Genomic DNA, 288,358 nt, shown 5'->3' on the forward strand with positions numbered 1-288,358 from the left:
AATGTTCAGAGAAAGTGCAAAAAAACCCCCAAGAGCTACATCTCAGACAGGCCTCATTTAGCATGCTAAATGTTAAAAGTCCAGGACAGTGCAAGGACCTTATAACAGCTGTCAAGCCCGATGGTGGAGGAGTGATGACTTGAGCTCATCTTACAGCCACAGGACCTGGGCACCTTGCAGTCATTGAATCAACCAAGAATTTCTCTGTACAGCATGGTATTCTAGAGTCAAATGTAAGGCCATCTGTGTGACAGCTAGAGTTTAGCCCAAATTGTGGAATGCAGCTGGACAATGATCCCAAGCACAGCAGCAAATTTGAATGGCTAAAAAAAGAATCGAGGCGTTGCAATGACCCAGTCAAAGTCCAGACCTCAATGCTGTCGTGGAACCTTAAGAGAGTCGTGAATGTGTGCAAACCTCCATGAAGTGAAGAAACAATAAAGAAGAATAGGGCAAAATTCCTCCACGATGTGAGAGACTGATAAAGTCATACAGCGAAAACAAGTTATTGCTGTTAGAGATGGTTCTACAGGCTAATGAAACATGAGGTTTACTTTCTCAAGTAAAACCTTCATTGCAGTTTAAAAAAAAAAAAAAAAAGACTGGTAAATTTCAATGTGCCCCACTGGTTTTGTTGGAATAAAAATGCAAAATCACACCCCAGAAAACATTTTTACAGGAGGTGAACCAAAAGAAAATAAACCTTTATAACAAGATTTAAAGCCAAAGTCCTCACACAGCTGAGGTCCTAACCTTTCAGTACAAAAAAACAAACAAGTAAATACATTCCCTTTTGAGGAAAACTGCAGGATTTGTCCATAAAACACTGTAGAATACATGCTACATACTAGAAAAGTGCAGTAGCACAAACAAGAAATAAACAGGAGCTGTTCTTTGTTTCTATACTGGCAGTGTGACCAATTTAAACTAAAAGAAATGTTTACCTGCTGTCAAGAGCCCAAAATGGAGTGTAGCACAGCACAAAAACACACCATACATCACGTACTGATGTTAATCTGTTTATTAAAAAGAAACCCTGCATGATGACATGACAAAGTACAGTTTCCCCTGTTAGCACTACTTGTACTAACCAATCACTACCCTCTGACACAGTGAAAAACAGAGCGGAAAAGTTATAACAAAGAGTTTTCTGCCTGAAAGCTAAGTGCTACAGCTATGGACTGTAATAAAGCTCAGTTTATTTCCATCCTATCGTCACACGTGTAGGAGAAATCTCTAGCTTTCTATATGAAGCCGGGCAGATTTTGCAATTTTAAATAAAGGGAAGTGACAAAGTAACGACAGAAATACAAATAAAAATAAACAATGTATTTAAAGAGGAACTATTAAGCTCATTTGCAGCTCCACGCTACAGTGGCTTTGTATGACCCCCGATACAAAATAATCCTTATTTATATACTCGCATATCTTATACTGGGCCTTAGTCTGAAACAAGCTGATTAAGCTCCTCCTATGTTGAGACTGGGGAGAGGCCCACTGGTGAGACACAGACCCACTGGAGTGAATGAGATCCTTAGATTACATACCGACCCTGTTTAATATGAGCATCCCCTGCTGTAACCGTATATTTTCAAAAATCTTAACAGGTCCCCTTTAACAGACAGAAACTTTCTTTTCCAGGGTGCTACAAAAATTAAATAACTGCATACCCAGGATGACAAAATACAAATATAATTAAATTCATAATCAACATTCTCTCGTACAGAATTAGATTTAAAACAGAAACGGGAATGATCGGTCCTGAAAATTCATCATTTCATGTGTAATGTAACCAAAACTGGCTGTACATACACACAATAAGGCTTCATACATCACTTTAAAAAGGTAACCCCATTTCCATTTCATTAAACAGGCCTCCGTTTAACGTCATTTCATGATTAAGGGAATGCAGCCTGTTAAAAAAATAAAACTAAAAAACAAAAACAGACGTTTCATTTGTGCTTCAGCTCATTCAGCGGAAATATTCTGGGCAATACAGATACAGAGCATCAGCACAGGTTTGAACCAAGAATAGCAGTGACCTCATATTATGAATTTTTTTTTTTTTTAAATTTACTTTTTTTTTGCCTTTTCATTCATAAAACCTCTTCATTTCTATCATGTTTGAACCACTTCCATTTCTGTGCTCGCTTAATGTAAAAGATCATGGCCATTTTTTAAAAAAAAGCAGAGGAACATGAGAGGTACGGTCCCATTACATCGTTCACCATATAACTGAGAGCCACCAGCAAACTAGTGCCTGTGTTATCACTACAGTATTAGTCCACTAATTTCAAATGACAGACTAATGAGACCGCACCGCACAGCTGAAACTATTAAGAATTGCGTAAAAATATTGTTGATGTGGAACAGAGGAGAAAGAGGGGCACCTAAAAGGCACATATAATAGAAGGAGTGGTGCCAGCTGTGCTTAGTAGTACTCTGCTGGACCCTGTGGAGGCGTGTTCATAGTTGTCTCCGGTTGTGCGCGGCTGTTAGGCGCCATGTGAGCGTCGGGCTCAACGAAAATGTCGTCCCAGTTCAACATCCTGCTTTGGGTGGACGAGTGCATTGCTTCGCCGACTGAGGTTATGTGATGCACGCTGCCGTCCTCCGATATTACTGGGACCCCTGGCCCATCTGTAGTCCACGAGTACGACTTCATCTGCACTGTTTTACACGGAAGCAGGCGGTACAAGTTGTTGCCGCCGTCGTCTTTCTCCTTCCTCCCGCAAGGATCCTGATTGTGGACTTGCTTGCAGTGAGCGGAGAGTAACTGGTAGTTTATAAACATTTCATTGCACAACAAGCACTGGTACCTCCTCTCTCCTGTGTGGTGGATTTCATGTTTAGTTCTGTACTCGGCCAGGGCAAACACCTTGTTGCAATAACGACACGGGTACTTCTTTTCCCACGAATGGGTGTTGAAGTGACGGCGCAGACTGGGCAAACACACGTAGGGGCGCTTACAGACAATGCAAACGTAGAAAGTCTTTCCATCCATGATGAGCTCGTAGTGATCCTCCAGCTCCGTTTTGGTCCTCTTCTTGTTTGGTCCTGCCTTGGGTGACACGGGTGTTTTTTCAAAGGGTTTCAATGGTGTCGCCATAAAAGCTCTCTTCCCTTTATTGGCTTTGGAGCCTCCTTCGCCTGGATCTTCTTTCACCGGGACAATGTCATATGTATTTTCTCCAATATTGGCATACACCTTGCAGCCTGATGAAATAGAGTCGATTTCCGTGGCTGTGCTGAGTGTCACTGTCTTTTTACCCGTTATAGCAGATTTGGGAACATTTGTTTGAAGTGTTGAACTTTCTGATAAATCAGAGAGTCTTATTTTGAAGTCCCCCTGCTGAGATGAAGTAGACACTTGCTTCTTGTGGACTCCCATTATGTCGCTGTTTTCAGAGGGCTGAGAGGCACTCGATGGCTCTGGGGTCAAACTGCTTGTTCTGGCTGGTGTTGTAGGAGCACTTCCTGAGTAAACTCTGGCAGGGGAAGACGAGTTGTTGGAGCTGCTGTCCGGGCTCTGTAGAGGGCTGCTGTCTATTAAAATCGGTTTAGGACAGCTGATGCTGGGAGGATTTGTAGCAAAGGGTTTCGAGGGGCTGGTAGCTTTGTCTTCGCATTCTGAAGCTGCATGATTTGATTCTACATTTTGGCTTGACGGCACATTTTCTGAATCCGTTTTCTCCAAATCAATGACCTCACTACAGCCAACCGCTTTGTTTTGACTATCTGTTTTCGAGACAAACAGAACGTCGCTGTCCGAGTCCTCCTCGTTATCTGCAGGCTTGTTTACCTGATTGAACTCCTCCGCAGATATTGAGAAGGACTCGGTTATGATCGGCATCATCTCTGTAGATGAGTCACTTTTGCTTTCCGCCTCCTTCGACAAACCAGGAAGACCCTTAACTTGTGATAATGGTGAACCCAAGTTTGCAATGAACTTCACTCCCAGTATCTGCCCGGCATTGATGAGCTCTTCGAGCATGTCAGAGCGGACTCTGACAATCTTAGAGCTGTAAATATAATTGAGAATCTGCTCAAAGATCTCAGGCCTGATGAAGTTCAGTTCGATCACTTGCCCGGCCACGGTAAACAGCTGGTGGAAATACGTACTCGAGGCAGACAGGATAGTTTTGTGAGCTCTGAATTTCCTGTCCTGTATAATGATGGTGATATCGCAAAATAATCCGTGGCTCCGCTGCTCATTCATGTTCTTCAGCACAGCTGCTGAGTACTGTGTGTCGGTCGCAGATATCAGCTTCAGACTCGGCATGTCTACAGAGAAAAAGCAAATCATAATCAAACCTGTGAATGCACAACAACGTGAAGCAAGTAACATTTATTCATATACAAAGCATTTTTCACAGAGTCAACAATCACAAAGTACTAAATAAAAGGAAATGCACAAAAAATTTTAAAGAATTTTAATTTTTTTTAATTTAAAAAGACAGAACTACAATTAAAAAATAAAAGTTAAGTGGCATTAAAAAAAACTAAATTAAGATAAACAAAGTAAAGGTTCATTTTTAGATTTGAATTGAATATTCACATTTTGTGTAATTTTTAACTTAATAAGCAACTATATTTGGTCAGTTTTTATGATATTTTCCTTACCAAATCTACTTTATTTAAGCCATTTTCTTACTGGTTTCTTCCTAAATTTTGGGATCAATAAAGTTGATCTTATCATATTACCATTGCCACCATGCAGAGCAATGTGAGTTACACAAGTTATGTCAACAGATAGTCAAAGAGCTGGCTCAAATTCAGTTTTGCCATTTCCTGCATTTCCAGTTCTAACAGGAACACCAAAACAAGCCAGAAAATTTACATGAGGACGTTCAGCCTGAATCATGGCTCATGTTTTTGTATAGCTAGTCATGGTGGTCTAGGAGCTATAGGGTCCTGTTTTTTTGGATAGAAACGGTTCACTCACTGGTCAGTCTGTTAACTCAGCATCTGGGGGCGACTGTTTCAACTAATAATAATAAAAATAATAAATCGTTTATTGCTTGATAAACTGAATAATGGAAAAAGGAGAGAAAGTGGTTCAGTGTAACAGTGTATAATGTAAAAGAGTATAGTTGAAAAATTAATTTTTAAGCTAACACTTTACTCTGCTACTGCAATGTCTTCCAAAAATTACAAACTAAATGCATCTTGTTCTTTTTGCTGATTCCATTTCCAATCTTACTGTGTCCTTGCATCTTCCTGTACTACATCAATCTATCTTCTGTGGTCTTCCTCTTATCCTCCTGCCTGGCAGCTCCACATTCAGCAGTCTTTGTCCAGTATATCCACTAACCTTCCTATGCACATGTCCCTCTGACATACTAATTTCTAATTATGGCAAAATCTTCCACTCTGCCACCTCCAGCTTGGCCTCCTATATTTTTGTTAGTGGATTTATTTATGCACATAAAAAAAATCTTAATATAGTTCTTGGTATCCAGGGTGGGTTTTTTAGTTTAGTTTAGCTATTATCGGTTTCAGTGTTACGTTTGTGTCTTTTTCACTCACTGTATTATAGGATATACATTTTGGCAGTTTAGATCATGCATTATAATTTCAGTCACAGCCAAGTGTATAACCATCTCCTTAGCAAAGACTAAACCTAAAGTGATCATCTGTATGTTTTTAAGTTTAGTTTTTGTTAATTATAATCTTGGACAGCATGATTCCGTTTCTGTGCACACAATGTCAGACATGCTAATTATGTTAGCCTGGCAACAAAAACAAAATCGTCCCTTAGCTGGCGCTAGGTAAACGTTAATTTGCCTGATATTTTTAGCCCCTTTGACACAAGGCAGACTGAGGAACATATTTAAAAAAACATTAAAGGGGTATTGATGCAACACTGAGAGCGAAATTATTATTTCTACTTTAGCTTTTAAGGCATCTATTGCTAACAAAGGTAGCACCGTTTCCTCCCTAATGAATCGCGGCCCGCTGTTTAGCATCCTGTTAGCATGTCTCTAGTAGAATAGAGGTCAAATCGAAATCCTCTCTAACAGCAGTGTTAAATTGATGAGGTTTACCTGCAAACCTTGATGATTTTGTCAGGAGTGAGCAGGGTGGCAGCCAGCGGATATGTTAATGAACTACAAACAATGGCTAACAACAACAGAGAGCCTCACTTTTCATTCTCAGCCACCAGGAGTCGCCGTCGTAAACGATTATAAGCATTCAAATGCAAACTATGTGGCTTTAAAGTACATTTAAAAACATCGTCCTAGCTGTATATAAATACAAATAAAGCTCAGTTCTGAGGTTATTTCAGCTGGAAACTGCTTACTTTTTGCACGCCGGTTAGCAGCGCGATAACTGCCGGTTCATAAGTCTCGCTTTCAAAATAAAAGCTCACAATGGTCACAGGTGAATAAACGGTCAATTTAATAAGTACCTGCAGAACAGCGTTTGAATTCATCCTCTCTTTTTAGGCTGGAAGCCGGCGGTGAAAGGCCGTTGAACTCTCTCTGAAGTTGATCGTACATCATCTTCCTCTTCTGGCCCTGGTATGGGTTATACTTTTCAGCGTGTTTTGCGTCGTAGTGCCTCTTCATATTGAACTCCTTGAATAAAACCTTCTGCTTGCAGATGAGACATGTAGCAGTGGTGTCCAGTTCCGTGAAGAAGTACTCCTTTGCGCATTTCTCCTCCACGGGTTTGCTCACGGGTTCCGTTTTTCTTTTAACTTGAACTATAGACAACGACATCTCGACGTGCCGAGCTGCTCTGTTTCTTTGCTGGTAAAAAGACTCAAATTAAGTGAACTCGCAGTCCAGTTTCCAGAGATGTTGAGTTGAGCAGTAGGAGACACGGCCGTGTGTTGGTCGTTAAACCCCGGTAGTTCCGGTGGCGCGTGAGCGCGTTGGGAAAAAACGGAAGTTGAGTTCTTCACAGCCACAAAACTCGGACCACCCCCACCCAACCCCCGACCTTGTTTTTTAAATGCAAAATGAAATAAATAAATAAAAATTTTTGACCTGATATGAAATTCATGATTTTTTTGCTTATTCATCCCATGTTTACCTGTGAAAAATAGTGAAAAATAGGCTAACTAAAACAGAATTATTACTGAATTTAAAAAAAAAAGTACAAACAAAAATTTTCAAACAGTGATTAATTAATCTAAAGCTTACACAGAAACTAATAAAAAGTAAACTCCAGCTTAACATTTTGAAAAAATAAAAACGATATCAAAACGACCCTAAGAAATTATATTGTTGTTATGGTTGTTACTGTTGCTATGAATTTAGAGTAAAAAATTTAACAACAGTCTGTAATATTTTTCTTTACATAGTGATTATATTATACACTTCAGTATAATACATACTTCGTTTTTCACAATACATATTCATCAATAGTACACAGTATATTTAGACACAAATTAAATTAGTTAGGCTTTCCTTCTCAGTTTTGTCATCTGGAAATACTGACATGCACATAAACTGTCTTCAAGTATACATACAGGCATTGTTAGCAAATATTTCCCTATAAAACTATTCAAAAAACTTAAAGAAAGTATAAGCCAAAATAAAACATAGATAAATATCTTAAACGAATTTGACTGGTTTTACTAGGACTTATTCCATACATATTACTAGTACTTCTGCAAGTTTTGAGGATTTTTTCTTTTTTACATTATTTTAATGCAAGAAAATTGAGCTATATCAGTATGTTGGGAACTCTTCTGGATGACACGTGACGTCGGATTCTTTTTTGGGACGGACCAACCAGTACTTCCTGTTATTAAACGCCTGCGTAGGGAGAAGAAGACAAACTGAGTGCGACATCTTTTAAATCTACCGTTAGATACTGATTGAAATTAATTACTTTTTACCCCGTTCTGTAGTGAGTCTCTCGCGGTCAGAGGACATGCCTCTGTCGGATCGATCGAGCTCTGACGGCGGTGGGGAGTCACGCAGTCCTCGGGCCCGTAGACCTCGGACCCGCTCCCGCAGTCGCCATCGCAGCGACAGCCGCGACCGGAGCTTGTCTCCGGACAGCTTCGGACCCAAACTCCCTAAGCCGCGCAACCGGGAGAGGGAGCGCGAGGAACGGGAGCGTCGATTCAAAGAGGCCAGAAACATTAGACGGATCCGCATAGGAAGCCCTCATCGTAGCCGCTCCAGGTCCAGATCCAGATCAAGGTCAAGGTCCCGGTCCAGGGAGCGCCATAACAACAACAACAACAGCAGCCACAACCACAGCAACCACTGGTCCGAGCCTCCGGGAAAACACGGCGGCCTCAAGGATGATTATTACTACGAGCAGCAGAGGGACGACGCTCAGCGGCAGAGACAAGAGGCCTTTATCGCCAGGTATGAAAAGTCCAACATCACTGTGAAAAGCTATCAAAGCCTGAACCCTGCAATTCCCATAATACAAATCAGTCCTCAGGTACACGTGCCTATTGGTGCATTTTATGACGTGCCACCACTTCAGATGAACAGTGAACTGGAGGTGGAGGGCTCTTCAATGTATCTGTTACCAAAAACCAAATAGATGGAAGCTGTCCTCCTTTGATTTGCAGCTAATCTAAGTGTAGTTTGACATTTCAGTTAAAAACACCTTTTTGTTTTTGCAAACTTATGTTTTAGGCGTCTGCAGGAGAGGGAGAGGATCGGCGAGCTGGGTTGTCCTGAAGTTTGGGGATATTCACCCAGAGTGAAAGAGCCAGAGTAAGTGAGGAACATACTGTTAATTTTGTGTTGGGTTTGTGGAGACACAGGTCCATAAAACGGTCATATTTATTTGTAAAATATTTTTTTTTAATTAAAACTGGCTTAAATTTTGTGTGTCTTGGTCTTAGATGTTTTTAGTCTCATCACCGTAAGAGTTTCTATTTCAAAATGACTTCATTTTAACCAATTTTTCACCTTTTTAATCTTACTTTTCCTGTTAAATTTTATTTAAGCAGTTATTTAAAAGATCTTGATGTGTCATACCTATTGGCACCCTGGCAGAGACATCAGGCGTTGTTCTGTCTTATTTTCAGGTATCAAAAATTCTTTTCTGTATTTTTTTCCCCTCCATCAGCTCCGATGAGTTCACACCAGTTGAAGAAGATGAGAAAAACAGCAGTTCAGAATCAAGCACAGAAGGTACACAGAGTGTGGACACATATAAATTACAGCAATGCAACGTTTTCTGTGAATTTATAACAAAACCATTCTGTCTGTTATTATCAGAAGAGAAGAAGAAGAAAAAGAAAAAGAAGAAGAAGTCCAAGAAGAGAAAGAACAAAAAGCACTCAGAGGACAGTGAGCTTGAATCAGATTCGGATGGTAAGATGAACGAAAAGCACGCTTTTTTTTGTTTTGTTTTGTTTTGTTTTTTTCTCTAATCAGATTCATCAGTTTAACTGTTTTTTGTGTTTCAGAAGAAGAAATAAAGAAGAAGAAAAAGAAAAAGAAGAGCAAAAAGTATGTTCTGATACGAAGCTGTGCACCAGCTCTGTTGACATGGTAACAGCCCATTTGACTCACCAAGCATCCCGTTTCTCGTCAGGTCTAAGAAGTCCAAGAAGAAGAAGGCGAAGAAAAGCCGGAAGGAGTCCAGCAGCGACTCCAGCAGCGAGGCCTCAGAGGAGGAAGAGGAGGAAGATCCCAATGGGGTGTTGTGGGTGGAGAAAACCTCCATTGATGAGCATGTCGTCGGCCCCGAAGCTCCTCTCACTCACATGTCTCAGAATGATCGACCTTTGGAGTGAGTCTCTGTTTGTGTTAATTCCTGCATTAACAAACAGGGAGAGCATCTAATCCTAATGTAGTTTGTATTGTATTCCAAAACACAACTGCTGTTTACAGTGGAGCATACCTGTACAGTACAGAAAACTGATTAAATGTCTGAAAACAGAAAAAAATAACAGAGGCAAGCTGTGTATTTTCAAACTTGCTAGCTAAATGGTGAGCTTGAAGACTGGGATTTTTTTTAAAAAGCGATAGTAGAGTTGACATTATTGAAGACTGCTGATTATTGATTGGTTCTTTCAGTTTTATTTAGGCTATAAAAAATGGAAATCACTGTGATTCAGTTTATCAGATGTGACAAAATAAGACAGACTCTGTTAAGCATTTCCACTACACAACTTGTTTAAATCATTTGGCAGAATTTTTGATAAAAGCTTCTTTTTCTTTTCTCCTTCCTCCAGTTTCGGTCATGCCCTGTTGCCAGGTGAAGGTGCTGCCATGGCAGAGTACGTGAAAGCTGGCAAACGTATCCCAAGAAGAGGAGAGATCGGTCTCACCAGCGATGAGATCGCAAACTTTGAGAAGTCTGGTTACGTCATGAGTGGCAGCAGGTATGTAATGTTTAGAAAATGGAAAATTTTCACCTCAGCTGTGGTCCGATTCATGCAAACATATTAAACAAATCAACACGATTTTGTGGTGAAGATTCTTTTCACAAGTCCACTGCCTGGCCAAAACAAAAGTCACCATCTGGATTTAACATTTTCTGCATTACTACATTAATATACGCAGATTTCCGTAAAAAGGCGGTTCTTGATTTAGTAGTTTTAATGAGGCACACTTTAACAACAACGTATAAAATGTGTTCTCCCAGCAGAGGCTCTATATGGTGAGTTAAAACATGGGTTAAGTAAAGGAATCAGTGAAAATGTGGCATTTCCAGTTGATTTTAAACCAAACCTCAAAACATATATGTGCAGCAAAAGTTACCAAATGCTTCAAAATGTTGTTTAATTTCTTTACTAATCTCTGCACATTGTAACATTTGCTTTAGCTTGTGCTCTAGGCTGGGTTGAGTTGAGCAGATCCAGGAGCGTGTTCAGCTTTTCTTCCTGTAATATTGACAAATTTTTTGCCCTGCAGACATCGTCGTATGGAGGCTGTGCGTCTGAGAAAGGAAAACCAGATCTACAGCGCAGACGAAAAGAGAGCCCTGGCATCGTTCAACCAGGAGGAGAGGAGAAAGAGAGAGAGCAAGATCCTGTCGAGCTTCAGGGAGATGGTGTACAGGAAAACCAAAGGCAAGGAGGAGAAGTGAACGACCAGTTTCTGTCTCCTGTTATTGGAACCTTTACTTGTTTAGTGACATGAGGTGTAAAGCTTTTTTTTTTCTCTCTCTGTTTGAATCGAGTGTACAGTGCAGGAGTGTTTTAACTGTAAAAATGTGTCTGAGAAGTATTCAGTTGTATTCTCCTTCCCTTTTTTATCCGTCTCTTGTAAATGTTTTCAAATGCTCCCAACCAGAATGTTAAATAAATTTTCACTATCATATCTTGTTGCCATTTTATTATTTCTTTCTGTTCTTGCCGGGAGTTATACTATAAGTGATAAATGCATCAAGAGTAGAAAACCATTTAGAAAAAAAGAGCAGTTTGTAGTATTATTGTTTTAAAGTGCAGGACCTCATCTGAGTGAAACACTTAAATAAAGGCTTTTTTTTAAACTAAATAACTGATCATTTTTTGTGACGAGTTAATTGTAGCATATTTAAGAAAACTTGGCAAAAAATTTACCATCAAACTCTGAATATTAAAAATAAATCTGCCAGTATTTTTGAGCAAATATCTGAGCAAATAGCTACTTAAGAACAGGAAGGAACCACATGAAAATTTCAATACTGAAAAAAAGTTCAAGCTGTGTTAAAAAGTGCCGCCAAATTAATTTTACAACCATTTCAAGTCCACAGTCTAAAGCAAAAGTCTACTTTGTTCCAAGCATGTTTTTTTTTTCATTTCAAAATAATATATATTTGTTTTCAATATTTTTATTGCTTTTTGCAACAGCATACAAAGGTTTGTTTTCCCCGTAATATGCTGTAGTAATAGAAACCCTTTCCCCCACCCTCACCTCCCACCCTGCTCTCTACCAAACCTACAACAAACAAAAAAAAAACAATAAAAGGAAAAACAAAACACATAGAATATATATACATTTGTACAATATGTGGTATTTATACAACTTCAAGACATGAACAATAAAAAAAATAGCTAGCATATACTAAACCATTTTCTCCTCATCCACATTCCTGCAGGAGTTGTCCGATGTTTACTTCTTTTATAAAGTTTTTAAATGGCTTCCAAATTTCATCGAAATATGTTAACTTGTCTTTTAGAAAATACGTTATCCTTTCCATTGCCATACACTGTGCCAAAGAATTTATCCAAGCACCAATAGCAGGAGGATCTAATTTTTTCCAATTTAATGCAATCATACGTTTTGCCTGTAATATACAATAATCCATAAACACAATTTGATGGGTTCTTAGTTTAAGATTTTAGAATACACATGTAATAACAACATTTCTACATCTAAAACAATCTTTTTATTCAAAATTTGGTTTATTTTGTTCATCACCTCCTGCCAAAATGCACGGATAATTCTGCATTCCCATATACAGTGAAAAAATGTTCCACGGGCTTCTCCACATTTAAAACATGTATCTGGAATTCTATTATTATATTTGTTCAATTTCACCAGTGTTATATATAATTGCATGATCCAATTGTATTGTAATAACTTTAAGTTACTATTAATCGATAGTTTTTGTGATTTTAAGCAAATTAACTTCCATGTCTCCTCAGAAATATTGATATTTAGGTCCTTTCTCCAAGCTACCAACTTAGAAACTGATGTTTCTAGAGAGGCAGATACAATCCAGTTATAGAATGTTGAAATTAAACCTTTATTACCACCTTTTTTCACCATTAACTCCTCTAACTTACTTAACTGGGGAATGTTGAGAGACTGATTTTGCATGGAAGAAATGAAGCTTCTAATTTGTAAATACTTAAAAAGTGTTTTTGGGGAATTTGAAATTTAGAAACTAAATCCTCAAATGAAACCATTACTCCATCACAAAAAGATCACCCACTTTCTTAACACCTTTTTCTGCCCAACCCTGGAACCCTACGTCCAGGTTTCCTGGTACAAATAAGGCATTTCCCAAATAGGACTAAACTGAGAGAGATTATTCTTAATATTCATCATTTCTTTTATTGTAAACCAAACTTCAATCATATTTTGGACTATAGGATTATTTGTTTCTTTCTTTAACTGTTTTGGCTGTGCAGAGTATAAATACAAATTTAATGGTATTTTAAGAGAATTTGCTTCCATCCCACACCCAAGACGGGTATTTTGGGATGAAAAATAAAACATTATTGTCCTTAGTTGAATAGCCAGATAGTACCAGTGAAAATTGGGACATTTCAACCCCCCTGAATCAAAGGGAAGATACAACAAAGACAAACGAATGCAGGGATGCTTCTTGTTCCAAATGAACTCTCTAATTAATGATGCTAATTTGGTAAACAATCCAGCAGGAGGAGCCAGTGGGACATTTTGAAACACATACAACAGTTTAGGTAATACATTCATTTTAAGAACACTTATCCTTCCAATAATAGATAGTGGTAAACTTATCCAACGCTCCAAATCTTTAGAAATTTTCTGTAGAATTGTATTATAGTTAATTGCCACTGTATCTTTTAATGAAGGAACTATTTTGATGCCCAGATAAGTGAGTTCAGAATTAACAGTAAAGCCAGATATATTCTGACTTACGTTTTGATTATACCCTTGTTTAAGTAACATTAATGATGATTTTGTTACATTTACTTTATACCCTGAGAAGGCCCCAAACTGATCTATTAAATATATATTTGTAGTGGTAAAATCTGTGACATCACAGACAAGTCTCTGCCTCAGAAAATACACATAGTATCAATATTGCAGTTTATCACTGGATATTGTACAGGTCAAATAAAAGTAAAAACAATGGCCGACTTTTGGAAAGGTGAGGTGGAAATTTTGTTCATATTGATTTTTTTGGGCATGTTTGCCTTTAGTGGAAAGAAAGAAAAGTGAGGAGGGACACTGCACTCTGACCATGTGACATGTGATCACCTGCTCACTCATTGACCTAAAGTGGTGCCCACACTTGACTGGTTTTTAGCCACAGTGACCCCCAAATATCTTTAGCAATTGTTTCAGCTTTTTTAACGTCATTATAGTGAATCAGTGGCCACAGTGTACATTTACTTCAGCTGTTTATAAACCTTTATTTATTTATTTACAAGTTGAAAGTCTTATGACTTTCAAGATGTTTTTCACTGGCGTAAGAAATTTCTATAAATTGCTAATACAGAACTATTGTTTTTTTTCTTACAGGAGTTTTTTGAATTCTTTACTTTTTACAGCATTTCAATTAGTGCTTTTTTAAATGAACATTTTTGTAAGAAACAAAATATTTTTTTCCTGCATTTGCTGTTTTTTTTATTAGTTAATATCACCTGAGCATCCACCACAGGTTGCCTGTGACGGTGGTTTGAAAGAAACACTGAGAAAACATTGACATCATGTTTCCACAACTTGGATTAAACCTAATCCCAAACTGAAAGAAATTAATGAACTGCACTGAAAAAAAAATGTATGGACTAATCACGTCTTTTAGTTTTTGTCAATAGTTGTTTTTTGAAGCTACTTGGAACAATAAAGTTAGTTACAGTTAACGTGATGCTGCAGGAAGGTGTATTACAGCTAAATGGTAACAGCAGGTACTGTGAGACATCTCAAGTCCAGTAAACCTGTCAACATGTAAGCAGATGTAATAAAATAAAATAGTAACTACACTCCTTCTCTCTTCTGTTACTGGTAGAAATCAATATAAGAAGCCTCACAAGATTCCCAGTGTGTGGAAGAGTTTAATCACCCATCTTAAAAGACTGAAAAACACAAACAGCTGAATGTTAAATATAATCTTTTAATGTACAACAAAGAACTTTCTTCTCTTGGGTCTCTCCGGGTTCCTCGTCAGTGAATGTTCTCAAGTCCCTGGTGAGGAAAAGAGAAATAAATAAGGATTAAAAGTAGTTATACATGAGCAGCCATTGTGTTCAGTTAAGCTAAAAACACATTTTATGGACTTTAAGTCTCCTTTTATGCTCTACACAAGACTAACACCGCCATCGCTGCCTATAAATCCTCAGTATTTTACAAAGTGGATGGATTTTGGTGATACCTGATGACCGAGAACAAGGAAGACCACCGTGTGGTACTTACTATATAAAAGGCTATAGCATGGCATTGGGTTATTTAGCATAGAGCATGTTGGGATGATCACTTTGCATAATTATATAGTTTAGGTTAAAGTATCATTATAGGACAAGTTTCGATAAAAATTATTTCTGTGATGAAGTTATAGCCATTTGAAAATGCACCAATCCAGAGAACTATTTAAGCTACATCATTCAATTTTTTAGGCCAAATATCTGTTGCCTTGACTTCAGGAATATGGAATTTCTAAAGTGTTGTTGAAGTTAAACATCACATTCTGAGAAACCCAATTAGCTTGAAAATTTGATTGCATTACAAATATTTGAAAGTTTTTAGATGAACAGTTTCAAAGATAGAGGGTTCAAATTTGTAACACAGATTCCCATAAAACTACTCCAATCAGATGAATGACCTTAAAGATACTACAGCTTAAGGAAAAGGAAAAAGAAATCATTTCGATATCCCCCCCCCCAAAAAAAATGGCATGCTGGTGTGCTGAGACAAGTCCAAGGGAGGCAAAACAATAATGAGTGATATTCAAATTAGGGATGGGTATCGAAAACCGGTTCTTGTTGAGAACCGGTTCCCACTGTTTCAATTCCTTGGAATCGTTTGCCATTTTTGCAAACGATTCCCTTATCGATTCCAGTCGCCCCGAATGACGTCACCACGTTGCGGCGCATCGGAGCGTACCTGGCAGGAAACACGGCGCCTAAGCGGCTCAAACGCTCAAAAGTTTGGTTATACTTTATCAGAACGGATGACAACAGGGTAACTTGCAATAGTTGCAAAGTAGATATTTCATTTAAGGGAGGAAACACTACGAATATGCAAAAGCGTTTGCTCACAAAACACGCGATGAACTTAAATGAATGTCGTGTTTTTAATTCCGCTCCGGAGTCGTGAATCTCAACCCAGCAGCAGCGGTTTGGACGTCCTCTCCCGTTAATGCGGCAGGTAAATAATCAACTAACAGTGCATATTATGTTAGCGCGATCTGCTTTATTACAAAACCTGCCATTACTGTGCATTTAGGTGACCGTGATGAGAGAGACAGACAGAGTCTGGCTGGCGCTCGCTGGCAGTTGTCGCTGCGGTCTACCGGTAGCGTCTCTTTTCAGGCCCGAATGTCACCGAGCAGTGACTAAGTTTGTGGTAAAAGCCTTGCAGCCATTTGCCACAGCAGATGGTAAGTGAATGTGTTTAATTGTAGGCAGGGACATTACTGAATATTCTTGTGTAATTGCTACAGAATAATTTATGTTATACTTTGTAATTGCTACAGAAGAATATTTATTTTACATTTACAATTTTCCCCGGGGACCCTGTGACACCCCATTGAAGAACCATAGGCTGGATCTCTTAAGATCTCACTGTTGGGTTTATAAGGCCATGTTACTCCTAAATTTCTATCTTGTTCAAAGAGAAGATATAAAACAAAATTCTAAGCTAATCGACCTTAGTGTTCTCCTTTTTAAAAATAAGAATCGATAAAGAATCGAATCGTTAAACAGAATCGAAAATGGAATCGGAATCGTTAAAATCTTATCAATACCCATCCCTAATTCAAATGCACTGTGTCTGTACACATAGAAGGATCTAATTGATGGCGTGGAGGTAGTACAGATGCACCCCAGATACTGCAAATGTGCTACCAAGAATGCTTTTATAATTAAAAGAATATACACAGATGAGTCACATGATATACAGTTTTTTTTTCTGTTAATGTGGACATTGGTGTGCCTCCATGAAATGCCTGACTGAAACAAAACTAGGGTTTTGAAAGTGCACCGTATTTGCACATACTGCTTTTTCTGAAACTGTGCACACTACTGTCGAGCAGTTTAAGCGACTTTTGTATTTATATGTAGTTGTAGTCTCAGAGAAAGGCTGTAAAGTAGTTCCAAGTTGGACACTTTGTTATTCATTAGCATTACTTTTAGTTATTATGGGCAGAAGGAAGCTAACCTTGGAGTCAAAGTGGCGTCCGGTTCCTGACACTCGCTTATCTCTGTCCATGAGATACCACTGCCACGGAACCCGAGCAATCCTTTTCTCCTGCGGGGGAAAAACACACTCTTTATAATCCAGCAATCTGGTACACAACACGAGAACCTGCTGGCAGCGCCTGCGTCCTCACCTTTCCTCCGTTAGTGAACTTGTGGATCTGCGCGGTGGCGACACCGGGAATGATCAGACACACGGCCATGATGCCGAGTCCGGGCAGAATTTCATACCACATGATTACAGCGTCTAACTGTCAGGGGACAAAGAGCAACTTCGAGGACAACAAAGTTGCCCCAAAACCTACCTAACGCTGTTTATTTATCCCAGAAAGTAGCAAAATGTCGACCGTCAGGACGACCTACGTTCCTCTTCCAGGACAAGAGAAGAACTTCCTGTTGAAGATTTTCAAAATAAAACACTTCAAGTCAACAATTCATTTTGATCGTAATTTTAAATCGATGATTAAATTATGCTTTTACAGTCAAAAGACGAAACCGATCGGACATGGATATGTGGGGAAAAAAGTGTTAAAAATTCTATAATAATTCAAATTATATGTTAATTTTTTTTAATGGACACTTGTCACTGGAAAAAAAAACTTTAAAAAACGTTTGTTTAGCTATCTATAGGTCAACGTTTCCCCTTTTCGCTATTATCTCAAAAATTTGAGTTTAGGGTTAGTCTCCTCCCCACCAAAAAATCGACTTACTAGCACGAAATTTTGAATTATGGAAAGCAATTATTTTCACTTAAGCAATCATATATATATATATCTATATATATCTATATATAGATATATAGATATATAAACACCCAGCACGCCCCTGCGGGCGGTTTATCCTTCAAGCTCGGGTCCTCTACCAGAGGCCTGGGAGCTTGAGGGTCCTGCGCAGTATCTTAGCTGTTCCCAGGAGTGCGCTCTTCTGGGCAGAGATGTCCGATGTTGTTCCCGGGATCTGCTGGAGCCACTCGCCTAGCTTGGGAGTCACCGCACCTAGTGCTCCGATTACCACCGTTACCTTCACCCTCCACATCCTCTCGAGCTCTTCTCTGAGCCCTTGGTATTTCTCCAGCTTCTATATATATATATATATATATATATATATATATATATATATATATATATATATATATATATATATATATATATATCGAGAGAGAGAGAGAGAGAGAGAGAGAGAGAAGCTTTTAATTTGAAGTGTAGCTGAAAGGCGGAAGCTCTTTTTGGCTCACGCTAGCACCATTTCTTTCTAATAGCAATAAGAAACCATTCAGAATAATTCCTTTCATGGACAAACTAATTAAGACTATAAATAAAACAAAATAAAATATATTCTAGTTATTAAATTAATTGCCTAGGCACGACTGAGTTCATGTACAGCGCCCCACTCCGGCGCTGATACTAAACGCAGCGCTAACCGTCAGTGAGGAAGTTCCAGTTAGTTCGTTCACTAGCAGAGGCTAACTCGCTGAAAGGTAAACAAGTCAGCTGAATGAGATGAGACCCAAGTCCAGGATTAAGTAAAGTTTTCTGCAATGAAGGAAGACAAAGAAAACACTCGACCGAAGGAGAAAAGGGTGGAGATAAAGTATGAAGATGGAGAGAAGACGGAGAAGTCCAAGGAAAAGAAGGAGGCCATGACAAAGGTAAAACTTGCTAGCTGCGTTAGCTCATGTTGCTATGAACCGCCAGGTTTATAAAATTGCAGTATTTTTCATGTTGTAGTGTTTCATCATGTTTCACGTGTATAATGATAGAATGCACGTGAACTTAAGAAATCTGTTTATCAGCCCCAACTTTGTTCTCCAGATAATAACTTCACCTATGATTTTTAAAAAAAAAAATAGATTGTGATCAGACGACTACCACCAAGTCTCACCAAAGAGGAGCTGGAGGAGCAACTGCAACCGCTCCCAGAGGTGGACTATTTGGAGTTCTTCTCTAACGACACGAGGTGAGTTTATCTGTAAAGATTCCCTCACTGTTAACAAAAGATAAATATACTCGTATATGACACAGGTGTTTTCCTCTTTCAGCCTTTACCCTCACCTCTTTGCAAGGGCTTACATCAACTTCAAAAACCAAGAGGATATAGTGCTCTTCAGAGATCGCTTTGATGGATATGTATTCATTGACAACAGAGGTATAAAACAGGGAAGAAGTTACTAAACAGATTTAAAGATTTCTGTAGGAAGGACCCGAAGTTTCATCTTTTTCCACATGATGTTTACGAACAGGTCAGGAGTATCCTGCCATTGTGGAGTTTGCACCTTTTCAAAAAACTGCCAAGAAAAGAAGCAAAAAAAAGGATGCAAAGTGTGGAACAATTGTCGAAGGTAAATATATTTACCCTTTGATAAATACAATTCATCTATTGTAACGCAGTATGTCAGAAAATAAGGAAAAGCATTATAGGTCCGCTTTAAGTGCAATTTAGGAACACTTATAAAGACATATAAAGATACAGAAAAAGCAGTCTTGCTATAATCATTAATGTGTTTATTTGTGTTTCATTTGATTCTTTAAGATCCAGATTACAAAAAGTTCCTTGAATATTACAACGGGGACGATGAGAAGCTAACGTCTACACCTGAGACCCTGTTGGAGGAGATTGAAGCTAAATCAAAGGAACTCGTTGGTATGTTTAGCAGTCAAATACTGATAGTTTTCAAACAAACGCACTGCAGAATGAATAATTTTTATCATTTCCTTTGTTCAAGCAAAAAAAACAACTCCTCTGCTGGACTTCCTGAAGAATAAACAGGTAAATTAAGTTCAGGTCAAGAAGTGTATACATTGCTGGAGGCTGGCCTCACACATTTTGTTTTAATGTTCTACAGAGACTCAGGGAGGAGAAGAAAGAAGAGCGAAGAAGGAGGGAACTCGAGCGCAAACGTCTGCGTGATGAGGAGCGTCGTAAGTGGAGGGAGGAGGAGAGGAGGAAACGCAAAGAGGCAGAGAAGATGAAGAAGCTCGAGAAACCGCAGGAGAAGGACAAGGACCAAGCTAAAGACGAGCCAAAGATAAAGGTGTGTGCAGTAGTTAAAAGAAGCAGTTCGAAACTGTGTCCAACTCTCAGTACTTAATGTGTGTTTATTTTTACTGTTGTAGCTCCTGAAGAAGCCAGAGAGAAGAGATGAAGGTGAACCGGAGAAGCCAAAAGAGAAGTCCAAGAAACCAGAGAAGCCAAATAGAGAAGACAGATCTTTGGGAGGTTCTGATCATAAGAGACGTCAGAACATCGAGCACAAGGAGGATCGAGGAAGGAAGTTAGTTCTTCACTCTTCTTTTAATTGTCCAAATACATTCACCCTCAAGTGAACTAGCTATTTTAGGTTGATCCCATTATAATTAATACCAGAATACTTTATTTTTAATGGCTCTGTTTATGCTTATCATAACCATACCATTTCCTTTATCTATCATAGATACTGTTTTAATCATTTTGAGGTTTAGCATCACATTTCCTACACTACTAGTAGATTAATGGGTTAGTCAAGATCCATGGTGTCTCTTGAGCCTTCTACTGTACATATTGCTTACACGCGATTGCTCCTCAAAATATCCAGGCATTCATGTGATGAAATTTATAGATGGCACAATCGTCATTGGTCTGATCTCCAGCAATGTACGGTAGACAGGTGGAAGAATTTGTTGGCAGGTGTGATGCAAACAATGTGTGCATCAGTGTGGGGAATACGAAAGGGATTGTGGTGGACTTTAGGAGGAGAGATCACAGGCTTCATTCCTGGAGAAACTTGAGCTTGTGGCTCTGGTTCTGCGTATGTCCAGTAACCTTACATGAACCACAAATATGGCCAGTATTATCAGAACACTCACAAAGAGCTGTTTCGTTTGTTTTGTTTTTCTTTATGAGGAAGCTGAAGCAGACTGGCCTTGGTGCAGCTGTGCTGACTTCTTTATTGTGTGCTGGAGAGCATCTTGACATACTGTATAATTGTTTGGTATGGCAACTGCTCTGGGGGCAATAAAAACACACTGTAAAGATTTGATAAATCTGCCTGAAAAGTGACTTGTAGCAGCTCTCCTTCTTTAGAGGACATTTATATTAACCGTTTACCGCCCTCCCCTCAGGCAGAGGACTGCATAGCTTCACAGCCTGTACGATAATCCTAAAGTGCAGCTGCTTCTGTAAAGCTATGATTCTCATGAACTCGGTGCCATAATTTGTCCTCTGCACTTTATCAGCTTGTGTTTTTATTATGCGATTTTTAGATTAAAATAATTACTGTCTGTTCTATTTATTAATATTTTAATGCTGGTCTGGGAAACACATTTAATTCTTGCACATTTAAAAAAAAAAAAAAAAACACACACACATTACATTTACATTTTTACAAAGGTGCCTTTTTTTGGGGGGGGTCGTCGTTTTTTGAGTCATCTTAACACCACTGAGGAAAGGCATTCAGTTAAAGTTACAGCAACACAAAATGCGCCGCACAGTCACATAAAATAAATGTTTTCATCCTTGATTCTAATCTGCGACCGGGTCTGTTTTACACTGCTACAACACAGAGTGATCAGCCTGTTTTTCTAAACCCATAGGCGTCCATAGAGTCCACTCTTCTAAAAAGGTTTTCTAAAAGACTTGAAGTGTCTCTGTGGTCAGTTTTTGCACATTCATCCAGAAGAGCATTTGTGAGCAGTTGAGATTAGGGATATATGAAGGCTTTGGAAGATGTCATGCAGCTGCTTGGCCATGGAAATCCATTCAACCAAACTCCCGGTGCACAGTTTTTGTGTTGATGTTAATGCCAGAGGAGGTTTGAGCTCTGTGGGTATTGAGTCAGCAAAACATGTTGACACTCTCTCTTTGCCTTCACCTGATCTGTCACTTTGTGGTTGAGTTGATGTGGTTATTTAATACTTCGACTCTGCAATAGCACTACTTACAGTTGTTTGTGGAAAATGTAGGAAGAGTTCCACAGGAAGACTGTTGTTGTTAGTGTGGTTTTTGTTTTGTTTTTTTAAATAAATGTTTGTTAAGGCAGACTACATGGTTTGCTACTGGATTTTAATTAAGAGGTGGCTCAATACTTACTTTCATATAGTGAAAATCTCTTGTCATAAAAGAGCCTCCATGGTCCCTTATAGGTTCAGTCAAGCTTGTGCTTTTCCCACAGAGGGGACGAAGATGGGCGGAAGGAGTTCAGGGAGCGCGACACGGATCGAGACAGAGACCGTGACCGAGAGCGGGAGAAGGAGCGTCGGCAGAAAGAGAGGGAACGCCTCAAGCGACAGGATGAGGAGCGTCGGAGAAGAAGGGAACAACAGGATGGAGACAACTCCTTCAAGAAGCGGGAGGAGGAGGTTAAAAAAGATAAAGCCTTGGAGAAGAAGAAGGGTGAAAACATGCCAGACTCCCCACACACTGAGAAGCCAGAGAAGCCTGCTAAAGACAACAAGAAGGAGGAGGGTGGGAAAAGAGAGCGGCTACGAAATAAGGTAACTGCCCGTAGGTCTTAAATCATCACACAATTTCATCCAGTTGTGTTTCTGAGCCTGCTCTTTCTCTGTATCAGGACCGGCCTGCTATTCAGCTGTACCAGCCAGGTGCCAGAAGCCGCAACCGTGCTGCAGGAGGAGGAGGAGGAGGAGGAGCTGAATCCAACTCCACTGACAGAAAGCCAGATACCGAGGCTAGGAAAGTGGCTGAGAAAGAAGACGACTGAGCAGATTTCTACCTGCAGCATTTTTAAGTTTGGCGAGGAGAGAGAAGACAGGCCTGTGGGGCTCAGAGCAGCAGAGTGGCATTTCGAGGCCACGTGCAGCACAGCATCGGGGTCTCCCGGTCTCAGAGGCAGAGGTGTGATTGTGGAGCCTGTTAGTGCCTAAATGTGACCCTGTTTAGTTTTATTTGATCAAAGAGGTAAACTTTGGAAAGAGTTTGGCTGTAGGGCACATTAGTGAAGCCAAAGCTTTCTTGGACCACGTAAACTCAAAGTGACCTTACTTCAGTAGAGTTTCTCTGATGGAAAATGTGTGGTAGGCGCTGAAAACTTTAGCTTTCAACTTGTGTTTCATCTAAAACTCACTCAAACTTTCCAATCAGTCAGTATTTCTACATTGCAGAGCTCTACAGCATATTTTCTACACTCTTTAATGATTTTTCTGTTGTAGCATTGCCACTTTCAGTTTGAAGTGCACACATAAAAATGACACCTTTGGCTCAATCCCAGCGTCCACGCTCACAAACCTTTGAGTTGTGCTTGTGTTAAATGTGTGAAAAACTTGAGTTGTGCTTGTCCCTACAGGTTTTAGATGTGTGATCCATCACAGCTGATTTAGGGATCACCTCCTCAACATGTCTTGAAGTTCTCCAGATGTTCAAACTTCAGGTGTGTTGACCTCCATGTACACCATCCTTAAGCCCAGTTTCTGCAGACTTTACCTTAGAAAACTATTCACAGTTCACAGGAAAAGCCAGCAAGTGAGAGGAGCAGCCACCCAAAAAGTCAACGGAATGCACTATATGCCTTAAATTATATGACAGTTTGCTCTTGTCTCCTCTGTTAGGTGGGAGCCTGGAACACAACAGATCAGACATAAATATAAAACCAACAGACCCTAGTCCACAATAATAGAAAACCTTTTCTGGCTTTAAGGTTCCTGTTGATACCATTTTGATCCATGTTATACTCACACACTCACATTACTGCTTTGAGGGCTTCATGTTTAGGGCTTGGGTTTCGGCTTTACTCTGCTTGGATAGCCGTACAATCCATATATAACATGAACTGGCAGATATAATCTGTGCTTCTATTATCTGGGATCAACTGTTTTCATTTCTTTCAGTCAGTGACAAAGGAGAAACAGCCATTTTTGACTAGACTGGCATGTAAAATTGGAGCTGACTCGACCAATCTGTGGCCTTTCCTCTTTTTCTAATCTCAAACTGTCCTTAAAACATTCATCTGCGATGCTCTAATCTGAATGCAGCATGGAAACATATCACTGCTGGTGATGCTAACATACTGTAGCCTCTTTTGACTAATAATAAAAGAGATCTTCACTAAAGTCTGAGTATATTTTCTTTTCTTTTTTTTTTTTAAGGTATGAAGTGATCCAGTTTCTTGATTGTTGATCAGTCATAAATATGGGGGGGGGGAGCAAACAACCTAGCAAATACTTTCATGTTGAGTTGTGTCTGGCTTGTGTGCAGTAGAAAGAGATGCCACACTTAGTCCTTTGAACTAAAGAAATAAACAATTGTCCATCAAGAGAAGTGTAAGAATGTTAATAAGGGACTCGCGACATTGTGCTTGGATATTACAGAATCAGGATAACTCAGTACAAAGTGAATTATTCACATTATGAGTTTGTGGAAATGACACAGTTTACACGCAGATCTATCCCAGATTATTGTGTCTGCATACAAAAACAAAAGTAAGGATAAAAAAAATGCCTTTTTTGGTTATTATTTCGTTTATCCTGCGGGTTGGACCTGGAACATAATGTCGCTGTTTGCCGTGAAACATTTAAATGAAACTGATTTGCATGGAAAAAAAAAAAGGTGACTTCACTGTGGACATCAGCAGCCGGAAGCAGGGATAAAAGCGAAGCGGCAGCACTTGGAGGTAATGCTACAGCAGCAGTTTTTCTTTGGGTGTTTCTTTTTCTAAAGCTGAACTTCAAACTGTGGGTTAGTGACATGACATGACTGAAAGGCTCAGGTGAGAATATGCTTCGGCTTCTTTCCTTCTTCCCTTCATGTTCACTTCAGCCAGAGAGGCGCTATTATGCACAGTGTACGAACTAGAAGGAAGTCCTATTGTTACACTTACAGCAGCATAATGTGTTGTTTCCAGCTGGATTCATATTATTTCAGCTCGCCTGTCTAGTATCGGAGCTTCATATGAGGTGTGTGAAAAGGGGCGGAAAAAGTAGTGCGCCTATAAATGACCCCGCAGGAGCCCAGGGACTGAAATAAAACCAGACTAGTGCAATTAAAATGGTTAGACAACAACAATCCATTCTGTAGTGTTACACTGGATTTTCTTTGTTTATCTTATTTTTCTTCATGATTGTATTTATTTGTTGAATGCTCCCCATTTCTATAGAAATAGAACAGAAACAAAGTTATTACCAGATGGAAGCAGGTGAAGGCAAAATTACAATCTTTAAATGGGATAAGGAGGATTTGAAAAGTCAAAAAAGAACAACAAAGAGCAGGAGATGTAAAGGCTAGTGCCTGCCACTTAAAAAGAAAACGCAAACAGAACCAAGGTGCTCCCAACCTGTGGAAAAAAATATCACAAACTGGTCCTCTATTGTACACAAATTAATGCAGCAAGTGTCTCAAAACTAATTACACGTATGAACTGTTAAGTGGACATTATAACAAACCAGACCAGCGGCAGATGTTAACAGCAACAAAGAGACGTGACAGACAGGATGCCTGTATTGAATCAACTGTCAAGACTGCTTTGGTGCTCTTTCAAACAGGTGGTGTTGTCATTGGTACTGCAAACAAACACTCATTTAATGGTGCAGTTCAGTTGGAACTGAGAATTTTTCAGCAGTAAATGAGGCAAAGCGGCAGTCAGATGCAGAGACAACAGAGAGGGCAGAGAAAACTTAGAGGATTAATATCACAGTGAAGAAGAAGAGAAGTCAGAAGTTGGCTTCGCTCATTGTGGTCATAATTGTCGAGGTTATTTTGGGCTTTTGATTATTTCTTGAGCTGTTTCTTTTTCCAGGGTGGAGTGATTGTACAGCATAACGACTTTAATAACTTAAAAAAAAAACAGGAATTGGGATTTCTGCTCCAAGAGGACCATAATTCCAAACACGCATCAATATTCATTTTGGAATGGAAAAATCAGGATAACATTAAGCTTCTGGGCCTCAGCTCTATTGAGAATTTATGGACTATGCTTAAAAGCCAGGAAACCAATCAATTTAAGTGAACTCTATCAATTCTCCTAAGAAGAGTAATCAAATGTCCAGCCAGAGTAATGCCAGAAGCATTTGCTCGAGATGTAACTTGCTAAGGGACATTTAACTTAATATTAGTGGGGAATAAACATACTTCAGGATTAGTGAAAATCCAAAATAAATTCAAACCCGTGCACCCAATTCTTGTTTTTTAAGATCATTAAAGATGCTGTACAATATTTCTACCTTGGAAACAAATCAAGAAATCATTAAAAGCTCAAATTACCATGGCATTCACAATGACTTCCACTGTAGCATAGCAAAATAAATAAAAATATAAATAAAACTCCTTTTTTCCACTTGTAGTTATGCTCCTACTTCTGTTTTTTTCTGTTTCTTCTCTAAAATTCAACTTAGGATTTGGTGAGTGACAAGTGTCTGTATTATGTTGTCTGTGGTTTACTGAGTATAGACACCTGAGGCCAGCACTATGGCTTCACTGAGGCTAACAACAGCAGCCATCAGGCTAGGCAATGACACAAAGTCAGTCATCCACTCCCAATCTCACAATGATACTTTCACATGAAAGAGGTGGTGATGGCGGAATATGACCAAACACAAACAGGGACATGTCTGCTGGCAGCATTGTGGCTCATATTACAAAAGAAAATATAACTTTTTATAATAACTTTTATATTTGAAAATTTTTAAGAGGTTAAACACAGTGCAGGCTGAAAGCATGCAGTATGTCTATTGAAACTGAAACCAGGAAGAAAAACTGAAAAAAAAAATTGCCATTAAAACAACAGGGAATCTGGCAAATGAGAGTAAGTGAAGAATGGATTAACCATCCAGTGCACAAGAGAGGTGTGGAAGAGGGTGGAGCCAGGGTGGAATGGATGGAGACAGGTGTCAGGGTTAATTTCTGATAGAAGGATCACAGCAAGAGTGAAAGGGAAGGTTTAGAAGGTGGAAGTGAAACCTGCAAAGCTGGAGGTGACAGAGTTGAAGATTTTCATTGGAAGTGACAAGGATGGACAAGATTAGAAATGAGTATATCAGAGGGACAGCTCAGGTCAGGCTGTTTGGAGACAAAGTTAGAGAGGCAAGTCTGAGATTGTTTGGACATGTGCAGAGAGGGATAGTGGATATACTGGGCATAGAATCTTGAATGTGGAGGCGCCAGGCAGAAGGAAACATGGAGGACCACGGAAAAGATTTGTGGATGTCGTGAATGATCGATATTTCTGAAGAGCTGGCCAGGTGGCAGAGATTCAACTACAGAATGTATGGGGTGTGTACTGTCCTTAGTGATACTGTCTGCCTGCCTTTTCTCTCTATGATGATGGCACAAATGGAGTCCAGATGTGGGAGCTTCATCTCAACAATGTGCTGTGCCATTTTCACCACTTGGTGAAGATCTTTCAGGAGTGCAGCTGGGATACCATACCACACTGGTTCAACACTTATCAGGATGGATTCCAGTGTACTCCTGTTAGAAGTCTGGCCTGCTGAGGAGTATGCTAAGAATAAGATGAGACGGAGGCAGATGAGCTGCAATGGCAACCCCTAAAGAGACCATGTAAAAGAAGAAGAAGAAGAAGAAACTCAAGTAATGACTAAAACCTAGACTATTTTTTAAAGCAGGTACTCTGCTTTATAATCATATATTGAGGTTTTATAGAGAACAAAAAGTTAAAAACTGGAAAGTATATCAGAAATAAAGTAACTCCTGTGATTTTGTGTTTCTTGATCACTTCAGCTATGGTGCTCAAAGACTTTAGATGCTTTAGATGCTCTGAAAAACCTAGAAATCTTTCAGGAATTGTGACCATATTGGTGTGAAGTGACTACCGAGTAAAACTAAAAAACCCTGAAGTCAGTAATCCTGTTTCTTAGTTCAAGGCTCCGGCTCTGTGTTAACTATCTCTTGAATGAGAAAGGCAAACCGTTAAAACTATGACATGTACTTCCTCTGGTGACTTGTTGGTGTCGCTGTTTGTAGGACGTCGAACAGTTTTTTGGACGCCTATTGGTCAAAAAGCCGTGGCGTCACTTCTCTCGTTCTTTTCGACCACCGCCATAGTGGGGAAAGGACTGTGGACAAAATGGTAAATAGAAAATCTACAAACATCCGAGCTAGCAGGGCTTATTAAAGTCCCCCGAAACCTTAAGCATTTAAAACTAAAATTAATGTCACAATAACAATGTGTATGTTATACGGAAAAAATGAGATGGAGCATATTAAAAGTGCTCAGTGATGCTAGCCGGTACCGTGGTTCGGCGCATGCTAGCGGGCAGCTTGTTCAATTTAGCAGTGAAAGCTTTAAAAAAATTAGTTTTAAACCAGAAGCATTTGGTTAAAGATGTATAGACTTGGTGTTTTTAATGATTGTGTTAATACGGTGTCTTTTACGTCTTCCAGTCGTCCCACAAGACTTTCAGAATCAAGCGCTTCCTCGCCAAGAAGCAGAAACAGAACAGGCCGATTCCTCAGTGGATCAGAATGAAGACCGGCAACAAGATCAGGTGAGCTTACCATGACTGATTTTACCTGGCCTGTGCATCGTGTAAGGCCGAGAGCTGACGCTATACGGGTTCCCACATTTGTATACGTTATTGTAATCATGTAATCCATCTCTGTTCAGTGCTGCAGGCTGATGAGAACCAAGACAGAAAGGGGAAAGCTGATTTTTTTTTTTTTTTTTTTTTTTCTTTAAATGCTGCAAAGTGTCTAGTTTCAAACATTCTTTCAAGCTGCATATGACCATTTAAGATTAGTATATTTATTTTCATCATGTCTCCCCCACCACTGGAATCCTCTGTCTCATTCTTCTCACCTCAAGCATAAACATGCTTATTTGTTCCCAATCAGCAGTCGGACAGACCAGATTGAAAGAACGTTTCAGTAACATCAGTTCCATTAGAACCTATTCCGGTCATCTGGTTTTCAGGGTTTTCCATTAGGTCATAGTACCTGATACCAGGTACTTTTTTAATGTGTACTTCGCCAGGGTCCAGCAAACAACCCCACACATATTAGGTGGTGCTGTTATGGAAAACGAGTCACCCTGATCAGAGTAGGTACTAATGGAAAAAGGGCCAATCACTTTTTTAGGTTTTATACCTTTTTTAGGACTCCTTGCTGTCCACATCAACAGCTTTGTCAGTCAATGTAATCATTTGATTGTGTCCTGCACATCCCTGCTTCCTTTATTTTCCATTTGTGAATTCATCAGTTCTCTGTAATCCAGTCATAAGGCAGGCAAGGGGAGAGGAGAGATTTGAATACTTTTGCATGAAGTGTGGCCTCATTGCAGTTTAAGGAGAGAAGGTTTCTAGTTAATATTACCCTTAAACTAAATCATTTAGTTTTGCTGTGGAAAAAGTATAAGTGTGTGAATATATTTAATATTCTGTAAATAAATAAATAAATAATGATAATTCACTGAAGTCCCGTTCAATGCTAGATTAATTTTATTGTAGCATTTTAATGCATAATGCAGCCATTGTAAAATGAATGTATCTCTGAAGCTTCTAATGATCCTGTTGAGGCTGCTGTAGCTGGTGCAGCAATAAGTGATGTAGCCGATGTTGTTGGTGAACTTTCATATCACACTGTATTTCTAATATTTTTAGCACAGTGTATATCATCAGTGACGCCTTTAAGCCTCTTTTCCCCTTGTTGCAGTGGTTTTGAATTTAACTTGTAAATTTGGTGTCAAAAACATTTGTGCTTATGAAATTTCCTTAAAGGTGTAAATCAGTTATTCCACCGTGCGGGTTGTTAAGAGTACTGCAGGGATGATAGATTAATTTGGAAAGAACTCCCTAATTTCAGGTTTTTGTGATGTCAGCGTTGCGATGAGGTGGTCCACAGATGGCTCAAATCTTAGTGAAGCTGAGTGTCTGTTTAAATGGCCTGTCAACATTCAATGTCATTGCTGAGTTGCACGTGTTATCAGGAAGTGCTGACGCACCTGAGTGTAATTGCAGGGAGGAACTTCATCTCATGTAAAGCAGGTCTGCAATTGCAGCACTTAGTTACAGTGGAGTGCTGTCATTAACCCTGCTGAGAGCATGTTTCTGCTGCAGAGCTTGTTCTCTCACTCGCTGTGCCGGTGGTGAGGAAACTCTGTAGCCGAACACTAATGACCGATCTGCTTTTCTTTGGCTCCGTCATCTTGTATAAACTCTGTGGATGCCATGATTGCCATGAATACTGCAGTGATTTAGTGCCTGTAAAAAGTGACAGTATTTCTAATTATCTCTTCAAAGGGGAATTTAAATTCACTAAATCACTATAGGGCTTTGTATTGACTTACAATAATAGTTACCACACTGAACAATACACAATGTACGTGCTGTGCTGGAGAATCTGAAACTAGACGCACATAAACAACTTTGCATACTCTGAACCTGTGAACCAACGATTCATTTGAATATTTCCTTGGTGTGGAGCATTATTAAGAAAGCTCTCACCACTCAATAGAGACTGTTAAAGCTACTATTTACATGGTTTCGACCACTTAAATTGTTGTAAAACCATGTTGGTGTTTTGAAAGCTCATGTGATGCAAGAGATCTGACACCATGGGAGACTATGTTCTCATTACCCAATGATTTGCGATGGACAAATCCTTACCCAATGAGCATTGGATGATCCTCCTTTGACTTAAAAAAAAAGAAAAGAAAAAAAGACCACAAATAACAAGCGTGATCTGAGACTGGTAGTTAAGCCCATAACGCAATCTTGCAAGGTTTTACTGAGGTCACAGAAGCTTGTCTTGAGTTTGAGAAGACTTCTAGACTTCTTGTGACCAGAAGAGTGCTCCCCTTGTGGTCATTTAAAGGATTGCAGGTTTAAGGCACTTGGCTTCACTTTGCAGTACCTGAAGCATTGTTCCATGTTTTATACTGTCTGTGAGTTTGACTTTTAAGAAAACTTTAGTTGCGTACCCTCAATTTGCACACAAATAAATGATGACCTGCCGCAGACCAATTCAAAGGAACTTACCAAAGTAAATGTAGAGGCATACATTTATTAGGAAAAGCACATGGGGAGGTGCAATTAGTAATCCATTAAGTGTTCCACGGTGGCAGGTTGTACAAAAATCACATTTATCAGCTACACCGGTGTTTGTTTTTCCTGCTACAATAAGCTCCCCCCAAAAATTCAGTTTATTTGCAGTTTGACAGCAAGTTTAAAGATCAGCAACAGAGATAATGTTAGCCTTTTATGTTTTTGTACAGAGAGATTTTAATTCTTTCCACTCAGGGTTTGACAGTGTGACAGTTTAATAGGTTGCCAACATCAGAATCTCAGTGTTTTTTCTCCTGACAGGTTTATTTTTTGTTCTTTCATTTTAGGTACAACTCCAAGAGGAGACACTGGAGGAGGACCAAGCTTGGCCTGTAAACATGAGGCTCTGTGGATCCCAGCATCACAACATCTGCCAGGAACTCCAGCTGCTGGACTGACTGCAGGGGACAAGCCATGTTATCTGGAGCAGGAATTATTTTGTACAGATACTCTGGTTATACTCATGTTTGACAATAAAAGATCATTGATCAAACGTGAAATGCTTGAGTGGTGTCTTTTTCTCTCCTCCAAAGTGTTTACTTTTCTCAGGAAAATCAAATATGTAAGAGCGGCCATGCTGACACAGCTCTGCAAAAAGAAGCACTTGGACTGAAAGGGGTTTGTGTTTAACCACACAGCTAACACTTATGAATCACAGTTACATGGAAAACTGTTCACTTGCAGTTTAGTGTGCATTTGAGTTCTGACGTTGTAGTCTTTGGACTAAATACCAGAGGTATTAAAGGAAGCCTCAACGAGCAGCAGGATAAACTATGAAAAAATGATTTCAGAGCTCACACACTGCAGGGAAAGCTCCTACACAGCCAATTACTAATATTAGAGTTGACACAAGTAGCGCAAATGAGTCTGGGCAGGAAGCAGAAAAAGTCCATTAAAAGCAGCTTATGAAAGACAAAATAACACTTTAAATTTGGGTGGAACAAGTAAAATTCCTTTCACTTATCAAGTTTGGCTATTTTACTGAAATGTGTTTAGAAATCAGTCATCTTGTAAACACTGCTTGTCTTGGATGAGTGAAGCACATCCACCAATATAAGTGGGTATTTTGATTCTGGAAAGCACACTTGGAAAAACTGGACATTGTTGTGCCTTAACATTTAGCTTGATCTTTACTGCTTGAATAGTCAACATTGCCTAAAAACTAGCCTTTCATTGAGTTCACGACCCCTTCTGAAACTAACATAAAAATAGTGGCGTGATGATGCACATATTGGAAAGTATGTGTCACCCCCCACTCATGTTTTGCTTCCAAGTAAAGAAGGAAAGGAGGGCAGCAGCTTTTTTAGAGACCCAAACCTCCAGCCGCTTCTCCTCTTAGTCCGGTCAAAGTGCTTCACTTCCTCTGCCTCCACAACATCGTCCTCATCACGTGCGGTCAAGTACACTGCGCCAGCGCAGTTGTTGTTGCCGTTCTTGTTGACGTTTTGCGTACATCCCCAGCTGTGCTCTTCATCCCAGGCCCCCAGCAGCTCCTTCATCTCCGGCGGGGCGTTTTCCCTCAGATACTGCCAGGGCCTCTTTCCGTTGTAGTCCATTACGTTCACGTTGGCATTGAAAGCTCCGACCAGCAGCTTGATGACCATGTACTGACTGTGCATGCTGGCGAGGTGCAGAGGCGTGAGCCCACCGCTGCCCTTCAGGTTCACGTTCACGGGGATGCCCTCGCTTTGTGCGTGGCGCAAAACTTTGATCAGAGTCTCGTCCTGTCCCCTCTTGGCCAGCCAATGCAGGACCGAGTAGCCGCTGATGAAATCCCTCCTGGTTAATAGCTGGGGGTCCTCTGAGATAAAATCCATGATGATTTCATAGCTGCCCTCCACCGCTGAGAGCATCCACGCGTGCTCCATCGGATACAAAGCCCAGTCCGTGTCCTCCTCGCCGGAGCAGCTGTAGCTCTGCAAGGACAGCACGCTGCTAAACCCGCTGTTGGACGAGTTCCCCAGAAGCAGCTCCTTCAGGTACTTTTTACGCATAGCGGGTGTGATCGACTCCCTCTCCGGAGCGACGCTGTCACAGACTTCTTGCTGCCTCTGCAGCCTCGTCCTACGCTGGAAACTCCCGGGCACTGGCATGGGCATGACCTGCATGCCGTATCTGGACAATCGCTCCACAACGGTGCCCTTTTTAGACCCCCTGCCGCCGTGGGCGTCGGTATTGCTGACAGCTGGTTCAGACACAGCGTCATCCGAGCTGCGCCCAAGCATGTCGTCTGAATTCTTCTGCAGAGTTCAAGGCTATTTCCTTTTTATTTAGACAACACCCCGAAGATATGTCAAATTACAGACATGAAACCATTTCCTCCGCTTGACTGAACTCTGTCCCCTGTGTAAGGGAGGAAAAAGCTCTTTAAAAACATTTCAGCTAACGCGATTATTGGCGAACACACAAGTTCCTCATTTTGCCATGTTAAGCCAAACCTACTCTTAAGTTTCCGTCTTAAACTGCTGCCACTTACCTGTTCTGCGCTCAAACCGACTCCTCAGGTGCGCCACCCAGTAGGTGATCTAAAAATCACGTAACACGTCACGAGTAATTTTAACCGTTCATCCCCCCCAAAAAAAAGCTACACACGAAGCACAAATTATTCTTCGTCTTGCAGGAGGAACCGAGACAAAGTCCACTCATCTCCCAATAGCGGGAAACCCTCACATGACCACCGATGGACTTTAAAAGCAGGAAGTAATATAGGGAATACTTTCCTGGCCAGTCACCAATTATAAAGTGCAGCTCCAGCACAAAAAAAACAAAAAAACCAAAAACAAAAAAAAAAAACCCAGCAGGCATGATTGAAAAACAACTTTATTTCAATTAAAAGCAGATAAAACAAAAACACAACTTTAATCAGTATCAGGTTCTGGAGGAAGCTCCACTGTTAGCTCCTCGAGAGTCTGAAGAAAGGCATCCAGCTCTGCACTGCAATCTGCAGAGAGATACAGGGAAGTTAATGATACCTGTAGTTAATTATACCAGGAGATTCCAACTTGTGCTTCAGATGCAAAGGATACAATTACAGTTGCTTAATAACAGTGGTTTTATTTGAGTGCTGGATACCATTTATAAATCCCAAAGTCCTAAATTGTACATCTAACCCATTAGAGCAGAGGTTGTGAAATTGAGAAAGCAGAGTGCCAAATTGAGGGCCACATAAAAATGCCATGTTTGTAATGTCTCATTCCAGAGTCTGTTTATAGTGGCAGCTGTCACTTTCGTGCTGGTGTGTACTTTTAACCATTTTTGGAGGTGAGATTTCTTGACACTAGGTGCACTTGTCAGAGTTGGGAAGATTTAATCTGCTAGGATGGAACAGAATTTAAATTTGTTTCTACTCTTGCAGTTAGCAGCCATCACAGGGTACGCCATACTGCAAGACAGAACCAAAATGATGAGATGATAGGAATTAAACTGCTTTCCAGGAAGAAACCTCTGGGAAAACCCTGTTTTAGAGTGAGGGACAAGAGACCAGGGGTGACACTGACGAGAAATGCATTAGTCCAATTTCCCAAAGGCTCCTGAATCATAGCTTAGGAATGCACTTGTATCATCGACCTAATTTTATGTTGGGGAATACTGGCCCTGCTGACAGATTGTAGCGTTTACTGATGTCTGAGGCTGGTATTCGGTTCAAGTCATCAATTTTGCACAGGTAAGGGAGGCAAAATGTATTTAAGTGTAAAAACAAAAACCTAAAATCAATGCATCTCCAGCATTATTTGAAGTGAAAATGAACTGTACAGCCACATTTCTTTCCTTGTTCCTCCATTGTACTACACAAAGCCCAGCCCTATTCCCTAAGGCATGATTTGAGCCCCGAGTTTTCTGTGTTATGTCACCATAGTGACTTACGCTGTAGAGCAGGTTAGGTCTGTAGCAAGTTCTCTGGAAAGTCATCACCATTCCTGGAAGACACCTTAGACCTCTAATAAGAATCTGCATTTGTCACAGGTTCTTAGGATTAAAACTGATTCCTCAGTTACCGTTTTCTTTGGCTAAAAACCATTTTATATTGTTCTATAAACAGTGTGATCTAAGAAAAGGACACCTAATGTTAATCAAATTCAGTTCTTACTTCCATACATCTCTTCAGACTGTTCAACACCAGAGCTGCTACAGAGACTAAAAAGCCATCTTGTGCACATCTAAACATTTAATTAAAAAAAAAAAAAAAAACCCAACAAAAAAAAAAACAAAAAAAAAAAAAACAGTTGCAGTCTGTTAAGTTCTGCCAAGCCTTAAAGACAGCCGTGATACTGTTCATCTTAACTGGCATTTATTATTCTCACCTTTCCTTCCTGGCTGTAATAAAGCAATCATTTCAGTCTTGTCCGATTTAGACTACTGCGGGAAATCCATGTTGTTACTTACGACTTGACCACAAACCCCTTCAAACCTGATGTACGCCTCCTGAGAAATGCAACTACACCTCAGGCTGACCTAACCTGCAATGACCAAATTATGTTGAAGGCTACAGTGTATGGTTGAAAGGCGTTTCCAGTTACGTCGCAAGTTATGACAGATTTCCTGCAGTAGACTAAATCAGGGATTACTGACCAGAAGTACAACACATTCAGGGTTTAATCTCACACCTGTGTTGCTTTCAACCTGTACTGTGTGCTTAATCTCCACCCCCACCCACTTTAGTTTTATCTTTCCCTGCAAAATCAGTTGCTCTGCAGCCAGCAGACTTATCTGTGTTTCAGGTTGACCACATTCTGACAATGCCACCTCTTTCATGAGAACATGCTCACAGCCAGACTGGGAAACCCTTTGTATGACCGATTAGACTGATAGCTGTTGATGTTGGGGGAAAGTGAAACTTGATAACAAAGATATCCTGGTATACTGAACTTCCTTGTTAGTTCAGGGACAGATTTTAGAGGACAACATTTCACTCACTAGAAGCGAGTAGGAAATATAGTGGAGCTTACACTCCAATGAATCAGTGATTGTGATCTTCAGACTGAGCACTAGTGTGGCTGCAGAACATCTTAAAGTTAGGTCTCTTTTTTTAAAAAAAAGAAAAAAGAAAAGCTAGGATTCGATGTAGAAGAGAAGGACTCATTTAGGTGAACTAAACCTTAAAGCTGCTTTGTTACAGTGCAGCAATATTCAGATTTTTAAATCACCATAAACTTGAGCTCCCATAGTAATGCATGTTTATGATTTTAACCACTGCAGTGGTTCTTTGAATTAAACCAGGTGCTTGAAATATGGTTCTTTGCCCCTGACCAAAAGTTGATACCTGAATGTTTCAAAATCACAGGTGGTGGGTTTGGAAGTGGTGCCAGCTCTTCAAAGTCATCCTCACACATATCAGGTACTTGTGAGAAACAGGCGAGTCCAGGTAAGGCAAGTTTACTTAGAGGAATCAAGTCTTCAGGTGCGTCATACCTCAAGTACTCTGGAAATGCAAATAGAAAACAAGGAAAGGTTGTTGAGGAGATTCATAAAATTGAACGATTTTACCATTTTGTTATGGTTGCAAGCTAATACTTCTATCACAAGATGGGACAAGTCGTTGAAATCTATCCAAAAATCAGTTTCTTCAAGGTGCTTCTCATAGGTATATAAACTTTTCTATGCCCAGGGCTCTAGACTAACTTTTTGCCACAGTTGCACTGGTGCACCCAACTTTTTCACCCGCATCACTTAACACTGGAGTTTTACATGTTCACTTTTTTTCTTCTTCTATTTTTTATTTTTTAAATTGCTGCCCATACAGACAATATTGATTTGTAAATATTAACTAACAATCTTGTCAACACAAAGTTCTTCATTTGGAGCATGGTTCTACAAGAGACATAAGTTACTGAACAAGTGCTTGTACTTAAAGTGCTTCACTGAGCTGAAATTTAAACTTAAAACTTCAAGATATTTTAAATAACAAGAAAATCTAAATTAAAAGTGCCTCAAAGGTTTCAAACTGAACAGCTTGATATCTTATGGACCACCTTCCATTGCAGTCAAATGCCCCTCAGATGGTCAACTCCAAATTCAGTATTGCTGGCCATGGTCTTTCCACACTCACGACAGTAAATGCACTGCATCATGTTGCCAGCTTTTCTGTATTTCAGCCAGGAAAACGGTCAAGCCACTCTCTTCGAAATGTATACACTCTCTTCGAAATGTATACACTTTCCCCATTTTACTTTCAGTGGGCTCTGGCTCAGTTGATTGGATTTGGCTAATTATCTGATGCTGTCTCTGGACTAGTGTTAGACATAACCTGAGAGGTTGATGGCTCCGTGTCAGAGCACTGGCTATGAATTTCAGACTGATCAGGCCATAACTTAAAGTTATCAATTGTTCTTTTCATTTTTTTTCTCATTACCCACAGCTACATCCACTTCTATTGGGCCTAGGGTACTCACCTTTTTTTAGTTGCACCATTGAGAAATTAGGATACATGTGCAACCAAATTGCACACTCTAGAGCCCTGTATATGTCTCCCTACATTTGTATATGTGTTGTCAATTCATGAATACAATGTCATGTTTTCACTACTAGAATTGCCTCAGTCAACAGCTTCTTTCTTTGGTCTTATTAAAAAAAAAATATATATAAATAAATAAAGAGTCATTTAACCTTGATTAAAAACTAATTTTAAAAAGCCACATCACGGCCTTATTCAGGTATACCTGAATCATATTTTGATTTCACAAGTTTGAGGCAAACCTTCCGATTACTTGACCAAATCAAAAATTAGCTTCAACTGAAAGCATAAACTTGTGCTACAGTGCAGCAGCATTTTAAATGCAGCTTTAAGTTGACGGGTCAAATATGCAGCAACTTTCCAAATTCTGCCTTACTGTTTTTGCCCTTTTAGAATAAACACCAAGCAGAGCTTAACCATTACAACTTATAGCATCAGTTACCTAGTGGGTCATAAGAGAACAACTTCTCAGTTTCTGGATACTCCACATTGGCTTGAGGTGCATTTTTGACTTTGGTTTCCTCAAGGCAAACTGGTGGCTGTGGCAGAGAAAAATCAAATGAGTTAGAATACAGCCAAGCATTTAGTGTATACTTGATTAATTATAGTGTCCAACCTGTTTTAAGAGTTTCTTCTCTTGTTTGCCGATGGCAGGGGTCGAGACTTTTACGTTAAGGCAGCCAAAAGCCTTCCGTCCAGATGGCAGAGGGGTGCTGAATGTTTTTGTAGGAGATTTGACTAGTTTCTCTGAATGCAGGGACAAAAAAGTTAATGTGGCATCCATGCAAACGTTATCAGCGTTTCAAGAGAAGAAATTTGAAAGGAGAATTAAAAAAAAACAAAAAAACAAAAAACAAAAGTTGACCAAAGACAATTTTCATACCTGGAGCAGACTGAAGCCGCTGCCTCATTTTCTGTGTAGGTGCATGGAGACCTGCATTTTCCCGCTCTGCAAAGATTATATTCGCCATCTGAAAACAAGAAGACATTGGCTACTGCAACACTTTATATAGGGAGAGAATTTCTATAGCAGCATTTAACACAATACAGCAAAGAGTACCTCTTAACAGGCTAGTCCTTTTCTTGCTTTTGTCATATAGTACTAAACTGAATACAATCAGCATTTGTATGTGTGAGAATGGGACTTTCCTAAGTAAAGAGTTGGGTGAGCATCAGCTCCTGATAGCAAACTGCTTTCAGTTCAGTAGCCTTTTATGAATACAGTGCTGCAACTAATGGCACGTTTGGCAGCATTACAGGCTACAGCATTGTTGCAGCAAACATAATATGCTTCTACTCATACCTTAAAGACCTCTTAGCACCACATTTCCACAAATCACTTTACTCTCAGAGTGCAGGCTTACTTTCAGTTCCTAGAGCTTCCAGAAGTAGAATGGGAGGCAGTGCCTTCAGCCTGCTCGTACTGAACCAGCTTCTACTTTGGGGTCAGGAAACTGACAACAGCTCTACTGTTAAAAGTTAGCTGTAAATCCTTTTTCTAAAGCTTATAGTTAGAATTGAGGTGACCCTGAGGTACTGAAACATACATCAGATTCATTCATCTCCCTCTAAACTTCCAACCAATTGCAGCAGATGGTTTCTAATGCAATTATAATTCAACCTGAAACAAATAAAGGTCTGCAAACTGGAATGAATTTGGAAAGTAAAGCACTGAAAAAGATCAAAACAAAGTGGTAAAACTAGTCAATTTATTTTATTTTTAGTTCACTGTAAAGGAGGTGTCAGAGTTAATTTTTTTCCCCCCACTGGAAGTGATCTGGATGGACAGGACCAAATGAGTATATCAGAGGGTCAGCTCAGATGGAACAATGGAGTCAAAGTTATAGAGGCAAGGCTGAGATGGGTTGGATACGTGTAGACGAGGGATGAATGTATAGAAAGGTTGTTGAATATGGAGCTGCCCGGCAGGACGCAAAAATAAGACTACAAAGAAGAGTCATGATGTAGTGAAGGACATGCAGAGGGTTGGTGTGACAGGGGAGCATGACAGGGATACTGAGATTGTGGTGGTCTTTAAAATTGAGCAGCCCAAAGAGAAAAACATCATGACACTTGAGACAATTTGTTATTTAAATTAAATTTCAAGTAACTGCAGAGCTCCGGCGGACCCTTTTAACTATGATTGAAAAAACGAAAACTCAAAGCATTTTTCCAATCAAAATAAAGAGTGCTGCCTCCTAGCGGCTTTTCTTTTTTAAAGGAAAAAATGTGAGAATTTTTTTGATAAAGTAGAAATAATATAGCATCGATTAACACTAGATGTAGTGTTCAATCACGGGTAAACTCATTAAGGAAATGAGTGAATCCATCTGTCTCCAGTTTATGCAAATACATACGAGTATAAACTGATGTTATTGGATGCCAAACAGCAACACATAGTAGTAAGTTTAGTAAAGTTAAACAAAACACTTCCACCATAACCAGTAAAACTTCTGCTGAGCAGGAAAGGTTGATTTTGAGGTAGTCTTAAAACAAGAAGGGGATACGGAATCAAAATGTTGCTTTAGTGAGCTAACTAGCTAGCACGCTAGCTCGCGTTATTGACAAAGAGTCTTCGCCATTTAATAAACTTACCGTCGCTGCTAATAAAGTTAGCATTTGCTTTAACAGACCGTTAACACTAACGTTACCTCAGTCCTCTGTGATAGTCGCTGCTAGCTGCTCTCAGATCACAAACTTGTTTTGGTACGAAAACTTGTACAGCTACTACCGCGAGTCGTTTTTAAATTCACTGTCCACCTCCCATTGGTCGATGTAGCACACATGACTTGGAATGGGCGTTACGCTAAAACAAAATAAAGATCTGCGAACAGAAATGCTTTAATATTGCTATCATATTTATATAATGCACGGCACATATTTATAATCATGTATTAATTAATGGTAAAACAACAACAACCCTAAACCAATTACGTATTTAGGAAATACAGCCCTGATCTTTATTTGGAATTCGTGTTAGTTCTCACGTAAAACCCATAAACCATAAACATTACTTCCCGTGCTTACATATATCTCCTAAGTGTGTTTGCGACTGTGCTTAATTTTTTGAAGTTATATCAACACTTTATAAAGTTTCCTTGACTGATCGTTGCCCCGTTGGTTTTACCGTTTGTTCTTAACTGACACGAATGTGTCGTTTACTGACTGCGGATCACCGTCTCTACCACCAGACGGAACCATGGCGACATCCTGAGGGGGGGTGTACAGTAAATAGTTTTATTTATATCTTTATTATTTTTACGAAGCAAAATTCTAAATAAAAAATTTGGAGTATGCCTGTAGCTTACATGTTATAAGTACGAAATACATAATATGGGCACATTTAAAAAAAAAAAACATCATATCTAAAAGCGCATTGGTTTGTGGTACATTCCTGCTAGGCCATCTTTCGGTGTAACGTTAACGGTGCAGCTTCCTTTGCTAAACAGAGCAGCAGAGGTTTCGTCCTCCGGCTAACAGCAGCTACTATGGCGTCAACTGAGATAGCAAGGCAAGCGGTAAGTAGCCTATTTCACACTGGAATTCATGTATTTATCTTATATATTTTTGTTATGGATCAAGCGTTTCGCAGAAGAGTGTAATTTCAAGCAGATTTACCCAGTCACCATCCGTTTTTCGTGGCTATTCCATCCAAATCCAGTGTACCGTGGCTTAATTAGATCAATTATAATTAGAGCTAATAGAAATCTGATTATGCGTCCCTAAACACGGTATAAAAAAATAAAATAAAGCCAGATATCAAATTAAGGCCCAGGACTCAACAGTCTTAGCTCTCCGGTAGAATATTTTCATTTTGGTATGCTAACGCCTGCAGATTTCCTGTACTGGTAAAAACCTAAATTACCCTGTAAACGGAATTAACAGATTAAGACATTTAAAATTCAAAGTAACAGACTTATCTATTATCTCACATAAAAACGAGAGGCTGTTACAGAGCCATAGGTAGGTAGGCCATTCATTCTGAACGCCCCCATTTCGGCACGGCTACGATGCTCATTTCCGTTATGTTGTTTTATGCAAGTCCCGTCAACTTTCCTTTTCGGGCGTTGTCTTAATGAAAATTACGGGCAAATAGATCGTAGCTCCTTGTAGACATTTGGCCGTGCAATGCACAAATCGTGGGCTAAGTTTGCCTTTTTTGGGAGGGGGCTTGGAAAGAAGCCGCGTAACCCAGAGGGAGGGCTGAGAATAGCAAGGTTTTACAGTTTGATATCCATATCCAGTGAATGGAAACCCGCTCACTGTGTGTAACTTGGCTGTGAGTGTCATGAAAAGCAGGAATGGTCTCAGGAATGTTGCACTTGCAGCTGAAGAGTGTAGGGCTGGTTGTCCAGTTTTCCAAACACTCCCTCAGCTGTTTAAACCCAATTTCAGCCATCCAAATAATCCACAACTGTTTAGTGCCTTCAGCTTGCTCAGTTATTTTAAATTGAGTCTAAAACAGAGTGTTTTTCCTCCCAGAAGTCTTCACCACATTGGACTGCAACAGTGTGTTATGTTAAGCCACATAATAGCTGGTTGTCTGAGGTTGAAATGGTTGAGATATTCTTTCTTTTGCCATATAATCTAAATTTTTTGTTTTCCTGCAAAACGTAGGCTGCAGAAAGTAGGTTCACACTGATGGAGATGCTTACCAGCAGCCACACACCCACACACATATGTAACAACAGCGTTTTTACACTTGTTGTGTTTAGTGATCCAGATACAGGTTGTCTATAAACAGTGTGATAGAGTGAATGGAAGTGAAATAGGCTCAGAAGAGGAAGTTTCAAATAAAACTCAGTGCCAGTTATGCTAATGCTTTTATCCGTTTTTGTTTTTTAAAAATTTTTAAACAGTCATCTTCTTTATTTTCTATTTTTTCTAAACCCTCTGTCTTGACACAAACAGCAGTGCCTTTCCATATATGTACATTGTGGTTTCTAACTGTCTCGTCTGTGGAAGAAAGTCACAGCTCAGGAAGCAGGAAGTGAGTTAGCACTGCACCTGAACTCATTGTCAAAGACTAACGTGATCAAAAAATGGTCGAAGGCATGGTACGGTTTTATTTACACAGGACAGCTGTCATTGCGATGCATATTTCAGCATGTTAGAAGGAATCCTGCACGTGCTTATAGACGTGGAAGGTATTTAGTGATCGAAAGGCACTGACTTGTTGCTTTATGTCTTTTGTTTTTAGGGTGAAGGAGCTCGTGGCGTCCCTCTATCGGGCCATGTCGGCTTTGACAGCATGCCTGACCAGCTGGTCAACAAGTCTGTCAACCACGGTTTCTGCTTCAACATCCTCTGTGTTGGTGAGTGTGTCATGTGAGATTTCCTCTCTATGTCTTCAGGCACAATGTCTTTGCTTCAGTTAAAGTGTTTCCACAAGACAAAAAGCTGCTCAGTGTCTGACTCTCAGTTTCCTTTTTGCTTACGTTGGTTACTGTAATGAGTAAGATGCTCTCAGTTCAGGAAAGTCAAGTGTCTGCAGGTGGTTATTTAATTTGAATATGCATGACTGTTTAAAAAAACAAAACAATGCAACACTGAATGCAGGATACAAGGCTTCTCCAGGATGTAGAGGACAGTCAGAAATGATGCCCTATAAGTTTAATTTTAGACTGGAGAACCCAGTCACATCAGCCTTATTAAATGCTGGAAGTATTCAATTATGTGCACTCCGTTGCCAATTTATTAGCATCCCACTAAAACTAATCTAATACAGCCATTCAGCAGCCGTAGCTGAATGAAGAAAATAATGTTCATTTTATTTAGATGGCATTTTGTTGCAATTGTGGAGGTTATAGTATTTTTTTTAAAGGCCTGTCATGTCTGGCAGTACTTGCAGTCAGAAACAGGATCTGAATGTGCCATTATGTCAAACATGTTTGTCTTTTCCTTTTTATTTATATATTTATTTAATCGTTTCTATTATTGTTCAGGTTAGGCATGTGTAATATGTCAGTGCCAGAGTTGACAGGCAGGAAGAAAAACAGTAAGTAATAAAATGGGAGAAAGGTTAAGAATAAGTGGAGGTTATAGTTTATGATACTCTATTTATAGAAAACAGAAGTATTCATATTATGTTTTGGTTTGAAATACAAATATTTTTTCATTAGGGTTTCCTTTCTGGAACATGTTAAACGTCCAGAAAGCAATAAAATATGTGCAGAGCAGCACAGGAAGTAACATGAAAGATGAGGCTTAGCAGACTACAACATTCAAAAATACTGATCAGTCATCAGCTTGGCAGTGAGTTAGCAAAAACAAAAAAGGTAAACTGCAGTGGATGTAATACCATTAAAACAATGGGATCTTCTTTTGTGGGGGAACTTACTTTGTGACTAACTTCAGCATTCTTGCCTGAATATTTAACTGAACATCTCTGATGGCAGAGCTATAACATTTAAAACCATAGAAAGCTGCGGGAACTCCTGATGGTTCCCCTTAACCTTGAATACAATGTGCTTTTGTGATATGCTGCAAATTCGATTACGCTACATTACTACTCTGTGTTTATTTATTTCAAGCTAGACCTGTTATGCATTTGTCTCATATTTTCTAAAGGTGCATGTTCATATTAAACCAGGCAAAGGTTTCAGATCATGAGATCACTACAAGTAATCCATGTGAAGCAAAAGCTCAGGGTTCAGATTATATTTTAACTCGCAGCTCTTTATGATGTCACTTAAAGGGGATATCTGTAATGTGGTTATCTCAGGCACACAGCTCTGGCCCGCCCACCTGCTGTTCAAACCTGCTGTTTTTTTGCAAGGGGCAGACAATCAGAAGGAGGGTGGCTTAAAGGGAATATGGGAGGAGCTAAAAAGATTTAATTGAGGCAATGAATAAACTGAGGGATTACTTTAAACTGTTAGCATGGAAAGATACTCTAGTAAAGTGCAAGAATGAACATATGGACCTGGAAATGAGCAGAATAAGTCCACTTAAGATATTTTGATGATGAAATGATTGGTGGGCACGAGCGACAGGCTTTAGAGTTTCCTCCAAGCTAAACACATCGTCTAGATTCTATTTATGCTCGGGAGTGGAGTGAAATGTGTGTTTTTTCTGTTACTTTTTGTTACTTTTAAATGCTTTTTGACTGCCAGCATTTCCAAACAATCTATAAAAACATTAGTACAATCCATTCAAAATATGGATGCAAAGACGATGCTGCAGAGAAACCACAGTTTTTGTTCCAAACTGTAAGTGCTGCTGTATGACTCAAGCAAAAATGTGACGATGTGTGCCTCAAAGATGACTGGTATGTCTGCAGAATGTTTGTGTTGTGTTATTTTTGATTTTGGCCTTTACTTTACAGATTGACCCATCCTGTCCTTTCCATGTGTTCTTCACTTTCTTCAAACAAGATGCAAAATTTTAATTTTAACTGTTGTGAACTGAACTTTGCTCAGAAAGATGCGCCTGTATGCTTGTGGTATTTTGAGAGAAAAATAGGGACGTTGTAAGATGTCCCACAAAAATGGGCTAACATGGTTGGACTGTAGGTCAGGCTATAATGAATAAAAATAGATTTTCTTACAGATGGAGCTCAGTATCTGAGTCATCTAACAGTAAATGGATGTCAGAGTACATTACCTAGCAGCTACTGCTGCTGCTTTTGTGGCTTTAAGCATTTGAGAGTAATACACTCTGTTTTAAGCATAGTCAAGACATTGTTTTTAATCTACTCTAACATTATCAGGCACCATTTTTTTTCTTTTTGCTTGAGTTGCACAACTGAAGTGTCAGAGAGAGTGGCTTGAGCTGAAATATATCAAAAGCTGATCAAAGAAAGGGGCCTGTCATTAAATTCCTTTTGGTTTGGGAGCACAGTAAGTGAAATAATAGCAACTGCCCTGTAAGTAAAGATGAAGAGGTCCTTTTTATGTGATTTGAATGATGTAATAGTAAGATGAAGATGGTAACTTGATGTCTTTTCTCTTTGTTGTGCAGGTGAGACGGGTTTGGGCAAGTCCACTCTGATGGACACGCTGTTCAACACCAAGTTTGAAGGTGAGCCAACCCAGCACAACCAGCCGGGAGTCACACTCAAGTCCAACACCTATGAACTTCAGGAGAGCAATGTGCGCCTCAAACTCACTGTTGTCAACACCGTGGGCTTTGGAGACCAGATCAATAAAGAAGACAGGTAAGTCAGCCATTTTTAGCTGCTTCATCTTTGAGAGATGGGGATGTCAAATTCCAGAACTTTCTTTTATTTGGATCTTTCAGTGGGAGCAATATACATCCTAGACAAACCTGACATCTTGGGAGTACTTGAAGCCTCTCCACAGCTTACGTGTCATTCATTGCTTAACTTTCTTTCATCAGATGTCTCAACTGAAGTAGTTTCCTCATTAGTTTTGGGAAACAAAAAATAAGATGTAGCTGATTTCCTGTCTGGCATGAGTAACAAATCACAGCCTTAGGACATGACACTTAAGCTGATGTATACACCCACGATTTTGTTACCAAACCTTGTGTGCTGTAGAGGGTAAGTTGAGGAAGAGGAGGAGACTGTGTGAACTTTGTAAGCTCTGTACAATGGGAATCCTGCAATTGTTGGAAATCCCAGGGGAAGTAACATGGGGTTAAAGTATCTTATACACTGCTGCAGGCAGAATATCCTATACTTTCTACATGCGCTGTGTTTTTTTTTTGTGTTTTTTTTCACAGTGTTTATGGGTCTGTTTTCTGGAAAGGGTGGATGCCTTTTGAAGCTTCCTGTAGTCCTCAATAAACGGGCCAACATCTTTCTCCTTTGTTCATTTTTCTGTCTGTGTCATTGCATGTGTCATTGCAGATAAGATTGAATTAGTTATTGGATAAATCAAATACTTAAAAACTACAAACATCAAGAATCTGACAGTATGACTTGAAATGCCCATTTGTTTGAAATCTCCCTGCCTTAGACTAAACCTTCTCCTCAGATAAGACAGTCCGTCCTAACAGGCAACAAAACTGATCATTGATTCTGTGAAGTTAGTTAAAAATTAATCCTGTTCTGACTACCGGCGTTTTCACACATGCACTGCAGCCCTGAAGTTTTGTTGAAATTGCCATGAGGAGAAACATGTGAGAACTCAAATCTCCAAATCTGATCTGACTCTTTTTTAGTGGATTTTTGCTCTGCTAGGTTCCTTGCAGATTGTTGGATAATGATGATTATAATTAAAGTATAGAAAAAGAGATGTTCCTACATGATTTGCCCAGAGGAGACAAAGTCTTTAGAAGGCACAGTTGTCTTCTGTGTAGCTATACTTTCAGTATACTTTCGGGCTTTCCACAGATAACAGCGACTCTAGTGCTGCAATGATTCGCTGATATCCTGAATATTAATACCTTACTATTTGGATATGAAATTTAGATTATTTAAAAAAAATGCTTAATATTTGCTGGTTTCAGATGCTCAAATGTAAAGATCACTGCTTTTCTTTCTTGTATATCATTTTAAGTTGAATGTCTGAATGTTGGATTGACAAATCGAGTCAACTGCAGCTGAAATCAAGATATAATTTTTAAACAGATATACAATTTTGATAGATAAGACAGCAAATTAATTAAGAAAATATTTGCAGAAATTGAATGATCATGGATCGAACTTTTTAGCTGGCTAGAGTTTAAGTGTTCTTCCTGTGTTGGTGTGAGTGTCCTCTGGGGTACTACGAGCCTGAAGGATTGTATGTCTCGTCTTGTTGATGGACCTGTGATGGACTTGCAGTCTGTCCATGGTGTGCTCTGCCTTTATCTGAATGTCAGCTAGCTTTTTGTTTATAAAATAGCAAAAAGTAAGGGGAAAATGCACAAACAGCATACTGCTTAGGAAGTAGATGTGACAGGATCTCAGAAAGCGGTGTGTTGACAAAAAAAATCTTCTCTGTCCCTCATCTTTTAACAGCTACAAGTCCATTGTGGAGTTTATTGATGCCCAGTTTGAAGCATATCTACAGGAGGAGCTGAAAATCAAGCGCACGCTACACAGCTACCACGACACCCGCATCCATGCGTGCCTGTACTTCATCGCTCCAACGGGACACTCGCTCAAATCGCTGGATCTGGTGACCATGAAAAAACTTGATAGCAAGGTCAGCTTCACTTCACTGAGTGTCATCTTTAGTTGTTTTATGTGTCAAAGAGTCCACTAGAAGATATTTAGGATTGTTTTTATTATGTAACAGTTGTGCTGCAGCTGAATGATCTTACAGAATATCTGTTTTATTGAGTAGCTTGTCATAGATATACTGTAGGTATGTCCTTTGACACTGCATGACTGTGTCATTGAATCTGTCTTCTTCAGTCATAGGCCATAAACCTTTTCCAGAGCATCTGCTTGAATGTAAATTGGCTCTGGGCTTGTTGCTGCGTCGGTGTAGGTCAGCTGTGAAATGCAGTCTGCTCAGTGACTGAAGCCTGGTTTTTGTGAGGTCCTTTCCCATCAGCTTATTTGCATGGCCCTCATGGCTTTTGCACAAAGAACTAGCTTAGTGTTTGCCAGAGCAGCTGTGCCCTCCAGCAAGCATTCACAACAGCGTGATCTAGAGCAGAGCCCCCTCTGTTTACACGTTCACCTAGGAGCACATTCAAACAGGGCTCTGCTGAAGTGTCCTCGAGCTAGACTTTGAATCCTCACCAGACGAAGGGATGCACTAAGATATTTTTGTTCACATGACCCGGAGCATCCCTTGCTTTTAGTGAAAGGGGCCCACATTCGAATAATAATAAAAAAATCAGGGATTGTGTGGGCTGACATGGCACTGTAAAAATAGTTGTGTGGGAGTGAAATGTTATTTTCCACCAGTCAGCTGTAATTTATATACGACGTTGACTGTGCCTGTTTTTCCCCACCTCCCTAGATTATCACTGTTTGGATAACATATATGTTAAAAAGATTAACGTCACAGTTGGAGAAACTTTCTTTGATTTGAGACATAACAAGAAAGCTTTCACTTTCTTTGCTGCTTTTGCTATTTTTATCTCTGTACTTAAGATTATGTTTCTGTCCTCTCTGCACAAAGGCTTGAGGGGGAAGTATGAATCGAGATGATATTTTATTATTTTTATATTAAAACCTAAAGCCAGTGCATTTGATGTCAAAAATATGCTTTCTTTTAACCTGGCTTCATCACATGACTGGACAGCAAATTTGTTTTGACTTAAATTGAGTGTAAAAATCATGACCTTTTCACTAATTGATCTCCTGATATGTGAGCAATAGAGATTGACATGTGATGGAAGAAGTTATTTTCATCGTTTCTGTATTCCTCTGTGGCATGTTCCTCTTAAATGAAACAGACAGCATGTGATTAGTGCATTTTGTGCAGAAGAGTCAAATGAAGCATGAAATTCACCCTTTTTATATAAAGGAAACCTGAGTTAAGTTGATAACCACAGTTGTGATTCTATTTATCTCTTGATAAGTAAGTTGGAGTTTTAGCTTTTGTCTGTAAAGCTGATTCAAAGAAAGCCTGTCTGTATTGAATTTGCTTATACTCTCTGAATGTTAAAGCAAATAGTACCCCTATCATTTTTCACATTTTCTTTTAAATTATTACTGCAGCCTTTGGGTATATATGAGTGGAAGCCATGCATAAGAAAAAGTGTTATGCACTCTGTTATTAAACTGTAATAGTACTTAATTCTAGCTACAGCTTCAGAGAGTTTTTTTTTTTTAATAAATCAACTACTTTCTAAATTTGGACTACAGAAGTGGAAAGGCTGTGAAACTAAAGTCTTCTCTATATTTAGCTGCATATCTGAAATATTTGACTGCACCTTATTGCACTATTGTGATAACTACATGAATGCTCGCCTCATTTCTTAACTGCAGGTCAATATTATCCCAATCATCGCCAAGTCAGATGCTATCTCTAAGAGTGAGCTGGCCAAGTTCAAAATCAAAATCACCAGTGAGCTGGTCAGCAACGGAGTGCAGATCTACCAGTTCCCCACTGATGACGAATCCGTGGCCGAGATCAACTCCACCATGAATGTAAGGCTCATTTATACTGTTGTGGTTTACACATTCACCTAACCTAAGCAAAAGATCCACAGTTCAGTCATGGAGGGGGACACAAATGCCTTCATAGTTGTGTCGGGAAGGGCATCCAGGATTAAAGAGTCTGCCAAATCAAACGTGTGGAGCTACCTGCTGTGGCAACCCTGTGTGACTAGGGGAGCAGACGGAAGTAGCTACACTGCTTAATTCTAATTTATTTTACCAGCGTAACAACTTGTAATGTGGAGTCGGGGCAGATGTCGTACGTGTCTCCTTAGTCTGTCAGGAAGCCGCTGCCGCAGCAAGGCAGAGTGTGTTCAGTTCACTCTGCAGGAAACCTGCAGTGTGGGAAAGGGCCTGTGTGCACTGACAGATAATTCGAGGCTCAGTTAGATGTTTATTAGTCCTGATCTGTGCAAATTCCTTAACTATCCTTAACTGATTCTATTACACTGCAGCCTCTCCTCTCATGTTTGCACAGCCTGACCTCAACTCTGTTCTGAGACATCATAAATCTTTATTGTAGTACTTGCTGTCTGTCTGGAAAAACAAGTTCTTAATGATCAGCTTGTGTAAGTTGAAATAATGGAATTGATGTATGCTGGCAGCACAAATACTTCTGGATTTCTTTGTAACAAAAAGGTGTTTTGTTTATTTATTTATTTTGTGTGTGGAGAGAAGCTGAGGAGAATTTGCAGTGTGTGTGTTTGGCAGTACACCAACTGTGCTTTTCTTTATGCTTCACAGAGCCATTTGCCCTTTGCCGTGGTGGGGAGCACAGAGGAAGTCAAGATTGGGAACAAGATGGTGAAGGCCCGGCAGTACCCCTGGGGGACGGTGCAGGGTAAGCCCGGGTTACATCCTGCACAGGAAATGAGAGCATGCTCCTTCTCATCACAGCTGCTCTAGCCACTCCCTCCCCTTATATTTCTGCTCAACTCAAATAGCTGCTACAGACTAGCAGATAACCAGTTATATAACCTCATTTAGCTGCAGTTCCATCACTGCCATCACACTGTAAATCATGGCAGCAGCAGCTTTTAGCCCATAAAGGAATTTTATGTCGCTTTTATCGACCTCCTTGATCAATGGTGTGGTTAATGTATGTGAAGTAGACAGAGTTGTCAATACTTTAACTCCAGTTGCACTGATTTGCTCCTATGCCGTTTGTTACAGACACATGCTTACTGTTATTATCGAACGTGTATGCATGCATGTGTGCAGATGTTTATATGATTCAGTCTTATTCAACACATTCAGCTTAAATGTTTGCAGTATTAGTGCTCTTCACGTTTCTTGTTTTGTCTACTTTAATGCTATAAAACATAAAAAATATCCTGAAGTCTTTATTTTAAAAACAACAACAATTTTCTGCTAAATTTGCTTTAAGTTTGGTGTGATCCCTTTAGAAATTCTATCCTTTTATACAAGCAGCCATAGGGTAAATAGAGATGCATTTCCCACGATGTTTGTCTAATATTTATGTGGATTACATCAAAAAACCCCAAAGCTTAAAGTCAGCGTTTTTCCCATATCATTAATACTTCATTTAAAATTCAGTGTGCTGGATTACTGCCAAAACAATGAAATCCACACCAACGTTCTAATGCGAATGGCCTGCAGTGTATAATATTTATGACTGAAGAAGGCTTTTTATCAAACACTGGGTCTGTTTACCCCAGACTGTCTGCATGCATACTCACATGGTGTCACATGTCCTGTGGAAGCATGCAGCTCGGTTCAGTCCAGCACCAAAAATCAATACAGAAAACACAGGACATGAACACTGCCTTTTTATACTGCTGCAGTTTGTTTGATTTACTTTTTACTGTAGCTTTAGCATGCGTTCTAGTTTGTTTTGTGAGACATGCACTAAGTCCCTGTGTTCTGTTTCTCACAGTGGAAAATGAGACTCACTGTGACTTTGTCAAACTGCGGGAAATGCTGATCAGAGTTAACATGGAGGACCTGCGAGAGCAAACTCACACGCGTCACTATGAACTGTATCGGAGATGTAAATTGGAGGAGATGGGGTTCAAGGACACGGATCCTGACAGCAAGCCCTTCAGGTAGCAGACTGCTTTATTGCAGCTGATTTTTGCATTCATCAGCTTATTTCTACCCCCAACCTCCCATTTACTTTTTATACTTTGGGGGCCTGTAACTGTGAAAGTTTTCACAGTATGGAGGTTAAAATCTTGAATGGCTTTATAAAATATGCTAAATTTATCTTATAAAAGACACTCATTGGTTTGGTTTACTGTTTCTATTGCTCATATTTATTCCCGCTGTCATTTTCCTCTGCCAGTCTGCAGGAAACATATGAAGCTAAGAGGAACGAGTTCATGGGAGAACTGCAAAAGAAGGAAGAAGAAATGAGGCAAATGTTTGTCCAAAGAGTTAAAGAGAAGGAGGCTGAGCTCAAAGAAGCAGAGAAAGAGGTAAGTATCAGCAGCATAACCAGTGTTTATGTGAGCCAGATAGATTTCTGCTTTGTTTTTAAAACACAAAACAACTGTGTCTGTTTCTTGTCACGTAGCTGCACGAGAAATTCGACCGTCTGAAGAAACTCCACCAGGACGAGAAAAAGAAGCTGGAAGAAAAGAAGAAGTCTCTGGACGATGAGGTCAACACATTCAAACAGAAAAAGACTGCTGCAGAGCTCTTGCAGAATCAAGCTCAGCAGGCAGGGGGCTCCACCACACTCAAGAGGGACAAAGAGAGGAAAAAGTGAGTATTGTTATCCCGCTCTGTGGCTTTACCCTCACAGGTGTACCATTGGCTGTATGACTACAGGAAATGGAGTATGAAATGAATTTGGGAGGGTGTTGACAAGCCAGTGATAAAATAACTGACTTCAAGGTTTTATAACAGTATGTATTGGAACTGTCATATCAATATCTCAGTGGTTTATCTGCCACCACTAGTTAATAACCCACCTTGGATTTGTATAATTTGATGCTAATCCATATTAGATTTTTATAGCTGAAAAGCTCAGGCAAATCCTTCTAAGCAGACTTTCACACTGCTCTTCAATTCAGAGAGGCGGATGAATGTTCCAGTTTTCCCTCCATATAATAACAGAGATTGTAGTTAGCGCTAAATTCCACGCTAAGTGAGCTGACTATAACTCATCGCCAGTGTGGAGAAATAAGAGGAGAAGAGAGGGGAGGGAGAAAATTACAATCTGTCCTCATCTAAATAGTTGAAAAGTAGCCAAATGTCAGCAGAGTTAGATGAATGAATTTCGGTCAGAAATCATCACTCTGCAATTAAGCGCTGCTGCTGGTTCACCACAAAATCAAACGCTCTCAACACATATGTGTAAACAGCTTTACACACATGTGCAATAGCCAATACTTTATACACTTTTCCAAATGCTTTGGTAATAGAACTGACATGCTTTTGTTTATACCACAAGTTTACTGAGACTGAGACTGATATTGCGTGTGCAGTCTGATGTGTTATTGACATTGTTGGTTCCTTCATGGTGCTAATCAACTCCTGGTTGTGTTAAAGCTGATGTGCCTGTTGGAAAAGGAAGAAGACACTTGCACTGAGAGGTTTCTTGTTGCTTTATTTCCTTCTTGCTAATTGATTTTCTTCACAGCCATTCTAATTTTCTTTTTAGGCTCTGTCTCAAGGTCACAAATTAAATCTGATTAGCGGGGTCTAATATTCAAGTTTTTTTCAGCCCCCTGGAGACACACTTATTTATGATGAATGTTGTGTTTTGAATGTGTCCTGTGAGTGCATGTGTCACCTATGTTGCATCCATAATGTTTTCCAGTTAACTCCTCCCACACTTGCTGCATGCTGCGTGAGGCACCTTTTCTGGTAAGACTCCCTTCTTGAGTTACACTGCCAACAGACGTGAAAAAAATATATAGATATTAAAACTCTGAAGCTTCTGGGTCGCTAATGCAGTCGGGAAATCATTATCTAGATTAACTCCACCAGAACGGCCCTTTGTCACCGATTCATAGTTTTTATGATTCTGGTTCTCTGGTTTGGTGGTCTCAGGATCACCTCTCAGCTTTTGATGATGCGGTTCTATTGGCGTCATCAGGGGATCATTTTCAGCTCACACCAGGGCAGTTTGCAGCCGAGTGTGAGCATCTAGCATCTCTGAATCTGAGGGCATGGTTCTCAGCTGGACATGGGTGGAGTGCCCACTCTGGGCAAAAGGGAGGAGTTGCTGTCCCAAGTGGGAGAGTTTTTGAGTATCTTGGGGTGTTGTTCACGAGTGAGGGGAGAATGGAACAAATTGGTGCGGCATCTGCAGCGATGCAGACACTTCACTTGGCTGTTGTAGCGAAGACAGTAGATCTAATTTCCCACCTTCATATAGGACCACAAGCTGTATGTAGCAGCCAAGAGAGTAACTGGATGTCTGGGAAGATGCAGCACAGAGTAGAGCTGCTACTCCTCTGTGTGCAAAGGAGCCAGTTGAAGTGGTTTGTGCTTCTGATCAGAAGGCATTCTGGACGCCTCATTGGGGATGTGTCTCAGTACTAATGGGAAGTAACCCAGAACATGCTGGAGAGATTATGTCTCTTGGATGGTTTGGGAACGCCCCTGCATCCCTACTGGAGCTAGAATTGTTGGCTGGGGAGAGGAATGTCTAGGCATCTTTCCTGAGAGTGCTGCCACCGTGACCCAGGCCCAGATTAACAGAACATGGATGGAGCTCGCAACATTTTATTTGACTTTGAAAAGGCAACATTTTCATTATCTGACATTTTGTATTTCAGATGATTAACTGATAAGTAGTACAACTTAACCAGAAGTGAAACTGAAGCATTAGTGGCTGTCAAACTGTGCAGCCAAATACCTCTCTGAGTCTGAATATGTAAACACAATCTGAAGATTTATAAAGCTGTTAAATCTCCTCTAATTTGCATGGATTTAATTTGCCCATTCAAGTTATTTAAGCCCGTCACTGTGTGAGAAATGGCTAATCCAAATGTAGTATTTTATTGCCACAGATTTGCAGTACTTCATGGAAACATCTGTGCCGATCCTATCCTTGAGTTGGCAGTGTTTACCGTCCCTCTGCCAGCTTCTAAATCAGCCACTTTATTAGATCCCCACCCATCCATTTGATGTACTGCTCCATCTGCCTCCCAAAATGCACAACAGTCTCTTTTTCTTGTGGCCCTTCCCTGACTTTGCACAAAGACTCATTCAAGGCTGAACTGAAGAGTAACTGAAACTAACAGGTCACACCAGAGCAGCTAGCAGCCTCGGGGCCCTTCTCTGTTTACAGAGATGACATGTTTTGTTGATCAGCCAGAGCCATATGACGACCCCCACCACCACCCCACCCCACTTGAGTGGATTCAAAAGCCAAATCCACAGAGGGACATGTTGTTAAGACTCAACCACTGGGGAGGGTAGAAGTGAATAAAGACATCTGTCTTACAATCTGTAAACTCCTCAAGCATTTCAGAGCTGTTAAAAAAGCTGGAAACAAGATGTTGTTTGACGAGCAAGGCTCGAGGAAGACAATAAGACCCACTGTTTAAAACTCAAGGGAGGGCGGAAAACCTCAAAAGAAAGAAAAAGATTTATTTAACTGTCCGATTCAAATAAATAGACAGCTGTACTCACATCCTCACCTCTGCACTCAGTCCTTTTGAGTTGCCTTAAAAAGCATGTTTTTCCTGTCAGCGCCCCCCGATAACTAATGTTGATGTGATGTCACCTGTGTGAAACTGTGTGTTGTGATGATGTTTTAACTCCAAGAAAGCAATAACAGCCCTTCTCTCTTATTTCCAGCTAAGGATTCCTGTAGAAAAAGTGCTCCCTTGTGGCCATCCTGCTGTGAATGAGTTTCCAACCCCATCATCCTTTACAGTACCCCTTCCTCACCCTCACCTTACCCCATAATCCAACCCTCCACACGCCCCTCCCTGCTCTGTGGAAGACGCTGGGCATTGCTATCAGTTTGGCCTCACTCTTTGTTTTTTTCATGCTGAATGATGCTTGTCAGTTGTGTGGGTTGTACAAGCGATTATTCGGCTTGTCTTTTTATGCAAATTTACAAAATGCATTCCATGGTTTGTTTGTTTTTTTTATAGTTAGTGATTCTTTGCATGATGTGAGCTTTTAAAAAATATTAACATACATGACTACTGTAGTGATGGGCAGAAATGTACTGAGGCTAAATGGAAACATGCATTAAAACAATGGGACTGAAGCATGAAGGATGAGAAATCTGTTTTGGATTTCAGACTTTAGAAGAATAGACTGGTATTAAAATGAAGGCAGATTGACTGTGAGATTGAAGAAAAGCAGTAGACTTAGTAATGTATTTTTTAAAAACCGCCTCCATGAAACTGTGGTATCTGAAATTGCTGCATTTCAAGAAAATGTCTTGCTGAAGAAAAGCACACTTTAAGTAGTTAATCAGTGGGTTTCTGATAGGCTAATCACTTCTTGCTTATTTGATGACACCTGTGGTTAAAGTGGTAACAGGAAGTAGAGTTTTGTGCTACAACAAGCTCTCGTTGAGCACCTTCTTTTTTAGAAGTGCAACAGAAATGCAGCCCGTGTCCGTTCTGTATCCGTTATTGTGCAGCCAAAAAACCTTGTGTTGCTGTAGATATTTAAAATCTGTCAATTTGTCTCATGTTATGTTGTTCAAATTGTTAGCTGGGAGTAAAGTTGCTTCTCTTGTAGATACATTTTTGATCTCCTTCACAATAAAAGCCACCATGTGCTTTCATCATACACTGTATATAAAAGATAGGCGTATCTTCAGGATTTGAAATGTAAAGTCAAAGCGAAAGTGGATTACATCTGCATTCTTTTCAATGGCCATTAGGGGGCAGTTCCTCTGCTGATAAAAAGAAGTATAATTGCATAAATGTTTAATACCTCAATAAAAACGTTCTCGACGAGTTTATGGTATAAATCACAATATAGGTTAAGTGAGATCTACTTTAGGGCAACAAATTACTACTGTATGAGCGTATGAGCGTTGCAGTTTCTTGCGATGGCTAGTTTCCAAAATTCAATCCCGGTTCTTGTGGGCGGGGCTTTACAAACCACTGATGTCACAGCAGCTATGTCTCTCTTTTATATACAGTCTATAATTTTAGTAAGTGAAGTTTTGTTTGTTTGTGTTTTTTTTAATGTGAAGCTTCAGCAATACAAGAGTCAACAACTCAGATGTAACAAGATAAAATTCATACTGCATTACAGTTTCTTGCTTGTAAAAGCAGTTTGAATGATGAGAAAGGTGCTTCCCGGCACTGTAAATTAATTACAGAATGTAACCACATTACATTTGTTTTGCATTTTCTTTAAGAATTATAAAGAGATCTAAACAATAAAAAATAAAATGGAGATTTACTTTCTTAATGTCCCCTTGCTGATGTTGTTTCTCTTCAGCCTCATGCATGAACAGATGTGAGCCTAATCTCTTTGCCACTTCTCCCATACCTCATTCATTGTCATGTGTTTTGTGCATACTTGTGTTAGCTTTCACATTTGCACTTTTAATGTTTTATACCCCAATGTGATGGTTTTTTACATACTATATATTAATGTTGTAAGTGCAATTGTAACTTTCTTTTTTCTTATTGTTCTCAATATGAAGGCACATTTTAAAAGTCAATCATCTTAATGTCCAATGTCCTGCAGGGACCAGTGTTATTTGTATCAGTGTTACGCATATATTAAAGAAATTTTTAATAAAATAAAGGCCAATTTTTCACCAGATATTATACCTGTGACCATAATCATTGTCTATGACAAACATTACTTTATTTTTAGGAAATTAAATCAAGGTTTATTTAATAAATGGATGAAATAGTTATATTTAATTTATCAGGGGCTTACAGTGAATAAATGTTGGTGCCAGTAAGTTGTACTTGTGTGAGTTCATTGACCAGCTGCTGTCCAGGCTTTGCTTAACGATTTTTATTGAAAGAAGATCTTTAGGTGTGTTTATTTCATGGCCCTCAGATCAAATAGGCGCCTGCTGACTTAGTTTATACTTTATTGTTCCACCACTTCAAGGTTCAGGGTTACTTTTATCGCCTCTTGAAAGAGGGAATTGTCTTGGGTTGAAAGTACTCCTGCCTTAACTCACGTAATTCCACATGATACCAGGGTCAAAGTACTTCAACAGAAGATCCTTTCCTTCCTCACAATCCTCAGCTCATTGGTCTGTGTGGTTTCACTTTCCTTTGCAGTAATCCCTGGCTCTGCACTGAGTAGGTCCTCAGCCCTCAAGCTTTGCTAAGGGACCAGCCTTTGTGGGTACTGAGTACCTCAAATGTGACCAGAGGCTCTGTGGACCCCCCCCCCTCCCCATCCCTGCAGGGTTTTCTTATACATTACCTGCTCTGCTATAATACGTGTTAACGTGTATGTGCTTCAATGCTGCTTTAAACTCACTTTGAGCAATCTAATCCACGATATGTTGCCTCTGCTTATGCTTACATGTTTACTTTTTGTGTTGTTGTGACTAATACCTTTTCCACTTCAGTTGTGATGGAGAAGACATGCACCTATTCATTTATTTAAATTTTTGTGCACCTGAATGACCACAGACAAGTCTGTTTAAAAAATCATGGCGTGGACACAATATAATCGGGTGTTTTATGTCTATAGTATATTGTTTGAATGACTATGATCACTAAGATTTAATTCAAAACCTAAAGTTTTTCTCTCCTTGATATGAATCGCACTTCTGAATCTTTTATTTGTAAGCGTTTCTGCTTTGGCTTCCTCCCTCTAACTGCCTGCTCTTTTCTCTTTGTCTCTTTAGCTTCTTTTAATCTGTCTTGACCACCTGAAGAGGGGATTGCAGCTTCAGCAAGAACTAAGCACCCTTTACCTCTTCCTGTTTTTCTCGCTGTATGAACCTTTTACTCTCCCCATTGCATCTCCTTTGGTTGAATATGGCCTTAATGTGGACTCGCATGGTATTTCTGACCACCTAAGGATGGTTAAAAGCTGGGCAGGCCAGGAACCGGGCACAATTTAAATCTGCTATCATGTCTTAATGTATAGAGAGACTCTTGTAGTTCATAGAAGTCGTCGGGTGGGACTCACATACTTTTAGGACTCACAGAGGAAGTCATTATTTGACCTTTAGTTGAAATAAAATTGCTGTGACCTGCACTATGCACTCATCTGTTCAAGAGAATTCTCAACCCAGAGGCATTAGGATAAAATGACAGTGAATCATCGAGGCTTGCTTTTAAACAAAAGAACAGAAGCACTTAATACACTATGTGTAATGTGTTAAAGTGATACAGTATAATGAGGGTGTCCTATTCCCTTGTTTTCTGCACATCTAAATTAAGAGTCATAATCATGCAAGAGCCAAAGCAATGTTTATGGTGCCCATGTTTACATGTCACTGCTGAATACCATGGAGGTCACATGTTATGGCCTTTTACTACACATTGTGCTTTAATATTCACCAGCCTACTCTATATTTTGCATGCATCTCTCTCTCTCTTTTTTCATTACTGCAGTGATCTTTGACCTGCTTGTTTTTAACCCTTAAATAACAAAGTTTTGCTATCTGTTTTCCTTCATTGCTGTTTTCTTCAAATCGGTGCATATAAGTCATGTACATTTGCTCTCTCCTATGATTTCAGCTCCCACTTTGCCAAATGTTAGTATAAGACGGAGTTGAATTGAACCCCAGATAGGAGTATTAAAAAAATACTCGTGCATTTATATAATTTATAAGGATATATTTTGTGTATCGAAGTGGAGACTTGTTGTTTATTACCTATGATCTTTGGACGTGACTCTGAGTGTAACATTTTGGTGTCAGGAATTGCCATACATTTTTCTAGTATCAGTCATCACCTCTTGTAGTCAGAACCTCTCCCACACCTCAAATGATTCTGGATCTTACTTTAGTTTGATTCCATTGATGTACATTTTGAATAAAAAAGGTGATCCAAACATTTGACGCTTCTGTCTGTTATTTTCAACAGTGGCTCTCAAACCTAGGCGATTCGCGCTGGCTGTCGCCTCGCAGCAAGACGCTGCTAGGTTCAAATCCAGCGCAGGGTCTTTCATTGTAGAGTGTAAATGTTCTCTCAGAGTTCTTTACATGGGCTTAGTTTCGTTGGTGATTCTAAATTGACTCGTCTCTAAGTGTTAGCTCTGTGACAGATTGGTCACCTGACCAGGGTCTACCTCGGCTCTCGTCCTGTGACAGCTGGAATAGGCTCCAGCCCTGTCCGTGACTCCGATTTGGATAACTGGAAGGAAATGGATAGATGGCTCTCAATCTGTGAGGTGCAGACAAGTAGAGGAAAAACATTAAATGAAACTAAAATGAATGAAGTTCTTTTTTTTTAAGGGAAAGTAAAATTGCACCATTTATTTAAACGTATTTACTTATTAATGAATGAAACAAATACATCTTAGATAGCTTTTTAAGACATATAACTGATACAAAAGGTTTTGTGACAATAATGGTTTTTGTCTTTGTTATTTTCACTTTCTTTGATGACCACAGTCAAATCCTAAAGTTGTGTCTCTTCATAGAGCTCATCTGCTTCCAAGTATTTCTCTGGATTTATTATATATATTTGCGAGAGCTATGTGGACAGAAATATTCAAGTTTAATTAAAAAAACTTACATAGATACAAAAATTAAGCTTAACTATTAAAGACAAATCTTTTTGCAAAGAATTGTTTTATTTATATATTATAAAAATGCTGTTAAATATATCTACTGTAACATTCCCACGGCTATTATTAGGCTATATAAACACAATGACAGCAAATTATAATGTCACATTGTAAAATACTGGATGGAGGAATATAATAGAGGAAAATATTGCACTTTTCACCGGTTTGCCTCACTTTATGACTTTTATTTATCAGCTACAGTTACCAGTAGCTTTGCATATATAAGATGTTGTTATCACTGGTTGATTAGACCTCTATATTTAGTTGGGAGGAGCTTTGGTGGAAATGACATAAGCTAAATAAATTTAATGTCCCAAGAATTAACATAATTGTAATACTAACTCTTACAGATGGAGTAGTTCTGTCCTGTCCCACTTTGTCCTGAAGGAGGCAGTGTAAGCAAAGATGTGCCTATATAAAGAAAGGAAGAACCAGTATGTTTGTTACTGATTATATTATGGATTAAATTATTTAATCTTTTTTAAATAGTTGACCACCTGCAGCATTGAATTGCTGCTCATTCTAGCTCACTGTCTGCAAAACTGTGGTTTCTATGGGACTCCAAATCTGGAGATGACATGACAAAACCAACATGGAACGAGCCAACTACTTTACAGTCTTAAGTTTTCAAGTTCATATTAGTCTTGCAGTTCTCGGAGAGGTGTGCCATCAACTCCAAATTAATTCTGCAACATAACAACAAATGAAAAATGCAACCAGAGTCAGAAAGAACTGTTTACAGTATCAATCAAAACAGGACTGGTTCATACAGTCTGACACAGAGCCACAGAGATCATGTCTGCATAAGGAGTCCATCCAGGATAATGTGAAGAGACAGAGGAGACAAGACAGACTAATTCCAGAGAAATGGCAAGTATAACTTCCTGTCAAGTACCTAAAGTTTGGCTGCCTATTGGTTGGACTTAAAAATTATAAATTATTCATTCTGCACGATACTGTAAATGTATTTTTTGCAATACTTATGTTCATTTATATGGCTAACATGTTGAATTTGGTTTTGCTTGTATCAACTGAACTGTCTGACTGAAGAAGAGAGAATATTTATTCCCTCCCTGAATATTAAACCATGTTTTAACTAGAAGAAGTACAAAACTACAATTTCTATATAACACTCCTACTTACATAAATACTAAAAACACTAAAATTCTCATATTATTATTATTATTATATTGACTTATAATTACGCACTTAGTCTTAACTATCAGTGGACAAAACAACATTAAAACCACACAGGTTAAACGAACAACAATAAATTAAGTCAGTGACACTCCTCGATGGCAGCTGTCTCCCTCGGGAGCAGCAAGGACCCTGCAACACAAGAATAACCTCTGGGGAGCAGCTCCAAGAACAGGAGAAAGAATCCAAAGTTTTGGCCAAGCTTAAAACTCTGCACATCCTAATTTTATTCAGCATCTTTGGTATAGTCAAGAATCCAACAGAATCCTCCAAGAATTCAGCAGAATCCTACTATTTTCCCCTACAGTCCTTTGTTTTGAGCACTGATTCATTGATCACACACATGAAATTTATGACATAAACATTAGACCCAAAAACCGATAAAAAGTCCACTGATAGAAACTGATATTTATTTCTTCCACGGTGCACACAGGTAAGTCAGTCCATCACACCTCACTGCTTTGTTGATCCTGGGATTGGTTGGTGGCTGAAGCTCAAACAGGCAGAGTACATTCAGCATTCTCTTTCACCCCTTAAGCAACAAAGCAGAGCTGAGACTTTGCTCCCTTACCTGGAATCACTTCTCCTGATTTGCAGAAGTTGGCAATTCTCAATTTTGTCTTGAAGGTAGGGGAAAACTTGTGTTACAAGTTTGAGTGTGGGCTGTATACTAATATGTGTGCTGTAGGTGGTACTGTCATCCCCAAGCGTCAGATGAGTCAGAGTAGCTGCACATCTCTCTTGTGCCTTCCCAGCAGCCTCAGTCCACATTTCCATACTTGTCATTAGCATGGTTGTCCCTGCTGAGGCACAATGTCCCCTCTGATGGGACTTGAAACAGCTGTCTGGTTCACAACATCCCGTTCTGGAGCCACCTCTTCCTCAAGCAGCAGCTTGATATGTAGTTGCAGTCAGGGGTTTGGGCACAGATGCTGTAGCATCTATTGGTAGATTGGTAAATGGTTAGCTCTTTGTCCTTTTTCTTCTTCTGTAGGGCTCTGAGGAGATTGTTAGCGTGACCTTGCACAGGGCTGTTATGGCCTCCCTGTACGCCTCACTGTCACAATCATCCCATTCATGATGTCTACTGAAGTCTCATCCTAGATGCTTCAATAAGTTTATATTTTTTTCCCAGTCGTGACTCCTGGTTTCTTTAATATGAGCTTCTGGACACGGTCAAAAGATTAATAGGGGCTCTACATTGGTGCTTGCCACTTAGACTGTGGGCATTTAAGGGACATATGGGGTGTAGCTGTCAGGTGTACTTTACTGTGGTACAAAACTCTGATGTGGAGGCGATCATGCTTTCTGATGAGTCAGCTTGTTGATATGAAACCTCCGGTGGCAGGCTGTGGTTGATAATGAATCACTGGAAGAGTCTGCAGGCACTGTGCGCTCCTCACCATCTCTGTTAAATGGTGGGGGTGGAGGTGGAGTAGGTGTAGCCATTGAAGGGCCACAGTCAGGGTCACGGTCCATTCTAATACACTGAGGCTCTAACGAGAGATACAGACAAGAACTTTCTCTGACAAAGTTTCATCCTTTTTACTTGGCTTTTTTTTCTGTGCCTGCATTCTGCCTCATGCTTCCACATATTTGATGCTTTCAGATGATTTTGTACATGTTTTTCTCTTGTATTCTATCTCTTGAATTTTTGTCCTTGCAGAAATCCAGAATGTTTTATCCAAACACAAAAAGCCCTGATTACTCTATCCACATATTTCCTCCTCACATAAACCACATTTGGAGACAATCCAACTCTTGATTGGTGTTTTTCTTTATCAGACTTGTTTCCCACGCTCACAAATGTCCAGTTTTGTCTATCTGACGTGCCTAATCTCTACTCTAGAGGCAATCATCATCACAAATCCAAACTGTTTTTCACCATAGTTTGATGGGCAGTCAATTCAGCAAGGAGGACCCGGTCTTCAATTACTCTCTTCCTTTGAAAAATATTCCCAGTGTTCCTGGAACACAGCATTTACTCATCCCTGAAATCACCTTTTGACCAGATGTGAACACAGAGAAACAATTGTTTTCCTGTTTCGCCCCCCTAAATTATAACAGTTTATTTCAGATCTCTCGCCATTTGAGGACAATGTGCTCCATTCCTGGAAATCCCCATGGAGATGGTCTGGGGTCCAAATGGTCAGGCTACTCATCTCTCAAATACATGAGGTTAGAGGCTGCAAAGCCTTCTTTAGAGATCAGTAAAAGCCAAGAGATCCCACTTCTGACACCAACCAAGCTCATTCTGGAAATCTGTAAGAAATTGAGACACACACAACGAGGTTGTACTTATAAGTTGCATTTACCTTTGCAAAGGGATCAAACAACAGTAACAAAAAACAACAACAACAACAAAAAAAAACATGGCAGCACTCTGCATGGCATTTGACAAAAACAAACTGTGTATTAAAAAGTAATTTGTACTTCAAATTTAGATTAATAAATTCATAAGACCTGTTGTGTTAGATTTTCAGACCAGTTCTTGTGTCATTTCCCTGTTTCACTTAATCAAGAATGTATTCTTGACAGCAGACCGATCAGCTGATGCATTAAATCATTAGTTATTATTAATCTTTGTCTTCCTCCCGACTCCCAACCAGCCGTGGGAGGTAACTGTCTGTCCCTGAGCCTGGTTCTGTGGGAGGTTTCTTCCTGTTAAAAGGAAGTTTTTCCTTCCCAGTGTTGCCAAGTGCTTGCTCATAGAAGGTCATTTGAGGCTGGGGTTTTTCTATTACAATATAAAGCACCCTAAGGCGATACATTAAATTGAATTGGAAGTCTCTCAGTTCCTGGACATGACTTTCAGATCCTATTGATTATTCATTATTTTCTTTTCCAAAGGCCTTCCACTTGTTATTTGTCTTATACCAATTGTCCACTTTCCAGCCAAGTTTTCAGCTAATAAGTCTTTGGGAATCACCTTGTTTCGGCAAAAATACTAGTATAGGTATGTCAGAATGTTACATTTGACACTTCTGTAGATTAAACTAAATAAATGTAAACAAATCAAATGTTTTCTTCAGCCTGGTGAACTATTGCTTTTGAACACCATAGAAATTCTGGATCACTGGAAGCAAAATACAAAGAAATGAGAGGAGGCTCAAGACTGTTGCAAAGCACTGCAAACACACACCACGAGAGCCTGTTTTGTACGCTACATGTGCTCTCTAATAATCAAACGCAATGCATTCTGGGGCGGTGCGGTGACAGACGCCATGATTTTGCTGTAGCTGGACCAGAAAATGGATGCTTCCTGCTAGCTGAATGGGTAGCTGTAGCTGCAAGCTGGTTTTTTGTAACATTTTCAACTACAATTTTTCAGGAAACAGTTAGTAAGGGAAACAGACCTGTCAGACGGTTTCTTCTTACGTCTGTTTTGATCCTTTAACTGTTATCAAAGAGTGTGATTAAGTTTTTGATGCGGGGCTGGGTTAGCTGGAAGCTACAGAATCAGCTAGCAGGCTAATGCTAGCACGATAATAATAATAGCCGGTTGATCGTAAGAATAAATGCGCTGTTTCCAGCTCAGTTAAAGGACAGGTGTACATGTAGATGGGATCAAAGGCTACACCTTAAGGTAAGAGCACTACACTGATATCTAATGAGAAACTTAAATGTTGATAAATGTGGTGTTTAGCTTGTTCAACGTGTTTGCTTGTGAGGGATGGACCCTGCATAGGATGGAACCTGTCGGTGTACTGCGTCACTCTGTCGAGGCGATTGTGATGGCATGAAATCCAGCTGTTTTCTTACACTTTAACATCCATAATAGGCTTAAAATATAAAGTACCGCATTTTAATGTTTTGCCCATTCACGGATTTTGTATTTTAGACTCTACGTGTTGCTGGGAGACCGTTTTCTCTGCTAACCGCATGGAGTGTGAATGAATGCGTTACCTCCAGCTATTTGTGTCTGTGGATCTACAGAAAGCATGTGATAGGGTGCGAGGAGAGGAGCTGTGGTACTGTGAGAGAAAGTCAGGAGTGACAGAGAAGTATGTGAGAATGGTGCAGGACATGTATTAGGACAGTGAGACAGGGATCTTCTCTAAGCCCCTTCTTGGTTACAGTGATGATGGGCAGGTTAACAGATGAGGCCAGGCAGGAGTGTCTGGATAAGGTGTTCACAGATGACATTGTTATCTTTAGGGACCGTGTGGAGAAAGTTTGGGGATTTGGAGGTATCTACTGATGAGAAGTGAAAGTCAGCAGAAGCATCACGTGTGTAAATGAGAAGAAGACAGTGAAGATACAAGGAGTAGAGGTTGTGAAGGTGAACAAGCTTTAATACTTAGGCCAACCACCCAAAACAATGGACAGTGCACAAGAGAGGTGAAGAAAAGAGTGCAGGCAGACTGGAGTGGGTAGAGATGAGTGGCAGAAGGATAGTAAGAAGAGCGAAAGGCAAGGTTTACAGGATGGTAGTGAGAGCTGCTGTGATGTATGGTTCAGGACGCTGGAACTGACAGGAAGACAGGATTCAGAGTTGGAGGTGGAAGTGCTGAAAATGCTAAGATTTTCACTAGGAGGGACCAGGATGGACACGATTAGAAATGAGTATATCAGAGGACAGCTCGGGTTGAGCAATTTGGAGGCAGCGTTATAGAGGCAAGTCTGGGATGGCTTGAAAATGAGCAGAGGTGGGATAGTAGATATATCGTATAAAGGATGTTAAATAGGGGGGAGGAAAAGAGAAAGGAGGAGGACATGCAGAAGGTTGGTGTGACAGAGGAGGGTGGCAGGTATAGGGTGAGATGGAGGCAGATGATCCACTGTTGTGACCCCTAAATGCAGCAAGAAAAAGATGACCTCTGGTTATTTATGCTGAAACTGTAACACACACATTTGCCTAATCTGTCTGAAATCTTTGGCCCCATTAACAGGTATGGCCTGGATTTGACTTGGATGGTGCTGGTTATGGCAGAAGGGACGGACACTGGCGAGATGCCCTCCTTTGAGCCAAGTCCCAGTTCTGAAGCAAAAAAGAGACATATTTCTTCTGATGGCAGTGAGTGTTTATCTGGGTTGCTGTCATTTTCTGTTTCTGTTTTAACATGCCAAAGCTACTTCTGGACATCAGCCATCAGTGGGACTTAAATTCATAGTTTTCCCCATGAGGTGATCATCAGATACACAAGTTTCCCGTGTTTGATAGCAACATGACCTTAAAAACAGGAACAAAGACAGTGTCAAGTTATGTTCACCAACAAGACCAAACCAAGCTGCTATAATGCACAGTCAAAATGTTTGATGAGAAAATACAATAAATGTAATATTACTACTAATTTAAGATTTATTCTGTATCTTCCCATCATCCAACTCTAGCACAATACTTGTGCTCCGATTACACTATAGTGGCAGCCTCAGTGGTTCAGCCAACACTGACTTTTGCAGACTTATTACTACCAACAATAATTAATTGAATTAATAGGATCACTCTAATTTCATAGTGATCCTATATCCAATTATCGCCATTGAAGTGTGCACACACATCGAGAGTTCAGGAAGATAGGAACTGCTGTTATTAATTGTGTTTAATAGTAATAATAAGAAAATGTACACACAGTTGCACGGCTGCCAGCACTACTGTTTAGATAAATGCAAAGTTCAGCAGTTGAGCGCACAGTTTATATGCTGACAGAAAAGATTAAATATACCTCACCAGGCCCACAGGGAATAGCAGAGGAAACCTGAGTCAGAGGTGTGTTTTAACGCTTCAGGTTTCAGCAACATTGCAGCTCTCTATTTTGAAAGTATAAAGACAGTTCTATGTGTTGTTGTTGTTGTTGTTTACAGACCAGGGATGCAATAGGTGTCGATATTCTGCAATGACACTATCTGTAAATAAGGTGCTAGTGTTTTTTTTCCTTTAATTTTTATCATTTAGTTTTGAAGATGCAAATAGACATGTATTTAGATCACACAGCACTATTTAGCATAGATCTGACATGCACATGTAAAAATCAATTATGAAAAATGTTGGCATTTGTTTTATATGGTCAAATCATTTAGTGAAATCATTAGCTAAATGTAGAGTGTCAAAACTACAGTCAGTCTGAAAACCTCATATGGCTCAGCTCTTCACACCATTAACATGATGTGCACCACCTCTTCATATGTTTATGAACCTGACAATAAATGCCACTGTAATTAACAATAGTAATAAGTTAACTCTCTGTTTTATAAAAGACCTCTTTATTACTTTTTTTGTAAACATCTGTGATTAGATGCGTCCCTTTTGTTTTTCCTTAATTGCTGACTTGTGTCATTTTATTGCAGGAGAGGAGCCCATGAGAAAAATGCCTTTGACAAAATTTGGTTCCAGACCTCGATTTGAGCCTGTGCACTTTGTAAGCGGTGGGAGCAGTGGAGGAACCTACACTGATGAGAAGGAAAACGATAAGGAGCGCAGGAGGAGCGAGCTATACAGTCCGAGGGACTCTGAACACTTTTCGTACAATAGCAGCAGCAGAGCACAGGGATCCTCCTCAATGAGGCCCGCTTTTGACAGAGTGCCATCATACACATCTGACTCCTGGGGTTCCCACAGGGACAGAGAAAGAGACAGAGACATTTCTTCAGGTAGTGGGTTGGGTTATGGAGGTCGTGGGTCGTCGTCAAACTTCTTGGCGAAAACACAGCAGGAGTACACAGCAAAATATGAAGCCCAAAACTTTCGGAGTTCAGACTCTTACTCTCAGCCGCCCAGGTACAATGGGTACGGGGGAGGGGGGCGATCAGGAGGCTGGGATTCAGGACGTCAGGGTTTGGGCTACAGCCATCAAGACAGGCCGTCATCGAGCAGGCTGTTCAGCAGAGTCTACAACAGCCCGGGGAGGAGCAGTCCTAATGTTTCTCAGTCGGGCTCTTCGTTGCAGCCTCTTCCAATATCTTACCCAACATTAGATGAGAAGCAAAGGCTGATTGCCAATGTAGCATCTGCACTGGCTGTTGCTTTTAGGGACCCTATGTACATGACGGGAAGTGACTCACCAAACTATAATTTCATGCTGAGCCGTAGCATCCAGGCCTGCAAAACCAACCCCGAGTATATTTATGTGAGCCTGAAGGATATTCCTCAGGCTGATCTACCAAAGAACAAGAAAGTACCGACAGACGGCTACGCCTGTGAACTGAGATGCCAGGGTGTGTATCTGGCTACCGGATACTCCGGAAGTAAAAATGGGGCGAGAGACAGAGCCTCTGAGCAGGCTGTAAAACTTTTCCTGAAACCTGTCGAGGTTCGTGTCGTGCAGCGTAAATTCAGACACACTGTAGTTAATGACATGGTCGTGTGTCAGCTACACAGCCCGACACCAGCATTTTTGCCTGCACTCCGCAACCCGGAAGATAAGCCGGCACCTAGCTCCAAGGGCCAGTACGAGCCTGACAAGCGTAAGCACTGGACAGAGTTTGTGGTGTTGGACAATGCTCACGACGCTATCTGCATACTGAACAACTCTGCAGCTTTTAATCGCATGGAGATAGACTATAAATTCGATCTGCTACCCAACAGCAGTACATGGCTGTGCAGCGTTTTCCTGCAGGGCGAGCTGGTGGCACAGGCGATGGGCACCAAAAAGAGCTCTAAGCACGCAGCAGCACAGGAGGCGGTGAGGAAACTTCGCCTGAACCAAGCGCAACGGCAGCAGCAGCAGCAGCAGATGCAGCAGCAGCTGCAGCAGCAACAACAACCGCAGTCTCAGTACTCCAGAGGAAATTTTCAGTCAGATTATGGTGGACGATTCGGGCAGCAAGGTGGCAAAAAGAAGCTGAGCGAGCTGGTTATCCTAGAAAACTCTGACAATGCAATCTGCATTATTAATGATACCGCTCAGTTTAATAAAGTGACTGCTGATTACAAGTTTACAGTTCTGCCCGATCATCGCTGGAAGTGTGAAGTTTACTTAGAAGGACAGTATGTGGCAGCAGGAATAGGGCCAAAGAAAATAGTGAAGCACATTGCAGCGAAAGAGGCTTTAGCCACACTGAGACAGACACAGGCTGTGGTTAAATCCAACTTAAGAAAGGAAGGTCACAGCGACGCTATATCACGTTCTCAGATCATGGGTCGCTCAGGAGAAGAGGCCACGAGGCAGGAGATAAAGGAAGACAACATTGGAAACCAGCTGCTCCGGAAGATGGGCTGGAAAGGAGGCGGTCTGGGCCGAGACGGGGAAGGAATTGCGGAGCCAATCAGAGTGAAGGAGCAGTTCTCAAGGGAGGGTTTGGGTATGGACACGGATAAAACCGCAAATCAGCTCAGCAAGCGCGACATCGAGGACATCATTCGGAACTACGCCAGTTCAGACCGCCAGGACGACCTCCGCTTCTCCACTGACCTCACCAATGACGAACGTAAACAGATCCACCAGATATCCCAGAAATACGGGCTGCGAAGCAAGTCGTACGGACAGGGATGGCAACGCTTCCTCGTCGTCAGCCGCAAAGTACACAAAGACCAGCTCATTGGTCAACTTCTACAGGAAGGACAGGTGGGCCGATATGAGCTTGTGAAACCTCAGGCCTCACACTAATTTGCATGATGAGAAAAATCTTATTTTTTTTTCTTTTTAAAAAAGGACGCGTTCATCGTCTTGGACTTGAAGGCAAACCGCACTCAAGCGTACCTGCTGTTTGTACTGTGTTACAAATTTGCAGCACATGTTAATAAATGAGAATCTTTCAGGTATCTCTGGTGGTTTCAGCATTCCTTTGCCATGAACTATATTTTAGCTCTAACAGGGGCTGTAGGATGGATTTTGTCTTTTTGTCTCTCCTGCTTTTCAACATGAGCTTGTGGTCAGTGCATTGTGGTATCATATCCTAATGACGCTCCTGTTAATGCAATTCTTTCCAGTTCAAAAAATCAAATTTAGGCTTTTGTCACCTTTTGTTTTGTTCTGTGACTATTTAAGAAACCTGGCAGAATATGCAGCTTTTCTCACTGCTTGTTTGTGAACATTGGTAGACAGTTAACTCATCAAAGACGAGGATTATAGCGGCATTAACATCAAACTGTAGCTAGGTGCTCATACCCGTCTCACTGTAGTAATAAGGCATCTGTATTCAGCAATACCTGCAATGTTGTTTGCTATTTCAGAACATGGAGATCATTTTACAAGTACAAGAGCTGCATCCATGAGCAGAAAATCTTCACATTGTAAGCTGTGATCTTTGTTAATGTCAGATGTGTTGGTTTATGTGAGTACAGTCAACGTGTCTGCTTGTTTTCACAGCTGTAATGACTGAATAAATTAAAACTGAGAACCATCAAAGAGGCTGAAATTAATTCAGATATTTTGTTCTTCTGGGTTAAGAAATAAGCAGCAAACAAATGGTGTATATTTATTTTTATTTACAAGAAAATGTACAGTTTGTTACATGGGTTACCGGTGCAAAGGTTTATAATCTGAAAATGGACACCATCCTGTTTAAAACAGTGTAATCAGCTTTTTATGGCAGCTGATTTCCAAGATTGTAAAATAGCATAGAAATGTTCACACAGCTTTAAAAAGTCAGCATTATGAAACCAAGTTAAGTGCTTGGACAGGGTACTAAATATCCTGTTTCTGTATTGAAGAGGGACATTTGTGTTTAGATTTCTTTTCCTTTTTAAATCAAAGGCATGGCTTTACAAGAAAAGCTGAGAGAGAAAATGACCCCCAAAAGGCATCTGCTGAGTTGTTAGAGGGATGGATGTCCATGCCAGGTTAATTTTCGATCCCTCTTAAAGGCTTTTGATAGGCAGAGACAAAACCAAGAAGAGTGAGCCCCAAAACACCCAAGAACAGCTTTGCTTTTTGTAAATATGAACTCCCAGTATCTATACAGCAAACCACACAGCAAGCACATCTAAGTATCTGTCGCCCTATCATCCGACCACATTACTTCATGTATGAATAAATGGGTAGAAAAGTGACAGCTGAGAGAAGCGAGAAAAAAAAAATGTTGGGGCATGTAGCAAGTAACCCGGATATAACAAGGTACATTAACTTTTACCAAACATACGCTATTGCCCAACAATAGCATTCAGCAGGAGTGAATGCCACAACACAACGGCATACAAACTTTGCAACAGTTAGGGGGACAAATATACCGAAGGATTTTAAGATGTGTCATTTCGTTTTGGTGAGATCGGTCAATTTTCTTGATCAGTGTTTTCTTGTTTCTGGGCTGGACACTGTTCATACTCCAACGACAACGGGGGTCAACAGTCACGCCAACTCTGTTCAACAATAGCAGAAACCCTTTTCTCGTACTCCCGTTTGTTTTCCTGGTAGAGCTGGGCTGCTTGGCTGTTGGCAGGACTGTTTGGGTTTGGCTCATCCAGTAAAGACTTTAAATACACAACAGAGAATGCCTGTGGGTTAGGTTTCTAATAACATTTTATGACATAAGAGTCACGTCAGAGCTGCGTACTCATTACTGTAAGACGGCAGGATACCTGTATTGAAGTTAAGATTGAAGACACATCATAGGTTGGACTCCAACGATTCTGAAGAATATCTAAGCATATGCTGCCATCTGCATACACTGCAAAAGAGCATTGAAGACCATACAATGTTAAAACTTTAGGGCGTGATTACTTTAACATCATTAAATATCTCAAACTCAGTATGTTGGTAGATACCATTTGGATGAAACATTTTGGAGACAAATCGCACTGTTGGAGGTTTATTTGGATATTCCTCTGTGAATTCAATGGTAAGTTTGAAGGTTCCTGAGAGAGAGAAGTAATGGCACAATGTGAATTAAAATACATAACAAAACAGAAGTGTTTGGATATAGAGTATCGTGTATATTGATAAGAGGAGTGTCTTCTTTGCTTTCCTTTATTCTTGTTATTAATGTTTTTCAGATAATAAAAAGTTCAAGATTAGATTTAATTAATTAAAATCAATGCATTACAGTACTCAAGTTAATATGTGACCTCTTCGACTGTCAAACTCTAGGGCAAAATTTCATCAGTCTTTCTAATTCTGCTGCCAAGTTAATGATAAGAAACTGGCTCTTGTAGGGAAATGATGCCAATTAAAGACAATAAAATACTGGTTTAAGTAATAAAATATATTCCATACTCTCATCTGCTTTATGTAGGAAATCTGATAAGTAGTTGTTGCTTTCTGGCCAAAAACAAAAAAAACAACAAAAAAAATTCTTCCACTAAAATATACGCAAAACTGTACCAATCGATATGATCCAACTGCCAAAGCCCTATGCTTAAGAGTCATCATGAATTATTGCTGAGTTAATGTCAGATAAGGGTTGGGAAGACGTGTTATGTGGATTCAAAGAGCTTTATGGACGTCTTACCATCTTCAAAAGGTGTTCCCTCGGGTCTACAAAAGAGGGAACAGTAAAGGGGATAAATCACCTCGCAAAAATGCACTTTTCAAAACAGCCACAAAATGTCTGATATAGCTTTTATTAGAGCAACTTACCCGAAAATGACAGCATTCCATACCATGATATTGTTTTCTGATGGGGCTCCACTAACTCCAGCTGGAGGGTCCTCTTGCAGCCTGATAGATAAAATGGACACACAGTTATATCATAGATAAAGAAAATGACTGAAACAGTCAGGGGTCAAAGTCTTTACTATTTTTACCTCTGGGGCTGGTCATTAGGGCAGGTGAGTTAAGTATTTTAAACTGAAAGTGAATCTCCTAATGTATGAATCCTAAAAGGACTCTGACACTAGATATTTAGCAATAACAAACACTTAGCGCTTGGCAATTACATACATATATATAAATAAATAAAATCAGTTTTGATTAGTAAACACTGTAGTAAAAATAAAATTTCTCTAATATTTGTAACAGCTTTGCTGCCACTAGAACATGCATAAGAAATCTTTCCTACCACAATACCTGTAATTATTTACATTATAATTTTTTTAAGATCCCTGGTTTATTTTATTTCACTATTTTCTGTTTCATTGTGTTCTTCCTTTTGAGTAGCTTTACCTTAATGAGAGCTACTCTGCTTTATTTAAGCCATGTTTTTATGATCATGTTTAATGTTCCTGCCTGCTGTAACACAGAAACTTAAACCTTTTCAGATTAATGTTTTGAGGCAAAAAAAACAAAACAAAAAAACAAACAAAAAAACAAACAAAAAGAAATTCCTATTAAAAACACATCTGTAGGGCCATTACCACTACCTGTCTGATTTAATCAGTTTAAGTTCATCCTATTATTCAGGCTCTTAAAGTATGCTGAAATACTATAAATATAGTGTTACAGTGGCCCAGATGAGATTAGATTTTGGACTCTGTGACCACCAGTACTGTGTGGTTGGAACATACTGTGCAGAAGCCATGTGCTGTGCAGGTTTTTAGTGGCTGCATAGCAGATGGTTTCTGATCCTCGGGTTCAGGTAGCCGTCTGTCAAGGCCCAGGGATAGGAGGTCTCCCTGATCAGTGTGTAAGTGGACAGTCTATCTAAACGTTTCACCTGGATTTGAAGGGCCACCTGGCTACTCGCTTTGACTATAACCTTAATTACAAGTTAGAAGCGCATCCAACTGAAACCATATTGAAATATTGCTGTTAACAGTTTCGGCTAGATGTTCGGTGATCGTCTCAGTTAGTACTACGACACTACGAAAATAAGCCGGGACTCTTAAGTTGCACTACCTGAACGTTACTACTCCCAGATGCCTTGCTAACACCGGTGTCAGCACCCCGGTGTAATATCGTTACAGATCAGTAGCTTACCAGTCATACATTAGTTAGTACTACCCGAATCTTCACCCACTTATGATCATCTTGTGTTTTTAAGACCCTGAATTTTATTGTTTTTATTTAATAGTGTTGTAGTTGTCATTGCCGTCTGGGCTAACGCTAACAAGCTAGCGGCAGGAGGCTAACCTTAGCTACTTCTCTGTTGTTTTCCTTTCGCTTACCGTTTAAAATCTCTCATTAAACGTCGTCTTGCTGGAGTTGACATCTTGATTAAATGGAAACCCAAATCGTTAACAAACACCTAAGCGGATCAAACCTAATGAAATGTGTGTTCTTTTATAATCGGTGTATTATTTTAACTCTTAGCTGGCTAAGCTAAACGATTTGCGGCTAGTTTGTCAAATATTTGGCTGCCCCTCTCCAGTATAACGACTGTACCAAATACACAAAAGGGAGACCTCACGCCGCTTGCGTTGAAATTAGTAAACTGTACAATCACATAAAGCCAAATTAAAAAGTGGATACATTATAAAACGTTTGGATGTTCCTGTTACTTGTATGAACATACTGAAGCTCATTTTTACTATCGCTAGAGCGTTTTTATGTAGGTTGGTGGAACCCGTCTCTACACTTGAACTATCCCAGTGAAAATTACGTCATATGTTTGCACCCACATTAGTTGATTAGGACGCGGTAATGCCTCATAAACGGGCCTATCTTTTGTTTGTCGTTCTATTCAGTACTGAATTTGTTAATTTACTGATCTATTCGATGCATACCCAGTTAGGTCTGTTACTTTAGGTGTAACCCGTGTCTAAGACATTGAGGTTTAATGTACAATACTTTCGAAACACCACTAGATGGTGCCTAGTTCCCAAGTGTTGTATATAATACGCTACAGCGATCCAAAACATGATATCTTTAAACATATGTCAATGATAAATAAACATAAACGTGTAACGTACGACGTGCAACTATAAAAGATTGTAAGGGCAGATAATAATAAATAACAATCACAATAGGACCCATCTGGAAACCAGTGAAAAAACAATGTTGCCTTTTGACTAGCGTGACTTTCCCATATGGTCTAGCGGTTAGGATTCCTGGTTTTCACCCAGGCGGCCCGGGTTCGACTCCCGGTATGGGAACTATCGTTTTTGTCTCAAATTCTAGTACTTAGGCTTTTAACGATGATTTGACATTGGCAGTAATACAAGCAATACATAAAACCATTCAGTAATTTTTTGCTATTTGATACGTCTGGCACAGCATGCGGTCAATATTTCCAAGGAATCGACCCCGCCCGTCAGGGAGTTTTCGTCATTTGCTCTCATCTCACAAGGGCTTGGACATTCCCGGAAGATGCCTGTTCCCACTTTTATCTCCATGACGCCTGTCGTAATATTAAGAGTACAGGGGAACAAAATCTGCTCAAACTAAACCCCAAGTTTCGCGTGTAAAACCGTCATTTTCTCTTTTCTCAACTTAATTTTCAAGTACATCGTGTCTGAAGCTGTGGGTTGTTTGTAAAATCGCACCTGCGACTTCGTAACGGTATAAGTAAAATTAATTCACTTTTAACGTGTAAATAACTTGAAAAAAAAATCCAACTTTGCTGCGCACGACACACGTAAATTACACTTTTCCATGACGTGTATAAAACATATGAACCATTTTTTGCCTTTTTTTTTTAAACTTAGAAACTTTTTTCAAAACGCCTTTTAGCTCTTAAACCTCTTCCGTCTGCTTCGGACTCGCGTACTACTACCACGCTTTGGGAAAACTTTGGTGCCGGTGCCAGCTATTTCCCAGGAAAATGTGACTGTTAGGAATTCCCCACGCATCAGCCCCCGCCGGAGAAAACCTCGACCTTGTGTCAGCAAGCACACGAAAGCAGCGGGAGGGTAAGCTGACCGGTGACTGTGTGATGATGTAGCTGCTGTAGCACCGTTAGTCTCCAACTCGCTCCAGGGATGTTTTTCTAACGTCGACGCTTTTTAAAAATAAGAGAACAGCTTCTTACTGGCTATACAAAGCCGGGGAATATAATGTACTGATAACTTCTGCTGGGGTAAGTACATCTGGGATTTAAAAGGCATGTTTTACAGTAATTGCTTGCTTTTTTTGTGACTAACAGCGTGGGTGCTAACGTTGAGATCGCCTTAATGTACATTTTTCTTTTTATGGATAATGGAAATAATGTGTTTTGTCACCACATGTAAGCATTTATATACTAAATGCCTTTAAATGCACTCTAAAGAAACACAACCGAACTCATATGATGTACTAGAAGCTGGCACACGACCTGCAGGGCTTTGCTCTGCCTTGCTTTACTACTCCATAGATTTCTGTGACTCCCCTTTGTGTCAGTCAGCTGGCATGTGACTACATGGTGTGATGGTGTGTGTCTTTATGAGTGTGTGAAAAATTGTTCAGATCAGCTATAACAGAAGAATACCAGGGCACTTTTTCTGTCTCCACTTTTGTTTTACTAGATGAGAGCTTTCATTTTGTCCTCCATTATGAAAAATATAGCCTTGACCCCAGGTCAGCTGCACTAACTCTGGGCCTAGAAAGTGTGGAAATTGAGAGTCTGTGCATAACTAGCCAGTTAGAGCAATATTCAAATTGGCATATCTTCTATCTCTGACTGCAATTAAGTGAGATTACAGATGAAACGACTGCTCATTTGAATAATTTTCTAAGCATGAATGTAATTTTTCATGTCTGCAGTCATGGTGAGCTGGTTGTCTTTTTTGGCCTTTCTGTTGCATTAGAACAGAGCTGTTTAAATGTGTAATTTCAACTTCAGCTACGAAATTATGTACAATTTTCATAATTTCCCGAAATGTTCTTGAATAAAATACAAATATATGCTATGAGAAACTATGTTGTACTGAAACACCCCGAGGTATCCTCACAGGGGTCTCCCTCTCTCTCTCTCTCTGCAGGATAAATGAATGTTTACTGATTTACACAAATATAGATCCGGCATGCTTGACAGAAGTGTTGATCAGCCCTATTCTGTAGTGAGTCTAAATGTTTGCCAGATGTTTACATTTTTGCTCTGAGATGCTTGTATCATGGGAGCGACAAACACCGTCTGATTGGCCGGCCCTTCGGAGCAGGAGGCTGTGACGCAGAGGGAAGAGGTGGGGGGATTTAAGAGCTTTTAGTCTGACGGCCCCACTAGAGATGGGAGCAGCTGGACCCACCAGTCCTTCACCCACCCCTCTCCCCTTTAGACTTCCCATGGTGGGAACACTGGCAGAGGCTTGTGGATAATTGGAAACTTCAATCCACTGAAAGCAATTATCCAGAACAAGACTTTCCAAATATACTCCAGTGTGGAGTCGTCTTGTTTGTTTCAAGCATGTGCTCCTTGTTTTAGGAACATCTTGCTACGCTGCTGCCCACACTTTGCCCCTCTCCTCTCTGCTTTTCATTGCTTTAATGTTGCATAGGCTTCATCTGTGTGGACTTGTGCACTCTGCAGATAGAGTAGTGTGTGGTTTAGGCTAAAGCAGTTCCTGTTAGCCTACTTATCTTGTGACAGTGATGTCACCATCAGCAGCCTGAGCAGCTGAGGAGTCTGAAGATGACCGAGGACAACAATGGCGAGCCGTTGTGCTTCTTTAAGTGATGAAGGGCTCCTCAGACATCAGATATGTCTCCTTGCCCAAGATGTACCCGCCTGGCTTAATGGGCTTCTGGATATTGATTTAACTACACAAAAAGAAGAACTGAGCTCTTATCCCATTTAGAAAGCAGCACTCCAGTTTCATAAAAAGCTTTCAGAGAAGCCTTGCTACAGAAAGGGAATATAGTAGCTTTTTTTTTTTGTTTGCAAGTTGGTGTGTGTGGTAATCTTTGAAAACAAGTCAAACTTCTTACAAATCTCAGAGATGTTTGAGTATCAAGAGCTAATATGAAGTTCTGTTATCTGGTGCTTTAGTGCCCACGCATGCAATTTCAACCTCAATAACTGCGTAATGACTCACAATTTCTCATGGCCACCAAATCTACTCAGTGATCCTTGCTTCTAGGTGTAAATTAATGCCTTAGAAATAACCACAAGATGGCAATGTTCATATGCTTTGACTAAACAAACAATCATATGGGAAGGCTGAAACCTCAAATGACTTGCATAAATGTAGGAACTGACTTGTGAAAAGAGAAACAAAACTGTTGAACTTCCCCCTTTTTTCCACATGTAGAAAAATACCCATGTCGGTCTGTTTTCTGTTGAAGGCTTGCAGGGGAACTGCTGATTGCAAAGTTCCTTAATTGTATGCTACTGTTGAACCAGCCCAAGTCGTTGACACCTGAGTATCACCTTGTCAGACACGTTTGATTGCTAGGCAGCAGGAGCAGCAGTGAACCGCTGCCATTGGACATGACGTCAGAGAAAAAGGAGAGACAGGGGAAATTCCACCTGTAACCTCGTTCTGCTCTTATGCTGCCTGTCTCACAAGCATGTGACTCGGACTAGTCATTAGACCTTTGTTTCTTCATGGATCTGCATATTTTTATGACGTAATCCACTGATAATGACTAGACCTATTTTTAGCATGTAAAGGAGGACAAGTAGATTTTGGAATACAAGTATCTAGCTGTGATATTTTGAAGTTAGGATGGGTTAGTTTTGTGAATTGTGCTGCACTTTACTGTGAGGCAAGTTTCCTTCCTTGAATCATGAAGCATCGTTATAAAACCTATACCTATGCTTAGCTTATTTGTTAATTATGAAAATACACATTGGGGCACTACCAAAGACTTTGTGTTTCAGCCAAAACAATACTGTGCACACATGTGGCCAACATCAGTAGCAGACAGGCGAATGTAACCACATAGCTAAAGAGATAGATAGACTCACTTGTTACTTCATGAAGTACACCTGTTTAACTGTTTGTTAACACAAAATATCCAATCAGCCAGTCACATGGCAGAAACTCAGGCTTGTATTTACATGCATTTAGGCATGTAGACATGGGCAAGATGATCTGCGGCTGAAGTTGAAACCGAGCATCAGAATGGGGAAGAAAAGTGATTTAGTGACATTGAATGTGGCGTGGTTGTTAGTGCTAGATGGGATAGGATGGTCTAGTACACTGACAATGCTTTGTTCTTGTCAGAGGTCAGGGGAGAACGGACAGTTGGACTGATAGGAAGGCAACAGTAACTCAGATAACGTCTTGTTATAACCATGTATTTGCAAAAAGCAAGCCCAAACTGGAAAATAGAAGATTGGAAAAGTGTTGTCTGGACTGATCAATCTCAATTTCTGATGCAACATTGAGATGGAATTTGGTGTAAACAACATGAACCCATCCTGCCTTGTATCAGTGGTTCAGGCTGGTGGTGGTACTGGTCAAATTGTATGGAGGGTATTTTCTTGGCACACTCTGGGCTACTTAGTGAAAATTGAACATCAGTTAAAGCCTGGCTGACTATTGTTGCTGACCGTGTCCATCCCTCTATGACCACAGTGTACCCATTTTCTGATGTGACTAACAGGATAGCACACTGTGGCACGAAGCTCAGATGATCCCAAACTAGTTTCTTGAACACGACAATGAATTCAGTGTGCTCAAATGGCCTCTACAGTCACCAGATCTCAATCTAATAGAGCACCTTCTGATGTGGTGGAACAAGAGATTCACCTCCTGGATTACAGTAACTGTGTGATGCTATCATGTCAGCGTGGAACAAACTCTCTGAGAAATGTTTCCAGCACCTTGTTGGATATATGCCATGAAGAATGAAGGCAGCTCTGAAGGCAAAAGGTGATCGAACTCTAAACAGAATAGTAGCAAGTGTCAGGTCAAAATATTTCTACCTGGAGTTGGCAGAGACTGAAATAAATCTCCAAATTAGTTTTAATTTTGTTTTCCGTCTAAAGGGGAGGCTAACTCTGTGCTAATAATAACACAGTAACAACTCTAATGAACTGGGCTGAATGTGCCCCCAAAAAGGTTGTTTGTTATCACTGACTGTGTCAGTAATCTACGTGTCTTTTAAAAACGAGGCTTATACAGCATTTATACAGACTAGCTGAAATTACGGGAGGGGAGAGTTATTTGGGTTTATTGGCTTTACTCTGAGGAAAGCTTTAAATCTGGGTGCATCGTAAAATCTATATGATTAATTTGTTTGTTATTAAAAGGCACACGCTGAAAAATTAATATATATTTGTGTAGTGGTGTTAATGATTATTGCCTTTTAAAGGCACTGTGGGGTTTGGTGCCATAAGACAAAGCTCTGTTCATTTCTAGTCTAAACTAACAACCTATTGGCACTAACTTTATATTGATTGGGTAGCAAAATTGATCCTCTAATCTGAACCCTAGCAGGAAATTAAATAAGTATATTTCATTACTGTTCCTTTTAAGTAAAAATTTCAAGAGAATATAATGAATTTATATGCAGCTGGGAAAACTAAAACCCTTCAGATGCTAAGAAAAATAACATAATTTAATATTTGGCCAGAGCACACAATCCAGTCTCAGTGTATGACTTTGTCTGCGGGGAAAACTGCTGTAGGTTGTTGGCTCTGGCAGCATGTTGACTTCATGAGATTAGTTAACCATATTACTTATATTTTTTATGGTGCCAACTGAGGTCCTTGTAGACCCACAGTGTAGCATGCTGTATCACTGATGTATGTGTAATTACATTAAGGAGTGGCTTAGTTTGTAATGTTCTAGCTTTGACCACACGAAGTAGTTCCTCACAAAAATAGAAACTGGCTTTGTCTGCAACTTTGGCACATAATGCTATTTCAGCCTATCATTTTTCATGTCTCTTAGAGCTAATGAGGTACTGTAGTAGCAAGTGCTTCACAGAGGCTTTTCATGAGTCAGCTTAGCCAGTGCTGCTTGGATTTAGCTTTGCTCAGAGAGGCCAAATGATCTCCCCTCATTCAACTTTCATTAAATGTAACATATACAAGGAAAGGCACAGCTGAGAGAACTTACAGGGTTCTCTGATGGTTCATGACATCCACTGAAACGCAATTGTCTGTCTTCGCCATCCGTACATTTTTGTGTTTCGGGTTTGGTTTTGTTCTTCTGGGTTAATTCCAGAGTGACAGTGGCAGTTCTCAGCCTTGCTGAATTATTTAACTGCATGCAGCCTGTAGGCATTATAATCAAGGTCCTGAGTGGCGGTGCAATATGTTCTAAAGCTCTCATAGTATTTTATTAATAAGCTTCAGATGATGAGCTAGGGCTCTGGGGTTAAAAACTACTTTGTATTTGCCTATATCGGGCCGAACATGCGCTTAACTTTGAATTAGCTGGTGTGACACAGGTGGACTTCTCAAAAGCGTATTGTTTTTCATCATAACTTGCTTGTGTGAGAATCAGCCTATGTGGTTATAAATCCTTTCTGCAAATATCTAACTGCATGAAGCTGAAATAGCCCATGTAACCGAGGTGTGATGCGAGTGATCTGTGTATTTAATTTTTAATAAGCTGCAGTCTGTGTGTGTGGCTTGAGCAGCAGTGAACCTAATGCTACTACTCCATCTACTCCCTGTTTATAAAAACGTACAGTATATTGTACAATAAAATAAAATATTTACGCCACCCCTGCCTTGTTTGCTAACATACCCAGAAGATAAATCTAAAACTGTTGGGGACTCAACTTGTCTCTTATACATTGGGGCTGTGGGAGCATGTGAAGCAATTTTACAAGGCTCCCCGTATGCTAAAGTTAGCATTTAGGAAACAGGCTTTTTGCTTCAGTTTACAGGTGTAGTGAGTGTCTTATGGACATTTCCAGTCTGTTACTGTATGCACTCCTCCTGGTTAGCCTAACTGAGCCTAATAGATGCGAACATGTACCAAAAATGTGAAAAAAATAGACTCTGAGGCTTCAGATTGCACCTGTCCATATACATATGATGTCATCCGGTTATCCCCGTGGAACAGCTATTGTGTAACACTAACAGCCTGATTGATGTCTTGTGCAATACATTCCACAGTTCCCACTGTGATCTAATGTTTCCATTTTGATAAGAGGTGGCGTCACATCCAGCCTGGTCTGATTCATGCTGTGGCACGATGCTAATGACACTGTGGCTGGATAACAGACTGTATATTAAAGATGAACGTAGCCACTGTGACGTCTGCCACTGGTTAGTGAAGTCAGGTGATGAGGAAAGGGGTGGATCTCACAATGTTTATTCCTACAGAAGCAACTTGTGAATGACAAGGAAGGATTACTTTAAAGCATACACTCTTTTATTGTCTGTTTGACGGTAATTGGGGACATGATTTACAAACCAAACAACATGCTTTGAAATTAGTAACTGAGGTCATAAACTTAGGAAAGCATTCACTTAGGTGACTGATGAAGTGAGCAGCAAGGTTGTTTTCCCATAGACTTTCACGTAATCGGGGCGTCTTTTCGCTACCAGAGGAGATGATCCTTGTTGGCGCTAGAAAGAATCCAAGTTAGGGCTAATAGTTAGAGCTAATATACTGCTAGATGATATTTCGGTTTTTAAACTTTTATATGCAAATTACAGCTAAAGGTGAGTTACGACACTCACCTTTAGCAAAATTAGGTTTAATCTTCTTTGGCACGGTCTCTGTTAGTTCTGTGTCCAGTCCCAGGAGGCTGGTTGTTTCCAGAGCTGTGGAAATCCAAAATATCAGCAAAAACTTACCAATATTTTACAGAATAAAGCCTAAGACGAGATCTTACAAATTCAGTGTAGTGTGATATAGTTTAATTGCCTGAAGTATATTTTCAGAAAAAGCAAAACTATATCTCTTCTTAAAGATCTTTTTGTTTAATCCAGCCATTTTTAAAATTCTGAATAAATAATAATTACATTTTCCATGATAGTCAGCAAAATGTGGGTTACACTAGCTTTTTATTTAACATATTTTTCCACATTTGTAGAGTTTCATGTGGCTGGCTTATGTCCATTCGCAGTGAGAAAGCAGACATGAGAGGGAGAGAGAAGTGTTTGAATTTATCATTTAAAAGACAGGCCCAGAAGGCTATACAGTATCTCTTTCACAAGTCATTTTCAGCTGTATATGGTTCATGTTACACATTAGTGTGAGTGTAGTCGGGTGAACCGAGTACCACATTGAACACTCTCTGATAGAGACCTGCAATCTCCCATCATTCTCTGCTTACAGATTCTGATGAATCATTCACATACGATGAGCTGAGAAGTTCCACATTGCATTGTCTTTATAGCTGTATATGCTCAGCTCTTTGTTAAGTCTTTATGCAGTCATGCTCCATCAGCATGGTGACTCATCAGATGCCGGCTCAGCTCAGGTCGGTCACTGTCCGAGAACTATAACGTTTTCATAGCGCTATGAGCCGTCAGCTTACTGAACCGGTTAGATTGCTGCAACAACAAAGTCAGACCTCAACCAGGTGGTGTGCTATAAATCCAAAATTACTGCAGTATTTGCATATCACCCTGGTTGCCTTCAATCTTTGACAATAATCCACACCTGAGAAATGTTTTCAAGTATTATGTTGTCCAGTAATTCACTGAACATCTCAGTGGGGGCTAATTAAAATGCCTTTCTGCCCTCTTGTTTACTTCATTTTGTATTTCCTGCGGGGTGCTCATCTGTTCTGTTAGCTGCCATCTGACTGCCTCAGACTCAGTGTTAGAGGAGCCATCAGTGTTTGATGACCTCCAAGCTACACAAATATTTCTGCATGCCCTCCAAATGCTCCTGTATCTCACATTGTCAAGGATCGTTTCAAAATGTTTGTCAGGGCCCACAGTTCTCCATCTTAACTCTTGGCTGAGTGATCAGAAGTTTTTTGTAGCGATTCGTGGTGAAAGTTTGTGCGGTGCAAATTTGCAGAGCATAAAGTGTGTTCTCAAGTGTGAAAAAAGGTGAGAAATGCGAGCATTAGACCTATTTCAAGGCTACATTTTACGTATGTTGAGGCATTGTGTCACAGTTTGATTCGAGCAGCTAACGGTGACGCTAGCTTTAGATAGACAAGCTATAAGATTAATATCATGCAATTAGTCATCTAGTTTTCCCCTTCGGGGTTAAAAGCAATTCAATGACAGACTTTGGTGCTGTGCTCTGCATTTAATGGGGACATACCGCAGAAAATTTGGGCTTTGAGGCCTGCTTCTATTGTGGTTGGCCTCTGTTAAGTAGAATGAGCACATGACAGTAATCACTGACCCTTTTTTTATTCTTGGGCTGCAAAAGGAAAGGTGTGTCCTTCCAGATAGTGTGCATGGTCACGTGGCTCTGCACTGATCACACATCAAGGCATTTTTCCCCCCCCTCTGCTCTAGTTAATACACAACCATTGTAGGAATAAAGCAAGAACACAGTGCTCTGTGTGAGACAGGCTTTTTGTGTTTTCACACTGTGGGTTGAATTTAATTTCATTCCACTGACACATCTTCAAGCAACAGCAATTTAAACATCTTCGCTGTTATTGCTTTTCCCCAGAGTGTGGATGTGATTTGTTGTGCAAATTTGGGTGAGTTTGCATTCAGTATTACAAAAGATAATTGGAAGCCTGGCAAATTCTTTGGAGAGAATAAGTAAGATCCTTTTTTTCTCCTTCCTGTACTCAAGGAAAATCCTGTAAACACTGTAGCAAATTATTCACACTCCATCCTTTTCAGTTTAGTCTAGATTTAAGGCCACAAATATGTTCCTCCAAACACTTAAAGACAAAGACCAGTGTTTAAGTAAAATTTTCTGCTGCTTTTCTATTGATAGCCAATCCAGTCCACAGCCCAGTCAGTAATCCAGTGTCTGTTTTGCCATACATTAAAGATGTAAAGTGAATATATGACATCTGTTGCACTTAGAATTTGATTTTATATTAGCAATACAGCAATAATAGCACATCCTTTTAGATTTTGTTCCATATTAACCTTACTTGCATTATGCAATCTGTCTGCCTCAGGATGCAAAAAGTTTACTGCATAAAGAAAATGCAATAATGCAATCTGACAAAAATATTTAATTTTTATTTTTGTCTACCCTTGCTGTCTGTTCCTGTTTCTTTCATTTTGTTAAAGCACAGTACAACACGGAGCAGTGTGGTGATGCAGTGGCTAGAAATGTCACCTCACAGCTACCCAGATGTTTTCCACATAAAGATGACTAGTTCTGTGGTGCTTTGTCGATTTTCTGAGTATGAATCATCAACTAGTTTGAGACGTAAAGCATCATATGAATCTTTTTAAGATGAAAAATTTTTGCTGGTTTCAGATGCTCAGATGTAAAAATTGATGCTTTGCATTGTTGTGTATCATCATGAACTGAACATTTTAATTTTGGTTGGACATTTATGACTAAAATGTATATATTTTTTAAAACTTGACGAATATAAAGGATGTGCAGATTAAAAGGTTATTGGATTGAACTTTTTGGTCAATAAGGGTCTTTCTTTGTAGAGTTTGCATGTTCTTTCTGTGCATTCATGGGTTTCCTCTGGATACTCTGGCTCCTTATCACATTCCAAAGACCTACCCTTTAGATTAATTGATGATACTCTATAGGCTGAATGTGTTTGATGTCTATCTCTCTGTGTTCACCCAGTAACAAGGAGGTGACATCCTTGAGATTAAACATGTCTTTTACAAGCATGCTATCAGTTAAGACTAGCAGCATATGCTAGAAGGGGTTAGAATTTTAACCCCTTAATGCCTCGTGTATCCTATTTGATACAGTTTTTATGTGGGACTTCAGTGTGATTTTTTTCCCCTCGTAAAAACATAAATAATTTGCACAATACAATTTTAAGCAGTTAAAAAAAAGCCACATGTTACAAATACGTTACAAATTAAAAGTCATATATGGACATAAAAATTGAATTCATTTTTTAAACTAATTTGTCAGATGGTTGAATAAACTCTTCATTTTCAAAAAATTAGAATTTTATGGTAAATATTTCATGGTTTAGGCGTTAAAGGGTTAATTGTGGGAGAATAAAGAGCACATGCAGGAGAACACAGAAGCAGTGTTTTAATGCAACAACCCTCTTGCTTTGAAGCAACAGCACTAACCACTGAATGAACCACCATGCTGTTAGCTCCAAAAGTGTTGCTTAAAAATAAGTTATTCTGGGTCAACATGCCTAATTTTTCTCTCTGATTTCTAAAGTGTTGCTGATTGTTTTGCTGGTAGTTTGCTGATGGCTGGTTGCTAGCAGACATTCTAAGCTCCCGTTTGCTGAGATAACCCTCTACAGTACTTATTACTCTGTTGGAAAAAAAAGAAAAAGTTGGTAACCACCTACTTCACATTGCCCCTTATTGCTTGAAATTGCTGATTATCATCAACTTTCCATAGTGCCTGGTTGCCACTTCACTGGTAGGCACTTCATGTGTGGACGGGGCTCCTTCGCAGCAAGATTACAGTCTGTAATAACATTTGGATTCACTATGGGGAGAAAAGTTAAAATAAAAATCCGTTTCCACTTTAACTTGATTAGAAATTTTCAGTAATTTTCAGTATTAATTATTTGTTATTTTACTTCAGGTAACCAAGTAATAATGACTTCATATCAAAAGATTTCCTTTATAGTCGTTTTATATCGAAAATAACATTTTGGCGCGTTTTCAGAAAGTGACTTAAACCATTAGCCAGTTTCAAAACCAGTCAGATAACGTCCTGTTGGAAATATGTTAATCATCCAAGTTCTACATTTCAGACGCAAACGCTATACTTTAAAGTGATGCAATCATTTATTGTTTGAATGTTTTTGTTATCTGTGCTATTCATTGTATATTCAGCACATTTTAGTGGATTTCTTTTACTAATGCCCTTTGGCCCATCATACATAATAAATTGATTTGATAAACTAGTCAGCATTGTAATTCTTGCTGGGAACCTTTTAAAATGTTCAAACACCAGTTTCAAGTTATATATGCCTGCTGCCCAGGACAGATAAATCCAGTTCCTTGAGCATTGCCCTTATAATTCCTCCATGGGCAATGGTCTGTCTGGCTCTGACTATACTGGCAAGAGGTTGAGGGAATAAATGTGCTCCCAAGTATTAACTGAAGGCTGGAATGTGTGGTTCGTTATCTAACAATTTTCTCCATCTCCGTTTGGAGTTTTTTTTAGTTTACTTCTTATCAGCTTTCTATGCTGAATTTGTTCTTTGGAAAATTCAGATAAAAATAAAAACTTAGTTGAAAAGCTTAGTCAGTTTCCGAATTATAATATTTAGAATTATAGCGTGTTGTTTAAAAATTTAGAGGAACATCAAAATGCACGTAGCTCTCCTTTAGGCCTCACGCACTGTTTCTGCTTTTGTTGGTGTTTTGTAGAGCTATTGTCGTTATCTGAAAGTTTGCCTGTCTGCATACATCTGCCTCTTTTTCTATGTTTACATGGTTGTTCTGGATTTGGGCATTGCTGCAGTCCATTAGCCTTAAGAGTTTATATCACAAGAAGTGAACAGCTTCCTCTAAGGCTTCGAGGTTGTGGACAGTATTTCCAAAGGCGAGTGATAAATGGAGCTTGCTTGGTGTAACTTTCCCTCACAACAAGGCTATCAATTCGCTCCCAAGCAAACAGTTGCTTTTACTCTGAGCTGTATTGTGCCGAACGGAGGCCAGGAAGAATTAATGCGAAGATGAGGGCACTCAGTGGAGATCGAGAGGGTGATTTTTAGGTTCATGACAAACAGACTTTGCTGCAGTGGATTTAATGGGCCAATTTTTTAAATACTAAGTCCTATGATAGATCATGTTAAGTTCTTTCCCAACCATCCCAATTGAGAACAAATTTTATCCAGTGACTAACATTTGACTTTTACTTCTGTTAAAAATACTACGTGGAGGTTTTCAGTGGAATACATGTACAAATTGGTGCACAGGGTGTGAAGACAGAGTGCTCAGCGTTTACCACAGACCACCACTTCCTGTTTGCTAAAGTGTCATTCTGATAAAGATTCCTATCTATTCTCATTTGCTGAACTTTACAAGATGTTTGTCATTAAAAATGTTGTTACCCACTGATCTGATCAGTGGCACTTCAAGTATATTTTGATAACACCTAAAAGAACATGTGAATCTTTATTTCTTTTAAAGATAAATTTGCCTCTGATGATTGTTCACAACTGGAACTTTCCCATTAGCATGATTGGTGAGTCTCAAAGAGGAATAGAAAGGGGTGGAAGACAGAAATTTTGGGCTTCTGTCACGAAGCACTTGCTCATACTAAACGCAGTCTTTACAGTTTGATTTCTTTTTACCTCCCACTGCTAGAAGTTATTTTATGATGCGTTTTAGTGCAGGGAGAACAACTCCTCCATAAGTCAGCTGCTTAACTGTGTGACATGCCTAATAGGCTCACAATTCATTGCAAGTGTTTTAATGGGACACAAAGAGAGGTGAATTTTACATGCAGATTTTAATCGCCCATACTGCATGGTCAAAGTCTAAACGAAGTGCATACCTGTCCAACTGTTTACTTACACATCCAGTACTCCACCGCCTCTGCAGGTGAAACCCGTCTATCGTCTTTCATGGTGTTTAAGGTGTGGCCCTACTGTTGGTCCTCTCTGGTTTCCCCTCCCCCCCTTCAGCTCCGTCCAATCCCCGCCACCAGGAGAACTCACCTGAAAGGATTTGTATTTAGGGCCGATACTCGTCGCTGATTGGCCAGGTGAAGGCACTCTGCCTCAGGGCTTCACTACCAATGGCGACAGTGCTGCGTGACTCATAGGGAGAGGACAAGTTGCTTCACTACACTTCTCCTTTTTCTGTTTCAACCAGCAGCCTTTGCATTGTCTTTTTTTCCCCCCTCATCTCCAGCTTTGTTTTGTCACTGTGAGAAAGAGGTGTGGGGCCGGCCTGTCCACGTCTTTAGGCACCATTGTCCTCCTTTGAACACGTCTTGGATTATTTCCAGTTTCACCATTTGTTGCCGATTCTTCTCTTGGTTGCTGAGATCAACACTTGGTTGGTTGTTATTATGGACCTTGTCACCCGAATCCTGTGTCTTTGAGGTCAGTGACAGATACTTCTCTCCACATGTTACCTGTTTTAATCTCTTTTTTAGTGTGTTAAAGGAAAGGTATACATTTTACATGAACAAACATAAATAATATATATTTAGGAGGTATGTGTGTGTAAGCGGACAAGCAGTTAGGTAGTTAAGTTGCTCTGGTGTGCATGGCTCTCGTTATCGTTGCGCTGACATGTTTTAAGGTTTTCTATAGAGAGCTTTAACAAGTCATCCCAGTTCAACTTACATTTAGGAGCATGTTTTCTCTTGTATCACATCTTTGGAGGCATACTAATAAATCAAATGTCACTTCAAAAAAACAACAAATCAGCATTTGTATTTATTCCAATCACCTTCTCGCCCATATCACACCATTTTCCTAGTTGAAACTTTTTAGCGCCTAAAAAACTTGTCAGTTAAGGTAATCACTTTTAACTTTACAACCTGACATATTAAGATCTAATAAGAATGATCTTTAACTTATATGTATGTTTGTTGCATTTCTTTTCTGAATTGTTGCCTTATATGGCGTCTTGACATAAGGGCGGGAACAGTATTTTGCAAGTCCCCTGACCAAGCCCACATGTATTTTTCACTGTGTAGTAATGGTCTACTAAAAAGTAATTACACTCTATGATGATTTTGATCCATAATTGCTATACAAATGTCATGCCATTATTAAAAACTGTGAGTTGCTACATTCACAATTAGAGTAGAGAAGAAAAAAAGTAGAGGAATGGCTGTGGTTTCGCTGTTGGAGCTCTTAGCCACAGCCACATCGAGTCAGTCATGCAGAGCTTCTTCAAAATCTTTTGATCATTAAAACAGAATGCTGCTTATCTTGTTATGTAGATGCCCAGACGTTTGACATTTCAACTCACAGCAAAGTCTGAACCGTGCTTCCTTTTTTGTGCATGTAAAAGTTAACCTTGGGTAAAGTTTGTCAACCAAGCTATTGTGCTTAAAGTTGTTGAGTATCTGTTTCTAAAAGTTGCACAGAGCAGCAGAGATAAAAGCACACTTCCTGTTTCCTCAGAAATCTACCCTGCACTTTGTGCACCACACTGTGCACGCAATACATGTTTGAATAAACATGCCTCAGAGTCTGAGTAACATTCTGACTTCACATGCACTTTTTTCTGAATCTGCTTTATAATATTGCTTCATTGAAGATGCACAGAGCTATACAGTTATCTCAGTGAAACCCTGAACCAGCACAGAACTTATTCATCTAATCTTTAGTCTGGCTTTAAAAAAAATGTAATTATACACAAAATATCCAAGCGTGTGGTTATTTCATTGGTTCGGCATTCAGAAATTATCTTGTTGATGTAATGTTTTGCATAACAGCTGAGGCCCATTAAAGGCAGTGTAGAAGAGGTCATTTTTCAGACACCAAATAAATAAATATCTCTATATTTTAGACTGAATATTGAGTATTATTGGGTGAGGGTCAGTTAGCCTGGCCCTGAAAAACAGAGGACTTTTTATTTTTTTTTACGTGTTGTACCATCAACACATGATTCAGTGTGTGAATGGCTCTGTTGTTGAGCCGGTAGGAGTTTGCATTTGACCTAACTTGCCTTACTTTCTCATCATAACCTATGCCCACCCTGATTTGGATTGTAAATGAGGGCCTCTTGCCTCAGAGGATGAACTCATAGTGAAGCTGCTGTTTAGTGAGGTTTTATGCCTCTCATTGAAAGAACAGCAGGGCGGCTGGACTGTAGTCTTTCTTCTTTCAATACAGTGTCAACAAGTCTTAGCCTGTAATTAGATCATTAGGCTTGGGCAAGATGACGGAGGCGGTGCAAGATAAGGACGTGACGAGAGCAGGAGCAGGCGGGGTTTAGTTTATTACTACAACTCGGGCAGGCCGACATATGTAAAAATCGAGGATTTGTGTTGCTCCATGTTGCAGGTGCATGCTATCACGAGAAGAAAAAAAAAAACACAGAGCCAACTGTGAATGGTCAGGTACAAACTGTTGGTTATGATTTGAATAGAATAAATGAGAGTAACATCACTTTTGTGTGGTCAGCTGGCAGTAGAGAAATGGTTGTTAAATAGTCCTAATTGTCAATGTTATGACTGCATATTCAAAACAAAAATAGTGCCATAATTTCCATGATTCAAATAATGAAATATTTTCTTAGTAATATTATGATGGATTTGGCAAGAATTATTTCTTTATATAAACAACTTTGCTTAAAGTATCAACTTGTTCATGTGTTCCTTTTTGCCTGGTGACCATGACTTCTACCGCTACCCTTCAGCTGTCCTATTTATTGAAGCCGCTGCGGAAAACCAGTGGACTCATAGTGAAACTAGTGAATAAACAAGGCTTGTGCACCCGCAGCCATTGTATTTCAGTAAGCCCAACTGGAAAATGGCTCATATGAGAAAGCACAATCAGAGCCCTTTTTGTATTGCTAAACGATGAATTTGCATCACATTTCCACGTCAGTTTCCCCATTTCTTCTTTGCTGTTTTATTTTCCATTGCTCTCTTTTTGTGGAATGGATGGAGACCTAAAGGTTAGAGAAGTACACTTGTGATGGGAAGTTTGAACTCCTGTGACCTGTTGGGAAAACCTGGGTGGGGAAAGTTAATGTGTAACTTTCTCTTCTGCTTAATAGCTACTGTGCCACTGAGCAAGGCACATTCAGTATTCAGTTTCTAAGCTGGTTTTGTATCTCTGTTAATATGCTGCCGGTGCTCAAGAACCCTCCCTTGATAAATAAAGTTAAATCGATTGAGCAACTGTCTCCCCGTGTTGCAACTGTCTCATGCTCGGAGCGTGCTGGGACTGGCCGTTGTTCTGGAGTACATACCGAACCAGAGCTGTTATCATCACATCTCACCACAGAGCCCAAAAACCAAACCGTTTGAAGTTCTTCTAGCCTGGTGTATTTCATTTCAGTCCCCGATCTTGATTTATATTCGAGGGGCAGAGATTCTTCTTCTTTTTCTTTTGTCTCTTTTCTTCAGTGTATTTCTTCTGACTGTGAACTCGTCTGTGATTTCTTTCATTGATGCTTTCTCTAAGATACTGATGATCATATTGTTTGTCTGTTTTAGGCCTTTCAGTGTTTTTCATTTGGAGTTGATTTACTGTGTGGTGAAGTAAAAAGACTTTCTAGATGTTTTACTTACTACATGTTTTGAAAAAGGCTAATTTCTCACATAAATACTGTAAATCCTATAGATTTAACTTCCCAGTGTGTACTTACTAACTTTGTGGTTACAGAAGTACTGGCCTAACAAGTATATTAAGCCAGGCTGAAATAAGTGAAGTAGGTCATGTTTTCTCACAAAGAAAGAGGGCGCGCAAGAGAGATGATCTAGTATACGGAATATCAGGTCACACCTTTTCATAACGCTCCTGCTTATGTAATGCATCATACTTATCTGGGAGTATTTAACATAACATGAGTCTTGGCATGACATATAGAGTCACGGTCAGTTGTGAAAAAGTAAGTTTAACTTATGTCAACTCAACTACCACACATAGTCATACTTTTGAGGCACTGAAACTTGGGGATTCTGCTGCAGTTCAGATGGAAGCATTGCATGTTACTATGCATGCTACATTACTTCAAAAGCTTTACTTAGTAGTTATTGTTCAGATTAAAAGAATAGAGAACATTAATGGTTCTAGTGCGCTGCCTCATGACGATGTACAAATATCTATGTGGTGTTAAAATACATGTTAAGGAAATGGCTTTGTGGTTGTAAGATTAACCTTTGGTCAAGTTAAAGATCTGAGTACTTCGTACACCATTTCGGCCACAAAAAAATTTAATGCAAGGTCCTCCTGTATGTTTCTAGAACAAAAGGTTGACCCTGTGTCTTTCTTCTCAGTGGCATAAAATTCAGGCGGCATTTAGCAATGGATCAGCTGCTGATCATGTAATGTGGAGAGTGTTGCTCTGGCATTTGATTAGAAAAATGATTCTCTTAATTTTTTTGCTTCTTTCTCTTATTTCTTTTAATTATACTTTGGTTTAGTTTGATTGTGGTGTCATGGCGTCACATATTTAAAAAGTGCTATATTTACGTATCTAAATGTGAAAGTTCAGTTGCTACCAATGCAATTCAGCTATCTCCTGTGAGTCTCTTGTTCTGTGGTTGGACTCTACTTCCTCTGTCTTCAGCTGCAGCTGGCAGAGATGATAGTCCCTTTGCTTTGAGGCCTCGGTGAACTTAGCGTATCAGTATATGAACCAGTTCCACTTGGATTCACCAGTGGAGGGTTAACCCACAGGACTTGAGACTCACTGGACAAGTACTGACATCAGCAACTGCCACAATAGGGACTAACAGCCGCCACGCAGGCATGGACATGTAACAGGACAAGGAACTAGCTGGTTAACAGTAAGTGAAATAAATAAAACAAATACTCCATTAAAAAAAATTTAATTAATAACTTCCCTGTCTAAACTTTCCTACTTACATGAACTGAGCGTGACTAGTTGTAACACAAGATAAAAAAAAAGAAGACGAAGACTAATGCTAAGATTAAAATTACAACAGGAAAAGCATGCAGAGATTTGGCTCTGTTTCCAGGCAATCAGAAGCACAACTAATCATCTAATCGCTTTAGCTCCGCTATCTGTGGGGAGAATTGTTATTTAGAGATCGATTCTACCCAAAAAAGATTGTTATATGACCTTTTGGCCATATCCCTAGTACTAATAAAACCAACAGACTCAGAAACAGTGAAAAATAAATATAACATCTATAAATAATGAACTGGAAGCCGTGTGACTTAGTTAATGCTCTTTAGAAATGACTTCCCTTTTACTGTCATGCAGTTAAAGAGACCCACTGTTAACTTGGTGTTGGTTGACACACATTTTATATAAAGCGTCTACATGGTAATGATGATAACTCATTTATCTTGATAAAAGTTAATCTTTCATAGACGTTGTTCACTGAACTTGTGTGGGTGGAGTTTGAGGTGCAGGTTTATTTTTCCTCCAGATAAAAACGGCATACACACATCAGAAAAAAAAATTTCCATTACAACCTTCTGTTGTGCTCTGCCTTTATTTGAAACACAGTCGTTTGGGACTGCATACGTTACAAATACAGAAAACTTCATGTCTTCTGATGCAGATTGATGCAGTAGCTATAAATTGCTAATGCTATATAAACCTGAAAGCAAGTTCACAGTGCAGTGTTTTTGTTTCCAATTATGTGGGTCCCACCCTGCATGAGGTAACAAAGTGCAAAAACATAGACTCACCCAGTGTGAGATGCATATGAACATAAAACTGACACAGTCTGAAAAAAAGTTTTAGCTGCTACAGTTTCCCAGCTCTGCTGTGCTAATTTAAACATCGTGTTTTCTTTAATGCAATATCGCTTGGTACAAAGAGTCATTCTAACCCAGGAAAATTGATTTGCCACATGTTTTTAGGAGGCTTTGGTCCCAGACACCCAGCTGCAGTGGTGTCTGAGTTTGAAACTTTCAGCAGCAAGCTCTCTCATATGGAAAACTGGCCATGCCCATAATTACTCCAGCTCTCAGATGATCTGCTGAGTGGATCCCCTTGTCTGAGTGCTAGTGTCCAAATATAAAAGGACTCTAACAGACTCTCGGGCATTTAATTTAGCTGAAATGAATGCCCGAGGGCTTCAAGGAATGACTGCTGCATGCAAATTTCTAAAAATTTGTGGTGACATGGTCGATGTATGAAAATCAATAATAAAATCAGTTCATACATTTGTAGCTCTTAAGTTCTTGCATCCACACATTTGGGTCTACATCCAGAAATGATTGATTTATGTGACAGTAGCTCTTTGGTTCTTTTCTTTCTTTCTTTTTTTCTTGCTTATTCAATTGCACCTTGCCCACAAGTAAAAAAAACCCACTGCATTCTCATTACATAGCTTGACAGTTCAAGAGATGTCCTTATTTGCAGAATTTTGATGTGAATACTGATGACACAATTAATAGCAGCATTTAAGCTTAGCTAGAATCAGTCAGTAGGCCACTGATTAACATGCAATATTATGTTTGTTTCATCTGCCAGGGATGAAACATCCAAGATATCATGGGTTAGTAGGTAAGATTTAGAGCTAAGTATAGTGATTTACTATGTTTTTCAGTCGCTGTTCTAAGCTAATCTAACCAGCTGTTGAAGTTTGTAGGCTATACAAGGATGATAGTAATGTAGTGGGTTTTTTTCAGTGAATAAAGATTATGGATGGGTTTGATTCTATTGATGGCAGAGTGATTATGGGTTCTGCTTGTAGGTCCAATTCTTTTAGTTGCTAACGGTTTTATGTCACTGAGCCTGAAGGCAGTTTGAAAAAAGTCTGTCATGTGACTCAGGTGTGGAAAAGCTCCACTGGCTGGAGTTTGACGTCATTGTTTTAAAATGCACGACTGTAGAAGTGCAGTGTATAAAGAACTGAGGCACTTTGAGGCTTGCAGTTATTACAGATTGGACAATTTCAAAATGTTTCTGAGCTGGTTCTGAGTTCTTTGTTGGTGAAAAGAAAAAAAAACAGGGGAGTAATTTTTACGATTCAGTTTTTTGATTTCAGCCACCAACGGCAGTGAACACAGGGAGAAGCAGCTTGGCAATCCATTCAGTTGTGTGTTTGTGCTTGTTATGCTTGGTCTTAAACATGCTTCCTCACAAACACACAGTGTGCCTTTGCTGAGCTGAATGAGGCCCACCTGCTCTGTTCTTGTTCCACAGAGCCTACTTTACAAGCCCTCTCCCTCCGCGTGTTCCTAGGCAACAGCCACTCCTTGTTTACCTTTGCGTTTTTGCATTGTGATTCTCATCAGAACAACATAGCCCCAGCCCCTCTGGAGACTGATTGTCAGGCTTTTTTATTCAAAGTAGCATGAAGCAAAGATTAGCATTTGTATGAGCCTGTAGTGTGTGTATCTTCCTGGAAACTCTTCATTTTTCTCTGCACGTGTAGTTATCACTGATCCCAAATATGGTAAAGCAATCACACCGTGTAAATATTTTGTTATACAGCAATACTGAGCACAGCTGTCTCTTTAACCAGGTAGTTTATTGTCCTCATTTCATGCACCCATGCTGCACCTTCCTCATCAGGTGACTGTCATAAACAAGTGTATTTCATAAAGCCTTCTCAAATATTGACCAGCCTGAGCAGACAGTCCTTCTGCCCCTTGCAAATATGTCAAACATCTCTCCAAATGTATGAGCTGTGCCATAGATTCATATCTGTGGCAGCTGGAATATACGAAGTGGATGGAAGAGGGTGGTATTAGCAGGGAATCTTAATTTTAATGTTACGAGCAGTGAAAGCACAGGGCGGACACGGTTCTAGAAAACTTGTTAAGATGACGAGCTCAAGCATTTGAAGTCCAAGTAATGCTGTAATACCTAAAGCATGCAATCCAAACATTTGTCATGAGTCCATGAGTTATTGTAGCTTAGGCCTGTTAGGTCACTCACACAGCTTAACACTTTTTCCCTTGTCTGTATTTGAACTATGCACCTGGCATCTTGAAAAGCAATGACTTTGCACTTCTGTCCTTCGATCCAGGAATGGGCACACGTTTACTGGCTTCAAGATTAGATAGAAACATTGGCCAGTGTTATCCAATACCACACTGACCCAGTATCCAATTGTGTGAAATCAGATAAGCTGTCTTGAAGGGGCTAAGCTGTCTCAGTGTGAGTGGTCCTATCAGTGAGGCTTTATGGGGGATCAGATGGGAAGAGCTGATTTTGTTGTTATTAGCTGTTAAACTGAAGGATGATCCTTGGAAGTCTCAAAAACAGCTGGGGCTGTAAATTTGCATCTCTGAGAGGGTTTTATCCTTTTGATGAAAACATAATAAATGTAGTAGGATGTAGTATGACATGCTGTACTCATATTATATGGTACTTATTTCTAAAAACAGTGAGCATTAAAAGGGATACTTCTGAGAAATACATTTATTTGCCTTCTAGCACAGTAACGATGAGCAGATTTAAGGTACTTTTATGTTTATGTGCTAAATCTCATGTAATTCGAATGTTAGAGTTTGTTTGCATAATTTGTACAAAGATTTGTACAGTCTGCACTTTTACAAAGAGTTGAGGTTAACTTATCAGATAGTAGGCAGGTTTTGTTACCTCTGAACAGAGCTAGCTGTTTCCCCCTTGTAGCTTTAGGTAAATATTTATCATACAGATCTGTGAGTCACATCAATCTTCTCAGCCTCCATGTTGTTTCTTGAACTAGTGGTAAAGTCAAACTGTATGACGAGACAAAGATTACTTTGTCTCTGTCTGACTGTGTGCCTTCTGTAGGTGTGTTGCCTGTTAGGTATTACTGCATGCCTGACTGTAGGTGGACACATCAGCCTGCTTGTGTCCAGACCTGTTTGGTATGCAGCCTCCTTTGCAACAGCCAGGTCCCCCTTTATATTCCACAGTCAGCCCTGGGATCTTTGGGCTCCATCCATAACATGTACCTACGCTAAGAGACAATCTAGAAAGTATCTTGGCGAGGTTCATACAGTGTAAGCTTTGTGGATTTCTTCCCTTGAGTTTATTAGCAATTGTGGAAAGTTGCATAAAAGAATGACAGCTATCGGAGATGAAGTTGGCATCGGTGTTTATAGTATAAGAAGGAATTTAGGATGTCAACTTTCAGCTTGTTTTTATTTAAACTCAGTTGACAGTATGCTGCTGGTATTTTTTCCCTGGGTACAGTATCCTCCCTTGCTGCTGCCAGTATTCCTGTGAAATGACATGTTCGTGTTGGTATGAATGTAAGCGTTTGTGAGTGGTACAGTAGTGCAAATTTTATAATTACTTCAAGGTTTGAATTTTACTTTGATTATAATGATGAAAGACAGGTTTAAAGCAATTTTCTAACTTTAGGCTCATACAAAGACATGACTCTGTATGTACTGGCCTCCTGTATATATCTAGCGCTTGTGGGAAGCTTGCTTATTGTATACAAAAAGAAAGAACTTTGACTTTTCCAGTCTAGTCATGCATCAAATGGCTCCCACTCAGCAGCCAAAACAACAGCAGAGCCTAGAAGTTCAGATGAAACATTTCAGCTATGTCTCCAAGAAAAGAATCAGAAGGGGAATGAAACTCCTGACACACATGCACAGACATGCATGCTTTTTATTCATCCGTGCTCTCCGTGTTCTTTTTACTCAGAAATCTTTTTGGGTTATTTTGAAATTATGTCATTGAGCTCAGATGTGAGAGCATTCAGAAAGAAAAAAAAGGAACAACATGGTTTATATAGTTCCCTGAAAACAGGCCAGTACAGTTTTGGAGCCAGCTCTGGTTTGTAAAATGCTTGGATAAATCTTATGCTCTTATCAAAACGTCAGTTGCTTCTTGTTCTTTCTTACTGGCAAAGAGCAACATAGAAAATTGAAGTCACAAACTTTACATGCTTTACTGCTTTCAGTATTCATTTTAGCTGTAAAAATGTAAAGCATTACTGCCTATAGATCCGACTGCACGCAGCACTGCTGTAAACGTCTCGAAAAACATTCACGGCAATGCTGTAAATGTATATGTTAACAATATTTTAAAAATATGGCGCCGCACACAGGCTTGGATAGCAAAGATCACATTTTAAAAAAAAAACTGTGGCAGAAGTGTGGCGATCACAGCAGCACACAGCGGATCAAACTGTTATGTTTGGTGCAGTTGTCTTTTCTAAAACTTTGCTGCAATTTCCTGTCCTGTTTTCACAACTTTAGTGGTTCTTCCTATCTGTGACATGTGGCTGGTTGCCACATTATAGAAATAGGCTGCTGGTGGTAATTTTTACTAAGAGCCCACATCTGTTGCTTTACAAAGTGCCTCTCTTTGGATTTGTTACGTATCAGGTAAGACAACAGTGCTGGAGTTAAGATGGATTTTATTGATACTTTATTGTGGTTAGATTTGTTTACCGTGTATTTCTAAGGTTAATATTTGTTCATGTTCCATTAAGAACAAAACTGAATATTTTCACACTTGTAGTGAATGGCTTGGGCTTCAGGCAAGTTCTTCTTTGTGTCTTTTAAAAACATTTTGCTGTGCTGTCATTGCGCACACAGTGCATTTGTGTACTGAAATACTGTATGACCAATAAGAGAACACTGTGTGACAGGAACTTTGTAGTTTCTTCTTAGAATTTGTGCAAAACCAACTCACGGGGCCAAATAAGGGATGTGTTTCTGTTTTGAGGGGTGGGTGGGTTAGTAATGCTATCTGCTTGTGCATGACTTGTGTCAGCATTGTGGGGAAGAGATGTCTGCAAATGGCAGGTGTGGCTTTGAGAACTCTGGTGTGATCCTTTTGAATCACTAAACAGCCCTGACTGCAGAAGCAGGTTTGAAAATGTCCGAAAGCAAAAGAAAGCTGAGGAGCGTCTCATTTGCAGAATATATTTTTGAAATGAATCATTAGCTTCTTAATCTTTTGAATATATTATATTTGGAGATTTCTTACTTCTGACTAGTTTAACTTCTAAAATCCAATTCTATGTTACATTGTCAGACAACTGCAGTGAAATCATCTTCATGTTTTACGTCACTCTGGCAGTAGTTATAAAGAAATGGTACCTGTGTGACAACACTCAAGTCTATGAGTGTGATAGTGTGTTGTTTGAGGAGGAAGGTGGGGGAGTTGAGAACTTTCCGCTCTTACACAGAGGAAGAAATTTTCTTCTGAGTGTGGTTTAACAGACAGGAAGCAGCAGAAACCCAGTGCTCAGTGATGCTGTTCCTGTGACTGCAAAATTCACAGGTCAGTTTGTGGGTGTTTTTTTTATTTCTTCTACCCGGCATTAAAATAAGTCATTTCTATTTCTGTCTGTCATTCTTTGTGTCGAATGCCGTAAACAAAAAAGTCCAGTATTCTACGCTGTGATGAAGCACACGTTAGGGGCAAGAACAGCCTGAGTCTTAGAAGAAAACATGTCTTTACTGGAAGGAAAATGTGACCAAAAGAGAAGTGGAATCTGGTCTCTGTGGACATGTCTGAGCTGTCGTCTCTGGGGACAGCACTAGGCTTTCATCCCTAATCTCCAGACCATATTATCCTGCTAAAGCTAATGTCCAATCTTCCATAAAAAAGCCTAATGTTATACTGAATAGTGTGTTAGCTGGCACAAACAGCCGTTGTCACAGGAAGGCATGGGTCCTTCTTCCAGAGCTTGAAGCCTGAGTGGAAAAGTACAAGGTTCGCAGGAGATGAGATTAAATTCCATTCGCTTTTTTGAAAGCCTGTGCTCGAGGTGACATTTTTCTTTCAGTCTTCATTTGGCCCTGGCATGGCAGAGCCAATTGCCTCCTAGTGTAACACAGACACAGCGAGTGCTGGCTCGGATGCATTGCTGTCTGTGCTTCTGATGCCTGGTGCTCTGCAGCTGCATGCCATTAGCCGGTGTCTATGCCTGCCTCTGTGCCCATTCCAGCCATTTTATCACTACACGCTTGGTGTGGCCTCTGGAGTGCTCTGAAAGTGCTGCTTTATTCTGGTCAATAAAGTCGAGTTGGAGTTTGAAACATGGTGAGGCATGTTTTATTGTGCAACGCTAGGTGTTGAGTAAAATATAGAATACGCAGAAAATGCTGTATACAAAACAATTATGTTGCTGACATAGTGCAATGGCAGTGATGAAACCACCCTGTTAGTGTTTTTTTTTTTGTCTGCCTTTGATGCAAGAACTTAATTACTGCTCTCTTACTTTGCTGAATTCATCCACACTGCCTGTACTTTTGGTGCTTTGGTGTCTCAAAATGTAGAATATACATTCAGCTGTTCTTTCATTATTTGCTCTGATCTGTGCTGTGTGTTTGCAACACTGCTGTGCTTAAGGAATTTTCCTTGGCGTCCAAAGTGGCATTGTTACATAGATGTGGGTGGGTTAACCACAACTGAGAAAAACAAAGGGGAACTGCTGTCCAGAAATGATGAGGATCCTCTGATGCCCATGTGGGCTATCACAGAGCTCCAGGAATGAACTTGGGCCTCATATAACTGAGTCATTTCCCTAACAGGAACCAAGAGGCTCCTGTAAAAACAGCATGCTCGCAGCTATATAATAACATAGTGGTAAGTAAGCCAGTGCATTCTCATTCATCTATGTGCCATGTCGGACATAGGTGTATCACTGCACAGGCGACCGGGGAAAATCAAACCTTTCATGTGAGGTAAAGATTTCTTTGTACTGGTGTTGAACGTTGCAGGTGTAATGAGTGTAGAGCGATTCTTGATTTATTTCTCTTTCAGTTTTTACCTCTGCTGCGTTCTATACCTTTGTGAGGTTTTAATTAATACCACTGCCCCTCTGGCACCATCCATCCTGTGACCGTTGTTATGTAGCTACCCCGGTACACTGCTGAACAATCAGCCACCTAAGGAAACCTGTATTTTTGTAACCTGAGCTGAAAAGGACTGATAAGTAAAGTTTGCTTGGCCCTTTTCTTGCATCTCACAATGTTTGCACTCACCACATGCAGGGTGACTCATTGCACAGTCATTCAATTGGCTTAAATTACCTCCTTTCATGGTCAACAATGAGCTCAGCTGAAGAGACGAAAGCGGGGGAAGTAGGGCCTTCTGGGAATGCTCCATTTGTTCATGAATCCTGACTCTAATTGGTTGTTATTGGGACTGGCAGTCACCGTGCTGTAGGGGTGGAGTACGCCAGTGTTTGGTTCATACGCTTCCTCAGTCTGCTGAACTGCCATATATATCAGCCAGTCGTAATTGTCTGAGGAGAGCTGAGTGACAGAAAGACTCCCATCGCTGTGTCACCTGACAGGGGCCACAATGGAGCCAAAATGTCAGCTGTAACTGATAATAATGCTCATTATGCTACATTCCAATGAGCTATACCATTAGTATGCAGTTGGGATAACCAAAAATGTGTTAATGTAATTTCAGCCAAGTTCTAACATTCAAAAACCTTTTAGAATACTAAATTGAACAATGCTGGGTTTTGGATTGTTTGTAGGTGTTTTGAATATGTGAAAGAAAGCTTTAATGTGAAAGGAGTCCTGAGCGCCCAGCTTTATAGATCCCCCCCCATGTCTGCTAGAATTGTAGTGCCCTAAGGCTTACTATTTTGGTTTTAAGCCTCAGACTTTATTATTTCAGTCACATCACTCACATCAGCATTGCTTCCAGCTGCATCAGGCAGCTGTTTTCAGCAAAAACACTAGTGTACAGATGTCTGCCCAACACCAGCAACAAACAGAAGAAGGTAGCTGTTGACCACAATCTTACAGAGATAACTATTTCTGTCTGCTGGGTGTTAATGGGTAGTTTTGCGCCAATAACACTTCAATAACAACCCCAGAAACCCCACCCACCCATCCCCCTCGAAAATAAATGAGTGTTTATTTTAAGTAGTTATTAATATGTTATAGCATATAGTTTTCTCTCAACAAGGACATATTCATACAGGATGACATGGAAAACCCCCCAAAAAACTTGTGTCTGGTTGGATTCAAACCTTGCACACGCTACCATTAAGCCATTAAACCTCACCAGAACGCCCCACCTGGTAACCACGCTGAAATATTCAAGTCTGTGAAAAGAAGGCCCCACCCATAGCGAATCACAGGCAGTCTATTTGCTCTGTAGACTATTATGCATTCACTAACATCCTAGTAAAATCCCTCCCTTCACTGTCCTCCTCCTCTTCTCCTCTTTATGACGTAGTAAGTGCAGTTACAACCCTGCCCCTGTGCTGGGACAAGGCAGCTGTTGTCATGTGCTGGGGGATAATGTGCAGGCTGCGTCTGACTAATGGCTGGCTCTCTTGTATCCCTGTCTGCTGTTAGCACTTTGCCAACTGGGTCATCCCGATCAATGAAGCTCTGACAGGAATATAGAAAGTACATGCAACCACTGACATAGTCTGGTACATTGTAGCAGACTGCACATAAACACGAGCATAAAGCATAGAAAGAAAGAAATTATATTTACTTTCATCTTTATGTTCGTTGATTTGATAACAGACATTTTTTTGTCATTTGATAAGCGGCTAGTGACTGGATGCTGATTATTTATCCCTCCATTAGCCACAGTCCTTGATAGCTGAAATGTACGGCTTAATAAATGTCCATAAATCTAACACAAACTGCAACTACAAAAGGGGAACCAAGTACGTCTGCAGCGGAGAACATCTGCTAGACTAGCAGCGTGTGTCTTCTCAGATCTGCTGCGAGGCTGGGCAGGGCCCTGTCAGAGAGATTGCATGCGATACAGACAAACGAACATTTAGTTTGCAAAACATGGATAATGGCTTCTGCTGTAAGTGTATGAGTATACCAGTGGAAACTACAAATGATTTAAAAAGCAGACATATGTGCTTAATTTGGAAGCCTCATACAGTATATCGCCCCTGCTTGAGTCTGGTAATTCACAGTACAAAGCATATAGATGCCAAGAAGTCCAGGACACTGAGCTCCAGACAGATGGCAGCAGCGTCCAGCCCTGGCAGAGGTGGGCATGGATGCTGCAGCAGAGACAGCATGAGAGATTGACTGGAGTGAAACACTAGCCTTCTGATTAAGTTTCCTCATCTCTCTTCTGTTTCCAAAAGCAATGCCTTCCAGACAGTAACTGCATGCTACTGGTCTGTTTGGATGCTTAGCAGAGAAATACACTTTAATGTGTTTGCTCGCTGTGCCCCATGAGCTGCAGAAGTCCTTCACTATCACCTCCTCTTCCGTTCCGCCCCCTTTAAAATACAGTTGGGCCTGGTATGCAAGTATGTCACTCATACAGGCATTTAAAAGCAAATAAACTCCACCCTGTAGCGGTGGCAAAAGCAGGAATAACGAGTGTTTGGAGGTGGGGGAAGGTACCAAACATTCCCATCTTACTTCTATCCCTGCCAGCTCTGATCTCTGGGAAACGAGAGGGAGGGGCTGTGTTTGTCGCCCCTGGGTTTATACATGTACTTTAACCAAAAATCAGCCCCTCCTACCCTTCATTCCCGAAACCTGCCTTTGGGTATCGATTGTTGGGACACACCAACAACAACATGACCACCAGTTTCCCTTCAACACAGGCTGTGATCACAGTAACTCCCTGAGGGTCAGTACAGAGGGGCTCGCAGAGCTGCATCAGACGAGTGATCTTTTGCCTGTGTGTATATGTGAGAGTATGTGTGTGTGTGTGTGTGTGTGTGTGTGTGTGTGTGTGTGTGTGTGTGTGTGTGTGTGTGTGTGTGTAAAGACTGAGGGTTAGTTCAGACCGCTCATGTGATCATAATATCAACCCCTCTGAGCCTTATGATCTAAGGCAGAGTCCTGAGGAGTGTTTCACATTGAGGGGCAGAAAAAAATGTGAGTCATCTGTGTTTAAACCAGAATGAACTGTGCAGTAGTTTGATGAAAAAGAAAATAGATTTACTGATAATACTGACAGAAAAAAATGTACAAAGTAGGTCTTGATCTTGGAATTTTATGCTGTTTTTGCACTTATATCTTATTAATTTGGATTTTCTTTTTCTTTGGGTGGTCCTGATTTTTTGTTTGTTTGATGATGTCACCATGAGCATGTAACTGTTCTACATGCTCACGGTTTTTTCCAGCATTTAACTGAATCATAATTAGTCAATCTGGAACATTATTGACAGATTAATTGATTATTCAACAAATGTTGACAGTCTACTTATTAACACTGTAAATGGAGTATTTCAGCTTTGTATCTCAACCGTTTGTGTTCACATTGATATTTTCAGTAAAAGTAACTGCACAGTTTGTAAAAAACTCTGAATGCTGACATAGATAGAAATTTTAAACCTGGTGATATTAACGTTTGTTAATTTGTGACTTTTTAAAAAAAGTTTTTAGGCTGGAACCAAGTCAGTGATCTGATTTTTCAGCATCACAGATCAAAACTAGGCATGACCCAGATAATGCCTAAACTGCATAGATTTGATCAGGTTATAGATCTTACCAATTTAAAGTAGCAGGAGTTCCACTTTATGAGGATTTTCTAGTAAAATTACACAGATTTAATATGTCTGCTGACCTATCACCTCTGTCTCTCCTTCTTCCAGGTGTAGATGCTTCAGGCGCAGCAGGGCCCAGCCTCCGTGTCAGAGAGGGACGAGGCTGCTCCCACCTGGGCCACAGGACTCCTCTGAAACTTGGCTCATGGTCTCTCTCTGAGCAAGAACTGCTCAGGCCATTTTGTGAGGTGAAACTGAGTCTGTCTGCGCTGGAGTAGTCATTGCTGGGATTTTTTTAGGCTGCTCTTTGACTTTTGAACTCCACTACCATGACGACAGCAGTACAACCCAGTGAACTGGTGTTTGAATTTGCCAGCAATGGGATGGACGAAATCAATCAGGTACAATCTCACCAGAGAAATCACTTTTTCAACTCTGTTGTTGTTGTTGATTTTTTTTTCCATGACTCGACTTATAAGAGTCTACATTAGCATTCAAACCCGTCGAGCTCAGTCGTCGATCATCTGTCTTTTCCAACATGACACACTGTATGCAATCCTGTTGAAAAATGAAATACTTCTCAAAACAAACAAAACTAGTGTAAACAGCATGGCCACTGGGGTAGGATTAGCCTGTGATCTCTAAGTTTGACGACATGTTGAGAAACAACACAGAAGGGGAGGAGGATGGAGCCGAGAGGAGGTCTGGGAAGAAGAGTGTGGGCTGCCGGTAGCACAGAAATGGAAAGACTGAGAAACCTGCAGTGAGGCTAGGGTGTGTGGGAGGCAGAGGGTGGGGCTAGGACGTGAATGTGTTTATTACCCAAAGGTTACTGTGTGCATTCGATGTCAACTTGTGCCTGTGTGTTTTTTCATTGCTCGGTCAGGTGTGCAGTTATCTCTTCCCCACACCCGGGTCTGAATCCTGTGGAGCAGGCTTGATTGTAAGTGTGGAGATGTATATGTGTTTATGTGTCCTAGTATTTGTATGTGTGTATTTAGAGTGGCAGGCTGTCATTGGATCCCTGAATAGCACCAGTTCAAGCCTAACCTGATGGACCAGTTACAAGGCTGTTTAGAAGGGATGGGATAATTCAAGCAAAAGGTCTTGTATTGTTCCAGTGCTACAGTTTTGTGACTCGCTGCACCCACTTGGCCTGTTAGACAAGCAGTTTGCCCCTATTTACTAACTCATGGAAACCCCCCCCCCCCCCACTGAAACGAACAACTCACAATGGCACTTCTGCAGCGGCCATTTGGACATTTAAAGATTTTATTTTCTTGCCACAGTAAAGCTGTCAGAGCTGAGTAAAATCACCAAGTAGATTCTGTAACGATTAGCCTTGCTGTATTGGTTTTTAAGCCAATATGTACTTTGAACACAGTCGAGATCTGCTTCAGCTGAAGGTAGAGAGACACAAAAAGGGTTCCAAAATTTCCTCCATTTTTAAGCTACAGTAATAAAGGCATGCAGCTTTAGGTAAACAAGCAGCTTTTAAACGTGATGATATCTCTTACGTTACGCCAGCTACACTTTCTCAAATATCGTGATGCGGATATAGAAAGTGTACAGACAGTTGGACTACATTGTGGTTAGGCAGGTAAAGCAGAAGAGAGTGGGGTGTGGGGGAACAGGCTGCACAGATGCTGTGCTTTCAAAGCAGAATGGGGAACTCAGAAATGCAAATTGGTTGGAGCTTTATCGCCTGTGTTTCCCTACTAGAAACACTATTTAGGCCAACAAAGAGGAAGAAGCCGTTAGGATACTTGTTGTATGTGCAGTATAATTTGTGTTGCATGCAGGGTGCTTGTTCCACCTTCTCACCGTTTTACTCCTTTAAACAACAGTTTCTCTCTTTCATAGTTCTTGCCGGATTATCAGCGGGTTCGCACAGCAATGCAACTCTGAATTGTTCACAGAAAAAAACGGAATCAATTTAACATCAAAACAACAGCGGAGACGTCAGCAACATGTGTCTGCCGCTCTGTCAGCAAACTGTGTGGGATCACAGGCTGTCTGCATTTAGTGGGAGAGGGTGGGAAAGGCTGCTGTTTCAGACGCAGACAAATAGTCGGAACGGTTTTATCTCCTGACACACGCTTTGTTCTTATTCAAGGACAGAAAACTTAATTTAAGTCAAGCTGGGAAAATGGGGTAGCCTCACTGTCTCGCACTCTGATAGTATGTCTACCAAAGAGTCTGATTAATGGGAAATATTCAGTGCATGTCAGTGAGATACTGATAGCACTCGCAGTCATAGCAAAATCCAGGGTTTTTAGTAGTCCCAGGAAGCCTTGTGGTTTTTCTGCTTAGATGGCACGAGCTGTCTGTATCTGGTAGAGGTATGGTAGAAATTATGCAGGGACACCTCCTCCCTCGACTCATAAACACCTTATTAATAAAGAATCCATGGATAATTACTGCTAGTGCTGCTAAGGAGGGCTAACCGTTTAACACTGTGTCCAAATAATGAGCCGGTCTGTTAGTTTCCTGGTTAAACTATAGCTGGGTATGTAGCCACGCACACTCGAATACCCCCTCCTCCCAGCCTCCCCCCTGCTCAAGGCCTGGACACCTGGTATGCCCCAGAGGGCCAAACCAACAATGGACACTTGTGCAAAGAGACAGATAAGCCTTTATTCATGTTCCTCCTACCACACCTTTTTGTCTTTCCTTTTAATCAGGTCATCACTGTAGGAATGTGATTTAAGGTGTGTTTCATTGATCGACATTATTCGTCTAAAATTAAAACAAATCACAACATGAATCATTTGATGTAATTCAGCGAGGTTCAAACACATTACACATTATACATTTAGAAAGCATTTCTCACGAAGCTAAACATAGTAGCTTCATCTGTCTGTCAGGGGCAGGAGAAGAAATGATTTCAAAGCATTTTTGAAGTGTACTATGCTGCCATCTGCTGGTGGCCAGGTGACTACGTGTTTAGCATCTAACCACCCGAGTTGACTTCTTTATATAATGCTTTTATAATGCTATTAAAATGGTTTATTTGAATGATTATTAAATCAGCATTCCACTGGATTTTCATTTTGTATTTTCTTTATACTATTTTAGAAGTACTGTCAGGTTTTGAGAACAGTATTATGCACATATTCAAAGGACTGAATTAGCCTCTGGCTGACACAAACCAAGTGCCCAGCGAGCCCTTTTGACATGGTCTCTATTGGTGGAGTTCACTTTGGCCCACACTCTGGTAATTCCCTCTTTCCCCTCGCTCCTTCCTGCATCAGATTGTGCCATGCCTGAAATGAGATAGCAAGGGCTGAATTCCCAAAGCACATTTAGGAGATGATGAAGGGTGTGCTTGCCTGCAATTCATGACTTCATGCATTAACATTCATTTGGTCTTATATAATTTCTGAACATAAGATTAACTCTTCAGGTGAAGTGGGCTAGAACAAACAGCTGCTTCCTGGCTTCTTCAGCAGGCTCCTCTGGACCACTACAGCACCACAGAAATGAGCTCTCCTCCATGCTATGCGCCTACACATTAGCTAAAAATGAGCGTGAATCTACAGCGTTTCACAAGGCAGTAAAAATAAGTGACCAAATCGGGTTTTAACATTATCTTGGTGTCGTGTGGTTTTTATATCACATTTATGACGTGCAGCGGAGGGATTGATTGTATTTTTATTGCATATACACTCAAAGACGTATGTGCAAAGACCCACGGTCCTCTACTTCCGAGGGGCATCATTTGTGTTACAGCATCTCAAACCTTTCTGTGTCTGTGTGTCTGCTCTCTGTGCAGTTGGACGACCCGTCAGTATTCCCAGCGGTGATTGTTGAGCAAGTTCCCGCAGCCGATCTGTTGCAAGTATACTCGGGGCTCGAGTCCGATGAGGTGACCAACGGTATCATGGTGGATACCACTCTCCATGTGGTTGAGGAACCATCCATCTTGGAAGGAGGAGTGGATCTCACAGGTACACATGCAATAAACGCTGAATTTTAATGAGATATAACTAAACTAACAAAGCAAACAAGTGGAAGATGCAAAGCCAGAAAATTACAAACTACACGTTTAATTTCTGCTCCGTTGCACAGCACAAACAGCCTTCTTAGGTACTCTTCGAATTAATTCATTACAATTAATCTGTAGGCTGACCCACAAACTATTCACTGAACAGTGAGTTACCTGAAAATTCAGAACATGCAGGCATGCATTTAGATGCACACGAGCGATATTAACTTAAAAATAAGTCGTTCTCCTTAAAATGAAAAGCACTTTTTAAATTGTGCTTTTTCTGGGAAAACACTTTAAAAATTTACTCTCCTTGTCATAAGTGAAACCTGACATAAAAAAGAACCTTTGTAGCCATTCACCTGTGTTAGACCTAGACTTCTCAAAAGAGTACAATATGCAAAGTATTAACCTCCAAGTATTTCTTATTAATGAATTTGTTGTCATCTGGTGGACAGAAACAACAGTCTCAGGCACAGAGGACAGCATGGAGACAAATGAAGCAGCGGCGGCTCTTCTTAACATGGAGTCTCCGAACAACATTTTGGATGAGAAGCGTATGCGTAAGTTAATTTGCATGCTTATTATTCCACTCCTTCAGCTTGTGACAAAAATGTCAGCTTTGATCTAACGGTGTTCGTAATTGCAGCTTTAAACACTTTTCTGTATCTCTTGTTTATGCTTAGTTCACACCTATGGCACTCTGCTTGAGTCAGACCTGACATATGCCCCACTGAGGCCTGACCAGATGGACAGTGTTGCCCTTGACATGTCCGTAGACGAGGACACCTCATCTATGGATGAGATTCCCCAAAAATTTCCCTTAAAACCTCAGAAAAAAACCAAAGGTAAGACATTTTTCCTCCTCCTTGTTAGAAATCCCTCACTAAAAATTCACTGTTGTAGGTAATTAGATGATTTCACTGTGGCCTTTCACCTTATAACACACTACTCCATAATTTGAATCATAGTGCGAAAGCCGCGGGCGGTCCGTCCCTGCTCTCCCATCACCACCCCTAACCTACCACTCAGGAAGAAGAGCAAAGAGGGCAAAGGTAAGCCTCACTAACTAGTCCACTTTTCTATAATCAGCCAATAAAAATCAAGGTCTGTCCTCCTCTTGTGTACGCTCCATTTCCTCATGTGGAGTGTGCAAACAGCAGTCCTCAACCCCTGCAGTCCAGTGGGGTCGAATCTAGGAGAGTTAATGGATGAGGGGATCTCAAAGTGCTGTGTTTCACAGGGAAACAGAAGTGATTGCAGGCTGGAGGGCACGTTGATGCTCTGCCGATAGAAGGAGACTAGTGGTGCACCATGTAAAACCTCATTGCACCATACAGTGTGACTCAAAGAGGAGGGGAGTGGGGACAGCAGGTTCAGTTGCACACATATACATCACCCTGTCATGGTGTCTGGGATTCAACTGACTACTGGGAGCGTTGCTGTTTTTAACCACTTCTGGCCGAAGCATTTCACGAATTAGAGTAATCTACTCCCAGACTTGATATAATTCATTTCATCCCAAGGCACGCATGCACACATACAATGGCTGGAAGAAAAGAGCAGCTCCTCCTGTAACCCTGTGGCGTTCATATATAAACTGTACTACTAAATGAATTATAGATGTCTATAGCACAGCTCCAAGGCTTCGCCGTGAATGTCTGACTCACTTGAAAGTTAAAAACAAGACTAAATTTATTTCCCCCCCAATTTGCAGGCAATACCATCTACCTGTGGGAATTCCTTCTGGCCTTACTGCAGGATAAAAACACCTGTCCCAAATACATCAAGTGGACACAGCGGGAGAAAGGCATCTTTAAGCTTGTGGACTCCAAGGCTGTCTCAAAGCTGTGGGGCAAACACAAGAACAAACCTGACATGAACTATGAGACCATGGGAAGAGCTCTCAGGTAACATACGAGCATCATTTTCCTGAGCAACACTGTGCTTCAAAAGAGCTTTTATTTAACTCTGAAACCTAAAGACATGGTTCCATAGATGTATTCATAATGCCCATCAGGAATGACCATAATGTGTTGGACATGCCCTTATCTATTTTCTTTTCTAGATACTACTATCAGAGAGGCATCCTGGCTAAAGTGGAGGGGCAGAGGCTGGTCTATCAGTTTAAGGAGATGCCAGCTGACCTCGTGGTGATTGAGGATGAAGAGACGGGTTCTGATGCCAATGTCGGCTACGGAAACCAGAGATCGACCAACGGGCGGTCTGTGGTTCGTGGAGGGTCCAAAGGGCACGGAAGAGCTCATGGTCAGCAGCACGTCTCGGCAAAACAGATGAAGAAAGAGCCAAACAATGAATGTCTCTACCAGGAAGCTAATGGTGCACAGGCTGAGCAGCTCCTCCAGTCTGTTCATATGCTGCAAGCCAACCAAGGGGCCGGAGTCCAGGAAACAGCACAAGCTTTAAGGTGAGCGACTGTGAAAAACACGAGAGGTGTTTTAAGAGGAACCGACAGCAAAATGAGGAGTAGTTTTATTTTTGTTTCATTACTCCACAGCAGATGCCGGAAAATCATTCTCTGCTTAATGATCTTTCAAACTAGGGCTCGATGGGTAAATCAGTTGGGGTGATATTAGCTTATTCTGGATCTATCTGTCCATATGTCAGCAAAAGTAACAGATTTGCAATACAGAAAACCCAAGGGTAAGTTTGATATATGGTAGAGGCGGTGTCCCTAATACACTGTTTATCCACCAGAAAACACTGATAACACTGAGTCAGATCTTATGATTATTTACTTTCTTGTGAAGAACTAGACTACAAGATTGACACTGTTGTCGTGTGTGATGAAAATGTGCCAAATGCTGGTAATCTCATAGGCTAGAAAAAGGGGTAACATCTAGCTTGTCTCTGCTGATTACCTATTAAGAGCATTAAATGCAAGACTCTTTCTTATAAGCCATTGTTCTTAGACACAAAATATGCCCAGCATTCAATTCTTCAGACACACATGTGTTTCAAGCTTTCTTGTCTTTGTGATTTTTGTGTGAAACAAATGAAGAAGTAAGAAATCATATAATCATCATCTGCCAAAATGCATGTCAGTCAGGTATCCTTACCAATAACATAAAAAACTTGGTAATTATAAAATATAAATGTCAGTATTAATCTCAAGAGATACATATACTGATTATTCTAAACTAAGTTTATGTTAAATGCTTTATGCTTAAATCTTACTTATACTTACACATGCATGCATCAAAGCGTTGGGCCTGATATTCACAGAAAATGTCTGACTCAAAGCTTATCGGTCTTATATTAGTGGCGGCGTCTTGTAGGGGGAACTCAATTACATCTCGAAGCCTCGTATGTACAAAATGTCACCTTTTGAGAATTTGAGATGCAGAATTTCATTATACATAATAAAACTGTGAGGTGAACGCAGCAACAGCCAACCCAGCAGCGCTGAAGTACATCTTTACTTTATATAATTCATTTTTTTGTTGTTGATGTCAGTAAAGTGCCAGATCACCTTTAGATTTTTATAAAGTGCATTTCTTCTTCTTCTTTTTTTTGTGTTCTGGCACAGCTTTACTTTGCATTTTATTTTTCTGTCTCTCTCCAAGTCTGCTGCCTGTATTAACAATGTATTATCACAAAATTCTACTTTTTTTTTTTAGTGGTTAAACATTGTCTGCTGTTAGAAATTGAAGAGACTCATAATTTCCACAGTACAGCTGTCAGCACAATTTGTTATTGTAATAAGGGCATTAGTTCTGGTTTTTAGGCTCATAGCTGTGCGGTCGCTAATTTTCACAGTAGGCGTCCGTTAAAAATAAACCTTGTATATATTTGCAAAGATATAAACAGAATATTCAATTACACCAACTCTGTCAGAGACAGTGAAGAGACTCACCTACATCTTCTGTTTATTTTATTTTTTCAGGACCATTAGCACCCCTGCATCAGTTCCTATGGTCCTGACATCTTCTGGCTCGCTTCAGTCTGTTCCCCTCACTGTTCTAGCCAACGGGGACTCCAGCCACTCCCCTTCTCGGGTTATTCTCCACACCATGCCCTCCACGACAGCAGGTGGTAAAGATGTGCTTACCATCCATACGGCTTCTATAGCAGGTGGGGCTAACAGCCTGCAGGATGGCCTCCCGCAGCAGCTCTTGGTCACCAGTCTGGGCTCATCTGCCTCCTCCTCCTGCACTTCCCCTCCAGGAGTCATTAGTTCCACCGCTTCCAACCTCAATGGTCTCCCCCGCCTTGTCACCATTAACACCACCTGCGGGCAGACCATGGTGGCACAGCAGCCCGGCACCGTAATTGCCACTGTGCTCAAATCTAGCGACCTCTCAGGGCTGCAGGTGAAAGAGGAGATGCTGGACCCCAGCTACTTTCAGTCGATGGTGAACGGCGATCCATCACTGGCTGCACATACGTTTGAAAAAGAAGAGATGGAAGCAGGGGAGGCGGAGCTGCAGTACAGGACTGTTATCATTGATACCAGTCAAAGCCAGGGCCCGGAGGGCGCAAGTGAAACTATAATTAATGGACATTCCTCTCAGAGCAGCAGCCCTAGTGAGGGTCTGACCCCTGTGGAGGAGCTGGAAGTGCGTGGAGAGATGTCCCTGCAGCCTGAGCAGGGAATCAAAGGCCTGCAGGAGCTGCCAGTGTCTGTTCAATTGCCTGCAAACTTTATCCAGATAAAGACAGAACCTGCGGAGGCTTAGTGCTGCAGGACTCTTCAACAAAAGCTGAACCAAAATTGAATCCATTTTGACTGCAGACTTAATATTTTCTTTTCCTACCACAGTGATCTGATCAAAGATCAGAACGAGGGATCTTGCAGCTTTTAAAGGTTGGTCAGTTCAGCCTCAGGATTTATTGTTTACCAACATATTTTGTGACCATGTGCCTAATTTTAAAAATCAAGGGAGTGTTTAGTTTTTAACTTTTCAGATTTAGGATTTTCTTTTTCTGTAGACACAATCCCCAACACACACATACACACACACACACACTCACACACACATATGCACACATGCAAAAACACAAAATGCTTTTTTTTCCCTCTAGGAGAGTAGCCATTGGATAAACCAGGGATCCCTGTCTACCAAATGTGCCAGTTAGCTGTTTTTTTTAGACTTTTCATCTCACTGGACTCACGTGTTTAAAGAAGAACGCAAGAAACCAAAAACCGGGGACTGAATGCCAAATGGTGCAATGACATGAGACATCTGACAATGTGTGAGTGTACCTGACCTTTACATCGGGTACGAGTTACTTTTCGCACAGAAGAGGAAAGGATGTTGTGTCTGCTGGAAAAAAAAGAAAACCCACACATCTCGGAGTTTAATTGAAGAGTGCCTTACCGGAAGTTCAGAACAGTTTAAGACCGTTTGTTGGAAACATCTGCGTAAGGGATGAAAAACGGACTAAATGCCTTCACAGACTTTCAGACTTCCAAGAAGTTATTACGCATTTATTTTCATATAAACAAAATAGGTATGCATTCACTCTCTAATACCCCTGGCCTTAAAACACTGTGTTACTATGGAAATGGGCATTTTCCGTCTACCAAGGACAGTGTAACATCAAAACTGTTTGTATAGAGCTGCAGACCGAAGGCACAGCAAGATAGGGAGGCACAAATGGAGAGAAAGAATACACGGGATAAAACAGATTTTATCAGTCTCTGCCTCAGAGGCTCCGAGGTTTAAATCCTGTTGTTATAAAATGGAATATATATGAATCTATAGATATAAATAAATATATATATATACATATAATATACAATTGAGATTCAATTTTAAGGCCACAGTGAATTTATTTATTTTGTGAATTCCTAAATTCTGTGTAAAAACCAGGCACATTTGTTTTCTATTTACATGTAAAAACCTGAGGGGAAATACAAAGAATATGAACGTTAATACCAGGAGGCTTATTTGGTAGTTTTTTGTAAGACCAACATTTTTCATTTGTATAGCTTTCCATATAATCAGCTTTGGTATTTCCTTGAGTTTTGGACTCGAGTGCTCAATGCAGCATGATTACTCCACTGTTATATTCTCTTATATCCTCTGATTTAAACATGTACTGAATGTTCTTTTCATTCCTTCTTATCAGCGGACATACCTCTTTACCTTTTTTAACAGTCAAGCAGGCGAAACTATGCATTCAAATATATATTCGCTGTGTGTGTGCTGTATAAAGTATCAAATGTAACAATCCACATGCCTTCGAAATCCTATCTCTGATTTCGTCATTTGTTTGGTACAAAGAGATACCAGGGCTGTTTTTTTTGTTTTGTTTCAAGCTTTGCTCCTTTTTTCCCCCTCCTTTCTCTTTCTCCTCTCCACTCCTCTCTGTCACCTTGTTACCTCTTGTCTGGTTTTCTCTCCTCACCTCCTCCTCGACTGCTCTCGGCTCGGGTCAGTCGAGTCTGTGCCTTCTTTATTTGCTGTCCCACTTGGTTAAGAACCTCTCAGGCCAGCCATACGATTGGCCCCTTGGTCCTGCCGGGGATGAAGCCATATTGATCCTGAGTGGTATCCCGGCTAAATTGGTTGTATTTTCCAGCCGGACTGTAGCTGCAGAGTGAGGACATTCAGACATACTGACCTCCATCTGCACTGGCACCTAAGGACAGGTGTTAAACGCTACTTTACAACCTCACATCAGCCAAAAGGGCTCTGGGTCTGTAAAGACACTCTGAATGTATACTTGTTTTTAAAGTACATGCTTTTTTTTTTTTTTTTTTGAAAGTACATGCAGCCAATAAGTACACTGGGTTACATTTGCATTAAAATCTGTCAGTCTGGGGATTTGCTGCCTTGTTTCCTTTGTATATATTCCTGTATCTACCCTTCCCTTTTCTCCGAGCACTGTTTTACTGTCTGTGAAACGTTGAGGTATGTCCACTGCTTATGTTTTTGTTGCTTCTTATGACTTGGGTTATCAATGGCCTCCTTTATGCTGAATATAGAATAGATTTTTAAGAAAAAGTCAATATGCTAATTAAATACAAAATCTTATCTTTTGACTGTTCTCTCTCTTTCTTTTTATTTGTTGCTGTTTTTGCTGGCAGAGTGGTTTGGAAATAGAGCGAGGCACGGATAAAGTGTCACACAAGCTTTTTTTTTTTCTTTTTGGAAAAATTAAACAGAAAACCAAATTAAACTTGGAAACAAATAGCTTCCAAGCGGTTACTAAGTCCATTCATTTGTGCTGTTGCGATAATGAAACTATTCCTGCCTTGAAAATTCAGAGTTGTATTGTTGGGCTGTTTAAGCTTTGGGGGACATTTGATCACATGGTATTTTGAGAGAAAGAAAAAGCTACTGTAGAAAACTGGATTGGAGCCATTAGCGGGCCAGAGACTGATTGGACTGTACTTAAGAGCTCTGCTTCTCCAGTTGCTGTGGGTGGATGAATACATTAGCATGTGACATGCCCAGAGCTGAAGACAGACGAGTCTGTCACCACAGTTTGCATAGTGAAAAGTGTGTGTGTGTGTGTGTGTGTGTGTGTGTGTGTGTGTGTGTGTGTGTGTGTGTGCGTGTGCACGTTTAAGCTGTAGTTGGCGCGAGAATGAGTTACACTGAAGTGGGTTGATTCTTTTCAAGCATGTGTTATGTTGATGTGTTTATATCTGTGAGGATGGAGTGTTTGTGTGTTTGGGGTTTACATTGGCTTGGATTGACTCTATGTGTGTGTGTGTGTGTGTGTGCAGGGTCAGGAAGGCGGGTGGTGTTGAGGAAGTCTTCTGGCATCGGGGCTTGCCTACCGTGCCTCGCTCCGTCTACACCCACATACACAGCTGTGTACCACACAATCCAATCTTGCCATAGGGTTACACACACGTGTGCACACACACACATAGAAACAAGACCAAGTTCAGCCGCAGCCACCATTACAACCTTCTTCACGCCACTGAACAGCTTCCCGAGCCTTTTTCAGATGAAAAAAATTGTTTGAAATGGGAATGAAATCATCGCACAAGCTCCACATTCGGCAACAAACAGCCCTCCATTACATCCAAGCAGACACTTTGCTTTTCTGTTGAGCGGTTCATCGATTGCCTGCCATAGGGTAAGCGGAGGTTCTTATGGATTACTAAAATAATGAAAGGCTACTAGCAGCCGTTATGTCTGTGCTATTCCTTTGGTTAGTGAGTCAGAGACCCTGAAGATGGAGTGAGAGCCAGGTCCTGGGAGAGGAGGACTATTTCTGTGTCGCCTGCAGCCACTGACACAGCGCGAGTGTTTACTGCTGTGCCATGCTGCCTCTCACAGTGGGAGCAGTTGAGGGATGACGGCTGACATTATTGTGCCTCCAGCCTGTAGCAGGAACAGTACAGGGAGAGCTTATTTAACCATCAGGTCACCAGACTGACTGCAACATTACAAAGAAAAGGAGTTGATGGCTGCTGTCTTATGGCCGCTGAAGCTTTGTGCAATTTATTAACAACATGCAGGTAAAGTTAGATTCAAATGGATACCAATTTTTTTTAAAACTTTATTCCACAGAAGCAGATGTGGATGTATTAAGGACAGCAAGGTACTGCATGTTTTAAGATGTAAAAAAAAAAAAAAAATGTTGAAAATACCTCACCTAACCTTTGATATTACAGCAGTACACCTTTGTCTACACAAGATGGCACTGGTAATACATGTGTCCTCATCAGAGCCCGAGCCTCAGTCTGGATCGAAGAGAAGTATTCCTTCAGGTCACTAATCTAAATACAGACACTCTTCATACATTGGTTTTCACTCTCCTCCACCCCAGAATAGCAACTTATGGCTCGAAACGAAGGAGCGATTATTTGAAATGAAAATAAGCAGCTGGGAGTGAAGTTTCCCTGCATTTTTTGATAAGTAACAAAAAGAATTAATTCACATGTGAGCTTCAATGGAAGTGGCCATTCCTCGGGCCAGGTAGGCAAAAATCCTTTGAACTGTGATAACCTGGTAAATGCTCGGTATCTCTGTTTATCCTGCAGAGCAGTCGATCTTGTTTCCTCTCCCCATCTAAACGGGGATAAACAAGTGCTGGAGGCGGGGTTTCCTATATAAAATGCAGGAGAAAAAATAGTGCAGGGCTTCAGCTGAAACGATATATTCTTTAATTCTGGTCTACAAGGGAGGAGTTCACTGTCAGACACTCGCAGATTTGGCTCATATCTAATGCAGGCAGTGCTAAACCTCTTCATAGATAGTAGGAATGCAAATTAACCTCAATGCAGGGTTTTTAAAAAAGCCAACAATCAAATACCATTTGATTTGGAGTAGTTGGGATTTTGACATTTTCCTGTGAAAATGCAAAAAATTTCCCTTCAGTCTGTCGGTCCTGTTTGTAATTTCTTAGGTTTTTAACTTCAAACAGAAAATATTCTATTAGTACAAATTATTAAAATCGCACTGTTTACATCATGAGACTGTGTGTAATGGAAAAATAAAACAACACAAGTAGATGTGTGTACTAGGCAACAAAATGTGGATAATAAGGCATCAACTAGACTGTTATGCCGTTTATTTATTTTTTAAATTTTTGCTCTTGCAATCCTCCATCTGCAGTATTACCACCATCCGGTGTCATTCAAGGTCTCCTCTACAATGATTTTTAATTGTGAGACATCTGTACTTTAAAATTTGACTTTCATGGTTAATATTGGACTTTTGTCCCAACAGGCACGAGGAGCTCTCTGGGAGCCCGCTGTAATATCTGTATCAGCCTCTCCAGTCAGGGTGAACCATCCCATTCAGAGCGACTCTCAGGGCTTCCATGGCAATTTACTCTCACGACTACACAAAAGAGTCCTCAGAGTCCTCAGAGACCTCGCCAGATAGACAACTGACAACTAACAGCATCTTACGAAAAAATAACACTTTATACTATTTCCTAACACAGTGAGTGCGGTAGCTCCACAACAACAACAACAACAACAACAACAGCGGCGGTAGCGGTGGCAGCAGCAGCATGCCGAATGCTGAATGCATCCATTTTAATAAACACATGCCTATTTGATGTGATAAGCAGGAAGTAGTGAGAAATGAATTATATAAACACTGATTTTATGAACTTTTCAGAACTGCCTCGGGGGCTTTGCAGTACACTTGTCAGTTTATTTGAAGTATGTTTGCAATTATTGTATTTGTTAACTCATGCCAGTATTTTTCACTTGACATGTTGCTCTGGGCCATTGACATTATTGATTCAAAAATAACAATATGGCTTCAGTCTGAACTCCATTTGTGAGCATATTCATAAAACATTTACATATAGCAAGTTTCGCCCTCTCTTTCAACAAAATCCATTTCACTGTCAATTATTATTGATATCTTTGACATTATCATCAGAGTGAGCCAACATGAGTCAAGATCTATATTTACTTTGTAGGCGAGATACTTTTGTATTAGTGTAAACAAAGCATTATTACACATCCGGTACACAAGAGAGTCTCGGGTTATAAAATCAGGACAATAAAAGCATATATGTCTGTTTTGGTTTGTCAAGATGTGATGCTAAAAATTTCTGCTAATGAGGAATGGGAGTAATGGTGAGTAGAGAAGGAGATCTGCCTGTTTCGATTGCATTAGTTGGATTCAAAAGCCATACTGCTATCAGCTTTTCGACAAACACCCCCCGGGCATTAAGTGTCTTTCAAGGAAATCACATTGTTTCATATGATAGGACAACGGAGATTATTCGTACAATGAAATTTTAATTGGAAAAAAGCAAGTAAAGAAAGAAACATACAGAGGGCTTCAAAGCAAACTACAACATGAGTGTTCCATTTTTGTCTCCCTGTTTAACTTCTGAGTACTTCACATAGCTTGAATACTCTTGGGCATTTATGCGCCTTGTTATTGTGATGACAGAACATCAATTACAAATGCCTATCTCGCCTGCTTAGTTGCAGATGAGAGTTATTTCAGCTCGACACACTGAGATGCGGCGTTAGAGATTAAAATCGCCTCGGCAAATAAGAAAATGTTTGAACAGCAGCACTATTTAAAGCATTTTGAAGACTGCAACAGTGGTGAAAACAATGGAGGATAGCACATCAGTGAGCACATCAGAAGCGACTGCTGAGGTCTGTGAATCTTTAATTAAACAATGTTTGTTTTACATGATACAAATAACAGAGAAAAGAGTGACTAAAATACTTAGAGCGAGTCATGAACTTTCAGTGCCGGTTCTACTCATGTTTCTGTATAAGCGTGCTGGAAAAATTCACTTTTTTCTTTTTTTGCTTAAATATTTTTAAACTGTGAATATCGTCTTCACATAATCTAATAAATCTAATCACATAATCTAATTCTCTGAAGTTGTTGTTGTGCGTAGGTCCATGTTTGGATCTATGAAGTTGGTTCGTGCCACTGCGTCAGCGCTTAAGTACATATTTTATGAAGATCTTGTGATATATTTGGTACGGTGGCACAAGTTGCTCGCATAATAGCAACACAATAGCTCTTGATTTGATCTCTTCAACAGTGTTGCTGTTTATTAAAATCAAGCAGAGCAGAGCACTTCTGATGTAGCAACTTTTTAGGTAGCATTTTCCTTGTCGACTGTGTATTTCTTCATTTTTTGTGATTTGGTGTATGGATGTGTTTATCTTGATGTTTTTGCTTTACTCTTGTATGCTTTGTCCTTTGGGCCCAAAGGAGTACAGGGCACAGAATGGACTTTTATCTGCAGGTATGTAAGCAGGAAAAAGAAAAAGGCTATAAAAAAAAAAGTCAGAAATAAACACTCACTAAGCACGAAAACCGTGCAATCTAACGCAATCCTATACAAAAGCTCTGCCATACATTTGGCTTTTTGAAGCTCGTACATCTATTGTTGACATTGGAAAGACGACCAGTCTACTAGGTGTGATATACTGCATTACATTTTAAGTATTACAATATTTAAGATAACACCTGTAGTTGTTGGTAGTAATAGCCAATGCATTTTAATACTGCAGTTCACAGAAATTGGCCGGCAACAAGACAAACTGCTGTTTAAAGACATCAGGCAATAATTGGTCTTTTCCCATCATTGGGCGAGCAGCTTAATCATGCAAATGGCACGGGTTTGCCAACAACTAAGTGAAAGTTGGTTACCTTGCTGAGAAGTTGGAGGTATGCAGCATGTTTCCTGCAGCTCACTCCCTGCAGTGCTTCAAACTGATTCGCTGTAGGGGAAAATGCTGAAAATAGCCATTGTCTTGTTTTGAAGACGATTTGTCAATAATAAATTGGTAAGTGCTAAGCTAAATCGTGATACCAGATGGCTCGTGTTTCTCCGCTTTAATGCGATGCTGCAGCAGGAGGAAATGTTCGGTTTGCATTAGCAGAAACTCAATACAACATTTTCCCAGAGATTGTTACTACGCCCAGTTCAGTACTTTCATGTGGAGGCCACGTTCTCAATCAGCTGTGTTACCTCAGTCAGGAATAGGCTTATCAGGTGTCCCACTTTATGTGGGGCTACACATAACATGTATCACTTTCCCATCATCCCACATATTGAGACACCGTTTCACATTTTGAGTAGTTCTAGTTTCCAAAAATTAACTAAAGTGCTTCTCGCAAGAAGCCTGTTTGGCTTTAAGAGAAATGTGTTGATCTACAAAGATGATCACCAGCCAGAACTGAAAGGCGAAACAACAGTTAACATTTTTTTAATTGTTATTGCCAAAGAAAAAGGGAAAACACAAGTTTAGCTTCAATTCATGCTTATTATATTAATTTAGTAAGTGTGTTGGGAAAACTGCACAAAAAGATCAAATTTGTAAATTGGAAAAATTACCTCTAAGCATTAATGGCTCACAAGCTCCCAGTTGGTTACACTATTTGGAGGTACGTGGTGATTTAATAACAATTTTGCCACTTTAATGAGAATATTAAGAACACTTTTCAATGTCACGCAGTCCAGCATACCAACAATACCAAACAGGACGGCAATAATAACCATAAAGTACAACAGATGTCAACAAAAACTGCGAAAACATCATAATGCAATAATGGAACATGGCAGAGCTGTTGCTTTAAATTACACTAGATGATTTTCCTAATAAAGTGTATGTCTTGTTACATATTTAATGTGATAGCACCACACAGATGGTTACATACAGTACATAGTTAATTGCTGTTGCATTGTATTCGCTGTAGCTTTTCATACACTGCAATATTAGTAGAAGTCTTTTAAACCTTGAAGTAAAAATGAATGCATGACAGAATAGGTAAAGTAAGGACAGATTGTGTGTGTGGGTTTTTTTTTTTTTGGGTGGCTCAGTTTCCAAACTAAATGCGTTCATTGAACAGGATCAAATAACAAGGAGAGAAAACTAGACACCTGTAAACAACCAACGGTTTTTAAGAAAGAATCAAAATGCTTCAAACACCATTTAGACTGTTTAGACTGACTCACACTGACTAGAAGTGCTACCTAATGGTTGCCTGCAATAGACTGCTTTGGTGTCACGAGTGGTCTTGAATATTTATCAAAAGGAAAAATTTGCACCTACAACGTAAACAGATTCAAAACCAGACAGCACGCTCAGCGCCTCAGATCCTCCCGAGCATGCGGGCGATCCACCAGTTGCACGGCATGACAATTTGACAGATGACCCGGCCTCCTTGGTAGTAGTATGGCCAGGGGTTGAAGCCACCCAGGGGCTCGTAGTAGCGGCGGCAGAAGCGGTAACCACGGCGACAGTACTGGCAGCAGTAGCCGCGCTCATCCAGACGGTTATCCAGCTCGATTCCAACATCTCTCTGCAGAGGACACAAGAGCGGGCAGGGTTACAATCACACACATGACAAATGCCAGTCCTCCTGAGGCAAGGGCAGGAGAGGAGGAAGAGGAGGGGGTGACATGAATTGATGAGGCAGCTTTGATTGTGGGTCATCGCAATATATGTAAAAACAAAAACAAAAGTGAAAAGATTTGAATTGATGTCTGCAAAAATGCAAAACTGTGACATCAATTGATGGCAGTGCCAAAGAGATCACGGTTTGAGCTGAGAGTGAACGTGCTTGATTTAAGCTCGGGAGCATAAAACATGATATAATACCCTTGACCTTTCTGCAGCACAAAAAGCACGACCGGAGGCTGCACACTGCCCCTTCTTTGAATCCAGCATTTGCAACCTCTCTACCGTCACTATCTCCGGTCGAAGTTACCAGCATAATTACACTATTTCTTTCATCTCTGACCTCTTAACTCCCTCGACCGGAGCACACACTCTGCACTAAAATGACTGCCCCTCCTCCAATAGAGCATTCAAATTAGAGCTCCTCACGTCTTGGCGCCCTCCCCCTGACCTTGACTTTAAGTGCATGGCACATTCCTAAAGCAATTAGCAGAGTAATGATCGCCTAACAAGGATTCTTTCATTTGCTCTTGCTGGCTGCCTCTGAATTTATAGAGGGGCCAAATGAAACCCAAACGAAAGGTAAATTGGGTAGAATTAATGGCCCTTGGATTTTTCCATTGTGCTGGTTGGTTCATGCCCTCGTGGACTCATGGGGGCTGAGTGCCATGCCTTTGATCAAGAGCAACTCCAAATGGGGTTCGGAGAAGTGCCACTTAACTCACAGTGTGAGCTGAAGTAGCAACCGCCCTCAGTATGCATTTGACCACATTTCAATCTCTTTTAGTAAATGAATCCTTGGAGACAATCCGGTGATATCTTGTTAAACTGCTCGGTTCCAGGAGTCAACGGCCTCCACTGACTTCACATTCAGGAAAAAATGCGAGCTCTTACAATGACTCAGCTACGTGCAATAGTGCGGAACAAAACACATCCGCAGCTGGGAAAAGAAAATGTGTGCGAATTGTTTAAGAGGACAGGACCCGCTGGACCACATGGCTGAGTCCCTCTGGTCCCCTACTGCATTAAGTTAGGGAATTTGGGGATTTCTTGCATCTCCTCCACTCGTCAGTAAGCATTCAATCACGGTGGTTTTACACACATTGTTTTCTTGTACGTAGCAGCTAACTGCAATAAATCCACCACATGACTGGCCTGTGAAAACTATACACCTGATGTAAACTGAGTCAAATTACTTGCTCTTTAGACATATTCAAAACACATAGAGTGCAACGCATTATATCCAGGTAGGTTTGATTTATTACTATGACAGTCACAGGTAGGCTTTTAATGATTTATTGCTTTAGGCAGGTTTCAGGTCATCGGCTCCCAGGCAACAATCGGTTATATGAACAACACGAAACCTGTCAATGGACCAACGATAATCTTATCAGCTCCTCACAGCCCAAACTGGGGTGTTACGAAATCTGGAGCTCAGGCGTGGAAAATGAAGAAAATATTTTATTCAAATGACGCCGGTGTTTATCAAAACAAACAGCCAATAGGCAGCATTGTACCTTAAAGACAATTAATCAGAGCTATCCTTTTAAAACGGAGGGTACATATTAATCACTCTGGCTTTGAGTCGCCGTCTCTAGTGGGAAGCCGCGGTGATAAGAATGGTTCACCTTGGGAAATCTGAGGCAGTCACTCACAAACAAGCAGCATTAATGAAGAGTAAAAGCCATTACCCTCTTGCTGGATCTGATTTCATCACACACATTCTCACATACACATGCAAACTTGCACACAAACACAGGCACCTCTGTGCATATTATGAGGAGCTGGATGTGAATGAGTCTGCAGAGTAGAAAACTGCGTCAGTCATTCAATAAGATGTAACGAATCAAAGCATGACTCCTCTAATCTCCACACTTGTTGGTATTATTTCACACACGCTGATCACCGCTCTTCATGAGCTTGAAGCACATGCCTGGATGTGTTATTAAATCTCAAAGCAGAGCTCATCACATTCATTCGGGGATCAAAACAGCAGAGATAACATTTCTGTTTCACACTCTGCTTTGTATTCGAAAAGGGTCTTTTTATGTAGACACACAGGACAGTGGAACATATGAAATTCTTTGCTGCGTGTCCTGATCTCTGATTTTCATCTCACTGTTCTCTACAGTGAGGTGGAATGACAATGAAATTGGATGTAATTGAATAAGCAGATAGTCATGTATTTCAGTAAACTCTGCTGCTTTACCAAAGTGATAAGGAGCTTTAGCTTCAGTGTAAAGATTCCTCTGGAGGCACAAACAACTTCTGCATTCATGGAATTTGAATTCCTTCAGCTTTTTGCACCTGTGTTATGCATGAACAGCCACTTAGCCTGACCCTGGATGTAGCAGCCAGAGGTTTGTAAGGATACGTCCAAGACACAAGACAAATCCCAAGACACAAGCGGGAACACGTACAAACATATTTACATGAGTATGAGTGAGGTCAATTCTTATAGAAAGCCCATCCTTGTTATGTGGGTCAAGGACGGCGGTGCAATCCCTTCAGGCCTGTCAGACGGTCGTTATTCAGTTTGAAATTTCCAGGGCCACCTCTGATACACACTGCACTCTGACATGGCAGCCATGTTAAAGTTCAGCATAATATATATCTGCCAGCCTCTGCTTTATGAATGTGCACTGTGGGCAGGCTTGGTGCTCAAATTCAGACTTATGAAATGCAGATGAAGTGAATGCAGAGAAACTGTGAGTAGCAGGCTCTGCGGGTGAGCTTCCTTGTTTTTTTTTACTGTGCTCATTTGCATGACTTTTAGATGAAGAAAAAAAATAGAGTTACACATGTGGCATACCACTGGCAGGAGTGAGAGTTCAGACTCCCAATTACAGACTGCTGCCTGCCCTGTGCCCGGCCACAAAGGCCGTTGTTATCACTGGACCCACAAACAGCGCCTGGACTTGCTGCTGGAATGGATTGCAATGGTATGCATTACTCCGCTGATAGAGGCAGAACGTTCAAAAGTGGAGCTGAGTTTTTCATCCCCTGGTATGTTTTAATTGCATAGCACTGCATCTCCTGCCACAGACAATGAGGAAGAAGACAGAGGAGCTGGGGGGAAATTGAAGAGTTGAGCAGGAGGCTGTTTCTGGGATGGGCCTGATAAACGTCAACATTATAGGATGTCTCATTTCTCTGCATGTCTCACACCGTTTCTCCGAGCCCTGCGGAGGAGACTGAGCCTGACTCATTATCCTTGAATTTAGCTTTAGTGGCTGTTCACCTGTAAGTGCTCACTGCAAGTATATGCATATATCATATATCCTTGCACCTGTTCTTAGGGTGTCTCTTAGTGTGCAACTGCAGCTTTTTGTGCTGGTATAAGAGTGTATAAGTCTTGTGTAATATACTATGCAATGTGATTTTCCCCTAGAGTCAGGGATAATTAATCATACAGTATTGAGTGGTTTACATGCTGTACACCAAAATATGCCACTTGGCCTTTCCATTCATTTTATACGCTTTGATAATTAAAGCATTATTAATAAATGTAACTTATCTGTGCAGCGATGAGTGACCTTGAGAGTGCTGCTTTGTACCGTGCTTTCCAGTGCCTCAGAAAAAAAGGAAGTAGAAAAAAAAAAAGGCTCTAACTAGGGCTGTAAGGCACAAGTTGCTGCCTTTGAAAGGCTGGATATTCCTCTCAATTAATGGAGAGACATTAAGGGAGTCTTCATTGAACTGGCCTTACTTAAACAGATATATAGAGCAATTGCTATGCCCTCTGGTGCACAAAGTCAGTTTTAACATCAATTAGTGAGCGATTTATATGCAGAAAGAGTTGAGGCAAGAGCTGCAGCTGATTGAAGTGACTTTACTGTATCTCGTGGTGTGGTCCCTGGGTGACGTGGCAGAGAGGGCCCCACTTACATAGTCATTTACGGGAAGGTGGTCCAGGACGTCGCGGGCAAAACGCTGACCTGTGACCTCGGCATCGGGTGTATCCACATTTACAACCTCAGCATCTGAGTGCACAGAGCGAGCAGGAGAGAAGAAAAGCGAGAGAGAGAGAGATGTTACTGTATATACTTCCAACTGTTTTCTGTTGTTTGAATTAAAATGAGAAAGCTCTTAGATTCAATTTTGGCTTGAACACTGTGTTTTCCCAGTGGCTTGATGTTACTTACTAACATTCAAAAGAAATTAATTCCAGGCTTTTTTCACGCTTCCGTCAAACAATGGTGTTATTGCTTTTGTGATACTAACACACAGATGCCAGTTCATAAAGCCTTGGCATCTTTATGAGAAAGAAAAAAAAACAAAACCCCCTCTCCAGATGACCAAAACAAGAGGCTGAATGTAACCGGCTACATTTACTGAGGTATATATGTAGGTGTTTTACTTGCGACTGAAGCATACTTTGTTTCCACTACATTTCCCAGAGAAATATTATTCTTTTTACTACATTTATCTGATTGCTACCTTGTAGACACCTCATATACTGCAAATGCTGCAAATATCTTCATCTTAACATGAAAGCCCGACTCTTGGAATGCTTATTTTTCAAAGCACATGGAAAACTGCCGCTTTAGTAAGATAATTGCAAACTGCTTAATAGAAGAGCTTGTAAGTGTTCTCAGATAAAACTATTCATCTTTCCTTTTTTAAACCAGCAGTGATTGATATAACATTGACATTACCTTGTATGTTAGTATAGAAAACTTTCTATACTAACATAACTTCTTTTTTACACATCAAGTCTGCAGTTTAATATTACTTTTCACATTGAGTTGTGTTATTAAACACTCCTTTAACATTGCTTTTGGCCTCTACCAGCTAATGAAAGTAAATGCTTGGCTCTATAGCTCCTGAATGTTTCACTATGAGCATCTGCTGGTTGTTATCTGTACCCGTCTGCTATGTTGTTCAAGGCTGATAGACTGAGTTTTAAGACAATACAGGAGCATGCAGTACTTTGCGGGTCAGACAATAAGCTGAAATTCACTATAAAGCTCTGCAGGGGAGCTGAAAATGTATGCTTGTCATGAAAATTGCTGTCTTTCACATTATTTTGAAGTTACTGTTTCATATAGGTAGATTTTTTTTAAAATATATATCATATTTATATATATGTTACATGTGAGCTTAACAGTGCATTCATTTACACTTAAATAATCTGCAATGTAAACTAATCTCTAGGGCCTAAAATAAACCTGTCACGGAAGCTTGAAAAACATGCAGTTCCTGTAATGGCCTCTCGGGGCTGGCTTTGAAAGTCCAAGTGCTCAAGCAGAAATAAACATGTTTACAGCCAAGCACAAAAAACATTTTAGGCCTTTGAAGTTAATTTTCTCCATATGTTTGAACTGTAGAGGGTAAAGTTGCACATAAATGACATTATTAGGGTCACTGGCCAGCTGATGCTAACACAGATTGCTACAGTTGCTAGCTGTCTGCTAGCCGTCACCTTCGCTAACTTAAGTCACTGAACAGAACCTTTCCCTGGCAACCACTGGTCACTAGGAAAAAACGTATATTCCCTGAGTTGTTGGCAAAAACATTGTGATTTCTTTGGTAAATAGACTGGTACTTACATATCACTTTTCTACTTTATTTGAACACTCAAAGTGCTTTCTACTACAAGCCTCATTCACCTATTCAACTTTTTCCTCTGCCTAAGTGCTTTTTATCTAACATTCACACAATCACTACAATGAATGGATCAGGGACAGTACAGTTCAGTATCTTACTTTGACATGCAGACAAGGGATTAAACCACTGATCTTAGTAGATAACCCACTCTACCTGCTGAGCCACAGCTGCACTGGCAGATTGCAGCAGTCGCCCATAGTTTGCATGGAAGAAACTGGCTTGTCTGCAAACTCTTGCCAACTACTCTCCAAGCAGTTGGGAAACTGTAAAGTGTGACACAAACCAGAACTAGGGACCGTCAGCAGTCAGTAAAACTTTGACTTTTTAAAATGCGCTTGCTGCAGCACAGAGGCAGAGCTTTTACTCTGAATACAAACACTCCTGCAAGATTATCAGCTAACAAGTGTTTGCAGAAAAATCAGCGTCTTCCAGGAAAACTACATCACCGCAGCAACCTGCTAGACCAAGGCAATGATAAGGATGTTTTTGGTCTAGTCAGTGCAGGCAACCTCCAGAAACCACTCACCAACCAATTTGAGAAGGCATGTTTTTCCCATCACCATCAATGGTTGTGTCATGTCCAATAGGATAGACACACTCAAGAAAGGTGTGTATGACATTACGTGAAAAGTTTCTGACGATGATGTATGTGGTGTTGATTTCTTTTGGAGCATTGTTAAAACTGTGCTCTGTTGTGCTGTTAATTAAAACAACAGACTGTCAGATAAGCCTGTGCAAAGCATGTCTTGTTTTTAGTGAATGAAATGCTAGTGTTAACTTTTATGTTAGCACTAATTAACAGGCTTCTGTAGCCATGTAGTGCACTTATATAGTGTATAAAGACAGCTTCCTGACCTAGCAGTCCATCATTTCATCCAAAAGGCCCAAATATTGCAAAATGCCAAACTCGAGGCCTCAAAAAATTATCAGTTAGTGCCATCACAGTGGCCAAATCCAACCTTTATATGTATGTGTAAAGTATGATATCATATCGTATAAAGTAGCCCTTCTGTGACTGTAAGACTTCAAGTGCATACATTTAATTATTTGTGTTTTTACACTGTGTTTGCACTGATAATTTTGTAGAAACAGAGTATCAGAATATTCTTTTCGCCACCGATCATCAGCCTCTCTACTTTCCTAACACGCACAGAGTAGCCTGGGCCGCCTGCTCATATGGTTAGGAACTCATGCTGTCTCCATGGACCTGCTTATGGCCTGTGGAGATGCCCTCCAGCGAGAGTGTTAATAGTCTGCATTTAGAGGCAGAGATGCCCCCTGCTCTCACCGCTCAGGGGGGAAGGATGGATCCAGTGGATGGGCAGCTGCTGGCAAATCTCCCAGATCTTGGAGTCAAGGAGGAAGTCTGGGTTAACGATGGGCTCCTCAGCAGGAACCCACACTTGGGAGTCGTCCACCTTCATATCCATGGCCCCAGTCTCATCCACCTGCTAGAAAACAACACGTACAGTACACACACTCCCACATATGTTATGTATACACAAGCTAGAGCATGTTGGACCCTGCAAAAATGTCTGTGCCCCACCCGACGTATAGTCATGCATTTGCACTCTGTTCCCCTGAGCCATGCAGCAGCTCCAGCCTTGTCATTTTATCTATCACCTTTGTGTCTGCTGAGAGGACAGCAACTTCCCGACTCCTGACTCCCACTGCCCCGACTCCCTCCTCCTGCTCTCTGTCACCCTCTTCTCAAGCCTCCGGCATGCTCTTTCTATTATACATCATTGAAATTCACAGACAGTGATGATTTGACTTTTAAATGACTTTAGAAGTGGTCTTCATTACTCCGAGTGTGGCTGCAATATCGTTTAATGTGACAGACACAATAAAGCCTTGCATCCCCCCCACATCACCACCTCTCCAACCCCCCCATCTACGCTCCCTTACTCCCTCCCCCTCCGCCACAATGCTTCGCTTGGCACCAAGCACTATCACTGGGCTTAATTTGTTGATACTGTAGTTCATGAGCTGTAAAGTAAACTATTATTGCTTAATGATAGGGACTACATGTCAGTGTTGTCTAATAGAGACATATGAAGGGGATTTGGTAATGCTCTCCCTTAACAGTGAGGATATTTATTTTCTTCATGTATATGTAAATACACACACAAACAAACCCTTCTTCCCATTCCCTTGTTAATTAGCAGCCCAGAACAGAAAAACAGTTCACTTGACAAATGTTTTTACAAGGTGATTTTCTTCCAGTCTAAAGCTTAATTGCACATTAGTTAAGCTTGATGTAGAATCCTGGGGCTATAGTGGGAGCAAGAATCATTTATATTGGGTCGTGCCCCCTCCCTCATGTTTGCCCCTGTCACTCTCGCATGAATTAGAATTTTGCTTTTCATGCTGCTTCTTGTTTGTCTTCGAACGACACAGCTGTGACCTGCGGAGACGAAGAAGAGGAGGAAGAAGAAGAGACGGCTTAAGCGCATTCTGTCACATCAAAGAATGTGTTTGGGTGCGGGAGGTGCTCAGCCAAGCTTTTGACACACTTTCCCTCACTTTTAAGCGCCGGCCAGCAGACTAATGATGACTCGGAAGACTGGTGTAGCGGGGTGGTGGTGTTACAGCAGAGAGGTTGCTCTGCCGCAGAGCTGGTGTGCTCACCGTTCCTGTGGCTGCAGAAATTAAAATCAAACTCGAGCAACACAAACAGCACCCTCTAATTGGACCTCTTAACCACTGAAGCCAAGTCAGACTTCTCTGGAAAGTAAATGGAGGTCACGACACGGGGCCCACAACATGACTTTGACTTCACAGTTGAGAAACGACTCCAATAACTTGTAGGAGAGAGCGCCTTGGGGGAGGTAGTAAAGGTCAGCATTTTAGCATGGGGCAGGGATTTCTAAATGCCAGTTGACAAGCACAAAGACAACATGATTACAGTCCACCAGTTTATACACACTTTTGAAAGGCTTTTCCATTTTGCTATTGACAAATGATATATTATTAGGACACAAGCAACTTTTTTATCAAGTATTGGACCTTGGGAATGATGGTAATTTGTTTTGTTCAGCCCTCTCCTGGTGTATGTATGCTTTTCGCCTACAGTGCACAACTTAATTATACACCAGTTGTGCTGTAGTTAATGAATTTACCCTCTCCTGCCACTGTGTCCCAAGGGGGGGAAACACTGTTGACATGACACATTGTTTAAAGTGTGTGCTATGTTTGCCAGAGATCAACAAAGATTTTCTCGCCATACCCAATGGCTTTCACACACTGCACCTAACACTGGCAGTTTTCTTTTTTAATCTAACATACCTGGTGGGGAATTTCAGTTGACAGGCATATTCGGGCAGCTTACCATGTTTGTGCTGGTGCCTGCTTAAGGGCACTAAAGGTGCCGATCACACCAACATTTAAAAATGCTAATTCTGCAGCAATAATAAATATGACTCTCCAGGTGGATTTGCTTTGGCAGATGTGGCAAAGTAAACAAGTGGAAAAAAATTCAGCTTTGTTCACCTTTGGGGAATTTTGCCATGCAACTTTGCGCCACTGACAAACAAAACGGTCCTGATAGCGGGAAACCCTGAGAGTCCAAAATGGCCTCTATGGGAGGTTTTTGCAATATGAAATATTTCTCTGCTGGGGAAAAAAGTGTGCCCAAAGAGGAAAGTCATGACACAGTAGTAGATTTTACGATACAGCTTTTGACTAAGGAAGCTACTGTGTCAGCGAGTTCCCGGCTGGGTAGCATGTTAGTGGTTCATTTACCAGCTATAACTACAGTAGCCATGTGAGTTGTCACAGCATCACCGAGTCCCATATTTTGCAAAGACGTAAGGATGAATTCTGCTTTCCCATTTTCTGGCTTGACACGACCTTATTACTGAATACAGCAAATGCAGGAACGTTTTGTTGCAGTGCCACAAAACCACCCTGCCATTCACTGAGCTCACGCAGACAAAAATGACACAAAACAGTCCGCACTGTGCGCTCGCAGGACTTTGGCGTATTCGCAGCCTCTGCAGTGGTGTTGTTTCCTCATCACACTGCTTTTCTGTTTGTAGTTGTCGTCTGAGTGGGAGGTTTTTGGTTGCTGGGCGAACTTTGGTCATCCATATTAAGTGGCTGTTTAATGGAGCAAACGGCATCCATTCACAATTTTAAGGGGAGTGAGGGAGGCTGATGGCGATTCCTATGTCAGACTGGGGGAACTGGAATGAAGCTCAGGGATTACTCCCTCAGACATTTCATAGAGAAGGCAAATTGAAAAGGGAAGGAACAAATCCTGGCAAACAATTCATGTTTGTCACCTGGTTCTCCCTCGCAGGGGCTGCATTTTCTTATCAGCCGCTTGCAGTTTTACCGCAGTTTTTTCCATTGTTTTTCACCTCAGCTCTAAAGCCTGCCACGGCTGCTCTGAGCCCTTTTTCCTAAAAGCCTGTGGTGGGGTTAAGCTAGGAACCATTAGCAGCTGGCTTTCACCCCTGTGAGCTTCATGTGTTTCACCACCTGAGGAGGAACTTGTGCTGATCTTTTCCAGGGTCACACGTGGGTGGATTCTCACAGAGGATGGAGCAGGGGCTGCTGTCTAATGTGAGGATAGACTATGGTGGGGTCAGGCCAAGGTCACTGTTTATTACCTCAATATGGCCCCCTGGTATTTACTGTATTTTTGTTGTGTAATCTAGTTTTTTGTGATAAAATCATCACCTGCAGAAATATTAGCCACAGTGTAAAGTGGTTTAAGCACAGAGGGGAAAGAGCATAAAGTAAAATAGGGAAATGATGAGAGAATAATGTATGGCATTTATGTGGTATTGATTGATGAATATATTAGTATGTGAATTGAGTAATTATGTGGCTTCTTGCAGAGAGTTAGATAAGCTCAGTCCCGGCGTCGTGTCTGTCAGCTGATGACGTGCCGGTGTGCGCAGCTACAGATTCATTTCAGTGAGCTGGAAAAGATCAGTGTGCAATATCAGATCACGAATGTCTATGGCATCTTATCATGTTAGTTTAGTCACACACACATTACAAATTTGCAAGCTAAAAACATGTTTTCCGTGACCTTGTGGAGTCTTCTAGTTATTGCTTTGAGGTAACCAGGCGAGCAGCACAAGCACAAGGAGAAAATGTTCTGCCAGGTAAAACGTGCCATGTTTGCAATCTGCTCTACATTTCTGAATGTGCAGGCATTTGCATGCTTGTACAGAGACAGGCTGTCCGTTTCCTCCTGTTTCCAGTTGTTATGCTAAGGTAAGCTAACGAGCGGCTGGCTGTGGCATCAATTTAAATGCGCAGACATGAGATTGGAATCAGTCTCCTCTTCCTGCTCTCAGCACAATAATCTTCCTTCAAACACCAGAATCTTTAGAGATTATGAAGTCCACGGTTGAAGAGAATTATATTTACATGCCACTTTGCAACACTAAATATGTTTTCAGCTTGTTTGTGGTTTTTACCAGCATCTAAGAAAAACTGTTTAATTTGCTGTCCTACATTTTTTTTTTCTTTGAGACAAAAGCTATAGGGAGGAACTAAACCTTTATTCCTACAGGGGTTTTTCGGTGAGTAAACATGGCATCATGTTGGATTTTGCGATACTAACGTCCACCTTAACCATCTGCAGTGCAGCGATATGCTGTGTTTACTTTTATAAATGTTTCCTTTTCATATAATCAAAGCGAGAATAATGCATTCTCAAAACATGCAATATGAAATTAGTTAGCTGTGGTTGTAGTTCAGAAAAATACTTTGTAGGGAGCAGGGCTGTATGTTTGCTGCCTGGTTAACACTACTTAGAAAGTTGAGTCAAAGCTCTTTTCTTCTTGTGTGTCATCTCTTAAGGCAAGATTGGAACAGACTACAATTAGAACTTCATGCAAGCCGCAGCTTAAAAACACTTTGCGAATCATTACTTTATTGAAAGGCTTCCTTAACTACTGGTATGTGCCCTATCACTTTGCTGGCCTTAGATGATTTACTTTGGAGCTGTGAATTAAGCCAATTAGGCTTCACAGTGCACAAAAGAAGCTAGAGATGGCACGGACATATGGTGCTGCCTGGGCAATTAGTATCTGTAAACGTAGATCAGACATTATAAAGATGAGAAGAATTTAAAACAAAACAGTGTTTGTTTTTTTTTGAGTGTAACAGCTTGTGTTCTTAAAGTTAAAACCAATAGCGGTCTGACAATTGCCTTATTCTGTTTTTAAAATAAGGCAGTGAGTGGGGTGCGTCAGATATTTGCCAGCTACTTCTTCTCAGCTACAATGTGAAATGTAAATGAGAGTATGCTAGCAGTAGAGACATTCGAGAGGAGGATTTTCTCTTTGAACATGCAGCCCACTCTGTGAATTGCACTGTGACACTGAAAAAAATGGGAATTTTGATTGACTGAATTTCCTCCATTCCTTTTTCTGAAGTTCACACACAACTGTAGGAATCCAGAAAATGAAAATAAATCACTCTAAACCTGGAGAGGGAGCCTTGTGAATTTTGCAAAGAAAACAGCTTTAAAAAAATATAATTTTAATGGTTTACCTCTCCCTCAGACCTCTCTTCCACCCTTCCCCCTTTAGGCTATTTGGGTAAAGCCTTTGGAGGAGATGATTAAAAATTAATATTTGGCTCAGGATTGACAGCAAACACCATTTGATGTGAGCCACAAAGAGACTATGGGTTTTCGGGTAGCTTTCAGGCGGTTTTACAGGCACCACAAACCCTAGTTTATTCTTCAGTGAGAGGGTTGGGGGAGATAGGACAAGATGGACAGGCCGAGGATTTGTGTGGCGCTCGCGGTGCTCAACTCTGGTTATCTCCCTGCAGTATGCATGACAGCCTCTGCGGGACCACAGAGAGTCCGAGCTACATGCAACAGAGAGAGGAGGCATACCAGCAACTCCGTGTCTTCAGTCTCCACCTCTGCCACTGCGGGTAGTTTCTTAGTTTGGGCCCTGATGTAGCACCTCTGATGTTCAGCAAACCGGATCCCAGTGATTCCCTTTGAAAAAGAAAAAGAAATGAAGGGATACTCAGAAATTCAGATATATGTATCATTCAGTAGCCCTCTGTGATGTGGATATCTCATATGAACTGAGGCAATCATTTTAAAATGCTCAGCTTTTTGCTGATAATCAAAGCTGTTAAAAAGTTAAAACCTAATGAGTAAGAAGAGGTGTGTTTTGATCTTCTTCTCCTTCTTCATGGTTTTTTTTTAACTTTTATATCATGGCGTAAAATTGATGTGTGCTTGGCTCTTGCAACACAGCTTTTGCTTTCAAGCTGAATGAAATAAAAAGGTAGCGGGTGTTCCACTGTGGCTCGGTAATGCTTTATAGCAGGATATATCGCACAGGAGAGCCAAGTGACATTGTTGAGAATGAAGTGTTTTCTACAGAGACTGCCCCCATTGAATTAGCCAGTCATAGGTCCCTGTCACTCTCTTAATCTGCGCAGTCAAGTGTGGAGTCACTCTCTTCAGCTCCACTGATGATCCTCCACCATGTGGACTGTGGCTCTTTTCAGTCTGACACACAGAGCCTCAATAGGCGAGAAAGATCTGTTAATTCCCTCTCGCCGCTATTGTATGTTAATCTAAGATATTCAGCCGGAATAAGTTTGAAAGACTTTCAGTAGATCAGATTGTATCCAATTTATTTTCTGCAGAGAGCTGCTCGTTCAGCACACAGTATTAGAACAGACGGCGGGATCTACATCTGCCACAGCTGCTTTAAACTCGCATCAAGTAAAAATTGTATGAGCCGTACCATGAAAATGGACTTGATTCAATCTAAATTTAATTACACTTACACGGTGATTGCTATGACATCTCCTTTGAATTGGTTAACTTGACCATGTGGGTGCTATTTCTATATTTTCAGCGGTGCTGTCACTTCGAGAGCCAGATACCAGCTGCACGAGACACGATACAAAGTGATGGCTGTCATAATCTACTGCATGTAATTTCATCTGTGTGGAAAAAGGATGGGGCAATAATAGTCTCAAGCACAAAAGCATTATGTTTATGCCGGGCTTTATTGTGATGAGTCTCTGTTTAATTTGGATCTACTGTGTTGGGGAGCTGCGGCGCTAGAAAAGAGGGCGATGTTGTGATGAGATACACTGATTACTGGGCTTGGTCAACCAGAAAATGAAGAAAGACACATTAACATAGGGCTGAGAAATGGGAAAGCAATGTCATTTTAACAGACAACATTGAAATATCCACTTGGTGTATCCACGTGCAAGATGCTCATCTAAGTCTTATCAAGAGAATAGAGAACATGTAACAGCATGCATCATTCAGCTCATTCAAATGTCAGCTGGCATTAGTCTGGGCGATGCCTTCACATTACCTGCAAAAATGTCTGTAATTATGTGACATTTCTTACCCATGAACTATGCAACTCTCCTTTTACAAGATGGAACATGAAAATGTTAAACGGCATGACAATTATATCCCGTTTAAAATATTAAATACAGCCTGCACAATACATTACACGTGGCAGCGTGGCACTATCCACTGGTAACCTTAAGGTGGACCTGTATGAGTCTAAAACAAAACAACTTCTAAATTTTAAAGATTTTTTCACGTTTTGTTGTTACTGATAGTCCACCTCACAATATCCGGACATCACAGTCAATCACAGAAATCCAAGCAGGATGCTATGTTACCGTAGGCTATCCTCAACTTCATCAAAAGTTTTCCTGCAGTCATGAATTTCAAAAGTGCTCCAAAGAAATTTTCGATGGATGAGTGCTGGAGGCGAGGTTTGATGCTTCCGTTTTATTTGCTGTGAGAAGAGGAGGCAGTAGACCGTATAGCAAAAAAAAAAAAAAAAGGGAAAAAAAAGAAAGGTTTTTTCTTCTAAATTCCCCTCTGACCAACACATCCTCGTGGTTAAAGGCTATCTGCAAAGACAACTGGCTAACATGAAACAAAAGAAGTAAAAACTTACAAAACAGCATCTTATAAACAGAAAGGTTGGACGTGATTATGTTGCTCTGCGTTTTATTGTGTAAAGTACTCCTAAATTATTTAAATTACCTGTCAAAATGTTGACCACGGTATGTGCCTGAAGTTTAGCCACAGAAGCTTTACAAGACTGTTGAGGCTGACTTGCTGTGTGCAGGCTGCCAAAAGATAGACGTTAGAAGACATTCAAGGACAGCAGCAGTGAGGACACGAGACTTTGAGCCAAATGGCTCGTCTAAAGCTGCCTTTTCAAGTCAAACCTGAAAAAGAGAACTAATTTTTAACAAGGGGCGTGATGTTGTCAGTTTTTTTTTTTTTTAAGGATTATATTATAGAAATATTACTTTTACTATCAAGTTTAGATTGTTGCATGACAACACACAGACCATTTAGCATAAATATATATCTGAAACTTTTTGGACAAATTTCTTGAAAATTGGTTACAATTTCAACAAGTTATGATTTTTAATAAAAAAACTGAAAAAAGGTGGCGATGTGTCCACATATCTGTCTTTCTGCATTGTTTTTGTTGCTTTTGCCCATTTGACTCATTTTGTGATTCAGCCTTCAATAGTATAATAACACATGTTGTGCAGATATTTGTCCAAATAAGAGCACCTCTATCAAACTGGTCCAAATTTGCAATGAAACAGTCATGTTGTTGTTGCCATAGCCAGCACAAATTCAAGTGAAGTCAAGGACATCCACATCAGACTTGATGGAGGGCACTGATTTCTGGCATTATTGTTAGATATTAATATATCAGTCATTTGGACAGTGTCACCCAGATTAGGTTTTGACCGGGACGTTGATGGTTAACTGGAGAGGAATTAAAGAAAAAATAAACTCAATCCACTGAGAGAAAGTGTCTGTTAAAAACACAACTTTAACATAAATATTACAGAATGGCTGCACTCACCAGCTGCTGCTTCCAGCATCTGTGGTGATTTATGGATGCTGGCAACCTTGAACTAGGGTAGTACTATTTGAAAATAAGAAGCTAAAACATATGACTGACAACTTCTGCAGTCTGAACTTGAGCCAAGTCAGATGTGGAAATACCTGCGCTGCGAAGCTGGCGGGAGTTATAGCTTAGGGTGTGCATTGCCTGATGAAGAAGGTCAGGTGGTAAATGAGGAAAAACGCTGCTCACCCTTGTTTCAGACGGCTCTGCTTATGGTTTCCTCTCACAGTCTAGGGATATATTGTGCTTTCTTAAAGTTTTCCGACGCTTGGAAGTTTTACAGATTATTTTGTTGGCTCAGAATCATCTCAGAGTGAATTCAGTTCCCCACAGTATCCCACGAGAATAAAAATAAAGAACACAATATCCCATTTGCTTAAGCATTTAGATCTTTTGTAATGCCACTGTTGAGCTCCACAATTGACTTTTATCATTGCTGCTTCAACAGTTTGATTGAGTCCACTGTAATTACCGGAACTAATTGTGAACTAAATCGACGTAATTAGAAAATTTGCACACCTGCCCGTGCTGCTATCAAACACAGTGGTCGCAGGATTGTGCTGTGGGGACTGCAACTGGGAGGAGAACATAAGTCAGGCAAAAGGAAAAGGTTAATGTAGAAAATATGGGTCAATTTTAAGTGAAGGCCTTTTCCAGAGTCCTCAGGGTCTCAAACTTGGGCGAAGATTTATGTTTTATCTAGACAACAACCTGAAACAGACTTCAAGAAAAGTCTGAAAGTCCGGAAGTAGCTTAACCAGAGCTGAGGCTAGAACCGCATAGAACTGAGCATTTATGAAGAAACGTGAAAAATGGCTGTGCACCAACTCTTTCCATCCAACTTGGTTGAACTTTAAAGATTCTGCCTGCAAGAATAAGAGTGACTTTTAACAGAAAGGTGTGCCAGACTTCTAGGATTATTTCCAAGGAGACTCAAGGCTGCCATTGCTGCCAAAGGTGCTTTAACAAAAAAGGATTGTAGAGGTCTCCGCAGCGCTGAACTGCTGAACTGCTGAACTGCTGAACTGCTTGACCCCCACATTGCTGCTGATATTTTCTGATGTATTTACAAAACCAAAACATTTTTATTCTTGTAAATCTACACCTAACACACCTGAATAGCAAACTACAAAAGGATCAATCTGAAACAACACACACACACACACACACACACACACACACACACACACACACACATATACATATATATATATGTTTCCATGAAATAAATGAAAGATTAGTTGAAATTGAATTTCTTGTTAAGTGTCAGGAAACAATAAGTGTGGTTCTTTGTTCTTTACAGGCAAGGCCACATTACCTTTGCATTGTTTGAAGCCTTTGTGGGTGCTCAAGCAAACCTTTTTTTTTTGTTTTTTTTGGAAAACTTGGGCAGCCTCACTTTTGCATCATTATGTCAAAAGTTTAGAGAAATCTTAAGGAAGTCTGTCGTTGAGTTTAAGGAAAGCAATCATGCATCATGCAACCGGAGAGATAACAGAACACACCAACAAAAAGTAAACTTAACTTTAACACAATGGCTACTTAACATGCTCCAATCTTGACTCTGTTCTCACTTTATTATACCTTTGCTTTGTTGTGCAGATAAAATTGAAACACCAATTTGAAACCTCGTGCAGAAACAAATTTCTGTTTGCCTAAATGTTCTTTGGTTCAGTTGTTCACTTCGTTTTAACGTGAAAACGACCCTGGTAATTCCCTCTCAGGATGTCTCTTTCTCCATTTTTCCTTCCTCTCCTGTTAAAATGAGTCTAATGGTTCACAGTCCTGGTGGTATAATCCCCTCATTTTCCATTCATCACACAGCCCTCGGGCTTGATGGAGATTGTTTTAAAGGTGGCTTTGGTCTGTGTAATAACATGTGACATTCCCCTTTTTTGTATTAAACAAAATCAATTCTAACATCAGTGCAAAAGCTTCCACTTAGTATAACCAATTGTAAATTTTCTCTGAGATTTTTGTCACAATGAGGTTTGAATTACTCTGCTCACTCGCTTGTTACTTAGTCTTCCATGGTGGAGCACTGAATCAAACAAATCTCCTCGGGGGATGTGCTTCACTAACAGGAAGTGGAACAAGCAACAGGCACGCATGTTTATGTATGTGGGCCACAAACACGCACACACACACACCCACACGCAAACAGAGTGGGCTCAGCGAGGGAGAGAGAAGGAAATAGAGAGACTGATTGCAGGGGTTAAAGTTTTCCGGTGCTGTGCTGGTTTCTGTCATATAGCCATTTTAGATTCACAAAGCCCATTGTAACAAAAACAATAACGATTCCGCGTAGGTTTTTGTTTTGGATGAGGTGTATCCTGTAACATTCAGCCTGGCAACTCAACATTTCACAGTAAATAATGGTGTGAGAGTAAGAGCATTCATTACCCAGCCAAGCAGCACACTCCCTACTCCGAGGTGCAGCATGTGTAACCTCCTGCACAGTCGAGCAGGATTTAGGAATGAAAGGTAAGTTAATGAGTTCGGCTGGAGACAAAATTGCATTTGAAAAAGGTGCGAGAAACAAATAGAGACGGGCTTCTTAATAGTGTTTGTCTCTGTACTGTGAAAAAGTTGGTGTATAGAATTAGTGGGAAGAAAGCGATTTTTTTATGGGGGACTGAATTCTTCACTCTGGGTTGCTGCGTGTGTGCACTTAGTCACATAACAAATCTCCTTGTGCGCTGCTGCTTTAGTATCAATTACTGATACCATAAGTGCTGTAGTTTTGAAATTGTGTTTTTGATCCTTGCGTGAACACCTCAGTGAGAATAATTTCCATCACTCTGTCTGTGTGATGTTTCAAAGGTTTGTAGCATCTTTTTTTCCATCCAGAGTGACAAAGGATGAGATAAGGAAAATAGGATTTCAAGAAAGGATAAATGTTGTCAATTGTCTCTTAAAAAAGGGCAGGATGTGAACATCATACAACATCCTCTGCTGAAGAGGAGACACGGGTATAGCTTCAGTTTTTCATCAAAAGAAAAAAATAGCTTACATGGCCTTGTTTAACTTTTACTTACATTTTTGAAGTCGTGGACCTCGAGAATCTCCTCACTCCCGTTTCCCATCTTGAAGATTTCAACGCGGTGAACTGGGTCTATCTCCATTGTACTGTCTGTCTCCACGCCATCCACCACAGCTTTGTACTCATGGTCATACACCTGCAATGACACAAACAACCATGCGCCCCTTTGATCAATGCACGAGCGATGCTTTTACCATTCCTTACATCATTGTTATGTGCTCAATAATATAGATCAGTGACAACATCAAAAATTTAGCAATTTTCTGAATTTTTCAGTCCTTTTTAAATGCTTAACAGTGCTTTACAATTTAACAATGCTGCGCCGCCAACATCTCAGATTTTTTTCAATTATTCAAGCAGGTCTGGTGTTGTTCTCATTGACAGCTGTTTCACTGAAAGGAAAAAACAATTGAGTCAATGGTGGCACAGAATGCAGGATTACGAATTGGAATTTCATTTTTGGGTGCCAAAACCAGAAAAAACAAAACAGCCGCAGAATAATTGTCACAAAATGATGAGAAGTGTGAATGAGATTGACACATATTTACAGGCTATTGAGTGCCGGTTTATAGAATATTCAACCCTTAAATAAACATATGTTTTCATATGTCACCCGCATCTGAACGGAGATCAAAATGATCCATAATTACAAAAAACCAACAGATGAATATAAAAGACCTGCAGAAAACATGACTACAACATCAGACTGAATAATGAGGTGGAATGACAAACCAGCTCCCATAAGAAAGGATAAGAACAGGAAAAAATATGAGTTTGAAATACTTGAAGCTGCAGTGAACTGGGTCAGTATCAGAGGGGGTTAGAAGTCAAGGGTTGGAAAGTAACACAGCTTTTCCAAACAATTTAGTTTGATTTTGGAGGATTACATCATTTAACTTTACACACAGAAACGAAAAAAGATTTCACAGAAACCAAAAACTAACAGGGTCAAGCTTATTAGCTCCCCTGATGCTAACAGTCAGTTGTTTATCCTTTTTGCTGGATAACAACCTACAGTCAGTTGTTGTACTTTCAAGATGTCTAACACATCTCTGAACTTCCTTCAAATTGGATGGTCCTCTGGCATGGACCTTGGATGCTCAATCCAGTCAATAACATTCATTTCGGACTTCTTGATGTCGTCCTTCACCAGGAGTTATTTATGTTTTGGCCCATTGTCATCATAGAAGGCAAAGCGACGACCCAGACCCAGTTTTGCTACTGGATGCTTGAGGTTTTCTTTCAAAGACTTCACGTATCCTTCTCTCTTTGTGATTCCTTCCATCTTCATGAGATTCCCAGTTCCAGATCCATCCCACAGCATAACACCACCACCACGTGTTTCACTATAGGGTTGTACACATGAAAAGGACCACAAAGAGCTCAAGCTTCATATCATCTAACCAAAGGACACGCTTACAGTATGCATAATTTTAATTCATATTGTACTTCAGTCTTCTGCACAAGTGAAGGTTTTCTTGGTCTGCACCCTCACAGTCCATTCCTGTGCAGCGTTCTAGCAATTGTCTTCTTTGAGTCTAAGATTCCCAACTTAGACAAGTCATTCACTACTGTCTTGGAAGTTCATTTGGGGTCTTTAGACACATCTCTCACTAGCTTTTTTTCTAGAATCTTTAAAATCTTTTGCTGCCTACTTCTTCCAGGCTTATCCTGTACTGTGTGGCTCTCTTTGAATTTCTTGATGATAGTTCTCACTCCAGTTCTTGAGACTTGGAAACTCGGCAACAACTGTATATTCATCTCTTTCTTCATGAGCATCAACAATTCTTTTTCTCAAGTCCAAAATGGCTTGTTGAAGTTTTTATACTTTTATAGTTTAAATTGATCGCTCACCATCGGGTTTAACTCGGTTTTACACACTTTGAGGATTGCAAAGTTAAAGCACATCATTACACAGCAGTGGTTTTTTGCTGTGGCTCAATAAAAGGATCGGTTTTTCAGAGGGCTAATAATACTGACCCTGGTAATTTATGATTTTTTATGAAAACAATCTGTTATTGTGTGCAAAGAGAAACAATTTATGCTTTCTAAAGAAAACTAGTATGTTTACAAATGCTTTCTTGAAGATTCTTTACACTGTTAAAAAAAGCACTTCAGAAATTAGTGAAAAAATTTTTTTTGTTCTCATCTGTATGTTGGAATTAATGTGAGACTATGATTATGTGGCTGTATGTTGGAAAATGCATACTTATCTTTAATGCATGGCTTTTATTTATACTATGATGCACTTTTTAATTTAAAAGTGCAATACAGTTTAAATTGTTGTTGTTATGGATGCCAGACAACAAAAGAGAATGACTAGACTCCTTAAAGCTGATAGGAAGACAACACCCACCCACCCACCCATCCATTTCTTCTTCTGCTTATCCACTTCAGGGTCGCAGGGAGGGGGCTGGAGAGCTTATTCCACTTGCCATTGGGTGAGAGGTGAGGCTAACATACTGATACTGCTGCCTCCATTCTATAGGATGACAACAGTAACTCAAATAACCACGACCAAAGTATGCAGAAGAGCATCTCTGAACACACGTCAAACCTTGAAGCAAACGGCCTACAGCAAAAGACCACACCAGGTGTCATTGTTGTCAGCTAAAAAAATGGAAACAGAGGCTGCAATTTACACAGGCTCACCAAAACTGTACAACAAATGACTGGAATTACGTTGCCTGGTCTGCTGAAGCTACATTTGACATGGCTCTGTTCTGTCTATAAGTGGGTCAGGCTGGCAGTGTAATGTATTGGGGGATATTTTCTTGGCACCACAGCCTACCTGGAGTTGTTGCTGGCCATGTCCTTGTCTTTACGATCACACTGTACCTATCATAAGAAGCGTGCTTGCAGCAGAATAACACGCCATGCCACAAAGCCAAAAATAAAATCAAACTGCTCTCTTGAAGGTGACAATGAGTTCACTGTACTTGAATGAGCTCCACAGTCCAAAAATAGCAATCCAATGGAGAACCTTTGCGATGATCTTTGTATCATGGATGTGCAGCTGATGGTAGCAGTGCTACCAAGGTGTATCTAATAAACTGGCGGTGTGTGTGTGTGAGAGAGAAGGGGGGGGTGTTGGGTGGAGTAAAATGTGCTGTTTTGGCTGCCCGCTGTGCCTGAAAAAGAGGTCGATTAAAGTCAACCAAAATAGCAGGAAATGTGCAGAAACCAAAAAAACAAACTAAAAGTGCCGAAAGAAAACCGCAAGGCCAAGGAGAACAGCTTAAATGAGTGGTAATTATCTGTATGCTTCCCTATAAGTGACTCCTTTTACATTACGCAGTCACTGATAAGCCATTGTTAATATAAAAATATCCACTGTAGCAGAAATAAGCTATCACGGCTTCCCAGTTAGCTTCATTTGTTATCAGTTTTAAAACAGCGGCTGCAATATTTTCCAGATATCTTGAAAAATAAATGAAAAACAATATCTAACTGATTCAAAATGACAGCTTCTTAAACTTCTTCAAACAAGAACATCAGTGGTAGCATGCACTCGAGCAATTAAAATATTTATGTTGACAAGCTGTAAGGTTAAATAAAAAAAATGTATCGACAGAAGTTTGTCTGAAGTAAGCACGATAAAGAGATTTAAAATCTCCCTTACATTTAGGGCTCTCGCTTCATTGTTGCCTTAAAGCGCCGTTGTTTATCACAACTGCTTGCTTATATACTGTTCTTGGACACGCATGGATAGCTCTTAAAATTCCCTGTCTGAAAAATGATTCATGCCCACCAGCTGAAAATATGCTATTAATATTTATGCGAGGGTTGTGTTATGATGAGAAATATATTGCTGAGTTCATCTTCATCTGTCTCAGTGGCAAATCAGAGCCTCGCCAATGAGACGCATGATTAATGAATACACTCAGATGGGAGTCCATCAGGATTTATATCCCCCATCAGAACCATCTGAATGTCCTCTAACGCTCTAACAAAATTAGCTTTCACTTTAAGCTCTTTCACATGTTCATTTTTTAACATGTTTTCCATCTGCTTACTTATACACAGCTTCCAGGATATTCAAATATGCTGCATTACATGTAGGCAAGACTTTTCTTTTTTGGAGGAAGAACAGAGCAATAATGATCAAATGGGATATAATTCTTAATAGATGATCACTGTTAGACTGGCATAGCCTATAAATCACCATTAATACGGGTCACAGTAGCCTTGGCGCTAAAGAGAAGTAGAACTTCTAATTGTCAGGAGAAGCCAAATTAAGATGGGCTTGAGATTTAAGTGTCAATTGAGCAGTTATGGATAAAATTGGGGCTATTAAACAGTCTGAAAGTCCATGTGGTGAATTAAAGTTCTATTTGAGCATTTCTTTTATATTAACATAAAGGTGGAATGGGGGAATAGATTCTCGAGGCTTATTGATTTATACTAAAACAGTGAATTACATTTTCAGCAGGCTATCTCTTTTGATGAAAATCCAGCAGTGAGAATCTCCCCACCGCACCAGGTTGAAATAGATAATAATGTATTACAACAGTTTGACTTCGGCTGGCTCAATAGCCAAAGCTGCTGCTGTGCACAATAATTGGCATTCTGAAAATAGCAATGAATAGCCCTGTATGGCCTTCTTTGATACTTATAGATGCTCCAGTACATTGGGAAACTTGTAGTGTGATACATGGTGCAATAAGGGGAAAACTTTGGAGCACAACATAATATTTCACCTCAGTGTACCAACGGTGATCTTTATAATTAGTGCTTCAGATCACTCTCATTATTTTAGTTTAAAAAAATAGAAAAGCAAAAGTACATTAAAGAAGACTTGTTCCTCACAATTTCTTGCTTCAATTCTGGACTAAAATGAATTCATAGAAACTATCACTTAGCAACTCTCATAAAAAAAAGGCTGTGAAAGTTAATTAGCTTTTCATGTCAAACTGAACAGCCAGATAAAATGCCAGCACATAGGAAAAGCTCCAATTTATGCTACAATCTCTGTGCAGGGACAGTGAAAGGCTACTGTGTGACTATTTTGGTCTCAAAGACATTTAATGCACTTGAAACACTTCGACAATTATACTAGTGTGACATTAAAGCTGCAGTGGGAACGATTTTTATTCAAAAGTACACAAGGCACGTAGTTCGACTGAAAAAAAAAAGAGGCTAAGATGTCTTACTACATAAGCTGGAGACACTTGTCAAAGTTGACCATTTTTAGCAAACGGTTACATTGTTACAATTAGCTGAAATGGCTATGCTCTTTGAAGGAAATATCACAGAAAATGAGCAACAACAAAGATGTACAATAAATGAAACGGAGCAAAAATATAAGAAGGACATCGAGGACGTGCATGAGATAGGAGAGAAACAGTGACTTGCCATCTCATAGTGCTTGTGCTGTACACCTGCATGAAAATGATACATTATTATAAATACATTGTTACTGCTTCCTACTCGTCTGTGAGTGAGACAGCGAGTCTGACGCATGAACGATCCAACTGAGGCGCATCAGCTAATGCAAACACCACTGCAGCGATCTGCCTGAATGAACGCTACGTTCCACTTTGCTTCATCCACATCACATAAGCGTTCTCAGCTCAGTGCTGTCTGAGCTAACTCCATCTGACATGGTTTGCAAAACAACAATGAGACTCTGGTATTTTGTTAAACTGTTGGTTCCTTAAGATTAACCATAAACTAAACACTATTTAACATTTTAGCCTGATGGGACAGCACAAGTTTTAAAGTTAGAACGTTGTTAATTTCATTTAATTTCATAAAGAAAATTGCTGGTTATAAGAACACCCAGCAGACACAAGACAACATTAGCATTCAATATTGAATTTAAAATTGTTGACTGTTTAGCTCCACAACAATACAGTATGCTAGGAGGCTAATTATCATAGGCTTCAATGTTAAAAAGCTCAATTTATATAAAAAATAAACATGTTTATAGCCTTCTAAAAATAGAGTTTTGGCTCTAAAGCTCAAACCCCATTTAGACAACTGTATGGCGGTTTAAAATGCATATATTCCAACTGTTAAATCATTATTGGAGCTTTCATTTAGGGATATGGTTAGTTTAATTGAAGGGACGATGTAAACACAAATGACTAGCCATTACCTCAACAAATATGAGGCACTGAACGGTGCCTTGTTTCTGGTGTTGGTCCCTTTCAGTGCATATTAGTGAAATTATCTGACAAATAATATGCCCTGCAGAGGAATTAGCTGTTTTAATGGACTGGCCAAAAAGTCTGTGTATTCTGCCAAGACTGCATACAAGGTGCAATGGTTATTGTTTGGCACCGGAAAGTTTCAAAGGATATTTAAGAAACAGGTCTTGAGGCTGGAGTATGTGCAGAAAAAAAGCTGGCATTTATTAAGAAAAATCTTAATGAAACAAAAGGCCCCCGGGGAATTCAACCAAACAAACTGAAACTACAATAAAACAAAACAAAACACAGCCTTGGAGCAAGCTGCCACCTCCTCTCTCCGCTGCTGTTCAATCCTTTACTAATGCCTTTCCAGCCTCACCTGCGTGAACCCCATCACTTCCACCGGTAACGGAAGACGTGATCAAAAGATGGCTATATCTATAATATATATAACGCTATACATCCATGTATTCACAGAATGCCAGTGACTAAAAGAAACCTCTTCCATGGTCTCCTTTACTGCTCCTGTGCCCTAATTACTAACTGCTCAGACCTCAATCATGCAAAGCTGTCTTCACTGCCACTGATTAACAGCTGATTCTCAGAAAAACACAGGTGAAGAGGAAAAACAATCATCAAAACATTGAACTCAGTCTAATTAACAGACCGATTCACCTACCAAAATAAACAACAGAAACTCATCATGTAATCAATAATCCCAACCCCTGCTGATAATGTTTGGGAATTGGGTATTGTCAAAAGGAGAAAGGAAGACTGCTTTAATAAGGTACTCTAACTACGAGGTATTGGTTTCTGTACCCTTTTCTAATCAAGCTAAATAATAACACAGCAGTCCACCCTTTCTTTCACATATGCTAAATTTGGCTAAAAAACAAAAACAACAACAACAACAAAAAAGATATCAGTGGACAAAAATTGTTTTTGAAAGATCTTCTTTGGATTTGGACTGATATTAGATCCAATTTTATTTATACAAAGTCTATTTAACATGCTTTATTGATGTAAGAGAAAACTCCAACAGTCAAGCACTCGCTGACAGTGGGAAGGAAAAACTCCCCTTTAACAGGAAGACAATTTCCCCCACACCAGGCTCAGGGAGGCGTGGCCATCTGCTGCAACCAGCAGGGTGTGAAGGGAAGGAGACAGGACAAAGCTAGAGGTTAATAACAACGATGAAAACTGTATAAACACACGGAGAGTGAAAAGAGGTGAGTGAAAAAGAAAAATTCAGTGCATCATGGGAAGCCGCGAGCATTGTAGGCCTATTGGTAACTAAGGGAGGATTCAGGGTCACCTGATTGAGCCGTAACAATAAACTTTATCGAAAAGGAAAGTTTAAACCTAATCTTAAAAGTAGAGATGGTGTCTGTCTCCTGAATCCAAACTGGGGGCTGGTTCCACAGGAGAGGGGCCTGAAAGCTAAAGTCTCTGCCTCCCATTCTACTTTTAAACATCCTTGAAACCACAAGTAAGCCTGCAGTTTAAGAGCAATCTGCTCTGTTGGGGCGACAAGACTATGAGGTCTTTAAAATAAGTTAGGCTCTGATTATTCAAGACCTTATATGTGAAGGATTGGTATGTTTTTCTATCCAGGAATACTTTTACTGCAGTGGCAGTGTGTTTGGAATCAAGCTGAAAAATGAAGTCACTGCCACTCAGATGTCCGTGTTCGTAATTCCATCAATTTTGACAAGATCCCCAACACGACTGGCTGAAAACAACCCCACACCATAACAGAGCATCCACCATGTGTTTCTGCTCTCCTGACCTACTCAGGGATGGGAATTGACAAGAATTTAGCAATTCCAATTCCATTATGGATATCACTTATCGATTGGATTCCTCATCAATTCTCTTGTGGGTTCTCAATTGGCTTTGATTTGAGAGCCTCCACCATCTCTAAGCAGCACAAAGAAAGAAAAATTAATTGCATGCTGTGTGGTCAAACGTTTGTCCATGTTGGAGGAATTTCTTCTCTTTGTCTTGATCAGTGTTGCAGTCTTACTCAAAAAGTAATTATTGCACGGGTTACACAGAACTCTTTTCTTAAAAGTAATGTCGTTACTTAATTCCCCCCAGAAAAAAGTACTTTGTTATAGTATTCATTACAATACTTTCATGTTAATGACCTGAAATGCATTGTCCCATAATTACCATTAAACATATAAACCTGAAGCTGCAGCTCCTCACACCATCACAATTCCCTATCCTGATGAGGACATACATGTGATCTTTCTCTTAGTATTACACAAAGCCTCTCTTAGTAGAACTCAAAGATGAAAACCACAATGATTCTGTAGAAACATGAACAGGTAGGAACGGAAGCTGCGGCCTGACTGCTCATCCTTTTGTTAGCTTTTGAAGTTCAGGGTCTGTCTGGCTGTTGGGCTGGGGGTTCAACATTCACTCAGCTTTAACCTCACTCTGGGTTCTTGGATAGCTTAGCGTTAGCATGCTGTTTGGGTTTGGATTCATCACCCCATAAAATCTATAGCCACTGATTTTCAGTCCAGTTCTACCAATTTGGCATACCTCAGCCTTTCCAACCTGTGTCCCTTTCTTAAGAATAGCTTCTGGATAACTGTCTCTCCAGTGAGACCTTATCTGATGAGGCTTCACCAAACCGTTGCTGGATCAACTAAAGAGCCAGATGCATCTCTCAGGTCGTGTGGCAGGATTTTGCTGATGAACATTACTTTCACATACTATTGATGGGCTTTTATGCCTTCCACTGTTTCTGTTTTCCTTCACTTTTCCAGTTTTCACAAAAAATTTTAAGGACACACTGGACACCATGCTGAGTTTTGAGCTAACAGCTGTTTGAAAACGTCTTGTTGGTACAAAAATACTGTACCTATGTCTATTTCCTGTAAAGCTGTTATTTTTGGCATTTTTCATTGATTCAACTAAGAAATTGGAACAAATTATATGTTTTTGCAACAAGCTGTTTGCAAGTGTCTAAAGATAAAATTTTAAATTGGTTGTCTGTTACATGCAGATACAACACTGGTTCATCCCTTGAGTTAGGTGCCATTTTTATGCTTGAATGATTCATATGTCAGTGTGAACAGTGGCTTAACAAACAAACAAACAAACAAACAAAAAACATACCTTTGGAAATGGTCAGGTAGAAGGACTGAGCAGAAAATGTGAAGGAAAAACCCCCAAAGAAAAACTTGAGAAAGACTGGGGAACTACTGCTCGTGTAACAATGCAAGAAAGTCTGTCTCCCTGGAAACAAAATATATAAAGAAATGAGGGGTGGCTCAAGACTTTTGCACAGCAGCGTCTGTGTGTATGTGGCTGTGTATTTACATCTATCCCCAGAAAGTATATTTCTCCTTACCCTGTTATGTTATGACCACTATTTAAAAAATCTGTCTTTCCTAATGAAGCAGTTTTTTTCTTTGAAACACAGAGAGCTCTCTGAAATCCCATTTCATGAACTCTGGGATTTGACATTTTCAAATATGAAAGAGTTTCCTGTCATCATGTGAAGTTTCCTTCTGTGGCTGTAAGCAACAACCTCTAATCTGAAGTTCAGTCTCAAATCCCTGTTGTCTCACCAGCGTTACAACTTCTAAGAGAACACTAAAGTGCAAAAACAACTCGCAGAGTTACTTTATAAGAGCGCGGAGCAGAGACAACAATACAATGACGTCTTTAGATGTTATTTTTCAAAACTGAGACGTGCATTTGAACCCTTAAAGGTTACACTGCAAACAACCCAATGGTACTATAGTGAAATACACATTGCTTGCAAAAGGAGTATTACTGCAAACCAAACCTTGTTATTTATCTGAAAAACAGCCTTCCACTATGCATGACATCCCTCCAAACCAGCTGGTCTTTTCTCACTTCGCAAGATGCCTTACACTCTTGTACAGTAAGCGATAAAGAATTCAGATCTCCACAGCAAGAAAAACATTCAAGCTCAGGAGCATGAGGCGATCTGTGAGGAAGCCTTCACAGACAATACCTTGTTTATTTCCTCTGTTCAAGGTTTCTGTCTGAAGTGGTTCTTAACAGCCTCCACCAAGATGGTTTCAAACACAGACTCACAGTGAAAGGAGTGAATGAGAAGCGGCAGGCACAGCCAGACCTGCAGGTTGTTTGTGTGAATGGGTTCTTGTGTGTCACCCGAGGACATTAAGCAAAGGTCACGTAGATGTTGTTACAGGTGAGTGGGCTGCAGTTGTTTCTGTGTGTGCGTGTGTGTGCGTGTGTGTGCATGCGTGCGTGGGAAGAGAGAGCGTAAGCATATGTGCACCTATGGAGGAGGCAGCCGTGGGAATGAGGAAGATGAGATGATGACAATATGTCCTCTCAGTTGTCCTTGAGGGTTAGAAGATAGGGGCTCCAGTCAGGCGGAACTGGATGCCTGTCACTCATGGCGGGGTGGTGATGTTGGTGGGTGGTGAGGCACGGGGAGGGAAAGGTGGCTCGGGGGCTGCACAGTGCACTGGGTCTCCTGGGAGCCATAGGCTGCCTAGTGATAGATCGAAGTGGGCAGCAGCTTAGACACTCACACCAGCGAACACCGTGTCCTTTTGGTTTTGGACCTTATAAAGTCCTTGCTGGTTTTAAAGCACCAGCAGACTGCTGGCTTCAAATTCAGTTTGACAAGGACTGCAATTCATGGAATTGTGTTTTATATAATATGCATTCAGACATGTGCTTTCTTTGAGCTCAGCTGGGTCCATGTGATAGTGATATATTCATGTGCTGAGAAATGCAATGTTGCCCTTTTGTGGTTTCTATTAAATGCTAAAAAATGTCAAAATTTTTTAAGCATTTTCAAAAATGAAAATAATGTAAATGTTACTTGACAATATTTGGTTATTCTGACAAAATTTGAAATGCACATATAAAACATACATAAACCACTATAGCACAGTTTAATCGGTTGCTCTAGTTTATTAAATGCACTTGGTTAAAGCAAGACTGCAAACGTCTCTCAAAACTGAAAATTCCCTCTAAACCTTTCATGAATTGAGTTTCTGGATCTAGAAGAATATTTGAGCTCTGATTAATGTGGGATATATTTTTGCAGTATCTGCTTTTAATTCAGTTTGATGGGTCTTTATAAGGATATCCTGTAAAATTAAAAGGAATCTATATATATTATATTTAATATTTTTAAATGGTATATATACCAATTACCAAAAAAAAGAAGAAGAAAAGAAAACACATTGTGCATTTCATCCACAACTTACTAGAAATGTCATTATTTAAAAGCCTTGGCGAAACTGATTTTTCCTAAATCAAATTTTACGATTAGAGATGTGAATCGTCTTCGAACTACTGTGGCTGTGATTTCTAAAATAGTGAGAAAGCAAAGCAGCTGCTGCCTTTGTCCAGTCACAGTTACAGTTAAATCTGGGGAACTCAAACTAAAACTCAAAGTAAAAAAACAACCCCCCAAACTCATAAAAACCCCTTCGACATTACTGTAGAACACATTATTCAAAGTTGATTCGAGATAGTCTGTGATCTGCAAGTGAAGCATGGGTCTGCATACTCAAAAATCCAGCCAGTTTCCATGCTTCTTTTTTTCCATCAGCCATCTTTTCTGAGCGACTTGCTACTGTACCCTTTAAGCAGCATATTTCCACACCACTTGGCAAGGTGTTCTTTTCAGTAAAACCGCTACTTATTTATTTCAAACATACCTTTCTGACGACAGAACTAATTTTGAAATTTCTCTGGCATGTCCAGATGTTGCTTTTCATATTTCACATGCTGACTTTTGTGATGAGGTCACTTGTTACGTTTCCATTTGATGACTCTTCCATGTAGATGCTGTTTGTGCATCATCACTTTTGTGCCAGCTAAACCTTCTTGACACAGGAGTTCATCTGCCCCCATATGAGGGTTTTGCTTCGCCTTTCAGACGAGCAGTTTTATCCGACAGTTTCCTTGCTCTTCTAGATCTTGCCTCCAACATCCACAGTTGTTCTTCAATACCATTTCTTAATGACATTTTATACAGTGAAAAGTGCAAGCTGGAAGCCCTTTGATATCTTTTTATAGTCCTTCTCTGCTTTGTAGGCATCAATTAGCTTCATTTTCAGTCAGCTGCCGTGAGGAGCCCATGTGTTGAGGTTTGAAAAGATTTATCAGCTCTTTAACACCTGCCTTACAGGTCCCAAAGAGTCAATTAAGGACCAAGAAATTAGTGAATTTGCAGACTTTACATGTTACCATTTTTAAAAGTTCAATAGAAAGTAACATTGCAGCTACATAAAATTATACATTTTAATGTCCGTTTTTCAAAAATGTTTTATATTTATTTAATTTTGCTTCAAAAAGTTAGGTTTGTAATTAAAACTTTTAAACTCAAGTCTATAATCTTCTAATATCTGGCCACTATGGTTCTGGAGAGTCATTATTATTATTAAGGCTGTCTGAAACAGAGCTTTTAGGGCAGTCTGAAGCCTGGGATTTTGGCTTATAGTGATTACTTGCACACACGCTGTCCTCATTATTTGAAACTTTGGCCACGTTTAATATGGAATTCACTGTATTTCTATTTGAGAGAAAATAAGGAAAAGCATAATAGGTTGCCTTTAATAGCAGATCACAGGATACCAGTGTGTTTTTTAAATAAAAAGCAGTGTTGGTGGTCCACATGGTGGGGGTGACAGAACTTTTGCCTGACTGTTCAATCATGGGTTTGAATCCACTCGCCTTCTGGGGCTCTGCGTGTTCCCCCTGTGCCTGTGTGGTACTCTGGCTTCCTCCCACAGCACACAGACATGTATCTCAGCTTTACTGGTGATTCTAAATTGGCTGTGAGTGTCAATGGTTGTCTGTCTCTGCAGTACAGGGTGTACCCAACCTCTCACCCTATGACAGCTGACATAGGCTCCACCCCCACTGTGACCGTGAAATGGAAGAAGATGGATGATTCGAAAATCTGACTCAACCTCTATTCAGCCTGGAGACAATATTGATGCACGTCCATCAGTTTTTGACATTATACTATGACCACTTGGGACCAGGGAGATGACGTCGGAATTTCAACTGTATCTGCTGAGTGTATATGTTTTTTTAAGAATATAATGTACAATTTTTGTGATAAAAAAAGTTTGACTCTTTTTTAGTTTCTGTGTCTTAACTGAGAGAATGTACATTAAACATTAATCAGCATCAGAAAAAGTCCTGAAAATAGGCATTCTGTGTTTTTAGACACGGCAACGTCGGCAGCAATGTGGATGCTCTGCCAGGCTATTGTGGTGAAAAGAGAGCTGTGCGTCAAATCGAATCTATGATCCCACCCTGGCTATAGCTCTCACAAGCTCTGGTTAGTGACTTAGATCATGGGTATGAGAAACAAAACATTTGTTTCCTCTGTATGGTGTCTGGGCCTCCCTAAGTGATAGGATGATGAGTTCGGTCAGCCGCTACTCTTCCACATATGGTCCTCCACATAAGGAGCCATTTGAGGTGGTTTGAGCATCTGACTAGGATGCCTCCTGGGCACCTCCTAGGTGAGGTGTACCGGGCATGTCCTACCTGGAAGAGGCCCCCGGGGCAGAAAGAGGACATGCTGGAGAGATTATATCTGTTGGCTGGCTTGGGAACACATTGGTGTCTCCCCTGGGGAGCTGGAGGATGTGGCCAGGGAGCTTCTCTGCTTAGACTGCTGCCCCTGTGACCTGGACTTGGATTAGTGACATAAAATGGTTGGATGGATGGATAGCTGTTTCTCTTTGCACATTGCCTCTGGATTTTAACTAGTGGTTTAAATAAAGTCCTTGTGTCAGTCTCCATTTTATCGCCTTTTGAACTGGGTCATAACATCACCGCCTAACCTTAGCTGGTTAAAAATGATGGTGTGCTTTCTGTGCTTGCTTTAAACTCTGAATGGAACACTTAACTGTTCACTATTGAAAGAAGCTGAGATTTTTTGAAGTATTCTTAAGAAAATCCCTGAGTTGCACTCTCAATGAAACTGCACGTAGTTGTTCTGTATGAGCGCTGAGTCACACAGACTTCAACATCTCTAGGTCTTCTCTGTTGTAGCTGTTGTTTGTACAATGTCAAATGATTGAGTATTTCAGTCATACATTCACTGCAGTTCATATAAGTTTTGTCCGTACCTTTGTCTTTAGGATTTCCTTATTATTAGTCAGTATTTTTTGCAGTAGTTTGCAAATGCTTCAAACTGAATTCACATCAGTGTTTGTCTCAGGTATAAAAGGAATCATCTGGCTTCCTCCTCTTCTTTTTTATTGCAAAGCTTTAACTTAGAACAGCTGGGCATAGCAACGCAGAGCCAGATCACCCCAGCTTTCTCTTCTGTGATGCAGAGGAAGCTTTCTTCCTCTCACTGGTTCCCTTGTCTCTATTGCCGGGTCTTTGTCCTCCGGCAGCCTGCACCAGACACATTTTTTTGGAGCTCAAATCTCCTCACAGGGGCCATCACGTGAGAACAGCTAATGTCTTCCAAGCACTCTGAATGTCTGCTGTTTTTTTTCCTCAGGAGTAAAGAAAAAGGAACATCTCAGATACATTTAAAATTGCAACTGAAGAAACTGACCTCTTTTACAAACGGTGAACACAGTTATTGCCAGAAAAATGACTCCTCCCCTTGAATAATGACAATTAAAGAGATCCATAAATATACTGAAGTTTCTACAGAAGCCCAAGAAAATTAAAGGCATGAAAGGAAACCAAGGAGAATCCTAAGAAACACATTAAGCAGAAACTGGTTCCTATGGAAATATTACTTGAAAATGAGGATCCGCCAAGGAAGTAATTACAGCTGCTATGGAGTTCTCACCCAGAAACAGCAGTGCAGATGGCCTTCACAGATATGAACACATTCTTACAGACACCGTGCGGTATGCATATTTATGGACGTATTTCCTCTTGCAAGGTGATTTTAACAGATTTTGTATGTAAAATAGAGAAAGGAGGAAAAGAGACAGAGAGAGAAAGGGGGGGATTTGATTGTATGGTGTCTTGAGACCATGGGGATTATGCTTGTGGACACTGATTACCAAGCCTGTCAACTCCCGAGGTCTGGAGAATTTGGATAAATGAAGTAGGAATGCTCTCCAGCTGCCAAACACATGCAGGCTGCTGTTTGGTGATGCCTGCCGAATACAGGCAGCGTGTTCTGGACAGGCGCCAGCACAGAAAATTCAATTTAGAAAATACTGGTCACTCACTAATGCGTCATCAACCTAGTCTGTACAGGCTAAAATGAGCCCATTGGCAGTGCATGACATTAATCTCGCTGAAGACAACCTGACAATGAGCACAGCACAATGCAGTGCAACATGTTGCAAACAGTAGAAATACAGTATGTGGGTGTACAGTACAGTGCCCATTTTATAATCACATGGCATCTATTTTTTTTAAGTCCCTACTACATTCACATGCAAATAATGGAAATCATTTAATGCTGTATATGATAATTTAGTTGAAAGAAAGAGAAGAGAAGAGAAGAGAGAAGTCTGTTAGTACCAGCACAATCAGGATGAAACACAGCAGAGGAATTTTAAACACAGAGAAAATACTGTAGGCTGATGGATGCTGTGCCTACCTTTTACATAAAAGAAGCAAAAATGTGCACTACAGCGCCGATCATTTCAGTGTTTCTTAATCATGATTTTGAAACACTTTTCACAGTGTGCTTATAATTCCTCGCTTGCAGCTTATATTGTGCTTTACATACTTGTTTTTCTGTTTGACTTTATTCAAAATAAAGCCCCAACCCAATAAAGTAATACTACCATTAGTGTTGTATTTTTGTATGAAAGCTTCAAATTCTACAAGCATATTGAAAATGTGATTGAACGCATGCTTCCTGGAAATGCATTCCATTTGCTTTCTGCCCATTATCCACTCTTGTAATACAAACTCCACTCACGGAAACAACAGCATGATTAAGCCTTTTATGCTTGAGTTTAGTTGCTCACTGCACTTGATAATTAGATTTTTGGAAGGACTGGAGGTCTTGGAGTTTATTAAAAATAGTCAACAGTGACATGAAGCATGAGACAGGGTTTTTTTTTTGTTCATTACTGGCCTCAACCACGGTTCTTGTGCTGTCTTAACCACACAAGACACAGGATGTGAGCACCACTACAGTAAACGCAAATTAAAGGCGCTGGTCATGCAGCCTACTGTACAGCGTTCAAAGGTGGGAGCACACCCCCACTATTTTGAAGACACCACCACGTCCACCACAGAGATCACATAAAAAACAACCCCAAACTGCCTATGCACGATTTGTATTTCAACACCGATCGCCTAAGTTGGGTAATTTAATTTATCCAAAAGGGATTTTCTGTCACTTTGATAAAAACACACAGTGAGCATAAATACCGACACAATGACACTGATATCAGTTGCTGCTGTGATTATTATAACATTAAATTTGACCCGTCGATGCCAGAGTTGTGAACTGATTTAATTAGTTCAGCCGCGTAAACAGCAGCCGGTGTTTGGCAGATAGCTTTGAAAAGAGAGTCATTTTCTTCCATCACTGTCATTCTGTCATGTTGTTATGTTATATTATGAAACTGGTCAGCGTTTAAAGAAGGAGCCATTCTTTATTAGATATTTTGCTTAAAAATATGACTAAGCTATGACAAAGTTTGGGTCTACATAATACCAGTCTGGCATTCACAAAATTACATCCATTTCAAAAAGTCATCTTTTTTTTCTTCTTTTCAATATCTCACGACTGAGTCCTCAAGACTGACCTTGCAGTGATATCCAAATTCAGCTGCTGGTATCTGTGCAAACCTGTACTTTAGAGCAATATCGGATTTAACATCAATCAGCGACTCCTTCAACTCAATTGTCATTCCTGTCAATTTTGCCCCCTGGAGAAGATTTTCTAATCCCCTCTACAAGATATTGGCCAAATCAGGGAAATACTCTGGATACCACAGCGATGAGCTCAGACATCGTGTAGAGACATGAAACACCTTCTAATTGGTGGGAGCCTAAAGATACCTACGCTAAAAAAGCAACCAGCAGAGAAAAAATCAAAGGGCCAAAAGCCAAAAGCAGGAAATTTGACAGGAATTAATTAGAGTATGGCTTCACTTGCACTTCAGGTGTCAGAGATCCAGGGAAGGACAAACTAATGTTGTTTTAATAAAGAAACTAGAAAATAATTGGTCTTTTCCATCATCCTCTGAGCAGCTGTGATCTGATCTTATGCTGCACAGGATACGAATCTCCAAGCAGCAGGACACAGTAAAAGGAAAAGTTGGTTATTTTCTAAAGGCCCGTCACCTGCCGCTCTTTATTTAACAGCTCGCTGTGACCACTCCTTCTTGTGTTATTGCTCATGAACTGATCTGTCAGAAATGACTCTCACCTTATTGTGTAGATGCATTTTTGATTAGTGACGGCCCTAAGTGCCAAGCTCGCTGACAAACACCTTGCATTTCTTGTGATTACTTTATAATAAAACCCTTGTATTTTGGCAGGTAAATGCTTTTAACATGAAGCTGTTTGAGAGTCACTTTTGGCTGATGACAAACATCGGCTGCTGCAGCCAAAAGCTATATCTGAAGGCCAATAACTGGTGTTAAAATCATCACATATAGGGCTTTATCGGCCTAATCACCACTTTGGTAATATTGGGTTTTACTTTTTTTTTGTGTAGTAGAAAACAAATCAATAGAAAAGAGCAAACAAGAACAACTTCTCATTTTTAGGCTTTTGAAGACAGAAACTATTCCAGGTTGTGAATATGAACGGATGACGGGGATATACAGATTGAACTTCAAACTGAAACGAGTACTGATGGAGTATTTTCTCAGCTTACTCGATGCTACATTTTTCCAGTGCCACTGGGCTCAGTCACTCTTGTGCTTTTCTATTTTTATTGACAGATATTTACTGAACATTATAAATTAAAAATTTGGGATATACACAGTGAAACACATTTTTGTGAGGTGTAGGGAGGAAGTTAAAAGTCTGGGGAATTTCCTGGAAAAAATGATGTCAGCTAGAAACTTGAAATGGTGGACAAAATGATGGATGTATCTAACTTTAGCTACACTGAATACACGACACACTGTATGTGGACTGTTTGTGGGGTGATGCCTGTAACCCTAAACTAAAACTGCAATCAATCAAACTAGCCCAGGGACTGGAAAGTACACATGCATATGCAAATGTAACAACAGAAAGGTTTTCTATTGATTTCTTTTTCAAGATGTGAACAATCTATTCTGTAATTAAAATTCTGTTATAAATAAAGTGACATGAGAAATTAAACATAAACTACTATCCTCAAATGAAACATGTGGCCATTTTACATCCTCTGAACAAACAGCCTGTATATGTAAAAAATCTGATGTAGTCAAAGTGCAAGATTTGATAAAAATGGAACTGTGTCTGTACTGGTTACCAAAGTTTTTACATGCTTTTTTAAAGACAAGAAAGGGAAACCATTTAGTTGTGAAAATTTTGGTCAATGTCTCATTGACATGAGATGTAGGGACTCACTTGCTGGGTGAGACCAGCTGGTCATCTTAGCAGCCAACAGCCCGCCTCCTAAGATGTCAATATCCGTTGTTATCCCAGGGAGAGCGGTCTCATCTCAGAAAGCCCGTTGGTAATTTAACACTGACTCTGATGTCTCTGTAATGTTTGATATATGATGTAATTCCCTTTGAAAGATAAATGTTGGTCTCACAGAAGAAAAATAATGTTTGGCCGCATCAGATGTTTTGAAGGGAAGGTTAGGGTTCTTGTTTTCATTGGATAATTAATACATCAGCACTGCCGCTGTTAAATCATTTTATGTATATTCATATAAAAAGCTAAAAATGCATACGGAAAGCAAGTAGCCAATATCTAACCTTTATTTTTTGTTCTTATAACACTGTTAAATCTATTACTATTAAATCACATAGTTTGGGATTAGAAAAAAATCCTAATTGACAGGGACTATTTTGTCAAAGACTACTTAAGAGTATCATGTGTTGATAATCACCAGAGCTGAGATAAGGCATTGGTGTTGCCAGAATGCAGTTTTTCCAGTTAATTCATTGATTTTTTTTGTCTTTCAGTAAGTAAGCTTGGACCAGTGTTGGTTAAATGCTCCACAAATGTGCAGCAATTATCAGCAGCACAAGTGTTGCGGTTCAGTCTTATGAAGGTGCTGTGAAACTAGGTCACAAAAAACAAAAGCTGCCCTGGGAGCTGTCCACATTTTAAGGCTCGAACAAGTGCTTGTTTGTTGCAAATCTGTCCATTTTTATATTTAGTCTCTAAAATATGCTTAACATTTGCCACACTGAGCTTTCTGGAAGCCAAATCAGAGGAATGCCATCCTCCAATTAGAAAACCAAAGCATGTAGTCTGGATTTTTGTCTGGAAGCCGTATCCGTGTGCCCAGTATGTGTGTAATGAAAGGATGCAAAATTAGGGCCTGGCTCTAAATATAAACATGTGTAAGGCACTGCAACATTGCTGCATTGTAATTAGCATGGGCCTTTCTGCGGTTTTGTTATATGTGGAGGTAAATAGGGGCATGCTAGTAATTAGGTAACAGTGCCCATGCTTGCCTTCTCTTTATCGGCAGGAAGTTCTATCAATAGCACCAACAAACAACAGTGGAGGTTTAAACTTGTCCTCACTACTATGACATTTTGATGATAACCCCTCTGGTTCTGCTGAAGTTTTAGATGCTGTTATTTGAGCTTGAACTCATATCTTAATATGTTATTTTACTCCAAACAAAAATCACTACTGGGCTTTGTGGTGTAGGTAACACTAAACTGAAAGCTAAAACTAGGTTGACGCGAGGTGTTAAGTGCTTTTGGGAATTTACCCAAGCAATTACTTTAAGCATCAATTTGATGATAAAATGTTTTACAGGTGGCAGTGCCAAAGGCCAGTTAAGCAAAATGCTAAGGTCATTAGCCTTTCAAACGAAAAAGCTACAATGTGTCAAGATGCAGCAGCTTAATGGAGCCATCTTCCTAAAACACATTAACACTATTAAAACAAACAGCTACTGGCAATGTATCTCACATGTCTCTTGTCTGATAGGACATTTTCCTCATTTTAACTTGCCAGCACAGGCAGCGCGATGCCACTGTGAGATATTTCCAGCAGAGTTACTTTGGAGCTTAATCACAGACACGTGTATGAAAACCAAAAACACAAGTGATAAATGTCAGTCTCACTGGAGAAAAGAGCAAAAGCTTCTTTCTGGTCTCGCCGTTTTGCACTGATGTTAAATAATCACACAAATCCACTGCGGGAGAAGAAGAGATATGAAATACATCTCGTTCAGGGGATTCTCAACAAACCAGACCTTAGTGTAAGTAAAGGTTAATAGAAAGTGCATTTACCAAAAAGTGAGTTATGGCTTTTTGTCGCAGAAACACTCCTGAAAGTCATTAAACATGACAAACTTGTGATACTTAACGGTGTGAGGTTATTTGAGGGAAGATTTAGACAGCCCCTTGAAATAAGCTGTTTTTACACTCACAGTAAAAACGCTCAAACTTTACAAGATCATGTCGGTAATCAGTTTATATCATACTGGAAGAGAACAGCAGAGATGGTGAGTGCTGGTGTGAAAAATGTGGAATCAATTTTTGTCTTGGAATTAAAGGGTGCTATCGAGCGTTCTTGTAAAAAAAAGAAAAAAGATTATCGGCATGAAACATTTCCTTTTTCATAAAACTTTCTGCTGAACCATTAAAAACGGGTTTCTTCTTTTGTTTGAAATTGTGCATTGTTCCTATTTGCATAGGACTAGTATTACCTGGGCATCTCTAGCAATTATTTGTCCTCTGCGATGTAATCTTAAAGTAAAAGTCCTACTGCAAATGAATTTATCATATTGCAGCAAACACAGAGGTGATATAATTAGGGGATTGTTTTTTTACCCACCTCTTTTGTTTTCTTTGCACCTTTCTTCTGCCTCATTTGTGCTCCATTGGGCTCAATTCGCAGTTACAAATGAAAGTTTGCAAAGCACTTTGGTGGCAAATTCAGTGCTCATATCAATAAACAGCATTGCGAGCCGTTTATAGTAGAGCAAGCTCAAATCTATCAGAAGAGTGAACAATGAGATGGATGACATGCATGACAGCATGTATTAAGGAATATTTTGCTGTCTTTCAGCAGACTCAACAGTGATTATGTAGCGGCCTATTATTAGTAAGATACTACAGAAGTATAGCAGACGCTTTCCAGTCAGTATTTGTTATATATATATGAATAGTGTCAGTAGGTTTGAGTAAATCACAGACTTTGCTTATCCTGTGCAAGTGACCTGCATGAAACACAGACATATGGGGTAATTTGTAAATCACACAAGATCCCCAAGTTACAATAATCCTACGTGAAAGGGCTTTAGCTGGCATACCATGACAGCCAACAGCAAATTTTAGGGCCTCCAACTGTCAATCAGTAAAAAAGTGTGAAGCCAAAGCCAATGCCAATCACACTGCCAACACCTACTGTCTAAAAATATATCTGCTTAGTTGTGATACTATTGAAAAACTTGATAGGTATCCTAATCATATACTGAGATGCTTGTGCTCCAGTAAATCCTGTTTGTTTACTCCGTATAGCATTATAAAACAAAGGCGCAGACAAATGACTTTTTCTCTAGTAGTAAAAATCTGTAAAAACAAAAACAAACAACATTCACGTTTTCGCAGACTGCACAATAACCAATGTTTCTGGAAAGCAGATTTCCCTCTGCCATTAGTCTTCATGCTAAACTAATTCCCCGCAATTAGATCTATACTTATTCCACGGACAAAAGAGTGGTATTAGTTTTCTCATTAAACCTTCAAAATGTAGTAAATAAGCATACTTGCTCCAGAGAAACACCGCAAGCAGAATGAAAATCGTTGTTCTCTGTTGATTTAACATAAAGCCAGCTAGAAGAAGAAATGTTTTTAGACCCATTTTTAGGCTGACCCCCCCCCCCCAAAAACAGGAGCACTTTAAAGAAAATATAAAAATGTGGTTACCAAATGAAAAGTACTTCTAACAGCACCTTTTTGTCAGGAATAATGGTGCGTAAAGATATCTGAGGGCTTGTGGAATATAGTGCATGGAGAGTATTTGAGCAGAACCTCAAGTGGAATTTTGGCAGAAGTCAAAGACTATCATACTCCTCCTGCTTTATTTTCATTGCTGAAATTCAATCCATTGCAGAGCCTGTGAATCTTGAACGGAGCCTACCCCTCGCTCCTGTCAGCCTACTCATACCTGAAAGGGATGTAATGACCCACTTTCTCTCCTTGTCCCCCAGCAACTCTGATGCTTACCACATTTGACCACCTTGCTGTGGACCACTACAGTCTGCAGCTGCTGTTAATTTACAGGAGCACTGTGCACCCCCCTTTTCAGCTCCGAAGCATATATGACTAATCACACCAGTCATTTTAAACAACTTGAGCTCTCTCTGGCAATAAATCACCATGATGCCTGCTACTGTGCCCATAATAGAGCTGCATTCAGGAGGGAAGAGAGCAGGGGGGACTTTGGGAGCTATTCAGTAGTATTGGTCAACACACTATTGTGAAACAAACTCGGGGACTGGGACGTATTGTTGTTCGATGTGTTGTTTGTTTCTATGATCTCAATAAAAATCAAGGTGAAAACAACAAAGGGTTGTATTTTCCTCGCACAATAGCTCAGGGAATATGATCTTTTCCTGGACTCTTTGATAAAAGTGCACATTTTCCTTCCTTATTTCATATGTTTTTGCAGTTGCAAAGCATTACAAAATCCATAACAACCAATCTACACGCTCTAAAAACATGCCGCATACATGGGGTTTTCAAAAAACACTCGAATGTTCAGTGAAATGTAACAGCAGCCCTACCCTTGTTTAGATTAAACCAAAGTTTGATGCACTTTGAAAATACCTTTAAAGCAAAACTTGAAACTAGAAGGAAGATGCTGTCTTTTTTCCTCTCTCTTCGTCTTAATAACACAAAGAAAAAGTCCAAAAGGTGTACTTCTTTATCTGCAACTGCCAATGGTAGAGAGAATAGACGGATTTCACACAGCCTTTAATGACTGTGTTCAACCACCTTTGTGGGACATGACAAATGATGAAACCTTCTCCACATTCCACAAGCCAGCATGAGATAGATATGGATTCCACAGTATCAGCAACAAGGAAAAAGTAGTAAAAAACAGACAGGAAGTTAAACAACACAAAGGCCTGGGCTATGACTGCATCGTGCCATTACTCTTTTTTTCCCTGTCATTGTTCAATGTTGCATCCTCCCTTTATGCCTTTCCCTGCCAAGTAACCACTGTGCCGAGCTGAAGAACAATCTGCTGCTTGTCAGGAGCGCTGAATGAATCCTGTTGCTTATTGTTGAGGTGAACACATTATTTGAATACGACCAATCTCCTGTAATAAAAGGGCTGTTGTGGTTTATGAAATATTCATCAAAGGTATCCCCTAGAGACTCAGATGCATTCAGATGCATATCTCAGTATCTGAAACAGACCTCGGCAGACAAAAGATTGCGAGCACGGACTCAAAGCTTCTGAAATATACGGCAGATAGTCACAAGGGGAGTGACCTCTATAGTGGCTACGTCTCCTTGTCGCCCTGCTGGTTTTCAGCCATTCCACCTCCTAATAAATCAACAAGCACGCACTCTGGGATCCAGCAGCTAAGTGGCATTTAAGAAACAGATTGTGAGAGCTGTAAAGCTGCACTTTGGATCATTTAGACGCGAGGCAATAATTTGGCCAGATGAACGGCATTAACAGCACCTGGAAAGTTTTTAACCCACTTAAGCCATTAAAAAAAAGTCAAAATAGCATTCTGCTAAAAGTCAATGAAGGCTAAACTTGTTGTACACAAGAGCAAAAATGCTTTCCATTTGCCCGCCTTCACCCAGTATTGAGGTTGTGACACATTTAAATTCACTGGCAATTTACCAGCTGATGACAATAGATAGTCGCCTTGCTATTTATCAGTAGTGCGTGTAGTGCATTTATCTGTCTGCCAACTTATGCATAAAAAGTGCATGGAAAGCAATAAGAAGTCAGTGTACATTCAGCTCCCTGCAAAAATGCAAAGAGACTCTTTCTCCTACAAATAGTAACAACAGACATTTGCGGTTCAGTCACAATGATCAAATTGGTGTTGCTACAACAAGAGCACGGCCATGTCTTTTCTTTAATGATCACAACACATATGATATACTCACAATCCCCCCAGCACTACTTCATCTGCACCTTGCAACATACAGATCAGGCTAGCTATGCCTGTAACAAGGTAGACATGTTAGAACAATTCCTAACAAAGCTGCTGGGAGATACAGAGGCTCATAATTGTTCAAACATTGTTTACACCATGCTTCTGCCTTGAAGACACAATAAAAGAGGGAGTGATAGTCCTATGCAGAGACACTGGGCTATCACACTGAGACTATGGGTACTGATGAGAAGCTCTTGGTCTGTTGCCATGGCCCCTGTGTGGGTTGCATGTCAGTGCTGGTCTGCCCTTCTTTTTAATAACACTGAAAAATACTTTGAAGACCCACAGGGGGAACAAAACACATTATGCTCCCAATGGTGTGGGTCTGTGATTTTACAGCTTAACATTGTCTCATGCTATTAAAACCCCCCACAAAACTCAGGGGCATCATCATTTGACATGTTTTTTTTCCAGCCTTCTTTTTTTCAACATAATCTTTTATCAAACCCAAATCGTGGTCAGCCACTGGTGAAACACATGCAAATTAGTCACTTTTTTGTCTTTTTTACCACTGGCTGGGAGCAGAAAATAAGAGAATTTGATGTGCTTATATGGGAACAAGCAGGTGATTGTTTTTCTCTGACTGAGGTAAATGATCAGGTTCTTGTTCCGTGTCATTTGTGGTAAAAAGGCTGCTTTGGTTAAAGTATAAACATTAAAAGCCTCTCCTTGACTAACAGCCAATGTCATTTCCATTAACCACCTGTTTGTGGCCAGTTCAGATCAAGTATTGGAAGTATTGGAGACACTTATTGGCAATTTACTTAGAGACTTACTGAATAGTTTTACAATAATTAGAGCTGACAACTTACCGATTACTCTAAGAGTCGTGTACTGATGTGGATTTTGGTGTTGACCTATTGTAGGTTCATTGATAGTTTGTCCACAATTACAGAAAGATGAAAATGTTTTGTTTTTTTAGAGAAAAATCCAACTAATGCTTGATTAAAAGTCTGTCTGTTTAAAGCTGAAAGCCACTGAATCCACTCCGTATAATATGGAAGAATGCTGTATCCTGAAGAGGATATGATATCCTATTTTCAACAATTTATCCTTCAACCTACTTGTATTTCTCATTTGTTCATGGTAGGACATGGAAGTTTAAAAAAAATAGAATATGGAAAATGTTCATGGCTTCATATGAAACAAGTGCTAAATACTAGGCAATGATTGCAGTTTGGATTAAAATTAATACTGTGCTGATAAGATAAGACCTTCAGTGCCATTGGTGCTGTAATAACCACTTGTGTTCTGGACCCTGGATCGTGGCCATGGTTTGAAAGAAAATGAAGGTGCTTATTGAAATTTAGGATAAAAAAATGTCATGGTGTCAAGTTTACAGAGTTTCTTTAAAGTTTTTTTAATTCTTCTTTTCCTTTGATTTCACAGACAGAGAGAGGATTATTAATGAATGCCAGCAACCTTTGGATTCGTCTTCAAAGCACGAGTCTAAATCACAGTCAGGCCATTCTTTCAGTTATCAGTAAACACGGATTGATGATTTATTCGAGGTCATTTAAAGACATCTTTATAAATACACTCACTGGACACTTTATTGGGTATACCTTGTTACTGTTTTAGTTCTTAACGGCATAGATTTGACAAGGTGCAGGAAAATTTCTCAGAGAATTTGGTTCATATTGACGTGATAGCATCACAATCATGATGCAAATCTTTCTTTCCACCAGATCCCAAACCTGATCTATTGGATTGAAATCTGGTGACTGTGGAGGCTCAAGAAACCAGTTTGAGATGATCTGAGCTCTGTGACACATCCTACTGCTAGCAGCTGTCAGAAGATGGGCACACTGTGGTCATGTGGTCAGGGATGGAGACGCTCAGCAAGAATACTCGGATAGGCTGTGGTGCTTAAATGATGCTAGAAGCTACATTTGGCTGTTCCCTTATTCACATGGGGTCACCACAGCAGGAAGCTATTGTGCATTCAGAAATGTTCTTCTGCATACCTTGGTTGTAATAAATTGTAATACTGTTTCCTTCCTATCAACTAGAAGCAGTATGGCTATTCTCCTCTGACCTCTGGCATCAGCAAGGCATTTTGGCTAGAGAACTGCAGCCCACTGGTTATTTTCTCTATTTTTCAGACCATTCTCTGTAAATCCTGGGGACAGTTCTGCAGGAAAAACCCAGTAGATCAGCAGTTTCTGAAATACTCAGACCAGCTAGTGCTGCACCAACATCCATGCCACATTCATAATAACTTAAATCACCTTTCTTACCCGTTCTGATGCTCAATTTGAACTTCAGCAGCTCGAGTTGACCGCGTGCACATGCCTAAAAGTCTTTCACAGCAGGAATGAGTTTTGATATTAATGTTTAGTGTACGACAGCATTGTTTTAATTAAACCCTGCAACATTTCACCCAGGCTATTATTTGTTCCTACCAGACAGCTAATGAGAGCCACATTATCTCAGCAAGAGACAAAAGGACACACTGTAGTCTAAGAAGCCTCAGACCCCTGGTGTAACCAGTTACAAAAGAACTGTCAAGTTCGTACTCCTAGAAATGTCTAAACAACCATCACACTCTTCCAATATTTAACATGAATTAGTCACCTTCCATTTCATCCACTCATGTTGCAACTGCTCATGCAGGTCGGTGGGTCAGTCCTGCTGCCACAGGAAAAGGATTTCGACAAGCTCTATCAACATCAGCTGACAAAGTGAAGTACATTTTCTGGGCAAATGAGACACAGCAGCCTAGCAGCAGATGTCATCCATCATACTTGTGGTGATGATTGCTGAATACATTCAGAAGCGAAAAAAAAAAAAAAAATCACAAATACTTCAGTGCATTAAATGCTTTTAAATATATAATGCATGTTAAATTTAAAGGGCTCTTTTAAAATGACAGCATGCTGTGTGTCAAACAGATTTCGAGAGGAATTAACAGCATGAAAATACAGTGCATATAGCACGAAATGGGATTGTCCAAGTTTACTAAAGGCTGTTTTCATTTAGTTTCTAATGAACAGAAAGGGAAGAGGTTCCCAAGCGCTTGGAAGCATAATGGATGTGTCAATGTACAAGGTTTTTGATCAATCAGAAAGAAAACAGAAAGTAGTAACACAAGTATCGAATTCGAATTTGAGAGCACAACTATATCTTTTATGCATTTTACTCATTACTTTCTGTTTTACAAATGAAAAATACATGTTAAACTTTGGCCAGACTGCCAGACTTTTTTTTGTGTGTGACAAAGACAGTACACTGACGAAGCGCTGACGGAGGTTTTGAGAGAAAGATAGGCTTCTTCATCCTCTGGATTTGACTGACATGTTTGCTTAATGAGCTTCACCAGTTTTTCTTCCTTCACTGTCAAAGATCTGCTCATCTCGTACTTTACATGTCATTCTGGTTTGTGAATAAATCACGCCCATTCAAATCTTTAAATCCTCGCTAGCATGAGAACACTTTTGTTTCTACATCATTTCAAATTAAACATAACTCACAGAGCTTTTTAAACCAGATACTTTTGACTTGTCATTGTGGGGAAAGTACGGGTGTCACTGATTGCGTTAATGATGGCTATTATTAAAACAACCACTGAAGTGCGTTGCAGTCACTGTTCCAGGCAATTATCTAAAGATAGTACCCTTGATTAAAATTTTATCAAGGTGTTATTTTCAGAAATGAGTATTGGAACTTTGCACTCAGTTCAAATTAAAATGAATACACTTCATTACTACTTAATTAATTAATAGTTAGGAAAAAAACATAGCAAGCAGGTGGTGCAGTGTTGCCTCAAAAGAAGAGGGTTCCTGGTTCAAACCTGCCTGGGGCCTTTCTGTGTGGAGTTTGCAAACTGGGTTCTCTCCATATGTGCCGGCTTCCCCCGACAATCCAAAGACATGCATGTTAACGCATGAGTTGAAATTGTGATGCGTGGGTCATATCATCAGTCCTGTGATGGACTGATGACATGAGCCACCTCCTATTGTATGAAAGCTGTGATAGGTTTCATCACTACTGGGACCCTGAATCAGAAAATAGCCTCATGTTACAAAATAAAATGTATGAAAACGTCTATTTATACACAAAAGGACTTATGTCTTTATTTTAATTAATAAATATACTTACAAGTGTCTTCATAAGTATCAATTATAATTAATTAACCAGTAATGGGGACAAACCTATGACACTGGGTGTTTCTACAGCAATAGTGAGCTACATAAATACAGTAAGTAGCTGCGTCTCATAATAAAAGTAGGTAAATAAAACTTCACTAATGCTACTAACACCACCACTGATAATAATAAATAACCTTTATTTAATGAGTAGAGGACTAAAGTTAGAAAGTGCTTCATAAAATAAGAATATGAACTGAAGTTGTCACAGAAGCAGGCGACTGTACTGTGGACAATTCACAAACAAATATTGTGGTCTGAAATGTGACCTCATATTTTCAGACTTATGGCAATGTTAACAGTAAATATATTGTAGGTCCACTTAAAAATAGTATATATTTAAAAAAAAAAGAAAAAAGCACATAGTAAAACCACTTTGCTACAGTAATAAGAAAAAATGTAAATTGTTAGTTCACCCATTCATGAATATGTCTATCAGATATCTGTCTATCTATTCTGCAGGCACAGACTTTCAAAGCTAAATTGTGCAAACACACACACACACATACACACACACACACACACACACACACACACACACACACACACACACACACACACACACACACACACACACACACACACACACACACACACACACACACACACACACACACACACACACACACACACACACAAAAACATAACATAGAGTCTGTTTAGGAAAGAGAGGAAAATGACAGCCATAGTTATCAGAGTGTGAAAAAAAGAAAAAAGATAAAAAATGTAAGCAACTGAGTAATTTCATTGTGTTATTGCTATATATACCTTATTTACTGTAAATAGTGCATAGTGCTAACTACTGTTTACCAGTGCAAACACACTATGCCACCACAGAAGGTCCTGGGTTTAGATCTGAAGGCCAGCAGGGCCTTTCTGTGTGGAGTTTGCGTGTTGTCCCTGTGCCTGCGTGGGTTCTCTGTGGGTACTCCTCTCACAATAAATAGCAAGTTAGGGTAATTGGTGCTTCTGAATTGTTGTAGGTCTGAATGTGAGCGTAAATAGCTGTCTATGGCTATGTGTTGGCTCTGTGACAAACTTGTGATTGATTTTTTTTTTCAGCGAAAGCATCTTTCAAGTTGTTAATCCAAATTCCCCACTTATAGATACATATTAGCTAAATTAAACCAGTATCCTGAACCTGGTGTTAAGAATGTTAGTGTTAAAGTGCAAATGCATGTGATCCAGTACCTCATACTGCATGCAAAACATGCTAAAAATGTTCTCTCAAGGCAAATAATGAACTGGGGAACTGTTATACTAGTTTAAAATTTTACTGCTTTCCATTGAAGTGTCTTGCCTTAGCTACTGCATTATCACATCATAAAAGAGATCCATTCTTCAGCTGTGAATGGTTTTGGAAGGCACAGACAAATGATGTTCATCATAGTATCTGATCACATAAAATGTTGGATGTGTTGTTCTAGATGGCATTGACAAATGAAGTAATTATTGTTGTTTAATTTGGACTGCTTGCTGCTAACATGCTCCACATATATATGTCCTTATTATATATATATATATATATATATATATATATATATATATATATATATATATATATATATATATATATATATATATATATATATATATATATATATATATATATTAGTGTTTCCATAGTTTTGTCTATCATCCTTGGAGATAAAGGACTCAAACTGTCAGATTCCCACCTGTGGGACTAATAAAGGCCATCTTATCTTATGTTATATGCAACTAAAGCTGTAACAATAGGTTATCCCATAAGACCACTGGTAAAATAGCACATTAGTTTTTGATATTGAGACTTATGGCTACATAAAATCTGGCATAAATATCTAATTATAATGAGCTTCATTACATTCCTGAAAGCTGAACTGCCTGGTTTACTTTACTCATTTCCTGTGTCAACACTTGAAGTGTCACAGGATGAAAGGTCCTAATTTAAAAAATGTATTCTGCTGATTTTACACATTTTTTTTTTTCTCCAATGAAGGAAAATGAAATAAAAATGAAAAGCAAGCCTGGTGGATCTAGATGTGCATGTAATTAAAATTAGCAACTTTTAATGTTTCCACAAGTTCTTATTTTCCTCACACTTTAAGAAGGTCTAATCAATTAATGTTATTTTAACGTTATTTAACATAAAGACATGCACCAGGCAGGGACCTAAAGGGATCATTTACATGCTGCTTTTCTCCTCACATATTGAGCATGGTGACTAACGGGGAAAACTTACAAAAGTCAATGCAACTTTTTTAATTACTGACAGAAATACAGCGGAGCACGCTGACATTTTTGAGATTAACTCATTTCTAAAATTATAATTCATCAGAGTATGTAATGACATAACGGCAACATCTCTATCCGCAGTTTCAAATATATTGCGAAAGGAAAGATGAACAGTGTGTTTCCAGTCTGCAGTTTCTGCTTTAGCATTGTGGCTGTGAATGCACGTTGAGGCTAGAAGAGATGCAGACTTACCGGGAGAGTGAAAGTGGATGTGAAAGCTCAATCACATTCTAAATTGTACAACAGAGCAGAGAGTCTACTTGGCAGTCACACTAGTGAGACAGGGAGGAAGGGGAAACAGAGTGTGGAAAAAGAAGGCGTGCATTTATGTCTGTTAACTCAGCACGGCGTGCATGCAAAATGCTGCACATGAGCTGCTGATGGATTGGCAAAATAAAGCGCTGACAATTAAGATGCTGATCTTTCCTACACAAATATTATTCAAGCGTCTAAAAATGAAATCACAAACACACTAAAATGCTCCCTGGCACAATGAATAACTCCCGGTGGGCTTTGCAGTGCTGTCACGCTCTCTGTTGCAGTCACCATCCCAGAAGAAAGGAATGTGTAACAACTGCCATGAAGCCTTCCTACCTCAGGCACTCCACTGGAAACAATTTAAAACAACTCTCTTTTGTTTTTCCTGGTCTGCCACCCTTCCCACCCTCCGCCTCTTCCCCGAGTAGAAGGCATAATGCATCATCTTAGGAGGGAGCCCACTGCGGCCTAATTTAACAGCCAGGGAGAAACACCAGTGGACACTGGCCTGCTAATGAATGAATGAGCCTGACATGTAAAATCAGAAAAGATTACTGACTGAGAAGCAGCCCTCCCAAAAGGTCCTGCCAAACCAGCTGTTTAGATAAGCCCTGTTGCTTCCTCTGAATAATAATTCCTTCACATCAGACTGAGTAAACAAACTCCTTACACTCCTGAGGAGAAGTTTGCATCGTCTTCTTTTATTCATTGAGAAAAAATAAGAAAAAAAGCAGCAGCAAGACAGAAAGACAAAAACATATCATGATCAAATCTTGCGTGTCCTCCCCTGCTGCATGTTGACAGCTGGACACTGTGGGGTCTGCTGGGTGTATACAGCCTACGAACGATAAATAAACAAAGGGGGTGGGGGGGTTGGGGGCCAGCCTTGAAAAGCCATACACCTGTGACCAGTGGAAAAGCACCGGGCGCAGCAGTGTTCATTAAAGAAGCCGGTCCTGACAGTGAGGCCTTTAAGAGGCCATCAGGAGCGACAACTCAGCAGCTACCTTGGGACCAGAGAGGGAAAGGAATCAAGGTGAGCAATGCAATTTCAGCTTGAATAATGGACCACTTTCCTCTGGTTTGACATTCATGTATTTCTCAGGCAGTTTTGCCATACAGACCAATAGCACCTGTGAGCCATTCAAGGTTCCCCAGGAAAAACTGGTTTACAATGTCTACAGGCTCACAATTACTCTGGGTCTGCTGCTGGCTGCAAATAATCTTCCTGAAAGTGGTTCATGAATTAAAAATAGCACCAAATATATCACTTTTAATGACATGAAAATGTGGATTTTGTATACTATGTGCCACAGACTTTATGCACAGCATACATCACTGTCTAGATTTAATCCTTTTTTTGTCAGAAGAACTGTTTATAAAAATAATTTAATTAAGGCAAATTATTCTCACTTTTCTGTTGGATTCACCGCCAGATTTCATTTTCACAGAGTTGCTGATGTAAACTGGTAATAACAGAGGATTAATTTACAAGGAGGCAAAATCCCCCAGTGAGACTTGTGGCCCAGAACAATAATGAGCACATAGTAAACAGAACTTTGCCGTAAGCCAAAAGAGAATGCAGAGGCTCCTAATCTACACACCGAAACACACAGTGCACGCTGACACGCAAACAATCGCATGTAGACAAGCGCAACCACGCCCTCTCGCTCTCTCTCTCCCTCTCTATCGCAAACACAAGCTCACACAGGCAGAGAAAATGATAGCAGGGTATCTTCCCCAGGCCTCTGTAATAACATATGTTTGCAGGTAATTAAAAGAAGCTCTCTAGTGGTTATCATGTCATACTGAAAAACAATGCACACAGCAAATTACCTTTATGCGGTTATTTATACCACATAAAGGTCACAATCCTTTGGTGAACTGTGAAAACACAAGCGTTCATGGCTCAAGTTGTGCTGTGGTTTTGACTTCTAATTGCGATGCTAAGGTCAGCGATCTATGTAATACGCGTTGAGTAATAAGTATGCGTGTTTTAGTAGCTTTTTGGATTTGTTTTTTAATAAAAGTACATAGTTTGCACTACCGACTGAGCACATACAGTGAGGGAGTTACATTTCTAAAATACTGGGTAATGAGGGAGTTACGTTACCCAGTATTATAGCAATAAGATCCATTCAGCTTCCTTTGGTGGTTAAATGCAAAGCTGTTGCTGTGTCCAACAAAGAGTGGCGTATTCACTGTAGGTTATTAAAAAGTAAAAACATGTCTTAAACATGTGCCTCCGCCGTAGTTTTTATTTGAGTATAATTTTAGCTGTCGACATTCGAGCATCTACTTTGCACCTCTCGTATTCAGGATCTGTTAAAACAGCTGGAGGAAACAGTAAGAACAGGTTTCAAACTGTGAAGAGACCACATCAGGAATTTTCTCAACCAACTCGTTTTCTGCTTGTGAATCTTTTGCTTTACACTTTTAAAGTGTTATCTTTTTTTAATGAGTTCCTCATAAATGTGTTTTGTACTCACTTTAAAACGGAGTAGTTATTAGACTTCTGTTTTCTGGTGACACTGTCCAATCAGACTTTTTATTTAATTTTTTTCCCCCCATACCGGGTAATTACATTAATTGAATATTTGACACAACAGCTGATGATAACTTAACACAGTGTGAAGCTATTAGGACAAATTTGTGGTCAAACAGTTACATATGCTTGTCTTTTTGTTGACGTGTAAGTCGTTTACTCTCGCTGTTTTGCACCTGAAATACATATCTGGCTCTAGTTTCCTAAAAAATAATTTAATTTGGCTTTATTTATCTTTTGATATTTGGCTCATAGTGAAAAATAAGACGTGTCACTTACTAATATTTACTGAAAGAAATTATCTGATATTTCATATATTGGTATCTTTTTTGGCAGATAAAGAACTCGGATTGGAACCTTTGCCAACACATTTTAAGACATTCCTAATTAGTGGAAAATGAGCCTGTAAGAAGGAATCTTATATCTCTGTGGAGGATTTTGGGATTGAATTCACCTACTATTGACAGTTGAGGTCGCCAAATCAAATACAGATGTTTTTGCTATGCTCTGTAGCGTTATTTATTCATACTATTCAAATAGTTTTGGTATGTGTTGTCAAAGTTTGGTGTTATGAGCTGCTGTCTCCAGCAGACATCCCGATAGCCCATAGCAGTTGTGAGCAGTTGCGAACCAGAACGAATCAAAAGAAGGAAGCAGGTAGCTTACATTACAGCACAGCTGAGAGGGACACCATCACTGTTTACAACCTGTCTTCCTGTCTTGAATGTCAGCCTCTTATTGTGGGTAGATGCATTCTTCTGCCTAGTGCAGGTGCAGTACAGACGATACAGAAGTAAATAGACCCTACATGATAATGCTCACCTCAATGTTGAGTTTAAACAAGATTCAAATGCATGTTCTAGTTACTTGAGCACTAAAAGGCAAGTGCCATTCAGCATTCCATTATACTCAAGAGGAGTGTGATATCACTGCATTTAATATCTACAAAAATGTTTAACTCACAACAAAACAATCAAGGTGTATAAAAACAAAATTGGACCCGAGGTAAAACACGAATATTTGATATGAGGTGAATTTTGTGCATGTGCAGACTCTGTAGCCAATGTTGATTTGAACTCATTTGCATGCAGCGGGGGAACCAGAGTTACATGTACAAGCATGTGCCGCATTTGTCTATATCAAAACCTATGTATTTCAAATGGGCACTCTCATAGAAACCTTATGCTTAAGCTGAATTTGAGCTATCCCCAGAATGCTGATCTTATTGTGCCCCATATAAAACAACCTCCCCACCCTCCCACACACAACTATTTCCTAAAATAGATTAGGATCCCTCCCCTCGGCTTCTAATGCTGTGCTCTGCTGCCCAGGGTCTATACACATAGCTGCCAGACGCTGCTCAGGATTAGCTAGTGAGTCAAAAAGCATCCTGCTGCATATGATCTCACACCCTTTCACGAAGCGAGGCATTGGCTGCTACGAGGATGCAGGAGAATTAATCAATCCATCCACCAATCCACTGTTTCAATCAATTTCTTTATTTCCAGTGCAATGTTTGTAGTTTTGTTTTTATGAACACATAACTGAGTTGCACTGCGACTGAGGGAGCTTCCTTCCTATCTGACAGACAGGTGACTCTCTTTTGAAGTAACTCTGTCTCACTCCCTGATGTGGAGGCCAGACAATGAGCCTCCCCCCAGACCCTATTAAAGCAAAACCCAGGGTCCGCAGGTTTGATATTCATCGCCTGGGCAACCTCTACCATCAACACATTTTGTGCCACGTGAGAATGATCACAGCTTATTAAAGTGGAAATAATGACTGCTCTACCTCCGGCATGAAATATTTAACAAGGACAAAGGAGATGGCTCAAAGGTGATTCATATCTATGTTGAAAGGAGAGAATGTGGACAACACCGTCTTTACAGGAAGTGTAGCTGAACCTTGCTTAACCTGAGCTTAGAAGGGACTGTCTGCAATTGAAATTTGTACCTCAATGGAAGCAGACATAGAAGAACAGTGGCAGAGGATGTTGTGAATTAATGTTTATTAGCTATCAACGAAGATGTTGGTATAACAGCAGCAGACTATACATCCCTCTCTTCATTTCATGGCATTTAGAGTTCACACAAAGCAGCCTTATGATTTCAGGTTTGAAATATGTACTAATTTTTAACCATCATTTCATTTAAATCATTCTCTCTCGTTACCAGCTGAGCTCAGAATGTATAGAGCATCCAATTTCTAGATGTGAAATTATTGATGTACTGTACTTTTCCTTCTAGCCCGTGTAAATTAGCTTTTTTGGCCCCTTGGGAAAATCAGGGGAAAAGAGGAGAGTAAAAATATTCTCCATCAAGTGTGATTGAATTGGATTTTACAAGATGAATTGCCAGGACAAGAGTTTATCCCAATTACATTGCCAAGAGGCTTCAGTCCTGCTGCAGCCACTCTGGTCAACAGCAATTAGGGTCAGCTTTGAGTTATCACCGTTTGTCATTGTGAGACCATATTTACAGTGTGAGCAGAAAGCAGATAAATGCAACAGGGCAACATTTACAATAGTAAAAAGTGGTTTGTGGTTTGGGCCAAGAATTCATAAAATTACAGATCTGACAGCCAAAACACGAGCAGAGCAAAACACAGCTGTCTTTTCCATAGCCCACACATCTTTTAATCTACTGGAATACAATACAGACTGCAGAGACTGCCTCGAGCTCTTTTGTGTGGCCATCCATTTTCCTTTCTCACATAGTTTTTTTTTTTCTTTGATGTAACCTGATGTGGAAACTCAGGGTGGCTTTCATCTGTCTCTCATGAAGAATCCACTTACCACAGATGGTGGCAATAAGGCTAATGACTGGCATATATCACGGAGATGATATTTAGTCTTACCTTCCCCAGGCTGGGGCCCCACAGATATCTCAGGCTGAAAACACAGAGAGCCAAAACCAGGAAGACCAGAGCGAGAATCAGAGCAATTCGCTGGTAGGTTTGGTACTTCGCCTTCTTCACTTTTCCAGCCTCAACCTGCAAAAGACCAACTTAAAATTATTAATGTGGTGCATTTATAAATGCCCCAAATATTAGCAATATTAGTCACCTGCTGATGGTAACTGAACAATAACAAATCAATTTGTCATTTTGGTATAAAAACAAAGGCCTAGGTAAGTAAATTGCATGGCGCACACAGACCTGTCTGCAAACACACACCACCATTCCTCAGCAAAATGTAGTGAAACTGTGGGTGGGCCTTCAGCCTAAAAGTTGTGTCTACTGAAACATGTTGGCTGCAGCAGTGAAGCCCATCATCTTGGTTGAAGACAAGCATTCTCCACTTCTGGTTTGAGTCACACGTTTTCAAGTTTCACTACAGACTTGAGAGTAAATGGTGAGTGTTTGCAGACATTTCAGTGTCTTCCATGCAAACCTGTTTGAGTTCACAGGGTGACAGCTAGCAACCTTGAGCAACACATATTTTCCCCTAGCAACCAGAGGTTGCCAGGGGTTTTGACCAGTCTCTTTGCCTGTGTAACTGAGGCTGCAAAGGTGCTGGTATGACACAGGAAAGTTTCCACTTTTCAGTAGATGCTAAGCTAAAGCTGTGATCTAACTGTGCAGTTGTTTGTTCCTGTTCCTATTTCCAAATGTTAACAATTTTATTATTTTGTCTTGGCTCAAAAAACCAGAACAGAGAATGGGATTGTGAGGTAGGTATGGTGAGATTCTAGGGCACAAAAACTATGGTAAAAATTGAGCAGTATGAGTATATATATATTGCATATTTTTGTATTGCCTGTATTATGCAACTTAAACCAAATGAATGTGAATGTTGAATACTTATTTTGTTATCAAATGCCATAAATGCTCTTGCAAACAACATGGAGAAAGTTTTGCAAGTAAGAGAGTAACATGGAGGTTTTACATAACGTGGGCAGCAGCTGTAATAAGATCAAACATCAACTTCAGGAACATTTCCTGACAGATTGTTTTTTCCGGGTCTTTGTTTAGCTACATAAATACTTTTTTTTTTTAAAGCAAACCAGCCGATGAAATGCACCTTGGCGTAACAGAAATCAAAGCGACACAGACTGAGCGGTTTAACTGGAGGACAAATACATAGCAAGCTCTCCCAGGGAATAACACTGCACCCGCTATGCCACCAGACATCGCTGGCCAGAGATCAAAGATGGATGAAGCCATGCCACCCGATGTAGCTGCACAGAGGTCACAGGCAGATGAATCTTTGCAGAAGTCACAGTTGGGTGTTATACCAAAGGGCAACACCAGTGAACAGCAGGAATACAGTTTATGTAGCCACAGGTGGGCTGAAATTAATCACTTGTTAGTGAGAAGGATACTGAAGGAAAAGTTCAACCAGAAGTAGATGAAGAGTATTTCTTGACAGTTGACATGATCAAGTTTCCACTTCTCTGCCTACCACAGATGGACCAAAAAAAAAAAAATCAGAATCAGAATACTTTATTAATCCCTAGGGAAACTATGTAGGTTACCTCTATAGATGCTCCTCTGTACACCTTATGCTGGATTATGCTTCAAACAAAGAGTGTGTCCAACGCTTTCAGAGATGCTACAGCTGTGAAACTCTGGTGCACTTGCTACACAGACATTACTTTTGACAATCATGCTTTTGACAATCATGTAGCAGTTATTGTGGACTGTCTTGAAATTTACATTTAGAAAGCACCAGATCTGAAAGCTAGAGCAGAGATTTTTTCCACTACAAGCACACATACATTCTAATGTTTCTTATTGGCATTACACTACAGGGAGACATCACATCGTAACGCTGTGGAAATCATATCACTGGCAAACATGTGACTAAGAACAGTGGCCTTCTTCATAACATATTACATGGAGATTTTGTTGGCAGATTATGGATTTGACATGAAGGACTGCATAGGAATAGTGCGTGCAGAAGTAACAAAAGAGCGTGATTCGGTGCATATGCAGGAAACACAAGTGTGGCCATACAAGTCAGAATGGCATTCTTTGATTTTCCCTGAAGGGATTATATTTGTGCTGAGCAACAGCTAATATATATTCCAGTGTTGTTATGAAACCAAAAACCATAACATAAAATATGAATGACTGTGACCTGCATATGCTGCATTAACAGCATTATGCAACATATGTGTTTCTATATTAAAGGATGGGGAAAATATATTCATGGAGCTATTATTGTCTTATGAAATATAGAAAATGCAAATATGTGACTGGTTTATGGCAACAATGTAGTACAAGTTTGGGATCCCATCAGCAGGTTTGCTGACTTACTTCACTGAGAGCAAAGACAAATTTTTCAGCGCTGTCATGGCCAAGTTTTGTGTTTCTGTCTGCCAATCATTTGTATGAAAAAAAGGTAATAAATGGTTACATCATCATTAAATGATACCTGGCTGTTATTTGACAAATTCTGAGAAATTTTATCCTTTAGAAACTGTCAGACACATTATTACAATTTTCCATGATGAAGAAAAAGACAACAGGCGGTCCAGTTTGGGGCAACCCATTTTTCTCCTCAAGAGTTTTAAGGGAAGTGTGGTGATTTTTCAGCTGAGAGGAGTTTGTTGGTGAGTTTTGCTTTACTTAAAAGAATGAAGATATTGTTAAAAAAAGTTCCTCTACGTATGGACATGAATCCAACCAAAAGCTGTAAAAGCATCACTCATTTGAAGAACTGAGGCTACATATAGTACCTTCATATAAAGAATCTTTTTATAGTTGTTGATATAGTACATATACAACACGTTTAAATAAAGTTGCAAAGCACCCTTCAACTTCTGACTGTTGAGATGTCTGAGACATGTAAACGAGTAATGTAACAAAAGAAAAACATTAAAAAATTAATACATCTTCTATGCAGTATGTAAAAATAAAAACCTAACTGAAAACATATTACATGGAAAGGTTAATAATGCCACTTCAATTCAAATAAAGGAAGAGGCAAATAATTTAAAAAAGGTAAAAAGAAGTATAAAAGACACAAACTATACAAAAAGTTCATCAGTCTGAATGTGGCTTGGAACCATTTGTTCAGGAGGCATAAATGGGTCCTGTGAACAGGTGATGGAACCTCTCAATTGCACACGTTTTGGTGTCACAAGTAGAACATTTCCTACTGCAGTTTGTTCATATTCTGTGTTTATTGGTCACTTTGCAAGGCAGTTGTAACTTGGTTAAAGGCTTAGACTGTGGTGTTGTGGAGACTGTAGAAAAACCTTGGTGAAAAATGCTTTTCCTTCTGACAGAGCTGCTGTCCAAAAGTCCACATCTGGTAAGACACGAACCACAGCACATTCAGTCGGCATCCAAACTACAAAGTTGCAACACTTTGACTAAGTTTGTGTTTGGGCACAGCTGTAGTACTTCTGCATCCAGTTAAAGTCGCTGTTATCTGAATGGGCCTGCAGAATGGAGTTGTTACTGTACTAAATAAAACAGACAGCCTTTCTCAAACAATGCCTGAAATACCATGAATTTCTTTGAATGAAGCTTTTAGTCTAACATGGGTCTGTTTTTCTATGTAATGGTAATCTGATGGCAATTGCTGTTTTAATAGTGGCCCACACCCTCCTCACAGTTAACAATAGCTGTTCTGGAAACAGTGGTGGACAAATGTCATGGGTATTTGAAGATGCTATTATTCCAGCTCTTGATTTCCACCAAACAGGGGATGAATACCTATCTCTGAGCTTTCACCACACCTGCCTCTGTCTCTGTTACTGTGTAAGAGGCTCTCACAGTCACAAAGGTGCAGTAGGGACACTGGCAATACACACGGCTTAAATGAAAAACAGCCCGGTTGTGAGTGAGCAAAATCTGAAGTACGGTGACAGGTCAGAAAGTGTGGGCTTGTGCCCACACGGACTTGTGCGGCCAGCACATATCCCTGACATTCAGTTCTCTACACTGATGCACTTACCATGTGCCTTTTTTTTTTTTTTAGCTGTACCTGAGGATGAGTCTGTCTTGTAGTCCACCTCAGTGTAGACCTTGTCCACATCAGTGGGCATCATCCAGTAGGCTGGAAGGTCAGTGACTGTTTTGGTCTCCTGGATCCAGCTTTTAAACAAAAGAGCCCCGACATGTGGCCGGCCAAGCATGTACAGCACTACACTTGGCCACTCAAACCGGTTTGAGCAGAGGTTCACTGAAGCATTGATAATACAAAACATAAGCCACAAATAATATAAATAATACAAAAAAAGAATAATGATGAAAAAGGCTGAAAATAACCTCCTATTTTACTTGATATTAATACAGACACTAGTCAAAAACAGTATTAAAAAACAATAACATGTCTTTGCAGGAGAACACACCGACTGAAACAACCAAAATGTGCCCTAGCTGAAAGACAGTCTCTAATGATCGGGGGTTAAAAAGGGAATGCCGTTCCTGCACCTTCAGTTAATCCATAATTGAATCTGACAGACAGATTGTATACATAGTACAGCTGAGTAAGTTAATGTTTTGTCTGCTGCTCAGCTACTAACCTATGACTTGCTCATTAATAAACTAATGCCATTCAATGGTGACTCGTCTACTTTCAGGAAATCCTTTTTTCTTCTTATCCCTGCCATGCTTCATGGTGCAGATGTCAATAAAGTTGTGGTTACTGTGCTTCAGCATTGAACTAGATGCTAAATCTCAAACAGTTGAAGTAATATCAGCTTGTGAGAAAAAAAGTTAATATGTAATAACTTCACTCTCAGAGGCAGGGAAAATGCAAGAAAGAGATGACAGGAGAGCAAGATGAGTGTTTTTTTTTAACGATTAGCTGGTTTATTTCATGAACTGGACATTTACATTTTGCATAATTTTCTAGCTCATGCTAGATTTGTTTAATTAGTTAATAACAATTCATGTACCACCTTATTATTCAACTTATTGCTTGCTGAATTAATTTGCCTAAATCCAGAAAGAGCAGGAAACCTCAGAGCAGCAGTACAGGTCAGCCTGTCTGTACAGAACACAAATCTACTGGAGCTCACAGCACAAATTACAATGTGAATGATTTCTAAGTGATTCTTTCTCCCATGCTGCACCACTACACACAATCTTAGTGTTTCCCCCCCGCCTCCCAAATCCCACTTTAACCCCTTCTAATGACTAAATGCGATAGAGTGTTTGCTTTAGTGTACAGATCAAAGAGATGTCTATGTGGTGGTGTGGATTACCTACTATGCTTTTTTAGTCACTGACTGAAAATCTGCAGCTACTTATCCCAACAGTTAGTAAATTGAAGGTGGGCCTCGAGAGATTTGTAATTTATGCAGTGCTCAGGAAATAAGCACAGGTGGAAAACACATCTGAAAATTGTAGTTGCAGCAGCTTGTTGAGATCACCAGATCACTCTTTGTATTTTGTAAAGGTTGGCCTTGCTCATTTTCAGTTAGCTTTAACCTGCTATTATAGGTGTACATAACATAAGCTGAAGCTCTGTAATTGGATATTTCTTGCAAAAGGCCGTTTGGGACTCGAGTTGATTTCTCCTTCTAATATTTTTATGTACACGGCTTGCACATTGAACTTTTTTTTTGTCAAAGAACTAGCTATTTTCTGAAGCAGTTTGTCTGCTATAATGCCTGAAATTGCTACTTGCACTATCATTTCATTGTCTCAGTTTCCTATTTATCAGTACAGCATTTAACCCAAACAGCTGCCATTTCATCTGGCTACTCCGAAAAATGTATCCACCACTCAGGATCCTGATGACAAAAAAATATAGCCATCCCTGTGCCAGGTGCAGAGAAGAACAGATTGCTACACATGTCACAGAAAGGTTACAATTATTAAACTTTTCTTCAAATTAAAACTCTGCCTGCAGTAGTCAATTCCCCAAGCTTAAGGCCACAAATTAATAAAGACAGGCTTTTGTTCCACCAGAGCTCAGGCAGGGAGAAAATGAAAGCTACTCATTCACACTGGAGCCCTTTTGAAGGTCTCAGAGGACAACAGAAAAGCAGATATGTCCAAAAAAAAAAAGAGGAAAAAAAAGAAAGAACCAACTTCAGTTAGCAAAATTAATCCTGCTTATCTTGTCTTTTAAATGATGATAAAGCAGCTTTCTTTTTCTATTGTGGCTGTGGTTGTTATAGCATTTAACCCTGGCAGATTAGGTAGCATTTTAACATACAGGGGTTGTGTGTAATATGCAGGAATTATTTAAAAATAACAGTGGTATGGCTTTTTTTAAACCTTTGACTGGTATGCTGATAAAAGATTAGCCACAATTCTTCCAAATAATGCATTTGTACTGGACTTATTTCCTTATTTTAAATTGCAGGATATATGTGGCATGACTAACAGGAAGACGAATTGAATTTCTGGTAGCTAAATGCATTAGCAGCTTAACTTTAGGAAAGACACAGAAATCATTATTCAAGATAACTCCTTATAAACCTGAATTATACTTTTGCTATTATTGAATAGCCACTGTTCATTTGACATATTAGGAACAGTAGCCACAAAAATGTGAGGTGCAAGTGTTGTACATTCCTAGGGCATGATGAAAAACAGAGGGCTACTATCAGGGAGCCAGAAATTCCTTGCACTATAAATTTCTCAGGAAGAAAAAAAAAAAACAACCGGTGGCTGAAATCGTCTGCTCTCCTGTGGCAGGTTGCATAAGCAGTGGAAACTTAACAAGAGGACAAACCTCTCTCTGCCTGTGCTTTGAATATCGAATACTCAGAGGAAGAATGTAGGATTGAAAGACAGACAGACAGACAGAAATAAAGGCACGGATGGAGACAGAGTAAGCAGTCTGAGTGCACAGCACCCGCCAACTAGTGTTTAAAGGTTTAGGAGTTCAGAATCAGCCAGGCAATTCCTCTTGAGCTTTGTGAGGAAGAGTGCCTGGAGCCCCCTGCTGTTATCATGCAAAGAGTGAGCACTTTCATGCGAAAAACCCCCACAACAACAACAAAAAAGGTAGCCCACGTAAGCAACAAGCAGAGGCAGGGGTTTATCACACTGGGCCACACTCATATGAGCATTTTAATTCCTGCTAAAGCAATTCTGTAATACAAGTCAGACGCCACAGGTGAGTTTTTTTTAATCATAACTATTCACTTACCGTGTATTCATCATGAATATCTGCAGAACAAAATGTCATCATTTCTTTGATGCATGGTAAAAGAGTTCACTTTTGTCATACATACAGAAAAAAATATAATATTACTCCTCTATGAATGTATTTACCCCTGTGCTCATTTTTTTGTTGCAAGTTCTCTCCAACAAATTAAGTGTGTGAGAAAAAAAGTAGCAGAAGAAAGATCTCAGAGCTGAAAATCCTGCCTGTCTTGGTCCTTTATAATAAAGTCTGAAATAAAGACATTTCTTGGTGTATATTTGTATGCTCCTTTCATTTGAGGCAAGGATATTATAGATATAAAGCAAATAAAATGGTCCAGATGAGACTACATATGAGAGTGGAAATAAAAGAAGAAAGCCAAGGTGAAAAGCCAATCCAAAAAGATTTAGATGAAAAATTTAATATTCAGGGCAAAACTCTCATCACTCAGCAAGAGATCAAGCCACACTTCTTGAATAAAAAAAGGAAAAGAAAAAAGGAAACTTAAATCTGAATGGTTATATTTCTTTTTTAAAGTCACTAATAAAACTTTTCTTTGGACTTTAGAGAGCTTAAATTCTACATGGGTTAAAAAAAACTCAATAATTGATTAAATGTAATCAATTAATTGCTATAAATCAATAACAGGAAGAAATCTGACTCACATCTTTCCACAGAAGTTGTTGACTGCTGGATTGACTGCTACCCTCCATGATGCAAAGCCACAGGATGAATCTTTCCGATCCTCTTAGCTGGGGAAAACACTAAGGCTCTGTAAGGCAAAGAGTCTCAGCTTCATTCCATTGCTATAATTTGGGAGGGTGCTGAAGGGGAGGGAAGTTTCAGATGGAGTGGAATTACTGAAACATTTGTGATACCCATTAAAAGCAAGGCAGATGTCTCTCCTCCCTGCCTTTTTCCATTTCAAAGGTGAAGAACCACAAAAGATTTCAAGCTGAAACACAAACCCTCTGTTAAATAAATTACATACTACACTGGGATGAAAAATACTGTGATGTTTCACTCAAATCATTCCTAGTTGGAGGACATAGAGTTGGTAGGCGATAAATGTATGTGTGTAGGTACACCATGTTGGTACAATTTGTATTTTTTTCTGTATTATTGTCTGAAGGATCAAACAGAGTTCAAGTACCTTCTCTCTGCTTTTTTCCCGTCATGGGTCTGAAACAAAAAACAGGTTTAGCAAACAAGAGCTGAGCTGACTGAATAGCAGCATAACAAAAGAATCAGCCCTATAAAATGAAAATAATTTGCACTTGTGCACATACAGAAAGAAAGTGGGAATGAAGCAAAGGCATAGGTCGGTTCGAGGCATGTTTTAAGACATACTGCATTGCATTACTTCTGTTCCTCCATCCGAGAAATCGTCACAGTCTATAAAAATGCAAATATTGCTCATTTCAAAATCTCTTACTTCACTGAAAACTTTGCTCATAAATAATTTTTTACAAACTTTCACTCTAGTGACATAACAAACTAAGCACCTTTAAAAATGCCACATTATGAATTCAAGTTGATTATTACAACACAAAACACTCAAACATGCCTTTCTATGTATACATTTTGTGTCAGGCAAGGCAAGATTTTATTGTGGAAAGTCTGTCTGTTGTTGCTGATGATTTTTGCATGCATTAAATAAAACAGTAACTGAAGCTACTCAAATATGGACAACCTAGAACTTTATACAGCTCTTGGCGTGCTTAATAATCGTGTATGTACCCATTTATTTCTCTCAGCCGTCTGGCTCACCATAGCATTTGTTTTTGAAAGTGTCACCGCGACTGTGTGCGATTGCTCCTGCAGGTTCTTTGGCTTTCTGGTTAGTGCTGTGGTGGAAAAGTTCACAATACTTAATTTGAGTCAATAGTCCACATTGGTTTTTAGTTCCTGTCTGTAATTCATGGTTTGTTTCGAGCTTAAGTGCATGTACAATACCCACCTTTTATCTTTAAAATTACCATTAGTGGTGTTCGAACTTAAAATAAACACAAAGAAAGAACTAAAACACCATGACAACCAGTCTATTCTGCAAACTCATTCACTGGCAGTTTGGAATTTGTCATTACAAAACTGTACGGAAAAGACTCTGGTTAATAACATTAATAAAAATAGTTAATTTCAGGTCTATGAGAGGACAGAAATAACCTTAAGTTGTGCAACATCACATTCAGTTCTGTTTCTACAGAACTCAAACATGCAATTTTAGGTGTCTTAGGTGTAAGCACCATTATTTGATGACACTGAAAGTCTGTTGGAAACAAAACAGTTTCAACTCCTAAATAAACATAGAGAAGCATTACAGGAATGTGTGTTTATTAATGTCTTACAGTAAATACTGAGTAGTGACACTGTTCTATCAGGAATTGCCCAAGATTTTATTAGTGACACCTATTCAATTGCTCCTTTTGGAAATATCATAACCAGCTGGTCTCATGGTGGTAATTCAATGCATTTAGGCCTGTAGATGGTTGAATTTAAGAGTTACCTAAGCTCTTAATGCACATTGGTTTTGAATATTTGATTAAATTGACCTAATGATACTGCAAGAGGATAATAATGGTTTGATTTTTTTCTGTAATTGCAGCATTGCTGTAGACCTTAGAGATGAACCACAAATGGTGTGAAAAAAATGCTCCAGAGTTGTGGCTGCAAAAAAACAAACCAACTCAAATAAACAACAACAACAACAACAAACCCACATGGAAAGCTGTGAACACATAGAATAATTTCCTGCGTGCCTTCTGTTACACAGCAAACATAATTTGTATCATTTTATTACATTTGTAACATCTAATGACTCATTTCCCATTTGGAAACACTAACTTTAGACTCTTCTTCCTAGTCCTCCCGTAGGCCCCTGGATACTGTGATTATGTTTGATTTGTTTGCATACACAGACACAAACTGTCCTTTTTCTTTCTGTGACAGGCAGGATAACTTTAAAAAGGATTTAATTCAAGTGGCAGTACACATTTGATGACAGGACAACATATTCTTTCAAAACCCCACTGATGGGACTCATCACTGAGGATGCTAGAAAAAGAAGCTCTGAAACAAGTTATATTTGAACCCAAATCAAATCTGTTTTGTATAAATGTAGCCAGCCTAACAAGGTGCCTAAACCTCCTTGGTGAAGAGCAAATAAATAACCAGCAAATGAAAAAGCAGGTGTTAAAAGAGTACCAAAAAAAGTGAATAAAGTTGTGGGATTCTGATTATAGTCTGTGAAAGACAAAGATGACTGCTACCTTCCTGCTATATATGCTATACATACATGGACATGAAAAGTGTCTTGTATACTGCCACTTTGTTAGGTACAACCGTTCAACTGCTTCTGTTTAATCAGTTGTTCACATTGTGATTGATTGCACTGAGATGCTAAAATACCAAGTATGCAGAAGAGCATCTCTGAATGCGCATCACGTTGAACCCTGAAGCTGATTGGCTACAGCAGCAGATGACCGGACTCGTCTAAGAACAGAAAAATGAAGACTACAATTTGCACAGGCCCACCAAATCTGGACAACAATGAATGATGATGGTTGTGGGCTGGTAGTGGTGGTGTAATGGCGTGGACTCTTTGCAGTATTTCTTCTTTGCATTTTCAAAGAAATTTCTTTTATCTACTTGAATGTAATTTATTATGGTGTAGGACTGCCATCGGTGCAGTGCATCTATATTGTAGTTAATGATACATCGACAGTATAGTTCGCATTTTAGCATCCTATCAGTAATCAATCAGTTGAGATTTCTCACTTATTTCTTAGCAACTATTCAGCAGGTTGTGATATTTAAAGTAAAATTTTAGCAAATTTCTCAGCTTTATTATCATTTTGCTGCCATTATGAAGTGATGTTTTCTTTGCAGCTTGCTGTTGTTTCCCAGTTTTATGCCAGGAAGTGTAAAATAAGCAACTAATTTTATATGAACTCATCCTGGAGGACTGAAGGATCAAAGCACACCCATGATTTGGTGATTTCTATGAACTGACTGTCTGTTTTCATGTCATCTGAGATGGCATACAAAGCAAAAGCTAAAAGGTGTGATAAAATATTTTGAAGTAATCCCGGTTTATTAAAAACACAATTTCACAACCTTAAAGCTCCACTTCACACTAGATTTACAGAAGTGAAAACCGTCGGCTTGGTCAATACCAGCTGAGGTGGAACATTCCGGGTAAAATTGGTCAACCTGCAAGCCTTTAGTGTGGCAGACAACATTTGAGCACATATTAAGTCTGTCAGATCTGATGGCTGTGGGACCTCGTCAGCTCTTTCCCATTGATAGAAATCTTCACAATTACTGTGACATTTTGCTTGGGTAAATCAAGTGGCAGGGCTTTCAGGAATAGTGTTGTGTCAGCAGCAGTGTTGAGCATCCTGGGACCCTCATTCCCCTGATAGCATTCAGCACCAGACGGAGGCTTTGACACCCACAGAATAGAATAAACAGCAATTTAGTTTGGAGTATACACCAGATACTCAGAGATTAGAGCAGAGGTTGATAGTAGCAGCCTTAGCAAACCGGTAAGACTTGCAAAATAAACATTTACTCTGTCCTCATGCTTCCATCCTGATAGCTTTGATAGGAATTTTATTTTGTATTTGTCACTTTTCCAAACACAGATTGAGCACCGTAACCACCAGTGAGGCCCATTTCAAAACCAACAGGCCAAGCTGGATTCTGGGAGTTTTGTTTTATTCTGTGTGTGGCTTTTTTTTTTTTTTTTTCCATATAAATAGACTGTTTTCTGTCAGACAACAATAGTTCTGCTCAAAAGAACTTGTACTTTAGGCAGACGCTTCCACTGGTACAGTTTTCTCTATTTTGCAGTGGCCATCTGGAAAAAAGATGTTCCTTGTTTGCTTTAAAAAAACAAACAAAAAAAACCTCTTAAGCCAGCTTCTAAACCCTTGTGGAGCTTCTGTCACTCAGAGAGAAAGCTGTGTTGGAGACCCACACATTTCCATCATGCACATCCACATTCATTAGCAGCCTCTTCCCACATGAAGAGAGACTGTCACAGCTAAAGGAGAAAAAGATGCAAAAAGAATATGCTGAAGAGAGATTGAAATATAGGGGGAAAAATGAGCAGGGCTGAGATTTCCCTTTTCTTGTTCTCTATTTCTCTGTCTCACACAGGCAAAAGCACCTCGGCGGATTCAATTCTAGTTTCGAGTATAGAAACGAGGTCCATACAGGTCAATTGTGACACATAATCCTGTGTGATTTCATTATCTGCCTCCTGCCTCGATGCAGCTATACCACCTCAGAGGAAGGAGAGGTGGGGCAGACCGGGTTCATCATGGAGAGGCAGTCACGGCTTCTGACTTGGTCTAGATGAAAAATCTGAGAGCTTCCAGTCGTCCGTCATCTTTCAGGATTCTCCTCATGCTTCAGTGACTGTGGGAAGGAAGTGCACCTCTGCACAGGAAGTTTCACAGCACTCTGTTTCCCAGGAGTCGCTTGGCTCTTCAGTAGACTGTAGCAAACGCCTGACACATTGTGCTGATATAATCCTGCAAAATCTTAAGAGAAAAATGCTCGGTGAGGTCCAGCAAAGAAGCAACACTCACGCATTAAATCCTGATGCTGTTTTTAATGCATAAGCATCAGAATATGTGTCAGTATTTAATGCTATTTACCTTGTACTTAAAAAAAGCATTATTTACTAAAATCTGGAAATATACTGTCCAATATATTTATATTCAGTCAATACAGAAATGTAAAAAGTGGTATAAATAATGCATCCATAGCAATGCATAAAATAACAAACATCTATTAAAATATTCTTCTCCAAACAAAGTCTTTCATCCTAAATTCATCAGTATGCAAAAAGTTGAAACTCGCCTTGTCAATACAAAGGAGCAAGGTCTGTATTTGTTTTCCAACACAGCTTTTCAAGTGAGACCAACCAGCCCATTCTCATTCCAGAGAGAAATGCACAAGGTGTCCTTTGCTTTTGGAGTTGTTGTTGTGATGCAGTGGGTCAAGGCAATGTTCTCACTTCCAGCCAGCGTGTATACTTGTTCAGGACCACATCACTTGGGCATAGCTTAACCCAAACCATGATCTTTTCCTAAACCCAAGGAATAGTTTTTAGTCCTTGAACCAAAAAAAAAAAAAGAAGCAGAAAGTGGATAAAAACTGAACTAATCGAGGAAAGTGCAACAACAAACCAAAATACAAACTGTGACTTAACAGGTAATCAACCTTGAAAAGGTGGGGGTAAAAGTCAGGGGTGAGGGGACATTTGGAGCGTTAAGTATCAAAGTGAGTCAATTAGTGAAAACTATGTAAGCCACAAAAACTTTAATTGCTCCTAATTTATCTGAACACACTTCAGACTCCATCAGCTGCTTAGCACCTGCATCACCAGTATCCTGAGTAACACCATTACATCACTGCAGGTGATTGTGTCCAGATGAAGTGCAGTGGTAACTGAGCTGAGATTAGCCAAATCACCATCTTGAGCTTGGTTGTTACTGTCATGACTTATTGTCAATATGGGTGCAACTTTTTTTATGTCCATATTAATGGACTCGACCTGGCTTTTAAATAACTGATTAGCTAACCACATATTGGAGAGTGTAGCTGTTTTGGTTTGCTAGTTGCCTTATTTTGCATAGTAGGATTAACCCTTTCATAAATTTCTTTGTATAACAGAATTGTTTAAATGACTTGTACATTTGAGGAAACATTTTTTTCAGTTTGTCACGACACCAAAGCCAAAAAGTAAAGGAGACCTTGGCACAGGGATGGCAATTTACTGGGCCATACTCTATGCTTTATCATGATGGTTTTCCATGGGACAACAGCAATTGTGCTCTGTCTCATAATACCTAACTATAAGGTTGCAGAGTACTTCCATCTGTCCATCTGCAAATACACACTCATATTTATGGATAATTCTAACCAAGAGTTAAACAAGGATTTATGTCGGGTGGGTCCATAATTTCAGGGTCGCCATGAGTATACGTGTGCGCACAGCAGCAACATTTGAATCCAAAAAATTGTATATAAAGAGAATTTGACACGATACATATAATAATCTGCTTTGACAACCTTCTGCTCTGAATGTGGCAGTATGCTAAACAACAAGCCGATGACAATATACCCTTGCCCAGTCTGCAGTGTATCAAAATCAGATATAGCAGAATCTGATGGTAGTTTTCAGTGGGTTTTTAACACCTCAAGTAACACTCATCAAATTCAACACCGTCACACACACAAAAAAACATGGTTACCGAATTTAAGGTACAGCTTACTGTACCCACTGAAAAATGAGGCCCTTTACCTTTATATCTATTTTAAAGAGAAGATGGGACATTTGTACCTGTCCAAGTCTGGAGTATGAGAGTGGGCAGCACAAACATCAACATCAACATTACACTATGATGTTTCTGAGATCTTAAATAGCAAATTAAAGATGGAATGAATTTATTTTAGGTGTAGATACAGCTCTTGTAACAAATGTTTGGGAGGGAAATTTGCTGACCAAGAATTAGTAGAACTTTTAAGTAGAACAGACATGCCCTGTGTCTTCACCGGAACTCCATTTGGTTAAACTGTCAAGATAAAGAACTCAGTGATATAATGTAACTTAGATCTTCCGTATTTTTAACTCCTTGGCATGGCCCCTGCTGCCTCAGCCCCTCTTTTTAGCTTTAGCCAAGCTGAAACTCCAGCTTCAAAGTGATTTTTGTTGAGGAGAGTCCTTTGTGGAGTAAACAAAATCCCAAGTTGGTCTCTGGCTGTTGTCAGTCCAAAAAGAAGTGATATCCACTGTTTTCTTAAATAACATAAAATAAAGCTTTCCTTTGCATCCAAAAATATGGATGACATAATGGCATCTTTAACATATTCGAAAAAACTTCTATGAAGAGTGTAGATGAACTTTTAAGTCACAAACCAGAGCTCGCGCTACTTCAAGGAAATTTTCTTTTTTGATGTCATAAAAAAGTTAAAACACAGACACACTGGAAACGTCATGTTTAGACCAGTTTGAAGGCTCACCGGTATTTTCTTTATGTAGATATGCTGACCTCAGTATCTGAATTGCATTCTCAATGTCAAATGTTATGTCATTGGAAATGCACCCATCAGTTAGTCCATATACATATATATATATATATATATATATATATATATATATATATATATATATATATATATATATATATATATATATATATATATATATATATATATATATATATATATATATATATATATATATATATATATATATATATATATATATATATATATATATATATATATATATATATATATATATATATATATATATATATATATATATATATATATATATATATATATGTGTGTACACACAACTCCATAACTGATGCCGATGAAGATGACTATAAACAGAGATATACGGATCACCATGCATCTGTAAGGAGTTTATTTGACATACCTAGGAACTAGATGAATTGAAATGTGGATTACGGTGCTGCAAATCTTCCCCAGTTTATACATTCATTTCCCAAATCTCACCTTGAGAGTAAAGCTACTTGCTGGGGGATTTTCTCAATTTCTTGCTTGATGGGACAGGTGTATTTACTTACATAATTGTATTCCTCATCCAATTTATAATGCGATTAAATATTAATACAAATCAGAGTTTGAAGAGAGGCAGATCTGGCAAAATGATCTAGACAGCAATATTGTGAAACTGTTCTTCTTGCTATGCAACTTTTTTCAATCACCCATAAATGGAACAGAAGCAGAGAAAGAAAAAATATTCTGCTTCTAAGGAAAATGGTATTTCGACGGATAAAGCATTCAGAGTGAAAGGTAAAAATAGGTTCAGGTATTTTTCACTGCGATGATCTTGACTCATCTTGGCTGAGCTTTGTTTAGTTAGTGGCAGAGCTCTCCGGGGGAACATTGAGTTGCGTAGTCAAAGTGGAACTCTCCTGAATGAGCTTTGAGCATCAAGCCCCCAATATCCCAGCATGTGTGCCGCAGAGTCAGACAATAGAGCCAAACACAAGTCATAGCCAAATTGTAATTACCTCTGCACCCTGCAGAAGCAGACCAATTGACTCCTCTAGATGAATGACAACAGGTAAAGGGCAGTGATTAGCGGCAGGCCTCAGAAGCTTTGTTTGGTGCAGAGGGATAGGAAATTCTCTACATAGGGCAGAAGATACGCTTCAATTATTACGCTCTCTTATTATTCTGTGGACTCTTTGTGTTCACAATTCCGCCTAGTACTTGAAATTTTGCTGCCTAAATTTGGCCAGTATTTCACAGACTGTGTAGTACAACCAGATACTAATACATCAGTTTGTGTTATTTGTACACAGTTTAGCTAATCATTGCTGGTTACCTATTGACAATATACTGAGAACACATAATTAATACTGAATTGGTTTCCATCATGTATCAATAATATTTTAAGCAGTTAAAATTAACAATTAATTAGACTGCAATGAATATTTGTTGATATAAAAACGGGAAAAGAGATGTTAACTAACCGAAAACTGACATAACAAACAGGCATTGAATGGAGTCCACTGTACAAACAATAATGGCAAAGCATAGAAAAATGCTTTTTTATGAAATAGTGAAGAGAAACAGTGCAGTTTTCTTTCAAAACATTTTTTTTCCTGAAGTGATAAGCTTGCATAATGAGTAAGAAAATGTAATTGAGTAACTGAAGGAGCTATAAATATATGTAAATTGCATTCATTTGCTGTTCACATACAGCAAAATGATTAGCTTTGTCTAGTGCAATAATCTGAGCAACCTTGAATTGGATAAGCAAAAGAAAATGGATGGATGGAGCGTCATCAAAACAATGGTGGTAACCCAGGTTACCCAGGTTGTACAAGATTACTGTTTTGAGAAAAGGACGGCTAGAACAATGCACTCACTCTCACTCAGCAGAGTAACAGTATAGCACCAATAATAAACAGCAAATGCTCATGCTGTGCGTGCAGGGCAGAGTTAATGCTAACTGAATTAGCCAATGCTCATAATCAAAGTGAAAGTCATCATTCACTTGCTTTCATGTAACCACTGCAGTGATTAAATAGACACTGACAAAGCTGGTCGCGTTCAAACAACCACATCTGGTAGCACTCTCACACACTTTGAGGTTAGAAGTCAGTAAATTAGCTGCTAAATATACACATAGGCCTACATGTATACAGACCGCCTCAACTCACTGTTTTAAATGGGGCTCCTTTTGAGGAGATTTCCTACTTGGATAGCTTTGCAAACTGTTGCCACAGTACATTTTTCTACTGTGGAGAAAAGTTTGTCAGCCCTCAAAAAAGGCTTAGTGGCATGGGGGCTGCTTTCAGCAGCTGGTTTTCTTTGTTCACTACATGTGTGACTAGAGTTTATGAAGGAAAATAAATATGGGTACAGCCCATCCAACATCAGCACCGCACGACTTGAAACTCAACTTTGCCACTCTTTGGATTCCCATTACCTAAGAATGTAATTGGCTGAACTCTCAAACATCCACATCCACACGCACAGCCTTTCATTTATTAGAGAGGCACATTTCATATTTATATGTACATTTCACCAAACTGACAAGCTCAAAATTTGTATTATGAAATTAAACAGACTAATTTACCAAAGGTTAATAAACTTTGAGAGAGACAGAAGGCTAATTGCAAACACCTTCACTATAAAAAAATGCTTAGAAATTATTACATTGTGTCTCATGTTACGGACTAAACTAAATGGAATTTGAAAATATTTTATTTATGTTTCATTTAATAAATGATTTAATAAATCAGTAGCTAATTATTTTCATCTGATGTGTTACTGGAAACAAAGGAGTAATTGATCTAAATAGTTATAAATAAGAGCCTGTCTGATCAGTAGAGTTCAACTGCATAAGAGTTTCAGACCCCATTAAACTAAAACTTGTATTCCACTTCCCATCCTTTCCCTACTTAAAGCAGCGTGAGACCATTTTCTTGTCGGTCATTAAATATTAATAAAATTAATTACCATCAGTAGGGGTGTAATGATTCATTCTGTGCACGGCTCCATTACTTATGAATTATGCTGATTCAACTGCATCCATCTGGTAAAATAAAGAAACAGAATGAATCCCTTCAGCAACAATCAATATCAAATTATTTGAACTCAACCATTCATGACTTTTTATAAAACTTGTTAAATATTTCTTATATATTGCAGCAGAGCCAGGGTGTCATTTGATCCATTTCTCATTTGCATGTATGACGGCATGAAGGCAGTTTGCATGGCTGTTGCTTTCTTAAGAAATCTATATCTAAATAATAGGATTTCTTTTTGAACAAACACTTAAATTGTGGCAAATTTTGATGTATATGGATCTGATGATAAATCTACATATATGCACATTGTTATTTACATTATTGATGAATTTCATTATTTAATATTTAGTATAATTTGTCATTAACTATAATCTAATGCTTTCTTATTACGGGTTTTTTCCTGTTCTGAGAGTGTATTGCTGTGGTTCATGTGGATTGACTTTCAACAGCATTTCTGGCCACAGTTACAAACACTATGCACTGGTGAGTCACTCAAACTTAATGGTCAAAGTCTAACCTCAATGCAGCCTCTAAAAATCCAGATCTTTTACTTAGCAGCGAGTATAGGGGAACAACATTTAAAAAGTTAGTTATTCTATATAAATAGCAACTTTGCTGACATGTAACTGAATATTATAACTGACTGTAAGCAAAGCAAACAGAAAAAGAAAAAAAATCCCTTAAATTCAATATATTCAGAAAGGTAACAAGGCAACAGCATCCTAAGGTATCAGCTTTAAAAGGCACATGCAGAAGAGCAACAATTTTTAGCCATTTAAATTCTCACACATTGTAAAGTGTGAAATTTGGTGAGCGGGATCTTTTTCAAGTACAAACCAATGTGACACTGCTGGCACTATGTGCGAAAGTGAACGCTGAGCCACTCAAGTGAACGAGGTTTAAATGATCTTTGAAAACATCTTCTGCTGTGATATCACCATTACACCTGTTGGGCTGTGACAGCTAGGCATGCACGGCATCTTGCAAACTGTGATCTTTTACTAGTATCCGGGCAATTCAGTAATAACTGTGATAACGCGATTTATCTTAGATCGAACATGACAAGCACGAGCACAGTTTTAATGAATGTGAGTAGTCGGTTGCAGGTTTGCTATCATATAGTTTGAACAAAACACCCCTCTATGAGATAATGAAGGCAGGAAATGTACAAACGTGATGCTTTAATTGGATTATAACACAAAGCTATCAATACCTATAATCTTAATCCCCTGCAGTGGACCCATCTGGATCTTCAGCAATGAAAGTAAACAACTGTTTGCTAAGTGATGCTAATAATCTCCTGGAAACAAACATTAAAATAGGGCTAGGTGAACAGCACACAGACCACTAAACCCTGCAGGGTTTAAAAAAAAGAAAAAAAGGATAAGTAGCGACCATGCAGAGAGCTCCAGCGAAGGGGCTCCATGGGAAGAAGGAAGTGGTTCCTAAGCAACTATTCGCTGTAGGGGACTGCAGAAGTCCAACGGAAAACTGGACAATTATGAAAATTAACCCCCATAAACTCTGAAAGGCTTTCTGTCTTGGGCAGTTAAGTACATATTAACAAGCACAATGGCAGAATTACAGTATATCAGAATGAAGCAGGCAGTTGACTCAAAGACGTTTTTCATGTCAATCTTAAATATTCCAAATGTCCTCTAAAATCCCACGTATAATAGCCATGGCAAGGTACAATATGTACTTCTTGATACAGCCTCCGCATCTAGATTGAAAAATGCAGAGGCAGAAAACCATGATTTCTTTTTTTCTTTCTTTCTTTTTTTTTTTAGCAATGAATCAGAGGAAACAAATTGGATCTGTGTTACTGCTGAAGTGACAAGGCCTTTAAATGTTTCTGTCTTTAACATCGGGGTCTCTTGAGGTAGGGTGACGTAGGTGAGACAAGGCAGAACAGTAAACAAAAGTGGCAGAGATGGATTAACGGTGTTGGCTCTGTTGATGAAGATGTGTCTTTTGATACGGGAAAATTCATGGGTAGACACATGAGAGGAACAAACAACTACACTTGGAGCATACCTGATTTGACCTTTCATCTGATCTACCCACTATCTCAGCTGTTGGTAAAGAAGAAAAGGCACGGATAAACCGAGAGGCGATGTTGTGTCATAGTTCAAAGACGCATGTTCAGCACAGAGTTATTCAGATCATTTATTACGAGATCACCCAAAAATGAAATCCACTATTTAAATAATTCTATGATCTATTGATCCAAGTCTTCCAAAGTAAAAACCCCAGCAATTCTATCAACTTGACACTGGTTTAGAAAATGTTTAGATGTAGTAAAGCAAAAAAAAGGACAGTATTTTACCTCTGATGTGTAGCAGAGTCAACATATAATGAAGCTAAATGGAGCAAATACTCCATGTTTATATTCAATGCATGCACCCTGTATGTAGTTACATTCAACCACTGATTGTGCATATTTTTCTTAGTATTAATTAGGGAAGTTTGTCCCAGTTTTGATCATAGTGATAACTAACAACTTGCAGAATTCTAGCATTAATATTGCATGCAGTGAACTACAAAATATTTGTGTTGTCCTACCATTGCTCTGTTTTTTTAAGGTTCTTCTTCAGTAATTGGAACTCTGTGTTTTTGTACAGTGAATTTTTTTCCTGTATTACCCCGGCACTGCTTTTGGCACAAACTGCAGTCATCCTGTGGCGGTTTATGAGAGCATCTGTTGAAAGAGTCCTTGCAACTTTGATTGAAAGCATTTGCAGAAACTCTGGTTTGTCCAGCAAAGAGTCTACAAACCAGCTGTACACATGCCAGCTGCACTCTGCCTCTACCTCTATAACACAGCCAATTTACTTTGTGTGGCCAAAGAATATGAATCTCCATTTTCATGAGTAATTTGATTTAAAACTGTGTCCGCGTTTTATTTAAAATACCAGGTAATGTAAACAGTTTGATAACTGATGGGCTGGTTTAGCTGAGAAAATTGCCAATATAACGCTGTCATTGTGAAGTCACATTAATGACAAACATTTATAAAGTTATTTTATGAGTTGGTTTATGTTGACCATGTTTCTGGTAATAGAAAAAAAATAGGCGGTAACACAAGACAAATAGATGACAAGCCTTAATTATCTTTGTGCTTATTAGCAGTAGGACAAAATAGACCTATTCATCACATATTAATTATCATGATTTGCCTCTACATCAATGTATTCTGGAGGCCACGGACTATTCAAATAGACCTTTACTTTCTAAGAACCTTAATTCATGGAAGGGCTTTAAATTATTTTAATGCAGTCATTTTTCTCTTCCTTTCATGAGCTGAAGCAATGGGCAGCACGCAACTATATTTTAATTTGCAGGAGAGGGATAATTCACCTCATCGCTTTAAATTAGGCTTACAGTTTTAAATTAAATAATGGCTCTTTGTGTATTTATGTTCAGCCAACCAAGGTTAGGAAAGGCACTTATGGGTGACACTGGCAAAGACAGAAAGGAAGGAACCTCATCTAATACTTGTTATAGTCATTTATTACGTTGTCTGTAATTGAACTTGTAGTGCTCACCTAAAACTTGAGAAGCAGTCATAATTTAGCATGTAGAAGTTTTGAGAAAAACACAGGGAGGAATTTAAGACTTACATAGTCTGGATAGGTTAACTGTGGCTTTTGATTGTTGAATATCAGTATTTAACTGTTATAAAGTCTTAATGTACAGTGATTCTGAATATTTGATTAAAATGACCTTAGTGCTATTGCAAGAGGGGCAGTAAAGGTACGATAATATCTGTAATTGCAGATATGCAGTAATAGTAGACCTCAGTGGTGAATAACATTTTCTCCAGAACCTTGGCTGCAGGAACCCCCACCCAAGATATAAAAGACTGTGAGCGCTGACATCAAGATATCTTTGTTATAGAAGCAGAATAATTTGCTGCATGACAACTGTTACATATCACGCATCAGTTTGTGTCATTTCATTAAATGTGTAACATCAAATGATTTCATATCCCATTTGTAAACTTTAGGCTTCTCCTGTTGCTCCCATGGTAAATTCTGATTCTGTTTAATTCATTTGCAGACACAGACACAACTTTTTCTTGCATGCAACCTGACTTTAAAAATAATGCAATCCAACTGGTAGTATACATTTGATGACAGCACAACATATTCATTCACCCAAGCTGCTTTTAAACCGAATCCAATCTTTATTCTAAATGTAGCCAGCCTAACAAGGTGCTGAATCCTAAACAACTCCTGATGAAAACTAAACTGCAAGTGAAAAACCAACAAATAAAAGAACAGACGTTAAAATAATAGCTGTTTAACTGAAAGCTGTATGCTACACATGGAAGCCAGCTTTTTCTTTATTTTTTGTTATATAAGCATAGATCCATCCTGCCATCTCTAGGATTTACAGAGAATGGTCCAAACAAGAGAAAATATTCCATGCATGACAGTTCATTGGGCAAAAATGTCTTGTTGATGTCAGAGCAGAACGGCCAGACTGCTTCTAGCTGGCAGGAAGGCAACAGTAGCTCAAATATCCACTTGTTACAACCAAGGTGTGCAGAAGAGTATCTTTGAAAGCACCGCGTGTCAAATCTTGCAGCAGATGAGATACAGCAGCAGAAGACCACACTATGTATCACTCCTGTCAGCTAAGAATAGGAGACCGAGGCTCACACAGGCCCATCAAAACTGGAGAAGAGAAAACTGAAGAAAATGTTCCCAGGTCTGATGAATCTCGATTCCTGTTGTAACATGCGGATGATAGGGTCAGAATTTGGCATAACCAGCATGAAAGAAATCTGTCCTGCCTTGCATCAGCAGTTCACTCTGTTGCTCTTTTCTTTGGAAACTTTGGCCAGCTCCATAGTCTGTTGGTTTACACATTTACTTAACATCCAAAAGACATCTATTTTGATACTGGTATATTTTGGGGTTGCACTAGGGATGGCATCTGATGTAAAAATCAGATAGAGCTGAAAGTAACTTCTAGTATTGAGCAACTGAGCATCATTTAAGCACAACAGCCTACTTGAGTACTCTTGCTATATGTCCATCCCTTTAAGGCCACAATGTGCTCATCACCTGATGGCTGCTTCCAGCAGAATAACCCTCTGTGCCATTAAGGTCAGATCATCATAAACTTCACTGTATTCAAACGACCTCCACAGTCACCAGACCTAAATCCAATACAGCACTTTTGGGATGTAGTGGAAAAAGAGATTCATATTACAGATGTTTGACCAACAGATCTGCGGCATGATGCTGTCACGTCATTGTGGACCAAAATCCTAGAGGAATGTTTCCAGCACCTTGCTAAATCTGAGCCATGAAGAGTTAAGTCAGTTTTGAAGGTAGAAAGGGATCCAACATGGCAAGGTGTAACTGATACAATTGGTCACGGAGTGTAAAATTTAGACGAATAAATAAAAATTTCTTGAATAAATCTTGAATAAAACAAATATTTAATTTAGACTCAACATTAAAACCACACACACGTGAAGTGAAAACCAGTGGTTATCTTATTACAGTGCAATGTTCTGGTTTCAAGCTCCTGTCCTGGGATTCTTGAAGATGTGATATAGAAGACCTGATGTGTGCAGCACGCTGTTTCAGACCAAGCATGCTCCAAAGGCTCATAGCTAATTTGGTCCTGGTGGACAGGTAGAATATCAATAGCAATATAACAGATAATGCATAATATATTGAATTAATAACTCAATGTGTTATTCAACATAAAGCTTTGATTGATATGATTTTAGAAAATGTGTGATTTTTTTCTGATTTTCTATTTTATTGCAAAACAATTAATCGGCTAATGAAGAAAATTCTCCAAAGATTAAAATAAATGGAAATACATCTTAAAAATGTTTAATAAATTGGTTGAAACAAAATAATGGTTGTCATTATAATGTAATCATGTAAAAGCCTGTTGAATGTCTTACAACAGCAATAAACAGCTTTTTGCCTTGAGGCAGGATGTGTATTATTAGTCTTGCCCTCCTCCTCCTCAGCTGGTCAACTTCCCAGCTGACACGTGTCACTCTCTTTGATAAAAGATCATCTGGCCCGAGGCTGCGGCACTCTGCATCCATGAAGAACACTGAAAAAACAACAAACAAAACCCGAAAACCGTCCACTATTGTTGTTCTGTATGTTTTTGGCAAAGGTCTGTTATGTGAAGCTCTGATATTAATTTGCTTCATCGAGCTCTCCCTCATTGCAGTTGTTGCTCTGACTTCTCTGATGACCAGCTGACTGTTCGCTGCCTGCAGCAGATTGCACAGAAAAAAAACCCCTAAAAAAAAAGACCTCTCACTGAAAAGCCAATTTCAGACCAAGGTGTTTATGCTTGTATGCACAGAATAATAATGCATGGTGCATAGACCTCTGAAAAATGTTGCATTGAAATAGCAGGTAGTACATTGCTGTTAAAGCAGTTAATTTTGGTGCAGCAGAGGTACAAAGATAGAGTGTGAACATGGGAGAAGGAACACACTACCAATTTATCAGAGGATTTAATCAAATGGAACTAAACTGATTAAACTATATTTCATGCAAAGGGACAAAACGATTTACTTTATAACATTTCCTCATTGAATCACCTAATGTATAATTTTAATCAACTCATATGTATTCTCTCTTTTAAATGTCCTCATTCAGACATAATAGGAGCTATAATTGCTGTGTAATTACTTTGTGATATAATTAAACCATGATTAGCATTATATTGGCGATATTTATTGGCCCTCTTATTTTTTGCAAAATTTCCTCAGATTTATTTTGACTGTGTTAAACATAGTCGTATGGCCAAAGAATATAAACATCACAAGAGAAGCCAATTAAAGCCCAACCTGTTTTGTGGTTTGTTTGTTTTTTGGGCTGTTATCTTGTCAATACTCAAAAACTATTTTAGGACCAATAAAGGAACCAAATCACTTAGAAAATGAAGCTGAAGCACATGTAATGACATCGGGAGCGCTATGGAAGGAAATATCAAGGAAAGGGACCTATATTTCCAGCCATTACTGTCAGAAAGTTTGTATGGAAACTGATTCATCTTGTGACTCCCTGTCCTTCCACATAACATCAAAAATACTCTCACGCGACCTAGTTTTCTACTTTCATCCCTACACCTCTTCATTTGAGTTACTCCCTCTGTGAACGCAAGTATGCTATAATGCTGGACCATAATTACAGCAAAAGTTCTTAAAATTATGGAATACCCACACAGACACAGCCAAAGAGTTATATATATATATGTGTTTGTGTGTGCACATTAAAAAAAAAAGGATCAGTCTTTAAATCTGTATTTTTTTGGCCAAGCATTTTAATAAGTTTAAGGAAATACAAGTGAGAGTGTGGAAAAGAACAGTAAAAAGTATACACAGATAGGTTTCAGTGAGCATTTGACACTTTAACTGAATTTCATACCCATTCATATTGAATTTCGAGTGTATCTAACAACTTTAACACAAGTCTGAAGGTTTTTCTCTGAAGAAAACTTGCACATCCCACTGAAATTAGGTGTTGAAACTTCAGCCGACAACATAGTTCTGACATTTTTTTTAACAAATATTGAGCAGTGGAAAAAAAAATATTCCTAGAGGTACCATCATTAGCTGCTGTAATCTTTGCCCGCTGTTTACTCTCTGGGGTACAGCTGGGATGTATTACAGTGATTGATTGAATGCACAGAGGTGGATTGAGCATAGAGCTGTCTGCTTTTCTAACTGATCCCCTTGTTATAGTACTTCTCCCTCCTCCTCCTTTCTCCGCACATTTCTGTCTCTCAGCTTCACTGAGGCTGTCTTAATGTATGACCATTGTCTAGAGGTCATTGTTGATGTCCGAGTCATGCCGAGGTAGCTCGTCATGCAGAGCTCTGCATGCTTCAGGGAGTAATCACAAGCCTCCAGCTTCCCCCATCAACATTTCTTCGCTGCCCTTAGGCCAACAAACCATATTTTTTATGTCAGCTGGCATGCACCTTCAACTCATAAGTAGCTGTTTGACTTTCACAAGTCTCACATCATCCAAGCATACACACTCCAAGGCAAGGTTGCCATATCCTTGGTCCATAATTATATGCCAGTTATAAGTGTCCACTTGCGCATGCAGATGGGCTGGGCTCTTTAAAAATCCAGGAAGCAGGTTGAACCTATCCACAGAGATTATTTATTATTCCTTGAGGGGCTAGCCCTCACATCATAATTACCAATACAAATATTTCTCGTTATGTTTGCTCTCACTTCCACACGTGGCATCAAATAAAGGCATGTGAAAAAATGACAATTTGTTAAACAATTCTGAATTCTTTATTACCTGTCTTATGAGACTCACAAAGGCAAAAGTTTAGTTGCAAAGAGGAGAGAAACATATCTAATCATATTAGATTTGAAGTTATATAGTGCAAAATAGAACATAAATATTCCGACATCATTCACCATCTCACACAGCAGAAAAAAGCCAATAATTTTAAATGAAAAAAAAAAAAGAAATGTTAAAGAAAACGAACCTTCAAAATGGTGACTGATTGCAACACATCTTGATTGTAGCTCATTACCTCCAAGTACTTCATCTGAAGTGACAATGATTCTCATTTGAAATGCATGACACATGGTTAACTTAGTACTGACAGGTATTTAAGAACGCTCCTTACTGCTGTAATGTTAGACTCTTGAAGTGAGGTTAATATACATTAGAGTGTGGTTTGAAGCATGATGATCAAAGTGTGTTTGTCACACGTCTGCACTGGTTCCTTTTTAATGTGCTCAGGCTCCAAACTATAGAGCCTGCAAGTGCATCGGCCTTGAATGATGACAAATTCACTCCTAATGCAGTTCATTTAATAAAAATAACCTCATTTTAATTCCTTTATTTAGGATGCACAACATGATTTTAATATTCATGAGATAATGGCTTGTGATTGACTTTCTGTGTGATAAGAACATTGGAGGGTGTGGAGAGTTTTGTCTTTCTGCATTAGAAACAACGAGGCACAGCTGCAGACACAGCTGTGACATATGTCAACACCTGCCAGAGGAAGGACAGGAAATATCACTCCCTTCTCAGATTGATCTTCGTTTCAACCAAACTTTATTTTGATAACTTATGAGCGTCACAGTAAATAAACACACAGACAGCTGAAAATGTCAACAGTTTAAACCAATTTAGAGTCTGTTAATTAAAAGAAAAAAAAAGCTGATTGTTGATTTTCTCACACACACACTGGATAAATTTACCTCTAAACAAATGCATGGTTTAACGCTACGGAAAGTGTGCTTTAATTGAAACTGTGCTTTGATGGTGAGATTGGCAGCTTTGTGTATGTGCCATGGCACCAGTATTATAGCAGAGTAAACTGTGGGTCCGCGACGCAATTTCTGTGCACGGCTGAGATCTAGTCAGACTTCTTCCAGTGGGACTGGGCAGCATGCAACCCTCAAACTCTGAAGCCCTACAAAATAGTCATTACAACGTTCAGCACAGTCAGCAGATTTCAGCAGAACTTTGCTGCACCGTGTTGGCAGCCAACTGGATACTCAGGAGGCTAACCATCAGCTTTTCTTGCTAACGTGAAAATGTGGAGAGTTGTGACCTCTGCTGTTATAGATATAACGCACCAAATCTTGTATAGGAAGATTAGTAGCGATGCGGGTTGGTCCTACCTCAGCTGAGGTTGGAGTTGATTGTGTTTCCTGTAGCTCTTCAGGCTCCAAAAGGTTCAAGTGCTAGGATCGACTGACAATTGGTTGAATTTAAACTAGATAATGCTGTTGCTTTCGAAGTTATTGTCACGCAAGATATTGTCAGTAAAGTTTGTTCTAAGCAAACATTATATATACTTTCAGCTGCTACAGTGTGGTATGGTTCAGTTTCCCACTCTTTAAATTTTGTATTGTGCCTTTGTACCTCTATTGGCACTCAATAGACATGAGATATGGGAAGAAAGAGACAAAGTGTCTGGCTATATTTCATATCTCTCCTTTGCAACAACAGGTCACACATATACTTTGAAAAAGCTAAATACTGTCTAGAACAGTTGCACATGGTGGAATACTATTGAGGGGCTATTTTCAGCTGCAGAGTGTGAATATGGCTTTGCCTACAAATAAAAAGAGAAGAAAGAAATGCATTTATACCTCGTCAAAAAACACTTTTCTGCTAGATCAAGGAGATGTTCCATGTGATCTAATTTGTGAGAACAAAAAGAATAAATAATGAAGATGAGTCAGATGGTCAATGCTCTCTTTAAGCCACTAGGACTGAATTCATAATCACATATACATTGCTGTGACAAATATAAACCATATAATCAGCAACACAAGTATATGTTAAGGTACTGCAAATGTTAAAGTTTGTGTGAGTGCAAAAAAACCTCTTTGAATATGGAACAAGGGCAGGTGATATCAATCACGACCATTTGTCTGGTTTTCTGGGTCACGCTGGCTGCGAATAGGATAAGGAGATATTTTTCCCCCAAGTGTGGCTGAGTTTTATAGGAAAAGAGAAACTCTATAAACTGAAGTGGAGCAGTCTGTTTCCCCTCCTTCAGAAAGGTTGCCACACAGGACACACATCATGTCTGCTGCATCTGCCTTCATGTAATATTGACTATATGAAAGACATTTTAAAGCTCGGCACTCGTGATCCTGAGAAATTCCTTGTTGTGTCACTCCTGATCTCACTTTTCAGAATCACCACAGGGCATAGTGTTTTTGTGATACCTACAGCCCACCTTTGACAGCACTCACCTTTTTCATCCCCCATAATGATTAGAAATAAAGCTGGATATATTTGAAATGAGGATTTGTTCTCTGAAAGTAATTAGGAGGTGATGTCCACAGAACTCATAAAAGGTATTGGTACAATGGTGGTAACCATAGAAACCTTGTGGCTGGAGTGGTCTTCTGGGAGACATGCTTTAATAATATATTGGCCAAGCAGAGAAGGCAAATATAATATCACTCTATAGAAATGCCACTCAATGAATAGAACTGCGTTCCTTTTGAGGACCCGTGTATACGAAAACATATGCTGCTAAAAAAATCAAAATCAAAACTGGAGTTTTGATGGAGAGGCAAAGCAGCCGAAAGGCAAAGACATATTACCTGTGGTACATTAACTCGTAAGATGATGCAAATATCGTGTACAACCAATTTGCTCCCGGAATTAGAATTACAAATTGAAATAGTATGGAAGTCCAATACTTCTTTTCGTGACTTGAAGCACAACACTACTTCTCTGTGTGCAATAATAGCTGCAGCACATGAAACTGGTATTGCTTAGCAACCAGCAGCATAAATTGCATTTCTTCCTGACTTTTTTTTGAATGCATACCTAACCATGTACAAACACCTCTTTGAAAACGGCTATATTAACCCTTTCACAAAGGGGTTGAAAAACACATTCTGCAGCAATTACACTGCACGGCTGCTGACACATGAAATGGGGATGAATATCAGATTTTAGTGAACCATATATGTGTTTTTATTCTCATAGATATTTTGGTGTTGATAAGTGGGCACCTTTTAACCAGCTGCCATTGGCCAGCTGTTATTACTGTTTATGCGCTGGCTCTTTAGCTCTCTTGATTTGATTCAGTTCATGACAACCAATCGGCAACAGACAGATCAAAAGTGCCTGAAATAGTTCCTTGAATGGCCACTTTAGACTGGTTCCAGATTCAAGTGAATGGGCTCTCTTATTTAAACAAAATTAAATTTAAAAATCTTAATCTTTAGAATAGAAATAAACATTTTTACTTTTAGGGACAAGAAATGGTTTCAGTCTCTACTCTTCAAAGCAACTTGAGTATGACTTTCTAACCCCAGTTATATTAATGTTTAAAGTTATGCATTATTATGAGCTACTTTGAGGGACAGGTGGGAACAGTCTAGGCAACTAAGTGTCACTCAAGCTAATTCAAATGGTCGTGGCCTTTTTGAACATTTTTAGTGCAATTACCTGACAATTACATGGGTTGCTCAGCAGTTAATTGCACTGATAGCCCATACAATAGGTCTGCGCCTCGGGTTTGGGCAATAAAATACTGGATATTTTATATATTTTATAAATACTGGGTATTTTATTGGGTAATGGTTTTCTTTTGTAAGTTAACTGGAAGCAGGTATGGAGCATGTTTTTTTTTTTTTTTTTTTTTTACTAACTGATCTATATGCAGGTTGCTAAACCAGGTACAGCATCATTTGATAATTTCAGCTTGGACCCTTCATCTCAGTTTGGTCACTTTTGACACCCCGCTCCCCCTCAAAAAACCCCCCCAAAAAACAAAACGAAGATGGAGTAGACACAGTGTGTGATAACACATCTGTTGGCACCGTAAAGAGGCAAGGACAGCGGCAGTGGCTTTCTCACTCCTTATTGCAACATTTTTGCACCATGCTTTTTCTGCAAATTAGCTATTTTTCAGAAAATATAGATAGAAGGGAGAATGATATTGAGTAATGAAGTAGTTGGTCTCTGAATTTGTATGCAGTAATATGAAATGATATCTGATTTAAAGCGTATGACATACATTTGGCTCAGAGACACACTTTCAAACATTTTATACATTTTCCTTGTTATTTATACGGCTCATGTCTTTATAGAATACACTGTCACATCTTTCTGTGCATTGTGTTTACTATATTTCAACTGAATGATAAATTGCCAGTGATACACCCCTACTGTTGTATTTTCGCTTTCCATTTCTTTTCCATTTACCTTTGTCCTGCTTTAAACAATCACAATAATGTTTGCTTTGTTTTTCAAAGTTATTCTCTGCTTTTTTCACTTAAAAGTAGAGTTTTTATTTGAACAATATCAGCCAATCACCTACACATCATCTAACAGGCACCTGACAATTCAGAAATGATTTGTAATAAAATTGCTTGCATGATGCCGTGCTTTGCTCTTGTCAAGAATAAAGCAACAATATGGAGGTAATTTGAAAATGCAGGTTTGTATTTAATAAACAATAGATCTCAATTAAGGTTTTAGGATTTGTCTTTTTTTTAAGCAGAAGATAGTTACAGAGGTTTATATAGATCTTAACCACGCCACTCTCAAGAGCTCCATTCAATTTGAATTTAAAAGCAGCCCCATGGTACCTTTTTTGCCCTGAAATTGATTGTTATTATTCGTCTTTGTCCACAGTAACATTCAGTTCTCTTCGTAAGTCTTGGGTGCAGGCACTCTACGCTGTTATTCAATTAGCCTATGAGTAGTCCAATTTTAACCCAACACTATAAGAAGCACTGAGCCGAGTGAAAAGACACTTCAATTTGTCCAATTCCACAATTCTGTGGATTTGAATAATCATCCTGCCATACCTGCTGATTGGCTCTGAAAATCTGTTGGCATAATATAGCAACACTATGCAGAAGATATGCTTCTTTGTATGCATTTTTATCCTTATTCAACTTAGACCTTGAAATTACATTGAGACTTTGAAATAAATACTAGAATAAGAAGGAAAAGAACCCAGATTAATACAGGAGTAATATATTATTAATGCTACATCTCCCTATTTAACTGACCATTTGTCACTAAAATTGAAGTGGACCTCAGCTGCTAATCGGATAAAGTAATCACATTCTTAATGTTTTCCAGAATGGTAGTGAAAAGACCTTCGAATCTGCCCAATGCATTTTTAGAATGATGCTTTAATGATTGCATAAACTTTTCTTTTTATGCTACAGGTTTCATTGATGTGTTTAAATGTAGCTGAAGACTGTATACTGCCTACTTACATGCAATAAAAAAAAAAAAAAATCAGTTCAGATCTGCACCTAAATTTAAATCCTGACATCCTCCTACTGACAACGCAAGATCATAAGTAGGCCAAGTGCTCTTGGATGTACATGTCATTTCGTTTCATCAGTGGGACTCTTTTGGTCGAGAGGCGGTATAAGGTGAAAGATACTTCACAGCAAATGAAAACATTACTTCAGGTTTATGACTTAGCAAGCACATACTGGAAGATGAAGAAAAATGGACGTGATATATTTGACCCTTCGTTGAGCCCCTGTGTCACAGCAATAGCAGCACAGGTCAAAATGATTGCCAACCCTTTCATAGAGTCTAAGGCAGCAATACTGACACCAAACAACAACTTCTGGTGTTTCAGCACATATATTCTGTTGCTAAATCTCTGCTAGTGAGAGGAATATTTCAAAGCTCATTCCACGCAAGGCAGGTGATGCAGGTTATCAGCTGCTGCACAAGTAAGTAGCCTGTTTATGAAGAACTGTGCCTCTGCAGGATGAAGTTGTTAAGGATCACTGGTCACATTCTGACAAAGAGGTAGGGGCAGCAATTCATTTGGCCATCATATTCTCATTAATTATTGTCGGCTGGACAAAAATTAATATATTTTCGACTCTTCATTAACTTCTTATTGAGGTAACATTAGAGGTTTTGGCGTGTTTAGTAATTTACTGATCATATTGGTTTATTGGCTACAATATCTTATGTCCAAGTTCAAAAAAAGATCTGTAATCACTCGTCTACCTGCTTTCCTCGGTGTTAGGTTGCTTTTCTGTTCTTTATATCACTACCAATTTCCCACACTGTCAATCTCAATATTATCATCATTACTCTAGTCGAGTTATCTTCCTGTTCGCGTTCTTCGAGTCAATCAGCCTCTATTTTGCTTGGTTTAAGTCTTATTCTCCCTTTCAGACTCTCATTCATGCAACCCACCTCCTCCCCATCTCCACCTCACAGACACCTCAGCCAGAGCTCCATTCAAGGCTTAGTCTTCGTCTTCACCACCACCAGTGTCTTGACTCGAGAGGGTCCTGTCCTAAATCGTACCACCGCTGGGATTCCTTTGTGCCATGAAGGCTCATCAGAGTCTAATCACCATATACATTAATTTCTCTAGCTCAATAAACAATGTTCAGTTCTTCTATAACTATATAATGGTATATATAGACTATCAACTCATCCACTTTTCAGTAATAGTACTTATCTAAGAGAGAAGAAACTTCATGAACTGACTTGTGGCATCCCATTAAAGCACATGCTCAAATTCAGTGAGCTCATTAGAACAACCCACTCTTTCACAAATGTTTGTGAGAGCAGAATGCAAGGCTAGGTGCTTGATTTTATAAACCTATGGCAATGGGATTAAAAAGAGCTGAATTCAAAATTAAGAGGTTTGTTTGGAGTGCAGGGGGTTGGATGTAGGGATTAATTTAAATGTAAATGGTATAAACCATTATGATAAATGACTTGTTCTATGTAAACATAAATATTCATAAAAAGTTCCTTAGAATAGTTTGTTTGATGCAGTGAATAGATATGTTGGCAATTAACAAGTGAATGAGCGGCCTACTGACTTTCAGTGGCATCAATTATTAATTCAGCACTCGAGTTTTGGCTGTATCACAGTAGCAACACTGAAATGAGTCATTACTGCTCCTATTACAAATAATAATAATAATAATAATGATAATAATAATAATAATAATCTAGGTACTCATGTCATCAAGTCATATCTTTATTAAAGCTGTCACCAAAATAGAAGACAGAGCCACAAGACATAGAATAAAGCATGTACTCTTCTCAGTGTTGTGTTATGACATTGGCCATATGTAACCAGGTTTACTGTCAGAAGCCTAACACCAAACGTTCACTTCATACCTTCTGTCAGGAAGCAGGTGCTAATTAGTGAAGTCAGGTGGGGTTGCATTTAATTGGAATGAAAATACGCAGACGCATGGGTTTCAGTAGCACACTGAAAAGAAATACCACTGAGCAGCAAAATCTTTGAAAGTGTTGAGAAAAAAACTGCATCATGTGTCACATACTGACAGAAACATATGCTTTGGTGGAAGACAGATTGAAAGAGGGAAAAACTGCGACATCAAGCTCTGCGATGGCGCCATCAAGAACACAAAAGCGACTGAAAGATCTCCACTACGCTCTGTGTTTGAGCTGCGATACGATGCTGTCAAGTTTATTGGACAAACGCTATGTCATGTGACCACACCGGCACTGTTGAGCTTTTCTAGTCTGCAGTGCTGGACTTAAATTCTGTTTTTTCGCCTAACTTCTGAAATAAAACTGAAAACGTTGCAACTTTTTCTTGGGGTCTAAATTATTTATTCATTAAAGTTGTATACTTTATGATGTACTCGGAAATTAATTTTGCGCTTAACTTCATATATGCAAAGTCCACTTAATAAGAGGATTGGCTTATGCATTTTATTCATTGTCTGCACAAGGCTGATTTTAAAGCCTTAGAGGATAAAGATATTTCTTTGCTGTTGTTAACAAATCCCAAAAGATCAAAGCTAATGATATGTTAATTTAGCTCCGAGTATGCAACATGTCTGCGTCTGTTTCTCTCAGTTTCAAGAACACATAGTTTCCTTCCTAGACATACAGTATAAGTATAAATAATTTCTTTTTAAACAAGATCGACTGTAGCTTTAGCAAACACGAGTCACTAGTGATTATGGGGACTGTTTTGAGTGACAAAATAACTCACATTTTTACCCTGGTGAGTATTTCTGGCAGCAGAATTGCAATGGCTGACTCAAAATATGCTGCAGTGGTACTGAAGGTGCATATGTCCCATTGCAACAGTTTGGTTAAACTGTTTTTAATAGTTTTTGGACAACAACAGAGCTTCATGACTCTGGAAAAAGCTATATCAGCATTTAGAGCCTCATAATATTTGTTAAAAGCTTCAATTCATAATTGTTTTTGTTCTAGTATTACATTCATATTTTTTTAATGTAGATTTACTCATTAACAGTCCTTCAACTTTTTTTTTCCAAACTTCCATTGAATCACTCAGTGGTGGTACCTCTGTTACAGATAAAGTGGTGCAAAATACACCAGAACCAAAGCTCATGAAATTCTATTACAGTTCCTTTGAGCCATACTGGATGTTACATTGTAATAGTATCAATAAATTATAGCCAAGTCTAAAATTGAGCTGAAAACTGTCGGTCCTGCCCATCTGTTTGATGTCCTTCATGTATTGTGTAGTATCTTTTATGGACTCTATCAGAGGGAAGCTTGTTTAATGATTGTTTGTTATTTTTGTTGGATCAATTAGGAGAAAAACAAAGCCAACACTAGCAAAAAATTCTAGTAAATGCAAACAATGAAATTCACAATAATCCATGTATCTCATGACACATCCAATTGTTTTTGTTTCTGCAATATACCATTTCTTTCTCCTGGTTTATTAGAGACTGCGACATTACGGGGTGTGGAAACAACTTTGCCTTTACTCATCCCTCATGTACTTGTTGGAGACTTTTTCCTAAAGACATAGAATGGCAAAAAAAAAAAAAAGCCTGTGGCAAAAGTAAAAGTACTCGTGAATTGTCAGGGTTATGTCTGTGAAGGTTCAAATTACCTATAGTGGCATCCTTGATGTGGTTTCAAGGGCTTTGTATTTTTCCTGTTTGGACTGTCATGATGTTCGACCCTATCAACATGCAATTTCATGTGTAAATGGTTTCTGTGTTTAGATTGTGGCCTCTGAACGGTTTATAAATCACAGTATATACACTTATCACCCACTTCATTACATAAACTGCTTCCACTGCTCATTAGCACAAATATCTCATCTGTCAGTCAGTCAACAACTCAGTACATTTAACTATGGTCAAGGCAACCTGCTGTTTGGATTGTGCATCAGAATGGGGAAAGGTTATTTAAGCTACTTTGAAGGTGGCATGGGTTGTTGGTGCCAGATGTGCCGGTGTGAGTATTTCACAAATTGCTGATCTGCAGGGGTTTCCGCTCACAATCATCACTTGAGGTTTATAGAAAATGGGTTTATAAAAAGTAGATGGGCTATAGCAGGAGTAGACAACACCAGATGTCACTCCTGTCACTTCCGAAGGCTACTGCAGCTATAATTCACACAGGCTAACCAAAATTGGACATTGAACAAACGGTTGGAAAAACGGTGCCTGGCCTGATGAGCTCCCGAGTCTTGATTTCTCCCATGACATTTGGAAATCATAGATGCCTTTAATCCACAGTTCAGGGTGGTGTGAGCATAAATGTTCTTGGCACACTTTGGGCACTGTACTACCAACTGAGCGTTGTTTAAATGGCACAGTCAATGTGATTATTGCTACCGACCATGCCTATCCCATTATGACCACAATGTATCTATCTTCAGGTGGCTGTTGACAGCAGGATAACACTTTGCCACTAGATCTCAACCCAACAGAGATAGAGAGAGACCAGGGAGACCAGGAGAATATCATCATGGATGTGCAGATAAGATCATGATCATAATAGTCTCATGTCAGTATGGACCAAAATATCTGAGGAATGTTTCCAGCACTTTGCTAAATCTATGCCACAAAGAATTAAGGCAGTTCTGAAAGAAAAAGGGGGTTCAACCCAGTATGATGTAACTAATGAAGTATGTTTCTATCTCTGGCTAGAATTTGAACAGATACAGGATATATTACTTTGCATGAAGCAGTATAAGTATTATTAAGGTTTTGAAGAGGCAGACAATTTATCTGAAGCATCATTAAAAGTTCCCTGTAACATTAACTGTAGTATGTAGAAGCAGCATGGCTGTGCTTTATAAAAGAGGACTATTTGTGGAATCATTAAATGGTTTTCCAAGAAAAAAAAAACCCAGAATGGCTTTTTAAATGTGACTGAGGAAACTCTTGTAGGGAAAAAATGTGGAACCGTTTTAGCAATCTCTGAAATGCAGTACCAGTTGTGTGAAGATTTTTAGCCTTTCACTGAAGTGCAGCCAGATGGGAGTTGGTACAGTAGCTCACCCCTGGCAGGAGTATAGCCTTCACACACATCCATGCCTCACACACAGAAAACAGAAAGCTTTTGATTTCAGATACCAAACAATATAGTCTGTCACATTCTTAAATCATTAGCTTGAATTCAACCATATGAACTAGACTGGTCTTAAAATATTAAGAGGTCTTAAAAAGATCCTCGACATATGCCAACCCATGCCAAGGTGATGGAGGAGTTGTTGGAGAGGCCTTGCACAGAGACTGACATATTCAGCTTACCTGCTCTGGGCAATAAATATGGAGCCTGTTCCAAAACTGATAAACTCTGTCCACTGGTAGTGTTTACACCAGACTTAAGCCTTGACATATGTTTTGGAAATGAACATCTGCTGAGGCTAGCGATAATCCTATAGGCAGCCCATTAAACACCCGAGGTTCACAGATAAGATATTCAGTATCCCTATATTCCCTCTCAGCCCCTATCATCTTGAAACTGATTTCCAATAACATGCATGGGTCTGAACTCTTAAGCTGTCTCAGGCTAATGCTACTTATCTGGCCTAAAACATTAAGCAAGGTCTTTTCAGAGGTTAAATTCACACTGACTACCCCAATAAACGCTTTAATCATCTCACTTAGTGTCAATGACGGTTTCTCCCATTTATCTGAAAAATCCAGCAGATGGATTTTTAGAGGGGCGCGAGTATAGTGGGTTCACTTTCAGCTAAATCACTAATCTCATCTCTGGATTTCACAGACAGATAATACTGGCTGTGTTTTTCATTCAGTCATATTTTATGTGGTCTTATATTGTAAAGCTGCCACGAACTAAGTGATTATCATTTACTGTGCATATCGCCGCACTGAATCACATCAATTTATATTTTGCTGCTGTGAGGTGCAGATGCATTTTTTTCCCCAGTGAACTTTCGAAACTGTCAGTTAATATGATGCACAGTGTAGTACAGATGTTTTCTTTATAGAAAACAGAAAATCACAGTCTAAGCATTGAATAGTCTCGGGCGAGCAGGTCATTAAGGCAATCACACCAACTTGATGCTTTAAAAACTTGCATCTTGAAGGGTTGGTTTTATTATACATCTTCTGGTTCTCCTCGAGACCTTCATTTCAAAGTATTAATGCAAAGTTCAGGCACAGAGATATTTTAAGTAATAAGATTGTGAATGCAGCATCCTCCTCCGGTGACAAACGTACTGTCGGTGTGCTTCATGACTCTGACATTTCAGTGCGGACTTGAGAAATGTTAAAACATGAAAGTGTACATGAAGAGGATTATTACCCGTGGGTGGTGAAAAAAAGGATGATGACAGAGGAGAAGGCTATGTTCAGCGATGAGAGAGCTCCTCATTTACAGAAGACAACATGTTGTTGGGTGTCCGGTATCTATTGGTGTCACAATAATACCATGTTGATGCCACTTAAATAACACAGAAACACAAGTGCTTCCATTTAAAATAATGGGCATTGCACAGTGGAAATAAGAAAACATTTGCAGCCAATCATTATCAGTATTTTTAGCACTCGAAACAATGAAAAGTGTGTGTGTAGTTTAGAAAAACAATAATAATAACTAAAATATATTAAACGTTTGGCTGTTCTGGGGTGTGCTGTACAGTAATTAGGTGCATTTACTTCCTCTTAAAGAAATGTGTTTGTATTTTTCTGCAATAATAACATTTTGTGCATTATTTTTTTTACATGTATTTATCAACACAGACTTTCTAAATGTAGTATTGCTTGGCAGGTTAACGCAGATTACATATGTATATTATATTTATATTATTTATATTATATATATTCTGACCAGAAGTTTTTTTTAACTACTTCTACTTATTGGTGTTACCACTTTTTCTTAAGTGATAGATATAGTGTTTATTCCTCAGCATCTCTGTGTTAACAATATTGGAATATTAAAACCACATTATGTGGCTTTGGAGAGAGAAAATGGACCACACAGGTAAACAATGACTTTAATACCATACAGTAAGACTGAGGAGAGCTGCAGATTTAGGCGACCAATTTATATTCTTTTATACACTTGCTTTGTAAAACAATATTTAAACGAGCTTAAAATTACATTACACAGGAATATTGTTATATGTTATGTCTAAATTTAATATCTGTCGTAGGTTTTAGTTCGTGTTACTGCTAAAACTAAGTGCCAACTAACTGATTCTCGCAAGAACATGTGTCGCTGTAGTTTTCATGTGAAAAAACACTCCCGATAAAAAAACAACAAGTTTAGGAGTCTAGATTAGTGGTGGGAATTATATAACTATATAAACTGGAGGAGGAAAAACTATTTTTCAGTGTCAGTGCTGGAACAATTCTCCTATGAATTCTCCTATCCACACATCTTAGTTAAGTCTTTCCAGTCCCACTGATTTTATACATTGATTGTATAAAAACCAAGCACCTAGCCGAGCAGTCTGCCTTTACAAGTGTTTGTGAAAAAATGGGTCATTCGGTGGAGCTCACTGAATTTGAGAGTGGTACTGTAATAGGATGCAACCCCTGCAACAAGTCAGTTCAAGAAATTTCTTCCCTTCTAAATATTTCACAATCTACTCCAAATGGAAGTGTTTAGGAGCCACAGGAACTCAGCCACAAAGTGTCTCACCATGTAAAGTTGCAGGGCAGGGTCACCGAGGGCTGAAGCACATACTGTATATCTGGTGACTTAATAACTGCAGAGTTTGAAGCCTCCTCTGGCATTAACACATCAGGACAAAAACATGCACTGGGCTTCATGGCATGGGTTTCCATGGCTGAGCAGCTCCCGTAGGTGTAATGTGTAGGTGGCCCAGTACTTTTGTATGTATAGTGTGAAAACACCTGTGAGGGTGGACTGTTATTTTAAGCCCTTTAACACAGACTGCATGTCAAAAAAGTGCAAGTTTCCCAAACCACCTTTTTATCCCGTACTCTTTAATATATTCAGATCATCCATCCATTTGTTTTCTTCCACTTATCTAATTCAGGTTTACGGGGAGCACTATCCTACCTGACATGGGGCAAAAGGTGAGAGGTGTACCCTCTGTGTGAGTCATCTCCAGGTTGCCAGTATATGATAAAAAGACAGACAACCATTCAAGCTCACATTCATTCCTATGGCCAATTGAGAATTGCCAATTAACCTAACAAATACATGTTCCTGGAATGTATGAGGATGCCAGAGTACCTCTAGATGACTCACGTAAGGGATAACATGTAACATGAAATTTCCCCGTATTTAAACCCAGGACTTTCCTGCTGTGAGACAACAGTGTCACCGCACCGCTGTGCCAAGTGGAAAATATAGGATATCTGTATTCACATATCCAGATTATTTCCAGTAGACTAAAAATTTGAACTGAGAAAAGAAAAAAAAACTATGTAAGAAATTCCTGACATCACGTCTGGTGGCGTTTATTGAACTGCATGAATACAAATGTATGATCTCTAAAAGAATGAACTGAAAAGGCATAAATGACAAATAGCCCACAGCAATTTTCAAGGCAGGATATAAGGTTGTAAGAGAAAATATGCAGAAAATTCTTTTCAAAAGAACTTTTCAATGTCACTGACAAACAAATCTCGTTTTTACCTGATAGCAACATACATCTCATCACTAGCCGTAGTAGGATGCAACAACAGAACAGCAACAACAAAAATAAATAAATAAATATCATATAATATTAACTATAGTTTAGTGTTGTATGATAAATCTAAAAATTGAAACATGCAGTATCCAAAAGGCTCTTATAAAAGGGAGAAATATGTAAAATATGTAAAATAATGGGAGACGTTATCACTGATATTGATCTATTTTTTCATTAAACAATTACATTACACAAGCAACAAGTGCTTGTGTAATAGCCTATATTTTCTGGGACTGTATTATTCACAGCCCACTTCTCTATGATTTACCATCAGGGAAATATATTCATACCTCACTTCTTTCTGTACTTTTTATGATTTGAACAGAGTTGAGAGTCAAGTTGAAATTTTCTATATTCATGAAGCCAAAATAACAGTCTATTGCACAGTGAGCCTGTGGGGGAAAATGGGAAAGAATAACATAACAAATCCAGACAGAGAGAGCCACATAGCTGTGCCACCACCACTTCCAATCTGTAGCCGGAGATGAGTATCAGTCTGGTCAAAGAGCCTTCCTGTGTGCCGGAGCCGTCCTTGGAACTATTTAATCACAACATGGAACACTGTGGCAAATTGTTGCTTTCTGATTGGCCCACGCTTGACAGCCATGACCATATGGTGGGAAGTGATATACCTACCTGCTATCTTCCCGTGAGTGATGTCTCCAGTAAAAATGATTACTTCATTTAACCACACATTATTCGGTTGGATAGGGGTTGGAGCAAAATAAAAATTTATTAGGCCACTGGGCGGCAAAGCACAGCACATCAGCTGAGGCTTTGGAGTGTTTGCATCTTACCTCAAATGTGAATATTTTCTTAACAAGATATTTATAGCCAAGCTTAAAAAAATGAGACATGTATAACTTTAAAATATCTTTTTTCTTAAAGATTTTTAATATCTGTGATATAATGAAAGGTGACAAAGCCATTTTTGTCTCAGCATGTTGGTAGAGATCCATATAAAGGGTCACAAGATGAATCCAAGGTGTCCGAAGATAATGGAAATCAAATTTCCATTATCTTCAGAACTATTTAGTGGGCTTATTACGTTTTTCCTCATGAAGTATTCTCTGAACCCCCTATTTAGCTTCCACAGGCTTTTGTATTAACAGTCAGTAATTGGTTTCTAATACGCTTTAATATCATAATATATGTGTCCACCACTGTTAGTCCTCCTATATGCTTCAATATAATAAGGGAAAGCGTGTTCATTAAGAAATATTTAATTATAAAGAAGTAAAACACAGATGTAATCAACAAAAATGTCTTTCTACGAAATATATTCCTGTAACTACATTATAGAGTGTAAATAGTTATTGTATTTGTGGGGGTGGGGTAAAAGCAAAAAATGTGATAAAATCAAATCAAAATATCAGCTGAATAGTTCAGAAATTATAGACATAATAAATAAAATAAAATAAAACTTACAAAGTACTCACAAGTTATATATAAATACTAGAAAGTTCTGGAGCAGGGCCTCCATGAATAGAATTCCCACTTATGGTCATTTTAAGAATAGCAAGTGAAAAAAAATAAATGAGAAAGTGTCCTGTTTAGTGATATTTGCCAGACATTTGTACAGTGATATGGAAATTACATTTACATACCACATGTCTCATAGAAGCGCAGATATGTGGCATTTGGGTAAATGTCACCCGAAGGAATAAACAATCTCAGAGTTTCATTTCACATCCACACACCATTATTCATTAGTGCTGACTGACATACACTGCAATTAGAAAAAAAAGTAATATATCGTTAACACCACAAAGCTGCTAATAAATGCCACTAAATGATCTTTGGTGGTAGAAATCTTGTGTTAAATGATGGCAATTTAACACAATTTAACGGGATATAATTCAGCGGTGTGCAGCGTGTAAACTTGAAAATACTGCATGTCGTAGCCTAGGTCAGCCATTAAACCAACAAATTTAATAACGTAGTCATTATGCTTTCCTTCTTGTGCCATTAATGTTGAAAAAGTAGATTTTTTTTTTAACGTGCCCATTGCGTGTGGGCACAGAGACAATATTAAGTTGCAAAACTCAGTTATTGTTTTAGCTAAGTGAATCCCAAAGACTCAAATATTACATTACCCAATGACACAGGCATATATACAGCTGTAAACCGAAATATCAAGAACAGCATATGATTATATCAATCTGATATGGTAATAGAAAAGAAGTAATTTGGGGCTTTCAAAGGCTCACTGGAAAATCATGTGTTTTCCAGGCAAAGATTCAAATTAAATATTGAGTGCTTAGTTCAAGGGCTTTACTGTAGCTGCAACAGTCACTCAGTCACTTTTGTCACGACAGCCCACAGAATCTTCTTTGTCTTGTTGTAGTTGTTGACCTTGCCAGCTGAAGTAACTGTTTGGTATAGAAATTATGAGTTCTCTCCTCCTTCTCCGAGTACAAAGATAAATTCTACAAACAAACTTCTATTTCACTGCCAGTATGCCCTGTTAAGTACAGAGGCGAGCTGACATGTTTGCTGATAGAGTAGGATGCTGTCTTCGTCACTGGCACTCTTGATTCGCCTTATCACTCAGCTATAAATCAGTCATAACCCACTGGCGAGCTATGACAGACAATGTTATTCTGGACCCAATCATATATTTATTTTTCTGTGTTTACACTTCACCTTTACGATAACTGCTTTATTTTCACTTAGCCACCTACATCACTGGGAGACACACTTTCATCATTGAATAGATGGAGTTTGGTCGAAGACGGACTGCATGCTTCTATTTTCTAGTGAGAGAAAACATTTGCATTATGTTTACACGATTGAGCAATTTACCTCGGACTATAGGCTCGGTTTCTTTCTTTATCAGACTGAGTTTCTAAGGAAATATATTCATCAAAACCAGATAAGAAAGCCATCAATATGATGGCGAGTTTACTTAAAGTTTGTGCAAGACTATTCCCAAGTTCAGATTGCTGTATTATATCGTAGAAAACACATTTTTTGCTCAATCCGTGTACAAATTTTGTATTCCACACTGTTTATATTCGACAATTTGCAGAACATCTTCAACCCGTTTCCAAATAAAAGCATTTCTACAACCTCCTGTTTGTTACAGTCCTTTAAGATTGATGATGAACCTTTCAGTCAGCTACAGATATTCCAGTTGTCAGAAGCTATCAGTGAAACGGTTCCCTATGACGAGCAGATTAAATTCACTGCCTCATCTCCTTAAATGATTTGACAAAGTTGAAAAATTAAGCATATTTTGCTCTCATTCAAAATTCTGTGAGGCACATCTTCATGACCCAATAATTGCACTGAGATTTCTGGTGCCTGCAGTAGCCTAAAGTATATAGAAATAGGTCCATGATTGGAAGGTTATTGGTTTAAACCCCTGATACCACCAGCACCTTCAAGGGGAGAATGAACAAGAACTACCCTCTCTTTCTCACCACCTAATGTTGAGCTGCCCTTGAGCAAGGCAATTAACTACTCTGCACTGAAGACTCAGTGGCTGATATAAGAAGGATGTCTCTGTGCATGGTAGCTCCCAGATGTGAATCAGATGTGAATGCACATCATTATGTGTCTGTGAAGCAGGCCAAGTCTGAAAAAGGTTGTGTGAGATCAGCAAGTTCACTTCCAAAAAATAAAAACCCAACCTATTTTCATCAGGCTGAGTGCTACAAGTAACAGTAGAGCTCATGCAGGCGATTGCCAAGGATTGGTTTCAGGAATGATTCGGTTGTATTTTAATAGATCAGTATGTGCTGGAGTAAATCTGATGAAACAATGATCCCTGCTATTGTTGCAGCTCTATTCGCCCTTAAAACAACACAGAGTGAAAGCATATCGCTTCACATCCAGCTAAAATTAAAGGTGCACAAGAGCGAGTCTGTAACTTGACTGTATAAAATGAAATGGACTGCTGTTCTCTGTGTAAGCCGATTTCTGTACTGGGCCTTTGTTTGTGAGGGAGGAAGTGCTACTCTGCGACATCACTCTATTGCCAGCAGTGTTTTTGTAGTTCCAGCACCTCCAACAGAGTGATACATCTTCTCCCTCACGGCTTGCTACTCATCAATTTCAGATTGAATTTATAGCTGTATTATGAATCAATCAACGTATTAACTTTATAGCTGTTAACTGGTCATTAAATAAAAATATGGGACAAGACTTTGACACACTAATAAATGACTGAGATTAAAAAAGCAACTAAAAAAGCCCCACAAACAAACCAACAACAATAAAAATGCGTGGGGAGGGGGCCACATCAGTGTTGTTGTATTATTTATAGTTAAAGCTGTAGTTTATGATGTTTTCTCACTGGAGGTTTGTTGACACATCTTTTTTATTATGTTTGAGTTTCTACTGAGTGGTAGCGAAAAGTACCAAGTACAATTACTCAAGTCTTCTAAGTATATACAGTTTGGAAGTACCAGTAATTCTCTATAAGCCATGTTATACTTCTAGTGGACAGTAGGAAATCCTGAACTTTTAAAATACCTATTTTCAAGTTATTGCTATATTTACTTAAAGCATTTAACTATTTCATAGAGTCTTACCAATATTGACATTCCCATGTTGTTATGCACCTATAATAATATTCTGACAATAGTCATTCTTCTTTATGAGTACTTTGACAGTGCACCTGCAATGCATTAGGCTGTAGTTTTGCACTTTTACTGAATGCAGAACTTTCACTTACTTCCAATACTTCCAGTGCTGTTGGGGATGTTTTAATTAATTGGCTTTAGTGTGCATTTTTTTCCCTTCTCCTTTTCCTGCCCGGCAGGTGTTGTTGTTTTTATGCATGATTGATTGCTTGTTGTACTTTGTGAGTCTGTATGCAGGTTTGTTGTCATGTACTTCATTACTTCATGACTTGTTCAAAAGGAACCTTTTTTGGGGGGAAGGGAATTTATGGTAGTTAAGATCTCAGCACATAGATAGAATGGACCAGTAATCCAAATAACCAAACCAAAACAACTCAGCATACACAAGTTGTTTGCTCACATGGTTTAGTATTAAAATGTAATATAATATATACACTATAATATTTAAATTACAGTAAAATGGGAAACTAGCAGAAGCTCTAAAGTGAGGTAATGATAGGAATAAATTGCAAACAGCTGCTATCTCACTTTGAATAATTTAACCTCCATCAAAGTTGGTTAAAACACACTTCTGCCTCAAATATATTTGCAGTTGGGACTGTGCAAAGCTGTTTGTTTGTTTTAAGTCCTTTGGTTTAATAAGGCTGCGAATATTAGTTACACTAGAGATTGCATTCTGTCTGTGCTGGGGCTCTGAACTCTCCCGAGTTCAGAGGCAGGAAGAGATCTAACCCCAAAGCATGAGATTTTTAATTGCTATGGCATAGCTCACACCATTGGGCCTCATTTGTATGTTCAGGTGAAGGAGCAATTTGGTTTAATGCATTGACACAGATCATTTCCCTTCACCTCTTCTTGAGCTTCTCACCTCACTTCATCAGCAGAAGGTGGACAGGCAGAGAGAGTAATATACTGAACCCATCTGTTCATCTGTCAGACCTTTTCTCCTCACAATTTATAGCACATCTATTTGTTGAGGTGCCTTCCCTCCTACAGAGGCCCCGAGAGAAGCTGCAAAAGTGAACAATTCTCACACCAGTTTCACAACCTGCAAGGGTGATTTGATGAGTCGAGCTGGATCATTTGTGATGGAGGCTTCAAATGCATTCTAGACTAATGGCAGTCAAGGCTACAAATTGCACCCACTTACACCCATATCTTGGTAAGCCTACTGTCTGATCCTGCCTGAGAGCAGTGTGCCTGACTCCATCGAGACAGGTGTGCTTCTGGCAGCTCCCTCTGAAGTATTGTCAGGCATCTTTTAGCAGTTCCAGGCTTTTCAAAGGCAGCCAGAAAGACAGGGTGGCTGATCCTGAATCCACTAAACCAGTTGCTTCCTTTGATTTTCTTGCTAGGTTCACTTGGTTTGGAGTATGAAGTCATCTTTATATGCACACCCATATTTTCTCCAGCATGAAGCCAGAATATGTGCCATCTGACACAACCTCTAAAACAACTGCTGATTAACAACAGAAGGGCAATCAATTCCCTCTGTGAGCAAGCTCAGGCTTCACCATTACTCTTATGGCAGACATATGGTCATTTTTTCACTTTGCATAAATTATAATCGTGTACACTTCTGTGCCTGTGTTGGAGGTCTTCCACTAGAGTTGCCACACTGCATTAATGCCCAACATCGGGTTTCAGATATGTATTTATCGAGCAACTTAGAGACCTGGAAAAAGGTCAGTTTTAATGTTTAGTTTTTTTCAACACTGATAAATAACCTTGACTTGTACTGAGATAAAACCACTCGTGCAGAATACAGTTTTCTGCATACCGACAGGACAATCATTTCTCATTTAAGTATTTAGTACTTAGTTATGATATATGCATGGAAAAAGACAGCAGACATAGTCAAACCTCCTACGACAGCCAAAGTGTTCTTATTAGTCCAAAGAGCCATCCCACTAGCTACTTCCATGATGATAGGTGTAATCGCATGCACATACACACTTCATCTCCAGAACTTTAAGCACTGACTATCTGAATATTTAAGTGATCACTGTAAAACTGCCAACTGTCTCTGACTCTGGCCCTTCTCCAAAACTGTCTCTCCCTGCTCAATCTTCTCTACAGAGCGTCACTCCACATGAAGTCACACTCACAGGACGAGGGTATAAATATACAGGCAGGGATTGGGTGGTACAATGACTCACTGTGGTTTCACAGCAAGAAGATCCTGGGTTTATGCGTTGAGTGATGAGTTTGTTTACTCTATTCAAACTGTTTTTACCACCCCAAATAACATACATGTTGGACATAAGGAATACTTGGCCAAGATTGAGTTCCAAGAACAGGAGCAGTCACCTAGCGGTTATATGATGCTACCCACTGCTTATAAATAATTAGAATGTGAATATCCATCCATCCATCCATCCATCCATCAATGGGGCCTCCTCCAGGTAGGACATGCATGGAATAAGGCCAAATACTCTGATCTTCTGAAGCATCTCCCACAAGATACACCAAGGGGCGGAGTAGACTGGCGGGGCAAACTCCCATGCACTCTTGAATATCTTTGAGATGATAGAGTTGGTCCAGAGTTCGTCATTGTTCCTATTGAATCTGAGGTTCCACTGATAGCTAGACTCTCCTCTGTAGACCTTCCCATTGAGGCTGAGTAGTGCAATTGCTCTAGAGGGAAGGTTGGAGATCACCATCCACCTCAGGTAGTTAACTACCTCAGTGACCTCACCCCCAGTTATCGTCCCCCTGAGACCATGCTATCCCTATGGAAACCTATGGATTTAAGAGATCCTTCAAGTATTTCTTCTAATGCTGGACTACATCCTCAGTTGAAGTAAGCAGCACCACACCCAGACTGAAAACTTTTTTGAAATGCCAGAATTGCTTCGAGGCTGACTGAAAGTGTTGTTCACCGAACTCCTTTGCCACTCAAATTTTCTTCAGCTACTGCCAGAGTCTCACTTTACTTGAGTTCCCAACTCCCACACACTAACCAAGCCTGATAGGACTGTTCAGCTTGACGGCTCTGTTCACCTCCAACATCTGGTTTGGGGATTACTACCATGGCAGGCTCCACCTTGTGGTTACAATGCCTCAGCAATGGAAGTGTGAACATTGATTCAATGTCCCCAGCCTCCCTCAGAATGCTATTAAGGTGGAAATTGAAGATCTTGCAAATCAGGGCCTTTGCTAGATGCTCTCAGTGTACCACTTCTGATGATGGTGCGGCAAACTGGTGCCAGTGAGGTAAGGAGCCTGAGCCCTTGTCTCAAGAGCTAGTTTCACCAGCTGGCAAGTGGACCCCTAAGGGCCTCTCCCATTGGCTTTCAAAAGGTATTAAATACACATTGCCACCTGACCCCTACTGTGTGCACAAGAGGGCATGTCCATGCTGTGCCACTAAGCCCCTTGGGCTAAGACGCAGCCACCAGGTGCTCTCCTTTGCGCTCCAGGGCGGGGGCCTGTAACCCTGTTACAGGCAGGGTAAATGGGTCCCTTGACTGTTCTCTCTTCTTTGGAGTTTTGTGAATTGCTCTTCTGGCCTCTGATTTGGCTTTGGAGACCCTAACTGGGCAAAAAAACTTCTGACAACACAGCACCCAGGATCACTGGGACACATAAACCGCTCACCACAGTAAGTTGGTGATTTACAGAGGGGGGGGAATGGGAACATGGTCGAAAATTACCACTATCACTGTGCGAAATCTGGCTCTAAAACCTTGTGTACATACAAAGAGAGGAATGTGTATACACATTCAGATTTTTACAACTGTGCGTATTGATTTTCCTGTCTTATAAAAGTATTCGACAATGTACAAACCTCATTTCCACTTTCCATTTTTGGCCATGATTGGATGCATACACTCCCTTATTTCATTAATTTCATCAGTTTCACAGAAAATCACTGTTTGCACCGCAAGTTATTTGACACAGCAATGAAAAGAACAAGAAAGAGAAAATGCAATATCACTAAGTGTGAAACTGATACGTAGAGAAGTGTAGAAAAGAAATGTCTTTTATTTTGCAACCTGTCTGCTTTGGAATCACAAACAGAAGAAAAAAAACTATTAAAGGAAAAAAGTAATACAGGCTAACAGCACTCTAGGTTTCAGAGCAAAGAACCCAGAGAAAGAAAAGCACATCGGTTCACACAATGAAAAGTAGACTGCATAGCTGCATAGTACAGAAAAAGCAGCTATACTAATAATAATAATAACGAGCCTGATAAAGTTTAGAACTTTTAAAATCTAAATAACATAGGAAGGTGTGTTAGGAAGCCGGGGGTGGGGGGCAGCTGTCAATAGGGCTATATTTTGGTTATTATTTCTCTTCAAATACAGGTTCCTAGGTTATTACAAATGATATGGAGGTTTATCAAACCAAGTCCGCTTAGTTTTGGAAAATCAGTACATTTCTGTCTTTATTGAATTTAGTCAAATGTAAGCTCAAGCTAATGTGAAATTTTATTTAAATTAGTATTTGATACATTTGCAATTTTAACTCAGATTAAATCATTTTAAAAATGTGTGGTCCCACTCTTTCACTGAAGTTTTTAATGATTCTGACTAATACAGTATTCCCTCCTGAAAAAACCCTTTGGAAGTTAACGGTAAAATGTTTCTACAGATGTTGAGCCAAGCATCAGCCTTCCATGGCACATCCGTTTGGAGTGACAGGCTGCCGTTCTGATTTAAGCTAATAAAAAATAACCTCTACTTTGCCTCGAGACCCGACGTGTTGCATATGGGTATGCGGGGAGGAGCAGCAATTTATTTCTTCACAAGGGGTCACTTGTATTTTTAATAATTCATCCAGCATATGTTGAGATGTCAGCTGCTATGCTTTGATCAAAAGCCAGGCTGTCTCTTGCTGAGCCATCAATTTCCAATGAAAGTATTTGGACTTCAGCACACACCTGTCATGAATGTGGCAAAGAGATCTTCCTTATAATCCATGAGATTTTTTTTAAACTTTTATAAAACTTCTGCAGTCTATGTAAATAAAGTTTATTATCATTTTCACATTGTTGTAGTACGTAGATGGCAAAGCAGTTGTTGAGAGAGGCAGAAAGAAATGCCTCAGAGAGAACAAGGCTGAAGAAGTGGAATTTTCACATCTACTGCCTTCTGCTGCCCTCTTGGGATGTCTAAGCTCTGGCTCTTCTCTCTTGGCCTTGGTTTCTTCTCACTGCCTGCCAATGAGCTTTAACAGGAAAACTTTTAGTTGGTTCTAGGTCATATTAGGTCTATCACTTCCCTCCTCCATGTTACTGGATTCGCTGCACACTTTGCTGTTTGCATTTTGGTGATTTGCCATATTTTTCAATTCGAGTGCAAAGCTGTTGCTGTTTCTGTGATTTGTCTGTTAGGGAGCACTCTGTACTTTAATTTCTGTTCATCTGGAAATTATGAGGAAGAATTCATTTTACTCATATCCTAGTGATAACTTTGTTTTTTTTATTTACAATTTACATGTTACTACAGGTGATAAGTGGGTGTGTTAAGATGAAAAACCTCCAGTAGTGGTCACATCCTTCTGCATGGCATGATAGAGGAGCTTATTCACATCAAATTAAAGAAGAAGTACAACCGATTAATATCAAAATTATATACTCCTTAGGGAATAGGACACAAAGATGCAAGTCCGCTAAAAATACACATTAGAAATTTCTTTTATTTGTACTTTCACGGGAAGTTGTGATATTGCATCTGACACCAGTTTTTCAAGAGCCAGTTTAGTATTCATACAAACATAATTAGACTGTAAGCGGACAAAGATATTTCCCACAAGGTAGTAAAGGGTAGTTGGATAATAAAGTTATGTTTCTATGGCAACTGCTGGCACCGATAGAATATCAAGGAAGAGTGAAGAGCAGAGGAGGGAATAGACAAATTCATGAGGATCTGTGTCTCCTAAAAACGATACTCTACTATAACCAAATTCTTTCTTTCTTTTTTAATGTGCATATTTTGAATCGTTGTATAAACAGCTTTCATTTAGTGTTTTGAAACTATTTATTAGTAGTATCATACTGTTATAGTAAAATATACAGCAACCTTTAGTAACCTAATCCTTCTTAACTTCTGTATCACAACAGTGAAGCGGTTTTATTAAAGCCACACTGAGCTTTCAAACCTCTCTGATATAGTGCTATTAATGGGATAATTAGATGATACTAAAGAGGTAATATTAGTACACGTTATTAGCCATACTATCAGCCTAAAGCTTTCAAAATCACCCGAAACTTCAATAATAATAATGTTCAAAACTTATATAAATATAATTCTGAACTTCATCGTGCTTTATGTTTTCTTCCATTTTAAGGTAACACTGTGAAAAGAATTGTTACCTGGAAACATGGTATCTGTGTAATAACTAACTAATTGGCAGCAAAATGCAAAAATTATCTACTGCTGTGCTTAAGTTCCTATTTAATTTCCTGGCAAAATTTGATTAAAGAAACTTTAAGAATTATGAATCAAGGATGGGTTTTGCTGTACAACGAAACCACTGGGAGCTGGAACTTTATTAAACCAGGTTTATCTAATATGTTCCATACCCAGATGAATTGAAGTGATGGTTCACAAAAGCTTTATTGATTGAGCAAATCACAATGCAGCGGTTATGTAACCACACTGTGATCACAGCACGGGCAAACCAGAGCTTTGAACAGAAATCAACAACAATAAAGTGCCATTATTTAAAACCCTGGTAGTTATTAGATATTAGATATGGATATTCTTGTAACAAACGTCTGAAAATTAATTGCTATCCATTAACTTTTATTCATTAATTTAATTCATAAAAGTGACAAGAGTAACTCTACATTTGATCCATTACTTAACCTACCAATGGCAGTTTCTGGTCGAGTGCTATAGCAAGGTCTATTCAATGAAACATGAAATGGTAAATAATGGCAAACCTTATACCAAAAAGTATCACTACTTCTCTGACTATTCGTTAACACACTTAATGAATAATCTGATTACTTTAAGGTAATTTAAGTATGCTTCACTAATGTAAAAGCTGTATAAGGACAGTTAAGAAAGTGGTTCTTACTTGCAGACACAGAAAATCAATCTGGAAGAACATCGTTACTCATTATTGTTCAATAACAGGTTAAAGGTACATAGGTTACATAATATTACCACGACTGCAGCCATGATTCATTCATACAGATGCCAGCCTGTGTTCCCAGCATGTGTACTGTTTTCAGTATACCTTCACATGAGGGATTTGAGCACTCTAACATACTAAATAGTTTTGCCCAGTCATTTATTTTATGTGTGTTTCCAAAATATTATGCTTTTTTGTGTAATTCCCTGTTGCATAAATTTCAGTCTGATCTCGTCTGTTTATATTTATTTAAAAAGCTGTTACATAGTTATTATTTCCAAAATGACAATTAGTTATGTTCCCTCATTTTTAGCGCTTTTAAGATTCATTTCATTATTATTAATCAGCTGCAATAAATCAGCTTTTTAGATGTTTGTGTATTTTTATTTACTTGACAGAGTGTGAAGAAATATGGAAAAATGCTAAACTCAAGCTTTAACAATGCTGCTGTCTTTTAGGTAAGAAGCATGTTTTTATGAGTCATTCATACATTTTCTTATTCAGGGTCACATGAAGGGTGGAGCCTATCCCAAGTGTCATTGGGCAGGAGGCTGGGTACCATCTGGACAGGTCAACTGTCTATTACAGGGCTAACACAGAGAGACAGAACCACTCGCACTCAAATTCACACAGACAAACAATTTAGAATTGCCAGTTAAGCTAACATGCATGACCACAGATTCCCTATGCAGTCATAGTGAGGTGGATTTGAACCCAATACTTTCTTACTTTCCTGCTTGTTAGCTAAAGAAGAGTGTACAGAGCTTCATGCTCTGAACTTTATGGGAACAGTTTGGGGATGGCCGTTCCTGTGCCGACATGACGGCATACCAGTGCACAAAGTCCATAAGTTGAGTTTGGTGTAGAAGACCTTGACTGGCCTTTACGGAGTCCTGACCTCAACCCGACAGAACGCCTGTGGGATGAATTAGAGTGAGACTGCGAAACAGGCCTTGTCAACCAACATCAGTGTTGGACCTCACACCTGTATCCTGCATAAAACTAAATGAAACACCAGCTTTGGGTCAAAAATTACAAAAATGAAAAATGTCGATACATTTTTCATGGGTCTAAAAGACTTTTTGCTTTTATTGTGTTAAGGATAAGCTAAGCGTGACCTTAACCCCAACAGTAACCTTTTCCAATGCTGCAAAATGACACAAAAAGAGATTGAGGTGACATATGAAACATGCCTGAAGTGGTTTGCTATTTATACATACTCCCTTCATATCATGTAATCATGTTGGGGAAGCATACTGAGCCTTCATCGCATTTTTTTAATACAAACTCTAATTACTATGGGTTTTTTTTTCCAGGAGCTTTGTTACATGGAAAAAAAGTAAAAACTTCGTAATATGGTTTGTTGATCTATCACTGCACCATTTTTGTCCAGATGCCATACTTGCCACATTATAAAGTAACTGTCTGTTATATTCAGTTTATCAAACAATGAATGAACATAGCCAGCATTCCTGATCTAGAGTTATAATACATTCAATACATTCATAATACATTCAAGATGCTCCATAAAAGAAACGGCATTGGATGCTTTCATTTTTAATGCAGTTTGGCCCTTGAGGTAGCTACATCTACAGCAGGCTACACACACACACACACACCAATATGAATACATTTATTTATCTTAACAGTCAAAATAGAACATTAAAAACACCACAAATGTCTGTCTGGGTCTCTGATCCTATACATAAGTGATAATAATTAAGACAAAATCTCTTTCATATGTCCCTCTTTACTTGCATTGCCCAGCCTGAGAAATGTTAGCTCACAAAAAGTAGAGACATATCTGAGCTGTCAGACATTGTCTAAAGGTTAGCAGCAAGAAAAGTTAATATGAAAAGGTTATCAAATGTGCACCACACTTGCAAAAATGAACACCTGTATTCTGCCATAATTATTGATAACAACATCTGGTTTATTAAATATATTTTTGAATTCACATCAAACTGCTTTTTGCACAGATTAAAAGTGGATGACTCAAAGATTGTTTCTACAGTCCTGATGGGATGTCTATGACATTTTTTTTATTCCTAACCATATGGGCTCATTTGTAAATCCTCTATATCTGCACTGCATTTAACAGCTGCATTTAATTAAATGGATCTGCAGGTGTAAATGGGTTCAATCATTGTATTCGAGTATAAGACTGAGGTACTTTTCTTGATTTTGTTTTTTTAGAGGAAAATATTTACTTGATACCTTGATGTGACTAATTATATTTATTGTTTACTTTGGGGATCAGAAATACAACAAGCTTTTTTTTTTTTAAAGTTCACTTTGACCAGCGAAAGCAGTTTTGCTAATTTTGATCCATTAACATAAACAAGATTTTAATTTTGAATTATTAATATCACCATTGCTGCATTTGTACTTGACAGTGCATTTGACAGTAAACATGCATCACTTACCAACTATAAGCATAATTCACAATTCCATCCCACAGCTGTACATTCATGAGAAAAACATCACACACTAACCTTTACTCTTTTTTTTTTTTTTGGAATGACAACATATTAACAAATACTATCTTTGTTGGAATCCTATGAAATGGTGGTTTATTTTTATTTTTGGCAGACTGACTGTTTAGCATTTAGATTAAGAGGTTTTCTGTTGAAAATTCTTTAGTCTTTTAAACTGAAAATTACTGATTCCAATATATTAAATTATCACTTCAGTTCGTGTTTTTTGCTATAATAATAATAATAATAATAATACTAATAAATACAATTAGGCACAACATGGATCATGCAAAAATATCTGACTGTTTATAAAAACTGTGGAATAATAATCAAAAGCTTGATAAATGATTAGAAACACCAGAAAAAACCAAAAATCACATTGCCTGATCTTAGAAATACAATTATCACAAACTAGCGATAAAAAAAAGGAAAAAAAAGAAGAAAAAATAAATCTGACGCTCTTCGACTGAGAAATACTGTAAAGCTGCATGCAACGTGTTTGTTATGATTGCTGAATATACACTTTGACCACTTTACCCAAATGTTGCATGGTTGATTTTCCAGTTCTTTCCAGTCACATAAATGATACAAAATATCCCTTTCATAGTCTGACTGTAAAAAATGATTTTCTTCTGCTCCTTTTACTTTAAAGGACAAGTTGATGACGACACACATTTGAAAATGATTTCCAGAACTGTGAAATTTATGTGAAAGTATCCCGTTCTTTCTTATCCTGTAATCCAGTCCCACTTGCAGAACAAGAGAAATGTTTTCGGATCTGTTAAATACATATCTAGTGACTGTATGGTTGATTTTCTTGGGGAGAAATTACGTCAGTACTCTAGTTCTTATGTTGAATTGGTCATTAGCTAATTTGTGATAACTAAAAACAATATGAGAGATTTCATACTACCATTATCTTTGCAATTATACGATATATAAAATGTCTGTTCAGGTTTTCATGGTATTTTAACTTCTGCACACAGTCTGCAAAACGTTTAAGTAGGTAAATCTAATCACAGTTAGCCAACAGATATACTGCATTAAGCAACAATCTGAAATACATGTTAACTTGTACCATTATTTTCGTGCGTCCTATAAGATTCTGTCAGTTTTGATTAATTACCAGGATGTCCCACTTATCACAGCGGAGCTTAATTAAACTCTCCATTTGCATTAGTGCTCAGTGGACCTTTGATTAACACAAGCTTTCGTGGATAATTTGGATATGTACCACGAAAAGGAGAAATTACATTTGTACAGTGAAACATGAATATGAAATTCTGAATGATCTGAGCTGAGTCTGCAGGATTTTCAGCACAGCCTGATCATCAGGACTGTAACGAGTAAATTTAGTTGCTCTGATCAGTGAAAGCTTGATCTAAATCATCTGGTGCAAATGACAAAAATTCCCAGTGCTGCAGAGCGGTAGTTAATAAAACATGAATTGCAAGGGGGGAAACCCTCACAACACTGACATCTGAGCTATTCCAACAGTAAAGTTTGACACTGTATACAGAGTGCTAAATTACCTGCCAAACACCCTGATATCCTGCCTACTATTTTCCTCAGTACATGAGGTACCATTCACCCCTGTGAAGTGTATTTATTTTCCCACTGTGTCTTTCTGAGTTGTGAACCCCATCCAGCCTGGAAACAGCAAAGAAATGCAGCATCACCTCGAGCAGAAAGAAAACAAGAACCCTGAATTACTGCTGGAAGTTTTGTTCTCACCGAATCTGGCTTTTTCTTACAATAAACTTTTTCACTCTTTGCATGTGTTTTTCACATGGTCTAGCTATTTAGTTGTGTTTATTTATATAGAGTTTTAAAAGATGTGATTTCTGAGAGAAAAGGTGATGATAGATTAAATTAATGACAATAACTAATAACACATTTTAATTGTTATTAGTAATAAATGTATTGATATTAATTAGTAATTAGCTTATCTTTTAAATTTCATGATCATTTATGTCTTTCATTAGATAAATGTGGATTGTGGGGAATTTTTTTTCCTAATTCTAGCTGCTTCAATGTGATAAATAATTGTGGCTTGGTCTATTGGATGGACAAGAAATTTGAAGACATCTTTTTAGACATTAGATAATCAAATCTGGATAATTAGATAATTTCAGAGACCAGTGAATTAACTCTAAAATAACTGATTGATTAGTTGCAATGAAAAAAATCATTAGTTTCAGTCCAGTAAGGCCCAATATCGGCTATAGCTAATTTTACCAGAAGAAAGGTGTAGCATTCATACATTAGCGTAATAAAAAAACCCTCTGCCTTCAGCTGAGAGTAATGGTAACAGATAAATTAACCGTTGTTATGTGAGCTGATAATGCAACCAGTAAATATGCTTATCTCATAAAGGTTGCTCAATTATATCTAATTACTGGATGGACAGGACATAATTAGTCAAGGCGATGATGCTTAATCTTAAGAAAAGGATAAGTGCTCTCTCTAAAGTGTCCACGTGTTATCATCACCCCTCTGTTAAGGATTAAAGGCATGTTAATATATGCGTTTACCAAGGGAGGTGATGCTAAGCCAGCGCCTGGCTAAAAGCAGGGAATTATGAGAACAGGGAAAGGACTTGGGGTCGTTTGATCGGATTACTGTATTTACCCTTCAAGAGTTTGTAACTCAGGTGCCTCAGCCCCTCACAGCATCTGAAGCCTAGGCTATTATTTCCTCTGATTAGAACATTGTTAAGTCTCTCTTTCAGCCAATGAAGAAACACTCTGGCAACAAAGTGGAGCAAAACTTTTTAACTCTCAACTTCATAATATAGCCAGATTAACGTTGCAAATTCTGTGAGACTGCAGATGACACAAGCATTGTTCCAGGGAGCGCTCTCTTCAATCCACCCCTTACTTCAGAAACTCCCCCCATTTCAGAAATTTATTAGGGGATTTGTATTTCTAATGACACCTGCGCCCTGCCACCAGAGCAATGTAAATAATCCCATCACAGAGTCCCGACTCATCAGCGACAGGCTAATCCCTTGTTTAAGGCAGTTACACAGACCCCACCCATTAATACTGCCTTCATAAAGACACAGCTTAGCATACATTATAGAGTTATAATGTGGCGAATGCTTACAGCCAACTTGAGAAAGCTCGCTCGCTGCTCCAGGAGGAACATGTCACCTCTGCTGGTTTCATAAAGGTTCTGCCACACTGCCTCACACTTTGCTCTTTTAAATGCAGGAAAAATTACAAAAATAAACTCTCATCCTTGTGATGTATTGGGACAGAGTTGGAGCAGTAATAAATTAGACCAAGGATTTAGTCCTTGGAGAGAGAACTGAAGGAGTCAGGCACAAAAATGAAAATGTTGGAACAGCAACTCTCCCCATATAGTTGGATGGGATTCACTAAAGCACCAGTGGACAAGCCAACTAGCATGTTAAATATTGGAAAAGGTGAATTTTAGTTTGCAATTTCCATTTTATTTTCAATTCTGCTGTAATGAGAAATGTATGGTTTGTGTTTGACAGATGTAGCTCACCAGTGTCCTCAGAGAGAGCTGCACCCACATAGTTCTGGCTGAACTGTGTTATGAATAGTCCAGGGACAAATTAATTAGATGCCAAGTATGACTGCCTGTGAAATGTGATAGCCCCATTAATACAAACATATGTGAGTTATTGGACAGGCCAAATCCTTTACATAGACAGCGCATCCAGTGCAAATGGATTAAATTCATTTTTCACCTCAAAATTCTACACAAAATTCAAAAAGCTGTGAATATACAGAAGTATTCACATTCAAATCCAAAAAACAACATGTCAGGGGACAACTCTGAGGTCTACAGCACACAAGTCCATAATTACACAGTTCGAGAGGTCGACCCGGAGGTCGACAGCACAAGAGTCCATTATAAAACAGTTTGGGGACCAGTGGCGGTGACAGAGCAGATCAGTAGGCTGACCGTGGGACCAGCGAAGGCGACGGAGCAGATCAGGAGGCTGCCACGCCGCCAGCGGCGGCAACCAAGCAGATCAAGAGGATGACCTCGAGGAAAGCTGCGGAGAAGAAGACGTGGGCGTGGGCGAGATGGTCGACAACGGTGTGAACGTGAGTGAAGATCCTGGGGCGGTTTGACAGGTTTCTGCGGACGGGCTGGCTTAACAGGTGGCAGTTGGGGCTTGGCATGCGAATGGTGCATTGGTTGTGGCTTGGTAGGTGGCCGTGGACGGGCAGGACGTGGACGGCCAAGCCATGCTGTATGTGGACGTGCAGGATGTGCAAGACATGGACAAAGACCCTCGGGCGGCTTGGTGGGCACTGGTTGCAGCCTGGCGGGTGTTGGAAGGAGCTTGGTGGGATCTGGACAGAGCTTTGCGGTGGCAGGCTTGGCTGTGGCGAGTCCAGACGACATGTTGACCTCAGGATGTGGCGAGGCAGGACTGGGCGAAGCAGGACCAGACGAGTCAGGACCTGATGAAGCATCGACCTCTGGTGCTTCCTTTCCAGAGAGCTTCAACCACTCACTGCACAGCGATTCCACCTTTTGAATTATCTCTTTCTTGACTGTCACTGGGTCCTTCATGATCAGTGCATACTGTCACGGCTGAGCAGCTGGTGTGTTTGTGGTGCGGACCCAAGAGCAGACATGGAAAGACAAAACTTAGGTATAACAAAAAGCGAGCCGTTTATTAGCCCAAAAACTTAAATCCAAAAACAAGGGGAAAATGACCAGGGGTGAAAACTAAAACTAAAACCTAAACTGGGAAAAACTAGACTGTGCTGACAGTGACAAAAAGACATGAACATGATTCAGAGCAGGAGCATGCAAGAAACTATGATAAAAGCATGAACATGAAACATGAGCATGACCTGAACAGAATCATGACGGACACACCGACAATAAACAGAGGAAGACAGACGACTTAAAAACACAAAAGGGTAATGAGGGAAGTGGAAACACCTGGGGAAACACAGCTAACACAAATGAAGATGACGATACAGGGGTAAGTGAAACTAAGCACACTGAACATGGAAACACTAGACCTTACAAAATAAAGCAGGAAACATGGAGAGACGTAAACACAACAACACAAGCTTAACAATGGAACATGGAACACGTAGACATAAAACACATGACTGACTGGGGAGGCATGGAACACAAGGAGAGGCAACGGGAGAACAGAAAGGGACATAAACACACAGGGAGGAGTCACAGACCCAGCCTCTGACATCACAGCCTTTGCCCGGTACTTGGGTGAAGCACCTATGGCAACACTAATAGCCTTAAGTCTTTTTGAGTATGATGATGCATACTTTCAGATCCTTCCAGAAATGTTCTATCAGTTCAAGTCTGGGTCATAAATTAGATTATGTGCAATATGGGTTATTCTTCTTTAGCACAGCCACAGCTATGCAACATGATAGGGCTGGGCTATATCATACCGTTCACAGTAATACCGGTGTAATGTTGGGCAACGATAAGAAAATGAAATATCGCGATAGAATATGGGTAAAACGCGCATGCGCAGTGCCTTTGTTTACATACGCACATGGCGGCAACGCAGAATGAGAAGAGCGAAAGCGGATCATTGAATGAAACGGATGAACCAGAACTGGTTTGTAAAAATGCTGCAACTTCAGTGGTGTGGAACTGGTTTGGCCGTCAGATATACAACAAAGCACTATTTTTGGTAGAGCATGCCAGCGGGCCGTCGTTATTACCATTTTTTTTTGGAAAATACGGCACACTTAATTAAAATCAATCCTTTGATTTGTCTGAAAATCGACAGTGTCTTATGTATGAATTCTGGTTGTGTTTACTGACCTGGAAACGATTTTATGTGGTACAGGGCGCTCGAAAATCTGTCAGATGTTTCAGTACAACTTTGCTAAGCTACGAAACCGCACCGCTTGATGGATTGTCGGAGCATTACGGCTATTGTAGGTAGGAGCCTGGCGGAGTGATACGTACTGTGCTTCAACATAATATTACCGTATTGTGTGCGTATAACCTCTTTTTAAGTTTTGTGGATATTATACATGGTTATGCTGAGGATATGTCGGCCAATTTCCACTGGAAATGCCTTTTGGTTAAACTGTCAGCAAGGAATTTGCATTTGCACTGTTAATTTTTTATATAACTTTAATGCACATAAAAAAGCTGCTTGTTTAAGTGAAAATACATTCATGGGTTGTTGTTTTTTTTTTTTTTGCACTAATAAAGTTGAGGAGTTGTAAAGTATGTTGTCTAGTGTCAATTATATCGTCAGTTATATCGTTATCGCAAATTTTCAAATGTATATCGTGATAAATATTTTTGGTCATATCGCCCTGCTCTACAACATGATATGATCATATAGTTCTGCAAATATGTCAATAAAAATCCAAATCATACTTGATTCTATCTCTCCATCTCTATCTCTCTGTCTATCTGTCTGTCTATCTCCCATCCATCCATCCATTCATCCACACATACATAGGTTTATATTTTCCAATTTCGTTGCCAATGTGTTGGAGGTGGAGGTACACTACCATCTTCACTGAGTGCTCTGCCACTGCTGTACTCGCACTGCAGTTAAACCATCCATGAATCTTATGGGGTTGAAAGGGCTTGTTTTAATATCTTTTTGGCTTCATCTGTTGGGAGTTTGTATTGACCCTGTGGGTGTGTATTGGATAGTAGCACTCCCTGTACAGTCAGAAGAAAAAGTCAGTGTTGTGAAAACTATGAGACTAAGTCATGAATTTGAAAGAAGAAGAACTGTTTTTTAAAAAAGGAGAGAAAGCACATGCATTCGCCTGCTTCTGTGTATTCTACTTGATTTATTATTTTTAGGGCTGTTACACATTCCTACCCTACTTTGGTGTTTGCCCAAACCTTTATGCTTTGACACTTTAGTCATTGTGAATTTAAATTACACTACACAGCTTTTCTGTTTATGGATACATTATTCCATTACACTCAAACCTTCACATCTCCGACATATATGCATTGTGCATATATCTTATTATTTGATGTATTATTTAAATTATTAAATGATAAAAAGTCACATTCTGTGCAGCTTTTTTTTTTACTGAGCTAACCAATAAATAGCCAATACTCACACAAGTAATGGCATGTAATAGGCTGTAATGCTTTCTGATCATATTGTCTTAGAAATACTGTATCTCCCTTTGAGGCAAAAACTCCTCTCACACAAAGATGGCAATCTTTCATCCAGATCCAAACTCTCCATGGCTGTGTTTTTGTCTAAATAGCTGGACCTGCTCCTGAGAGTTTGATAATCATATTGCATTTTTTTGCACTCTCTGCAGGATGGCAATAGATCAGCCTCTACCTCGAAGGTGCATGTGCCCACCATCGTGGTCCACATGGTGGAGAGTGAAACCAAACTGCAGAGTCTCACTGACTTCTTATCTGTTTTCTAAAAGGGACTCAGTGGTAGAAGCCTTATGAGTTCCTCTGTGGGATTTGTATTGAAGCCAAGTTCTGAGTGCTTGAAGCGTTTGTCTGCTCCCATTTGAACCCAAGGGGAAGCCTTAGTCAAAGGGGCCGTCTGCCAAAACAGCCTTTCTTCTTGCTAAAACCTCAGCAAAGAATGTGGGTAAGCTCCACACCTTGTTCATGAGCCAAGCGTGCATGTGCAGGAACTCCTCATTCCCTCCCCAAAAGACCATTTGCCTTCCATGCCAATCAGGCCAGTGAGCTGGCAGCATATGACCTTGTTCATCAACAATGTGAGGAGGATGAGATATAAAAACAGCTTCACCCAGTGTGGCCTGGCTCTATAAATGCAGAAAAAGGCTAGGTTTTGTCAGTAAGTCAGTGTAAAAGCCTGCCTTTGTTGGACCATAATTCACACCCTGCTAAACAAGCTCTTCAAATCAACTGAATAAAGTTTGGGCTCTGTCTCCGTGTCCTGGGGTGTGTTGGTTTTCTTGATCCAATAGAAAACCTTCAGATTACCTTGAGGAAGTTTTGCTAGGAATGACCAAAAGACATTTGTAGAGGAGTGTAAAAAATATAAATCTGACATAGACTCTAAGTATAAACTCTACCAATGTTGGATACATTCACTTTACCTGCACTTCATGACCATCAGTGAAAAGACCTAAACCAAAAGTGAAAGCAATGTTTAAATGCATAGCACTTATATCTATATTGGCTTTGGTTTCCCTGTCTTTAGTGCAAACCTATTTCAGTGCTGAGGTTGTCTCTTCCCTTTATTCTTGCTGATAAGTCACTGCTTCTGATATCAGGGAGGATGGAAGAGATTTGATAAAAAAAAAGTTGCCCATGGGTTTTAAACTGTTCTGTGACACTTTTGATTATTTTCATGAATCAATAAGGTAAATTACCAGGTATAGTAAATTATGGGAAGTATGAATATTTTAAAATCTTGGATTGAGGCCACTCACATAACTAGACAGAGATTTGTATCACTGGAAATGAAACCTCAGTAGTAAAAGAAGGCAAAACTCATGATGATGGGTTTATGTTACCACTGTGGAGCCATCTTGTGTATAATGTGCACTGATGTTTTAATGATGATTCAAATGTAATTCACCATCAAAACATTGTTTTAAATCAATTTTTGCTCTCTGGAAATAAAACCATGTTTTATGAGCCTATTCTTTCCTGGACTCTAATAATTGAATAACTGTAAAAATAAATTATTTAAACGTAAATGGATGGAAAACATGTCAGTTTGTTTTACTTCTTTTTTGCCTGGACTTCCCAAAGGTAAAGTACTGGTTAAACTGTGTAAAAGAGTAAGCATTATTTAGTTTTTGAAAAAAAAAAAAAATCTCTTCTTCCAAATGGCTTTAAATTATAGACAAAGACATTTTTTTAGTTTTAACACCAGAGTTGATTTTAAATCCAACAATCAAAATATGACTGAAGAGCAGACTTTCAGATTTAATTCAAGGGTTTTACAAGAATAAACTAAAAATAAACTGCTCAGGAATTAGTCGCCGGTTTTCAGAGGCTCAAGCTTAATTGGATGCTTGACTCACAACTAGTTTCATCGTCTGGTGAGGTCACTTCCTTTGCTAATCCATGACAAATGAGGCAGACATAATACATGAATTGTTGAACTTGTATTTTATAGGATTTCATTGTAATCTTTTAAATTAGGGTAGGTCAAAGGCATGTCAGTACAAATAAGGGCTTTCCCCCAAAACAAAAAACCGAAACAAAACAAAAAAAACACAACAACCAATCAAGACACCCCTTCATGAATCAATCAAGAGATGCAGACAAGGAATGCCTACAATCAAGGAGGGTGTTTGCAACCAGTTGCAAACCACTGGTTACGCTCAGGAACAAGAAGGCCAGATTAAACCTTGCCAGAAAACATCTAAAAGAGCCTGTGCATTTTAGTAAAATCATTATTTGGACAGATGAAACCCAGATTAACCTGTATTAGAATTATGGGAAGAGAAAAGTATGGAGAAGGAAAGAAGAAGCACATGATCTATGGCATACCACATCATCTGTCAAACATATTGGTGGCAACATTATTGTATGGGCATGTATGGTAGCCAGTGGAACTGGGTCAATAATGTTTATTGATGAAGTGACTGCTGACAGAAGCAGTAGGAGGAATTCTGAAGTGTACAGATTTCTGTATTCTCTGCTCAGATTCAGCCAAATCCTGCCAAATCAATCGGACAGTGCAAATGGATAAGAAACCGACAACACACTGCAAAAACAATCCAAGAGGTTCTTAAGGCAAAGAAATGGGATATTCTTTAATCAGTCAGTCACCTGATCTCAACCCAATAGAGCATGCTTTTCCGTCATTAAATACAAAACTGAGAGCTGAAAGACCCACAGACAAGCAGCAGCTGAAGGAGGCTACAGTAAATGCCTGGCAGAGCATCTGAGTTGAGGAAACACAGCATGTGGTGATGTCTGTGTGTTCTAGACTTCACACAGTCATTGATGCAAAGAATTTTCATCCAAATATTAACAACAATCGATGTATTTAAAATTAAGTTAGTTTGTCCGATTAATTTTGAAAATGGGAGACTGTGTATAAAAAGGGCTTTAAGTCCAAACCCCTTGAATAAAAACTGAAGTAAAGCTTCAAATATGTATTGATTGTTTCATTTAAAATCCACTGAGATGGCGTACAAAGACAAAACCACAAAAATTCTGTCTTTGTCCCACAAATTATGGACCTAAAGGCATTGCATCTTATATACTAAAGGACAAAGAGCACATTTACAAATGATATGCATGATTTCACTAAACGCTTTGACACAGGTTGGATTGTACATGTGTTATTTGAATGGGTAACATGAGAGTAGCATGCAGGAAAAATAGTAATAATGATCAAAAAATTAAATCCTAAAGAATAATAAGTCATCAGTGATTTTCAGCTATTTTGACTTGTAGTGTATTTTATATTTGCTTACAAGCACATCAAGCCCATTGCTACTGTAAAAACTTATGTTGAAGTACAGCAAGGTGGTATGCCAGTGCAAATACTGCATTTAAAATCTGGACCTTTGGAAAGTTTCTCAGATAAATAAGGCTCACTCTAATTATACAATGATAAATATCTGAGATGCAAAGTATTTAAAAAAATGAATATTATTTTTATTCATTTAACAAAACAGATGAATCATTTTGATTCAGTTGGATTTGTTCATTAAATGAATGAGACACAATTGTGGTGTCTCGTGCTCATATTATAAGTAATAGATAGCAATAAATAACGTCCATGAGCAGTAATATCATTTAAAAAGATATTTGATTAATAATTAAGATGTAAACATTGTGCCCTCCTGCCATTGGCCTAAATTGTGCTGATCTATTATTTTTGCTTCTTTCAGTGATCTCAGGCAAGAAGCTGGTGCTGGTTTATAAGGGACATTGGCAAGTTGCATCAAAGTAGTGGCAATACTGTTTTGAGGGACCTGCTTTGAAATGCAAAACAAAACACTGCAGCAATGACAACTTATCAGTAATTATTACCATTACTATCAAAAATTGATGGTTATTGAAATGTATCGAAATTAACTGGTGAAACAATAAATTGATTTTCAACATGTATTTGTATGATATATGTTTTGATGATGAATTATTTAGCTTGATCCCACAGCATGCGGGCATATCAAAGGAAAACTGTGGGCATTTTTGGAACTGTAAGCCCCTTTTTGGTTAAAGCAATTTTTTCATGTCATTAACTATGACAAAAATTCTACCGCTCGAGGCGAGTATTGACCCAGAATCATCTGATGACTCTGAGAACTAAAAGAAAAAAGCACTTCAGGAACTTGAATTAAATATTTACTGACTGGGCTGCTCATTGAAGCTACTTTTTTCTTGTCATTGTAGTGTCATTTGCAACATGATATGATTCCTGCAATCATCCTTTGGTGCTGGTCTTTCTTTGTATTAGGGTGCATTTTTATTCAAAACATTTTAATTCAGTTGTTCATTTTCTGGTTAGAGGTGCAGCTTTGATTATCTTTCATGATGGTGGTTCAAAAAACTTGGCACTCAGTTTCTCTGACATTTATTCATAAAAGCATCTGTTTGGATTTCCAATGCACACAAAAGCGACAAGAGAGTTGGTTACACAATGTGTTGGTTTGTCAGCCTGCAAGTTCATTAAATAGCTCAAAAACTATTCATTTTCATTGCCATGAAACCTAAGGACAAAGCTGACAATGGTGAGCCACTTAGTTTTCTTTGCGCAAAACCACCTGGTTGCAACAACTGTTGCATGTGTTACATTGAAAATTAATGAAGACTTTCACGTTCCTCTCAAGATGAATTGCATTCGTCGCAATAGAAACATTGAGATTTGAATTTGATATGAATACACATCTATATCTATACAACCAGTAATGAGAGACGGCTGCCCCACTCAAGCATAGTTTTGCTGAAGATTTTTCCGTGTTAAAGGGGAGTTTTTTATTCCCACTTTTGTCAAGTAAATGTTTGTACAACATGATTTGTTGGAGTTTTCCTTCTCAACATTGTAAGGACTTTACCTTCCAATATAAAGTCAGAGGCAAGTGTGGTCAGCACAACAAGCATCAGGAGGCTTTGATTAATTTGATTTCATGAATAGAATGTTTACATGGCATAAAATTAGTTTCACTTAATTTTCACTAAACTTGAAAACGAATGAATGAAAACGAATTTATTTAAAAACCTAAAAACTATCACTCTGCAAATGCACAACTTTAATTTGTCTCCCCAAAGAATACTTGACTGGGGATCAAATCACCAGTGAATCACCAGTGAATCTCCACTGTAGTGATTGGAGATTCTGTTTCACCACCTTTTGTCCCATTATTCATATTAGCATTGTCATTACGAACATATTGTTATGCAAACATTAGCATTTCACTCAATGGAGCACTTTGCCTAAGTGTGGCTTCACAGAGTTGCTCATGACTCATACTGCATTTTTGTTCATAAACACTATCCCACAGCAAATCTTAACAGCAAACAACTAAACTAAATATAATAAAAATATAATGAATAGATATATTTAAATAATGCCAAGCTCTCCTTTCTTCTGAAAGTGTGGGATTCCATTATTACTCCTTGTTTAAAAAATGTTTTAGTTAAATTAAAAATAATCAAAACATAGCATTGTATAATTATATAATTATTAACTCTAATTGCAACCTAAAAAAAGAGCTATAATATAGTGCAGTCCAACTAACCTGGAAAGGTCAGAGATGCATATCAAACTAAGGCAATAATTCATCCTTCAGTGGCATTTGTAACCCGACAAGTGTGGTTGAAAGATTGCTGAATCCCAGTTCAACTGTTCTCAGCACTGGAGCAAAGGTCTTAAGCAGAGGGAGAGTCCCTGTTGAATTAGTGAGTCAGAAACAGTAAGGTATGATACTTGCACAAATTATTCATATATAAGGAACCCTGTGAAAAACAGTGAGAATGACTATTTATCATATAATACACATTTTTCAAAAGATATATTTTTCATTAATACCAACCTGCATTTCTAATAACAAATCTAATCCACGCTTTTAAGGACTATTCTGAAACCTGCTTTTTGAAATTGCTTTATCAAGAGCACCAGTGTAAATTAGTTATAATTAATTAGCAGTACTTTTCAATGACTGTGTATGAGACAACTGACAAATCTTCTGTGCTAGTTTGTCCTTTCAGTGGGAAGCTCTAAGTAATTAAGTACCCTTGTGATAAAGTTCTACAGTGAAGCCATGAATCATATGATGTTAGCTACCATTGATTTGGCTCAGACTGAAGGGTGGTGGAGCATCAAGAACCCCATTTACAAAAATCAAAGTAAATAGACAGATAAAGGCCATGTTGATTGTGTGAGTTTTGAATGACTGTTGCATGCATAATGAAATCATAGGCGACAGTAAATCTCTATTGACACAGAACTATCTCTTCAAATAGTGACTCATTATGTGGGTTTGTAAAACCCTTACAATTTTCTAAATTAATTTGTGCAAAACTGTCGAGGTTACAGCAGGAGAGTATGTAAGCGCTTTTTTTGTATAACCAAGGCCAGTGCTGGATTATTTTGTTAGCAATTATTATTTTGGCAGTCCTATCTATTAGGGAATATTTACATTTGTCAGTGCTCATCTAAATGTCTTCTTTGAATTATGAATCAGGAGAATGTAGTTGTTTGGAGTGAGCTCAATGAAGCAGTTTGCTAATCAATATTCACATCTTCCTGGCACCTAAAGCTAATAAAGCTCGGTCAGGCGGAGCCAGACATTGTGGCGCAGAGCATATTTACATGGGAGATTCTCCACTAATTGTTAGTGTGGTAGCACAATTAGACGTATTGTGTATGCTCAGACTAAAAGCCATGTCAGTGGCATTCACTGATGCTTTTCCAAAAGGACTGGAGTTATTGTTCATGCTTTCCGAACAATTTACAATTAACAAAAAGTAACAAATCAAGAAAACATAATCCATGATACAAAGAACCAAAGGATCTAGACATATATTTGAAAACAGCTGCTTCGGTCTCTAACATTTTTTAAACTCATGCCTCATCTGTGCTTCCTGATTTTTGTACAACTACAGTAATTTCAAACAAAACCCTAAAAGCACACAGTGAGAAAGAAAAATATACTGAATCATGACGGAAACCTAATGTAGCTGCTTGATGAACCATGTATAGTGTGGTTAGAAAAATCTCCCCACAAAATGCACTTGACTAAGTTTAAATATGCTTAACAGTTTCTTGCAGCATTATATGCTGGCTCAAGCACCCCAATTACAACTTGGCCTCCTAGTCTGCCCTGACTGTCAGTAGGATCACACTAAAACTGCAAAGGCAGACATTTCACTTTGAAAGGATTATTAATGAAATCTTGCTCTTTACACAGTGTTTCACTCTGACACTGGGAGAAGTTTTCTCTACTCTGAAAGACTGTTAAAGTGGCTGAGTGGACTTGAGAAGGGAATCAGCTTCAATTGTCACAAGCACTTTGTGACTTCAATAGTTGCTTTGGTCACACTTTAAATCCTCTAACTGTACTGTATCTGTGGTCGTGGCTTGTGCTGTTTCTTGGCATACATATCCTGAAATCATTTGTGGCTTTTATTATCTCTCAAATTGTGTCAAGAGTTGATAAGCCATTCTGTTATTGTAAGCATTGCTCCTTTGATTAAATAGGTCAGATATGTTCTTTTAAACATGATCATAAGCTGTAAAACCGAGGGGAAAAAAGTCAGATGGACCATCAAAGATGATCACATATTCACAGCTGATCATTTCTTTGTAGACTTACAGACTACATTTTAGTTACTTCGTATGATCACCAACACAGACATATTTTCCCCAGTAGTACAAATGATTAAGTTTCAGTTGCAAAGGGAAATAGCATAAGCCCTAAACAGAGATAAAGAATTGCAGTTAGGATGCGCACACAAATGGTTCTCCATCCTTGACCAAAGACAGACACACATACACATAACCACATGCGCCAAACCACATGCTCTTGCCTCCTATGTGGTGACACTGCAGAACAGGGGCGAGAGGGATGACCCATAATTCATCACCCTGCACCTTGGACATCTGGTGCAGAGTACAATCTGAGCAACAGGACGGGTTGGTATAACCATCATAGCACACCAGTGTCTGTCTCTCCATGCTCGCTAAGCAATTGACTCATTAGCTCACTACCGACTGCCTGAATATGCATTATTCATGTGGTGGAAAGGCAATGTGTGTGTGTGTGTGTGTGTGTGTGTGTGTGTGTGTGTGTGTGTGTGTGTGTGTGTGTGTGTGTGTGTGTGTGTGTGTGTGTTTGCATTTGTCACAGGTGGCAAGGGGTCTCCTGAGAGGTTGATGCAGGATGGACAAGGGAGAAGACGGTCTCTTTGCAAAGACATCAAGCAGATGTTGGGTGAACTTATTGTGTGTAAAAGCTTGTGGGTGGTTGAGCATACTAAAATTATAGCCAATGCTTAAAATTCTAGTTCAATTTGTATCAGGTAAATAAGTAAGTACATGTCAGAGAATACGCCTTCACATGGTGATTATACTACTGCAGACAAAGACACAGACACCTGGAGACCCACCAGTGTAGTTTGGGCAATATAATGTCAATTCTTCACCTATGAATATTTGCACAGACAATAGATTTATGAAGAATGAAGAACTACCTCCAAATCCTTCAACTTTATCTCAAATCAAAAGCTAGATTCTTGAAACTTGGATACAACTGGATGTTCCAACAGGACAATGATGCCAAACACACATCTAAACTGGGTTTAGAATGAATACTTATGATAAAAACATCCAAAAACCCCAAACTCATCCCCATTAAAAATTAGTAGACTATACTTAAAAGCAAAGTCCATGCCAGGAAACCAATTTAAATGAAATTGGCCAATCGTGCCAAGAAGAGTCTTCAAATATCCACCCATCCATCTTCTTCTATCTGTGGCCAGGTCATCAACTATCCAGTCAGAATTACGCCAGGAGCTTGTTGATGGCTACCAAAAACCCTCTGGTCGAGGTGGAACTTGCTAAGGGACATCTAACCAGATGTTAGTGTGGATGTATTTAAATATTTGAGCCTGTATGCAGAATACTGATTATCTCTAAATTGAGAGAAAATTTAGAGATGAAAGAGAAACAGTTTTTTACAGTAAGGAAAGAAGTTCGTTAATATGTAGAAAGCGGTAATATTTCCTGAGATTATGTACATGTGAAACATACTTAGGCGCAAAGAAAACTGGATTTCTTTAAATTATGCAACACCACTTTCTCAAAGGTTTTTTTTTTTATTTTGACTGTAAAATTATTTTATTTTATTATAAGAGAAAATTCATAGTCAAAATAATTGAATTACTATTGAATTAAATGTTACTTGAGAGCTAGTTGTTGACTATATACAGACAATGATAAAACTATTAGGCTATTTCAAAATATATTGCATTGAATTATAATGACTGTGTTATTTTATGATATTGCTTTGTTTGAGGAAACTGGGTCTCCTTAAAATTTAATGGACTATCCCTGAAGTTTGCTGTACATTCCACCATCATGCCACCCTGGAAAAAGAACGGTTCAAAATAATGAATAGCCCAAAATTACAATGAGAAAACCAACTTTCTTGTGATCGACTGCCCCTTTTAAACTAAAGATTTAAAACTGGTGGTTGGAGATGTGTGTCCATTTGAGCGATATTTGCTTTCATTGACATTATACAGAGCGAAAAGTAGGGGGGAAAAGTAGAAAACTGAGCATTAGGTGCACACTGAAACTTTTGGCTAATTATAATTACTTGTACATTTGCTGACTTCTTCATTTCAAAACTTTGGTGCTCTTTGGAAGGGATCCATATAAAATCTAAACTTAAAAGTCAGCTTTCAAATAACTCTAAATGCCTTTATTTTAATGGCATAATCTTGTTTAACCTAAAAGAAGCAAACTCCAGTGGATTTCAGCATGCACAGTGTGAAAATATAACTGTTTTCTAGTGTTGTTCCCCTGATAAAAGTCTTCAATCTTGGACAAACTGTAAAGTCTAAGTATAAGGATTCAACATCTAGATATAAAAAGAAGAAGAATAAAGAACACATGAGGACTAATTACAAATAATATAAATGCACCTCAAAAGACAAGCAAGGTTTATAAAAATGCAGTGAGATGTCCAAGTCCCAATTTAAGTCAAGATATTTATTCAGTGTTAATTAGTGCCAATGAGCTGAATATACATGTCTTTAATCCAGACCTCAATAGTGCTAGCTTCGTCTGCTTTCTTGGTAGAAATTCTTTCATTATTTGACAGTTCTTCTAGGACACATTTTTTCTTTAAAATATTTTGGTGGCCTTTTGTTCTGAAATAAAATTTCTATATCAAAATTAACTTAATTTGCAAATGTATTTAACGCAGCTCTTTGGTCAAGGGGGCAAAAGCACTTTTAGCTTGATAGTGTTGTCTAATGTTAAAAGATTTCATCTGACCGGTGTCTATGGAACTTGTAGATGCAGTGGGAGTTCACTTATACCAAGCCTCGAGGTGCAAATTAATTTAGAAGCAAAACAAATCAATCTTGCTATCTGATTCCTTCACACATAGTAGGCTGGGGCAAAAGACAAGCCTTTGGAGAATATTTGAATGCTCTCCTCAAACTTGGCTTAGCAAGAGATGTTGATCGCAGCTGATTTCTGGCCCTGTTTAATGTGTTTTTTGGGTTCTTGATTTCTTTCTTCCCCTCCACATCCTCCACTTTCCATCTTCTGGTCTGGTAGGGTGGATTTTCTTGATGCTCCTACATATTGCTTTCTTATCTCAAAAGGAGCCTTATATATATTTATATTGTAGGCTACAACAGGGCTTGGTAACCTTTACTATGAAAACCGCCATGTTGACCATTAAAATCTGAATGGAGCATATATATTCATATATACATACATATATATTCAAACCATCTCATGAAGATACCATAGCTAACATTAACATTACTAATAGATGTAAATAATTACCACATACAACTACTTTGCAGTGTGCTACTTATGAATATTGAGTACTTGAACTTGCCATTTTCATCATAGTGACACATTTTGTTGCATTTTATTAAATTACAGAACAAAAATTAAAAAAATGAAAAAAAGTTAGTTATTATTTGCTTGTTTTTATTACCAACAAAATAGAATAACTGTGAGGTGAAGGGGAAGAAATCTATCAGCATATTTAGGCTTAATTACTTCTGTTTTAAACTATGTTTGAAGACTCCTGGTATCTTTGGAAAGAGAAAGGCAAGGAAAGATTGCCACTGTTTCAGTGATATCTGTCCCTAATGAAAGCTTATATGGTGAAACATGTTGGAAATTTCTTTTCTTTTTAGGTTAAACATAACCACACCATAACAGTAAATTCATTCTAACCGTTACTTGAAAGACAGTTTCTTGGAGTTCTTTGATTTGTAGAATCCCTGCAATATTTAGGCACCAAGCTGAAACCTTGAAGTTTCACTTTTGGGGGAAAAGTGTAGCAGGAGATGGTGTAATCAGCCAGCCTGCAGTCTAGAGGAAGCAATGACAGATAATAATATGACAGTCCAGTGATTGAAGCAGGTACCAGATGCTGAACACAACACTAAAATCTGAACAATATACACTTTAAAAGCATTTGTTCTGGGACAACATGTGCTTGGTGTCTTGCCAGTGGGCTTTGGTAAGAGTTGAATTTATCACCTAGAGCCCCTCAAGTACAGGAAGAGATGGATAGCAACAGGCCAGTTGTTTCTCTCTTTGGCACTAAAAGTCTGGGATAGAACAGATAGAGATAGAATGGATGTTCTTTCCTTGTATTTGGTAATCCCGAGGCACTGTTGTTGAAAAATATTTTGAACTAGAGTATACATTAAAAGACACAAAGAAGCGCATAAAGATGAGCTAATGATGAGCTTTTATAATAACTATCTAAATCATGTAAATGGCTTTCACTTCATCAAATCAAAACATTAGAATGAAATATAACATCAAAACTTTTGTAAGCAGTAGTCTGACTTTTTCAGTTAATATATCTTGAAAATAAAATATAATTAAGCACAAAGGCATGGTATGTATGTGTTTTTAAGCTTGAGTTCTGTTATTCCTCCCAACATGCTGTCGTAGAACCATTAACTCCCAAGAACTCAAGCTTGGAAGATTTGTTGCTGCACTGTTTCTTTCTGGTAGGTAATGACATCTTAGCAACAAGGTCTCAGTGTACGTAAACCCATCAGAAGGGCTGGTGTCTGCTCTTTTGTTCAAGGAGCAACAGACTGAGTATCCCAGAACACTACAAGAACATCAGTGTCGTTCAGCATGACCAGTGGTGTGTCAGTGATGGTCAGGGAAGGCATATCCATGGAGTGAGGCACAGACCTCTGGAGACTAGGCAGAGGCACCCTGAGTGCCATTCGTTATCAGGATGAAATTCTTGGACCCATTGTCAGGGTCCTGGGTTCCTCCTGGTGCATGACAACACCCAGCCTTATATGGCAAGGGAATGCAGGCAGTTCATGGAGGATGAAGGAGGAACTGATACACTTGACTGTCCTCCACATTTGTCTAACTTGAATCTAGACATTATGTTTTGGTCGATCTGATACTGTTGGGTTGCACCTCAGACTATCCAGAAGCTCAGTGCGGCCATGGTCCAGATCTGGGAGGAGATCCCTCAGGACACCATCCATTGTCTCATTAAGAGCAGGCATACATACAAGCACATACAAACTGCCGAGTAAAATTTTAAGTTGCTGCAGGGAAATTTTGGCAAAATAGATTGATCTGCCATATGATTTTTGGGGTGTCTTTCATTTTCATTTTCATTAAACAATGAATTGTAAAGTCCGTATCAATATAGATATCCAGCATGATTTCTTTCCCCATTGAGATCTGATGTGTTTTCAAAGTGTTCCTTTAATTTTATGGAGTAGTGCATCACAAAAGAGTTTTTTTTTTTTCTCAAATTTTCCTTAAAACCGAGTTCATTGTTGCATGTCCACTATTTTCATGGTCAGTTTAGTCCTCATTCTTTTTATGCTCTGGTCTGCCGCCATTGCATAATTGCTAATCAATGTATTGATTGATTAAATTTATATACTCCCATTGTTAATTCAATGCTAGTGAAATTTTATTTGCTTTAGGAAAGACCAATCTACTTTTATTGCAGCGATAAAATCTACAATGATATATTGAAAACTTACGTCACAACAGTGAAGGCTTGGGAGTTCGATTTTGGTGTTCAGTACAATGCATTTTAAATAGTAGTCTCTTGAGTAAACCCAATTAATGTATCCTCACATCCTCACTCTCTTTGTGTGTGTGTGTGTGTGTGTGTGTGTGTGTGTGTGTGTGTGTGTGTGTGTGTGTGTGTGTGTGTGTGTGTGTGTGTGTGTATTTTACTGTGCATCTGTACAATAATGGTACCCTTGGGAGGGGGCTGTCTTAATGACATGACACTGCAATCTAAACTGTAGATACTCCCTGAATTACAATGGATTTGAGCGTGTATGTTTGTGAATGGGCGTGCATGTGTGCGTGCATGTATGCGTGCATGTGTGCGTGCATGTGTGCGTGCATGTGTGCATACATTCCAGCTTATGTAAACAAATCAATGTGATGAAGATTTCAAAGAACAAACATAATTACCACCAAAATGAAAGCAACTGTGTCTGAGCAGTAATTACAAAGCTCTACAACTGTAAATCCAATGCTTGCCAAATGACATGGCTAACATACCTGCCACTTATTGACAAAAGCTTTGCTGTTACTGATACATGTACCTCACACAGAGAAGCAGGCAGAAGAGAGAGATTTTCCTGATTAACAGAACCTTTTAGATTAGGGGGATCATTGGCATCGAGTGGATAAGAAGACTTCACTGTATAAGACAAAGCTTAGCCTGTAGATGTTGGCTCATACCCCAGGACTAGGCATCAGCTGTCAAAGTCTTTGTCCAGCAGATAACAACACCACACAGCGAGTCATGTTTTGGCCTCATGCAACCATAGCCAGTCTTTGACATTTGCAGCATCGATTAGACTCTCCGGGAACTGCATTGTCTAACTTGACAGCAACCGAACAGGCAAACAAAAGCTTACACAAAAGCGAAGAAATATCCTCCTCTCTTTCACCTCAACATCTCACCCTTCTGCTGAATTGTAGCCTTGATTTGTGTCGGCTGGCTCAACTTAGCTCAGGGGTTTTATTAGCTTCTAATAGGTATGTCATTTGAAAGTGACAAATCTGACAGCTATTTTACCCAGGGTGTGTGCCGCTGCTGCTTTAATAGAGCCATTGGTCTGTTTCCTGCAGAAAAGACAGAAGGCGCTGGAGGAGCCGTGCCTTTTTGTTGGTTTTTCCTGCTGACTTAATGTGAGCTGCACTGCAAAATCTTTGTTCCACCATGAGGGGGATTGAGAGGGATTCTGCAACAGTGTGTTGTAAGAAAGCAAGGGCTGATACTTCGGTTGCAAATCCCAAAGACAGAACCCACTCGTCCTGCATTCTCCCTAAGTCACCAGAGATGGCTTGTATTATACTGGAGCTGTGCAGACTACAGCAATTTCTTGTGATGTGCATTACATAATGAGATACTCTGACAAAAAAGAAGAAGAAGAAAAAATATATCCTCTTTGACACTGTATCTTAAACATGATGACACTGACTTATATTTGCATATACATATTTATATCCCTGAAAAACTTTGTGGCTGCACTTATTCTCCTATAGCCAGAATAAAAAGCAATACAAGGGACATCCACATCAACCCGCCATTGCACACATTCTATGATTTTTATTCATTCCCACTATTATGTTCTGCAAGTTCAGCTTGTGGTGACTTATTGAATTATTCCCAGTACTCTCTGTTGCATTATTATTATTAGCTATATCTTATTCTCCTTAGCTGAAACAACCCAGTTTCCCTGCAGGGATCATTAAAGTTTAATCCAAACTGAACTAAAAATCTACAACTTGAAATTATTCTGCCCTAATAGAAAGCTGGGAATAGTGAACTATATCACTACAGCAATAAAACAATAATTGTCAAGTTGCCATAACCTCCTCAGTGTAGAAAATATACATTCTGAATGCTTTGTAGTTAGGAAATGTCAGATTTATCATTTTACATTATCATTTGTCCTTTTGTTTATACAAATCTTTTCCTTCATATTGGGTCACAAGTTCCCTCTTGTGGCAAGCTTGAAGCTATAATTCAGAAGATTTTTGTAAAGGGTCTTTACCAAATACACTAAAACAGTGTCTTCACACTGCCTTGTTCAGTGTTGTCTGTCCACTATTGCGCAGTGGAGTACATCTGCAATGCAGGGGGCTCGACAGTCTGCCCTCTATTTCACATGTCATTGCCTAATACCTTTCCTTTTACTCTTACTCTAAGGATCTGTCAGTAAGGTTTACCACATGGAATCAACCATGTGTCTAGATGGTGGAACAGATTATTCTGCAACTGCTCTCCCATTTCTCTTTTCCAGGAAGCTATGATCCTTACACACAAACAGTGTTTTTGTGAGATGAGTGAAAAAATAGAAAAGTGCTGCACAAGAAAGAAAAGTGACCCCCATACCACAGTTTGTTGTCTGTGGGGTGCAATTTTCTTAGGTTATCTTTGGAATAAAGTCTACAACAAACAGCCAGACTCAGTTTCATCTGTGCTTAAATGTAAACATGGACATTCTTAGTCATGGTTTGCATTTCCAGAACAGCACATGCACCTGCATACATGTTTGTTTATGTGCATTTCTATGTTGTGTACCCATTTATATTGCATGTGTGGCCATGACACACTTTATTCCCATCTAGCCCATGAGTCCTCCATCTCCATCATTTCTACCACCTCCCTACTATTCCTATCAGTGATGGATCCACATTAGAATTCATCCCTCATCATCCCGCCGAGTTATGACCCAGTAATAGTCAGCCCCTGTGGCCTCAGCAAATGAACAATAAAACCAGAGCCTTGCAACAGATCTCTGAAAAAAAGTAAAGAGCCAGGTGCCAAATCCCGACTCTCACTCACTCTCACAATAGCATGATTTCCCGTTGAGTGAAGTGAAAACAAGACAAATATGACTTCCCAGTGTCTACTTAACCTCAATGATATTTTAAACAAACCCTGCATCCAAACAATATGAAGATTAAATGATATACTCAAGTTCTCTAACACACTAAGCTTGTAACACTAATACAGTTGACATGCTGTCTTTAGATACGCATACTCATGCATGAATCTTACCACAGACATAAAGACACTCAGTGACATGGATAATATGCAGATATCTGTTTCACATGAAGTACTGACATGCACCAGGAGACTGTGTTCGAGTGGCAGGGGCAGTGACCCTGTCCAATCCTGTTTTCTGTGCTTGCTTGTTTTTCGTGGCAAATCTGGATTATGATTAACCTGGCCAAGATGCCACCACATGGGGAGTTGTTTGAAAGGCGAGAGAAAAGTTGTTGTGGTGTAGAAACCGGTCCGATTGCAGCCTCCCTGGGGATTTCACCGGGATCAATACAGGCAGAGTGACAGCTATGCACTTGATTAAAAGTGACTGCTACATCTGGCAGGCCTAGCCATTACTTTCCCACTCAGAGTCCCTAGGGTGAAAGAGCATGAAGTGACAGGCCTCAGTCAGCCCTCCATTACCACCTTTCTGCCACCCCTCAGGTGGTAGCAGGCTATGGCAAAAAAATAGGCTGAAGGACGTACCGGGGGAGATAAAAACAGAGAGTGAAAATAAAGGTGCTGCATGTCTGTTTGCCTTTGTGACTGTGCATGTAAGAGTATGCTGGTATGTGTCAGGTTGTGCGCCAATTTTTATTTTCAAATCCACAAGTGAAAGCTGGTAGGCAAATTAGTTTAGGAGTATAACAAAAAGATCAGATTTTAAAAGAGAGGGGAAAAAAAAAGGTGCGTGAAAGATTGTCATGGAAGCCGAAGACAACCTGACACAAACAGAAAGAAAGAAGCACAGTTAAGTGCAAACTTGAGAAAACTTCTTATTAAATAATTATCATGCCAACACAGTCAAAAGAAGCTGTTTCAAATGTCAGGGGCATCACCCTCTTTTATAGAGTATCATCGTACTCTTACTTGTGTAAGATCTAATCTCAATCACACCCAAATGCAAGTGCCAAGTATCAAAGGAAGACTGACATTAAAAGAAGTCACTGTGCTTGATGTTGTTAATCTCTCCGCCAGAATACAAGACGCCTATTTGCTATGGAACAGCATGAGTCCCATTGACACACACGGCTTTTAATAGAGCAATAATGGACAGGCCACATGTCACCAATGAAGGCTTTGACTACAGATGGAGCTCATGTGGTGATAAACAGCGAAAAGCAGGGGTGGTGCCTTGGGTTTGTATCAGCCAGCCTGGTAGACCATTAGTCTCTACTTATATTTGTAGTGTATTACAGTCAAATATATGGTATTATTTGAGACTTTCAAACATATTAATAGGGAAATTTGTCAGGGGTCTTTTGTAGATTTAAAAGACAATGATTTGATGGATGGTGTATGGTTTTGATGGATCAAGCCGATAATTCTGATGACTTGCATTTTGTCCCAAACACATTTGATGGATAAGTATAATGAAAATAAAGCCGGTATGAAATCTTTATGAGGAAAAAAAAATCCATAAAAATAGAAAGCTGTCTTTGCTGTTTTGGTCACCTTATGTCAACTGTCAAGCGACTATGGGGTCATACTTTTTATACAAGAACCCCTGAGCAGCATTAATCAAGCTCTGTTTTACACTACACAACAAATCTGCTGGGAACTGAAAGGTTAACAGGGAAATAACTGAATCGCTGAACACTTACTAGCCTTTAGCTTATAAATTTACATCTAGGCAAGTCTGTATTAATATCAATCTCCTGTATACTTCAGGTATAACTATACTAACACTGTTTATTTCTGTTTTTCATTTAATGCTGTAAAATTTTACTCTATTGGTTTACACTATAAAAAGAAAGATGGAGAATCTTTTGTTAATGCCTGAATGTAATAGATCAAAGCAATCCTAGTGACTTATTTGTTTCTCTGCTTTCTTAAATTAGCAATGTCACACTTGCTTCCCAGAATCTTTCATCCCTTTAAAGACTTAATTTGGTTAAACCAATTGCTCCTTCTTCAGAGACTTCCCTACACAGTCACCTACCATCCAGTCTGTGTCTAAGGTGCAGTGTGTGTGTGTGTGTGCATACTCGCTTGTGTGTGCGAGTCAGATAAAGCCCTGAGTTTTACTCAATCTCAGGCACAAAATACTCTTTAAAGCAAGCAGGACAACCTGCAGACTCAGCTGCGGTGGGTCATCAAAATGATTCAAAGGGAGCAATCCCATTTAACCCTAACCTCAAAGCAGGTGTTCCAGAGACCCAGTTTCAAATAGTCTCCTTCCTTACCAATCTGTTACAATCAAAAAGCCAAAGTTAGGAACAACATGTGTTCATGTCTGTCTCTCTCTAGTCCACTGTTGATGCAACTCGGAGCTGTCTAAATAATGCAAATGCAATGCCTTTCACCAAGAAGCTGCTAATCTTCTGTCAAAAGGACTTGTTTTGTTCAGCAAGCATTTGACACACACACAAAAAAATCCAGCATGTCCGTTTTTAATTTCTGTAGCAGAAGACAGGAATAAATTAATCATCATATCTTTGAGTGGAGCCAGCATTGTACCTGTAGGTGTGTATTATCTTTCCCATGCGTCCCTTCCACATTCAATCATGCAGGCATTAATTAACGCCACACTGATGAATTTAGCTCTCAACTTAGTGCTGATAGTCAGACGGTGTTGAATGAACTGTCCGTGTTACTTGTGACATAGTGTCTGCCATACAGTATTGTGCTCATCGGGGCACTGATGATGACACTGACAATTCTGTAGGCTACTCTCTGTTCTCATTAGTAGTAACGTTGCATATTTACACATGTCACAGTAATGACACTGTTAAAGAAGGTAAGAGCTGCGAGTTTGCGGTGGTGCCGAGCCTCTTTATATCTTGTGCTTCGCGTGGGTGTGCTTTTTGTTCTTTCTCTGTATAGTAGTGTTTTAACCCAACAATCACCTTGCCATTAGGATATGTAATATATTTTTCCCATTGAAAATTGAAAAGCAATTAGACTTTCTTTTGAGCATACAATTTTATATATGTGGAAATATCACTTTCTTAGCAACAATTTAAAGTAATTAAGAGCTTTGATATTATTTAGGAATATTATAACAAAGCTGAAAGCCTTCATAATTGCCTTAATAGGGCTCCATAGGAAATGTCTGTCAGCAGATCAAAAAGAAAATCTTACCTGCACATAAAACTAAAAGCAGTCTTCCAGCACCACTGTAGCACATGTCAGATAGAAATAGTTTAATTTAATTTGTTGGCAATGGATTTTGCTTTTTTTTTTTTTTGCCCTCAGGTAAACTGAATCACAGCCAACGGGGACAAGATCATGTCAAGTATCTTGTCAGCCAACCCTTAAATTTGGGTAATATGACTTTGCTCATGGCAATGCCTTACGTTCATCAACGTAGTATTTAATTCTGAATCCTACTAAAGTCATGTGCAAAGACATTAATAACAAGCGAGAAGATTAATTTAGGGCAACAATATGAAGTATATTTTTAAGCTGTTTTCCATAGCTGGAAGACTAGACAGACTTTTAGCATCATAAATTGACATTAGCTTTTCAGGCCACAAAATTTAAACCCCTTTTTGCAGAACCCATAAGCAGGTTGACTGACATAGTTTCTAGGGGCAATGGCCAGGATATCTTGATAATGGATAAAAAGATAGTGGTTGAAAACTTCCTGTTCCATGCAGCAGTCATTAGTTAGGACTGTAGATAAATTCAACAAATGTAATAATAGGCTGAAACATTAACGTTGTTAGCTGATGTTTTCGAGACTGCATTTCAGCAAATACTTTTTTGCACTGCTGCTTACCTGCATGCACCCAAAGCCCTTTCAAACGGGCAGGTCAATATCATCTGGAATGTAAAAAAAGGAAAGCTAATAACAGATCATTTTGTGATTTCATGTCTAAATATGTTGTCGTCTTTTTCTTTGACCTTCCTCATTGCTTATTTTATATAATTGAATTCAATAAAATCTAAGCAATTTTAATACTAATGCATAATTTTATTCAGTAATAACCAGCAAATAAAACCATAGATTTACACTTCAAACCTTGTCACTACTAAAATGTAGCTAAATTATTTATTCATTGAAAGCTGAATACACTGCGTTGACTCCAGCTGCCTGCATGAAAGGGAACTGATATGCATGGGAACATGCAAAGTATTTATTTCAAATGACAGGGAACTAGCAGATAAAAAGGATCTCAAAAAAGGATTGCATCTATGTTGAGATAAACATATGGCATCATCTCCAGCTGAAATAGAATTTATAGCTTAATGAAGTAACTCCCACAAATTTGCTTGGGTACAGCAGGTTTTGCATGTTAAAGGTAGATATTTATACATCTGATGATTCAACAAGCATTTAGTACATATCAATAAGATTTTGCAATAGTTTTATAACACCTAAGTGTTGAATTGAACAAATGCCTTAAATAATATTGCGATATGATGTATTATCTACTTTCCAGACATTTTTGGATTTTTGGATGAGCGACCTTTCTATGATGAAATTGTGAGTTTTATATTTCTCTGCAGTACAAGTAACTGTAACCTTTTGAGGAGACCCAGGGATGTTGATGCAATTCCTCAGTTGCCGATAGAGGTCGATAGAAATCATAAATTACTTAAATCCCCTTTAACTTGGCCTTCCACTTGACATGGCTAAATCAGTGTAGGACCATGGGTTCAGCTGGCCGACATATCATTACAGTCAGCATGAATTAAAGAATAGTTTTGAAATGACTAAAACATTATATACTGGGATTTGGAGAAAAAGAGGGAGAAAGACGAAAGAGACTGTGTGTTTGTGGTCAGCATGTGTGTACCCACTTGTACTAAAGTGAATTTTTGAATAGCTCTCCCTTTTATTTAGGATTCTCAATCAATATTTCTCAGTGCTGGAGATGCTAAGACATCTAAACTAAATCTCTCGTGGCCTCGGGGACTTCAGAGAAGTATGTTGCCTACCTTCTGCTGTGTGGGTGTGATAAACCAGCATGCACTTCCAGACCATCCCACAAGTGGAAACAGTTGGGCACTGCCAGATCCTTGTCACAAGGACCAAGTCTTGATGTGTGTGTTATGCTGATGGCATTAACATTTTTTTAATAAACACCTTGAGGAGCTTGTGATGGCAGAAGGCATCCTACTCGACGCTCTCTCTCTCCCCGGGCTCATGGAAACAGCTGTTGGAATCTCCCAGACATGGGCTATGAAGCCATGCTGGCACGTCTTGCCTCCGCAAATGCACCCGGCTGAGAATACACACTTTGTTACATGCAAAGTCTCCCGGTGCATAATACCTTTAAATGTGTGACTGCTGAACAGGGGAATTGTGGATTCATTTCTTAATCTCCAGCTTTGGGCTAAGAAAGAGCATTTGGGATGGATCAGATGTGCAATTTATCACAAAAAGGTCAAAAGCTTTCTGTGAATGTATATGACAGTTATAGGGCATCTAGAGAAGCATAAGGTGGTGTCATCAGAAGCTTTTCCTTCGTTCCTCCCTTATGTATTTTAGTGTCTTTTTCATGTCTTTGGTGCTTCTTGGTGTGTCTATTCTGTCTTGATTTTACTTTTGATTTTACTTCCTATTTTTGTCTGTTTTTCCATAGTGGTATTTTTTCTTTCCTGCCCTTATTATTTTATCCTGTATTAAAATGACTTCACTAGTCTTTAGTTCTGCAAATTTAGACATCAGTCAAAAAGAACTATAACTGTTGGGTTACTCACCTCTGTTCAGCAGCCATGTTATCTCCTACCGTCATAGTTTTTTTACTTGTTTTCTTTTTTGGACTTCTGTCCTACCAGTATCATGCAGTGCTTTTTGTCTTTTCAGCATTAGTAAAAATATCTTTTGTTAGCTTACCTGCCTGAAACCCACATCCTGTGTTGAGCCCCTAACTTTGGGATTGTGACAGACTGGGAAAAAAAGCAATACTTTTCAAAGAATAAAAGGATTTTATTACACAAAAAGAGAAAAGCTTTAATCATTCCCGACCCCTTTTACTGTCGGCTGCTTAATTGTAATAGCTGAGACAAACCTTGAGGGACTCTTCTGCGTGTCAAGTATATTGAGAATGCTATATGGTAGGGGTGGTCTGACTGCAGTGAATGGATGAATGGGTTGACACAAAGTTCAAGGAAGAAGCTCAGCACATGAATATGAATCGGGCCTCTCCGTTTGTGTTCACTAGGCTGGAATTAGTGCTTTTCATTACTGATGCCTTATAGGCTGGCTGTTTGGCTGCCATCTAGGGTCACAATAAAATGATGTGTTTGCCAAAGGCAGAGAGACTGGGTCACAAGGGATTAAATGGCCCAGTTATGAAGAGCAGAGCTTATCTCCCTCTCTGAATCAGCCTCTACCTCCAGCTAAACTAAACATACTCCATGTCCTATGGGATGCATATCTGTAAGAAAACTGGGGACAATAAAAGATCACCATCTATACACCCCTTTATCATATTACTTCAAAATATATTTTGACTACACATTTAATGTGAGTCAGTGTTTACTCACACTGATGTGAACAGAAAGAAGCATACAGATAATTTAATCACTGTATATGAAATGACTAAAAGCATACAGTATGGCTGTTGCTCAAACTGCTCAGTACCCAGGATTTCAAAGCACAATGACAGATTCTTTTCTCCTTTTCAGCTCCATTTTTGGATTTCATGCAAAAAAACAGACTTGTACATCTAAAGAGCATGTCCTTTATTGATTAGAGCCCCTGCTGGGATCAGTGAGTATGATACAAGATCATCACCATATGCCTGTGTTTAAATTCCCCCCTTTTAGAACATAAGCTTGAAATGAGCATGGATTATGCTTACGGTGGGAATTGTAACTTCTGCTCTTGGCTGCTTTAAACCACTTTAAACCACACGGTGAATAACACGCTGAAATTAAATCTATGTTTTAGGGTGATGCGCTGGATTTTAATCTGGGTGGTCCTATAATATTCATCATATTTTAACATGCTTTGTTTTGGTATTTACACTGTTATTTGATTATTTATCATTTTTCCTTTGTTTAAACACAACTGTCTGTTCACTAAACCTGAAGGGAACTACATGTCCAAGACTTTGATGGTCTTATCCGTTTATTCTTTTTGCCCTTATGCCAGATCTTCTAACAAATATTGAATATACACTGACTGCTAAATTCTGTTATTTACTCCATTGAAATGCTATGACCCTCCCAGCAGTGTATAGGCTAACATCAATCCCCATAAAAAGTTTCATTTTTTAAAGCATGATACAGTATAATAGTAATACCAACAATTTATCATTGTAACTAATTTCAAGTCTATCATCGCTTCCAGTTTTGGTGCTCATATTGTAACCACAAAATCCACAGTATTGGTTCATTTAACAAATAACTGAACTCCTCATCAAAGGTTTGGTGTATCTGTTGTAGGTTAATTACAAGGTCATGATCATTAAGTATTTTTCATTTAAAAAAAGTTCCAAAACTAAAACATAAAGTGAATTTTATGTCAGTGCTCACTGTTGAATAGTTCTGAGACCATCATGGCAGTGCGACATAGTCTTAACAAATCGTTACAGATAAAATACAAACTTGAAATAATTTCACAGTTCATGATTTAAATTAGTTTAAATATCTCAATAATTCAAATTACAGCCTATTTGAAATATTGCTATTACATTCAAAAGGAGAAGAAGCCTCTCCAATAATTGGAAAAGGGAAAGTCTTTATGTTGAAGTCTGTGCTGTTTACTCATCCAGCCATGTCAACTTCCTCTGTCTGTGGACTTTATTAGTCTGAACAACATCATATTTTCTCTTGCACTCTCAATTCAAAAATAATTTCTACATACAGTGTGTTAGAATGCTTTGTTGTTACAGTGTAAACATGTGTCATCACTGAGCTTTGTGGGGATTAAAGACGCCGTTTGTTTTGCGTGTACGGTGTCATGCACACGGAGAGTTCTGCACCAGTGCTTCAGTTGGTTTTGCTCTGTTATATACAGGGAGTGCAGAATTATTAGGCAAATGAGTATTTTGTCCACATCATCCTCTTCATGCTTGTTGTCTTACTCCAAGCTGTATAGGCTCGAAAGCCTACTACCAATTAAGCATATTAGGTGATGTGCATCTCTGTAATGAGAAGGGGTGTGGTCTAATGACATCAACACCCTATATCAGGTGTGCATAATTATTAGGCAACTTCCTTTCCTTTGGCAAAATGGGTCAAAAGAAGGACTTGACAGGCTCAGAAAAGTCAAAAATAGTGAGATATCTTGCAGAGGGATGCAGCAGTCTTAAAATTGCAAAGCTTCTGAAGCGTGATCATCGAACAATCAAGCGTTTCATTCAAAATAGTCAACAGGGTCGCAAGAAGCGTGTGGAAAAACCAAGGCGCAAAATAACTGCCCATGAACTGAGAAAAGTCAAGCGTGCAGCTGCCAAGATGCCACTTGCCACCAGTTTGGCCATAATTCAGAGCTGCAACATCACTGGAGTGCCCAAAAGCACAAGGTGTGCAATACTCAGAGACATGGCCAAGGTAAGAAAGGCTGAAAGACGACCACCACTGAACAAGACACACAAGCTGAAACGTCAAGACTGGGCCAAGAAATATCTCAAGACTGATTTTTCTAAGGTTTTATGGACTGATGAAACGAGAGTGAGTCTTGATGGGCCAGATGGATGGGCCCGTGGCTGGATTGGTAAAGGGCAGAGAGCTCCAGTCCGACTCAGACGCCAGCAAGGTGGAGGTGGAGTACTGGTTTGGGCTGGTATCATCAAAGATGAGCTTGTGGGGCCTTTTCGGGTTGAGGATGGAGTCAAGCTCAACTCCCAGTCCTACTGCCAGTTTCTGGAAGACACCTTCTTCAAGCAGTGGTACAGGAAGAAGTCTGCATCCTTCAAGAAAAACATGATTTTCATGCAGGACAATGCTCCATCACACGCGTCCAAGTACTCCACAGCGTGGCTGGCAAGAAAGGGTATAAAAGAAGAAAAACTAATGACATGGCCTCCTTGTTCACCTGATCTGAACCCCATTGAGAACCTGTGGTCCATCATCAAATGTGAGATTTACAAGGAGGGAAAACAGTACACCTCTCTGAACAGTGTCTGGGAGGCTGTGGTTGCTGCTGCACGCAATGTTGATGGTGAACAGATCAAAACACTGACAGAATCCATGGATGGCAGGCTTTTGAGTGTCCTTGCAAAGAAAGGTGGCTATATTGGTCGCTGATTTGTTTTTGTTTTGTTTTTGAATGTCAGAAATGTATATTTGTGAATGTGGAGATGTTATATTGGTTTCACTGGTAAAATAAATAATTGAAATGGGTATATATTTGTTTTTGTTAAGTTGCCTAATAATTATGCACAGTAATAGTCACCTGCACACACAGATATCCCCCTAAATAGCTAAAACTAAAAACAAACTAAAAACTACTTCCAAAACATTCAGCTTTGATATTAATGAGTTTTTGGGTTCATTGAGAACATGGTTGTTGTTCAATAATAAGATTATTCCTCAAAAATACAACTTGCCTAATAATTCTGCACTCCCTGTAGTGCTATTTTTTTAGGTGCTGATTATTTACTTTTTGTTACCATGTGTGATATTTCAGCAGTCCAAGTTGATTAAAGCATCTTAGTGAACTTGCCACCTTTTGAAGATTTTAACCCTGTCAGATGCTTCTGTTTCTTCATCTAATACCAGAGTGAGTCCCAGAATAATCTAATCAGAGTGACCTTACTGTATGTCGCAAAACTCCTTGTTTTTCTTGCAAATGATGTCTTTATTACTAACATTGCAAATTCTGTGTTATACTGCAGAATAAACTTGGGACGCCACACAGAAACTATTGTTTTTTAATAAGAATTTAAATCTAAAGTAGCCTTTACAAAGCACTGCGCTGTGTTTCATAATTAAGAAAAATATACAGTACTGTACTGTATTCTTACTATATTTTTCTAGCTATTAAACCACCAAAACATCCATATAGTGTGAGAAAATATGTTATCAAATGCTAATTAAGAGAAATTTGCCCTGGGCTCTCTAGGAGCTTACCATATTTTGTCTTTCCCCTAAAGATTTATTAGACATGGTTTAACTAACAGGAGGCTCAGGGAACTCCTCCTTGCTGAATTATAGAAATCATTTCCCATTAACTATTTTAATGGAGAGAGGAAATTCAAGGACACCCTCAATGTTAAGATTATCACTTCAAAGACAAGCTGTTGACACTCTGGAAACTGTTAACGATGTAATGAATGAATCATGAGCATCGTTTTTGGTCAGAGGGCTGTTCCTCCTCCCAGCAGTGTGGTCTGGCCCTCATCTCGGTTGTTTGTGACACCTTGCAAAAAGAGTCCTTACGTGACTTTCACTGACAGGTGGGGAAAGCAGTGAGGGAAGACAAGTTGTTTTTGAGACAGTGAGGTACAAAGGGACTTTTGTCGGTCACCTCAACTTCATCATCTGCTGTTGTGTCAGAATAACAAGACAATTAAGCAGGGACAAATGGCATGTTAATCTGTACTGCAGATCAACAAAGATCATTAATTCCCCCAGGCTTCACACAAATCTTTGTCAGTAAATAAAATATATATTTTTTAAACAGCGGGCCAGGTGAAGGTGATCCCATGAAGATGGATCTGAGCTCTTATAAATGCAGTAAAATCATGTGTTTGAGTTTATGTTGATGAGATACAGCTTTTAGAAGAACAGTTTTTTTTTAAAAAGTGCAAGTTTTTGTGAATTTGGCTGCAAACAGCTAAATGATACAATAGTATACCATGCTATATGTACTGCTAGTGCTAGTGTAAGCCACCACATGTATCAGCCCACAATAATGTATGCATTTCAACCCCATTCCTACACAAGAACAGAACAAATAAAATCAATCAATCCAAGATAGAGGGTGACTTTAATGTTGCCTTCTCAGAACCATTGTTGTATGGATGATGATGATGAAAAGCATGAACTTGTATGAGTGTGAAAGTGTTAGACCACCGAATAATCAGTGAGGTCTCTCTGTTTCTCACAGAAAGTGAAAAGTTAGCATTTATCTCGGGGCGACCGTGGCTCAGGGGGTTGGGAAGCGCACCTGTAACCGGAAGGTCGCCGGTTCAATCCCCGGCCTTTCTGTCCTGGTTGTTGTGTCCTTGGGCAAGACACTTTACCCTACCGCCTACTGGTGTTGGCCAGAGGGGCCGATGGCGCGATATGGCAGCCTCGCCTCTGTCAGTCTGCCCCGGGGCAGCTGTGGCTACAACCGTAGCTTGCCTCCACCAGTGTATGAATGTGAGCGTGAATGAATAATGGCATTGTAAAGCGCTTTGGGTGCCTTGAAAAGCGCTATATAAATCCAATCCATTATTATTATTATTATTATTATTATTTATCTCTTTCAATAATGTTATTTAGAGACCCCAAAAAGCTTGGATTTTTACATGAATACCATGTCAGGTGCAACTTACCATTTGTCACAAAGGATAAAAATATTGTCAGAGATCTAATTGTTTTATCAATACCAATACCTGAATTCATAAATGCCTGCTATCATCTTTAGTATGGCAAAGAGCAGTGTGGAGAATCCTGGCTTTGATTCATGTGAAGATGTAAGCTTGCACAACTGGTTTAGATAAATACTGCAAAGGTTCAAAGTGATTTATGTTGAATTAGCTAAGCCAAAATTCAAGGGTAAGCTTAAATTGTGAATTAAGAAGCAAATGAAAAGAACTTAGGTCTACTCACAGATTTATCTTCATCAGAAGACAGAAGAAGAAGAGCTGTTGCACAGTCATATCTGGCTACATCCCCCCCCCCCCATCTTGTTTATCCTTTATTCTGTAAAAGGTGAAGGCTGGGAGGATTCAGCTTTTCTTGTCAAGTTCTGTCTGCAGAGCAGTAGGTGGTAGTTTATGGATTTGCTGTTGCTCTCCTATTGAAAACAATGAATGTCACGCTTTCTGTCTACCACACGGCAACATCTCCATATTTTTTTAAAATGCATATTTGGACAGAGATTCTTTACACTGGTAGGCACATTACACAAAAGGTTTTTTTAACAGCAATTTTAATTTGTTACATTAAAAGCGAGTTTGGTTGCATTATGGCCCAAGTACAGAAGTATCTTGCACATTTGAATCTACACCTCTATTCTGTTTAAAGACATGAAACAAATTAAACTTCATGCAGGAAGATTTGCACAGCTTGAAACTGTTTTGCTAACCTCTCCCCAGTGTTAGCGCTTTCTCTTCTTTGCACACTTCTATGAAATCACAAACGGAAGGAAAAAATAAATGCTAAATTGACCAAAAAAAAAAAAAAAAAAGGAAAATCTTGTTATTGGTGTTTCACAGCTGAAAAAAAAAAATGTGAAAAGCTCAATGCTCTGTTTAAATGGAATTTCTGGAGAGAGGGGCTCTCTGTGAACTTGACCTAAGAGGCAGAATTTAATGAGAACAAAACTCTAGGTAATCAATATTGTATATCAATTTAAACTTTAAATGGAGTGTGCTCACCAGGCTCCCATTCCATAAATCCATACTTGGAATCAAAGGACTTTCAAAGAAGAAACAATGAGGTCACAGACCTATGATGTGGGTTTAGCCCCTCTGTTATAAGTGCTTCACTTAAAAGTAATCAGGTGTAACAGGTTTATTTTTAAATCTGTGAAGAAAAAAAACATTGTAAAAGACACTCAGTCCAACCCAGTGTGCACTGAAAATCCATAAAAGTGTAGGAGAGCAGCAAACATGCAGCTTTGAGAGCTGTCAGTCAATGTTGTCAGAGATGGTGGGGCCGTGGTTGGAAGGAGAGAGCCAGTGTGTTGTGACTGCAGTTCAGAGTCTAAGGTCAACACTGAACTCCCTGCTCAGCCCTTCCATTTTCCATGAGAGCTCCCCATACAAGCCGGCAGGCCAATGATGTCCCCACTGACCGCTGTGATCTGTGGCCAAGTGGCGTCTCCCTCTGCCCAATCAGACCCAGCACCTCTTGTTCGCTCGCCAACTGGCCTTCTTCCCTGCAAGCCGGGGCCAGGGCTCCTCCTGGTTCCGTATGTTCTGCGCTTTTTTTAGGGCTGTGATGGATGCCAGCCGTCCCTGGGCGCCCTTCGAAGCTGCACCAGAGAGGGGGATTAAACAGATTTCTCTTTTTTTTCAGAAAAGGGGATGGATGAGTGTAATCACCTATAATCTCAAATTCTAGGCCTCTTGATAATGAACCAGGGGATGTTTTGGCCATTTGGATCTGTTCCCTCCAGTCACCTACTTATACCATGAAAAGGACCTGTCATAACAGCATGAAAGTTGCGGAGAGGAGATGGAGTCGAGATAGCACAGCTGTATTTTCTGCTCATGTGGACACTCAGAAGACTGAATGCTTAAGGACCGAAGTCACTTTGGCCAGCGAGCACTTGGCTATTGATCCTGTCTAAAATGGAACCCCTTAGGAAGTTAAGCTCTCATCCTACATGTAATGGGAAGGATAAAACTAGATAGACTAGGGCATGCACTCGGTCCTAATCTTATGAAAACTAAGAAGTGGAGCAGCATTTTAATTTAAAGGGCTGAGAAAGAAATGGGAAAATGTTTATTCCTTGCCCTTTCAACGACATAAAACAGCAACAAATGAACCACTTTAGCACAGAAGACCGGAACATGAATCTTTTCAACTAACAAAAACAAGTACTGGTAATTCACTTTTTCGCCCTTTTTGATTTAAAATTTTTTTTAAAAAAGGGGCTAAAGTTTCAAAGCTAAATAGAACAAAAGGATTAACTCTAAAGACCAAATTAATGCAGCATCTCTAGATTTTACTGTAGCTACGCAGTGTCGCGGTGACATTAGATTTTAAAGCTAACCTACCTTTGTCATAATACATTGTTAGTGGAAGAAAGACAAAGAAAGTGGGAGTGTTCATTTGAGTTAAAGACTTCCATACTGTCAGAATATCGATACTTCCAGACAGTTAATGCACTGGGGGTGTGCTTGAAAATAAAATTCATAAAAGAAAGAATAGCAGAGAGAAGAGGTGTGAAAATTAAATGTCATTTCTTGACAGGGATGTCTAAGAATTAATCTGGCAGTGAAGTGTGACAAAGTTGTTTGGTGACAAGGCAGGAGAAGACAATTGTCAACACTTCTTTCCTTCCAACAAGTGCTGGCACCCAAGAAGTGGGTGCAAAGCTAAGAGATGTCGCTCACAGAGCAAGAGACAGGGAGAGAGAAGGAGAGGTGAATGTGTGTTAGTGTGTATATTCGCGCATGAATACAGATGTGAGAACTGGTTTAAGCTTTATAAGGTAAATGTATGAAAGGTGTCTGACATTTATTGGGTGTTCTGCGCAAAGTTCACAATGTGTGCACATAATTACTCCCACAGTATAAGTGGAGAAAGTCCATAACATGCAAGTGCAGACATGTCAGGCTGTACAGAATCGCACATAAACATATCCTGACCGTTACAGAAAATAGTCAAAATTAAAACGCTGTGAAATTTAAATTTTTTTCACAGCTCTTACAAAAGGCTGGTGGCTGGAATGAACACAGACTTAAGCTGGTTTGTAGGTGTAAAATTTGCAAACAAAAGTGGAAAAAAAAATCTCACATTTTTATCTTATTTTTCTCACAAGAAAATAAAATAACAACAGCGGTGATGTGCTTAAATTCTTAAAGAGACTGTTCAATTTACCAAGACTTTATTAGATAGACATAGAAAGACAGCGAGATTGGATTTGATCTTTAAAGCTTGGCATGAAAAATAAATACTAAAAAATAATTTCCAGAATTTTGAACAGCTTCTATAAAAATAAGCTACGTTCACAATTCCATGACAAGCAACCTATTGTTTCTGTGAATAATGTACATCTTTAAGAAAACTGATGCTACTTTTTTCTTTCTTTAACTGGTTGTTTACATTCTGATGCAAAGACGTGCTTTGTTCCTATAATACCACATAAAGGTAAAAATAGGATGCAGTTCTGCGTGGATTTGGGGCAGGAGGTCTGACACTCACACACTTCTTTAAGTCTATTCTTTCCTTACTAAGCAGTTTTTATTCCTATGTCATTTTTATAGCTCTCATATGGTTTCTGCTTTCAATCGCGTTTTGTAAAAGAAGCCTACCAAAGCATTATGAGAAATAGTCCTATCTGTTCTTTGGTTTGCTTTTATAGTCATGTATCTTTCTCTAGATTTTAAGATGCTTTTAGCCACTTCAAGAGTCTGTTTTTGGGAAGACATCATTTTCATGAGACATAGCCCTGGGAGTAAATATGGACCGGCACGCTCCCTCTTTTTCAAAGACATGCTAATGTAGACCTCATTCCAAAAGCTTGATGTCAGTCTGTGCCATCTATCCACATCTGATGCATCTCATGATCATATCCTGACTCTCTCTTTGATCAAAGTCCCCAGTAAGCAGCTAGCTTCACTATAATGGCCTCATTCGATTACAACGTGTAAAGTACTCCATTAGTTTCTCTGTTCATGAATCATTAAGTGCTGGTTATGATCAGCCAGCTTCATAAGGAACTGCGGATTGAGGAAATGGAAACTGGTGGAGCAGCCTGAGGTCATAGGTGGATACAATATTCTAAGGCTAAATGAGCAATTGCATATTAAGGTAGTCTTCTGAGATGAGGTATTATATGGAGTATGAAGAATCAAGAACCGTGTGACCGTACAAAGAAAATTCATATCAAAACAAAGCAATTGAAGGCAGTTTATTGCATTTTTAGATCCACAAAATCCCCTGAGATGAAGATGAACACAGAAAAACAAATTAACTTTGTCAAACCACTCTTTTCCTTGTGTCTCGTCTTCACCCTGTTCCTGTGCTTACGCAGAGAAAGCACAGCACAGTTTCGAGTTTCAAACCTTTGTTTATTAAAAATCAAAAATTTTCTCAGGAGAACATCAAAGACAAAAGTTTTTATTTATGCACACATTTATTTTTTTATTTTTTCCTTTCCTAAAAACTTTTATTGTGATGCATAAGGAATAAGGTGCGTGCAAATAAGCCACACAAATAAAGCACACAATCATTCTGCCAGCTTTGGAGCCATATTGGCTGGAGATGTATCCATCTGTTTCCTCTGTTACTATGGTCCTCTGTGTTTCTTGGATCTTTTTATCTCTCTTTCAAAGTGTTTTGGATGATAAAGTTAGACTCAAAAGGTGACGGAAACACTTGTGGAGAGGTGGAGAAGTTAAAAGAGGGTGAAAAGATGGTGGCAAGAAGACTGAGTCACGGAAGAGGGGAGAGCGACTGTTATCCATAAGCAATGCGTAGTACTTGGGAGAGTGAAATTGATGAGTTCATCTTTGTCTCATTATTGTCATGATGGATCAGATTGCTGACTTCCCTCAAAGGCGGCTTAATGACTCGGTGACACAAATCTGAATGACTGGCTTCACCGGTGGCATCCATTAGAGTGCCACACAAAGCTCTCAGATGTGCTTAAACAAAATTGATAATTACCAAGAGGTTTCATCATTGTAATGAATGGCATCAATAAAGGGACAATTCATGTTGCATTTAATGCATTCAGTCCTGCCATTGAGGATGCCCAGGCTGTTATGAAGCCAAGAGATGATTTTTATCTCTCATTTATCATTCCTTTGTTTTGATGCAGTGAAGAATTTGATTAATCTACATTGAGAAATGTTGCAGAAAGAGCTGTATAAACAATAGAAAACTAGGTAAGGCCTCATCAAAATAAAATGACTATCATTGACTCTGTCTTTACTGAGCTATATTCACAACGAGACCTCATGCAATACAGACAATAATAACAAGGTGGCAATATTACCATAATTACAGCTTCTTCCTTCTTGTCCAGCCAGTTCATTGCCTCTCCACCTCCTTCCAACCCCCCAACCTCCACCCCTCATCCCTCTTCTGGTTTATGTTCTTTCTCGCTGTTGTTAATGCTCAGGCTCTAATGGCCATGGCGTCTTCTCCGACAAGGCTTAAAAACGTTTGTCTGCCTCCTCCATCCCCTTACTTATTTAATAATGAGACCACACAAGACAGTGTCTCTATTCATAATGGGGCAGCAGTGGAGCCATCTTGGTTGGCATACAAATCATGAAGAACCAAGGCAATATAGCAGGAGAGATCTAATTGAGAGATAAATCAGACCTCTGATACTGGTTGACTCGAGAATCAGCTGAACTTAGTCCCTGTCAGTATGAGAGCCTAGGCTCTGTGAATCTGCTGAAAGTTGCTGCTTCTCTGCTTACACACAACTCCTGTGTCTAAATATGGAGATCTGAAGGCATCGCTGTGTTTGTGCCTGTGTTGTTTCGACATTCTGATGGTTGTCGGTGGCTGTGACAAGTACGCTTCGATGTTTATTTCTCTCTATTTGTGCTGGAGAGTTCAGGATCCCACGCCACCTTGTCTCATCTCATCTAAAAGAAAACAACAAATCATTTCTCCCAGTTTGAAACAACAGATCGGCAGAGGGATGGGTAGGGTGGGGAATATTTGCTCAAAGTATGATTTCAGCATGGCTGACTGACACAGTCACTCTTACAGGTCCCTGTACTTCATCATACTCCAACCACAAGACAAAAACACAAACTAAATAAAAGCCATTACTTTGATTTGCCGTACCATTTGTTATTCATTCACACTTTTATTTCTAGCACAGGTAAAACCTATTTAAACTTTAGCCTTATTTACAGAAAAAATAATGATCCGGATGCATTATACTGCATGCACTGAAATAGCAGCCCTTCATATTTCACCCTCACAGTCCCCAGAGTATGACAGTTCGTGTTGCCGATGCGAAGGGAGGCAGTGATAAACTGGAAAACAGGACAACACTTAGTACGCAGGTGCTTGTATGAGCTTAACAAAAAGCCAAGGAAGGCCAGCAACTGTCTGTGGGGATTTAACCATGTTACAGCTTTGATGCATTTTAAATTGACCTCGAGCATACTTTGGAGACAAGGAGAGAGGGCAGAAACACACAAAGCAGACGATCAATTACTATTCTATAATTGGACAGGGCTTTAATGAGGCTGGCGGATGCAGCCTTGTGCACCTTTGTCAGCCGGAGTCACTGACGTGGGTGGCCCAATCAAAGCATGTCCTCATTAGCATATCTCTGCACATGCAACACTAGCCCTCAGAGTGAGCAGCACTTAAAACAGAAGGTTTTTTTCCTTAGGTCCATTTTCCCAGCGAAGACTGAACCCTATTCACTCGGGCACTCCTTGAACTTGACATGGAAACATATTTTATTTGTAAAGTCAATAAGCCAAAGGAAACTGGTAATTATAGAAGAGACAAAACAAAAAAAAACTAACACCAACAAAAGCTTTTTAAATAGAAAATTCTAACTTTACAGCTAACAACAAAACAGTTGTTTTAATATAAAGTGCAAAAAAACTATTATTTTGTCCCAGGTTTTTTTTTTGTTTTTTGGTACAGTTTTTGGCACTGGGAGACTGAAATTGCTCAAAAATATATAAAAAAAATTCAATTTTTCAAGTGCTGTATTTTAAGCAGTTGAACTCTATTGAATAACTCTAGTTAACAGTATAGAGGAAGACCATAAGTTATCCAAGGTAGAGGTCACCAAAATCAAAAACACATCAAAATCCATAAAAAAACCAAGCCTTTTTCTCCATAAAAAAAACCCGAAAAAAAAAAAACCATCTGTTCGCTTAAAGCTTTCCTGCTAACTTTTGCTTAGGTTAAAGCAAAAAGTTACTGGTTTGTCGATTCCTTAAGCATTAAGCATTTTGGCACATTAATTCAATTAGAATCAGAAAATAAGGTCTGGGCCTATTCAAAATTAAATATGACACACAAAACGAGGCTGTGGCAGATGCATTCTCATTGTGGGAAATGCTCTGGTTGGTCAGGCAAGGGGTGGTGCCTGGGTAGACATTCAGGAGGCAGTATACATGACGCCTACTCACTCGCTATGAATACTCAAGACAATTAACGGATCTATTCTCAAATGGGCCCAATAAAAAACCTGGTAGTATAGGCTTGCTAAACGGCTGATTTGACTAATAAGGACATGTGTGTTCTCACATACATCTCCGCTGGGTAATGCCTAGAAAGGTTGAGGGCTTCATTGCATATGTGAAAACAGCTGCACAAAGCTGTTACAGAGCAAACTGTGATACTGCGCCCAGTCATTCATTCTATAAACTACATAAGAAAAAAAATCTATTTAATATTGCAAACAAACTCAGGAAAAAGTTAAAAGTAGATAATGAAATAGGGGAGAGAGACTGGTTGGTTGGAGGTTCATCCAACAGCAAGATAATTAGAAGAAAAGACTCAATTGTGAGGACTAAGTCGTCATTGGTGATGACTGCAGCCCTAACCATAATGGAACTATCCATCCATCCATCTTCCACTACAACAGTCTAAACATAGATGCCTAGACATCTTCCTGGCCACCTTCTCCAGCTCCCAAGGGAGAATCCAAGTCATTTCACAACCCAGCTGAGAGATATAATCTCTCCAGTGTGTCCAAGATCTGCCCTGGGGTTTCCTTCTGTTAGGACATGCTCAAAATACCTCATATAGGAGGCACCCCAAGAGGCATGCTAGTCAAATGCCTGAACCACCTTAATTGGTTCCCTTTGATGTAGAGGCGTTGCTGCTCTACTCTGAGCCCCTCCCAAACGACTGAGCTCCTCAGTCTATAACACTAAGCCCAGACATCCTACTGAGGAAGCTCACTTCCGCCACTTGTATCCACAATATCATTCTTTGGGTCACTACCTTAAGCTTGTGGCCATAGGTGGGGAAAGGAAAATAGATTCACAGCTTCACTTTTATCCTCAGCTCTCTCTTCACTACGACAGACCAGTACACCATCCAGATCACTGCTGATGCTGCAGCAGTTCATCATCTGTCAATCTCCTGCTCCACTCTCCCTCACTTGTGAACAAGGCTCTGAAGTACTTTAACTCCTCCACTAAGGGAAACAACTCCTCCCCAAGTTGAAGATATTTCACCTTTTTTCAGCTGAAAATTATGGCCGCAAACTTGAAGGTGCCAATTCTCATTCTTGCCTCTCCAAACTCTTCTGAAAATTGCAGTATGAGCCAGATGACCTCAGAGGCTAAGATTAAGGTTATCACCAATGACCTAGAGACCTGTCAGAAGGCCCTAGGAACATCCAGTTGCTATTCCCTAACCAGTTGGTGAGTGGTTGCTGGATGGCAGTTACTCACCGAAGATTTAAAATGCAAAAAAAAAACAAACCCAAAATACAAACCAAGTTTGTTTTTTGTTTTTTAATGAAGTGCTTGCACAAAGCTACTAAGTGCTTCCTCAGAGGGGGTTGTTGGATTGTTGGGGTTTTCTTTCTATTATTGTAAGGTGTTTACCTTAAAATATAAAGCGCCTTGAGGCAACTGCTGTTGTGACTTGGCACTATTTGTATAAAAATGAATTAAATTCAATCTGCTGGCGACCAAGACAATTGGAAGGTGGTTTTAGGTGCAGCGCCATACACCTCTTTGTGATCAAATTTATTTTATGACAGCAAACAACTTCCCACATTTGTCTCTTGTCACTGGTGGTCACAGGCCTCTGTGACTGGGTCTTAATCACTTTCAGAGTGACTGGTAACCACTTGCATCTGATCAGGGAATGCTTATATACTTATAGAGACCAGTCGCTATCAGGCATCATCAACTAATGTCAGGTGCCACCGTCATTTTAGAACTGCCAGTTAACTCCTTGTCCGTTTTTAGACTATGGGAGGAATCCAGAAAATAGAGACAACACATACAGATGTAATGCATCTGTACTTACAACAAACTTTAATGCTTGGTAGTCATATTCACTACAATGTTGAGGCCTAAAATCATACAGTTTTATTGGCAAGAGGTTATAAAGAATTTTAAATATCCATATCTCATCAGAAATTAGATTCTCAAAGGACGTTGGCAGTAGCTGCTCCACCATAATAGCATTAGACCTCCAGCTCACAGTTAACACCACACTCACTTAAGAACAGAAAACATATTAAAAAAATAAAGATTTACAGCACAAAACAACAAATCATTACACAATACATCAGATATTACATAAGCACAATTTGAGTTATCACTTTAATCAGTTCAGTTTGTTGTGTTGTTTGTTTGTAAATTGTCCTTTAAGCAATTTGGAGAACCACAGAATTTATAGGCATAGCCCCTTTTTGTGTCCTTTCACGCAAATGTTTCTCATAAAAACAGAAAATATCACTGAAAACAATACCTGAGCTCAGGAAAAATTAAAAAAAACTTAAATTGGTTCCTACTGCTGCCCAGGAACCCTACAGCATCTAGCAAGTATGAGCATCCACCTGCAGCAATTATCATGCACCAAGCAGAATAGCTCAGTGAAGTCACCAAATGAAGACCGTCTCACAGGGAATCATCCAATAGGATGGGATAACCAAAAAATACCACCCTGCACACAAGTGTGCACGAACTAATAGATATTAAAATGTAATAAAAACATAAAGTTTTAAAAACAATTACAGTACCTCTGAACTTGGCTTTACAACAGCCGCCACCTTAGGGTGGCACTCAGGCCTGCTTAGCCGCTAACCTACTTGCAGTCAGCTAAGCAGCATGCTCATAACCTCACTCATACACAATACACATTTAGTTTCTTACCTTGACATTAAAAATCACAGCGGTTATTTTGACTGATGTATAACAGAGCATACAGCACTAAATATGAATATGCAACAAAACAAACTCACCAGAGAAGTTTATGTAATGGGACTCGGCTCAACTTCAAAGTTACGTGATTTCTCGCTGTAAAAACATATTAGAGTAATTAGTTTCAAACACGTTTATTTTTATAAACTTATCTACCGTAACTCATCTCAAACATACCAGCATACTGACGACACAAAAACAGCGTGTTCCTCATCTGCGACAGAAAGGAAACAAGAAGAAAACTCCAGAACCAGTGTTGCCAACTCCTCAGTAAGGAAAATCGCTATTGGCTGTCCTAAAAGTCGCTAGAAGTCGCTAAATGACGTCATCACCTAATTTGCATAATTGGTCATGCTAATATAATTGTAACCTATGTTGTTGGAGAGAGAAATAACATTGTGGAAGAGACATAAAGTGAGTAAAAAACGTCCTAAATGCATTTAGAGTTTATTTAGAACTACAAATTAAATTTTTTTTAGCAATTATTGGTTTTTTTAATGTCACAATTCCAACCCTGCTCCTTTACCCGGGCTTGGACCGGCAAAAGTGATCCGAAATAGGCACTCTGGTGGAGTTACTTTGTGTGTGTGTGTTTATAAGTAGTTTTAAACCTTGTGATCCACAAAACAGCATAAGAGTAAAAGAGTAAAAGAAGAACTGACTGTGTTACAGCACCCGCTGCTTGTTGAGAGTAAAAGCGATCACGCTTTCACGTCTTTTTAGCGACTTTTTAAGAAAAAAAAAGTCGCTAGGGGGTCTGAAAACTCGCTAAATATAGCGACAAAGTCGCTAAGTTGGCAACACTGTCCAGAACCAGTGTTGCCAACTCCTCAGTAAGGAAAATCGCTATTGGCTGTCCTAAAAGTCGCTAGAAGTCGCTAAATGACGTCATCACCTAATTTGCATAATTGGTCATGCTAATATAATTGTAACCTATGTTGCTGGAGAGAGAAATAACATTGTGGAAGAGACATAAAGTGAGTAAAAAACGTCCTAAATGCATTTAGAGTTTATTTAGAACTACAAATTAAATTTTTTTTTAGCAATTATTGGTTTTTAATGTCACAATTCCAACCCTGCTCCTTTACCCGGGCTTGGACCGGCAAAAGTGATCCGAAATAGGCACTCTGGTGGAGTTACTTTGTGTGTGTGTGTTTATAAGTAGTTTTAAACCTTGTGATCCACAAAACAGCATAAGAGTAAAAGAGTAAAAGAAGAACTGACTGTGTTACAGCACCTGCTGCTTGTTGAGAGTAAAAGCGATACGCGCTTTCACGTCTTTTTTGGGGTCTGAAAACTCGCTAAATATAGCGACAAAGTCGCTAAGTTGGCAACACTGTAGAACTGCACCGGGCAGCTGCTACACCACAACATCGCCATGGCATGTTCAATGACCGAAAAACAATTGTAAATTTCGAACACCAACGAGAAACCTGGATCACACAGACAAAGGAATAACATGCAAACTCCACATAGAAATGCCCCATTGACATGTTAAAAGTACGGAAGAGGATTAGGGCCACTGGGAAAAAAAAAAAAGAGTGGGCACATGTTTTTTTTCTTCTTTTCCAGAATTCTGAGAAAAAAGTCAGAATTCTGAGATTAAAGTCAGAATTCTGAGAAAAAAGTCAGAATTCTGAGATTAAAGTCAGAATTCTGAGAAAAAAGTCAGAATTCTGAGATTAAAGTCAGAATTCTGAGATTAAAGTCAGAATTCTGAGAAAAAAGTCAGAATTCTGAGATTAAAGTCAGAATTCTGAGAAAAAAGTCAGAATTCTGACTTTAATTTTTTGCTCCGAATTCTGAGAAAAAAGTCATAATTCTGACTTTAATCTCAGAATTCTGACTTTTTTCTCAGAATTCTGACTTTAATCTCAGAATTCTGACTTTTTTCTCAGAATTCTGGAAAAGAATATAAAAAACATGTGCCCACTTTTTTTTTTTTCCCAGTGGCCCTAATCCTCTTCCGTATAAAAGGGATGTGTCACTGGCGCATATGTAAATTGGGCATCACAGCCAAAGGGGCATATAAAAATACATAAATATATGGCAGTATATAAATGTATGTAGATATAAATGTATGTCAATTTCAGTTACAACTGCAGATGTTCTAAAACTTGACCAGTAGTACAGATAAAAGGTGTTCTGTGAACCACTATTGTGGAGCTGAATACTGGAAATGAAAACAAATCAAAGATGTCATGAAACACTAAACATATAAAGGCTACATCATGGAGCCCTGCTCTCAAAAACTGACATAGATGTAACACAGTCTGTGAAGTTGGATTTAAGAAATAAATGCTTAAAGTTAACATTTTAAAAACATGTTTAGCCCCATCTTCTGTCAGTATGGTACGTGCCATCATGCAGTTGTGGCTAATGGGCTTAATTAGTTTAAGTTAGCTAACTTTACTGACCCAGAACCCAGAGGAAAATAAAAACACTAAAACTAAAAATCAGTTTATGTTTTCGTAGTTGCCTGTTATGTAGTAAACTGCTTGGTTGTGTTGGGAAAAGGGAGAATATTTTATTGCATAAAATAGCACTGACTGCATGACTGCTGATCATGCCAACATCTGCTCTGCCATCTCGGTACAACCGGCCAGGGGAGGAAAAGCTGGAGTGTGGACTCCAGCTCGTCAGTCTGGTGATTCAAACATACTCTTCTTGTGTTCTAATTCATAAAGTGTTTTACAAACCCAAGCATTATGGCTAAAAGGTGGATTTTCTTGCTTAAGTGCAGCTAGCCAAACAACATAGAGCCACTTACTGCTACAGTATTACCTTGGTTTCTTAAAATAAAACTCATTGTTGCAGCAAGGTGCAGCCCAAAAGTGATCTCCTTACACTGATTTTTAGTTTTAGTCTTGTTATTTTCCTCTGAGTTATCGATTCTGTCACTAGTTAGCTAACATAAACTAATTGACATCAACTATTGACATCAATTTCTGATGGAAGATGGTTCAGTTTTACATCTATGTCAGTTTTTGAGAGCAGGGCTCAATGGTGTAAATTAGCATATGTGTAGTTTTTCATGTCCTCTTTAGGCAATCTTTCATTCCTCTATTAGCATGTTAGTCAACTGATGCTGACTGCACCATGTGTATTGTTGGAACAGAATATTCTTGCATATGCTTTATTGTCACACGTTCCTTTATTTATGTGATTATTTGTATGTGTGTGTTGTTCATGGGGAGTAGACTTGCGCAGCTGCTTTTCTTTCCTGTGTGTGCGAGTCTGTTTATGTGTTTACTGAAGGGTAGAAGCAGATGATGAGGAGGTATCATCTTCAGATGATGCATTGTTTTGTGTACTGTCTTTGCCATTATCCGTTCTGTTTACTGTCTTTGTGTACATTACTACACTGACCAAATGAGATTCCTACATGCATAATAGACTTAAACTTGACTCGATTATACAGTATACCATCCGTAAGGGTACCACACATGTTAAGTTACATAACTGTGATAAATTATATTGTATGTATTTAGACATCTGCAGAGAACCTAAATAAATAAATAAACAAGACAGTTGATGAGGAATGTAGGAAATACCTTCTTTCTTTCAGCTTCTGTCTGACACACATAAGCAGTTTTGATTGAAGGCCGTAATTACATGAAAATTATGTAGATTTGTGCAAAGGAAGTAGCCTTATGGTGTTTGATCACTTTACAAACATGAATCCTAGCTTCATTCTATCAGAATAACGCATGCCACCTTGTACAAAGAATAATAATGGCAAAATATAGTTAACCAGTAATGGCTTTAATGATGATGATAATTCCATTATCATATTTTCAGATAAGATATAGATGCAGTAAGTACAGCAGCTTTTGATTGCTTCTGGTAATGCACCCAACAACCATTATCATCTAACTTAAAGATAAGAACATTAACCTAATCAGTGTGCATTTTATTCACGTTTAGTGATGTCTGACAAATTAAACAAAAAAAAAGGAACTACTGAACCCAGTGGTGAGTTGATCCGCTGGCTGTGTGACGGTACGGGCCCCTGTTGCTGGCATAGCCTGGATTAACTTGTCCCTCTGAGGTAAAGGTCATTGCAAATTAATACAGTCTTTCTTAGTAATCTGCTTCAGCCAATACTGATAAAAATAGTGGTCTTTTGCAAGATGACAATGGTGCTATAGGACATATTACTCAAAAAGACAAATAGACATATCTATTAAAAATGCAATGATAATGCTTGAATGTGATTTTTTTATTGTTTTAAAATAAATGAAAGCATATCAGTGAGCTTGTATGATTACTAATATTTATTCATGTATTTTTACACAAGTAGGTTGTTGACCTCATTAAAAAAGTGTGCCCTCAAAATTATTCACTTACTTAACAGATACTTGTGCACCACTGACAATTAACAGATATACGTCAAACAAGGAGTTGATTAGCTGGAAATACATGTTTCGCAAGAGTGCTATATTTTACAGACCCTGAGACTCTTAGTTTACTGAGTGATTCATCACATAATCGCTGCCTGCAGAGCACTCTGCATCAAAGCAACTTGAAATGATGCTCTGGTGTTTTTACAATCAAAGTCAACATCCTGTGTTTTGTCTGTACAGCTGACGCCTCATTAGGGTTAGATCACTTAAACCGTAATGTTGTCTGCAGGAAGCAGCCAAGTATTCATGTTTATGTAGCCTGAAACATAAAAATTGACATTTCAAACTTTCCTGTCTCAAAAGTTGGGAGACAGGATATGGCAGTAGCATATGGTCACATCGAAAGAGCATATTCAATTAATTGTAAGAAGGATACACGAGTTTCTTCACTGCAGTTCTGTCAGCGCCAGACCTATCAAAAATGGTACCAAATGCAATTTTTGATAATAATTAATGGTAGTCAAATGCAGGCTTTACATTAGTTGTTAAAAGGTTGACTTTTAATCCAGAAAAAACTTTCCTTAGCATGAACAAAGTGATTCTGCTGCTAAAATCCAACCACACCCGGGACCTTAATGCCAACCTTGGACTCCACAGTCACAGTTTGTATTTTCTATGTTCACCATATATCATGCCCGTCTCTATGAGTGGCATATAGTAGAATCAACAAATACATTTTCACAACAAATGCATCTTCCTTTTTTGTTGGTTACATTGATGTACAGCAAACCCTTAATGTCACACAGTAGCAGAATAACCACTTCAAACTCTGTTTTTGCTTTTTTACATTTTATTTGTATGCAAATTTATTAGGGTCACAGTGTTAATGAACATACAAAATTCTTTTGAGCATGTCCAAACATTAGATATCAACCAGTGTCGTTTTGTACTCACATAAAGTTCCTCCTCTTATTTCTGTTGGCTACTAATGGGAATAGGCAAGGACATTTCCAATGCTTGACAGGAGGTTAAAGTATACAGAATACAGGATCAAGGAAGACGCAGAGTGAACAAATGCAAATCTCCCTCATGGTTAGTCCAACTAGACCAATCCAAGCCCTTACAAATCTTAAACCAATCTTCCGTTGAACAAAAGTGTAATCCTTTATTTATTAATAAAATCAAATTGAACAAATGAGACTTTGGGTTGCTGTCTTGTCTATTATGCTGAAACTTCAAACCGTGGAGTTTCTTTCAAACAAATTGAAGCCACGTCTTGACACACACTGGACATTTTATGGTAGGTTTAGCATGGAAATCTCAAAGGCTCATTAGATGTCCTCTGGCTGTGCTGGGTAGCTAAAGGGTATCTACAAGTCTTATCTGAAGTGGCAGGCACCACTCAAATAAGACAAGAGCTATTATGAAACTAGTCCTTGCCAAACTTTAAGAGTCATGTCAATGAAGAGGAATATCTAATACCCTTCCCATTCTGGAGGACAGAGGTACCCATGACAATGCCTCCAGAGTGTTGTGGCCCTGTCTCCTGTTAAAATGATAGGCCACATCATTACTGGGCTTCCACACCACTGTGGATAGAGGGAAAGTCAGGTACTGACTGGGTGAAAAGGAAAGAGCAGTGCCTGGGATCAGCTCAGTGTAGCTGCTGGGGCACAACTGCCCCTATTCTGATTCAAACGTAGAGACTGGTGAGCTGCGACAGGGCTGTACCGGACCAGGTACATCTGTATCTCTTCCGGCGCATTGTGGAGGAGGTGGTGAGTGACAGCAGGTGGGGACGCAGCCCAATTAGAGCAGGGCTGTTGGAGGATGATGAATGGGGCTGGCTTAGAGAGCCTAGGAGAAGCATAGGCATAGGCAGGCTTGAGATGCCCACAGCTGTCTCACTGAATGAGTATAAACATGCTGAGGGGCTCCTCCATACAGAATAATACAGCCGGCATCTGCAGGCTGGTGTGCGCTCCCCTGTCTCTTTCCACTTCTTTTTCACAGGCTTTGACAGTTATGAGCTCACCTCCTTGACTGGCATGGCCTTGAACTAAATTTAGAGAATCATGCAGCTTGACATTCACCCCCCTGTAGAATCATATGGAGCTAAAAGTATACGTTGTGCACTGTACAAAATGCTTTGCGTGCGTGTGTGTGTGAGTACAATGGTTATCACTGTGTGGAGAAAAGGCTATTGTATGTGAGTACAGCCCCATCACCTGTTGCTAGGGGATATAATCGAGCTGCCACTGAGATGTCAAGCTGTCATAATGAAGCCAAAGAATCCATGGTTTTGGCTTATGAAGGACAGTTCGATTAGAGCATTGAGTATTTTTAAATTCATATTTTTTAAAAAAGGTCAAACTGTGATTTAATATAAAGAAAAAATGCTTGATTTTGTGATTTAGTATAAAATGTCACATGTAAGATTAGATAAATAGCATCCAATGAAAAGCAAAATTCACATAGAACATGATAAATCACAGTATTTGGTGCAGGAAATACTACTTAATTTAAACCATGTGCTGATTGCAGGCTACTGACATGCCTGCAGGTAGAAAATATCTTCTAGACCTTTGTGGGAGAGATTAGTAGAGGTTTATAATTCAATTTCATTACTGTATAAAATAGGAGGAGACTTCTTGGAGGCCACCTGTCTCCTCCTGTCTTCCTGTGTCATTACCTTAATCTCCTGCAGTTATGGGGAAAAGGCGCTTAGCTCTCTTTCTCCTCTATAATGTAAAGTTGTTTTAAAAAATGTCAAATGTTGATTACATAAACTTCTGGTGTGATCAATGTGAGAACGATACTGTATTGGTGTGTAGAGGAAAAGGAGTAATGCAGCACAGCAGTGCTTGAAATATAGAGCATACATTTCACCTGTTAATTCCCCCGTGAGTTACCTTGCCTTGCATCAGTTGGTGGGTGCGGGTGAATGAGCAAGACGATCGAAGAACAGATACAGTAGATTAAGAAAGATAAACAGCACTAGATGACTGTAAGTGAGGAAGGAACAGGAAGATAAGTGTGAGATGGGATGAGGAAAGAGTGCACATAAATGAAAGTGAGATAGAGAGAGATGTTGTAATGGAGAATTGTATGGGTGAATAAATTTGTCTTATTGCACCACCTGCCACGGAAACTAAACCTTTTAATAATCTATAATTCCATGACTTGTACTAAACAAAGAAGTACTATAATACATGTGGAGAGCAAGCACTGTAGGGCAAATTCTGTAAAACAGAGCTAAGAAATGAGTGAAGGAGCGAAATTTACACTACCCACATTCACCAAATGGCAAAAAATGACACTGCGCAGAGGATGTGTAAACCCAGCAATCTCCCCCAGTTTCACAACAGCAGGTCTCATGAAAACCTGGCAAGCCTACCAATTCAGCGCTGATGTGTACTGTAAAATAATACAAGCACTGTTGCAGATTTTTCTTTTAAAAAAACAACAAAATTAAACAAACAAGGCAAGCTGCTTAATCACAACAGTGCAGATACACAAGTACACAGAAACTTGAAAATGGATACATCATAAAAAATAAAAATGATCAATGTTAACAGAAATAACAAAAATTAAAAAATGTTATTATTTATTGTAAAAAATAGACATTTATTTTACTAAGTGATTATGTTACCTTGTTATGAAAGAAACTTAATCACTCAGTGTTGTATAGTTCCTGTACGACACAGAAGTCATATGTGGAGGCAGTGTTTTTATTTAGTCACACATTATGCCTCACTCATACTTGATTTGACTTGACTGCAATCACTGCAATCAATCATAGATTGGCAAAAATTAGCAAATAATTTTCATGCGGTACTGTATATAAATGCAGACAGGTTGCCATCACGTTGCAGTCAATATGAGTCAGTTTGCACCAGTGGATGCAACTTGTCTGGGGTGATTTGACTCGATGCAAATGCTTGATTTTTGGTTATATTCAGAGCAAGGTTGCTGCACTTCTGTGCCCTTTTGTGGTCCTTTTGTCTTTTTGAAATTGCTGCCCTATTGCAACTACATCACCATGTGGAGGAATTTCTGAATTTCTGTTTAACTTTTAAAAGTTTTGGCTGGACCCTGAATGTAGGTAGTTAATATTTCTGTTTTACAACAGATGCAACAGATGGGAAATTTTGCTGATTTATCAAAGCTAATCTCTGCATTTTCACAAATAGATTCCATAGTATTGCCATCTTGACCCCATTCAATCTCAAACTAATAGCAGACTGACTCTGTCTTATTACCATTTTATTACCATGTCATGCTTTAAAAGCAGCAACTGACTGAATCAGTTGTTACTGTTCCCTGGCTTCAAAGCAACCAAGTCAAAGTGAACAGAGTGAAATAATTTTGGTCATGCCATGGTCACCACCACTGTTGTCCCTGTAAATGTAACATTGTATATAAAACTTCTCTCAGAATATATTTGCTGTTGCATATTAGTACCTATTAAAATATATCCCTATTTTTCACAAGCCCAAGAGTAAGCAATCAAAAGAAACAATATTTTATTACACTTAATCATTGTAGATGCAGCAACTAATTAATTCATCAACCATATTTATAGTTAAAAGATTAGAACCCCCCCACAAAAACACATTAGGTTTTGTTAAATCAATTTGATTTTCAGTCCAAAGAAAAACATAAAAAGAAAACCCCCCCCAAAACAAAACCCTCTGATTTGTGAAGTGAAGTGTGGGACATGTATTAGTTTGTAGCTGTGATAAACTGTTGTTTACAGCATTATATTGAATTTAAGTCAATTTTCACTTGTTTCACAGCACTTTATAGGTATAAAGAATTCCAGTTCTATGGACTCACCTTGAATCACCACTGTAGGTGATTAAGTCTAACAAAAAAAGCAAATGTTACAATGTTACAATGCTATAGTTTATTATTGTATTTAGTGGTCTCAAAAAATCTAAAGTCTGTGTCGCTTCTACGTTTCGCTAAAGTCAAGATTTTCACCTTGTAAAGGTGAAGGTTGGGGTCCTCTCTTGCCTGACAGGGATAATCCCCACCTCCAAAACGGTTGTGTTCAAACACTAATCACCACCCCCAGCATAATTGACTGATCCTAGTTTGGCACAGGCTAATTTATGTGTGCAACGCCAAGAAAGCTTAAAGACAATCCTGGGGTGTCATCTCAGTGATAGATATCTCTCCCCGTGCCCTTGTTGCTGTGTAAAGTCTCGTGTGTTTACATATCTAGATTTGACAGGCTTGAAGTGAAAATGCAGGCTGCTGGGCATTTTCATGCAATGGTTCCACCTACAGCTCAAAGCACCAGAGAACATGTGTCTTTGAATAGTCTGTGTAAAATGATGCTACTGGTGGCCAGCATATGTGATACCACATAATAAACCAGTTCAACGCATGACTATGCACGCATTTTGATGCATGCAGTATATACATTTTCTCACTGTTTAGAATATTCATTAATAGTGATCTACTTCTGGAGAATTAAAAGACTAGATAAAAGATAAATCAGGGAACTCTACTGGCTCTTATTCTGCTATAAGCCTAATCAGAACCAGCATGTTAAGAATATACATTTGAGATATGAGGGCTGGATATGTAAATAATATATTAAACACAACCTTATTTAACATAACTGTAGCCAGACCAGTGGCTCAGGCAGTCATGCATACATTTTTCAGTTATAATATGCTAATAAATTCAGCACCCATGTTTAAAGACTGCTACATCTGTTTGTGTCTAAATATTTTCAGCAGTCATGGAACTGAAGTGCTTATAAATAATTAATATTCAACAACCTTATAGTTTACTTGGAATCTACTCAGATCAGTGTCATTTTGCCAGAACCTGCTCAAGAGTGACAAAGTTCAAATAAGATTGAACAGATACATTTAAGCATCGAAATTACTTGGTTAGCAAAAGATCGTGGTTTCAGTTCATTACAAGCCTTTAATGTCGAGTGTGAGGATAGGTTCAGTCAAATATAGTAGCGGGCTTACATTTATTGTATGACTGAAGTATTCATTGTTTTTTTCATGTTTAGTGTTTTTAATCTTGGAGAAAGACAGGAGAAGAAAAAAGGAAACAGGCTTTGGTTGCATGTGTTAGCAGCATAAGCACTGGTGATGTATTTTTGAGCCACTTAGAAGTATATAGAGTGTTTACTACACCTACCCCTACACCGTCATATCTGTTATCTAGACTCTAAATGATCTGCACCTAAAAACATTTCAGATAAACCCTTAATGTATGAACATAGCCAAATTGTTATCTGTAGTGGCTGCAGTCAAATAACAATTTCAGCTTAAGAGTCAGCTGGGGTTGCTGTAAGGACTTGGAGATGTGGTTTGAGTTTGAAAGATCATCTGGACAAGTGGCAGAATCCTGCAGCTCATATCCACACTTTCAGTGATTGCCTTCCTGCCTAACCGTATCTCTGAGAAGACATAACTATCAAACAGCTTTCATATTTAAGTTTGCAAATGTTTTTAAGTAA

General features: G+C 39.3%; 12 protein-coding genes, 1 long non-coding RNA gene and 2 other non-coding genes across 26 annotated transcripts; 9 read left to right on the top strand and 6 right to left on the bottom strand.

Moving 5' to 3' along the window:
• Nucleotides 1–1,006: 1,006 nt before the first annotated feature.
• zbtb33 (zinc finger and BTB domain containing 33) lies at nt 1,007–6,883 on the bottom strand. 2 transcript variants are annotated; one of them, XM_031736407.2, is made up of 2 exons: nt 6,413–6,883; nt 1,007–4,284 (listed from the first exon to the last, which is right to left on the bottom strand). In XM_031736407.2, exons 1-2 carry the CDS (start codon nt 6,723–6,725, stop codon nt 2,432–2,434), a joined length of 2,166 nt encoding a protein of 721 aa, XP_031592267.1. In that variant the 5' UTR covers nt 6,726–6,883; the 3' UTR covers nt 1,007–2,431. The 2 variants fall into 2 exon arrangements, with proteins under 2 accessions (XP_031592267.1, XP_031592268.1); XM_031736408.2 differs by lacking the exon at nt 6,413–6,883 and adding an exon at nt 6,048–6,327.
• Nucleotides 6,884–7,722: 839 nt separating this feature from the next.
• LOC116317585 (NFKB activating protein) lies at nt 7,723–11,255 on the top strand. 2 transcript variants are annotated; one of them, XM_039620166.1, is made up of 8 exons: nt 7,723–8,333; nt 8,613–8,693; nt 9,052–9,116; nt 9,204–9,299; nt 9,395–9,437; nt 9,523–9,720; nt 10,166–10,315; nt 10,848–11,255. In XM_039620166.1, exons 1-8 carry the CDS (start codon nt 7,888–7,890, stop codon nt 11,020–11,022), a joined length of 1,254 nt encoding a protein of 417 aa, XP_039476100.1. In that variant the 5' UTR covers nt 7,723–7,887; the 3' UTR covers nt 11,023–11,255. The 2 variants fall into 2 exon arrangements, with proteins under 2 accessions (XP_039476100.1, XP_039476102.1); XM_039620168.1 differs by having other exon boundaries at nt 9,398–9,437.
• A 3,415-nt stretch (nt 11,256–14,670) lies between these two features.
• Nucleotides 14,671–17,436, bottom strand: ndufa1 (NADH:ubiquinone oxidoreductase subunit A1). Its single transcript, XM_031736385.2, has 3 exons — nt 17,179–17,436; nt 17,007–17,096; nt 14,671–14,816 (listed from the first exon to the last, which is right to left on the bottom strand). Exons 1-3 carry the CDS (start codon nt 17,278–17,280, stop codon nt 14,796–14,798), a joined length of 213 nt encoding a protein of 70 aa, XP_031592245.1. The 5' UTR covers nt 17,281–17,436; the 3' UTR covers nt 14,671–14,795.
• An 834-nt stretch (nt 17,437–18,270) lies between these two features.
• Nucleotides 18,271–23,287, top strand: upf3b (UPF3B regulator of nonsense mediated mRNA decay). Its single transcript, XM_031736364.2, has 10 exons — nt 18,271–18,692; nt 18,894–19,000; nt 19,083–19,189; nt 19,284–19,382; nt 19,574–19,684; nt 19,767–19,810; nt 19,887–20,075; nt 20,158–20,315; nt 22,191–22,512; nt 22,590–23,287. Exons 1-10 carry the CDS (start codon nt 18,582–18,584, stop codon nt 22,737–22,739), a joined length of 1,398 nt encoding a protein of 465 aa, XP_031592224.1. The 5' UTR covers nt 18,271–18,581; the 3' UTR covers nt 22,740–23,287.
• Nucleotides 23,288–27,936: 4,649 nt separating this feature from the next.
• On the top strand, nt 27,937–31,526 carry rpl39 (ribosomal protein L39). Its single transcript, XM_031736377.2, has 3 exons — nt 27,937–28,055; nt 28,370–28,473; nt 31,314–31,526. Exons 1-3 carry the CDS (start codon nt 28,053–28,055, stop codon nt 31,360–31,362), a joined length of 156 nt encoding a protein of 51 aa, XP_031592237.1. The 5' UTR covers nt 27,937–28,052; the 3' UTR covers nt 31,363–31,526.
• Nucleotides 29,961–30,095, top strand: LOC116317615. The gene has a single exon (XR_004199257.1). It is a non-coding gene; the product is annotated as a small nucleolar RNA SNORA69 (small nucleolar RNA).
• Nucleotides 31,527–31,665: 139 nt separating the features above from the next.
• On the bottom strand, nt 31,666–33,711 carry sowahd (sosondowah ankyrin repeat domain family d). Its single transcript, XM_031736376.2, has 2 exons — nt 33,503–33,711; nt 31,666–33,369 (listed from the first exon to the last, which is right to left on the bottom strand). The coding sequence occupies exon 2, from the start codon at nt 33,249–33,251 to the stop codon at nt 32,283–32,285; it is 969 nt and encodes a 322-aa protein (XP_031592236.1). The 5' UTR covers nt 33,252–33,369; nt 33,503–33,711; the 3' UTR covers nt 31,666–32,282.
• A 117-nt stretch (nt 33,712–33,828) lies between these two features.
• Nucleotides 33,829–40,261, bottom strand: LOC116317587 (securin). The gene is made up of 6 exons (XM_031736399.2): nt 40,129–40,261; nt 38,361–38,448; nt 38,094–38,224; nt 37,920–38,016; nt 36,287–36,445; nt 33,829–33,967 (listed from the first exon to the last, which is right to left on the bottom strand). The coding sequence occupies exons 2-6, from the start codon at nt 38,446–38,448 to the stop codon at nt 33,885–33,887; spliced, it is 558 nt and encodes a 185-aa protein (XP_031592259.1). The 5' UTR covers nt 40,129–40,261; the 3' UTR covers nt 33,829–33,884.
• A 592-nt stretch (nt 40,262–40,853) lies between these two features.
• sept6 (septin 6) lies at nt 40,854–59,422 on the top strand. 4 transcript variants are annotated; one of them, XM_031736360.2, is made up of 11 exons: nt 40,855–40,995; nt 42,678–42,792; nt 45,440–45,635; nt 47,385–47,571; nt 49,314–49,475; nt 50,229–50,325; nt 51,382–51,550; nt 51,790–51,922; nt 52,021–52,211; nt 53,272–53,318; nt 55,263–57,354. In XM_031736360.2, the coding sequence occupies exons 1-10, from the start codon at nt 40,966–40,968 to the stop codon at nt 53,273–53,275; spliced, it is 1,284 nt and encodes a 427-aa protein (XP_031592220.1). In that variant the 5' UTR covers nt 40,855–40,965; the 3' UTR covers nt 53,276–53,318; nt 55,263–57,354. The 4 variants fall into 4 exon arrangements, with proteins under 4 accessions (XP_031592219.1, XP_031592218.1, XP_039476133.1 ...); XM_031736359.2 differs by lacking the exons at nt 53,272–53,318; nt 55,263–57,354 and adding an exon at nt 58,264–59,422 and having other exon boundaries at nt 40,854–40,995; XM_031736358.2 differs by lacking the exons at nt 53,272–53,318; nt 55,263–57,354 and adding an exon at nt 57,686–58,257 and having other exon boundaries at nt 40,854–40,995.
• A 5,150-nt stretch (nt 59,423–64,572) lies between these two features.
• On the top strand, nt 64,573–70,642 carry nkrf (NFKB repressing factor). The gene is made up of 3 exons (XM_031736356.2): nt 64,573–64,941; nt 66,248–66,372; nt 67,644–70,642. Exons 2-3 carry the CDS (start codon nt 66,270–66,272, stop codon nt 69,899–69,901), a joined length of 2,361 nt encoding a protein of 786 aa, XP_031592216.1. The 5' UTR covers nt 64,573–64,941; nt 66,248–66,269; the 3' UTR covers nt 69,902–70,642.
• Nucleotides 70,643–70,702: 60 nt separating this feature from the next.
• On the bottom strand, nt 70,703–74,496 carry ube2a (ubiquitin-conjugating enzyme E2A (RAD6 homolog)). The gene is made up of 6 exons (XM_031736406.2): nt 74,275–74,496; nt 72,809–72,889; nt 72,681–72,706; nt 71,998–72,087; nt 71,812–71,900; nt 70,703–71,703 (listed from the first exon to the last, which is right to left on the bottom strand). The coding sequence occupies exons 1-6, from the start codon at nt 74,316–74,318 to the stop codon at nt 71,575–71,577; spliced, it is 459 nt and encodes a 152-aa protein (XP_031592266.1). The 5' UTR covers nt 74,319–74,496; the 3' UTR covers nt 70,703–71,574.
• Nucleotides 74,497–75,129: 633 nt separating this feature from the next.
• Nucleotides 75,130–75,201, top strand: trnae-uuc. The gene has a single exon. It is a non-coding gene; the product is annotated as a tRNA-Glu (tRNA).
• Nucleotides 75,202–75,417: 216 nt separating this feature from the next.
• elf1 (E74-like ETS transcription factor 1) lies at nt 75,418–115,964 on the top strand. 6 transcript variants are annotated; one of them, XM_039620217.1, is made up of 11 exons: nt 75,418–75,607; nt 75,779–75,957; nt 105,073–105,365; nt 105,851–105,907; nt 108,740–108,914; nt 109,411–109,515; nt 109,639–109,800; nt 109,924–110,007; nt 110,670–110,862; nt 111,021–111,380; nt 112,860–115,964. In XM_039620217.1, the coding sequence occupies exons 3-11, from the start codon at nt 105,294–105,296 to the stop codon at nt 113,650–113,652; spliced, it is 2,001 nt and encodes a 666-aa protein (XP_039476151.1). In that variant the 5' UTR covers nt 75,418–75,607; nt 75,779–75,957; nt 105,073–105,293; the 3' UTR covers nt 113,653–115,964. The 6 variants fall into 6 exon arrangements, with proteins under 6 accessions (XP_039476151.1, XP_031592261.1, XP_031592260.1 ...); XM_031736401.2 differs by lacking the exons at nt 75,418–75,607; nt 75,779–75,957 and adding an exon at nt 75,970–76,124; XM_031736400.2 differs by lacking the exons at nt 75,418–75,607; nt 75,779–75,957 and adding an exon at nt 88,739–89,041.
• Nucleotides 115,965–116,312: 348 nt separating this feature from the next.
• Nucleotides 116,313–119,205, top strand: LOC120442851. The gene is made up of 2 exons (XR_005614984.1): nt 116,313–117,013; nt 118,612–119,205. It is a non-coding gene; the product is annotated as an uncharacterized LOC120442851 (long non-coding RNA).
• An 808-nt stretch (nt 119,206–120,013) lies between these two features.
• On the bottom strand, nt 120,014–185,833 carry tnmd (tenomodulin). 2 transcript variants are annotated; one of them, XM_039620235.1, is made up of 7 exons: nt 185,706–185,833; nt 177,837–177,971; nt 141,352–141,492; nt 135,268–135,375; nt 129,685–129,844; nt 126,675–126,769; nt 120,014–122,688 (listed from the first exon to the last, which is right to left on the bottom strand). In XM_039620235.1, exons 1-7 carry the CDS (start codon nt 185,751–185,753, stop codon nt 122,479–122,481), a joined length of 897 nt encoding a protein of 298 aa, XP_039476169.1. In that variant the 5' UTR covers nt 185,754–185,833; the 3' UTR covers nt 120,014–122,478. The 2 variants fall into 2 exon arrangements, with proteins under 2 accessions (XP_039476169.1, XP_031592276.1); XM_031736416.2 differs by having other exon boundaries at nt 129,685–129,847.
• Between the last annotated feature and the right edge of the window lie 102,525 nt (nt 185,834–288,358).

Source organism: Oreochromis aureus, linkage group 2 (genome assembly GCF_013358895.1).
Source record: "Oreochromis aureus strain Israel breed Guangdong linkage group 2, ZZ_aureus, whole genome shotgun sequence".
Classification (NCBI taxonomy): Eukaryota; Metazoa; Chordata; class Actinopteri; order Cichliformes; family Cichlidae; genus Oreochromis; species Oreochromis aureus.

Bases quoted from the DNA above. Each gene is read 5' to 3' on its own strand.
- sowahd (XM_031736376.2), bottom strand. From the start codon at position 33,251: ATGCTTGGGCGCAGCTCGGATGACGCTGTGTCTGAACCAGCTGTCAGC.
- nkrf (XM_031736356.2), top strand. From the start codon at position 66,270: ATGGTGCTGGTTATGGCAGAAGGGACGGACACTGGCGAGATGCCCTCC. The intron at 66,373-67,643 runs GTGAGTGTTTAT...ATTTTATTGCAG, and splicing joins ACATATTTCTTCTGATGGCA to GAGAGGAGCCCATGAGAAAA.
- elf1 (XM_039620217.1), top strand. From the start codon at position 105,294: ATGACGACAGCAGTACAACCCAGTGAACTGGTGTTTGAATTTGCCAGC. The intron at 105,366-105,850 runs GTACAATCTCAC...TTGCTCGGTCAG, and splicing joins GGATGGACGAAATCAATCAG to GTGTGCAGTTATCTCTTCCC. The intron at 109,801-109,923 runs GTAAGACATTTT...TTTGAATCATAG, and splicing joins ACCTCAGAAAAAAACCAAAG to TGCGAAAGCCGCGGGCGGTC.
- LOC116317585 (XM_039620166.1), top strand. From the start codon at position 7,888: ATGCCTCTGTCGGATCGATCGAGCTCTGACGGCGGTGGGGAGTCACGC. The intron at 8,334-8,612 runs GTATGAAAAGTC...CTTATGTTTTAG, and splicing joins CAAGAGGCCTTTATCGCCAG to GCGTCTGCAGGAGAGGGAGA. The intron at 9,117-9,203 runs GTACACAGAGTG...TGTTATTATCAG, and splicing joins TTCAGAATCAAGCACAGAAG to AAGAGAAGAAGAAGAAAAAG.
- tnmd (XM_031736416.2), bottom strand. From the start codon at position 185,753: ATGGAGGGTAGCAGTCAATCCAGCAGTCAACAACTTCTGTGGAAAGAT. The intron at 135,376-141,351 runs GTAAGTAAAAGT...TCTTTTTCAAAG, and splicing joins AGGTCCACGACTTCAAAAAT to GGAATCACTGGGATCCGGTT. The intron at 129,848-135,267 runs GTATGCCTCCTC...GTTGTTTTCTAG, and splicing joins CTGAAGACACGGAGTTGCTG to CAGGTGGATGAGACTGGGGC.
- ube2a (XM_031736406.2), bottom strand. From the start codon at position 74,318: ATGTCAACTCCAGCAAGACGACGTTTAATGAGAGATTTTAAACG. The intron at 72,707-72,808 runs GTAAGTTGCTCT...CCTCTTTTGTAG, and splicing joins TGGAATGCTGTCATTTTCGG to ACCCGAGGGAACACCTTTTG. The intron at 71,704-71,811 runs GTATCCTGCCGT...GTGTATTTAAAG, and splicing joins CAATCTTAACTTCAATACAG to TCTTTACTGGATGAGCCAAA.
- zbtb33 (XM_031736407.2), bottom strand. From the start codon at position 6,725: ATGTCGTTGTCTATAGTTCAAGTTAAAAGAAAAACGGAACCCGTGAGC. The intron at 4,285-6,412 runs GTACTTATTAAA...TTTTCTCTGTAG, and splicing joins ATTCAAACGCTGTTCTGCAG to ACATGCCGAGTCTGAAGCTG.
- upf3b (XM_031736364.2), top strand. From the start codon at position 18,582: ATGAAGGAAGACAAAGAAAACACTCGACCGAAGGAGAAAAGGGTGGAG. The intron at 18,693-18,893 runs GTAAAACTTGCT...AAAAAAAAATAG, and splicing joins AGAAGGAGGCCATGACAAAG to ATTGTGATCAGACGACTACC. The intron at 20,076-20,157 runs GTGTGTGCAGTA...TTACTGTTGTAG, and splicing joins AAGACGAGCCAAAGATAAAG to CTCCTGAAGAAGCCAGAGAG.
- ndufa1 (XM_031736385.2), bottom strand. From the start codon at position 17,280: ATGTGGTATGAAATTCTGCCCGGACTCGGCATCATGGCCGTGTGTCTG. The intron at 17,097-17,178 runs GTGAGGACGCAG...TTTCCCCCGCAG, and splicing joins AGTTCACTAACGGAGGAAAG to GAGAAAAGGATTGCTCGGGT. The intron at 14,817-17,006 runs GTTAGCTTCCTT...TTTCCTCACCAG, and splicing joins GACGCCACTTTGACTCCAAG to GGACTTGAGAACATTCACTG.
- sept6 (XM_031736358.2), top strand. From the start codon at position 40,966: ATGGCGTCAACTGAGATAGCAAGGCAAGCG. The intron at 49,476-50,228 runs GTAAGGCTCATT...TATGCTTCACAG, and splicing joins AGATCAACTCCACCATGAAT to AGCCATTTGCCCTTTGCCGT. The intron at 52,212-57,685 runs GTGAGTATTGTT...TTTCCTTTGCAG, and splicing joins AGGGACAAAGAGAGGAAAAA to TAATCCCTGGCTCTGCACTG.
- LOC116317587 (XM_031736399.2), bottom strand. From the start codon at position 38,448: ATGGCGAATATAATCTTTGCAGAGCGGGAAAATGCAGGTCTCCATGCA. The intron at 36,446-37,919 runs GTAACTGATGCT...TTGCATTTCCAG, and splicing joins GTTCTCTTATGACCCACTAG to AGTACTTGAGGTATGACGCA. The intron at 33,968-36,286 runs GTATCAACTTTT...ATCTCTCTGCAG, and splicing joins TGTGATTTTGAAACATTCAG to ATTGCAGTGCAGAGCTGGAT.
- rpl39 (XM_031736377.2), top strand. The intron at 28,474-31,313 runs GTGAGCTTACCA...CTTTCATTTTAG, and splicing joins AAGACCGGCAACAAGATCAG to GTACAACTCCAAGAGGAGAC.